The following is a 273,474-nucleotide window of genomic DNA, read 5'->3' on the forward strand; positions in this document are numbered from 1 at the left end:
TTGCAAATCGCTAAATTTTCCATTTTTTCACGATATTTTGGTATTTTTCACAAAAAAACACAGACTGTATCGACCCAAATTTACCACTAATTTGAAGTACAATGTGTCACGAAAAAACAATCTCAAAACCACTGGGATAAGTAAAAGCAAAAAAAAGTTATCCCCATTTAAGTGAGACATGTCAGATTTGAAAAAAAGGGCTCTGTCAGGAACGCAAAAACTGGCTCTGTCAGGAAGGGGTTAAAATGTTTTTATTAGTGGAAAAATGTTTCCAGTATGGTGGATATGAAAGTCTAGTGCGCCATTACACACGGTGTACACACCTAGTACACACGGGGGCGATTATAGCAAATATCGCTGGAAATATGGTCGCTGGGCGACCATATTGCCAGTGATTGGAGTGTGCACCAGCGATAAATCGCGGGGAGTGTGCTCCCGTTTTCAGCCCCCTAATGGTTGCTGGTCAGAGGAGCATGCCGCCCGGACCAGCGACTTCCATTGCCTCTTCTCCCGGCAGTGTGACATTTTCATCTGCGACCATCTCTGGTTGCAGATGAAAGGGGACACTGAGTAATATGATTGCTGAGCAATATATTACTAGCAATATATTGCCAGCGATCATATTGCCCCGTGTGTACGCACATTAAGTAGCACTCTGAATGGAGATAATTTATTGCACACAATTCGCAGGATATCCAGTGAAAACAGACATATTCGGGAAGTGGAAGGCACATATAGAAACCATTGTATTTCCTACACCGATCACCTGATTTGGATGCAAATACCCTCAAATTAAAGTTCATTTTAAACCCATTGTGGTGGTGTATAGAGCCCAAAATATGAGAATTGTGTCGATTTCCCAATATTCACGGACCTGACTGTAAGTATACACTGGAGGTATACAAGTATTCCACAGCATAAATCAGTGATACCGGCTATAGTTTCCCTGTTTCTGATTGTAATTGTGAGATTTAACAAGCTTCAGAATGCAAAGCCATGTTAGTTCATGCCACTGTATCCTATGAGCTTAATATTGTATTATTTATCTGGAGAAGAATCCTCTGGATCCCTCCCTGGTAACAGCCACAAACACATGCACTGACAAATGCAATCACTTTACTTTACACACAGCAGGGATTGGCTCCTATCAGAGCCCTTGTCACTGGATGTGAGTTTTAAGTACATCTTGGTGGAAATTAAGTTCATAATAAGGTTAATAGTCCATAAATGAGTCAAGAAAGGTGCATTCACCAGTCTTAGCTGTAAATATGTGTTTTAATTAAGCAGCATGGCAGGAACAGTATATATATATATATATATATATATATATATATATATAGAATGTAAGGAAACAAACAGCGGCACTCGCAGGGAACTTTTCAAAACGTGTAATAAAGCATAAAAACCAATCCAACGTTTCGGGGCTACAGAGGCCCCTTTGTCAAGGTGTGGGTAACAACGTTTGTTGTTACCCACACCTTGACAAAGGGGCCTCTGTAGCCCCGAAACGTTGGATTGGTTTTTATGCTTTATTACACGTTTTGAAAAGTTCCCTGCGAGTGCCGCTGTTTGTTTCCTTACATTCTATATCTAGCCTCCAGAAGGCACCGGGGCAGTTGTGAAGTCAGGAGAGTGCCGGGCCGCCACAAGAAGTATATATATATATATATACACTGAAATTTATAGGAGCTTTTAATTGTTGGAAGGCGAGGGGGCACTACTACATGCTGTACACTGTAAATGTAAGTATTGCTTGATTACGATGCTCTGTGGTCCTTACCCTGGCTTCCACTTTCTATTATTTACTTCTGACTTTCCGGCACTTTCTCTTCTGCAGTGAACAATCCAACTTTATCCTCATCAATAGTTGAAAAGGATATAGTTTGCTGACCACATGGGAATGTGAGGAACAACAACTGCTGAATCATTTACTTCTTAACACCTGTGTATAATAGAAAACATTACAGCTGGGCACATGATAAATACATTTCTTAGAACACACTTCTAATAACTACCTTCACAGAACTGTAAAGCAGTCGCCTATACAACAGATGCTTCGCTCTCCGCTAAGTAGGTAGTCTGCGAAATATAATAGTTGATCCATTCTATATTGATATGCAGTTAAAAACACAGGGGGTAGAGAGCATAGGCGTCGATTCCATAGGTGTCAATTCCATAGGTGCTCAAGGGCCCGAGCACCCACAGGAATTAATAAGCACCTCGGGCCTGTAACTCCTGAGTCCCGATGCCGGGCCGCTGTATTTGCTTGTTGATGTGAGGCCGCGGCAACAGCACCGTCACCCAGGAAACATGTTTGCTGGGGGGGAGTATACTGGGACTCAGAGGAGTATATTCCATCCGCGGAGTAATACGTGGACACGGGCAAACTCTGTAGTTCAGCATGACCCAGCGGCTGGCACATACAAGACGCTGCTCTACACCATTACAGCTGAAAGTGTCGGGCCGGCGGTACTGGGTGCCTTATTTCCCGGAACCTTACGGCCCTTATTCAGATCGGCACGGTACGGCCCGCGTGCGGCCGTACCGCCGATGTTTGTGGTCTGCACATGCGCAGAGGTCATTCTGCGCATGTGCAGCCCCCTTCGCCGCAGACGGATTTCGTCCGCCGCAAAGGGGGCGTATAGGGGCGTGAGGGGCTTCAGCCCCTCATTTCCCTATGTGTACGCCCCGCGTTTCATGGGCGTTCCCATGAAAACGCGGGGCGTATGCATGGTAATGAGGGCATGACGCCCTCATTACCATGACATGGGGGCGGAAAGCTGACGTCGCCGGATGTCAGCTTTCAGCCCCCTTACAAGCTCCCACACGGACGATTGTCCGTGTGGTCTGAGCTTGCGGGAGCTGCCGCGGCGTGCGGGCCTGCCTTCGATGGTCGTCGACCATCGAAGGCAGGGGGCAGCTCCCACCATGGTGGAGGCGTAGCCTCCACCATTTTTGTGCGGATCGCCAGCCGTCCGTGTACGGACGGCCGTGGCGATCCGTCCGGTGGGCGGCCCTTGGTTTGTGCGGTCGGAGCCCCGTGTGCGGCTCTGACCGCACCAACCAGAATAAGGTGCTTCTGACAGCAAGTGCAACGCCCTCCAGGCTCCAAGTACATTTAGACTATACAGTATGTATTGATTCATTCTAGTATATGTTTTGGCCACTATGTTTTCCTTTTAGGGGATTTAGAGGGAATATGCATTTATTGTAATTTTAACTTCATCTTAGATGTACTTTTTACATCATCATCCTAAAACAGCAGTTGAATGAAAATGCAGCATATTGCTGATTTCCTAGGCCTTCATTGGCAGATAGACTAACTTAACTTTTAACTGTAACTGTATGAAATTGAATGTGAGCCTTCTTGTATTTTGTGTTTTCTGACACTGTTTTGTAAAAAAAAAAAATTTCCATTTCTCTTGTAAGTCGAATTGTTGCTACTCTCCTCATACTGGGCATTATAATGTATGACATTATGTGTAATGGGCATCATGGTGTGTGGCATGATTTGAATTGGGCCACACCCCTTCTCCAAATGACATGCCTCATTTTACAAGGCCACACCTCCTTTCAACAGGCTTGAGCACCCACTAGCAAAAACATAAATTGGCACCTCTGGTAGGGAGGGGGAACCAACACCTGTGTCAGTTGTGATACGAGAGTTTTAATTTATTTTCTATTAAAATGGAGGACCCATTTGTACTGTACATTTGAATGTCACCTTTGCTTTTATATATAAGGCTAATTCTAAACTAATAAATTAATAATAAATAATAAACTAATAAATTCCAAATAAAACTTTAAAAAGGCTGTAAAACAGGAAGAAAATTATTTCAAAATGGCCAGTGAGACGGTCGCTACAAATTCAGCGGCCATTACCAGTTCTATCCATTTGGGACGGATGATCGCTGAGTTAAGCTTGTTTCATGGAACTTTCTTTCTTTTAGTGGTCTTTTAAAAAAATGATTTGTTTCATATTTGTTGTAAATGAAATATTTACATTGTCCATATAAAATGATATTGTGCAAAACAGGTGTAAATGAAATAATACATTTATGGTCGCACTAGATTTCAAACCACTAAATTGCAATGCCCATTTAAAGGGTTGATTGCTGGAACTTCACCAAAAGGTGAAGCCTGTCCTTATTTCTTAAAAAAACGCTGAGGGGTATTCAATCCCCGCCGCTATTTCCGATGGGGGAAATAGCGGTGGGCGCCTATTCAATGCTGTTTTTCTGCCATTAAAGAGGCAGATTGACAGAACAGGCCCGAGTTTTAAAGCTGTCAGCCCGTTTTGTCGATAACGGCCATGAATTGTCGCAATCACGGATGAATATCGACAATCCATGGCCATTTATGCGGACACGCCCCCTTTTCTCCAATGCTGTCAAGCAAAACATAAACGGGCCAGGGTCACGGCTGTCGGGACGGATTGACAGTCGTGAGCCGGGCTTGAATACCTTATGCTGCCCATACACTTGTGAGATATTGCATGCAATCATTCGATTTCGACCACATCTGGCCGATAAAGCGAATGATTGTATGCACAAAATGTGTACCATTCGATGCAATGTGCGGGCACGCCGGTCAACTGTCAGGTCTCAAGATCTTATGTGCTGCACATAATATTTATCGAATTGCAGGAGCATGTAGTTTTTATGCGATGCTTGATTGCAATCTACTGGTGGGGGCGGAAGGAACGCTTTTTCAGCAGCATGGGGATGGGGAGAGGGGGCCGGAGGGACTGCTTGAGGCATGGGAGACAGCGGGCGGCATTTTAGCTGTAGCATTAGTGAGTGGCGGGGGTCAGTCAGTAGTGGCGGCAGAAGTGTTTAAAACACTGGGCAGCCCTCTGATATCTCAGCCAATCAGAGGGCTGCCCAGTGTTTAAACACTGCCGGCACCGCTGACCTCCGCCGCCTGCTAGCACTACTGTGGCGGCAGAGTTGTTTAAACACTGGGCAGCCATCTGATCAGAGGGCTACCCAGTGTTTAAACACTTCTGCCACCACCGCTGACTGACCCCCGATGCCCGCTAGTGCTACTCCTTGTGCTACATAACGTCGCCCTCTGCCCGCCCTCTTCCAGCACCCGATGTGCCATCTCAAGATGGCATGCGACATCGGGTGCTGTAAGGGGGAACTTTAGCACCACAAGATGCGATCGGGTTCGATGGACATCGCACTTCGATGTCGCATCGAATCCGATCGCACAAGTGTATGGGCAGCATTAGACTGCTACAATACTGTAGTTCTTCCAAGACTCTCATCCAATGCCAAAGCAGTGGCCGGGAAATAACCAGGTCCTCCATATGCAGTAGATGGACTGCAGCCTGGAGACTTGATGGACTATAGACTAGACGAGACATAAAGGTACGCAAGGACAGTTACATACATTAGATACTATGTTGCACATGAAGAGTAATTAGTAGTAGAAACATTACTTCACTGTAGAGGTGATTGCTGAAACCCTGTGTGTCATACTGTGCTCTTGTAGTTCAGAATAACATACATACATTGTAGATTATACAGCGAAGATCAAGTAGATTTGTGCATGGTTTAGATTACAAACATACCAGGAAAGTCTAAATGGATGATCTATACATATATAGCTAAGGGCAGCTGAGTGACAGAAGCTTTCAAATATAGCACAGATTACCAAAATACACGAGGAAAGCATCTTTCACATGAAAAGTAGTAGGGAAATATGCAAATTGTGTTGAGACTTTTACTTCTCCAGATGAGACTCTGTGTCTCCAGTCCACCTGCCCTCTGTTATTTGCTGCACAGGGCTAGTATCACACTATGGGCCTTATTCTGGTTATTGCGGTCCGTTCCGAATTATCTCGGAAATGACCGAACGCCACGCCGTGCGGTCATTCTAAGAACACACGCCCACAGGTCGTCCGCATCCCTTCGGACGGAGTATCTAAGAAGAGGGAGTGTCTTCGGACTACATCCAAACGTGCGGGTGCGGTGGGAACACAAAGATTCTGCACGGTCTTACAGCGTCCAAACGGACGGGAAGCTGGCTGTACGCACCGAGTTGGTGTATTTCCGCAAACCTCACTACTCTATTCGGAACTCATGCATCTGCAACTTGACACACTTATGCAATTAGCCAACCTCATAACAAATTGTTTATTTTTAAATGTAATCAATTAATTCCTAATTGATAATTAAACACATTACTTGCACTTTAGATTAACCCTTACATCATGTTAAGTGTTGTAATGGGCCATTTAGCCAGCAATGCTTCCAATTGAACCTGTGAAAAGAGTGTAATTAATCACTAATGAGTAGAGGAGTGGATTGTATTGTGGTCAGCTGAGAGTGCTTCAGGTGCGGGCGTACTAATTGGGCGAACCGAATGCCTAGCGCATGAACCAGTGCTCTCCGCAAACCGAAACTTGCTTATGGACTCTGCATATTTCTGCCGTGTTGGTTCGCTTGCAGTCGGGAGTCCTGTCCGAATGCACGCCTACCACAGTTCGTGCACTCCTACATGTACGCCCAGATTTACGCCCAGTTTTGCCCACTTTGAAACCGCGCCCTTGTGTACGCCCACATGACGCCCATGTTACGTCCATATTTCCCGAGCCACTTCGGTGCACATTTCTGGACGGTATTGGCGAGAACGAGTGCGGAGACACTACATTGCACATGCGCATTGCGTTGCCTACGCATGCGCAGACGGCTAAAAAGCACAATCCGAAAGAGTTCGGAACGGACCGCACCAAGCAGAATAAGGCCCTATGTGTCTCTATTGCAACTGCCCTCTGTTATTTGCTGTACAGGGCTAGTATCACACTCCCATTGCACCTGCCCTCTGTTATTTGCTGTACAGGGCTAGTATCACACTCCCATTGCACCTGCCCTCTGTTATTTGCTGTTTATCCAGGCCTGGCTTTTACCAATCATTTTTGGACACACCATTGATGATGTCTTACTCAGTCCATTACCCCTTGGCTATGCCCCCAAGCTGTTATATTGTGACATGATTATCACACATGAATAAGCTGGACAGGATTGGTGATTATGGTACATACATGAAGATTGACAGGATTGGTGATTATAAGACAAAGAAGAGAACAATTGCAAATAAGGTCATGTCAATCTTTTGAAGCAGAAGTAACCTATAAGAAGCCAGTTTACATACGGGTTTACAATTATGTTACACATTTTTTATATTTTATTTAAACAACTACTATGTAAGAAAATAGCGTGCCTTTAGTTTGCAAGGTGACCAGCTCCGGATTAGGTAGCTCTCTTATACCGCTTTCAGATCGCAGTTCTGGGTCGGACTCGGGATCTTGATCGCAGGTCCAACACGATACGGCTATATATGAGTTACACATTCTTAATGCAGATTTATCCTGATCAATAGGTGACGTAAGTAATTAAACTGAAGGGAAGCAAGACACCAGACCCAAGTTTCTTGGCCGGTGATATTTGACCATATGGTTTGCCTGTTTACAGTGGCATAACTATAATATTTTCTCCATCTGGCAAAACAGTCTCTGGTGGTGCCCCCCCCTCCTGCTGACGGACATCATGTGAAGCGGGCATATAGGGTTACGGTATGTATGTAAAGTACCTGTATGGTGGCTATGATGTGACCTGCACCAATCTGATGATCCCTGACTGCTCTCGCCTCCTCCTGGTTACATTAGCCTGGCACCGTGGTATTGTATATTCGCTCCCCGTCACAGTGCAGGCCTCCTCCCACCCTCATTAGACAGGTATCGCCTGGATGCTCAACACGACCAAAAAACACAACGTCAAGGAGGCCGCCGGTGGTGCCCCCAGAAGGTGATGGAGGCGAGAGGCTCTGCATGGGAGACAATAGCCCCCGGGTGCTTCACGCTGCCCAGGTACCACCTCACCTCCCCCTGTATCCGTTGTCCGGCTCCCACAGGTTAACAGTGCCGGGACCCTGCACCCCTATGGAGCCAGCTCCCCCCTGCCACCGCCTGGGCTGCGGAGCCCTAATTACGCCAGTGCCTGTTTAATAACACTTCAAAGAAAAGACTTCATATGAAGGAAGAAATACCGCACAACTGACAGTTTATTGATGTAATATGTTATTTCAATTCAGGGAAAATTATCATAGTGAATGGCAAATAGTCCAATAAAGCCGGAGTTAGCAAATGCTACGGACATTCAGATTTTGGAGTGGTTTCAGCGCTAAAGTTAAATGTGTGAAGGGGCTGCTCGGTAGAGTGGTCTAATCTCAAGGTAATGTCATTATTATGGATGTACCAAGCGCTCATCTTCTGTGTCAATAATGTTAATTCAATAATGTGGTGTAATCTGTGGATTACAATACAACGGAAAACACTACAGTCCGAAATATGTAATAAAGGAAATGTACACAGTGTATTGAAGAATTTGTGTATTTATTTTGTTTCTATTCTCGATGTAGATACAATGTTAATGTGTAGTCCTAGATTTACCCAACAGGTGGACCTACAAGGTAGGACTCTGGCAGGATCCTTAAGGGGTATCAGGGTATCTTTTAGGGATCCCTTTTACCATAAATCCCTTAACCTGTGACCTACTGTATGTCCCTGACAGGTGACCGTAGTGGTCTCAAAGTGGGCAGTGGGTGAGGGACGGAATGGCGAATGGTAATGTGACCGTTTTTTTGTTGGGTAGTCACTTTTGTGCTACACTAGGATTTTCGTCATAGTGGAAGTCTTTGTGTGGAAAGGGTTTGTGAGCAAGAAACAGCGTCCCACTTGCTTGATTTTTACCCTCTCTGGTGTCCGGTGTTGTTATCCTTTATTTAAAGTCTGTGAGCCAATGTAGGTTCCGTGCAGCCGCATATCCCTGTCCTGGCTCCACAGGCACTGACTGAGATGCTGCTTCTGGGAAGCCGGTCTCGCAAGATCACTATTGTGCCCATGCGTTCAACTCTTCTGACGGAGGAGACTTTGCCGTTCGATGTTGATGTATTTGATGCAAGTAACTTTGAGTTAGTGTTGGTCCCTCAACGCGTTTCAGCCTTTGCGGCCTTTTTCAACATGCGCTGGTTAGCAGTTAAACTGAGCATGTGGGAGAAGTACTAGGCCCATCACAAATAAATGTATACTAGACATGCCAAAGACTTCTTCACATAATGCAACAGAGCATGCCATTCCTTCAGATTTACAATGACATTGAATGGACTTCTCTGAGGAAACTGCCAGAGATAGAAGGCAGATGAACACTATAGAAAGGACATCATAGAACTGGAAAAAATCCAGAGAAGAGCGAGGAAAGCTAATAACAGAAATGGAGAATTTAAGCTATGAGGACAGATTGAACAAATTGGGATTGTTTACTCTAGAGAAGAGAAGTATAAGAGGGGACATGCTAAACATGTACAAATATATCAGGGGCCAATATAAAGAACTGTCAGAAGCCCTTTTTACTGAAAGGAAGGACTCTAGGACACGTGGGCAGGAGTTTAGTTTAGAGGAAAAAAGATTTTGTTCCCTAAAAAGGAAACATTTTTTACGGTCAGGGCAACCAAACTATGGAACGCTCTTCCTGGAGAAGTGGTGTTGGCAGACACAATAAATACCTTTAAAATAAGGTTGGACAGTCATTTATTGGTTAAAACATCCAGGGGTACAAACAAAAATCATAATCTGTCTTTAAAGATATCAGAATATACTACGTATAACAAGGGATGAAGCTAATTGATCATACTCGCTGAAGGTTGAACTCGATGGATGCAAGTCTTTATTCAGCCTTAAATACTATGTAACTATATGAAAATGAACACATTAAGGACAATGACGTGTTTAATTTCTCCCGGAGCAAAAAAGCTAAAGAAAGCTTGCTACAACTGGTAATATTACTGGACCATCTGGCATCTTCAGCCAGTTCTCTCTCACCATTGCAAATGAAACCAGCTTCTAGTCACTTATACTGGACCCCAAATAGGGTGAGTCACCTACCAGTGGCTTGTATTCCCCAGCTGACTTTCCTGGACTTCTGCCAGGGGGCGTGTCATCTATCAGCTGGTTATAGACACTGGCTTGGGCAAATAAGGTCACATGGTCAGTCAATGTACAAACAAGGGCGGTTTAGCATAGCATGGGCAGGACAACAGCACAGCGTATACTGTATACTTCCAACTGGTTGTGTAACATACAAGAATATTTTTTTAAGGGGTTTGTTGTATTTGTTTTGCTTTATTAATATATTTTTATACATATTTTAAGTGACATGAAGATATTATTTATATGATGTGAATTTTGAACTGTATGTGCTCTCTGGTGATGATATTAATATTAACTTCATTTAACTATTATATTTCTTTGTAACATGCCAGTGTGTTAATTAGGAGCTTCACTGATGTGATAAGTAATTTATTCCTATACATTTCACCGTTTACAGTTTTAATATTATCTGTATAAACTGATTAAGATTTTTAGTAATTTCACGTTTGTGCACTATTATATAAATGCTTTGAAAGCTAGTCTGCTACCTTGTGATTGCCTCTGTGTTTGTGCATGTGTGAGAGAGAAAGAGATGTAGTTTCACTTGCTGCCAACAGATGGCAGTGTTCTAGAGACACACAAATGGGCATTAGACATATATAGATGATCACTGATACAGCAAATCCACATAATCACTAAGTTTATTCCTCCTATTGGACACATTATGATTAAACAATCTTCTGGCAGGGTTGGTCTGGTCAAAAGGGGTACAGGGGAAACCCCTGGTGGACCCCCCTCCGGCCTGTAGGGATCAGGTTCCAGTCCTGGGCCCCCTTTCTGTCTGAGCCCGGGACTGGAGTCCCCGCAGTTCCCCCCCTGATGGCTTTCCTGCACCCCAATGTCTACCTAAATATATAAAAGTCCATCAATTTTACTACTTATGATTTATGGCCAACTATGTGGACTGCTGGTGTCTGAATACCCCCCAACTGTCCCGATTTCCGCGGGAAAGTCCCATTTTTTGGGGACTGTCCCACCAGGGGCTGGCAATGTCCCACGGTGGTGGTGGTAGGGGACAAATGGGAGTCTCCCTGCCCATTGCCGCTCTGCTAAGCAGGGTAGCGGGGGATAGTGCGCATGAGCACAGCATCTGTTCACTGAGACAGAAGCTCAGAGCACTGGCTATGCCCCCACAGCAGTAAAACAGGGGCGTGGCTTTGCAATCGCAGACATTTTGCAAAGCCACGCTCCCTTTACCCGAGGTCACGCCCTATTTTGGGATGTGCATGGCGGGGTCATACAGAGAGTCAGCATTCTGTAATGTTGGGGGGTGTTTGGCTGTCTGGGGATCATCAATCTGTCATATTAGTGGGTCCATTTCTATGTGAAGGCCTCGTTTTTAATCTGGCCCTGCCCATAGCAACCAATCAGATGTGTATCTTCTTTTTTTAGGAAAGCAATAGAAAAATAAGAGGTTGAATTTGATTGGATGCTACATATGGACAAGATGACCCTTGTTATCTTTACAAGTCAAGCAATAGTAAATTTACTCATAGTGGTAAATTTACTACCCATTACTGCCCATAGCAACCATTCAGATTATCTCTATCATTTTCTAGGATGCAATAGAGAAATGATTGGTTGCTATGGGCAACATCACCTCTTTTCATTTTTAGAAGATTTAGTAAATGTAAGTCTCATGATCATTAATCTCTGGATGTTTTTTTAATTTTTTTATTTTAAATCAATTTTTGAGTCTAAAATGTGAGAAATATCTTCTGCTGGGCTGCTGCTCCTCATTTAATATATGAGAATATAAATGCTTTCTGGCATATTGGATCCCAGAATACCTTAACAAGAAAAGCCTACGGGGTGGCCAGGAAGGAAATACTCCAGAAACTGCACATAGACCACTCAATCTGCCCAATCCAGAGTTCATGGAATAATCTCACCGGACACTAGCAGGAGGTATGCACAACATACTGTACATTAATATTAGCAGGGAGGAGGGTCTATAAACATCTACATACTGTAAGTAGAACTGAATGATGTGTGTGTATGGATGTTCCACAATTACTCTTGAATGCTTTAACTAATCGTCTTCAATCTTTGCGCACTACCTTTTCCTTTTAAGGGACAATCTAAGTTCGAAGATGCGCGTCCGCTCGCCACGCTTCGAGCGCGGTGGCTCGCTGCGCTCGCCACACTATTCTATTCTCAACTCCACGCCGACGTGGATAGTGGGGGTATGAAAAGGTCGTAGGACGCGTACCGCCGCCCCTCGCGGGCTCGCCGCGCTCGCCAAGCTTCGGGTTCACATTTATAGTGGGGGGGGGGGCGTGGGGGTGCATTTAACATTGTTAGCACCCATTAGGGTGCTTAACAATGTATAAGCACCCATTAGGGTGCTTATACAATGTTTAATCGCATCGCATCGTATGGCATTGTATGCCATGTACAATGGCATACAATTTGAAAATTGTATGCCATCGTACACTATCGAACGATATCACGTCGCATCGCATACCATCGTACCATCGATGGGCGCCGCCAAAATACACAAGTATCAAACCTTTTATATTGATACCCAATTGATCAGCTTAGTAACTTATTGGTAGTTCATTATATTTTAGCGCTCCACCATTTGTGTTTTCTGTATTACCCTCTTCTTTATTGGGGACTCAATAATTCTTCCCACAGCGCCTATTCGTTTCACTTAGGTGAAAGTACTTTTCTCCTTTACCGTGGCATGCCTGGAAATGTCTCGGGAGAGCCCGCTCCTGTAGTGCATCTCAAGCCCGAGAATTTTCCGGCCATACCACTAAGGTGGTTAAATTGCATAAGCATAAACTTTCATCCGTCTGTCGGACGTGCCTTAAGAATAGTTTATATATATATATTATGCACAGTTTTCAAATAAACACACACACACAAACACACACACGCACGCACGCACACACACTTAAAATAATATAATTTTGCATAAAACTTGCAATGTAATGTTGAATATAAAACACAGAATTAAGGGTGAAAAATTACATTAGTTTAGGTAGTAAATGACAAAAAAACATCAATCACACATAACTGTGTAATATACATATGCCATATGAATTAAAGTTTGAAGAGTAATACATTGGAGAGTGATAAAGTAGGAAACAACAACTAATTATAATTTTAAAATCTTGTAAGCTGTTATCTCTCTCTCTACTTTACCTTTCTGCAACCTTTTATACATATGCCCATAAACTCTATATAGTTCAAAATCAAACCATGCATGCCAGGTTTCTTACTTAGTAACAAGTGACACATATTTGCACATTTAATCCAATGCTTTTATTCTATGAAATAAAAAAAATCTAATGTAATTAAAAACAGGAGGTGAAGAAGGCACATGCGGTGAGAAATACAGCTTTCAGAAAGTGAAAGCACAACTATCCTTCAGATATTAGAGAGAAAAAAGGGGGAGAGTAGAGCAGCGCGAACAGCACTAAAAGTAAAAATTCATGATTGGATTGGATGATCTTTAACACAATTTAGATAATAATAATAATAATAATAATAGAGCATAATAAAAGATAAATTAAAATACAATAAACATATAAAAATAGTATAGTAATATTGAATTGACACCCACAAAGATAGAAACCGGAGAGTGCGTTCCTATAACACCCCTATAAGGTGCAGGGAATACAAATAGATGAATAGTTACCACCGTTAGTAGGGTATTTGCATTGTTCACTTCTGTATATACTTCAGATATAACTTATTACATGTAGGATGTGTAGCACAATGTTGCATAATCTACAGTATATGAGAAAATTGGGTACTTATGTAATATCTGGGCTACCGTTTTTCTTATGAGACCGCGTCCGCTCGCCACGCTTCGGGCACGGTGGCTCGCTGCGCTCGCCACACTATATAAAATCAGCTCCATGCATAGTTGGATAGTAGGGATATGAAAAAATGGGGTGCATTTAACATGGGAGCCCAGATACAGTATTACATAAGTACCGAAAATTGTTCAGCCTCGTATATTATGCAGCGATTACAGTATATGTCCACTAATACAATTGTAAAATAATATGTCCATGTACATTACAGTACGTTCCACAGATTGTGCATTGACTCCCAAATCAATATAATGCAGAAGCTATAGAAATTCTCAGGGGATCCAAGAGGCCTCCACAGTCCTCTGGCCAAAAATGCTTATGAGCCCAAACCTTCAAGGCCTTAGATAACAACAAATAATTTGTAGGATCCATCAAAGATGCTAACTTTGATCATCTGAAGTACAACACATAATGGGGCAGATGTATTAAGCCTTAACAAGAGATAAATGCAAGTGTGATAAGGAGAGATAAACGTCCAGCCAATCAGCTCCTTACTGACTTTTTTCAAACCCAGCTTGTAACATGGCAGTTAGGAGCTGATTAGTTAGATGTTTATCTCTCTTTATCACCCTTGCATTTATCTCTTGTTAAGGCTTCTGCCCCACTGTAACATCTGTACCTGACCTTCTGTTTTCAGCACACCTTGGCAGTTCCATCCTTCCTTCTACATACATTTTCAGCATACTAGGAACCAAAGATTCCACTGCCAAATACTTTATCTAAAATCTGCACAAAATAATCAGGACATGCCAATATGACTGGACTGGAACAAAAGCTCTACGTCTAGCCTAATGAAAGATTAACAATCAGTCAACAATCATGTTGACAATCCGGGACACTTGACACAGTTTATATTCTATATTTTCATAGTGACAACTCAAAACTAAACAATGTAGCAACTAAAGTATTGGAGTAGACAACAGCCTCTAATTATTTATGTCCAGGCTCAAAATGTCCAGGTTCAAAATGTATGCTCTTGTTAATGAGATGTGGTTCCCTTTGGAGTCCAATTGGAAATAGTTCCATAAGAAGCAATTTTGTGGTCAGACCTTTATCCCACTAAAATTCCAGCAACAGTTCCACACCCTCTTAATATGCCTGATGCCCAACAGATCTGGCCAAGTCTTCTAACAAGCTGCATGGATGAATTATATGGGTTCTCCAATAAAGTTACACAAAAACACAACTCAAAGGTGCACATTGTCTTTAACCTCACTAGATAGGTACACCATACAGTATAACGTTCAGGTCAAACCCCTAACCTAATGTGGTTGCCCTATGCAGTTTCCTACAAAGATAACAGACAACATTGAGGAGCCCTAACATGGACTGCACCTGTTTCACTGAAAATATTTTAGCTTAAACACAATGAACAGTTTAGGGACGCAACAGCTCCTGATTCTCCTCTGGAAACCTATAATGATGTCACTCTCAATACCCAAATAAGACAAACAGGTCTCAAGTACCGTCATCGTATACTGTACCTTGTTATTGGCATCACCCCTAATGGGAAGATGCAAAGAATAGACATTAAAAGGGTTAAAGAACATTTTTGAACTTGCTCCTCAATCTATATACTGAACACTAGGGGGAGATCACTTGTTGACTTCAAAATCTGGGCCCTTATTCTGGTTGGTGCGGCCGGAGCCGCATATGCGGCTCCGACCGTGCAGGCGAATCCCCGCCTTCCATACGGATCGCCACGGCCGTCCGTACGCGGATATGTGGCGATCCGCATGAAATTGGACGGGGATACGCCTCCTCCATGGTGGGAGCAGCCCCTGCATTCGATGGTCGCCGAACATCGAATGCAGGGCCGCACGCTCCACCAGGTCCCGCAACACAAGACCACACGGACACTTGTCCGTGTGAAATCTTGTATGGGGGCGGGCAGCTGACATCCGGCGATGTCAGATGCCCGCCCTGTACCCACGCGTCACGGCCTCATTACCATGCATACGCCCCGCGTTTGCATGGGAACGCCCATGAAACGCGGGGCGTATGCATAGGGTAATGAGGATAAGTAGCCCCTCACGCCCCTCTACGCCCCCTGTGCGGCGTATAGAGAATCCTTGCGGCGAAATCGCCTGCACATGCGCAGAGTGACCTCTGCACATGCGCAGAAGATAAACATCGGCGGCCCGTACGCAAGCGGGAATATCCGCACCAACCAGAATAAGGGCCCTGGTGAGAGAAACTAGAAACTAGGGAAACAAAACTTCAACACACTTTACTTAGCACCATCCATCACCTTTACTGAAGCCTGCCGCTAGGTGGCCACCACACAATTTATAAGAATGGTGATACCAACACTATACCCTTTTGTTGCATTGTGTGCCTTATAAGGTACATTTTCCACAAGGCAACCTAGGTTCCAGCTTAGGGCCCAGCAGGTCCCAAGGTGCCCCATAAAGATATCCTGGCTGTCCTCACATCACTGGGAATTCTCCGAGTATCGGGGAGGATCTGCATGTGTGTACACACACATGTGGTTTCTCAAGTCCAGTGGTCAGGAACTCATTTTTTAAACCCCTGGTTACCATACTGGAGAAGAGGACCGACCTACGGAGGAGTGTGGCAAGGTATATGTATGTTTGTTTGTGGGAATGTGTGCATCCATGTATGAAATTAATGTTGGCGTGTCGACCTTCAGTGGTCAACCCAATGTATGTCGACCTTCATTTTGTTGACCTAATGACCCAAACCATTTGGAACCAGGACCAGTCCAAAAGCCTGGTGCTGGTTTCTTAAATATGGTGGACCCCAACACTTTGTTCCGCCATATTTGGGAAACCAGGACCAGGTTGAAGAGCCTGGGGCTGCTTATGCTGGAGGGCCCCCCACACCTTTTGTTTTATGTTTTACTTTAAGTTTTACTTTTAAGCACTTTTACAGACAGAACCATGTACAGAAAGAAATGGTGTGTATCAACCCTAAGGGTGATACCAGGTGCTGCTGGAGGGTTTTTTCAAATTTAGCTGCAGTTTTGGTTAAGGATAGTCAGTCCTTAATAAATAACATGAAAGAAAAAGCTGCGCTCTGAGGAATAAATTTACCAAACAATAGGTTATGTATATTATTTATTCCTAAAACATATCATACAACACTTAAATAACGGGGGAAATTGACTAAGCTAAATTCGTAAAAAAAGGTTTATTCGTAGGCATAAATACACCTTTTTTTTTACACATTCGTATTTTCGGGATTTACTATCCCGAAAATACGGCAATTCGTACTCCTATTTATGGGACATTCGTATTTGTATTTACAAATACGAATGTCTACACCATCGATAGGAATCACCATTCAAAAGCATGGTGATTCCTGATTTACTAAGCGGCCGTATAGAAAGTACGGCCGCTACTGGCCACTTGGAGAACCACAAGTCCCAGCCTGCGGGGCATTAAAGGGCACGCTGGGTCTTGTAGTTCCACAGTTAAAAAATAGTTAAATAAACACACACTGACACACCAGAAAAATAAAACTTTAATACATACATAACACACACATACTGATACTTACCTATCTTGATCCCATCGGTAGGTCCCTGGGCCCCTGGCTCCGGTGTCCGGGGTCGGTGTCCAGTCCCAAGAAATCCATGGTGGACCTGTGGAAGGAAATCCTACTCACCCAGGTCCTCCATGGAAGTTCTTCAGTCTTGATCCGCCATAGTCTAGTTCTTCTTCCGGGTTCTTCAAGCTGCCGGCGACTCCGGCAGCTCCCCGCAGCGGACTGAGAGGTGCAGAGATGTTTCATCTTCCGCGCCTCACACCAGAGCCACATTGGAGCGAAACGCGTTAGAAGATCCGGCACCCCTGGAGAGAGGAAAAATACCTTTGGAGTCCACTAGCACCCCCACTTATGTGCTTCCACTTTGGCTAACTTTGCCAGATGTACTGGACATACAAGCGATAATACACGGACACTAAACCACAGCTTCATTACCAACAGCGGTGCAGCGGGTGAGAGACGCAGCATGGCCTGACATACAGGCACCCCGTACAAGCCGGAGGTGAGACCACCCGCTGCTGTGTGTGAGAGACGCGGCAGTACCGGACTGACGTTACACTGCTGGACTTAGGTGGTTCTCTTTCCCGGCACCTCACTTTGTACATTCACCGCAAACGAGCAGGTAGCAGTACTGAGGACAGTGGAGTCAACACGGAATTGTCCCTCAGTCTCCCTGCATTCCCCACCTCGCTATACAGCGTATAATTGGAGTCAGTGAGTATCGCTAAAGTGGAGCACCTTTCTTTCCCCCCTTTCAAAGACATTTGGAAATTATTCTACTGGTATTCTAGTGGACATCCCTGCATATTTTTATATATAAAAAAGTGGAATAATATGATCCCGGGGTACATTTATTTTATATATTGTTATTAGCTATTTATTTCATTAAATATATGTTATAACCATTTCATAAAAATAAAAAAACAGGTGGCCACCTAAATCATATATGAGCATTAGTTATTTATTTTTATTTTGTTGTGAAAAATGTTTATTGTACTTTGATACTTTTTATAATTGATACCTTTATAATTCATTAAAAAGAATAATTGCGCAGACATTGGGATTCTTCTCTTGTTAATCAGATTTTTAACCCCTTCCTGACAGAGCCCTTCCCCAGTTTTTGCGTTCCTGACAGAGCCCTTTTTTTCAAATCTGACATGTCTCACTTAAGTGGGGATAACTTTTTTTTGCTTTTACTTATCCCAGTGATTTTGAGATTGTTTTTTCGTGACACATTGTACTTCAAATTAGTGGTAAATTTGGGTCGATACAGTCTGTGTTTTTTTGTGAAAAATACCAAAATATCGTGAAAAAATGGAAAATTTAGCGATTTGCAAAATGTTAAATTTTCTGCTTGTGAGACAAATAATCTTACCACTCAAAATAGTGAATAACTAACATAGACCATATGTCTACTTTATGTTGACATCATTATTTCAACTTCCTTTTAATTTTTTGGGACACTAGGAGGCTTACAATATGAATAGCAAATTCTCAAATTTTCAAGAAAATTTCAAACACTGATTTTTTTAGGGACCAGTTCAGTTCTGATGTGACTTTGAGGGACTTGTATGTGAGACACCCCCATAAATGATGCCATTTCAAAAACTGCACCCCTTACAGTATTCAAAACAGCATTTTGGAAGTTTGTTAACCCTTTAGGTGTTTCACAGGAATTAAAACAAAGTGTAGGTGAAATTTCAAAATTTCTTTTTTTTTGCAGATTTGCAATTTTAATACATTTTTCTAAGGAACACAGTACATTTTACTAGAGAAATGTGACTAAAAATTGATTCCCCCAATTCTTTTGTTTTCATAAATATCCTATATGTGGCCCTAGTGTGCACGGTGACCAAACCACAGGCTTCATAATAGAAGGAGCACCTACTTGATTTTGGAGCCTCCTTTTTATGAGATTATTTTTTAGGCACCATGTAGGTTTCAAGGCACCATAAGATGCTAAAAGTTAGGAACCCCCCCACAAGTGACCCCATTTTGCAAACTACACCCCTCAGGGAATTCATCTAGGGGTATAGTGTACATTTCAAACCCCCAGGGGTTTCACCAATTGTGGTACAACTGGGCAGTGAAAATGAAAAATTATTTTTTTTACACAAAAATGCAGTTCTGGCTCCAAATTTGTCATTTTCAGAAGGTATGAAGGAGACAAAGCACCCCAAAATCTGTGCCCCAATTTCTCCCGAGTACGGCAATGCCTCACATGTGACCAAAAAATACCAGTTGGGTGCATGGCAGGACTCAGAAGGGAAGGAGTGATTTTTGGATTTTGCAGCTCAGATTCTGGTGGAATTTTGGTGGGTGCTATGTCGCATTAGCAAGACCCCCCAAGCACCAATACAGTGGAACCCCCCCACAAGTCACCCCATTTTGCAAACTACACCCCTCAGGGAATTCATCTAGGGGTATAGTGTACATTTCAAACCCCCAGGGGTTTCACCAATTTTGATACAAGTGGGCAGTGAAAATGAAAAATTACATTTTTTTACACAAAAATGCAGTTCTGGCTCAAAATTTTTCATTTTCAGAAGGTATGAAGGAGAAAAAGCACCCCAAATTCTGTGCCCCAATTTCTCCCGAGTACGGCAATGCCTCACATGTGACCAAAAAATACCAGTTGGGTGCATGGCAGGACTCAGAAGGGAAGGAGTGATTTTTGGATTTTGCAGCACAGATTCTGGTGGAATGAATGGTGGGTGCTATGTTGCACCAATACAGTGGAACCCCCCCACAAGTCACCCCATTTTGCAAAGTACACCCCTCAGGGAATTCATCTAGGGGTATAGTGTACATTTCAAACCCCCAGGGGTTTCACCAATTTTGATACAAGTGGGCAGTGAAAATGAAAAATTACATTTTTTTACACAAAAATGCAGTTCTGGCTCAAAATTTTTCATTTTCAGAAGGTATGAAGGAGAAAAAGCACCCCAAAATATGTGCCCCAATTTCTCCCGAGTACGGAAATGCCTCACATGTGACCAAAAAATACCAGTTGGGTGCATGGCAGGACTCAGAACGGAAGGAGTGATTTTTGGATTTTGCGGCTCAGATTCTGGTGGAATTTTGGTGGGTGCTATGTCGCATTAGCAAGACCCCCCAAGCACCAATACAGTGGAACCCCCCCACAAGTCACCCCATTTTGAAAACTACACCCCTCAGGGAATTCATCTAGGGGTATAGTGTACATTTCAAACCCCCAGGGGTTTCACCAATTTTGATACAAGTGGGCAGTGAAAATGAAAAATTACATTTTTTACACAAAAATGCAGTTCTGGCTCGAAATTTTTCATTTTCAGAAGGTATGAAGGAGAAAAAGCACCCCAAAATCTGTGCCCCAATTTCTCCCGAGTATGGCAATGCCTCACATGTGACCAAAAAATACCAGTTGGGTGCATGGCAGGACTCAGAACGGAAGGAGTGATTTTTGGATTTTGCAGCTCAGATTCTGGTGGAATTTTGGTGGGTGCTATGTCGCATTAGCAAGACCCCCCAAGCACCAATACAGTGGAACCCCCCCACAAGTCACCCCATTTTGAAAACTACACCCCTCAGGGAATTCATCTAGGGGTATAGTGTACATTTCAAACCCCCAGGGGTTTCACCAATTTTGATACAAGTGGGCAGTGAAAATGAAAAATTACATTTTTTTACACAAAAATGCAGTTCTGGCTCAAAATTTTTCATTTTCAGAAGGTATGAAGGAGAAAAAGCACCCCAAAATCTGTGCCCCAATTTCTCCCGAGTACGGCAATGCCTCACATGTGACCAAAAAATACCAGTTGGGTGCATGGCAGGACTCAGAACGGAAGGAGTGATTTTTGGATTTTGCAGCACAGATTTTGGTGGAATGAATGGTGGGTGCTATGTTGCACCAATACAGTGGAACCCCCCCACAAGTCACCCCATTTTGCAAAGTACACCCCTCAGGGAATTCATCTAGGGGTATAGTGTACATTTCAAACCCCCAGGGGTTTCACCAATTTTGATACAAGTGGGCAGTGAAAATGAAAAATTACATTTTTTTACACAAAAATGCAGTTCTGGCTCAAAATTTTTCATTTTCAGAAGGTATGAAGGAGAAAAAGCACCCCAAAATCTGTGCCCCAATTTCTCCCGAGTACGGCAATGCCTCACATGTGACCAAAAAATACCAGTTGGGTGCATGGCAGGACTCAGAAGGGAAGGAGTGATTTTTGGATTTTGCAGCTCAGATTCTGGTGGAATTTTGGTGGGTGCTATGTTGCATTAGCAAGACCCCCCAAGCACCAATACAGTGGAACCCCCCCACAAGTGACCCCATTTTGCAAACTACACCCCTCAGGGAATTCATCTAGGGGTATAGTGTACATTTCAAACCCCCAGGGGTTTCACCAATTTTGATACAAGTGGGCAGTGAACATGAAAAATTACATTTTTTACACAAAAATGCAGTTCTGGCTCAAAATTTTTCATTTTCAGAAGGTATGAAGGAGAAAAAGCACCCCAAAATCGGTGCCCCAATTTCTCCCGAGTACGGCAATGCCTCACATGTGACCAAAAAATACCAGTTGGGTGCATGGCAGGACTCAAAAGGGAAGGAGTGATTTTTGGATTTTGCAGCTCAGATTCTGGTGGAATTTTGGTGGGTGCTATGTCGCATTAGCAAGACCCCCCAAGCACCAATACAGTGGAACCCCCCCACAAGTGACCCCATTTTGCAAACTACACCCCTCAGGGAATTCATCTAGGGGTATAGTGTACATTTAAAACCCCCAGGGGTTTCACCAATTTTGATACAAGTGGGCAGTGAAAAAGAAAAATTACATTTTTTACACAAAAATGCAGTTCTGGCTCAAAATTTTTCATTTTCAGAAGGTATGAAGGAGAAAAAGCACCCCAAAATCTGTGCCCCAATTTCTCCCGAGTACGGCAATGCCTCACATGTGACCAAAAAATACCAGTTGGGTGCATGGCAGGACTCAGAAGGGAAGGAGTGATTTTTGGATTTTGCAGCACAGATTCTGGTGGAATGAATGGTGGGTGCTATGTTGCACCAATACAGTGGAACCCCCCCACAAGTCACCCCATTTTGCAAACTACACCCCTCAGGGAATTCATCTAGGGGTATAGTGTACATTTCAAACCCCCAGGGGTTTCACCAATTTTGATACAAGTGGGCAGTGAAAATGAAAAATTACATTTTTTTACACAAAAATGCAGTTCTGGCTCAAAATTTTTCATTTTCAGAAGGAATGAAGGAGACAAAGCACCCCAAAATCTGTGCCCCAATTTCTCCCGAGTACGGCAATGCCTCATGTGTGACCAAAAAGTGGCAGGACTCAGAAGGGAAGGAGTGATATTTGGATTTTGCAGCACAAATTCTGGTGGAATGATGGTGGGTGCTATGTCGCATTAGCAAGACCCCCAAAGCACCAATACAGTGGAACCCCCCCACAAGTGACCCCATTTTGCAAACTACACCCCTCAGGGAATTCATCTAGGGGTATAGTGTACATTTCAAACCCCCAGGGGTTTCACCAATTTTGATAAAACTGGGCAGTGAACATGAAAAATTACATTTTTTTACACAAAAATGCAGTTCTGGCTCAAAATTTTTCATTTTCACAAGGAATGAAGGAGACAAAGCACCCCAAAATCTGTGCCCCAATTTCTCCCGAGTACGGCAATGCCTCACATGTGACCAAAAAATACCAGTTGGGTGCATGGCAGGACTCAGAAGGGAAGGAGTGATTTTTGGATTTTGCGGCTCAGATTCTGGTGGAATGAATGGTGGGTGCTATGTGGCATTAGCAAGACCCCCGAAGCACGGTGAAATTATGAACCTAATATTCCATAGATGTGTGGTATATTTTAAAACACTCCTTTATACATAGGCCGGGTTTGTCGGGGCAAGTGTCACACTGGAAAATAGTTTGCTTTCTTATTCCCTTTTTATAGCAAACTTTGCACCTTTTTTGTGTCCTGCCCTTTTTTCCAGTGGAGGGGATTTCATCAGGAAAATGCTGCCCTGGTACAATACGGGGGCCAGTACTAGAAGTACTGGGGCCCTCTGCCTGCTGGTTCCCAAATATTAGGCCCTTTATGACTTCCTCTTGAAAGTGCATAAATGTCCCCCTCTGGCCGGTAGAACGGAATAGCACGTAAGCGTTATACAGTGCCATCTGGATGATATACACGGCCACCTTCTTGTACCAGATTTTTGTTTTCCGCAGGGCACTGTACGGCTTCAGTACCTGATCTGAAAGATCCACTCCGCCCATGTACCTATTGTAATCCAGGATACAATTAGGTTTTGAGGTGTGGGTACTGGTACCTCGTACAGGGACGGAGGTGGTACTGTCTCCGTGAATTGTTGTCAGTATAAGGACATCCCTCTTGTCCTTATATTTGACCAACAACATATTTTCGTTGCATATTCCCCTGCTTTCACCCCTTCTCATTACTTGGGCAATGTGCGTTTTTGGGAGGCCTCTTTGGTTCTTGCGCACAGTACCGCAAGCTGCTGTACCTCTTGAACCAAGGGCCTTAAACAGGGGGATGCTAGTGTAAAAGTTATCCACATAGAGGTGATAACCTTTATCCAGGAAGGGGTGCACTAAATCCCAGACAATTTTCCCACTAACACCTACGAGGGAGGGGGGGCATTCTGGCGGTTCAATTCTAGAATCCTTCCCTTCATAAACCCTAAACCTGTGGGTGTACCCTGAGGTGCTTTCACACAGTTTATACATTTTTATGCCATACCTTGCCCTCTTACTGGGAAGGTACTGGCGGAATTTAACCCTTCCTTTAAAATGTATAAGGGACTCGTCGATACAAATAAATTTTTCAGGGATGTACACCTCTTCAAATTTGGCACTGAAATGATCAATGACCGGCCTGACTTTGAATAGCCGGTCAAAGGTGGGATCATCTCTGGGTGGGCACTGTGCATTATCGGTGTAATGTATAAATTTAAGAATTGTCTCAAATCGAGTCCGGGTCATGGCCATACGGTAAAATGGAGTACTGTACAGAACATCTGTACTCCAATATTGCCTAATTTCTGGCTTTTTTACTATGCCCATATGAAACACCAGACCCCAAAACGTCATCATCTCTACTGCATCTACAGGGGTCCACCTAGCAAATGATGACGTGGGGTTTTGAGCAATAAACTGCTGGGCATATAAATTAGTTTGGTCCACCATTAAATTTACAAAATCATCAGAGAAAAATAATTTGAAAAAGTCAATTTCTCTGAGACCTGTGGAATCAAATTGGATTCCTGGCATGGCCAAAAACTCAGGAACCTGGGGCTCAAAATTGTCTGGTGGTGGGGTCCATACGAGATCAATTGTTGGGGGGGGGGTCTCAGCTGCTCTACGGGGGCGTCTTTGAGGGGGTCCCTCATCATCAGAGGAGGAAGAGGAGCTTAAGGCGAATCCTTCAAATTCCCCGCTTGCATCACTGGCTGTGTCAGAGTCAGAAGCAAGCAGGGCATATGCCTCCTCCGCTGAATACATTCTTCTGGATGACTGTGATGACATTTGGGAGGACATTTGGGAGGACATTTGGGATGCCATTTTTATTTTTGTGTTACTGGTAGTGAAATGTTTCAACACGTGTATAGTGTAGGGGGGGGGGGTACAAACTTTATTTCAACCCGGGGGATATGTAGTGTGTATGTAGTGCAGAAAAAAAAAAATACTTTATACCAATAATAAAAAAAAAAAAATACTTTATACCAATAAAAAAAAAAAAAATGAAGGGGTTAAAAATAAAAAATTGAAGGGGTTAAAAAAAAAAAAAAAAGGTCCTGCGTCAAAAATTGAGCACAGATGTTGGTCAGTAACGTCTGTCACTGAACAGCGCTCAAAGGCAACAGGAATTTGATAAAAAAAAAAAAAAAAATAGATCAACCCTGTGCCGAAAAAGCTGATCAGTGATGTACGTCACTGATCAGCGCACAGTGGCCACAGGACACCCACAAAATCACAGTGTGTGTAAAAAAAAAATTAAAAAAAGACCCCACAGCACTCACAAAAAAAAAAAAAGGTGATCAGTGATGCGACACTGATTACCAGTGAGGTGCAGCAGGTGCACAACCTTTGGTGCAACTGACAGGTATATAAAAAAAAAAAACCTCTGCACCCCCAAAAAAGTTGCTGATCACCTCAGATATAGTGATCAGCACAAAAGGCGGGGGCAGCAGACACAAAATTTAGCACTCTCTGTCACTCTCTATCACTCTCTGTCACTATCTCTCACTATCTCTCACTATCTCTCACTATCTCTCACTATCTCTCACTATCTATCACTCTAGGACACTAAAAAACCTGCACCCCCAAAAAGGGGGGGTAGCAGACACAAAATATACACTCTCTATCACTCTCTGTCACTATCTCTCTCTATCTCTCTCTATCTCTCACTATCTATCACTATCTATCACTATCTATCACTATCTATCACTCTATGACACTACAGCAGCAGCACTGACAGGTATATCTATATATAAAAAAAAACCTGCGCCCCCAAAAAGTTGCTGATCAGTTAATTTATACTGATCAGCACAAAAGGAGGGGGCAGCAGTCAGTTATATCAAAAATATATAGCACAATCTGTCACTATCTCTCTCTATCTCTCTCTCTCTATCTCTCTCTATCTCTCTATAACTATCACACTGCAGCAGCACAAAATATAGCACTCTGTCACTAGGCCTCTCTATCTATCTCTCTCTCTCTATCTCTCTCTATCTCTCTATCTCTCTCTCTCTATCTATAACTATATCACACTGCAGCAGCACAAAATATAGCACTCTCTGACACTATCTCTCTCTCTATCTCTCTCTATCTCTCTCTATCTCTCTCTATCTCTCTCTATCTCTCTCTATCTCTCTCTCTCTATCTCTCTATCTAGCTATTACACTGCAGCAGCACAATTTCACAGCACAGGAAGGCACAAGTAGCAACAGGATCCAGGAAGTATCCAGCACACTACTAGGCAGATCAAGCAGTGATCAAGCAGCGATGAAGCAGTGATCAGGTAAGTATGGAGCAAGGTTCTGGTCAGTATATTCCAGACCGGAATGGCGTCTGCAGTGCAGTCACCGTTAGTTTAAACCCCCCTCCATGGCTGTGATTGGTCCGTCGGTCCGACGAACCAATCACGGCCTTTGGGGGCGGGCGGGGTGCGGTGGGGTGACACCAGTGTCACCCTTACACCCCGCGGTGATTGGTGCTGTACTTTACAGCACCAATCACCTCCGATCCCGTGTCACCGGCGAACGTTATTCGCCGGTGACACAGGAAAACGCTGTAATTGGCTGTTCACACTGAACAGCCAATCACAGCGATCGCCGACGGGGGGGCGGCATCGCAGCCCCCCCGGGGCATGCACGGACATGTCTGCTGTCAGGGACAGCAGACATGTTGAAACTGTCACCGCGTCTATAGACGCGGTGACAGTTTAAATCCATGACGTACATTTACGCCATGTGTCGGGAAGTGCTTCCCGACCATGACGTAAATGTACGTCAAATGTCGGGAAGGGGTTAAACATGCTGAATAATCTGGTATTATCTGCGGATCTTTTTTATATGTGTGGGCATTCCCAATTCGTCTTCTTCATCTATTTACATTATGAACAGCTGAAATGACAATCGATTGGGCAATTTCCAGATATGAAGATGCAATCTTTAGATGGAAAAATCTGCCGATCACTGAAATAAATCTGTAATGTGTGGGCAAGTCAAATAGATTGTAGAATCCATTTATCTGGCCAAAAAATCCCTGGATCTGGAAATCCGTTAATTGTGATTGCAGATGTATGGGGCCCTTAAATAGAAGAAGAAGACAAAACGGGAATGCCCACACATATAACAAACAACCGCAGATAATACCAGATTATTAAACATGTTTACAAATCTGATTCAGCAATCGATTGGCGATCCCTATTAATTGTTGATTGGGATCGCCAAAAGGGGGAGCCCACACATTAAAGATTAATTGTGACAATCATCTCCAGATATGAGTATTGTCACAATTAATTGCTGATGTATGGGGCCCATAACTCTTACCACTTACCCTGCTGCAAGGCCACACCCACTTTTTCAAGACCCCCCCTTTCCTTTCAATGGTGCTCCTCCCTGTGATCTTGTTCTGAATCCGCTCCAGCTACTGCTATCTTGTTCCAGCAACTCTATGGGTGTAATTCACACCTGCCCGCATGGCCACAGTGGCCGATTATTGATGCACACGTTTGACATGTATGGCCAGTGGTGTAACTGTAGAGGGTGCAGGGGTTGCACTTGCTATGGGGGGGCGGGGCGCAGGCACAGCAAGGAACCCCCTGCAACCTTTCCACCACAGCTGCGGCTGGGAAGGCGAGTGTGCCGGGCCTTATCTGCTAGGAGTATAGGAACTGCCCTGTCTCCTGCGGTTCTGGACCCCTCCACCGCCGCCAACGGGGACTGCAGTGGCTGCAGGATATACACAGCCTCTCTGTGAAACTGCTCCTTCAACAGACAGAGATAGAAGGGTGCGGTGCTTAGTAAAACAGCGCTGCGCTTAGCGGCACCATAGATTCACAGAACTGCCGGCAACTACAGTGCATCCCCCAGCCAGCTACCTGGCCCACCACCAGCAGCTCCAAAGACCTCAGCAGTGGTACAGTAAGTGTGCTGGGAGGTGGTGGCGGGGGAGGGGTAGGGGTGGTATAGGGGATTGGGGCTATTTTCTGCCATAAAACCTATTTGGCGTGGGGTGGGGGGTGGTGTGGTACTGTTTGCCAGGGAAATCTGCCACTGTGTTCCCCATACATTATAACACTTTTGGTCATGCCAATGCATATACAGTATGTATGGGGATGTAGTGAATATCTGTATGGATGAATGTATGAGGGAGACATTGTATGTGTGGATGTATGTACAGTATTTCTGAGGGAGGCAGTATATGTATGTAATGTGAGACCACATGTCTGTCTCTGTATGTCTCCATATGGTGCTCTGTTGAACCATCTATGCCTGCTTCCTGTCTGACTCTCTCTTTCTCTTTCATGACTCTGTCTCTCCTACTCTCCCCCCCAACACTGTCTCTCTCTCCACAACACTCTCTCCCTCCTCAACACTCTCTCTCTGACTTTGTCTCTCTCTCTCTCACTGTCTTTGTCCCTCACTCTCTCATTCTCCTGCTCTCCTTCTCCCTGCCTGATTCTCTTGTGCCCCTCTCTTTCTCTGTCCCTTATGCACTTGCTCCCGCTCACTTCCCTCCCTCTCTCCCTTGCTCCTCCCCCCACTCTCTTTGACACCATCTCTGTTTCCTTGATGTCCTCTCTCTCACCACCCCATCTCTCTCTTTATTCTCCGTCTTTTTCCATGAAATCCCCTCTCACTTCCTGAACCCCCCCCCTTCCCCTTTCTCACTCCTCTATCGCTCTCTCCACCTGATACCCTTTTGTCTCTCACTCCCCTCACTTGCCCTGTTTAGGGGCATTGTAATGGGGGGCCCTTTAAAGATTTTGCCATGGGGCCCTGAATGTTCTAGTTATGTCCCTGGGTATGGCTATAAGTAATCCTGATTGTCCACTATGTCACAATTCCATCAAGGGCAAACAAATCCAATGGCCCTTCCCTAAATCAGCAACTAGATTTGCAGATGTGTGCAGTACTGTATATACAAGGATGATCTTTGTGTACTTCCTATAAGTAAGTAATAAAGTGATACATAACTTATTACATACAGCACTACAAGAATTTTAGAATAACTCTAACTGCTTAGAAACTAAACACTTAAGAAACCGGACAATGGAGAGAACCAAAACAAAGTTTTTCAGACTTCAGGAGAAAGTATTCGATTAACCATCAGCTAAACGTGGAGTGAACATCAGAACAAAACAGTGCAGTTGAGCATGAAAATCATATTATATTGGAAAGTTCCAGCAGCATCATTTCCTGTTTGGACACCCATTGTGGCATACTCTACTGAAAAAAAAGGTGGTTCAAATAATGGTTTATCTAAATAACAATGCAACCACTGTTGCAGTGAAAGGGAAACACTGATTGAAGCGTGGGCCAATAAGAAACCTAAATCACTTAAAAGTATTTGGTTACAAAGCTAATGTACATATTCCAAAAGAAAGAAAGCACAAGATATACTGAGTCTGATTCAGACCTGATTGCTGGGCTGCAAGTATTTGGAGCCCAGTGAGCAGGTAAATGCCGCCTCACCACCCCGCCGAGCTCCCTCTCCCCGCCCAAATGCCCACCTGCAAATGCATTCACAGCTGTGCACACAGGGGAAAAAAAATCACTCATCATCGAACGATCCACCCCCTCCCTGCTCACAGCACTGAGTAAGTCTAGACTCACCAGGTTACTGAGACCATTGAAGCAGCCGCTGCTGCTTGAAACCCAACAGCAAACAAAGGTTTCAACAATACAATAAAGAGAGTAATAACAATTGACTAATTAGATGCTGGGATGGAAGTCTGATGAAGATAAAGATATTACATCTTTAAATGAAAATAGGATCTGGACTCATTTGAACCCATTGGAAAACATTGACAAACAAATGCCCATTTACAAGGTTCACCTTGTTGCAAAAAGATTTACTCTACAGTCGATGTTGAAGAATTCTCTATTGTCACAATAGACCCTATGCTTAATAATTGCTATAGCTGCACTATTGACCTCATTCTGGTCCATGTGCACCGGTACAAATTTGCACGGCTACGCAAGCGAGCGGCCACGGCAAACAGATTGTTCCCTGGGTGTTCGCACACAAGGCGTGGGGAGGTGGGCCAGGGGATGTGGCAGTGTTTCATGGGCATTGGTGCCAGGGGCGGGCAGCTGACATCACTTGTCAGCTGCCTGCCATGTTCTCCTTGAGAGCACACGCAAAACTTGAGAGTGCCTTAGTTTTGGGTGTACCTACCATATCATTTGATGGTTGGTGCACCTGCGCGGCCAAATTCGGGCTGCGAATGGGGGGCGGCAGCATATGCAAATTGCGGGCGGGCTAAAAATGACATGCAGCGCTGTGTGTCATCCAGAATAATCCCCTATATGTCTTACTAGTAAACAAACTAGAATTTTTGGGCCATCTCTTAATGGTAAACTACTGTAGCTGGTCAAGAACGTCACAATGAAAATTTAAATTGAATTTTAGGGGATACATTTAAATTGAAAGATCTAGGTCCTGCAAATCCCGTGCTGGGTCAAAAGGATTCAACAAAGCAAATATTGAAACTATACGACTGAAATATCTCACGCCAGATGCAAAAACAATGCATACTCCTCTTAATGAAAATATAATCCAACTAGAAACATTTGCCAACTGCAAAATCTGAAATCGAGGAGATGAGAGCTATGTCAGGCCATACCAAAATGAAATTAGGAGACTGATGTATGCATGTATTGGAAGTCTCCTAGACATCATACATGTAGCGAGTCACGTTAGCCAGTTTCAACTGAATCCTGAAAAATAGCATTGGTTATCAGTTAACAGGATCTTGAGATCATTTAAAACATGTGTTTTCAAGACTAAAATTTCAAAACTTTAAATATTCTGCAATACAGATTGGGAGCAGATGAAGAGAACAGATGTAGCTATACTCAATCTCTCTAGTTGTATTAGCAGGTGCAGTCAGTGGCGTGCGGTGGGGTGGTGCAGTGATAAATTGATCAAGTAAGAAACAACCAATAGTTGCTTTAACGTCAACAAAAGCAGAATTAATGACATTGGCTAAAGCAACAAAACAGACAATTTGGTCTAATAGCACTTTATCTGAACTAAAAATTTTAAACTCTAAAAATATCTTAAAATTCTATATGCCAACAAAGTTTGTCTGCTACTACAAAGCACCATGATACATCAAAGGACATCGCAATCAAACATCATTTCATCAGAGACTTGTCGAAAATGATAAATAACAGTGAACAGTGGTAAAAAAGCAAGAAAAACGGTTTAGTTTTTAGGTGGGGATACACCTTTATTTTTGACATGGTCTCTCTCACGGCCAATTCACTTGGTCCAGTGAATTTCAATTTTTTTTATTCCATCAGAAAAGTAGTGTGTCTCAAGTAACATCTACCCCACCTGCAGTGCACATGGTTTTGTCCATCTAAGAATTTGCCAGAAGGAGTGAACCAAAATAACCCCCTGTGTCCCAGAGTTCTATTTAAAATGTTCAATTTTTACAGATTTCAGTATCAAAAGAATTTTTATATAATAAAATAACATTTAAAAACATAAGGCAATTTCAAAAATCAAAATAACATAAAAGGAATGATTCAGAGTTGATTGCTCATCTACAGATGACTGCAAGTAGTTAGCCACTGCCCAGTCAGAAAGAAAACATGTCCTGTGTAAATCTGCAAGTAAATTGTGAGAATATCGCTATACGGTATCCTGACGCACATCAATACGCAATTCACGAACGATCATTTGATTTTTCCAGTCAGATCTGAGTAAGTCTTACCCTTCCACAATTCTGCAACAGCTGATTGAGATCAATGCTGATGTCACACACCCTCCCTTAAAATACCTGGCAGCAAGCATTTTTTTGAACACTACCCGAAAATGGCAGGTTACCCGCCCGAGATGCTGGTTTCTGGTCAGTCAAATTGCAAGGGGATTGCAATTGGATATTTTCTCTATTTCTGTCGCTATTTTGGCTCGCACTTGTGCATTATGATCCGTATGCATGCAAAGTAATTTGTTAATTGAAAGGATCACAAATGTGCACATCAATGATCAACTCTGAATCAGACCTACAGTCATTTATAAAAAAATGTAAAGCTCAATAACTAAATACCCATACAATGTATAAACAGAGTCTGGCATAGAATTGAGTACATTGCATTCTCCGAAGAGTCACAGCCACTACTTCAGGCAGATGAAGACTGAATGAAGACTGAGTGAAATGGCAGCAAGCAAAACTGAGCTCAGACCAGGAAGGAGTAGGAGCTGAGATGCCAAGAACAATGGGGCTACTGAAGAAGTGGGGGTCACAGTGGAGGTTGGGGTGCGTGTGATGTGGGATGCTGTAGGAGGGGACAGGTAAGAAGATTTGAGGTAGAAGTTGCTAAAACCTGTAAGGAGAAGTGTAAAAGGCATTGTTGTCGAGAAGAATGGCTGTGGAGGGTAGTAAAGCACATAAGCAAGTCATTTACCTTAGCAGGCCAAGAATAAAGAATAAGGTACTGATCCACATGAGGTAGTGAAATGTGCCATAAGTGGGATGAGGGAAAGAGTATGAGTGAAAAGGGCTGTGGTGGATAGATTAAAAGTGGGATGCATTCATGTGTCTGTAACCAGAAGCAATGGTCTCCAGCCAGATCCAACCCTGTAAAGGGCCTAGAGGGGGCACTGTAGAAACAATGAAGGAAGTTGACAAAGATATCCCCCAGATCCTTTAAGGGATCGAAAACTGAACACCACACTATTAGCAAAACACTGGCTTGGCAATCAATCAAAGGTAAAACATTGAGTTCCACAGCCCTTGGAACTGGGGCTGAAATGGACACATTGTAGGGTTTCCACAATATCTAAAATGGCTATCGGCAATGGATGGACATGGTAAACACCTGAAGCCAGTGTCAGGCGTATACAATACACATAACAGAAACAGGGTGCAGAGGCATATCCTCAGGAGTTGTAACACTCTTCACAAGCCAAGCAACTAGTAACAAAGCGGAGGCATGAGTAAAGAAAGAGAAGACAAAATCTCAGGAAAAGATGAAAACAAAATTACTATTATTATTAAAGACCAGTTCTTATGCTATTACATACCTCCAAATATGACCCACACCAGGAGGGATAAAATATTTTCCTGGGCTTCCCTCTTAATGTACGATTGCCATCACCAGTGTTGAAGCAGTTGTGATTAGAAATGGACTAGTTCAACAACACAGGTGACAGCAATCATAAATTAAGAGGGAAGTCCTATAATAGAGCATTTTATCTCTTGTTTTGCAGTGGCACACTCGGGTGTAGGTTTTGAATCGGAGGTCGGATTCTGAGTTCCTGACACCAGGAAGGATCTTTTATCTCCATTCTCATGTGACTAGGGGCCTTGCAGATGGTTGCTGTATGCGTGGCGCTACCTTCTTACATGTTGCAAAAGAACCATAACTCCTTATTCCACTCCAGAGGAAAAATCAAAGAACAGAATTGCAATGGTTCACCTTTGTTCATCAGAGAAATATGTACATCTCCATCAGCCAAGTCTTCAGATTGTATAAACAGTCATGGTCTACCAGCTCCATGCTGTTTTATTTTAGGTGAGAAATCAGTTGATATAATGGGTAAATAAAGTTCATGCAATTTTGTACCGGAGTATATTGGTCCAGACAAAACTTCTTTGAGGTCCCAATTTTGGCAAGAAAAATGCGTTGTAGCCTTATTATTTAAATTGTTCCCTAGAACATCTCTTTTCTTACTGTCCTAACTGTTTTCAGACATTGTGCCCAGTAATAACTACACCGTCATTGTAAATGCTCCAAGTGCATTCAAAGTGTTTGTTCTTCATGTGTTCTCCTCTCCCCAGTTTCCCTGTGCACCTTTTTTTTCTTCCTTTGTGTACTGTATATGCTTTGGTCCTTTTGACAGTTCTGCCATTCAACAGATTAGGTATTTTGTTCATGACATTTGCCCAGCTACTAGGTTCCCCTTCAATTCCAAGTATAAGCACCACCAGGGGTTAAAGTGTGTGTGTGTGTGTGTGTGTGTGTGTGTGTGTGTGTGGGGGGGGGGGGGGTGGGGGTGGAACGGGGTGGAACTGATTTCCACCACCTATAATGGTGAGGTGGAGCTAGTTCAACCTCCACTTTTAACAGAAAAACTACTACCACTGGCCGTGCTTCTACCTAATGTGTGGAGGTGAAGGGAGGATAATTTGGGTGGCAGATGGAAATGAGTTCCCCCACCTCTCCAGGGCCATGTTAAACCCTGATCAGCCCTAGTTGAGGGACATCATTTAAAGGTGTTTATTGAGGAATGGAAGGAAACAGACTTTTTGAATACAAATAAAATCTTTAAACTGTATTTTAGCAAGTGGCCAAAAATTTATATGATACAGTGGTAAATGACTGGGTCACAACATAGAGCACAGCTACAATATATTAACTATTACATTATATTAATTGATACAATAGTTTTGGGAACAATATACTTCTTTACGGGCCTGCGTTAATTTCAAATACTAGAACTTTGCATTTATGTAATTATCTTTTTTTCATTTTTTTTGCATGATTTTAGGATTGATTACATCAGTATGGGTTTAAATTAATTCAAATTTAAATGATGCTAAACTTTGCTTCAGCTTTTCTTTTTGAGATGGGCTACAACATCCCTACAATTTGATGCTGGGTTCAAAACTCGTTATTAGCTAAACCAAGATAAAGTAACATATATTAAAAATAAATGCGTGTTACACAAGACGTGAAAGAAACATTTTCCACAATCTCCGGGGGAGAATCTGCTTTAAATTATGATCCAACGTACAGTAAGTATTTATTACATATTTCTACCTTAAATCTAGCTAAACATTATCATGGTATAACTGTATGGAAACAACATATCCCATGATAATACACACATATAACAAGCCTGGAATAGATTACTCTATTTTATAGCTTATATTATTTGGCATTTAACTACAGCATATACAGTAAAAGCTTGGAACGGTGTACTGGGGTAGCAATTGGAATCCGTCTTACTCTGTTTTGTTGCAGCATAACTGTCAATATGCATTACACTTGAAATGATCCAGATAATCTCTTCCTTCTTAAAGCAATTGGCCAAACCACCCCAAGGGCACATTATCTTACATATGCCAGATTGCCTATATGTCCATGTAATGCATGATGCTTAGGAGATATAGAGTCATTTCCGTCATTTACTTCCTGATGGCTTTTCAAAAAGACCCAAATCCAAATCTTCTCTTCTATAGTTTTAAACACAAGAAATGTTTCCTGTGCAATGCAGCTAATCATTTCCTTGTGTCCAGCAGGTGGCACTGCTCAGTTTCTCTTGTCTCCAGTGGGTGTCTTGGTTTAACACACAGCACGTGCAGTGGAGCATTGGTTTAAAAAGCTGGCATCTTTCTTTTCTTCACAGTATTCTCATAACAGAGGAATCACAAAGTCCCCACTTGCCAGAGGGAAAGGTCACCTGAAAAGAAGAGGACAATGGAAAGACTAGAGCTGACAACACACAATTCCACTTAGCCAAATGAAGGCTTACAGATGCTCCTGAGTTCATCTTTCTACTTGCTACAAGTTGGTAAGTCATTTGATGATAACCTCTACCGCACCAGCTCAATGCAGGTATCATGTTAAGAGGGATGATGGATGTAAGAGATAATTAGGAGTTTTGTAGAATTTACAGACTGTGCTAGTGTTCTATACAGTTACAGTAAGATTATCAAAGAAAAATCTATCTATTAATAGAAAACTTATTAACTAAATTTAAATGTTGTAAGATTAAATTACTTTGCACAAATACCTAACCCCATTTTATGGCATAGTTTTACTTTATAATAATGTGCTAAGATTGCCTTCAAGGAAACACAAATTTGAACCATTTCTTCAAATATTGAATAAAATGGAACTGAATAAAATGGGTATAAAAATATTTTTGTACCCTGGAAATAATAATAATAATAATAATAAATAGTAGTAACTATTCTTTTTTTGCTAGTTTCACAGGAAGAAGAAAAAGAAGTTCGACGGTCAGTAACATTAACACAAGGACTGTACCACATATAATACCTCTGGTTAGTTATTGTAGACAGGTAAAGCTTGTCACCTGCTGATTTTAAGATGCTAAAATCCAAAATGCACAAACAGGGTCAGTCTGACCACAAACTGTCAGCTGTGGCTCCCTTCAAAGAACCTGTTCCGGAAAAGAAAGATGTTGAACTTATCTTAGTCAAGGACCAGAATGGAGTCCAGTATACGAACAACACAATCATTGTCCCAGAATCGTCTCTCAAATATGAGGCACCAGTATCGGAAGAGCCGGAGAGAGAGCACTGGGGCAAGAAAATAGACTTTCTTCTTTCAGTTGTTGGGTTCTCAGTGGATCTGGCCAACGTGTGGAGATTCCCCTTTCTCTGCTATAAGAATGGAGGAGGTAAGATTTTTTTTTTTTTTGTTTAACTGATGTCCATTCTAATTTTAACATTGTCATAAACGAGTACAGACTGAACATTTTGAAGGAAATCACATAAAATATATTTAATAAAATACAGTGATTAAGCATATTGTGATGGTAGAAATTAGGCACCAATATAGCAATTCTATTATGTAATGGTAAATGGCAGACAGATATGGTACAGTATTTCAAACTTACCATATTGTGAAAATAGATTAGAAACCAATGAACTGTTTCAATTTCTGTTTCTACAAGGCAACATTAGAAAATACTATTTTTCCAGAACATTTATATTTCACATTATAATATATTGTACCTAAAAAATAAATGATCAAATATAAAACATTGAATGTTTAAACAATGTTAAAATCTATCTACTGTATATCTACAAATATCTTGATTTCTCAGGAACAAATGCATAACTAATTTAAGTTAAAATAATAATGTCTGGATAGGGCTTAATAACATCTGAACACTCAGTAATTGAATACCACTTTGGTGATAAAATTCCAATTAAAATTTGTCTGAAATAAGACAAAAACCTTTTGCAAGGAATCCTGTTTAAATGTGATGTGATGTGATGCTTTGTATGTACATTTTTGGATGCAGATCAACATATTTTACAGTGCATGTTATACCTTTAAAACAAATATGTTCATAGTAAATATCTGTACAGTAGTTCTTAAATTAAAACCCTTAAATATAAAATATTTAACTTCTGTGTAGAAAAAGATTATAGATAAAATATAAAAATATAAAATAAAATGATTTATGCAACACTATATAGTTGCTATTTTTACAGGTTCAAGAACTATTTACGCTATTTACTAGTACTTTTAGATGAGGGGAATTTACTGATTTCAATGTTTCTTGGAAGTTCAGAAATAAAACATGACTTGACTGGTCTTTTGGGTATTTTGCTAACTAGTGCCAGATTGTAATCCCTGCTTTTTCACCACCATGGCCCCCCGATGAGAAAGAATCTTGGCTTTTCTATATTATTACAGTTATAAATACATTTTGGAATTTTATTTATATAATATTTTATTTGTATGTTTTAAAGACATTAGCACAGCTGGGTCCAGGGTAACTTAGTGTTACAAATTCATGACAAGACAATAGCATCTAATCAAATACCTTATTTGTCAGACACTGCAGGATAACTAAAGGCTGCTTCTGCCTTCAGGGCTGTTCTCTTAAACATGGCATTTTAAGCTCTCGGTAATACAGTTGAAATAAAAAAAATATTGATTTCAAAGCTACAAACGCGTACCATCCATTTGTAAAAATAAGCACAGGAAATATTTTGCTTCTATTTTACATACTTAGCATAGCAAATATGAATCCAGTTGTCATACTGTATTTCATTTGTGCTAAGGAATGAACTATAAACATGAACAAATCTGGCTTCAATTTTTAAACTATTATTGAAGACGTCAACTACACATACGGTAGTTAATGTTGCACTTGTATCCACACAGAGATACAGTAAATTAAAAAGAGCTTCAGTATTATTGCTTGACTTTTTGTCTTGGGAAGGGATTAGGATATGTAGAATTGTGGGATAACTGTCCTGCTTCCCTTTTACTTCCCAGATTAAAAACAAACCCTGAAATACAGTATAAATTAACAGTCATGTGAATTAAATGTCAATGGAGAAATTTGCAGTCGATATTTTTCCATCATTGTTGACTGTTGTGAAAATTGATGCATGGAAAAGTTAAAGATTAAAAGTTCAATTGTGTGATATCTGGCAACTGCCGAGATCACAGATAATTACAGCAGACCAAGGTTGCAAGGTAAAATGTGTGTTTATTATTATCCTTTATTTATACAGCACCACAAGGTGTCTCTAGCACCCAATTACAGAGTGCATGAACGAATAATCAAACAGTGACAGTTGAAGACAATAAAGGACAAGTGCAGGGCACATAACCATAGCAGCATCACCAGGCGACACTGAAATAAGCATCTGGGTGGCAGGAAACAGGGATTTGGTGCTATCAAAGATGGTTTACGTGAGAGACGGAAAAGCACATGATGGAAGAGGGCCCTGCTCGTGACAGCTTACATTCTATTGATGGTGTACCTGTGTGTTACCATGACTACCAGTATTTCCACGTGTTCTGAAAATACACCACGTTTTCTTTTCGTTGAATGGCCCCTAAATAATGCTTTGATGTACAGCATGGTATTACCAGCACAGTAACTAGATGGCAGTGCACCGCGTGAAGCCACCGCGCCCTCCCCGATTGCGTAGTTGTATAGGAATGCACCCTTTATGGTGAGAAGGTGGGTCCGTTATTACCGGGACACAACTGCTGAATGCTCAGAACGCCTGTAGAGAGATGTGTGGACGGAATATCCAAAAGACATGTCAGCTGGCACTGCATCAATGAAACGGGCTGCATCAGTGCTAGCCAGATGCAGATAAGGTGAGGGTGCCACTTCCAGGGCACTCCGCCCTGTGCGATAGCATCAGCCACACTGCCCTTCTTTTGCTCTTAAAAGGGTTGATGTAGAGTTGGTTGTAAAATGGGTGTAAGTTACATAAAAAACCCAAGAGAATCATCTATATTATAGGTCTAGTGTTCGTGAGTCTCCAAAACACTGTCATCTGTTGGCACAGAGGGAAACTACATCTCTTTCTTACACATGCACAAACACAGTAGCTAGCAGACTAGCTTTCGAAGCTTTTGCTTTGAGAGGGCTTACTAGTTATATATGCATTCTCTTTCTTATCTACATAAGTCTCATTTGTTTTAACACCATTACTGAACTTTGGGTATGTGAGAAGGCCCCACCACACTCCCATTGTGCATTTCTGGTCGTCAGGTTTAATACTTTCATAATTTTATGGTGCTGCCTACAGTACCATTAGTTCATGTGCCCACAATCACTTTCCGAGCACGCACAGGGTAAAGTCATGCAGAATGTGCAGTTCTAAATGGCATAGAACTCACTATGCTCTGAAAAAAGGGTAAAAGTGGTACAATGCGATAGCAAAAATTGTACACAGCATGTTAGTGTGTATTAAACAATAAATGTGTATAAGAAAGTCAGTCTAATAATAGTAATAATAATAATAATAATAAAATCCTAAATTGTATTAATATATCACTCTTTCTCCAACAGTAGTCAAGGCACTTTACATGCAAAAAAACCCAATGCACATTGTACAGAAGATTTAAGTAATATACAGATGTAGCCCGGCTCATCCTTGCAGGGGATTGCGATTCTAACGCCATCCCCCACCAGCGGCCGGCTACTGCCAGGGGCTTCCGCTGCCGTCGCCACTGGTCCCCCTTGCCGCCCCGACCCCCCCCCCCCGAACAGGGCAGCCTCTCCCTGAAGCGGAGACGGGCAGGGAGATGCTGCCCAGCCACCGTAACACTGAAGTGCTGTATGTGCTGTATCAGCTGGTGCCTCTGGATTAAGATTCAGGAGCCTTGCCTACCTTCCCAGGGTGGTGGGAGTGTTACCTGATTTTTAGGAGCCTCCCGGACATTCTGGTAGAGTAGGCATTTATGGTAAGCGGATAGCAGGGTAAGATACTGTATATGAACATACATTCAGCATAAATACTGTTTGCAGGTGTTCAGATTAAAGTAAGCAGATTGCCGGGTGAGATAGAAAAGTTAACCAAAATCACACAGTGTTGTTGGAGGAATGTCTCTCTTAAGTCTCTGACAGAGTCTGGCAGTAGTCAGCCAACAAATTGACTGGTAGGCTATTTCCATATTAGAAACCACTTACCATATTCGTGACTCACCGCACCCATGTTTTGGAAAAACCACCCAGTTAAATTCTAAAAAAATGAATCTTTAATAACGTGTTGCACCACATTGGATTATAAGACACAAAAACGATCACCCAATATTTCATCATAGTTTTTGGCCTAAAAAAGGATTGTGCACATCATTTTGAAACTCTACCACACAACTTTGGTAACTTTATTCTCCTTCAAAAATCAAAATTTTTATAGAATTATTTGATCTGGGAGCCTATAAATATACCTTCTATAATCTTGGCATCAATGATCTATGGAAACATTTATCAAATATGTGAATTCAATTTAGATATGTGCTTTACGAATGAACCTGAATTACCCCCTAAGTTTGCTAGAATGCAGCCTCTCATTAAAATGGTGTATGCCAGTGTTTAGTACTACATACCCTCCAACATGACCCATTCCATTAGGTACAAATTGCGCTGTTGCTGGGTTTCCCTGCCAGTGGCAGTTACAGATGTGAGCCTGCAGCACAGTCCAATATTCAAAAAGGGGAGCCATACCTAATGCCACCGCAAACATCACTGTCCTGGACTCACTGACAGTTGATGTGACCCCCCCCCCTCTTTGAATTTTGGACTGTGCTGGAGCCCCACCTCTGTAACTGACTCTGGTAAGGAAGTCCAGGAACAGATCATTTTGTACATAATGGAATGGGTCATGTTGGAGGGTATGGTACTACTACAGACAGGGCTGTCTTAACAGCATTGTAAGCCCTAGGCAAAGCAATGCACTGTGGCCCCTACTTAAGTTAAGAATAATCACAACTTCTCTCCACCTGCTGTCAGCCATCCAGCAATAAGCGTACTTACAGCCATTAGCTGTAGAGAACGTTTTCTGGCAGCTCTGATTTTGTGCAATTCACAATCAAAGCAGCTGGCAGCAATCTCTACTAGCCTCTGAGAAGCTCCGGAGGCTCCACCATATCCTGCTTGAAGGCCCCTAGAATTGTGGGGCCCTAGAGCAGCCTTAGCAACCTAGCAACTAGGTGCAGCAGTCTGTAAATGAAACGGGGGGTTGAATACCATCAGACACATGTCTACCATCAATGGCTGAGAATCATCTAGTTCACAGTAATCAATTATAAAACCAGTTACCATCGGCTATAGACTCTAGCTTTTCGTTAATGTCCCACTCACATAAGTACTAGACGTAACCTAGCTGCAAGCTGAAAATGTGCAATAACCTTGCTAATTCATTTTCTTTAATGTCGGTTTCATGTTTGCAGCATGTGCAATAGGAACAGTAGAAGAACCATTTGCATTTCGAAGAGGGAACAAGTGCCACTAGCCCGTGTTGCGTTCATGACCTAGAGCTATTGGCATACACTTTATGATTGTCTTTGGTGCAGTGAGACCCTCAGGGGCATGGCAAAATGGAGTATGGAGAGAGATGAAATGCCGCTGTGTATGTGCAGTACCACACTTTGCAGGTTACACTGTGATAGTCCCAGAAACACACAGCGGTATGACATCTGTATGCAGTCTGTGTTCTGGGCAGGTAGAGAGGGATTTTTATGCTGCACAAACTGGCATAGTTTTAATTCCCCATAAGCTACATAGTGGCAACATTTCTATATTGACCAGGGGTTAAAGTGAGGGTGAACTGGGGGGAACTGAGTTCCACCACCTTTAATGGAAGGGGGAACTAGCTTCACCTCCACCACAGCCCTGAACACTAATTCCAACAGCTTACTTTTCTGGCACAGCATATGAGATTTCAAGGTGTCACAAGGTACTATTGCTGTGGGCATTATGTGTAAGAGGATGCACTACTATGGGCATTGTGTATAAGCAACGCTACTGTGTTGCATACATGTATACGGAGTACTACTGTGTAGGTTAACATGAAAAAGTGAGTAAGGGGCAATACATGTGGTGTAATGTGAATGAGATTGTGCTACTGTGTGAAATCATTTAAACTGGGGTTACAATTGTACGACCACTGTATGGGATGGGAGGTAAGGCATAAAGTATGGTATAAACATAGTTTGCAGGGAGGTGGCAAAAACCCTGCACTGGCCCAGGTTCGCCTAAAGAAGGAGGGGGGGGGGGATCGATGGCTGAAGAGTAAAATCCCCAAGTGTACAGTAAATAATCTTTCATTGCTCAGTATACCTGACTTATTGCACATGCTCTATGAGTATACTTGTATATTACTGAAGAACTTTATTAGCAGTTTAGTAGCAGACAAAGTTCAGTTTTCATTTATAATGTAATTGTTAAAGACAAATCACAATGGCAGCTTAGTCCCTACCTGCTTCTACCCGCAATCACTCCATTTCCTGTAATTTGGCCTCTAGTGGTCATTGGTGGTACTTCACCTCAGAGAGGTGAGGAGTAGTTAGCCTTTTATATACAGTATATAGTTAGTGCAAGAATAAAAAGAAATACAATAATGTGCATTACTTGCTATAAACACCAGTAATACTCTGCCTAATTCATAGGTGCGCGCTGTTGTACCCACTGCTCTGCTGAGATTTCATCCGCAGTGTACTTACAGAAATATGCTATTGTCATCCTGAGCACAGAGACTCCCACTGCCCGTCACCCCACTGGCCTTGTAAGCAGCCGTATGCTACCGCAAACAAAGTGGCTCTCCTGACACTCTCCAGCTGCAAACAAGTTTCCAATGTCTGACTTGGGAATGCTCAAAAATGGTCCTTGTCCTGTCTAGCCAGTCCCCAATATCTCCACCAAATGCTCACTACTTGTCACTCAGGAGGCGGCTTGCACAGCTGCAATACATCAAGCCACTGTGTCAGACATTGACATTGCATACATTTTTTAATCAGGTCCAGTGTGTGACCATTAAACGACAATATTAAAATAATAATGGGACAAGAACAAATTCCCTGGCAATAATTATCTGTAACCATGCTCGATCATCTAGGATACATTATTTAGTTATGCTGTTTCCCTTAATCCCCTGGGAAAGATCACTCGATATGAAAGGATATCTGTAGTCTCTTGTGGATCTGCTGATAAGTGCCTCCACCCTAGTCACCGTACTAGTGCCTCCACCCTAGTCACCGTAGTGCCGCACCTCTGCAATTCACAAATATTTGGCTTGGGAGACCCTTGCACCTTCGATAAAAGAGTTGGTAAATTAACTCTTATATCACTAGTAATTGACAAAACACAATGTAATTGGCCTAAATGAGTTACTTTTATTCCACATATGGTAAAGGTTTAGAGGATTTGTTGCAGGAAATCTAAATACGTAGGCCCTTAATAGTTACAGTAACATAGAACCTACGTACATACCATTGCATTATGCAACCTTTACTGCTGGGCGTCATAACCTTACTTACTAACAGTTTCCCATATCCTTCACATTAGGAATGTACGTAAATGCTTTCCTTTTACACTCCCTATCCCATTAACGAATTTCCCCTTACTATCCCGAGAGATTGGAGATTTTCTATCCACAACACTGAACCATCCTTTCACTTATACACATATCTTCTCCGCTACCTACCCTATTGTTGGTAAAGTATTATTCTGTATAAGAATTCCACTGTTATAATTTAGGCACATATAGGTATCCATGTAATAAGTTGTTATATGAATTGGTAAATATGTAGAATTATCATCGGTGCTCACGTATTGTAGATCTTGTTTGTTAAGTTGGCCAGACACTTAATGATTTATTGATTGATCTGGCTAGTTGGAACAAAAATCTAGTAATATCTGAATGATAATTTAATAGTTTTTTGTTCCGACTAGCCAAATCTGACAATAAATCTATAATATTTATGTCTAGTGTCTGTGTGTCTAGGAAACACTGCGACCTGTTGGCAGGAAGTGAAACTACATCTCTTTCTCTCTCACACATTCACAAACACAGAAGGTAGCAGACTAGCTTTCAAAGCTTTTGCTTCGTGCGGTTTTAGTAGTCTTTTTCTACATGGCCAGCTTTACATTCAGATATTGCCAATGTTTCATCCTTTGTGCAAAAGTTGAAGTGTTAATTTGTGACCAAGACCAGGTTTTAGATATACAATTATGGGATTCCTTATACAAAGCAATAACTCACTCCTGGGCACTGAGGCCAGACTACAGGTTAAATCGATTACGCTGCTGTGCTAAAATAGTGAGAACTAATTTCACGTAACCTTTGGGGGTTATTCTGGTTCACTCCTTCTGGCAAATTCCTTCTTAGATGGGGATGCAGTGTAAATCCCGGCGGTCAGGATCCCGGCGTTCAAAATCCAGACGCCGGAATCCCGACCGCCGAAATCCCGACACTTTCTCCCTCCGTGGGTGTCCACGACACCCTCGGAGGGAGAATAAATGAGTGTGCCGAGCGTAACGAGGCACCGGGCCCGCTGCGTGGCGAGCACAGCGAGCCCGCAAGGGGGGGAGATCCACGTCCCCCCCTTGTCGGGATTTCGGCGGTCCGGATTCCGGTGTCGGGATTTTGAACGCCGGGATCCCGACCGCCGAGATTAAATAATGAATCCCTTAGATGATGGACAAAACCATGTGCACTGCAGGTGGGGCAGATGTAACATGTGCAGAGAGAATTAGATTTGGGTGGGGTTTTACTTCAAAGTGAGATCTATATTGCAGTGTAAAAATAAAGCAGCCAGTATTTACCCTGCATAGAAACAAAATAACTCACCCAAATCTAATTCTCTCTGCACATGTTACATCTGCCCCACCTGCAGTGCACATGGTTTTGTCCATCTACTGTAAGAAGGAATTTGCCAGAAGGAGTGAACCAGAATAACCCCCTTTGTCTCAGATAAAATGATCTGCGGTTTGCCTATCATGTTTGCACATATCTCGTTTACATCCTAAGCTCACAGTTGATGGTGCTAAGAACTGAACTTGACCGCTGCTCCAGTGATTTCCTAGCCTGCCATGCAGTATTACATAGTAAAGCAGAACTATTTACATTGTACAACTGTATGTGATTGGCTCACCTAAAGCTGAGGATCAACAGCCTTAACCTTACACTGAACACTTCAGCATCTCACCACAAATTCACACTTTGGCCAAAAAACACCCCAGAAATTGGTGTCCACTGTGAGAGAGTTGACCTCAGGGCCAAAAAGGATGAAATTACTATCACCATAGTGTTGGGAATCATGTGTATGCAGGAATTAATATTACAGCATTATACAGATACACACTAGTGATTCACTCAAACTATGAACAGCCTGGTTACTTAACCAGTGGTGTTGTTTTTTTGATCAATACATCAGTACATCCATACTTACTGTTACATGTACACCTCACCAGCCGATGAGTGTACAATATATATATATATATATATATATATATATACATATATATATATATATATATATATATATGCATTGGGCACAGGAACATTCTATTAGAGGTGACTGGTTCAGTTTAACTGAAATAGAAATACATTTGAAGACAAGATCAGAATCACTGTGGATTCCTGAGTGGAACTGAGTCCTGACTTGGGTTTCTTGTTAATTTGAAAACTATCCCAATATCTCTTAATTTCTGATTCTTACACCCTATCACATTTGGCTCCATATTGGCCAAAATAACTTTTCATTATATGTTTTATATCAGAATCCAATTTGTTGGGGTAGTGGTTAACTTTTAATTGCTGTTATTTTTGATTGATTAAATTGTTAAATATAATTTGAAATTCATGCACTCCTTACTGTTCGTTTGGTTCTAGTTATAACCTTGCTGTGGTACAGTATTTACAAGTAATTTTAAACTTATGTACCACCTGGATTATCCTCATTCCCCTTCTAGCAAATATTTTTAAAAAATATGGCTAAAAATGGCAAAACAGTCTCCTCTGTTTTAGTCTGCTATCTGACCAATTTTTGGGACCCTTTCAGCCATTCCAGGAGGGTAGGTAAGTATGATTCAGACCAGATCGCTGAACTGTAAATTAGCAGATGACTGCAGGTAGATAGCCACCGCCCAGACAGAAAGAAAACCCGCCCAGTGCAAATCTGCAAATTAATTGCAAAAATATTGCAAACCACTACTTACTTGGTGACCCTTATGTAATTCACGAACAATCAAATGATTTTTTCATTTCCACGGGACCACTCATCGGACCTGAGGGGACATCAAACTGAGCCGATTTGGGACGATTTCACAGCCCGATTCATCGGAATCGGCCAAAATCAGCTCAGTGTATGGGCACCTTTAGACTAGTCACTGGTTTAATAGTTGCTCAAACAAGACATAAATCCTGCTGTTATCTTGCAGATGTTTTTCTCATACACCTTTGCGTTAGTCACAGGCCCCATGAGACACTGCTACATCAAGCATCTATTTTGCAGAAAATGCATGTTAGACACAACGCGATGTGGCTGCGGTGCACCAGAATACTGTGCTGTTTTATATGATATAACAAGTTTGTACAGTACATCTGTGAGTGACTGATTCTCATTTCAATTACCCATGAGATTTTGCTCGCCAAAATGTAGACAATCTTGTGATCAAACTGGAAAAACCACAGGTGATTGCACTCCCAATAATCACAGTATTCAATTGAAAAAGAAAGTTGCAAGTTTTTTTGCTTGCAAAATCCAACAGGGTCAAGGAAATAAGCAGTTATGGAGCACCAGGTACTAACCTTTGTGTTCTGGCCAATCCACCAGACTTTTCATTGTCAGCTCCCCTCTATGCTGAGCCATCCTTCTAGGCTGCTGGTAGGGGAGGAAGTTCATGGCAGACGTACAGTAGTTCTCCCTGCTGATACTGGACACTCACTGGGGGTTACATGTACAATCCATGGGGATTACACACCAGGGATCCCACACACAGCTGACAGGGGGTCACAGTGTATCTGGCACAGTCTCACACAAACTCACATTCACCGTTGCTGCTGAAAACCAGCTTGTCCATATGGAAAAAGAAAACGGCACCGCAGAAGACGAATAATCAAGGACTAATTAAGACCATTGGAAAATTCATATTTCAAAATGTCACATTCCAGGATGAGAACTGATCATGGTTCTCAGGAAAAAAAATGAAGGACCACATGGTCTTGGAATTGAAAATCATCAAAAACCTAGTGTGAGAAATGAGGATAAACAACCAACCAATCAACTCCTACCTTTCATTTTTAAAAACCAAACCTGTGACATGACAGGTAGGAGCTGATTGGCTGTCTATCACTCTCCATTTGATCACTTTTTGACATCTGGCCCTAAATATGTAAAATCTGAAGCACTGCATAATTTTGTGAGGAAATAATAATTATGAATTGTACTACTTTATGACAAGCTGTTGCCTGCTGGGTCATAATCATCCTGTCAGGATGACAGACTTATTTTTATATAAAGGTTATGTTCTGTGTTTTTTACCAAAATTATTTAGCAATACCCAGTGGTATTGTAGGACTTGGACAAAATTTCCTTAGTTGACAATTGTAATGTTTTGGAAATTTTACGTTTAAAGTTTCAGGCCAATTTGACTTTGTCACCCCTACGTATTATGATAATGAATAATAAATGAGTAGTGAAATGAAGTACAGGTTGAGTATCCATTATTCGAAATACTCGGGACCACGAGCATTCCGGATAAGAGATTTTTACGGTTTTTGGAATAAATGGTTTTTAAACATACTTACCTTCCCCTGGTGGTGCCCCGATGGTCCCCCGGCTACCACGTTGTCCCCCAGCATCCATGGCAGGCCTTCAGCACCATCTCCAGTGGTCCCAGGAGTGCGTTGCGCGAGTTCCCAGGTGCGCCGGTGACGTCACCGACGTGCGAGCGCACTTGCGCAATGCACTCCTGGGACCGCTGGAGACGCTGGAGAGGATGCTGAAGGTCTGCCATGGACGCCGGGGGACTTGGTAAGTAATAAAAAAGGTTCAGGGGGGAGAAAATAAATAAATCATTTGAATTATTCCTAAAAAACATTCGGATAATAGATATACGGATACGGGATACTCAAACTGTAATAAATATATTAAATGTAAAAATGTACATGCGATAAGCACTCAAAAAGCAAAACATTGGACCATAGCTCAGTTATTGAATCTGCATTAGACATATGATTATTAAACATTATAAATAAATAAAAACATATTAGCCTTAAAAAATTTTTCAATAAATTCATTGCTCTGATTATTATGAAAAGAGCCCTCAGCACAGCTTTTAGGATAGATGAAAATATAACCCGTCAGTGTCAAGTCACGTTAATATCAACAAAAATAACAAACTGAGATATAACATTTAGAAAAATGAACATAAGGAATAGTTAGATGTGATTAAAAAATCATGAAGAATGAATTTATCATATAAGTTAGAGAGTTCTGGGTATTAAAAAAAGTACTTTATTGTGAACGTTTATGTCCAGATGATAGATATGTATATGAAAAGTCAAACAGTGTAACAAACCTTTTCTAATCTGTAAACACGTTTTGGGTAAATTAATTTATGATTGTGAGTTTATTTCTCTGCAAGGGAGTAGGCCAATCAGGGGAGTCCCCACTGTAACGTAGAGAGAAATAATACCCAATCTTTTTTCATATCCATATCTGCTACTGTCACACGGATTGACCCGCTCAATTGTAAGGATTGGTTGAGCCAATCCAGACACAACAATCAGTGTGGAACAAGCACACTGCAGGGATATACTGACACAAAGCTGTTCTTTTCCTGCATCTATCTATCATCTGGATATAAACTTTCACAATAAGGTACTTTATCTCTCTTCAGATAATCCCTATAGAACCTTACCTAGAAAGAAGGGACCTTTCATTTCTTTAATACATTTAATAAGGAAAGAGTGACAAGAGGCATTTATCCTTGAAAATAATACTTTATTAGATATTCGCGGTCCACTTTAGCCATTGTGGTATTCACTTGCTGTCAGATTGGCAGTTTTCACACATGAGCAATTTCAGATGGGAGAACTCACGAATATAGATTTATCGAAATATCCTACAGACATTTTGTTGAAACACTTCTCATAGTGCTTTGTTTTGTATGTTATGTGTGTGTCTGTCCTGTTATGACGTAATTACATATATTTTAAACCAATTTATTATTAAACGTTAAGTTTTAAACAAGCGTGCCCCCCCAAAAAGACAGTGCTTTTCTCTTCACCTTCATAAAAGTCTATGCAGCCAATAAATTTTTTGGATCTTCAAATGTGATTCATTATTCCCCAATGGGCTGAACGAGTCTTTAGACCTCAATGTGGTCATATAACTAAATATGGAGACCCAGAACGCAAGGAGAGCTCAAATTCTGTTTTTTTTTTTTTTTTTTGTATAACTAATTTAAATACTGTTAATTTGTTGGATCTGTCTACCTATAATATTTACAATGGATTTTGATTATTATATAATAAATACCCTTAAGTTGTTGAATTACCTTATTCTGCATATGAATAAAGTATTGTTCATTCATTAAGCAGCTACTATTCAAATATACTTAATATACATAATATTCTTTATTATTAGTTCCTCTTTGAATGTGTATTGTTCTTCTCTTTTATTAAAAAAATACAGGGCGGGATGTTCTAACATCCGCAGCCCAGCTCCGCCCCCCGTCGCCGCCCATCGCCTGCATAATTATCGCATATGTTCTAACATATGCGATAATTATGGCAAAGGACAGCTTTTGCGTTAAGAGCTGTCCTTTGCGGTGAGAGTCAGCAGGTCCCGGCAGGTCCCCCCTCCCTCCCTTACCCGGCGTTGCTGCTGCGCTGGGCTCTCCTCCTCCCTGCACCTGGAAGAGGATCATAGTGCAGGGAGGAGGAGGTCACAGGTCCGTGCAGCACTTCCATCTATAGGATGTGACGTGCGGACACACTGGAATAATGTATATGTATTGAAACGTCACATCCTGACTCTGCTTTGTATTGCAGAGATCACATGGCTAGACTGTGGCTTGTCACTCTTGGAGGAGGGGACCTATGACCCCCGGAAGTGTTACCTGTCATTTCTATATGAATTATCATTTCTATATGAATTATCATTATTAAACACTTATATAGATGCAAATTAAGATATTTTATGAATATATATGACTATTATAGAACCCTAATTCTGTCTCCATTGAAATCTTTTTATTAGTATTAAAAAAAACTTAAGTGAATCAATTAATTATGCAAATTATGGTTAAGGATGCTGGGTATAAATATGAGCACCCAGACCACATAGAGACGCCTTGATAAAACTGGCAATCTGACCAGCGAAACACGTTGGTATTATCCAGGACGTGTGCCACCTTTGGACCACTACCTGCTAATTCCTCTGACCATCTTGTCCCATATACTGGATGTCCCTGGCTTCAATTATTGGGAGAAATTTATTGGTCGTATCATCGTGGAGATTAAGATTGGTCCAAACTACCATCCCTCTGGACCGATCGCTCCAAGACACTTGGAACTCCCCCTGCCGATTGGACTCCACCCAATGGGACTGCTGCTTTGGCTCAGAGCAGGTTATTCACCAGATTTCTGGGTCCTTTAATTGATGTGCAAATACTCCTGAAATTGCTATTTATAAAGCGCTGCCTAAATCACCCCTTTTTTCCATTTCAACTACTGAGGGACTAGCCATCCCTATATAGGCAGCTGCTCTTTAGAGGACAATTCCTGATAAAGCGCTCAATATAATCTTCGGTTAGTATTTCTGTCTCCTACACAGGTCCGACGATGGGGGGGTGGGGGAATAGGGGACAGCCATCCCAAGCCCTGATGATCTGAGAGGTTTTAGGAATCGCACCAGTGTGATAGAGCATAGGCCGCATGGTGAGAGAGCTCATCAATGTTATAGAGCGCAGACCGCATAGTGAGGGAGCGCATCAGTGTGATAGAGGGCAGGCTGCACAGTGAGGAAGCACTCCAGTGTGATAGAGTGTGGGACACGGGGTGAGGGAGAGTGTCAGTGTGATAGAAGCAGGCCACACAGTGAGGGAGCACGTCAGTGTAATAGAGTGCAGGTTGCAGCGTAAGGGAGATTGTCAGTGTGATAGTACACAGGCCACAGGGTATGGGAGAGCATCAGTGTGATAGAGCGCAGGCTGCACAGTGAGGGAGCGCATCAGTATGATAGAGCGCAGGTTGCAGGGTATGGGAGGACATCAGTGTGACAGAGCATAGGCCGCATGGTGAGAGAGCTCATAAGTGTTATAGAGCGCAGATCACATAGTGAGGGAGAGCGTCAGTGTGATAGAGCGCAGGCCACACAGTGAGGGAGCACGTCAGTGTAATAGAGTGCAGGTTGCAGCGTAAGGGAGATTGTCAGTGTGATAGTACACAGGCCACAGGGTATGGGAGAGCATCAGTGTGATAGAGCGCAGGCTGCACAGTGAGGGAGCGCATCAGTATGATAGAGCGCAGGTTGCAGGGTATGGGAGGACATCAGTGTGATAGAGTGTGGAACACGGGGTAAGGGAGCATGTCAGTGTGATAGTACACAGGGCGCAGGGTGAGGGAGAGCGTCAGTGTGATAGAGCGCAGGCTGCACAGTGAGGGAGCACGTCAGTATGATAGAGCGCAGGTTGCAGGGTATGGGAGGACATCAGTGTGATAGAGTGTGGAACACGGGGTAAGGGAGCATGTCAGTGTGATAGTACACAGGGCGCAGGGTGAGGGAGAGCGTCAGTGTGATAGAGTGTGGGACACGGGGTAAGGGAGCGTGTCAGTGTGATAATACACAGGCCTCAGGGTAAGGGAGAGTGTCAGTGTGATAGAATGCAGGTTGCAGGGTGAGGGAGAGCGTCAGTGTGATAGAGTGTGGGACACGGGGTAAGGGAGCATGTCAGTGTGATAGTACACAGGCCGCAGGCCGCAGGGTAAGGGAGAGCATCAGTATGATAGAGTGCAGGTTGCAGGGTATGGGACACGGGGTAAGGGAGCGTGTCAGTGCGATAATACACAGGGCGCCAGGTAAGGGAGAGCGCCAGTGTGATAGTACACAGGCCGCAGGGTATGGGAGAGCATCAGTGTGATAGAGCGCAGGCTGCACAGTGAGGGAGCACGTCAGTATGATAGAGCGCAGGTTGCAGGGTAAGGGAGCGTGTCAGTGTGATAGAGTGTGAGACACGTGGTAAGGGAGCGTGTCAGTGTGATAGTACACAGAGCGTAGGGTAAGGGAGAGCGCCAGTGTGATAGTACACAGGCCGCAGGGTATGGGAGCGCATCAGTGTGATAGAGGGCAGGCTGCACAGTGAGGGAGCACGCCAGTGTGATAGAGTGTGGGACACGGGGTGAGGGAGAGTGTCAGTGTGATAGAACGCAGGCTGCAGGGTATGGGAGCACATCAGTGTGATAGAGCATAGGCCGCATGGTGAGAGAGCTCATAAGTGTTATAGAGCGCAGATCACATAGTGAGGGAGAGCGTCAGTGTGATAGAGCGCAGGCCACACAGTGAGGGAGCACGTCAGTGTAATAGAGTGCAGGTTGCAGCGTAAGGGAGATTGTCAGTGTGATAGTACACAGGCCACAGGGTATGGGAGAGCATCAGTGTGATAGAGCTCAGGCTGCACAGTGAGGGAGCGCATCAGTATGATAGAGCGCAGGTTGCAGGGTATGGGAGGACATCAGTGTGATAGAGTGTGAGACACGTGGTAAGGGAGCGTGTCAGTGTGATAGTACACAGAGCGTAGGGTAAGGGAGAGCGCCAGTGTGATAGTACACAGGCCGCAGGGTATGGGAGCGCATCAGTGTGATAGAGGGCAGGCTGCACAGTGAGGGAGCACGCCAGTGTGATAGAGTGTGGGACACGGGGTGAGGGAGAGTGTCAGTGTGATAGAACGCAGGCTGCAGGGTATGGGAGCACATCAGTGTGATAGAGCATAGGCCGCATGGTGAGAGAGCTCATAAGTGTTATAGAGCGCAGATCACATAGTGAGGGAGAGCGTCAGTGTGATAGAGCGCAGGCCACACAGTGAGGGAGCACGTCAGTGTAATAGAGTGCAGGTTGCAGCGTAAGGGAGATTGTCAGTGTGATAGTACACAGGCCACAGGGTATGGGAGAGCGTCAGTGTGATAGAGCGCAGGCTGCACAGTGAGGGAGCACGTCAGTATGATAGAGCGCAGGTTGCAGGGTATGGGAGGACATCAGTGTGATAGAGTGTGGAACACGGGGTAAGGGAGCATGTCAGTGTGATAGTACACAGGGCGCAGGGTGAGGGAGAGCGTCAGTGTGATAGAGTGTGGGACACGGGGTAAGGGAGCGTGTCAGTGTGATAATACACAGGCCTCAGGGTAAGGGAGAGTGTCAGTGTGATAGAATGCAGGTTGCAGGGTGAGGGAGAGCGTCAGTGTGATAGAGTGTGGGACACGGGGTAAGGGAGCATGTCAGTGTGATAGTACACAGGCCGCAGGCCGCAGGGTAAGGGAGAGCATCAGTATGATAGAGTGCAGGTTGCAGGGTATGGGACACGGGGTAAGGGAGCGTGTCAGTGTGATAATACACAGGGCGCCAGGTAAGGGAGAGCGCCAGTGTGATAGTACACAGGCCGCAGGGTATGGGAGAGCATCAGTGTGATAGAGCGCAGGCTGCACAGTGAGGGAGCACGTCAGTATGATAGAGCGCAGGTTGCAGGGTATGGGAGGACATCAGTGTGATAGAGTTTGAGACACGTGGTAAGGGAGCGTGTCAGTGTGATAGTACACAGGGCGTAGGGTAAGGGAGAGCGTCAGTGTGATAGTACACAGGCCTCAGGGTAAGGGAGAGCGTCAGTGTGATAAAGTGCAAGGTGAAGGAGCGCAGGCAGCAGAAATAGGGCTGCTCCCAGAAATTTCCTGGGTTGGTTTTCTATCCCAATCTGCCCCTGACTCCAACCCCAGTAATGGTGACAAGGGCGCTTCCAGTTCATATGCATGGGGGTGGGGGCCCGCAGAGATATCAGTGTATGGGGCTCCAATATTTCTGTTGCCAGCCCTGCTCACACAATCCAAAAATATAAAGGTAGGTTAGTTGGCTTCCCACAAAATGAACCCTAGAATGTCTGTGTGCATGTACATGTGGTAGGGAATATAGATTGTAAGCTCCACTGGGGCAGGGACTGATGTAAATGGCCAAATATTCACCGTAAAGAGTTGCGGAATATGTGTGCGCTATATAAGAAACTGGTATTTATGTAAATTGCTTGATTGTGTATTCCACTTAAATTCCATAAGGTTTCGACCTAATGTCTGGATTTGGATGCATTTTACATTAATCTACCAAATATTCGCTCACTAGGTAATGGTAGGTGGAGGATTCCAGGAGCAGATCATTTTGTGTAAGGGGCCAGTTTGTATTATAAATCATGGCTCATGTTCTTTAGGTTGTGCATTTGATAAACAATCACTATGGGGGTTATTCTGATTCACTCGGAAAGGCACAGTCACTCTCTAATGGACAAAACCATGTGCACTGCAGGTGGGGCAGATGTAAAATGTGCAGAGAGAGTTAGATTTTGGCGGGGTTTTTACTTCAAACTGATATCTATATTGCAGTGTGAAAATAAAGCAGCCAATATTTACCATGCACAGAAACAAAATATCTCACCCAAATCTAATTCTCTCTGCACATTTTACATCAGCCCCACCTGCAGTGCACATGGTTTGTCCATTAGAGAGTGATTGTGCCTTTCCGAGTGAATCAGAATAACCCCCTATGTCCTCATGAGATGTGGCTTTCTTCATTAGCTAGGACTTCCAATTTACAGGATACGGCAATGACATTGTTGTCATTTCTATGGTTATCTTTCCATGTGTGAACACTCTGCCCCAGTCAGTTCCGTTCATTGGAACACGTGACTACATGTGTTGTAGTGTTTTAGGCGGTATTTAAGTGTTAAGGTTTATAGTATGTTTGCTGTGCACCTCCCTAATGAAGGCGTATTATACAGTATCACTGAATCGGTAGTGTTACAATTTGTGTTTTATCTTACATGGAGGGCAACACAGGATCAAATAAGTGAGAGACAGATGATTTATTCAGGTTTGTTTACCAGAACTTATACACTGTTAATAGGTGTGAACCATTGTTCATGGTTTTATATATTACACCTTGTGGCAGGGACAGCATAGTTCGGCAGGAAGTTGATATGGAACAGCAGGATGAAGACAGAGCAGCAGCAGGACTGATTAGATCTAGTCCTGGTTTTCCTAAGATCCGATGTGAATCATGGTTTGACTAATTAACAACACCTGTGATTTCCTGTGGTTTGTCTGTTCAGAGCAGAGGGTCATGGTTGCCAATGCCAGTTAGTGGCTGGGCAATAGGCTTCGAGTGTTCGAGTGTTCGGATGATGCTAGGGACCACTGGAGTGTTGTACCCACATTGTGTAGCCTTGCTGGAAAACCTGCTATGCCGTGAATTGCCAAGCTGTCAAGCCTATATACTGTCTGCCTGCTACAAATAAAGGAAACTACATGTTTTCATCCAGTTTGTCTGATCTCTGACTCAACCTGTATATAATATAATATATATTGAAATAAACCGAAATGCAGAACTTTGCACTTAGAAAAGTGTATCTATTTCATTTCAAAATCCGGGGAGTGCCGCTCACCATTCGTGTATATACTGTACCAATATTAACAGAAGGCAACGGGGGAAGTATAACAGTTACAAGGCAAGAGTGCCAGACCTCTCTGGACATGTATATATATATATATATATATATATATATATATATATATATATATATATATATATATGAAGCGATGTAAAAGGATGTCGGCGACTAATTATTGTGAATGAGATAATTTAGATAAAAAATAAAATATTTAATGGGATGACAATAAAAAGGATATGATACTAGTAAAAAAACAAGTGCATACAAATGGACATATATTACACAGTAAAAATTGGTATAAGAGGTAGACAAGTATAAAAGAAATAGTATATATATATAAAAAGGGGGGCTGGATGGGAAAATATATATATATAAAAAAAGGTTTTACATATATATAAGTTTTACTTATATAAAAAAATTGCTGATAAAAGTAAAGTTCTTAACTTATGAGGTGATAGGAGGTAGGTATCCCAACGCATTTCGTCGATGTGACTTCTGTGATTTCTGCGCATGTCTTCCTCTCCAGGCACACTTCAGGATGTGGCTGCTGTGTGTGTCTCCTGCAGGCTGCCCACCCCCTCTATGCTAGGGAATTTGTTATTCTATACACTTAAAGATGTATGCACCTATTTTTTATTTTATCAACAGAAAAGTTAAATTAGTTAGTGAAAGAAGTGTGTGTGTGAATGCTCACACAGGTTTTTGGCTACACGCAAGTGTCAGCCCAAAATTTAGATTTTTAGGTATTAACCCCTGAAGGGGTTAATACCTAAAAATCACACACACACACACACACACACTTCTTTCACTAACTAATTTAACCTCTTATACCAATTTTTACTATGTAATATATGTCCATTTGTATGCACTTTCTTTTTTTTACTAGTATCATATCCTTTTTATTGTCATCCCATTAAATATTTTATTTTTTATCTAAATTATCTCATTCACAATAATTAGTCGCCGACATCTTTTTACATCGCTTCCTATAAACCCTTAAGTAACATACCATTACTTTTACTAAAAGATAGGCTGACACCCTTTATAACCAAAGGGAATATTATTGTTTTAAATACTACCATTTCAGCACAAGTGGCGCCCCCTATCCAAAAATAACATATATATATATATATATATATATATATATATATATATATATATATATTGATAGATATATATATATTGATAGATATATATATATATATTGGTAGAATCTATGGAGTTAATAGGTGTTGTTGTGTGATGGGAGTAAGACCAAGGAACTCAGGATGCTAGGCAGCACAGGGTTAATGCAGAATGTATACAATGCATGGAAATACTGTATAACATATCCAACCATGAGTGGGTTAATGCAGGTGTGCAGCATCTGGATACACCTGCAAATACATGTATTAGTAGTGGACGAGGCGGTGTGGTTAAGAAAATTTGGGCACTGAATGTTGCTGAAAGTCTTGATAATAGTTTTCTTATTTGCGTTGTTCCCACTGCTGAGACGTCTTTCTGACACCTTCCGTATTTGTTGTATTCATATGGTGGAGACATAGAATAGGATTTTAGTATATCATATCATTCACTTATAGAATGGGTGATGGTTAAGCACTGATGATGTGCAGGCAAGAAGACATACCTGACTTACACATGAATGAAGTGCTTGACACTTATAAAGGCATATTTTGGGGTGGCAAAGCGGGTGCATACCCATACTCACGGTGGGTCTCGTGTTGACACTCCTCAAAAGGTCATTTTTTTATACAATTATATCCACTCCCTGTGTTTGCATAAAACAGGGGGATTTTATTTACATATACAAAGTAAAATCGGTACTTATGTAATATCAGGACTCCCGTTTTTCTTATGAGACCGCGTCCCCTCGCGGGGCTCGCTGCGCTCACCACGCTTCGGGCACGGTGGCTCGCTGCGCTCGCCACACTATATAAAATCAACTCCATGCATAGTTGGATAGTAGGGGTATGAAAAAATGGGGTGCATTTAACATGGGAGTCCAGATAATACATAAGTACCGTAAAATCAATAAAGAACATTTAAAAAGTTCTGTCTGCCAGGCAATGAGGGAGGTTAGAGTTGGGGTCCAAAACAAAATTGTGCTAAACTGGTAGGCACAGATGGTGATACATTTTTTTGTTTTTACCTTCTCTCACAACTGTCACCACAAAGACACCTTCAAACAAGAAAAAGGCGGGGTCCCTCCACTGACGCGTTTCGAGCTGCTGCTCTTTAGTAAGGCATGGAGGTGAATGGCCTTGGTGTACATTTTATAGGGTAACCAAGATGGTGGTACTTCCTTTTACTGTTTGCTAAGTAAATAGATTTTTCTACCAATGTTCCTCATTTAGAGATGGGATGAGTTTAAAAACAATATTAATAGAAACCTTCTTTTTCCAAAAAATAGAAACTCTAAAAATACTATTTACAGACATATTAGGAGTCCGTGATTTCCCTCCAAAATGGTGTGATTTCCCGCCAAAACTGCATGTCATGCCACAAGGTGGCCTGGGGAATGTAGTTTCCTATCATTATTTTTTTTTACCCCATCTTGGAAATCAGTTATTTTACCATGAAGTGGATTTTCCCGGCGGCATCTAGCAGCATTGTAGGTACTTTGATTTTCTCCGTGATTACGGAAGTTTGATATCAGATTGTCGCCCAGCATTCTTAATAATGTAGCACTATTAGCGATTCTTCAAACTTTACTCAAATTATGGCTAGTCTGTTCCAATCTTCTAATATAATTAAAAGATCAATATTTTATTTTAAATATTTCAATGAGACCAGTGAAGTTTATTTGTTTTTGTGGGTTTTTAATGGTCCAGATAATTATAATCTAGAATGAATAATATAGGAAGTTAGTAAATGAACTTAAAAATAAGCAGATACACATAATACATTTAAATAATGAACTATAGGAACCACTTTAGCTCAGTCCTTATTGAGACCTGATGGCTTAAGGGTTTTCAGGTCAAAGATGATTTTCATCTCCGTTTTAGCTAAATTGGACTCTATGTTCTTATCCCTCCAGTTTCCTTTGACGTGTTTTAGTCCAGTGAATCTTTTAATACAGTATGTTGAGGTGAGCACTTATTTACTTGTCTGAAGTGGTTGGAAAGATGATGTGTTGGAAGATCCTTTCGCACATTTCTAAGATGTTCTGAGATTCTTATTTTAAGAGCTCTTGTTGTGCGACCAATATAGCTTAAATTACAAGAGCACTCTATCAAATATATAAAATTTTGAGTATTACAAGTTATAAAGTCCCTAATTTTGAACTTGACATTGTTGACTATTACTTCCGTATGTTTTGGTATGGGATCTTTTATATTCCTGCAACCAATGCACATCCCGCATCTATGGAAGCCCTTTGATCTTATTAGGCTTCTTGTTGCGATGGGGAGTACACTTCAAACTAAGGAATTTTTTAGATTTCTTGATTTTCTATATATGAACGATGGTCTTGTAGGAATGATGTCTTTAAGTACAGGGTCTTTTGTTAGTAAATGCCAATTTTTTGTTACTCTTTTCTCTATTTGTTTCAAATGAGTATTGTATTCAGTGATTAGTGACATCTGTTTTTTTTTCATTATTTTGCTGTTGTTTACTTTGGTCTCTGTTATTCCCTTGTAATAAGATATTCCTATCTTTCTCCATAGTTTCCTCCATAATTTGTGTGAGTGCTTTATCTTTATAACCTTTGTCCAGGAAGTTATTCTTCATTTCGAACATTTGCTTTTGACAGGTTTCTCAGTCACTACAATTTCTCCTAACTCTTAGGAATTGTCCCTTTGGCACACCCTTAAGCCATAATGGGGCAGATGTATTAAGCTTGGCGAAGAGATAAACTAGAGATAAAGTGGAAGTTGATAACACACCAGCCAATCAGTTGTGTTTGAAATACGACAATTGGGAGTTGATTGGCTGGTGCCTTATCTCCTTCCACTTTATCTCCAGTTTATCTCTTCACCAGGCTTAATACATCTGCCCCAATCAGTGATGTTGACTATCAACAGGAATGTATGTGTTTATATCAGTTGTTTTTTTTATATGTTCTTGTGTTGATTTGATCTTTTTCAATGTATATAAGGGCCATAGAGTCCAAAATAGCTAAAATGGAGATTAAAATCATCTTTGACCTGAAAACCCTTAAATCATCAGGTCTCAATAACGACTGAGCTAAAGTGGTTCATTATTTAAATGTATTATGTGTATCTGCTTATTTTTAAGTTAATTTACTAACTTCCTATATTATTCATTCTAATTTCCAATTATCTGGACCATTAAAAACCCACAAAAACAAATAAACTTCAAACACTGGACTCATTGTAATATTTGAAATAAAAGATAGATCTTTTAATTATATTAGAAGATTGGTACAGATTAGCCATAATTTGAGTAAAGTGTGAAGAATCGCTAATAGTATTACATTATCCAGAATGCTGCGTGACATCCTGATATCAAACTTCCGCAACCACGGAGAAGATCAAAGTACCATCAAAGCTGCTAGATGCCGCCGAGAATACCACTTCCGCCAACCGTGGCCTTACTCTGCATCGCTGATTTGGGACATTTCCGGTCGCAGGGCTGACTTCTGGGTAGCGGACACTTTAGTCGGCTACAAGTAAGAAAAACTACATTTCCCACACTCTCTGAGGCGACCCGCAGTCATATCACCGGTAACAAAGGGGCAGAAAAACTACATCTTCCATCCTGCTCTGCGGCATCTTGCTACTTGATTACTTCCAGCCATGGGAATATAGCTGATCTCCAAGCTGGCACAAAAATCTCATAGCAAATTACATTCCCCAGACCACCATGCGTCATGACACGCCATTTTGGTGGGAAATCCGTCCACTGTAATATAACTGATTTCCAAGCTGGGAAAAAAAAATTCATAGGAAACTACATTCCCCAGACCACCTTGCTGCATGACACACAGTTTTGGCGGGAAAACATGCTGTTTTGGCGGGAAATTATGAAAAACTCATAGAAAACTACATTAACCAGACTGCCTTGCGGCATGCCACGCCGTTTTGGCGGGAAAACACTCAGTTTTAGCGGGAAATTGTGAAAAACTCATAGAAAACTAAATTACCCAGGGGGAGATTCTCTAAGGTGACAACGTGGTAAAAACCCCGTTATCGGGATGCTCTGGGCTTCTAACGCAAACCCACAGCCGCACCGCACGGACCCACGCCGCCCCGCATCGCCCCCTCCCCCCTCACCTGTGTCCGGGCAGCACAGAGCTGTGCTGCTCGGACCTGTGACCTCCTCTCTGTACTGATCCTCTTCCGGGTGCAGGGAGGAGGAGAGCCCAGCACAGCAGCAGCAGTGCCGGGGAAGAGAGGGAGGGGAGAGCCGCCGGGACCTGCTGGGACCCGGCGACTCTCACCACAAAGGACAGCTCTTAACACAAGAGCAGTCCTTTGCTATAATTATCGCATATGTTAGAACATATGCGATAATTATAATTGCGAAGGGAGTCGAAGGGGGGCAGAGATTCTTATAGAATCTCCCCCCCAGACTGCCTTGCGGCATGACACGCCATTTTGGCAGGAAACCACAGACTCCTAATATGTCTGTTAGTATTTTTAGAGTTTCTATTTTTTGGGAAAAAGAAGGTTTCTATTAATATTGTTTTTAAACTCATCCCATCTCTAAATGAGGAACATTGGTAGAAAAACCTATTAACTTACCAAACAGGAACAGGAAGTACCACCATCTTGGTTACCCTATAAAATGGACACAAGGCCATTCACCGGTATTTCCAACAGGGTCAATTGGGATTGCCCCAAGGTTTTGAAAGTAAGGCAGCAGAATCCCAGGAGCGCCCCGCTATTCACACATGTATTAGTAGTATTGGAATGTGCAGTACAACCAGCAGTGGTGATACAGTGGTGTACATTTATTAATACTGTAGTGTGCCTTTCTCAGGACACACTCAGGGGCATGTCCTAGTCCTCTGCAGGATTGAGAGGAAGACAGTAACACATTAGGTCAGAGGTAGCGCATGTACTGTCAGCACGCATCCATTGCTATGGCGACCCTGCAGCAGCATTAGTACTGAGTGCTCTCCTCAACAATACATATCACTAAATTATAGATATATCAGAGTATTACGGATATTCAAATATGTTTCTTGGAGGTCTGTGACCTGCAGGTTTGAGCCTTTCTCATGTGATGCCTTTGTCTTGAAATATTAGAGCAGATTCTGGTTACTTTGGAATGACTTGAAATCGGCTCCTGCCTTGATGGTCGGGGTTTGGCATGTGCAAATTCCAACTGCGAATGGCTCAACGATTTACAATGTTGCCGGGCCATTTGCAGTGTGGGGGGGGGGATTGCGGCCATGGGACATGGGAACACCCAGCGTTTCATGTATGTCCCCATGATAACACTGGATGTTCCCATGCAAATGCGGGGGGGGGGGGGGTCAAAGTCTGCTGGGAACTGGTGACTCTGGGGCCAGATTTCAGGCCCCTCATGAAACGCGTCTTTCTCTATCCTTTTGTCGCTCTCTAACTTTTACAGTAAAACATACATCATTCCATTTACAGTAGGTTTACTTCTCATTGCTGAATATTTAGTCATACTTAATTGCATTAACTACCGTATATACTCGAGTATAAGTCGACCCGAATATAAGCCGAGGCACCTAATTTTACAACAAAAAAACTGGGAAAACTTATTGACTCAAGTGGGACCCTCACTCGAGTATAAGCCGAGGGGGGCTTTTTCAGCATAAAAAAATGTTCTGAAAAAGTAGGCTTATACTCGAGTATATATGGTATGTTTTCTGTTCATTTTGAGATTTACAAATAATTTGTGTTGACATTGACTGACCTGGACACTGACGGCTTCTATTTATTTCATCTGACCTAAAAGCTGTGCTGTGGGGTTTGGTGCACAATCCTGTGAGCAATAAATGAATGTTATTGCTATTTAGGGAAAATAATCACTTCATATTTGTAAAGTTTGATAATCGTGTTCTAATATTTAAATGAACTTACTTATAGAGGCAAATACGGTAGTGGTTGACTTCTATAAATGTGGAAGTTTAGTGCTAAAGTCACACATTTTGCAGAACTCGCAAATGCAATAAGGTTCGGGAAAATGGGAACCCACATGTTTTTTGCATTTTTTCAGATATTTTACCATTTTGAACATACAAAATGTAAACCTACATATACATACTGGCAGAGTGATATCACTCAGGTGCTCACAAGGAAGGGTAATTCTGAGTAAGAAAAACACATTTCATTTCGCCCAGCACCCTGTAACAAGATATAAATCCTATGATAAAGAAATATGTATCACTGCGCTGTGATTTGAGCAGCTCCGTTTGGTAGGGACGTATATAACTGGAAAAATGGGAGAGCTTGTAATTACTAATAATAATGAACGTGCTTTCCTGTAAGGAAAAAAGGGGGAGGGAAGGAATGGGTTCAAAATCATTAAAATGCTTAGTGCAATAATGCTTACAGCCCTTCTGTGAGTGGCTTTGTTTGGAGCTGGAATGCGGGATCACGCAATGTTACATCCAGTTACACTTTCCCTACAATACCTTTGATTTTGTTTGCAGGGTCTGTGTAGTGTTGGTCAGAGATCTTATTTTACGTCTCCCTCTCCCAGTTGCCATCTCTCCAGTCTGGTGTGAGACCAGAAGTTCAGATGATGTACTTCCGGATGTCCGAACAGAACTCACGGCTCTTGCATCCGGATGAGACACAAAAGAAGATCTCTGACCAATACAACACAGACCTCGCAAACAAAATCTAAGGTATTGTAAGGAAAGTGTAGCTGGATGATCTCCAGTGCCGTTTACCTGCATTCCATCTCCAAACAAAGCCTCCGTTACCCTAATCTACAATTCACCCGCAAAGAGCCACATGACAAGGGATCCTTACTTAAATATATCTAAGATTCAAAGATTTTAAACCTAATTACACAGACAACTTAACATACTGGGGCAGATGTATTAAGCCTTAACAAGAGATAAATGCAAGGGTAATAAAGAGAGATAAACGTCCAGCCAATCAGCTCCTTACTGACTTTTTTCAAACACAGCCTGTAACATGGCAGTTAGCAGGTGATTGGCTGGACATTTATCTCTCTTTATTACCCTTGCATTTATCTCTTGTTAAGGCTTAATACATCTGCCCCACTGTACTTTAAACATACAGACACAGAAAAACAAAAAACAAAGTATAAACAAATATAAATGCATAACAACATATTTGAAAAAAATTCTTAAGGTGTCCGCACACGGTGCGATTCTCGGATGCATTATGAACTTCTTAGTTTAAAAACCATCATTTGCACTTCAAATCGCACCGTGCTTCTTTTGGATTGCCATGTGCACTCTCGCGTTCATATCGCAAGCAACTGTAGGAAGTACTTTCTGTACTAGATCCCATCCCATCTAGAGCAAATCGCACACTGTTGTGTTCTAGTACAAAACACATCTAGCACAAAACGTACCGTGTGTGGGCACCTTTAGAAGAGAAACTGCCTCTGCACCTTTAGGCACACCTCCCCATCTGTGCACACCACCCTCAGGGTCAAAGAATGGTAATTTAATTTGGGGTATTGCGGTCGATACCGATGGAGCACCTCTGATGGCCCTTTGGAGGCTGATTAGGGCCTCTGTTTGTGCCCAAATGGCCTGTGTCTTCTAGCGTGCACAGCTTCATTCGCTGACATATGGAGATCACTGAATTAGGCCCATTGCGCACATTTGCAAATATCCTTTGCGTCACAGCGGTGGATCACCCTCATGCAAGTGAAGAGAACACATTTACAGGATTTTCATTCACAAACTCAACCTCTTATGTGAACGTTTACTTATAATGGTTATTTTTTATTGCATTACATTTTAAAATTTGAATCTGGATTTATTAGTAAAACGGTTAATATAATAAATATAAAAATCTATTTACAGGCAATGATGTCGACAATATAAAAATAATATATAATTGACACTGTAAAAAAGTATATATGTGACATTAATTTGCTCCTGAAGGAACAGCTCACACTGATTTAGGGTTGTACTATTAAAAGGGGGACATTTGTTTGTTTACTCACAAGGACACTTTTGGGTTCCATACCCTCAATATGGGTGTCAGGCAAAATTTCTGTGGGGATCAACTGCTTGACCTCCTCCTTGTAGCTATTGTAACAGACCGGAATAACTTGTTCACCCCTTGTCCTGTGGGATTCGTACAGCACTTTTGCCATTTTAGCCTTCAGCACCTTGACATCGTTGCACCTTTCTTTTCACATTCTTAATAGCGACAGGAACTCACCACATTGAAGGCATTTGGTCTGACATACGTCTTTCTTGTGAGCTGCAGTCATTTTTGTGTGTACTTTCTTCTGGGAACCATGGAAAGACCCTCACCTTGGCAGGAAGTAGTGTGCAGATCCCGGTGTGCGAAGTCACTATACACAACATGTTTCTGCTGCTCCATAGTCCATTGTCTGTGTGCTTTACACCATTATATCCAACGCTTGGCATTGGTGATGTTAGGCTTGCATGCAGCTGTTTGGCCATTGAAACCTATTCCATTAAGCTCTTACTACACAGTTTTTGTGCTTTCATTTAAGCCTTAGCAGTCCTTGACCCTGCCCTTTACATTGTCTTCCTAGGTGAGTTGCTGATTCTAAATTCTTCCACTTACGAATGATCTCACTTACAAGTGACCGTGGAAAATCCAGCAGGGATGAGTTTTCACAAACCGTCTTATTGTAAAGGTGGCATCCTATCACAGTACCACGCTTGAAGTCACTGAGCTCTTCAGAAGGACCCATTTTGTATTACATATATTTGCAAATGGAGACTGCAAGGCTAGGTGCTTGATTTTATACACTTGTGACAATGTGTCTAATTGAAACTCCTGAATTCAATACTTAACAGTTTCGACCAAATACTTTTGTCCATATAGTGTACATCAAAGGTATTGTGGATGATTCCCACCTAAAAGTTATCAAGCGTTATTTGCTGCCATTGTAAGCCAAGGACATGTGGACCTTGCAAAGATAATGGGGTTTTGACGGATTATTAAGCGCTACAATTGGGGTTCAGCCAGTCTATGTATATGGAGAACTACCCTAAATCTCCTTAATGATGCAACAGAAAAAATGGGTTTAATACTCAGACAAAGGCGCTCCCCTTTTGTGGATACACATGACTAGGGATAACAAATAGGTAATACTCCCCTTTCTGGGTGTGTCTTCCCTTCCTTTTCTCTCAATCATGACATCATGCCATTGGAATGCAATTGCATCATTGACCTCTGCCCTTCCCTTCCACTGAACTACAGATAATTGTAATAAAGTCATGGCAAACAGAATGGCACTAAAACCACTCAATCCTGAAGACTGAGGGGATTTCTCATTGTTCAAAATGTGTGTCTCCTTACTAGAAATGATTATGATCACTGTGAGCAATAGAGAATTTGAGGTCCAAAGATGGAGAGGATATCTATTATCCTCACTTCAATATACTCAAAAGAACTGGCATTTGAAAGTCAGAATTCTCCTTTTCCAATTAGTAGTTATTGTATCACCACTTGTGATCACTATGCAATTGCTTTCTGCACTGAAATGTACTAGAAGAGACAGGGGATTCAGAAGACACTTGAGGTATCTGGTCTCCTATATCATAGCACCTAGACACTCAAGGGTACTCATTTAATAGAGGTATGTCCCCTCTCTCAATTACAGTGACAAACCCAGCATACTGTACTATACTACAGAAAGTGATAAGTGCAAAAATAGGGTTCTAATGCCTGCATTTATCCCATCCTTTCAAAATAGAAGGCCTTGGACTATGATATTGTTTCTGTACATTTGTGGGTGGATTCTGAATTGAAAGTACAACTTTGTGTTTGGAACCACCATGCGGGTGCCATTACTGTACAGTCATACCATACATCTAACTTCCAAACGCACCGGGGCACTGCTTCACAGCTCCATATCAATCCTTCCCTAAATATACTGTATGCTCGCCCTCTCTTTCCTGACCCTGTTCTGAAATATCTTCTCTCCCTTCTATATCTCCACTCTAAAAGCACTATTAATTAACCTTGGCAGACAGCAGTTACTTCATTTTCCATTCCCACCTTAAGTTAAATGCTTAAAATGGGAATGGACAATTTGCAAACACCTGATCACCCTACAAACCCCACCTCCTTCTACAGGTACTGTAGCTCTAATTTATAAAATGGAGACGCTTTCCCCATGAAGAACCGCTACTGTCTGTATCTCTGGTCAAATCCTTTAATTTAGTCCATGGTTTGAAGTTTCTTTCTTGGCCACTGTCCAAACTGATACTAAAGCTACAGCCATGGGATTTTTACCCCTGCATTGATGTAACCCAGGGGCAGAACAACTGCTGGTGCAGCCGGTGCAGTCCACCAGGGCCCATGGAGTTAATGGGGCCTTCTGCCACCTGCCCGCATGCCGCTGTTTCCATTTTTTTCATTTTAAATGTTCAATTGAGGCAGCTGTGGGTTCTCAGCAGCAAGCACTCCGTCCCTCAAGCACGCGGCAGTGGCAGCGGGAGCTCAGTCCCCCCTTTGCTCAGCAGCTGGAGCTCCATCCCCCCTCTGCCAGGAGCCTCCGTCTGGTAACTTTGTCCATGCGGCAGCTAGGTACCCCATCCGCCGGGCGCCTTCATCCCTTCCTCGACACCAGGCAACTCCATCTCCTTTCTTATTCCTCTGCCCCCGGCTGTGTTAAAAGCAATATAGGCTGCAACACTGCCACTTTGTATATGGCACTATGGGGGGGGGGGGGGAATTATGTGTGTGGCACTACTGAGGCATATGTGTATGTGGCACAATGGGGGCATTATGCATGTGGCACTATGGGGGTCATTATGCATGTGGCACTATGGGGGTCATTATGCATGTGGCACTATGGGGGGGCATTATGCATGTGGCACTATGGGGGGGCATTATGTGTGTGGCACTACAGGGGGCATTATTCATGTGGCACTGCGGGGCATTATGTGTGTGACACTGCAGGGGCATTCTTTGTATAAATAGCACTACTGGGGGCATTCTGTGTATAAATGGCACTACTGGGGAGATTCTGTTGGGCATTATGCGTGGAAGCTACTGCAGGCATTATATGTAAACGATGCTGCTACTGGGGGCATTATATGTTTACAGAGTGCGTGGAACTCTGTAAGCAAGGTGGGGTGTTGCCAAGTCAGAGAGGGGCTCCCCTCCTATGGCTATCCCCCACTGGATCCACGGCTATCCGGCACCTGCCGTTTAAATTAAAACAAATAAACCAGGAGCCGGGATAATCAGATAGGAGGGGAGTGGCACCTCAAGGGCTCAGAGTCTCTGTCCACTTACAGAGACCCTGTGCCCCTCCAAAAATGGCTGCCACTATAGAAGAGACAGACGCTAGAGGTCTTCCTGCACTAATAGCATCTGTCAGGGCACCTAGCGCTACCCGAGAGTGCGGATTCCGGAAGTGCAGGCACGTTGTGCACCTGCATCCCCGAGCAACAAGCATGTTATCCCCCTGGGCAACAAGCATGTAGTAACCCCCGGCAATGAGCATGTAATCCCTCTGGCAAGGAGCATATAACCCCCTGGCAAGGAACATGTAAACCCTGGCATTGAACATGTAACTCCAGGCAACAAGCATGTAACTCCTGGTAATGAGCATGTAGGTAAGCGCACTTATGTGGCATAATATGTAATGTGTATTATGGTGTGTGACATAATGTGTAATGAACAATACGGTGTGTGGTATAATATGTAATGGGCATTATGATGTGTGATTTAATGTGTAATTGACATTAAGGTGTGTGGCATAATATGTAATGGGCATTACGGTGTGTGGTATAATATGTAATGGGCATTATGGTGTGTGACATAATGTGTAATGAACAATACGATGTGTGGTATAATGTGTAATTGAAATTATGGTGTGTGGCATAATATGAAATGGGTATTACGGTGTGTGGTATAATATGTAATGGGCATTATGGTGTGTGACATAATGTGTAATGAATTATATGGTGTTTGGCATAATTTATAATGGGCATTACGGTGTGTTGTATAATGTGTAGTGGGCATTATGGTGTGTGGCATAATGTGTAATGGGCTTTAAATTTGAAGTAAACAAAATAAAAAAGGGTTTGTGAGTATTTAGCTAAGAATCGTGACGAAATTAATGCTTGCTCAAGGGATTGAAAGACCTTTTGTACTTCTGAATACCATTTAGATGGTTTGCGTCCTTACAATAAGCAGGCAGAATATTATTCTAGAGAGCGCAAAAAACACTACAATGTTTTATTCATATAAAAAATATAAATTTAATTAATCATAAGTAAAATAACATCTAATAGAAAGTATATAAAATTAAGCATATAATTTGTACAATAATCTCTTAATCAGATAAAAAAGAGCATAAAAAAGAGCCGTGTCCTTTGGCCAAAACTGCCAATAAATAAATCAAAGCACTGACATTATACGATCCAATGGCAAATTTGTTGTTTAGGGTATTTGTAACTCCACATTCAGTATGTAGCCAATTGTCGCATATTGGGTAGTTGGAAATGAAAATAAGCAAAAGTCCAGAATTTGCAAATAAAGATACTGCACTTGATCATTTGATTGGGACCCAATTTATAGATGGTAACAAAAGTCAGTGGTAAAGATGAATTTATATATATGTGCACACCCGTGGGCTTCTCACTTGTAGCCTCTCTCACCGTCAGCGTGAGGTGTATAGGAGCAGGTAGTAAATTAGATCACAATAGAATTGAAGATTGTGCTTGTATAGAGGATTCCACAACCTGACCACAGCATTGAGACCTGCTCGCTGTGTCAGGGAGCCGAACGCATTCAGGCGGACGCTGCGGGGGAAGAAGTGTGTCTGCTGTTGATATCTACCTCAGCTCTCGACGGGGCTTTCAGAAGGCTTGCGCTGCACTCCGTTTGTAGCGGAACTGGTCTCTATATCGCTGAGAGACGGTACTTCAGTGGGCGCAGTGAGGCGCGGGCTGGCACGGGGCACAAATCAGTAGCAAGGCATCAAGGCATCAAAGGCAAGGGAGATACTTGACGCGTTTCTCCGTCGTGTCAGTTTGACGGTTTCTTCAGAAGATACTCCCTCCATTACATTGTAGCTATTTAAATGGTAATCCACCAATCATGTTGACAGCCCTGCAAGGGATCATCTGTATTGCATTTGCAATCAGACCGGTACATGTATGCTTAATAGTATTCGTCACATCAATATGTGTTTCAATGGCAAGTTTTCTAATCTATGCATATAGAGAGAGTGCACATATTTTTATTTTTATTTAATAAGCTGTTAATTAGACAGCCCTAAAGTATTAAAAGGCATGGAACAGAGAGAGATATACATATAGTACATTCAAAGGATCATAAGAATCCTGATTTAAACCACAAGCTAACAGGTTGAGATGTCTGTTAATAGTACCAGACACAGTGTGATTACTGTGGCGCGGCACCTAGAACACAGTTATATGTAGCCAGAGAACCAGGGTTCTAGACCGACTAGAGACATTTTATGATCAAACCTCTATAAACAGGTATAGTACCCCATATTCTTTATTATTCTTCACTTTTCATTACTATTATCACCATTTAGTTATTTATTTATTTAGTCATTTGTTTCAAAGATCAAAAAAACTGTTTTGACTATAGCAATGACCATAAAGAATATATAGAATAGTACTATATAGCCAGTTATTATAATTAGAAGATTTTTACACAGAGAGTAATATAGAGCTGGATAAATAGTGGCATTTTTATCATTAAATCATGATTATCCACATAGAATACAATCCCAGTTAAATCTCCCCAGAAGTCTTATATTGTACATTTATATTCAGAGAAATGGAGGAAAAGACCGAACCTATGATAAACATATCTTTTAGTTAACCAATTATATAAAATATAAAGAAAAAGAGAGGGTTAGGGGTAAAGAGTGAACATATATATTATGAAGTCAGTTACCTATATTGTTAAGTTCGATGGGCTCATTCAGTCCGAGGGGGGTCAGGGAGCCTAGAGAAAAAATCCAAAAGGCTTCACGTTTACACAGAGTGGAGAAGCGGTCCCCTCCCCTTTTTGAACTTGGAATCCCTTCTATTGCTTGAATTTTAAGAACCTCCACATTACCCTGATGTTTCTCTTTAACATGTCTAGAAATACTATGTGTTTTTACTTGGTTGATCACGTTTCTTCTATGTTCAAGAAACCTAGTATTCAAAGAGCGGGTGGTTCGGCCTACGTACTGTAGACCGCATTCACAGGTGATCAAATAGATCACATACGACGAGTTACAGTTCAAAAAACTTTTTATCCTATATGTTAAATGATTAGAGGAGGATGTAAATTGTTTGCTTTTGTCAATCAAGAATTTGCAGGTTATACATTTGTTTCTGCCACATTTGTGGCAACCTACAGTTTGCATAGTGATTTTAGAGGACTCGGAACTTTGTTTGAAATGGCTTGGGGCCAATGCATTTTTAAGGTTCAGGTTTTTCTTGAACACTATTTTAGGTTTATCTTCTAAAACTGAAGCAAGATGTTTATCAGTTTTCAAAATTTTATAGTTTTTATTAATAATCTTCTTTATTTCTAGAGAATGGGAATTAAATTTGGAGATAAATAGAGGTTTAAAGTTGAAATCTTGGCTATTGTCACAGGTAGCCTCTAAAGTGTTCTTAGTTTTGTTAATTGAGGTTGTTAATAGAGAACTTCTCTCAATATTCTTAACCTCTTCCAAAGCGGAATTGAGAACTTCAAACGGATAACCTTGATCCAAAAAGGATAGAATTAGATCATCAGATTGCTTTTCAAAGGACAGGGGGTCGGAGCAATTTCTCTTGATCCTCAATAGTTGGCTTTTTGGGATATTATTCACCCAGGGACGGTGATGGCAACTTCTATAATTTAAATATCGACTACAATCCACTTCCTTTACAAATGTGGATGTAATGATTTTGTTATTGTCGTCGATATGAAGAGCAATATCCAAAAAAGTAATGTGCTCCAAATTAATAGTGTGTGTGAATTTCAAACCAAATGTGTTAAAGTTCAAATAATCAATAAATTTAAGTGCTTCTAAGTGCCCCCCTTGCCAAACAAAAAACATATCATCTATGTACCTGCCATATGACACCAAGCTCGCCCCGAATGGCCCCCCCCAAATGTACTGCTCCTCGAACAATCCCATATAGAGGTTAGCAAAACTCGGGGCGAACTTGGTGCCCATGGCGGTACCAAGAATCTGAAGAAAGAAAAAACCATCGAAAGTGAAGTAATTGTGAGAAAGAATGAAAGCAACTGAATCTAAAATAAATTTCCTCCTACTGTCACTCAGGTCCACATCATCTGACAGGAATTTTTCTAGAGCCCTAATCCCTTGAGTATGTGGGATGTTGGTATATAGGGACTCTACGTCACAAGTTAGAAACATATAATTCTTCTGCCAATTGCAGCTTTGAATGATGGAAAGGAAATGAGTAGTGTCTTTGATGTAGGACCTGAGTGACCGTACATGTGGCTGTAAAAAGGTGTCAACAAAAGCAGAAAGTGAGGTAGTAAGGGACCCAACACCAGAAATAATTGGGCGCCCAGGAGGTGAAGAAAGTGATTTGTGGATTTTTGGCAAGTGATAATACGTGGGGATAATGGGGTGTGTATTAATAAGAAAGGAATATTCTTTTTTGGTTATTGCGCCATCATCAATCCCTTTAAGCAAAAATATCTTGAGTTGATCACAATAATCATTTGTGGGATCTTTTAAGAGTTTTTTATAAAACTTGGTATTATCTAGTTGCCGATAGGCCTCCTTTACATAATCCGTTTTATTTAATATCACAGTTCCTCCCCCCTTATCAGCCCCCTTAATAATGATAGACTGATCTTTCTGTAAACTTTTAAGGGCTCTTCTTTCGTTACTATGTAAGTTGTCAGATCTCTTTTTTGTTTTTGAATTCCTATTTTTAGAACACATTGAGGAAAAATCATCCAGAGTGAGTGAGTAGAATGCCTCTATACAACCACTTTTAAACTGGATTGGGTAAAACTCCGATTTTTTCTTTATTAAGGTTTTATTATTCTTAAAATTTTCATTCTCTAGATTGTAAATGGGGATTAACTCATTCAAAGGGGTTCCGCTCTCCTTCTCAAGATCCTGCAAAATATTGACTGCCAATAAATCATGTTGATCTAATACAATTGGGACTCCACTAATTTAATTCTGTCTTAGATGTTTACTTTGAAAATATTTTTGTCTACACATATCTCTGGTGTAACGATTCAGCTCAATAAAGAGATCAAATAAATCTGGGCCTTTAGTAGGGGCAAAGTTAAGTCCTTTTGAGATAACTGATTTTTCACTTTCAGTGAGAATTCTATCTGAGAGGTTAAATACTCCTGTGTTTCTCAATCTTTTCTTATGTTTTTTGGATCTTGCCTTACATCCTCCTCTGCATCCTCTCTGTCTTTTCTTTTTGGCGAGGGTTGTTGTAGGATGCTGAATCTGTTTTGTGTCTTCCAGATTGGGTACAAGTCCCTTTCTAAAAAACTTGGGGAAGTAGCTTTCATAGATTCTCTGATTAGCTGTGTTTTAGGCCTAGCCTCCTCTCGAGTGTCTCTCAATCTTTCATCTCTTGGAGGATTGACGGGTGAATGGTTGGGTTGGGCAAATTCTCCATTGCTCTGATTTAGTTGGTTTCTGTTATTATAGGGTTTCCTTCTCTGTCTTTGTTCTACTGGGGTAAAATTTGGATTCCTATCATTCTGCCACATTTTTCTTTGTGGTTTGTTGTATCTCTGTTGATTAATATTTCTAGAATCCGAATGGTCTCTATTTCTTCTATTATAGGTACGTACTTGGTTGGTTTTATAATCATTACTATCTCTATATAATTTATTATTTTTACTAGAGATCAGTGTTTTTTCATATTCATTGATTTTTTGGGTAAGTCTATAATCATAATCCCTAAAATCCTCTCTTACTTCATAGGGTTTGAGAAGTTCCTGTATATGCTCAATTTCCTTCGCCATTTCTTTGACCTTTTTATCTCTATACAGAGTGGTTTGCGTCCTTACATGTAAAGGCCATTGTGGGTGCTGCCAATGTAGAGAAATCCATAATGAATATACGATAATAATTGACAAAGCAAATAAATTGTTGATTTGTCCTCAAGGCAGTTGACTGAGTCCAAATCATTATGACCTGATTTTTCTGAGGATCCATTTCTGGACTTGTGCTGGTTATGACATTACCCAAGAAGGGTATTGAACTATGAATACACAATTTTCTAGCTTACAATACAAACGTTTTTTTGCGGTTGAGTCAGTACTTCCTTGACCATCCGGCTAAGAACCTGTAAATCAGACGAGAAAATTTAAAAATAATCCAGCTACATCACAATAGCTTTATAGGGTAGATTGTGAAATATTTCATTTACGAGATTCTGAAAGATAACTTAGGTGTTGCTTAGGTCAAAAGGAATCACCTGATACTCATAATTCCAACTCCCCGCGGACCCCATCCAGGGCTGAACAGCCACGGGGGTTATGGTAAGGCTTGGGGACTTTGTATAAAATTATCCCTCAGCTGTGGCATGACCCCTACACAGGCCTACACATTTTGTCCCCTGTATTATTTAAACCAGGAGCAGTTTAATGAACCCGGGGCTGATTATGCTCAGGAGGGGGACTCCATGCCATTTTTTTTATTACATTTTCACTTTAGCACATTTTTTTGGGCACAGAAACATGGGCAGGTCTCACTGATCTGTGCATGGTTCTGTCAAACTCACCAGACTGGACCAGGTCTATTTGTTTAGCAATTGTTGGTAATTTTAAGGGTGCGAATTGAAAATGTGCATCCTATTTTCTATGATAAAACATCTGGATGCAATTTCTAATGTGCGAGAAGTCAAAACATGTAAATTTTACCGCAATTCGCCCATTTTCTCCAAAAAGTCTCACGTCTAAAAATCGCACTCAATTACATTTCGCCCAAGGTGAGAAGGAAATTGGAAGTTTTTTTCAGAATCAATTTGTCGAAGAGGCCTCACCTGTTTGTCACGAACCTGGCTATTCTTGTATACCTTACTCAGATATCTGCTTGAAATCTTCCCTTTAGTCTGCAGCATTTATGAGTTTCCCCAGCCTTGCTCCATACAGATTGCATTAATGCTGCTAACCTTCAGTGAGAGACTGTGTACTGCTGTTGCATTGCAGATGGGACACCTGTGAGACCTCTGATCAGCTATTAACCATTCGGTTGTCTGTTTGCTGAAGCTGCTGGCTATTAGGCCCAGTTGATATCATACTGAATTGTTTCTGGTTTTGCAGCTACCACCTGGCCAGTCAACCAATCCATGCAAGGCAAGGGATTTAAATATCCTGCTCAAGGAACTGGAAGTTGCCTTTAGCAACGTCACTGGTCATCTCTACTATGCTCTGATTCCTGGCACCCTACTTAAACTCTTACTACCTGCTCCATTTCCTGGCTCCTGCTTCCGGTTATACAGAATCCTAAGTGCTATTCTGCCGCAGCCACTATCCGCTCATCCGGTGCTGCCCGGCTTCCCATCTAATCCGGGCATCTGCTGCTGTTTGGATTCCCAGTTTCTTCCAATCCTCAGTCACAGTTCGGTTTTGGTCACCATCTAGAACTCGGCTGATGCCATGCTACCTCCATAGCAAACTTCCTGTGTGGCTGAGTGTATCATGTGTGCACTGTCACCCTACCATCTCCGGCTACCACAAAAAGCTATCAAGCCATACCAGCTAACTAAGCCACTCCAAACCACTCCGCTATTACCTGCAATCCAGCCGCTAATTAGCTAACCAAGCCATTCCGAGCTATACATCCACTACCTTTTAACTAAACACTCTGAGTTATCCAGCCGCTAACCTGCAAGCCAGCCGCTACCCGGTTCCAGCCACCAATCTGCTAATCTGCTGATTAGTTTCTATCTGGATCCAGTCACCACCCAGCTTCCTATTATATCTTGTATCTAGTAGCTGCCAGAGACTTGTGTCTTTACTTTTCGTTACCACGGAATAATTTCTGCCAAGAAGGAATTCCTCAGTTACACTGCCAAGTAGGCGCTCCTCAATTAATCCTCAATCTCTGGATTTCAGTTATTGCCAAGTGGTCTTTTTTCAATTCTGTTATTGCCCAGTGGACATTCCTGAATTCTGATTATTGCTATGGAGGTGTATTTTAGTTGTCCCAATATTTCCGAACCCAGAACTTTCCAGAGTAACCGGCAGTCCCGGATGCAGAATCTCCGTAACTTTCCAGCATCACTGGATCCCTCTACTATTCCGGAGTTTCTAGATCCGGTTCCCCACAGCTCTACATATCTTGCACTTCAGTCAAGACTATTTGGGTACTTATGTATTATCTGGGCTCCCATGTTAAATGCACCCCATTTTTTCATACCCCTACTATCCAACTACGCATGGAGTTGATTTTATATAGTGCTATAGTACCATGCCCGAAGCGTGGCGAGCGCAGCGAGCCCCGCGAGGGGACCCGGTCTCATAAGAAAAACGGGAGCCCAGATATTACATAAGTACCACTATTTGTCATATTAGGACATTTCAGCTCAAATTGACACTGCTTGGACTATAGCTAATACTCCTAGTCTCATAACCTTTTGTTTACATAGTGATACAATCTATTTTATTTTTAGATAGTGAATTATATAAATACATTTAGATTTAGTTATTATATGTGTACTGAATTAAGGGCAGTCTCTTCTGTTGGGCCCCAGAATTGTAAGGACCCATGACGGATAAATCTCTCCTCTGCCGAAAGCAGCCCCCCACCAATAACTCTGTATCCCACCATAATTTTCTAGTATGCAATAGAGAATTGAAAGAAAGAAGAGGGCCAGATGTACTAAGCTTGAAAAGTAATAAAACGGAGAGTCATAAACCACCAACCAATCAGCTCCTACCTGTCATTTTTCAAACCCAGCCACTGACATGACAGGTAGGAGCTGATTGGTTGGTGGTTTATCACTCTCTGTTTTATCACTTTTCAACCTTAGTACATCTGGCCCATACTCTAAACTGTTGCTACGGGCAACATCACCTCATTTTTAGAAGCTCTATAAATTTCCCCCAGGTGTCTAATTGTAGCAAATCAGTTTTTATTGTATGCATGTTCCTATTCATTAGCAGATGTATAAGGTTGATAGGGTATTTATAGGGTATTTTAAGAACAGCAAAAAATGAGCAGTGCATGTTTTCCAAGTATCTATTGTAAATGGTAATATGACATTATTCGACACTTATAAACCATTAGAGATCAAGTTGATTGTGGTAACATTGATTTTTGGACCTTAATCCTACATGAAGTAGATGTTTAGTTTAAAGATATGTTTCTTTAGTTAGAGAATCAATGAGTACACCTTTGTCTTGGAGCAGAACATTACTAAGCAATCCCTTGCAGGCAACAACTTAACTAGATAAAATAATCAGCATCCAGTCCTATTATTTACTGCGGCAGAATGTAACCAAAATGAAATGTATCCTGGCAGTGCTAACCATGCTAATCACATTAGGCAGACTGATGCTATGACATTCATGGTTTGGGGGCATGTAACTATCCATTCATCATTCATGTCTATCGTCCTGCTTACTAGACTTTGCTTGCTGCTGAGAAAGTCATATGTACAAGGCAGCTAAGGAAAGTGAACAATTTATGAAACACTGTAAATACAAACAGATTTTGTCTTCTCAATGCGCTTCACCTATGGGTTGCAGCTATTTAGAAACACCAGGAACTCTCACCAAGTACCAGCAAACATTCATAGACAATTAACAATGTGTTCTAAAAATTAGCGCCACCCAAATGTAAACCATACACCAGTGGTTCCCAAACTTTTTGGAATCATGGCACCCTAGAGCATCAAAATATTTTCAAGGCACCCCTAGGCCAAATGCTTCTTATTAAGAAATTCAGAAACAAAATATTGGTACTTATGTATTATCTGGGCTGTCGATTTTTTGATTGTATGCCTTAACTTAAGGCATACAATCAGATGCGATGCGATGCGATATCGCATCGCATCGCATATGACCATATCGCATGCGATGCGATGACCCGATTTTTCCATAGGAGGGGACGGTATTCTGTGTACGCTCGCCACGCTTCGGGCTCGGTGGCTCGCTACGCTCGCCACAGGTTTATATCCAACTCCATGCCCACTTGGATAGTAGGGGTATGAAAAGGACCCCTTTTCCCATTGAATTCCATGTTAAAATGGACTCAGTCCATTTTAACATTGAATCCTATGGAAAAATCGGGTCCATCGCATCGCATCGCATGCGATATGGTCGGATGCGATGCGATGCGATGGACCCGATTTCAAAATCGGCAGCCCAGTTAGTACATAAGTACCAAAATATTAAATTAAGTGCATTGTGTTTATATTTCACAGTTATCTGGTGAGGAACAGGCGTTGCTTCTGTTTGTCCACATATATTATGATTGGCAGCCACAAGCACTGGTTTTGCCTGGTACACTGACCATAAATAATATGAATTGATCTTGGTCCACCAACCCAAGGCACCCCTGCAAGTGTGCTGAGGCACCCCAGGGTGCCTAGGCACATAGTTTGGGAACCACTGCCATACACTGTGAAAGTATATCTTACATCACACTTTCCTCTCAGGGATTTTTATTCTTTTTGATTTTTTCGTCTTTAATCTGAAAAAACTTCAAAGAAACCAAAGATGGTGCAATATTGTCTGTACCAAATGGAATTTTTTTATTATTAGTTAGAATTCACACTCACATGTGCCTTCAATTCAATAAGCATATCACTAAACATAAGTGGAAGTCAGACATCTTTAATCCTTGGGTACTTATGTAATATCTGGACTCCCGTTTTTCTTATGAGACCGCGTCCCCTTGCGGGGCTCGCTGCGCTCACCACGCTTCGGGCACGGTGGCTCGCTGCGCTCGCCACACTATATAAAATCAACTCCATGCGTAGTTGGATAGTAGGGGTATGAAAAAATGGGGTGCATTTAACATGGGAGTCCAGATAATACATAAGTACCCAACACACAAAATGTATTCATCAAATGCACTCACAATTTAAAAAAAAAAAAGAAAATCGCATATCACCATAATAGAATGGTATCCCAGGGAGCCAGAGTTCCGTGGAGTTTCAAAAGGATGTAAGAAGGGGGACACCTGTTCAGTCCCTGTTACCGTCCATGTATTCCCCCGTTTGGTCTCTCCAGCCGTTCTCCGGTCAGCCTGTCATGTATCAGTCTTTTTGCTTAAGTGCTTTCAGACTTACAATAGGCCTTCATCAGAACCTTGCCATGTTATAGCAGTCTGAAACCAGTTGCAATCTCCAGAGATTACATTTTGCAACTGGACTCCGGATGCACGTCTAACACCAACATAGCTGTCAAGGTCACAGTTATCCGCTTTGCCATAGGATGATCGATGTTATATTTTTTGTCCTCATCGCAAAGGACTTTTGGATGGTCAATTGCTTAGTGAAAGAAGTAGCAGGATGATGAACTACTCCCAGCAGCAGCGGTAGCAGTAGGCGTAGCACTGCCGGATCCTCCAGAGGAATCCCGGATAGAAGAGGAGTCTGTTATGCCGGTGACTTGGCCTGCAGGACAACCTCCAATCCGGAACGAGGAGGAAATTGACAAGGAGTGATTTGCCTGGGTGGATTAAAGGATCAGGATACAACAGGATCAAGGGATTTAGGTGTCCATGGACAGCTTATGGTCCTAGCCACAGTTTTTAAACTAAACAGTGACTTATGAACAAACTTCAGGTGACACATAAGCGAGTATGTCCCTAGGTGGCCAGCAGCCTTGCCCCTGCTTATTGCAGATATACATAAGCTACATATGGGGAGACAATTGTTGACTGGATCTGGATAAAAATAATTTCAGACCAAAGAGGTGGAATTTTTAGTCTTCTGCCCAGGCATGGCGACGGCCTTTTGCATCCCACAGAAAACAACTGTCTTGCCCGGTGCCTTATTTAAGTAAACCACATAACCATTAGCAGTATCCTCCTCATCAACTTCCTCCGCAGCGCCAGCTACATCTATATCCTCCTCTAGATTTTGTTCATCTAGAAGGAAAAATTTCTTTACCTTCAGATCAGTCAAACTTTGGAACTCTCTTCCTAGTGAAGTGCTGTTGGCAGACACTATAAATACATTTAAAATAAGGCTGGATAAACATTTATTGGTTAAAAACATCCACGGGTACGAATAAGTAGCATAATCCTTCTCTAAAATACCAGAGCATTCTATACTACAAGGGACAAGCTATTATAAATCCAGGCTAAACTAGATGGACGCAAGTCTTTATTCAGCCCTACCTACTATGTAACTATGTAACTATGGTGTACATCATTGACACCTTCATCTCAAAATCAGGAACTTCCAGCATATCCAGAGGACATGCAAATGGTGGAAGGAGCCATCTCTTCTCGTAAAGTGATTGGAAGGTCAGGCAACACAACCACCAACACCCTTGGACTCTCCTTGGGGATATGTGATACTGTGTCTAAGAAGGCACAGTTGTTTGATGTGTTTTTGATGACAGCTGAACTCTCAGAAATTTTCTAGCAGGGGAACGAGGAGGGCTTAGATCGTTGTGTGAAGCTGAACTACTAGTCATGGACATAGGCCAGGGCCTTAGCCATTTCTTGCCACTCCGTGTCCTAAATGGCATATTGGCAAGCTTACGTTTTACATTTATTTTTTCTTCAAGTTACTGAACTTTGCAATTTTGAATTTTACATGCCCTCTACGATGACATTGGACATCGGCCTTGGTAGGCCTTGGTAGATGGCAATTCATTTTCTATGTCATGACTAGTGGCAGCAGCTTCAGCATTAGGATGAAGTGGTTCTTGTGCTTTCACTAGTTTATCCTCCAAATTTTGGTTCTTCATAATCTTTAAAGGCAATATCACTGTACTGGATTTATGCAGCAATATCACTGGACTTAAAGGTCAGTGGGGTAGATTTATTATAGCAGCGCCTATCGCGCCGCTATAACAGTTCCTGCTTCGCCTCATTAGCGAGGCGAAGCAGGAGGGGACACCGACAAGATCTATTAAGATCTTGCCGCCGGAGTGGGGGAGCGTTAACTCCCCCCTCCGGCGATGTCCCTCCTGGAGACAGCGCATCAGTAATACTGATGCGCCGTCTCCTTTCCCCCCGGCCGGCTCACTGCGCATGCGCGGGATCTCGCTAGTCTCGCGAGATCCCAGCGCAGCTCAGCTCCAGCAGCAGGGACAGCGCTGTCCCTGCTGTGGGCATAGGGCATCGCCGCCTGCAGCTGGCGAAGTCGACAGCTGCAGGCGGCGGAACGGTCAGCGATGCTGACCGTTCATAAATCTTCAGCGCACGGGGATAGCGCATTTACACATAAACGCCACTTCGTAAATCTACCCCAGTATTACTGGACTTATGCAGCAGTACTGATGGACTTTAATGTCAGTGCCACTGGACTTATGCAGCAATATTACTGGACTTAAGCAGCAGCACCAATGGACTTAAACATCAGTGGCACTGGATTGGACTGCGACTGATGTAGCAATATTTGGGTTTGGCTGTGTGCAGGGCCGTCTTAACAGCAGTGTGGGCCCCTGGGTAAAGCAATGCACTGGGGCCCTTACCCATTCTCCCCTCTAGGGGTGGGGGGTTCTATCAGCAGCAGCTTTGATGTCCCACGGGTGGCAGGGGGTGCTCTATCTTCCACTCAACATGTAGGACCTGGAGCAGTAACTTCTGCTAATTACTCCTTTACTGCACAGGTGGTGGGAGGGTGAACACTAACATGTGGAAGGGGCACTGAGCTGAATGAAGGGTCCCTTGTAAATTACTTCCAGGGAGGTAGGGGGTGTTTTATACGCAGGGGACGGTTGGATAATGGAGTGGGCTTAATATTCGTAATTTTTCGGTGGATGGGCAGCTTGTTTGACTGCACATATCACCATTATCTGGAAATAGATTTCTTAGCCTTCAATAGTATAAAAACCTAGAGTCCCAACTTGGGGATCAGAGATCAGGAGCCAGAGCAATCCATTGACAAAAATATAAAACTGTACACCAGACGTTTGGAGCTGGAGCAGGGACCAGCTGCTGGAAGGCTGATACAGATGGAGCGTGGCCAATCTTTGGAGATTCGCCAGCCGCCATCCTCCGCCAGCCGCCGGAGGGGACGCGCGCACACGAGATGCACGTGCATCCCCTTACAACGGGGCTCCCCGCCGGGTCCCCGCCGCCTCGCCGACGGTCGCCCCAGGTCCCGCCGCCTTGCCGCACCCCCCCCTAACCCAGTCCGTCTCCCTGAAGCGGAGACGGACTGGGTTCCCGTCCCCCCGCCGACAGAAAACTGGGATGCATGTGCGTATGAGACGCACGCGTGTCCCATTTTCTATCGCCGGCGCTCGCCAGTGCAAGGGATCTGGCGAGCGCCGGCCAAAGATGGGACACGCTTCATCTGTATCTTTGGTTCTGGGCATGATAAAGACAAGCTGCTAGTGTCGACAGAAAGGGGAGAGTCCCAGCTTTTGGAATATACTCTCAGAAAATCTAAGTTAGAGAGAACCTGAAATATATGACTGGGAATTGCAATTAACAGGTTGGATGTGGACTGATGCTTTGAAGTTGGATATCTCCAGTTCCCCAGTTTCAAAATTCTGGTATCCCTGGAAACAGGGGATCCTCAGCTATAAATATAGGGCCCTTATATACCTGGGGCCCCTGGGCAAGTGCCCATTAAGCCCATATGAAAAGACGGCCCTGGCTGTGTGTGTGGGTGGGTCAGGTTTAGGCTGCAGGGTAGGTAGGTAATGCACTATCGGGGAGGGTTAGGGTTAGTCTGTGGGGGGAAGGTTAGGTTTAGGCTGCAAGTTAGGTAGGTTAGGATTAGGAACTAGCAGAGGAGTGTTAGGATGCAGGGTAGGTATGTTTAGGCACTAGCGGGGAGGGTCAGAGTTAGAGTACAGGAGAGAGGGTTAAGTTTAGGATGCATGGCAGGTGGGTTAGGTACTAGCAGGGATGGTTAGGCTGCATGGTAGGTAGGATAGGGTTAGGCACTAGCGGGAAGGATTAGGCTGGCTCCTGACTCCTCTACACCCTACACTACATCACTGACCCCTCTACACCCTACACTACATCACTGACCCCAGGGGTGGATTGGGATGTAAAACCAGCCCTGGAAATTTATCGAAGCAGTCCTGGGGCAGGATCTGCTGAGTGGGTGGAGTCTGTCAAGAGGGGGCGGAACTAGATGCCGCCAACTGGATGGCACCCTCCATCGCTGGGCCCAGCAGCACATTCCTGCAGGAGAGGAGATGTGGGCAGACCATATGGGGCAGGCAGCTTCAGTGCTTCCAGCTGTGTGTAAGACAGTCCTTAGTGCAATAAGGCTTTTTCAAAAACTTTTATTCCATTTAAAAGACACTGATAAAGCTGCAAGCTTCGCAGCTTACCTGGAAAGGCGTGGGCAGAGTTGCTGCCGCACTTCATTTGACAGGTGCCGGCATCCACCAAAGACCCCACTGGCGCTGGCGGCCTCCAAGCCGCCGGGGGTCTTCTGCACGGTGGCTACGCCACTGGAGTTCCTGCACTCTGAACAAGACAGCAGTGCACTATCACTGGACTGGATGGCTGTGGGGCGAGCGAGCAGTCAGGAAGTCAGTGAGGCGGCCAGGATGTGCTGCCTCTTCACTCTCCTAGACTGGAACGAATATGGCCCATATCTTGCGAGATCCAACGGTGGGATCTTGCGAGATCCGGCGACCTGCACTCTGAGTCTGGGCGGAAATTCCTGAACATGCTCAGAGCGCGGGTTCGGATTGGGGGTGGCTGGATTCCCCCAATATGAACTCACACATCCCTAATTCCTGATAGTATTCAGAAAACCTATTTGCTTCCCTTCTATGTCAGCAGTATTGTGTACTGAGAATTGTCACTGTTATGTGTAGTTCTGTGTACCCTGTATTATTCTAATGTGTTCCATATGTATGGTTCTGCAAGCCACTTGTGGCACCTTATTACAAATATATTTATAATAATAATATACAATTGAGAAATTAAAATACGAAGACTAATTCCCAGACTAGGTTTGTTTTGACAATTGGTGAATAATACATGAGTCACACAGTACTTACCAGCTCTCCCTTAATGTCAGAGAGACTTCCTGAAATACAGATGTAGCGCTGCTCATTCATCGCCGGTCCCCGCCAGATCCGCTTCTCTGATGAGCGCCGGCGATAGGGACTGGGACGCGCATGCGCATCCCAGTATCACGGCGGTTGGGCAGTGTCTCCCTGCCCATCTCCGCTTCAGGGAGGCGCTGCCCAGTTTGGGGGGGGGGGGGTTTGAGGCGACAAGGGGGGCCGGCAGCGACGACGGGGGAGGCGGCTGGGGCCCACGGCAGGCTCCGTTGCCATGGAGCACGCAAGCGTCTCGTGCACGCGTGCCCCTGGCGGTAGCCAGCCCCTGCAAAGATGTGGCTGGCTACATTTGTAGTAGCAATCTTCCCAAGGCTAGCTATAGATTAGAATGACCAGCATCTGATACGTTGTGTCACCATTGCCCTTGCAATCCCCGACAGCTCCCTTTCAGTCCCGGACTCACAATTTGGTGAATTTTAACACATGGGGTGACATTTAATAGGATGTTCTTTTTTTTTTTTTTTGTGGCTGGGCTACATCTGAGGGGTTCTACTGCAGCATACTGCAGTTGCACTGGATGGTGGGGCCACAGGATTTCAGGGTGAACATCTGCGATGCACTGCGCAACAATAGAAATCCAGTCAGCAGTGGACAGATCCTATTTTGCAGGATCTGGCCACACCGCTTTGTGTGACCCCCATAAGTGTGCGCACATTGAGTGTTAGGGGTGCACAGGCACCCCCTAATTCTGTGCCCACCCTTATGAACACTTATGAATACCAGCAATACCTTTTACCAAAGACTTTTGCTTTTTAGAACTGTATTCCATTAAGACGCACTCATCAATCAATTATATGTGTGTTTTGCATTGTTAATTGTACTAGACCATTGTCATATACATACCTGCGGCATCCATATATGTGTATGACTGTATTGGCATGTACTGTTACACAGAGTAATTAGAAGATTACTGAAAGAGGCCGGAGATTATGATGGGGCTCAGAGACGTTTTATATTGTAGTGAGTGCCAATAGATGATGGAAGACACGCCTGATTGGTGGTGTTAGACATGCCCAATAGGTGGTGCTAGGCACACCCCTTTGATGTGCACCCCCTAATAAAATGGTGACCTCAGCCTCATTGTGGCCAAGCACGTCCCGCTGATCCACGCAGAACATGCTGGGCAGCACAACAAATACAAATACTCCCCTTGCATGATCTCCTGGGACAATGGAGGAGATGCCTACTTAAGGCCTCGAGCCCAGCGGCTTCTGTCTCCATTGTCTCTGGGAGTTCCACCCCTGGTAACGGCATTATTAACTGACATTTATTTAACCTATAGTATTGCGTTGTATGTTTTGTAATTAATATTTCTTAGCATTTTAAGACACATTAACCCCTTCAGTGGCAATCCCGAGAATTTTCCAGGCTGTGCCTCAGTGCCCAGTCTGACAAGCCCAGAAAATTCTTGGGATTGCCACTGTATAGAGCTGGGCAGCACTGCTGAGTTCAATCACTGAACTCAGGCAGCTTCAGTGCTGCCCGGCTCCCTCCTCTCCGCCACGCCTCCTCCTCCCCCCTCCTACCCCCTCCCCTCCGGGTTTTGTATTGAAGTCCCCGGCGCCGGCTTATGACAAGCCGGCTGCCGGGGACAGGGACGAGGTGCCAGGTTGCAGGTCCAGGCAGCGGCTGATTGACAGTTCAGCAGCACTGCCCGGACCCATGGAGGCAGTGGTGTTTTTTTTTAAGGGAGCGCTCCCCATAAAAAACTCGCCCAGTGGGGAGCGCTCCCAAAAAAAAAAAAAAACACCACTGAAGGGGTTAATGTTTTTACAAATCAAAAAATTGGTAATGCAAAACAGAAAATATGTTCATTTTTGGACCTGCTTCTGTGAAAATGGGACATTGTTTATTTTAATTGTCCCTATTCAATGAAGATGTCAGCTTTAGCCTTGATGTGAATCACAGACTGTCACATTTGCTGCAGCCTGTCCGCAGTACCGTAGGTGTGAAATAAAGCACATGAGTGTGTCTAGCTCACATTTAGTTGTGAATACTCAAGAACACTCAGCTGTTCCCGTCGAAATATGCAGTTTTACTTTCCCTTGTAAAATCAGCTATTTTCATAGGCAGACTACATGTGCATTGCATAGAGTTGGGAATGTTTGTGTAAAAGTAGAAGTAAATGGCAGTTACAGTATGTTCTGGAAGAACCATGAACTTTCATTATAAGCCCATACAGTAAATTATACAGAAGATTGAAACATTTTGCTCTATAAAATGCAGTGCCTGATTAGGCTGCAGCCTAGGGCACCAGGACTGGGGGAGCCTTTGCAGATGACACCTAAGTACTGTAATAAAATTATTCATGCTTGTTAGTTATAACCCGTCCCGATGTACAGATGGAGCCAGCCTCATTGTTGCAGCTGGTGCGCCCCAAACTCTGATCTGGCGGGTGGCACACCAGTTCACGTGGACGCAAGAGCATCTCAGATGCTCGAACGTTCATTGCCGGGAATCCACGACCAGAATCCACAGTGCACCGTCTGTGCTAAGGGGGTTATTTTGGTTCACTCTTTCTGACAAAAATCCTTCTTAGATGGACAAAACCATGTGCACTGCAGGGGGGCAGATGTAAAATGTGCAGAGAATTAGATTTGGGTCAGTTATTTTGTTTCTGTGCAGGGAAAATACTGACTGCTTTATTTTTACACTGCAATATAGATCTCCCTTTGAAGTAAAACCCCACCCAAATCTAATTCTCTCTGCACAAGTAATAACTACCCCACCTGCAGCGCACATGGTTTTGTCCATCTTAGAAGGAATTTGCCAGAAGGAGTGAACCAAAATAACCCCCTAAGAGGTGTAGGGAAATTTACTAAGGGCAAATCGTAAAAAAATAGGTATATTCGTATCCAGAAATACACCTATTTTTTACAAATTTGTATTTTTGGGATTTACTATCCCAAAAATACGGCAATTCATATTCGTATTGATGGGACATTCATATTTTTATTTACAAATACGACTGCATAGGCCATCCATAGGAATCACCATTCAAATTGACTAAGTGGCCGTATTGAAAATACAGCCGCTAATTAGCGGTATACAGCCAAATACACTAGGAAAATACACTACATTTTCATGGCACATTTGGCAGAAGCCTGCACAGATCAGTCAGATCCATGCAGGCTTCAGTGTGTAAAAAATAGAAAAAATAAATAAACCATTTTAAAAAACGGTGTGGAGTCCCCCTCCCACGGCCGTAACTAGGCCCAGGCTCAAAGAGCCGGTCCTGGTTTTAAAAAAACCAGGGAACAATTGAAATTGGGGTCCCCTTATTTTTTACAACCAGCACCAGGCCCAAGGGCCGGTCCTGGTTCCCAAAATACGGGGGCCAAAATGACTAGGGGTTCACCCGTATTTTAAGAACCAGCACCAGGCCCAACCAGCCAGCAGGGTAATGCCACAGCCAGGGGGAGACTTTTTATACACGTCCCCCCGGCCAAAGCATTCACCCCCTGACCGGTCAGCCTGGGCAGGGGTCACTATCACTATCTCTATGAGGTGGTGCTCAAACTTTCAGTTAATATGTAGAAGAGGCAATTAAAGTTAGTATTTTTTAGATGTGTTAGTGAGTCCATTTAAAGCCAGTCATAAAGCTCTCTCACAGCTGTTAGATGGTTAGTTATGAAGGGGAATAATTAGTATTTACCAATATTAACCAGTCAGATGATGATTAGAATAAAGTGCGATGTAGTGAGCTCAAGTGAGCTCTAACTCGCCCACCTCGCTCCATCTGCAATGTTCTCCTTTGTCTAAACCGTGGTCGCCCGGCTGCTGGTGCTTTTCCAAGGTTTGTAGCCCTTCAGGGTTTTCCCACAGGATGGTGTGTGGGTGGCAGTGCAGTCGTTGCAGACGGCTGGAAAATCAGTAATTCCTTTTATGCGTTTCTTTGCCTTAGTCGTCGTCGGCGGCTTCCATTCTGAGGAAAAATAACAGGATGATTCTTAAATTATGAATGGCAATAATCATCAATCTCTTAGTTTAACTACTGTGATTAACTATTCTATGTTTAATGTTCCTCAAATGTTCAAGGGCTTTGATATTTAATAATCTGTTACTCTTGCCAATATACTTTAAACCACTTTGGCATGTTAAAAGGTATACTACTGTATATATGTTGAATTACAATTAATACAATTAATATTTTTTATTAATTAATAAAATTAAAAACTGGTCACAACAGAATGAGATTGGGTCTGCTTCGGGCCTGAAATTAAAATCCACCTTTTTATGCAGTTGAGACCAGAGGTTCGTATATTGACGTTTTCTATCTGAGTTTAAAAAGATATTGATAAATTGCAAATATATCAACATTCTCAAAATAAATTGACTCATAAAAAATCAGAAGCGCTTAAAAATTTGGCATTGGATATGTCCATAGTACTTTAGAATGCCGACAAAGGCGGTTGCACTGTTATTATGGACCCTGATTTTTATGTCAAAGAGGCTTAAAACTTACTTCTAGAAGAAGTGTCCTATAAGAAACTCGATTGAGATCCCACTAATAAATATTTGGATGATTTGGAAGTTTTGTTAAAAAGAGGTCATGATTGTAAATTATTAACCCAAATATAAATATCTATATAATACTACTCCGAATGTAGCAACATTTCTTTGCTTGCCAAAAGTGTATAAAAACCCTGATTGTCCACCAGGTCGTCCAAATGTGGCCGGTGAAGGATCACTAACCTCACCAATTTCAGAATATGTCAATTCTTTCATAAAAAAATTATGTCCCATGTCAACAGTCTTGTCAAAGACTTAACCTACATGTTGCAAATAGTTAAGGACATTAAATGGGAAAATTATCTGAGATTCAACGTTCTGTCTTTATATACAAATATTCCACCCAAAAAATGACTCCAGGTCATTTATTCTACACCTATACGTGATCCTTTATTAACACTAGATAGAACTACTGTACATTTATTTGTGTTTAAGACTTGTCTTGGAGCACAACTTTTTCAAAAAATTTTTGGGAAAAAGACTGCTCAGCCTCCTTCTGATGCTGATACACACAGAGTGAAATATTTTTGGAAAAGTCCTCCATTTGATGTAACGCTAAGTGAATGTACATTATTACAGAGAATTTGCTGTGTAATTAACACAAAGAAATTACGGCTGATTTCGAGATTCTATCCATTACCCAGAGATTGATCTTTTGGGTAACTTATATTTGAACCCCCTATGGAACCATCATGACAATTTATAGAAGCATGTTTTTCTATATACATTACCTGGACATTACCCCTATATGAAGTCCAAATGGACGAAATGCGTCGGGTTTCGTATGTCCTTCACATGTCATATATGGATGTTACCACTTTGAAGAATTGTTTACTAAATTGAAAACAACTGTATTTAATTTTTATTTTAATAAAACCATTGTTTTTATTTGAAATTGTGTGTCCTAGAAGACCAGGGATACCCTTCCCTACTGTATCTCAACCATTTTCTTTTTTCTTCTTAGAGAAACTTATGTGGACACATCCAGGCAACCCCAGCAATTAATTCTGAATCAAATTTAGCAAAATATAATTTTAAAAAGTATTGAAATAACATGAAAAAATTATGAATGTGAATTTTGTGAACGTGTGGTGTAAAAGGGTATGTAATAAAGTTGTACTATTCTACGTGTCTGTGTATTTATTGTAACATTCTTTTTACAGGTGAACTACAAGTTTATTGGGGCCCATTAATGCCCTGCATGCAAGTAATGTTTTTTAATTCTAATTTCCTTACTTTAATCATGAGTCCAGCCCCACAGCCCAGTGGTGCCAGGAACAGCTCCGGGTTTCAGCCCTGGAAGGGTGTAGCCTCGGGGTCCCTTTATTGGGGGATCTACACTCCCACAGGTACCCATTTCCGGGCTGACCAGCCACGGTCATCATGATTCAGCCGGGGGACTTTGTATAAAAAGTGTCCCCCGGGCTGTGGAAATTGTCACATGTGCGATTTGATGCAATTTTGAACCTGTCCCAAATATCATACCCTATTACATTTTGCCCCAAATTTGGTAACAAAATAAGGGGGTGAATCTGGTTAACTCAATAAGCTGTGAATCTCACAGCTCACCAAGTCATTGTAACACAGCCCTGCCGCCCCAGCGAAGGCATGCCTCCACCATTACCTCCCCTCGCATGTTCCGGCAGAAAGGGAAATTGCCGACCATTGAAACATTTCTCCTGCCTTCGCAAATATAAGTCAGTTGCGACTGACTTATATTTCCGGGCAGCGGGACGAAGACAGGGTGGGCGCGGCGGTGATGGTACAGTATTTACAACAGGAAAACTTATAACCCAGGTTGAATTGCAGGGTTGCTCTACCTGGGTTATAAGAATGGTTAAATCTGGGTCGGACTCTGTGTAATGGTGTTGGGTCAGACCAAGGATTGCGATCTGAAAGGGGTATTAGAAAAAATATTTTTTTATATTGAGGAAAATGATCCAATATCACAGAGTTGTAAGTGGCAAAAGTATATGGCCTGTCCTTAAGCAGCAATAACTGCATTTAAACATTTTTCTGTGTTTGTTGATTAGTCCTGAACATTGGCTTGGAGGAATTTTACCCCATTCCACCGTACAAAACAACTTCAACTCTATGCAGCACTTCTAGATATTTACACAGCTGTTTTTCATTTTACTGTCGTTATAATTCATAAATACTCATAGTACAGTTGGTAGTCATCTCTCTAACAAGCAAATTTCAATTAGAGAGCTTTGTGTTTGGTATGTCTGCTGATAAATAGCTTTCTAAAGCTGACTTAAGGTATTTGTTAAACTCATTAGTCATTTATTTCTCCCAGGTGCTTTTCTAATCCCATATACACTATTCCTAATCATTGCCGGAATGCCACTGTTCTACATGGAATTAGCCCTTGGACAATATAACAGAGAAGGCGCAGCCACAGTATGGAAAATTTGTCCCTGTTTCAAAGGCAAGTAGTCTATTTTTCTATTACAACTGTATTAATACTTGGCACTACTGAAATATGTTGAAGATTAGGGCTAAAAGAACAGATTGACTTGTGTGTAAAAATAATCATATTAAAGCAGGTTTTTCAACTCCAATCTTCAAGCGGTGCAACGTGGTGTAATGGTCGGCATTCCTGTCTCACAACACAAAGGTCATGGGTACAAAATCCACCTCAGTTTGTATATTCTCTTCATGCTTGTATGGGTGTCCTCCAGGCTCTACAGTTTTATCCCACAGTCCCAAAAATATACTAAAAGGTAAATTGACTCCCAATAAAAATGAAGGCTAATGTGCATATGTGTCCATATAGATATTAAGCTTTACTGGGGAAGGAACTGATGTGAATGGACAAATATTTTCTGTAAAAGCTTGCATAATATGCGTGCACTGCATAAAACAACATACCTCCCAATTGTCCCAATTTTAGCAGGACCATCCCATTTTTCTGAGACTGTTCCACCTTTGAACTGCAAGTGGCACATGGTTGAGAGGAAGTTGGGAGGTCAACTGTCATTGGCTGCGGTGAATAGATGCTGTGGGCAGGCGTTAAGAATTTATTCGACAGTAGACAGTGCTGGGAACACCACCAGGGTGAAGAAAATGGGAGATTACACCATTACCGTGAAACCACGCCTCTTTTCACCACCTTATCGGACACACATGCTTTAGCTCACACACCAGTCCCGCCTTGCCAAGTCACAATTAATTTTTATTTCAGTTCTTTTTTTGCCTGTGGATACAGTAGTGACATTATTGAGGTACACGTACACCACCGATTTTCCGGCATCATCGGTTCCAGTGCCATGCCGGATTATCGATTTTGCCGGATTATCGAAGGTTTCTAGTTTTTACTAATTTTGCACCTTCAGTACATTTCTAAAGCAATAAACAGTCAAATATATGCCACAGCATAATATTAATGAATGAATAAACACAGTAGTGTATGCAAAACTGTTTATTAGTGTAGTACGTGCTGTATAAGCAAAAAAGGTATCAGGTACATTTTGAACAAACATTAACAGTAAGTGCAGTATGAATGAAAGTCTTGCTGGGACCTTGGATGCCATATCAGCCCCACTGCTGCCTGCTGTGTCAACTGCAGTGTCCTTGGAAGCTTTATCCAGTGGCACTTGTTTATGCTGTGTCTTCCGCCCATGTGCGGTACTTGCCGGGACCTTGGACGCCATATCAGCCCCACTGCTGCCTGCTGTGTCACCTGCAGTGTCCTTGGAAGCTTTACCCAGTGGTATTTGTTTATGCTGTGTCTTCCGCCCATGTGCGGTACTTGCTGGGACGTTGGACGCCATATCAGCCCCACTGATGCCTGCTGTGTCACCTGCGGGATCCTTGGAAGCTGTACCCAGTGGCACTTGTTCCACCGATGTGCGGTACTTGCTTTGACCTCAGACGCCATGATGCTTCCTGTGTCACCTGCAGTGTATGCGGAAGCTGTACTCACTGACACTTGCACTTGTTCCAGATTAAAAGAGTTCATCAACCTCTTTTAATCCAATTTTGCTTTTTCCGGAATAAAAGAGGTCCCTAAACTTCTTTAATCCGGACAAATCAAAATTGTCCGGATTAAAAGAGGTTCCGGACCAAAGGTTGCCGGAAAATCGGTGGTGTACCTGTACCAAAAGGGACCGACTCACCTGTGAATGATTAAAGAAAACCAGAAAACATTACCATTTCAGCTTCAGGAGTTGAAAACCACTACATGTCCACATGTAAAAATAAACACGTACTGTATATTAAAACAAAAATTCACACCTACATTAAAGTAAATCTATAAAGATCTCAACAGTAGAGAATGAGACAAGTAAATTTTTCAAAGCTGTTCCATGGTTTCTAGCACAATCTTCAACTAACCATTGACTTACATCAAAATGAATTGACTGCATCTTTCAATACTCAATGAATTTTGCATTCCCCATTTTTTCTCTTTTTTACTTTGATATCTTGCCCTAAAAATCAGTTTATGCTAAATTACAGCAGATATTTTAATATTCCTTTTAAATGTTTATCCCTCTAAATATGATATTAATTTCCCAATGTGATAAAAACCATGAAATGTAACATGAAACATAATAAAAATATTACAATCACTAATAATGTTCATAAAATGCCACTTGAACTTTCTATGTTATCTTATTTCTACAATCGCTTTTTGTGAAACAGGTTAAGGGGGGTATTCAATGTCAGGGGAACGGCTGTCGAGCAAGCTCGACAGACGTGCCCATGTCCCGTTTTCGTTTTGCTCGCCTGGAGCTCGGCAGTTGGGATTCAATGTCCCGAGCGGCGAGAAGGGGGCGTGGCCGCGAGTTGAGGACGAAAATAGGCGAGCTCCGGCCAGGAGCTCGCCTATTTCCGGCTTTTCTCGGCAGAACGAGCCCGACAGCTTGTGCTGTCGGGCTCGTTCTGCGCAAAACCCCTGTTCAATGCTGTCGGGGAAGACAGCATTGAATAGGGCCCCGCAGCCATCTCCCCCGTCGGGAGATGGCTGCGGGTGCACGACAAAGATTGAATAGCCCCCTAAGTATCCTTTATCCAAAATGTTCGGGACCAGAAGCATTTTGGATACTTTTATATTTCAGTAAAGTATCTTGAGGTTTCTTGCATTTATGTTGTATAAACACATCAAACACATGAAATACACACAAATATGTTTTATGTGTGCATGAAAAAAGGTTCCAAAACATGAAATGAAATTTGTGTATTATCTCTGGCACTGCATTTGAATGCCAAGCAATCATTTTCTTTCACATATTTAGTGCCAGTTACATATCATGTCCCCAGTAGTGCCAGTTACATATCATGTCCCCAAGAGTGCCAGTTACATGTCATGTCCCCAGTAGTGCCAGTTACATGTCATGTCCCCAGTAGTTCCCATTACAGAGGTCCCAGTAGTGCCAGTTACATGTCATGTCCACAGTAGTGCCAGTTACATATCATGTCCCCAGTAGTGCCAGTTAGAGATGTCACAAGTAGTGTCAGTTACATGTCATGCCCCCAGTAGTGCCAGTTACATGTCATATCCCCAGAAGAGCCAGTTACATATCGTGTCCCCAGTAGTGCCAGTTACATATCATGTCCCCAGTAGTTCCCATTACAGATGTCCCAGTAGTGCCAGTTACATATCATGTCCCCAGTAGTGCCAGTTACATGTCATGTCCCCAGTAGTGCCGGTTACATATCATTTCCCCAGTAGTGCCAGTTACAGATGTCCCAGTAGTGCTTTTAGCAAGAAAAAAAGTACATTCTGGAATCTATAGTTGATATATTATGGAAATTCCGTATTTGCATATTCTGACATATAGTGTACTTGCAAGTGTATTAAGCCTATAAGCAGCAGGACCGGCAACAGGGGGTCAAAGGGGACATACATACTGGGCTATTGTAAGGGGCCCCAAGGTTCTGAGGGGCTCAGGGGCTGTAAGCATGGCTGCGGTAGTGCAGTGCCTAGCTATGGTTTAACGTCCTCCTGGATTCCTGGAAGGGCACTTACTTGGACACCCTTACGGTAACACTCCTGGGCCTGGTTACCTGTCTGCCACTGATATACTGATATACACAGTTGGATAATAACCTGTTAGATAGCATCACATGTTTACATACTAAATGTCTCTATAAATGCTCAAATATGCTGTGGTTGACCTACACAAGGCAGAACACTATGTCCTTTAGAAAAGTATATTATCTGTCATCCATGTTAGAGTTACGACTTACAGATGTGATTTTCTGTTTTTGTTTTCCAGGTGTGGGCTACACTGTTATATTAATAGCGCTCTACGTAGGTTTCTACTACAATGTGATCATTGCATGGTCACTATATTACCTAGCCTCATCCTTCACCTCTGACCTTCCGTGGACCAATTGTGGGAATAAGTGGAACACTGAGAACTGTACTGACCCATCTCTTCTTAATATATCTTTACTGGGTAATGGAACCAAATACTCCAAGTACAAACTAACACCAGCTGCACAGTTTTATGAGTAAGTTACTTTATAGAGAAATGGAGGTTCATTGAGTTTTAGATGCACTGATATATTCATGTACTTAAAATGTCCTTTTTTTCCCCTTTTCTTCCTGTCGCCTGATCTTTATTCACTGAAAAGACACAAAGTAGAAATATAACAAGACTAGAACGTATATTTTACTCACTCGTAATCAAATTAAGAAAAAGTGTAAATATTAAACACATACCGCAGGGGTAGCCAACTCCAGTCCTCGAAAGCTACCAACAGTTCACGTTTTCCAGCTCACTACACTGGTACACAGGTGCACTCATTACTGACTAACGCATTTTAAAAGATCCACAGGTGGAGCTAAATACTTAACTTGTGATTCTGTGAGGAGACCTGGAAAATGTTAACTGTTGGTAGCTCTCGAGGACTGGAGTTGGCTACCCCTGACATACAGTATCTTTAATGTAATAATGTAATTATTAGTTAGTTTGTAAGTACAGTGTGAGGATGGTTCACAAGTAGTGTAACAAGACCCAAGTGCTTCTGCACTAGTCCAAAGAGATGGAATGACTCAGTGCCATGTCAGAGCTGTAGGGGGAACGGTCTACACTAAACCCAAATCTGTTTCTGCGATATTACGTTATCACAATTCACTTTGATGAGTTGGCAAATCAGCTGATGATGTGCCCTATAGACACTGAAATCTGATCACGGTATACACCTCGATGTTTGTTTCCATCAGGCCCGTGTGTTACAACTGATGTTGGGACAATTTGACTGACAGTGTATGACAGTATGCCTGGCCCAGTATATGGCTTTGAGGGGTTACATTGGTATACCTGTACTGGCCTGGCAAGAATCTACAATGACATAGAAACATTATACATGGGAGAGGCCTTGTTACCTTACTGTGTAAATAGCAACATTTACAAGGTCTCTGAATGATTGTGGCTGGAACCATGAGAGCAGTGATAATAATGTTGCATTTGTGTTATATAAATAGCTTTGTACTTCTGCATGTTTTATAAATCCAGGAGTTCACAGTTGATGCCATTGCAATCAAATAGTTTTTATATAAACTTCATAGTAAACAACATTTGGAATTTCTATTTCAGATCAGACTATACTCTTCGTTCTTTGTTAACACTGATTGCTGCAATGTCGGACTAGGGTGTGAAGGGCCCACTGGGAGAATGCAGTGATAGGGGCAATGTTTAGGGGTGTGGCCAGTCTACAGAAGAGGTGTGGCTATCTATTAAAGAGTGCATGGCCTTGGCCCCATGACACAACATATATAGCAAATGGCGCACGATAATATACCAGATTAAGCGGAAGATGTATTAATGCTCTTTGCCCCGGTGCCATCCCGTTTTCAAAGGTTTTGATATTTTTGAAAATGTATTAATAAAGTTTTAAAGATTATTTCATTGCTCTTGCGAAAATAAATGTAATAATATAACAAATAGTAAAATAGTAGTTGAGGGTGAAAAAAGACGTACGTCCATCAAGGATAACCTTTTTACTGTACCCGTTAGAGTGTATGGTGTAGATGTTATATCCCCATTTGAATTTATTTACTTTGTTTCAACTTTTGGCTTAATTGTGATTATGGGTTGTACCCCTGAATGTTACAATGAGATTGGTTTTTGGGGAAGGCAATGCTATTAATTATACTGACAGCTCAATCTCCTGTAGTAGAAAGAATTTTTTACATCTGCCTACTTATGCAATTTATTTTACTATAGTGCCGCACATTCATGAATTTCAAGATATATGCCAAAATCTATATATGTAGATACTGTAAGTCAATAAATAAGACTATAAATAAATCAAAAATAGTGCTCTGGGGTAATAACTTTTAGTGCCCTGGGGTAGAACACTCGGCTGTGCAGGATGATTCTGCGCATATCCGGAATCACAATCACCCTGAACACGGCATGCGGAATGGGCACAAAATAAACACAACTGAACAAGTCTGGAACCTTATCCCAAGATTAGGAGGTGGGGCCCAGGCAGTAGGGCCCGTCACAGGTTCTTCCTGTGGGTCAGTCCAACCCTGAAGTGCGGTCATTAACACTTGGGGTTTTCTAGTAAAAATAGCTTTATAAAAACACACCTTGGTGCAAATGGGAGAGCTCAATATAACACTGAATATCTCCCTTTTCCAATATGGCATTTGTTCCCTATTTTCTTGTGGATGATGAATATGTATGAATGTTGCATCTTTAGGATTTACGTTAAGGTTTAGGGAGGGCAAACCCTTCCCCTCATGTAGATGATACATGCAGCTAAAGCTCCCGTATTCATTTGTTGATTGGATGGCAGTGATGTAAACATTCATGTAAGACGTATTTAGCAACAAGAGTAGATCCATAACTAGTAGGTACTAGTCTAGTAGGGTATCAAAGCTAATCATTTGGAAGTAATAGGATGAGAGATTCAGAAAGTGAGAGATTTGGTGAGAAATCTCCAGTTTTTTTAAAGCGGCAACCATTTCTAATTCAAAATCAAACTGGTGTTACAGTGTAAATGATTTCCGCTTTGAAAAAACTGGAGATTTTTCACCAAATCTCTCACTTTCTCAATCTCTCATCCTATGAGATCCACTGGATCCATGATCCACTCTTCAAGCTTTTCCACTTCCAGTTATTTCTTTTCAGTGCAGTGCAATGTGCAGTTCTCAAGGAACGAATAAAATTCATCTAGTGCATTAAAATATTTTTTATATTCCATATGCAAAACTTTAAAACAACATATGATCCTTTCACATAAAAAGTGCACAAAAAATGATTTGTCTTAAAAAGCCCATCGTGTTTTATGTGTTATAGAATCTTTTAGTTCAGGAGAATTGAACCAGAGAAATTGGAAGCCATTACCAACTGACATCAGCCTACAAGACTCACAGCAAAACAATGATTTCTTAAGTTGACACATTATTGTTGCCAGTTTTTAAGAAATTCTCTACCATTGCTGCATCCATCCCTTCAATGACCGGAAATCTCTGCATTTCAAAATGAGAGCATCGATCTCACATCATTTTCCATTCTTGTTTGCACATGTAGGGAAAGTTTTGTGCCACAGATCTTTCTCGAAAGATTTATCTTTGCAGCTCATTTCTATATATGGAAAAACTTTGTCCTCATGCATCTACCCTCTTTTGTTTTTTGTGCCATATGGTGTCAAAAGCCTGGCAGAATTACTAGCGTAAGCACTTTTTCCTCAATTTTGCTAAGTTTTCTTTTCTCAGATCGATCGATCCATCCATCCATCTCTATACATATACATATACCTGCGAGTCCCGAAACGTTGGACACCAGCATTTGTTTTTAAATGCCATAATACAAAATGATTTAGAAGACCTCTGAGTGCCGCTGCATTATTGATTTTCCAGCATATACATTTATTCCGGAGGGCACCGGGGCAAGCTACAATTGTTGGGAGAGTGCCAGGCCTCAAACAGATATATATAGAGAAGCTGTTTGGTGCAGGATGTGTGAACATAGCCATGATTAAGGTCCTACAGAGGCCCGAAACGTTGGCAATACTCATGTGGATATGAATAAATAACCTTTTTTCATCTGCAAAAGTGGTGAGTGCTCTGGATTACTTTTATTTGGATTGTGTACCACAGAAGTATCGGTGGGATATGGGAGCACCCCATGAATGGGAACTACAGAACTGTGAGTGCAAATTGGACTGATTTGTATATATATATATATATATATATATATATATATATATATATATATATATATATATATATATATACAGGGCTATTTTTGTGCAGGCTCCAGCAGGAACTGTGGCCCTTATTCTAGCTCACTCTTTCTGACAAAATATTTGTTAGATGGACAAAACCATGAGCACTGCAGGTGAGGCAGGTGTTACTTGTGCAGAGATAATTAGATTTGGGTGGGGTTTTACTTCTGCCTCACCTGCAGTGCACATGGTTTTGTCCATCTAAGAAATATTTTGTCAGAAAGAGTGAGCTAGAATAAGGGCCACAGTTCCTGCTGAAGCCTGCACAAAAATAGCCCTGTATATATACATATAGAAAGAGAAACCCCTACCGTGCCAGGAAGGTTTAAGAGCAGCAACTCTGGGAGATCCCCTGTTAGGTGGGATCCGAGGGATTTTAGAAATTAAAGAAAAGGGCTTCAGAGTGCGCTAATAACAATTGCAGTAAAACAATAGTGATTAAAAAATTTATGACATTTTTAATAAAAATATTCAGTATAATGTCTGATATTTCATAATCTGTGATTGAACTTCCATAGAATGTTGTTGGCCCAATGCATTTCGTCACTGAAGTGACTTCATCAGGGGCGAAGGAAGCAAATAAGCAGAACCAGTTCGAGCGTTAGTCTTCGTATATGGTACGGCCTCATAAGAATTGTAATTCTGAGGTGGTGGTCCCAATCCTAAGTATGGGTAATCGTCAAGAACAGTTGACGGAAAAAGAGCTGAATGTAGTAAATCCTTATTTAGGCCATAACAATAGATTTTGACAAGTAGCAAAAAGTGTTCAAACTGGGGATCCAATGCTGATTTTTTTCAGAAAGATTGGCCCCCAATATGGTGACAATTGGGAACAAAAGTTCAGACCAGTATAGGGTGGTCAAACCGGATGTGCTCTCCAGGGATCCAAAATCCAGGTATATGGATTTCCAGGTATACCCGATGGCCACTGAGATATTTTACTGTACAACTTTCTGTTACGTATTAACTATTCACCATTGTCTCTAACTTACTCGTGGTTTAAAACTGGTAATTATATATTTTTAAGTGTGTACTCACATGTACTATATCTGACAGATTGGCGCAATATATATATATAACACAGTATGCTATTTATCCCTTAACAGCAGGGATTATTAGTAAACACATCCTCTCCCCTCCCTATTCTTCATCTGGTGGATGATGGCCTTTAGGCTCTTTTGCAAGGGTGCCAGATGCCCATGACTTCCATGGTGTCTTGTAATCTCTTCACCCTGTGAGTGTAAGGTCTTTTTTAATGGCCACCACCTATCCGGGCCTTATTTTGGTTCACTCTCAGAGGCAAATTCCTTCTCAAATGGACAAAACCATGTGCACTGCAGGTGGGGCAGATGTAACTTGTGCAGAGAGAATTAGATTTGGGTGAGTTATTTTGTTTCTGTGCAGGGTAAATACCGACTGCTTTATTTCTACACTGCAATATAGATCTCACTGTGAAGAAAAAACTGGTATTATATTATAAATGACCTATTGGATCCCAGTAGATTTACTGGCATGCCTGCAAAATTAAGGCATTTGCTCTTCTTCCTTCATTGTATGAAGCTGTAGTTAATGCCTACTCATCTATTCCATTAATAGGATCAAGCGAGCCAGAGCTGTTGGATTTAGCACCTTATTCTGGTCCATTCGAATCCCCGCGTACATCTGCACGGGGCCAATGTTTTTGCATTGCGCATTTCTGCACATGTGATCAGCACCGGGCTCTTGGACTGTTTTGGTTCCAAAAATATTTGGGACAAAAGAAGTGGGGGTCCCCCGTATCTCTGCAGCCAGCACAGGGCTCCAACACTCAGAAGGGTAATGCCACAGCCGGAGAACACACTTTTAGATAGGTCCCCCGGCTATTACCCCCCAACTGCTTACCCCTGGCCACGGTGCATGGGTGAGTGCCCCCCCCCTCAATATAGGGGTCCCTCCCAGGGCACCCAATGGTCAGGGCTGAAGCCTGGGGCTAACCCCAGCACCACTGTGCCGTGAATGCAGGGTTGAGGGTATGTAAAGTGTTAACATTAAAATTAGTATTGGGTTTGGCTGTGCTACTACAACTTCCAGCATGCCTTCCCCACATGAAGGGTATTAAAGGGCCCGCTGAGACTTGTAGTTCCACTGCCGATCTAATACTACAATAAAAACACAAACAAAAGCTCAAAAACGTAAGAAAAAAATTCTGGAAAAACTCAAGCCAAACTTTTCATGTGCTGACCGTTAACATGTTGACGTTTTGCTTGTGTGAACACATTGTTCGTGTCTACTTAGTGCATGTCCACTGCTTCTGTCTAGTAAAAGTCCTGCCCAAAATATCTGCCATCTACTCTAGCGTCCTTTGGAAGTGTATCTACTGAGCTGGGGCATTTTGGCTGGGACGTTTTAATCAGTTTTCTATAGAATACTTTTGTTAAAGAGATAATGACCATGGCCAGGGGCAGAACCGGAGCTAAAATGGCACTGGAAAAATGTCTAGAAGTGGCGTCACGTGGGCAGATCGACACCAAATGTAGGTATATCTAGCACCAAACTAGGTGGGATTAATACAGCCTTAGACCGGTGTGAACGTTGTTGGTTTGGTTGTCTAGTGCCCCAAGGTGTTTATGCTCCTGTGACAAACCACAAACCTCCAAATTCAAATAATGCCCCACGTCTTCCAACTGAGACTGAACACGGACCCCAAAACCTCCATCAAGCAGACAAACAACTCATTACCGCAATCCCTTTAATATCACAAATATCGCACCCCACGCCCATTTCTAGGGCACTTCTCACCTGGACCTAGAAATGGCCCTGGGTACCATCTATGTGTACCAATAACAAAAGGGTGTACTCGCTCTCAAACTGCGTTCCCCAAGATGGTGTGGTTCTTAGTTACTTTGTCTATCTCTAGTTGATCAGCGGTTTTTGATTTTAACCCTTTGAGTGCTAACATTGCTGCGGTCGATCCACGAAGCATCCACTAAAAATGCCGGCACCGCTCTCCGCAACGGTTCTTTCAGTATAAATAAATACAGATACGGCCGAGTCAATTAATTAAAGTTTAGGTCAATATTGCTACCAAAAAAAGAACAGTCGCTGTGAGCGGCGCTGCCATATTTTATGGATATTTTGATGATCTCTCACAGCAACGTTGGCACTAAAGGGTTAAAGTCTCATTAGACGTCTTAAACCAGTGGTTCTCAACCTCCGTCCTCAGGACCCCCCCCCCAACAGTGCACGTTTTCCAATTATTCTAATAATTAGCTCCACCTGCTGCACCTGTGCAACTGCCAGGTGACCTGGAAAACGTGAACTGTTGGGGGCGGGGTCCTGAGGGCCAAGGTTGAGAACCACTGTCTTAAGCTGTCCTCCACCTGCCCCCTTGTCCTTGGGATATGGTGGCCATGAAAAAGTGCTTACAGCCAATCGCCTCTCAAGTGAAGGTGCTGTATAATAAATTATTGCAAAATGATGTGCCTTGAATTTTTTTTTTTTTAATGCTTTTTATTGGTGTCTTATATTTAGTTTAATGTTTTCATTACAAGCAAGTGCCAACGTACCCTCAATGTCCAACATATATTGTGTCCATTTACTAGTTGGTGAACAAAGCTATGTCTGCACTTTCTCTTTTAAACCACCCTCGTTATCTCGTATCATTCAGAAAATTATTGCAGAATGATACTATGGTGGCAATTAAGACCATTTGTTCTCCCCGAAATCTCATTAGTTAAACCAAGTGTTTTAGCAAACGATGAGTTTTTTCCAATAAAGCTGCAAATTGGAAGCGTTGATATTAATCCTGAACATTTCCACTTCACAGGATTATACTATTCGATTGTAAGAAGAGTATTGGCATCGTTTTAACCCTTTGCAGTCCAAATTTTTTGCAATTCAAACAGTCTGGTGTAAATGTTTAAATGAATTGTCATTGTTTGAATTTTTTTATTATAAAATGGTCTATGTTGACTGTTGAACGATGTTAATGTTCTTATTTTAAAGTGTCTCACCACTGGATCTGCTTCTAGCGCTAGGGCTGTTGATCCTGACCAGACGTTGGACCTGAAAGGGTTAAAAATCTGTTATTGGAGTGTAAAATCAGGAAAATCCATTAATGTTTTTTTTTGTATGGGTGCAACTGAAATGTCTAACTGTTATCTGAGTATTTACTGTATGGCCAGTTGTCAGGTAACCAAGCTGTAGCCTTTTATCTCTCCCTGTAGACGTGGAGTGCTGCATCTGCATGAAAGTGCTGGAATCCATGATCTTGGCCTACCACGGTGGCAGCTAACTCTGTGTCTCTTTGCTATACTTATAGTCCTTTTTTTCAGCTTGTGGAAAGGGGTGAAGACATCAGGCAAAGTAAGTAGAAAACAATCAGCGCAATAAACTGTTTTACCTATTTGCTGAAAATATAAATAAATGCTTCAACAAAATATAACCATGATGACTGTAGCTTAATCTACCGTTGTGGGAGGGGTCAGTGACTTTACACGATTATCCCAGCTGTATCATTGATTATCATTGGCTCCTATTCTTGTCCCCAATTCACCACATTCATCATTTCGCCAGTATCTTTCTGCTTTTATCATGCATGTAATTATTGTTTATTTATAAGGTGCTACATAACTCAAGTCAGATAATCGCTAAAAGTTATACAATTATTTCATGCTTGATAGCAGAACAAGTACATACCAGTTTGTCGGGGAAGGGGAGATATAGAACAATTAGCTAAGAAGAAAGTACTCGATTATAGTCAATAGGGAAAAAGCGACGTCAAAAGGTGCTTCCCGGAAGAAATATACTGTACAGATGGAGATAGGCAGGGTTAGGCGGGGGTGCGGGTTAGCGGCAGGTACCGGCGGACAGCGCCCGGAAGTCAAAGAGGGCTGACAGGGAGCTGCGTCAGAAGGGGACGCGCAAGAGTTTTGTGCGCATGCATCCCCTCCCAGATCCAACCGCCAGACCCCCGCTAAACGAGAGGCGCTCCACCTGTAGGTGATATTAAGATACTGAAGAGCTGTAGTGAGATAGCCAGTGAGTGATGTGAGGATCTAGAGTCCTGGTAATCAGTAGATAATTGTGAAATAGACTAATCCCATTAAATCTTACTGATAACAGGGCTTTTACCATTTGATAAATCAGTCTGATAGTGTCATACTTTGATCTTTTGATATAGGTCGACAGGGCCAAGGTTGACAGGCTCAGAAGGTCGACACAAGCATTAGGTCTACAATGGGAAGGTCGTTTTGAGTTTTTCACGTTTTTAATTTCATACTCTACCATGCACTAGGGCGTGGAGGAAGAATATAATAGTGTGTCCTACGAGGGGACAAGGAACCCTGATTTACTCTATTCATTTATCATATCACCCAAACCACTACTGCTTCCAATTCACCTTATAGTCAGTTATAGAGCACATACGGTACTGCTGACAATTCACCTTATAGTCAGTTATAGAGCACATACGGTACTGCTTACAATTCACCTTATAGTCAGTTATAGAGCACATACGGTACTGCTTACAATTCACCTTATAGTCAGTTATAGAGCACATACGGTACTGCTTACAATTCACCTTATAGTCAGTTATAGAGCACATACGGTACTGCTTACAATTCACCTTATAGTCAGTTATAGAGCACATACGGTACTGCTGACAATTCACCTTATAGTCAGTTATAGAGCACATACGGTGCTGCTGACAATTCACCTTATAGTCAGTTATAGAGCACATACGGTACTGCTTACAATTCACCTTATAGTCAGTTATAGAGCACATACGGTACCGCTGACAATTCACCTTATAGTCAGTTATAGAGCACATACAGTACTGCTTACAATTCACCTTATAGTCAGTTATAGAGCACATACGGTACTGCTGACAATTCACCTTATAGTCAGTTATAGAGCACATACGGTGCTGCTTACAATTCACCTTATAGTCAGTTATAGAGCACATACGGTACTGCTGACAATTCACCTTATAGTCAGTTATAGAGCACATACGGTACTGCTTACAATTCACCTTATAGTCAGTTATAGAGCACATACGGTACTGCTTACAATTCACCTTATAGTCAGTTATAGAGCACATACGGTACTGCTGACAATTCACCTTATAGTCAGTTATAGAGCACATACGGTGCTGCTTACAATTCACCTTATAGTCAGTTATAGAGCACATACGGTACTGCTGACAATTCACCTTATAGTCAGTTATAGAGCACATACTGTACTGCTTACAATTCACCTTATAGTCAGTTATAGAGCACATACAGTACTGCTTACAATTCACCTTATAGTCAGTTATAGAGCACATACGGTACTGCTGACAATTCACCTTATAGTCAGTTATAGAGCACATACGGTACTGCTTACAATTCACCTTATAGTCAGTTATAGAGCACATACGGTACCGCTGACAATTCACCTTATAGTCAGTTATAGAGCACATACAGTACTGCTTACAATTCACCTTATAGTCAGTTATAGAGCACATACGGTACTGCTGACAATTCACCTTATAGTCAGTTATAGAGCACATACGGTACTGCTGACAATTCACCTTATAGTCAGTTATAGTGCACATACGGTACTGCTGACAATTCACCTTATAGTCAGTTATAGAGCACATACGGTACTGCTGACAATTCACCTTATAGTCAGTTATAGAGCACATACAGTACTCCTTACAATTCAACTTATAGTCAGTTATAGAGCACATACTGTACTGCTTACAATTCACCTTATAGTCAGTTATAGAGCACATACTGTACTGCTGACAATTCACCTTATAGTCAGTTATAGAGCACATACGGTACTGCTTACAATTCACCTTACAGTCAGTTATAGAGCACATACGGTACTGCTTACAATTCACCTTATAGTCAGTTATAGAGCACATACTGTACTGTACTGCTTACAATTCACCTTATTGTCAGTTATAGAGCACATACGGTACTGCTTACAATTCACCTTATAGTCAGTTATAGAGCACAAACGGTACTGCTGACAAATCACCTTATAGTCAGTTATAGAGCACATACTGTACTGCTTACAATTCACCTTATAGTCAGTTATAGAGCACGTATGGTACTGCTTACAATTCACCTTATAGTCAGTTATAGAGCACGTACTGTACTGCTGACAATTCACCTTATAGTCAGTTATAGAGCACATACGGTACTGCTTACAATTCACCTTATAGTCAGTTATAGAGCACATATGGTACTGCTTACAATTCACCTTATAGTCAGTTATAGAGCACATACGGTACTGCTGAAAATTCACCTTATAGTCAGTTATAGAGCTCATACGGTACTGCTGACAATTCACCTTATATTCAGTTATAGAGCACATACGGTACTGCTTACAACTCACCTTATATTCAGTTATAGAGCACATACTGTACTGCTGACAACTCACCTTATAGTCAGTTATAGAGCACATATGGTACTGCTCACAATTCACCTTATATTCAGTTATAGAGCACATACGGTACTGCTGACAATTCAACTTATATTCAGTTATAGAGCACATACGGTACTGCTTACAATTCACCTTATAGTCAGTTATAGAGCACATACTGTACTGCTGACAACTCACCTTATAGTCAATTATAGAGCACATACAGTACTGCTGACAATTCAACTTATATTCAGTTATAGAGCACATACGGTACTGCTTACAATTCACCTTATAGTCAGTTATAGAGCACATACGGTACTGCTGACAATTCACCTTATAGTCAGTTATAGAGCACATACGGTACTGCTGACAATTCACCTTATAGTCAGTTATAGTGCACATACGGTACTGCTGACAATTCACCTTATAGTCAGTTATAGAGCACATACGGTACTGCTGACAATTCACCTTATAGTCAGTTATAGAGCACATACAGTACTCCTTACAATTCAACTTATAGTCAGTTATAGAGCACATACTGTACTGCTTACAATTCACCTTATAGTCAGTTATAGAGCACATACTGTACTGCTGACAATTCACCTTATAGTCAGTTATAGAGCACATACGGTACTGCTTACAATTCACCTTACAGTCAGTTATAGAGCACATACGGTACTGCTTACAATTCACCTTATAGTCAGTTATAGAGCACATACTGTACTGTACTGCTTACAATTCACCTTATTGTCAGTTATAGAGCACATACGGTACTGCTTACAATTCACCTTATAGTCAGTTATAGAGCACAAACGGTACTGCTGACAAATCACCTTATAGTCAGTTATAGAGCACATACTGTACTGCTTACAATTCACCTTATAGTCAGTTATAGAGCACGTATGGTACTGCTTACAATTCACCTTATAGTCAGTTATAGAGCACGTACTGTACTGCTGACAATTCACCTTATAGTCAGTTATAGAGCACATACGGTACTGCTTACAATTCACCTTATAGTCAGTTATAGAGCACATATGGTACTGCTTACAATTCACCTTATAGTCAGTTATAGAGCACATACGGTACTGCTGAAAATTCACCTTATAGTCAGTTATAGAGCTCATACGGTACTGCTGACAATTCACCTTATATTCAGTTATAGAGCACATACGGTACTGCTTACAACTCACCTTATATTCAGTTATAGAGCACATACTGTACTGCTGACAACTCACCTTATAGTCAGTTATAGAGCACATATGGTACTGCTCACAATTCACCTTATATTCAGTTATAGAGCACATACGGTACTGCTGACAATTCAACTTATATTCAGTTATAGAGCACATACGGTACTGCTTACAATTCACCTTATAGTCAGTTATAGAGCACATACTGTACTGCTGACAACTCACCTTATAGTCAATTATAGAGCACATACAGTACTGCTGACAATTCAACTTATATTCAGTTATAGAGCACATACGGTACTGCTTACAATTCACCTTATAGTCAGTTATAGAGCACATAAGGTACTGCTTACAATTCACCTTATAGTCAGTATAGAGCACATACGGTACTGCTTACAATTCTCTTATAGTCAGTTATAGAGCACATACGGTACTGCTTACAATTCACCTTATAGTCAGTTATAGAGCACAAACGGTACTGCTGACAAATCACCTTATAGTCAGTTATAGAGCACATACAGAACTGCTGACAAATTAACTTATAGTCAGTTATAAAGCACATACAGTACTGCTGACAATTCACCTTATAGTCAGTTATAGAGCACATACAGTACTGCTTACAATTCACCTTATAGTCAGTTATAGAGCACGTACGGTACTGCTTACAATTCACCTTATAGTCAGTTATAGAGCACGTACTGTACTGCTGACAATTCACCTTATAGTCAGTTATAGAGCACATACAGTACTGCTGACAATTCAACTTTTATTCAGTTATAGAGCACATACAGTACTGCTGACAATTCAACTTATATTCAGTTATAGAGCACATACGGTACTGCTTACAATTCACCTTATAGGCAGTTATAGAGCACATAAGGTACTGCTTACAATTCACCTTATAGTCAGTATAGAGCACATACGGTACTGCTTACAATTCACCTTATAGTCAGTTATAGAGCACATACGGTACTGCTTACAATTCACCTTATAGTCAGTATAGAGCACATACGGTACTGCTTACAATTCACCTTATAGTCAGTTATAGAGCACATACGGTACTGCTGACAATTCACCTTATAGTCAGTTATAGAGCACATACGGTACTGCTTACAATTCACCTTATAGTCAGTATAGAGCACATAAGGTACTGCTTACAATTCACCTTATAGTCAGTATAGAGCACATACGGTACTGCTTATAATTCACCTTATAGTCAGTTATAGAGCACATACGGTACTGCTTACAATTCACCTTATAGTCAGTATAGAGCACATACGGTATTGCTTACAATTCACCTTATAGTCAGTTATAGAGCACATACGGTACTGCTTACAATTCACCTTATAGTCAGTTATAGAGCACATACGGTACTGCTTACAATTCACCTTATAGTCAGTTATAGAGCACATACGGTGCTGCTTACAATTCACCTTATAGTCAGTTATAGAGCACATACGGTACTGCTTACAATTCACCTTACAGTCAGTTATATTAGCACATACGGTACTGCTTACAATTCACCTTATAGTCAGTTATAGAGCACATACGGTACTGCTGACAATTCACCTTATAGTCAGTTATAGAGCACATACGGAACTGTACCTGTCATTGCCATGTTACAGCTGAATATTTTTCACAGGTTGTAAACTTAAATTCTGGACTCTTATTATTTAATTTTAATTTAAGACTGAATGTAAATGGCATATACAGTATTGACACCCCATCTACACCTGATTGGTACCCCATCTACACCGCAGGGGCGCATGCAAGGGGGGTTTCCGAGTATCTAGAAACCCCCCTTGGCGGCCCGATATATCGTACGCCGGTTTTGATGTTTTTCCCGGTCAGGCGCCGAGAGTAACACTGAGCCCTGCTGCTTCCTTCCAGCTCTCTCCTCCATGCTGCTGCTGAAGCTGAGCTACAGATACAGATACAGATGCAGATGCCGCTGTAACCCGGCGAGGGATGCTTACAGCATCCCAAAATCCGGTAAAAACCCTGATAACGGGGTTTTTACCGCATTTTTCGCTTAGAGAATTTCCCCCCAAGTCACCTATGCAGGCTAACATGCTTTAACCCATCGGGAAGACTTTTTGAGCATGGCAGAGTTACAATTCTTTTGTGTACATTAGTATTCAATCATTTGGTGTGTGCAGAAGGATAAATGGTACTGTTGGCTGTGATTCAATGAATAGCCTCTATCGCTTATTAGTAAGAATTAACCTATGTGGAGCGTGGCTTGGTCTGGGACGTGAGCGGGCGCTGTAGGTGAGAGCTCCGCTAAAAATCCTGATAAATTATCCTGTCCCAAGGACCATTGGCATACCACACTTACCTTCTCGCTCTCCAGAGCCTCTCCTGCATCTCCTGTGCCGTCCGCGGGTCTCTTGGATGGCTTGTGGGGTCTTCGGCGGCTGCCTAGTCCTGCTGCACTCCGTGCTCCCTTCTCCTCAGCTCCGCACATGGGTGCCATCTTGGATCCGCTTCTTCCCGCTCTGTAGCTCTGGCCTGGTCCTGCCCTGCTGCCACACCGGCAGTATACGCATCAAAGGCGCCGCTGATATCTTCCTCCTGCTGCGCTCTGCTCCCGCCTCCGGTGGTGAGTGGAACTGCGGGGTTGTGGGGTGGCGTGGATGCACATGCTGAGAAGCCGCCATCCCTGCTACAGCCTCATATACAGCTCCTCACACGTGGGACTCCAGCACCATCTTGCCTAGGTGCGGCAGCTGTTTCCCCTGTGACCCTCTGTGTGCCTGCCTGCACGCTGCTGCTGTGTGTGCTCCGGTGACCTTCTTGGATCCTCGTGCTCCCTGCTGCCATCTGCGCTGACACGTGTGGACAGTACCTCTGGAACTTCATCTGACTGCAGGTCGGTGTGCTCGCGGCCGGTTGTGTTCCTGCTGTCACTGTCCTCGGTACATCTAGTGGTTTGCTAGCCACCGCCATTGTCTATTAAGGCTCCATATTATTCCCATGATTATGGAAGCCTCTTTTCAACAACTACTGCAGGCTATATACACTTCTGCTGACAAGCTTATTGCCAAATTGGCTGATGTGCAGGGGGGTGCCCTATCAAACTCCATTGTTCCTGATAAGTGTGATCCTGGTGATGAGAAGAATCTGCCTCAGTGCCATGATCCTGCAATCTCTACAGCACCTTCATTTGCTACTACCCTGGATGGGTTACCCTGGCTTGATTTATCCGGTTATGAGGGTCCTTGGTACTCTATACCTGTGTGCTTGGATGAGGCTGTGGTCCACCCAAAAATTCCTCCATTTCTCCTTATTTCAGCTGAAGGATTCTGGATTTCATGTTTTGACTCTCCTAGATATGGGTCTGTCCACCATCTCTATGTGCCATTTATACCATGTTTTCGCTATCCTACTGATCCTTGGAGCGGGACTGTCGCTGTACCTACTTACTTGAAACACGTTGACACTTGACTAAAAGATAATGCTACATCTACCTGCCAAAATGCAAATAGTGTTTAAATACTGTTCTACATACGCTGACTAACCCTTATGTTACTAGTTTTTCAATATCCTTTTATTTATTTAATTTTTTTATGATATCCCGTTGTTCAGTAACACATATACATTTCAACTGACTCACAATGGCCCTTATTCTGATCGGTGCGGCCGGATCCGAATATGCGGCCAGCACCGTGCGTCCTAAACCCCGCCTTCCATACGGATCGCCAACTCCGTCCGTACGCGGTAAGAAGCTGTCCGAACGGACCGCACGTGTATTTCTCAAGAATACACCTCCTCCATCTCAGGGAACCTCCCCCATCATTCGATGGTTGCAGACCATCGAATGCAGGACCGAATGGCCAGGCAGCTCCCGCAACCTCAGACCACACGGGCATTTCTCCGTGCAAAAGCAGGGATCTGGGCGGGCAGCTGACATCCAGCAATGTCATATGTCCGCCCCCTGCACGTGCGTCACGACCGCATTACCATACGTACGCCCAGCGTTTGCATGGGAACGCCCATGAAACGCGGGGTGTAAACATATGGTAATGAGGCCAAACAGCCCTTCACACCCCTCTCCACCCCCTGTTCCTAGTGTACACATTTAATGCGGAATGTGGCCGTGCGTACCGCTCGCACATGCGCAGAGACGCCTCTGCACATGCGCAGACACAAAACATCGGCGGCACGAACGCAAGCGGATATTACCGCACCAACCAGAATAAGGGCCAATGTGATTATTGCTATCCTATATCACTTTGTGTCTCAGTTATTAGGTTCTCCTTACTAGATCCTTGCGGGAGAGCTGGGCCACTATGGCTTGAGGTGGTTGTGCTCCACCTAAAAACCCCATGTATGCTACTGATGGAAATGACTAGATTCTGGACTTTGAAATTCAAATATTCTGAATGTTTTCCCATTTTTCCTAGAATGCCTAATGATGAGGTTACTGAGTTAATCTTGCTTTTTCGGCTGATTGAGAGCTGACCGGATTAATGTTATATGCATTATTATAATTTGAGATGCATTTTTCTGACTGTACCTTATGTTTTTTCCTTACTGTGGCTCTCTCTACTGCGATCAATCTCTACGTTGTGATTTTGTTGATATGTCCTGGCTATACGTATCTAATGGCCATTGGGTCATTGCCCCACATAGTCCATTCTCCTTTTATCCGCACATGGATGTTTGATGAGTGGGTGGGTTGGGTTTACCACGGTGGGTGGGAAGGGGAGGAATGAGTTAGATTAGTATTAGTGTAGTATAGTATAGTATTAGATGTAGTTGGGTGGGTGGGTAGGAAGGGGGGGTAGGTTAGGTTTTTGGTACAGATTAGCTACCATATAGCTAAAGACCAATAACTTACTTCTTCTATAGTCCATAGTAGGTAGGAATGGGTAGAGGGGTAGTATGGTTGCAGGGCTCCAGGTACACCTAAGTTGGGGGTGGGTAGTACAGGGTGGGGGGTTAGATGGGAGGTTTGCTTTGGGTCCTTTGGGAGGTTTTTGTTTTTTCTATTAATGTTTGTTGGTTTATTTAAGTTTAGACAGTGGGGTTTTTCGATAGTTGATTATTTTATGATGCAGATCAATGGTGCCTACTGATTTGTTACGCACTGTGTTTATGTGAATGTGCCTCCTTCTACCTCTCCGTTCCCAGGAACCTGGATGGCGCCTCCAGGTACTTGACTTAATGTTAATCTATATCCTGTGGGGAAGGTGCTCATTTATGTATAGATCATATATGTGCTGTGCGTGAACACATATAGATGCCTTTATACACTCTTTTGTATTTATACTCTGTGCGCTGTTACATACCTCCTGCATGCACCTACTGATCTTTTTGATAGAATGGGGGGAGGTTTGTTGTCATGCTCCGGGCATCAAAGGTTTGCAGTGCGCCCCCTTCTGTGTCCTGTGCACCATCGCGTGTATGTGCCAGCCAGGGAGAGCTTGCAGTGAGTCTTGCTGCTCACTCCAGACCGCACCACCGCTCGCCGGCATGTCTGTTGCGCACCTCCGACCTCGGCTCTGGGGGGGGTTGAGGAGGTGCTGCCAACAGAATAGAATGGAAGGGAACCCCTCCTCCAGGTAACAGCGGGTTGTTGGCTGCACAGTGAGGAGTTCACTTCGGCCATTTATCTGCAATGTGTGTGTGAGTGTGTGTGTGTGGGGGGGGGGGGGGGGGATCACCACTTGCAGACAAAGGCCTTGACCTGAGCCTTTCCATGTCACTGCATGTGATGTGTGGCATGTTGCCAATTTTACATTTACTGGCAGCAAACATTCTCTTTATTAATAGATGTAATCTTTTCTTTAACATTTTGAAATATTTTGATTTTAGTAGCCCTTTCTTAAGCTTTATGTCCTGTAGACCTTCTTTAGTAGCTGTTAAATTACTAACATAATTGCCAGCGGCCACAGCACTAGTAGCGGGTTGCTGCTACTGCTTTTATTGACAAATAATTTATCATTATCATATTATCATTATTATTATTATTATTATTATTATTTTTTTAGAACACAATGCCTGTATCTGAAAAACACACAGTTTAATTTGGACACTGCAACTCACAGCACTTCTAGTAAAGGTGCCTAATGAAAGTTTTCAATTTTAACATGGCTCCTGCAATGAGACTGCAACACATTGCCTCATAAGGGCATAATTGCCATAGATGCAAGGGGTGCAGCTGCTATGGGGCCCAGAGCTGAAGGGGGCCCATCTTTACAGTCTAAGTTATATGTGCTATATACATTTATTACCATCAGTTGTTAAATAGGGGACCCTTACAAAGTTTTGCTATAGGGCCTATGAATGTCTAGTAATACCCCTGGTGCCTCACGTTGTAGGTACAGTAGCCAGTGATTTGTAGTTGATTTTGATCTTCTGTTACAAGAAAGATTAGATATAGATGTAGCCCATGTCATCCTTGGCCGGGGCTCGCCAGAGCCTCCCCTCTGGCGGGTGCTGGCGGACAGGGGCTACACTGAACTGGGACGCCCGTGCGTCTCACATGCACGCGCGTCCCAGTCTCTCGAAGGCGGGTCCCCACTTGTCTCTGCTTCAGGGAGATGGGCAGGGTTAGGGGGAGGGTCGGGGTGGCAAGGGGGACCGACAGCGGGGCAGGCAGCGGGGAAGCTCCGTTGCCACAGGGCGCGCGAGTGACTCGTGTACGCGCGCCACCTGGCGGGAACCGGACGCTAGCGGGGGCTGGCGATACTTTCTCCAGCCCCTGCAATAAAGAGGCCGGCTCCATCTGTATACAATTCAGTATTACAGTATTTGGTCACTAACTATACTATATCTGATACGCATCAGAATACATCACTAGTAGCGGGTTGCTGCAATACAATATTTTGCAGCAATAAACACACAATATTTATTATATTTAAGACACAATTTATTCTTATTCCACTATTCACATTTGTGTTTATAGATTTTTTTTATTGATGTCCTTTAGCACTTTGCCTCCTTGAGTAAGATTGTATTAGTAATTGACAATAAAGGAATAGTCAATAAAGTTTATGTTTTACTGTGAGAAATCTGAATCTTGAGACTTTATTACTACTAACTATAATGGTTTTCTGATCAGTCCAGTGAGTTCTCCGTATAGGAATACTTTTCTTTTGTGCCTCTCCAAGCATGTTTAACTGCATGCCATTACTGGACTTGCACATGACCACCTTGTACATAAAATGGGATGCAAGAGTAAGATATGTCTGACGTTACATAGGATTGGAATTTAGTACATGTATAATACATTGTATACACTGCACAAATGACCTTACATCTGTCAGTTTTCCAACAGGGGTTGTGGGCAGGGGGTATCCAGTTCCAGCTTTGTATTGTCAGATTTCAAGACATTTGTGACCACTCTAAGAATAGTAACAATGCATTGTGGATATAACCAGTGGCCGCTCTTACCTCTGTGTAGAAGGGGGGCTGCTGCAATGCCACCCCCCCAACACTGCTGCCGCTGTTGAACGCCACCACTGGTGCCTGCTGCTCCCCGCTGCCAGTCCTGACCCCCTTCGCGGTTGATCGACCAATGCATGCACAGTAGCTTCTTCGATACTGTTATCTGTTACTATTTATAATACTTCATAAAAATAAAATACAATTTACACAAAAAATACAATACATTATTAGCAGATTTGACATCTTTTTCATTTTGAATTTCAGGTTGTTTGGATAACAGCAACACTCCCATATGTGGTGTTGTTTGTTCTCCTTATTCGTGGAATAACCCTACCTGGCTCTTTCCGAGGTGTTAGCTCATACCTCCACATCGACCTTAAAAGACTTAAGGAATATGGTGTAAGTACTCATCTGATTTACTGGTGCGTATATTTGGAGTTTCTGAGAAATCTTATTAAACATTGCTTTGTCGTCTCTAGGATAAACATATCATATAACAAATATTTAATGTGTACAATAACATGAGAGGGTGTAAAGAATAAAAAATTAAGTTGTAACAAAAAGTGTGAAGATACTATGCACGATGGTCTATGTCAGTGGTTCCCAAACTGTGTGCCTAGGCACCCCACACTTGCAGGGGTGCCTTGGGTTGGTGGACCAGGAACAATTCATATTATTAATGGTCAATGTACCAGGCAAAACCAGTGCTGGTGGCTGCCAATCATAACATACAACACAGACTGAAAATGACACATAACAAACAAGACAGATATGAGTCATTCATAATGACTCCTAACATTTAAACTACTTAGTATAGATCCCATCCTTAGGACTAATTTTTCTGAAGACAGAAGGCGGCTTGGATACTTAGGCTACAAACCCTTCAACCACGGGGCCTAAATGAGACTATCCACCTTGAATTTATTAGAATTTAGACTCTTTGACACCTATAAGTGACTTGTAGATGGGATAACAAGTTTGTGCTACCATCCTTCTCTCTCCTTCACCTTCCCCCATCTGCTTTTTGCCCTTTCCAGGAAATCCTTCTCACTCTCTCTACCTCTTGGTCTCTTTTTGGGCAAATCAATTTATATCAAGTAAACAATATTTTTTACAGTATAAAGATCCCTTATGCTCATCTCCTATATAGATTTTTAATGGGACTAGGTAATACTAGCCCCAATACATGAATAGGTGGATCTACTTTTACCAAAATAATACTGCTTATGATGTTCCTAATAGTGTGAAAATTCCTCTTGTCCCCACATGGTTAACCATGAGGTTTATCTGTGTAAAGGCTTGAGTAGGATAAAATGTGTATAACAAATAGATTAAGCCGATATTCTTCATTGCTCTTTTTTAAAGGATTGTTTCAAATAATAATAAGAAATAAGAAAAAAGAAAAAAGGATATAAAAAAGGAAAAAATATATAACAAGCAAGACACAACCTCTCGTGTTTTGTTACTAAAAGAGCGAATTAAATAATAAACCTGCTTGTTGCTCTCTGTAATACTGATAGTATTTATTTGTCTATAACGTTTTAATGTATCCTTTAATGCCAGGGTGGGGAACCTTTTTGTGTCAAGGGCCGTTTGTATGGAGAAAAAATCCTTCGGGGGCCATATATAAAAATTTCTCTTACAAATTGTCCTGCTGCAGCCTTCCCACGCTCCGGCGGTTGCCGCTGAATAGGACTGACAGTATCCGGCTGCTGTTGATTAAGAGGAATCTCGTGAGAACTACCAACCTCTCGCGGGAATTCCCCTGTACTTGACTCCCGGCAAAGCCGCCGGGCAGGTGGGTGGGCCACTCAGACCGGCTACGGGGGCTGCATACGGCCCCCGGGCCTGAGGTTCCCCACCCCTGCTTTAATGTATCTACTACTGTAGTTCAGACTAAAACATTTTCACTATTTCCTCACAATTACCTATAGCATTATAATTGGGGGTGTTTATGAAAAATCTCCTTTGCACTCTGATCTATGTGTCTACAGGCACATTTAGGTGTACTGTATGTATAGGACTTTGTGTTTGACTTCTGTTTTTAAAATATTATATTTAAATTCTGATCATACATAATAATGCTGGATTAGCTCAGCTGCTGATTAATTAAAAAAGGTATTCGGGATTGGCTGGAGGCTGATTAAACAGCTGTAAACTGCAGACCGAATGGACATAAATTTAGCAAGGGATCCACGGCAAAATGCGTCACGGACCCCATAACCCCTCCACAGTGCTATACCCCGGGGACTGACACTCGGTAACACCGCCGCCATCAATTGACATTGACATTCTGCGGCAATTCCCCACTGTGGATCGGCAGCCGTTATCTGCAGTCAGTGTGCAGATCGCGGCAATTGTGCTCATAGCTGCCTTGCAGTTTATGCCAAAAACTGCACCACCAGCTGCTTGCTAGACGGGACCTGGGTGGGCTTTGGCCAATTCGGCTGTCAGATATTTGAGTTGACACTGCACTGACACTGCACGACTGCCTGTGGAACTGTGAGGGTGAACTACGGCCATTATAAACAACAGGAGCCTTCAAAATACTGAGCTGCCTCTAAGCATAAGAACTCGCAGCGTGGAGGGTTTTTTGTGGACAGTGATACCCACACCTCAGTGGCATAACTACCTAATTTGCACCCCCCCCGCACATTTTTCGGCGCCTCCCGCTCACCTCGGCATCCCCTCCATGCTCGTACCTGCCTGGTCACTGTCCCGTTTTTCCTATCACATTGTATATATTTTGTATTTTAATCCCACCTTCACTTCCCTACATAGCACTTTGTGCTTCTTATTAACCCCTACTAATTTTAATTTGTGTGCTGCCCTGGGGTACTAAGCCTGTGTCGGCATGTTGGGGGCCCACACCCCAGACCCATACCCAGTATTAGGGACCCCCAGTGACAGAGAGGCCTTGATGTACGGACTGGGGGCTTAGCCCTATATCTGCAGATATATGGAACCAAGATCTCTGTATTATCTGATTAATATGTAGTTATTTTCTCACTCAGTGTGCAATTGGGATACAAAATGTTTTTTTTTTTTTTTTCTAGACAGAATTACCCCTCCCTTTTGGCACCTGAATGACACACCTCTGATTGAGCAGCTTACCAAAAAAAGTATTGCACTGTCCCGTCTCTCCTGGCACTGGCTCCTGCTGCTATAATGAAAAGTGACTCTTAGAAAATGGCTGCCCCCATACTGCAGACAGAAAACTGTCTGCAGTATGGGGGCAGCCATTTTCTAAGTGTCAGTTTTCATTATAGCAGCAGGAGCCGGCGCCTGGAGAGACGGGACCATGACGGCAGGCCAGGTACCGGCAGACAGCAGCGGGTAACTATAGCCCCGTAGACCCCCGGCGCCCACACATTCTCTGTGCATCCTCGCCACCGCGGGGGCTGCGGAGCTATAGTTATGCCACTGCCACACCTACATATTTCTGGCATCCTGTGGCCATGATTCGATTATAAAATGGACACTCATCTTTACTACATGAGTGAGAAACAAGCTGTCTACATACAAATGATCTTATAGTGGTCCATGGACTCCAGACCACGGAGTGAAACCTCATTTACTGTGGAACTGTATTTAGACCATAAGGTCTGCATTGATCTCTGGGTGTGCAAACATCCGAGGTATCAGTCTAATTAGCATAATTTCCATAGACAGTCCATTTTATGTATTCTATTTGTTTTTTTATGTGATGTGATTTGTTGTTGGTTATATTTTGTAATAATAAACTTTTATTTTATTTAATTATTTGTTTAATTCTATATACACCAAAGCGCCCAATGAATTTGTTCTCTTTTTGCTTTACCAATTAGAAGGCGGCATCCCTCTACCATAGAGGCTGCTGGTGTATATTACACACAGCACTTACCCATAGCGCCATAGGCATTTTTTGTACTAAAGGTCAAAGTTAGTTTATGAATGTTGCATAAGCATTATCCCACAACAGCGCCCCTATCTTGCAGTGGCACACTCCATACCACCATAGTTATGGTCCTGATATTCCAGTTCTGGTGCCCATCATTTGGACTAGTACTGTACTAAATATTATTCAATCTGTCTCAAAATCATGCCACATGCACCTAAAAACATATTCAAAATTCGCCCTTACCTTACACAAGTCACTGCAAAAACTAATCCATGCTCTCATCATCTCACGCATTGATTATTGCAATAGTCTCCTTATTGGCCTTCCCCAATACAGACTCTCACCACTACAGTCCATTATGAATGCAGCTGCGAGGCTAATCTTCCTAGCCAGACTTTCATCGTCTGCAAAGCTACTCTGTCAGTCACTGCATTGGTTACCTGTATTCTACCGTATTCAATACAAAATTCTTGCTACTGCCCATCATACAGAGGACTGAAAACTCCTCCCCCACTTGGGCTGCCAGTACATGGAGCGATGAGAGCAATAGCTTTCCAGCAGGAAGCCATTCTGTGCACATCACCAGAGCTACAGTGCTTCCATGGGCTGCTGTCTGTGCAGCCCAGCAGAAGCAAATCCTCTTTAGTGAGCATGCCCAGACGTCAGTGAGTCACTCAGTGTGATGCAGCTGAAGGAAGGTACAAATGGAGCGCCTCTCATTCTTGCCCAGGGATCGCCAGAATCTGTCCGCTGGCTTTCACCGGCGGAGAGGCGCTCCATCTGACTGGGACGCACGTGTATTTCACACGCATGCGAGTCCCAGTTTCCCGTCGGCGGGGGGATGGGATTCCTGTCCGTCTCCGCTTCAGGGAGACGGACAGGGTTGGGGGGTGTGGCAAGGCGGCAAGGACACGGGGCGACTGTCGGTGAGGCTGCGGGGACCCGGGGGGAGCCCTGTTGTAAGGGGACGCGCGCACATCTTGCGGGGGATGGCGGATGGCGACTCTTCCGCCATCCCCTGTAAAGATGACTCCCGCTCCATCTGTATGCAGTGCACCAGAGAGGTGCATGGACTTTTTTTTTTATTTTTTATGATATTTGAGCCTCTGTTAATAATATTTATTTAAACAATTATATGTGTGTAGATCTTTAATAGTATAATGTTTTGTACTTAAATTAATATTAAAGTGTGTATTTTGCTCTTTAACTGTGTTTGTGTGTATATGGGTACATCATTTGTTTACAGTATATGCACAGAATCACTGGTACAGATCAATAACAATCAAGGTTACTTAATTCCATTGTTTAAGGTGATTTAAAGTAGATTATCTGTATGTTGTGTTCAGTTTGCAATGAGCAGTACCCAGGCAATCGCAGTCCCCCTTTAGTCTAAAGGCAGGAGCCACCACTGGGTTTGGGGTCTGCTGCCTTGCAGCTGTTGCTTGACCACTTACCTGGCGCTGCACCCTCTCACCTTCAGGCCGTGATGAATCACACTCCCGGTAACTCTCCAGCACCTGGACATGATCACCTAGGAGGAAGGTGAGATAGTGAGTACTGTCCTTCCATAGTGCAGACCGATGCGTCCCATGACATTTCTACAAATACAGGCTTCGCGCTTAAGGGAATGTCATCCTCGGCACTCTTGGCCTAGAGCCCAAAGTGACACCTAAGTAAAAACCTGACCTTGCACCAGGGTGCAGGGTCTACGATCTGCCCAGAAGGAAGGGGGAGAGAAAGAGACAAACACACGGAGACAGATGGATAGAAATGACTCTCACCGTCCTCAATCTTGTTCTGCCTCCGCTTCTCCACTTCCTGTAAGGAGACAGAGACAACACCACGTGCAGGGCCTAACACTACCCTAGTGTGACGTGTAAAACAGAGCCCTGACATGGGCCTAGCGCCTGACTAATTTAGTGCCACGGGTCTGGAGGGGCCTAAGTGATCACAGGCCAAGAGGCCCAACTAACATGCCCATAGGCTGAGAGGGCCTGACTCTGCCCACAGGCCTAATGCTGGATCACCCGGTAGTCTAGGGTAGGGGTAGGTGGCCATCAGGAGAGCTTTGTTAGCTCTTTCGCTTTCCACCCCCTGATCTTTCCGGGACCAGCCGCCATCTTCTGTCACTGTCCCATCCTGGCTTCTTCTCCGCTTCCAGGCGGTGCCAGGGGTATTCTTTGTTGATCCTGGCATATTCTGGCATCTTCAGCGGCCGCCGGATCTCTTCTCGCCGCCTCCACCATCTTCTGATCTTCATTAGCTCTTCGTCCCGGCACTGGACACCCCCCGCTGCACCACTGTCAGAGAGCTGATCCCTGCGCTGGAGCTGCACCACTGTCAGAGAGCTGATCCCTGTGCTGGAGCTGCACCACTGTCAGAGAGCTGATCCCTGCGCTGGAGCTGCACCACTGTCAGAGAGCTGATCCCTGCCCTGGAGCTGCACCACTGTCAGAGAGCTGATCCCTGCGCTGGAGCTGCACCACTGTCAGAGAGCTGATCCCTGCACTGGAGTTGCACCACTGTCAGAGAGCTGATCCCTGCGCTGGAGCTGCACCACTGTCAGAGAGCTGATCCCTGTGCTGGAGCTGCACCACTGTCAGAGAGCTGATCCCTGCACTGGAGCTGTGCCCTGCTTAGGACACAGCTCACTCCCCTAAAGCTGCTGCTGCTCCGGTGCTTGGGGCAGGGAAGCGGGGCACACCTTTACACCAGTTGTTGCAAGTGAAGAAAATGGGAATAGGAATAATATAAATTATAGGAAATACAGTTATGTCTATAAGTTGGTCAAACAAAAGCTTCAGTACTATACAGTTTAACTGAGACCTATCAAATAAACAATATTTTATTGAGTTCCATACTGTACTGTATCATTGTAACTAACTGAAACATATATGTTCTCTTGTAAAGGTATGGATCGATGCTGCAACTCAAATATTTTATTCGCTTGGTGCAGGATTTGGAGTATTAATTGCATTTGCAAGTTATAATAAATTTGATAACAACTGTTACAGGTAAGCCATGCTGCTTTTCTTTACCTCTTACACTTTCATTTAGCGACATATTAATGAGTTTATGACACATTTCTTCAGAAACGGCTCCACTATCTTCTGATCAAATGTGCTACATCGGAATGGCAAGATAACTGTAGGAAATACAGTATACTGGAGAATAGCAGTAACAGGGCCTTATTCTAGTTCACTCTTTCTGACAAAATCCTTATTAGATGGACAAAACCATGTGCACTGCAGGGGGGTAGATGTATAATGTGCAGAGAGAATTAGATTTGGGTGAGTTATTTTGTTTCTGTGCAGGGTAAATACTGGCTGCTTTATTTTTACACTGCAATATAGATCTCATTTTTCATGCCTCAATTCGCATTCCATGAAATAGTGGATTTCTTTAAAAAGAATTGTGATTTGAGAATGATGACGCATGTGTTTAAATCATTATGTTACCTCTTTATTTGAAAACGTGATTGTCTGCTACATTTTCATGTACTTACAAAAAGTGTTACATTCCTTTCGACGTGATGTTTATTCAACATGATTGTTCATTTCCTATATGTTACAATATGTGCTTACTATAAAGAATTTGAAAAAAACAAAAACATTTGTGATTTAAAAACATGCAATATGGTGCGATTTCAGAACCTTACTAAACATCGCATCCTATTATATGTCACCCAAAGTGTTTGACTTTTTGTGATAACTTACACAGACCTATTTGGTTTTGGGCATTGCAAATTATAATTGGTTTCCAAACGTTGTGTGTACCCAGTTCAATAGCTGTTTGAAGTTTCCTATATGTACTCGAGCTAGCCGGGGGGTATCCTAATACAAATTATTGTCATTCTACTTTTATTTCTGCTTATAGTCCTCAAACTCCATGAAGGTATTACAGATATAAGCAATGCACTAAAAGACTTAATACAAAACAAAAATCCCTCATCAACTAGTTTTCAAAGCATCGTCTCTAATGAGGCTTCCGAGCCTCAACATATTTCAGACATCAAAGTTGCAGAGTCCTGATAATGTCACGTTGCGGTACATTCTTTCCTGCTCCTGTATCCTGTTCAAAGCTTGATGTATTAGGCTAAATCCAGCAGAAAGGAGACGGCATACTTTTTCCATCCAGGCTTTCCAAGTTGTTGTTTTTTTGTGGAATTCTTACTGCAGAGGTCCAAATCTGTGGGATCAAGGGTAATTTTCACAGTCATTTCTGTTCAAGAACAATTTATTTATTGTAAATGAGTAGTTCTGCTGTTATTATGCAATCTATGTCATATACACATGTAAACACCTGAGAAGGGTTACCTAGAGGGATGCAAGGAGGGTCGTGTTTCCCCGGTCTCGCGGATCCTAGTCTGGAGTCTTTTCGTGACGCAGGATAGTGATACAGACCAGTTGACACAAAAACAACGTTAACCTTTTATTACTGGGACGGCCACTAGCAACGTCGACCTTCCCTTGTGCACAAAAGTGACAGTATCACAATACTATAAGTGCAATGCAATTTGCAGTATACATATACCTCAACAATGAATTCAACCGTCTACGTGAAAACGTAACATACGATAACAAGACAATAGAGTTACCGGTAACCCTGGGTCATTCGATATTCGTGGTATCACTGCGGTTGGGAAGGACTGCTTCTTACTGAGTCAGGCCCGACATACTGCAGACTGGCTCGATGCACTGTTTACACTTGGGAGCAGCAATACCACCGAACACGAATGAGCATCACCACACACTATATTACACTAAACAGGCCGTTTCAACATTAAGCATAACATCACAATGTTACTAAATCTTAAGTACCCGGGTACACTTCCTATACTTAAGACCGGTCAGTCTCGATGAAGGGCCTATGCATAGGTCTTACGGTAGTTGGTGGCTGTTCCTGTGGATTCTATCGGAGGTCGCAGTTTGGTTCTTGAACCACTACGTGGCAGTGCTATTCCAAGAGAGATCCTTCTCTTTCGCTGATCAGATTAGCTAGCAAGATGGCAAGGAGGCCTTTTGGCCCTTATAGTATCTTATGTTTCCTTACCAGAGCTGAAATGAAAATGAGGCCTTAAGAGGGGTACCTTCCTAGTGACGGGCGGAGGGTGTCCCTGCCAGAGTTGACAATAGGGGAGTACCTTCTGGGTATAGTTGAGGGGTTGGGAAGCCTGACAGGTTATGTGGTCAATGCTGCTGGGGGCGGCCTCCTTACACTGTCTGTCCCTCTTCTATAACAGGGCCCTCAGTACTAGATGCCCCACGGGCGGACTCACGTTTTTGGAGGTCAGTCACCCTATACCCTCCTGGTGCCTGGCATGCGATGGGCGGTGTCTGTTGCAGATGGAGCAAAGATGACACCCTGTGTGAAGCTGGGGTGGATGCAGCTACCTGGGATGCGTGCTGGGGCTCTCTCACTTGGCTGTTCCCCCTGCTGCGCTATAATAGCTACCCGGCGTGTCTGGGGGGGTTGGCAGGGGTCACCACCCTCGATGCAGCACCAACCTTTATATTTCTGCAGCCTTTCTGCTGCCCAGCTTGTGGCTGGGGGGTCGGCAGGGGTCACGCGCTTCTATGCGCCGATTCTTCTTCCTGGCGTATATCAGGGGGGTCAGCGGGGGTCGTGTGCTTCCATGCGCCACGTCACTGCTGCTGGAGGTCATCGGGGGTCACTCTGACGTCAGCCGCTCCTCTGCTCGGTCTCTTCCCCGGCTCGTGGTCTCTCTTCTCTTCACGTTGCCGTCTCCCGCCTCTCACACCGGCTCCTTCACGCTGCCCCGCACTCATGTGAGTTCTCCTGCTGGAACCTCTTCCTCCCTCTCCGGGCCTCCTCTTTCTCCTTCTCTCCTCCAATCAGGGGTTCTCCTGGCCTGTCAGTCACTAGCCACCGGCGCCAAGTTTGCTGGGGGGGGGGCATTAACCCGTCCCTTGCTGGGGCTTACACACATAACTCCCAACTGTCCCGTTTATCGCAGGAATATCCAGTCTTTTGGGGAGATTCACGCGTCCCCCCAGTGTCCCGCGGCGGGGCTGGGTGGCAGTTACACACATGAATAGACACTGTGCGTATGCGAGTACAGGCCATGCCTCTTTCCCATTAGGCCACACCCCCAAATATGTCAATTTATGTCATATTTCTCAAACAGATTTACCAACATTTCTAACAATGAGTCTCCTGTTGTTTAAAAGGGTTGGGATCATTGGTCTACAGCATGTTGGTCGACAAGCATTAGGTCGACACCACTAGGTCGACATGGTTCTAGGTCAACATGGGTTTAGGTCAACAGGTCAATCGGTCGACACAAGCATTGGGTCAACAGTGTCTAGGACAAAAGTCAAAAGGTCGACATGGGGTTTTTCGCTGTTTTTTTTACCCGAATGTCGACACAGTCAACATGGACACCGTTTAAAGTGCACCACATCCCCTCGCATTGCTTGCTTCGCTCGTGATACTTTGGGCGCGGTGCCCCGATACACTCGGCACACTATTTCATTCTCCTACCACACCCTAGTGGATTGTAGGGCATGAAATACCGCCTGTCGGCACATGTTGGTTCAAAAAACAGTGAAAAACCCCATGTCGACCTTTTGACTGTCGGCCTAGACACTGTCAACCTAATGTTTGTGTCGACATAATGGCCTGTCGACCTAAACCCATGTCGACCCATATTGATCTTGACCCATGTCGGCATAAAACCATGTCACCCTATCCCCATGTCGACATAATGGTGTCGACCAACATGCTGTAGACCAAATAACCGTATCCCGTTTAAGAAATATTATACATAATACACTGTGTGACAAAGTTATTATGACAACTGGGTTAGTATTGAGTACCTTTAAATATGGCTTATATTTGTCTAGGCATCGATTCTATTATTAAGTACCCATAATATGGCTTAAAGTTTTATCAGGCAGAAATTCTTCCAATTATTGGTGTTGGGGAATATTAGCACAATGCAATGCTCTCCATAACATTGCCTTCATGAGCTGAAGAGTTATGACAATGTTAAATATCCATGCTTTACCGGAGTGCCCCAGGCAGGAGGGGTGCCCCGCTGCTCCACCAGGGGGGGGGGGGGGGGGAAGGATGGTGCGTGATGTGGCCGTCCAGCCACCGGGGGGAGGCGATGCTGCAGCCGTCCGCCATCTACGATGTGGCCGCCATGCTGCTGGAGGGGTGCGCGATGTGGCTCCTCGGGGGGGTGGGGAGCGCGGTGCTCACTCACCGAACACCTGCGAGTTCCTTCCTCCGGCTCTCCTGCTCCTGCTGGCCTGTAGCTCACTACCGCCTTCCAGTGGCCGGCGCCCTAGGCAAATGCCTAAACCTGCCTAGTGGTGGCGCCCTGGCTTTATCTTATCTCCATGTCCTACACCTCTGATCTCCATCATCTAATTACAAAACCTATTCATCAGACCAGGTCATCCATTTCCAATCATTACACATTGATTCCTGTGTTCCTGAGTAACTGTGAGCACGTCACCCTATTTGCAGCAGATACTGTAGCAATGACATGCGGACAGACCTTACGATGTGTGTCAGGTACACCATGGGAGCTGGTCATTCATTCAGAGGGGCATATTATTTACTAAAGCTTCTAAAAATGTGGTGATGAGGCCCCTAGCAAACAATTCCATTCTATCATTTTCTAAGATGCAATAGAGGAATGACCGAATCTGAGGGTTGTTAGGGACATAATCATCTATTTTTATATTTAGAAGCTTTAGGAAATTTACCCCAGAGCCCATACCTGCCAACTGTACTGTTGTGGGACCGTCCTCCCGTTTTTTGTGACAGTCCCACGTCCTGCCGGGGCCGGCAGTGTCCCGCAGAGGGGGGGGGGCAGTTTTGAGTCCCCCCAGACTGAAGTGAATAGACGCTGTGTAATATGCATGCGCACAGAATCTGTTCAGCAACGCAGAGGGTGAAAAACGGGTGTGTGGCCTGATGAAGCTTCATTTGCATAGGTCACGCCCCCTTTCGGGTGCACGTGGGTCCACCGCGTGAGTGTCCCTCTTTGCCTGATTCAGAAGTTGGGAGGGATGCAGAACCTTACGCACTGTAGCCTGAACAAGTCATCTGCTGGTCCACTTATAGGGCCCGATTCAGAGGCATGGCGGTGGGGCAGCGTTTACCTGCTTACTGGGCTTCGATCACTCGCAGCCCAATGAGCAGGTCTGAATCGGGCCGTAAGTACATGACTATGATTGAACAATTTACCAGTGCACCTGTTTGCTAATGCTTACACCGATGCTTCGAGCGCTAACAATACTTGCATGTTTAAAATACCAATGTGTCCTTCCTTGCCTATCTTACACATGGTATGACTTGTGTTACACAGGGCACATGGTATGACTTGTGTTACACAGGGCACATGGTATCCACCAGCTTTAGTGTGACTTTGCCTGGTCCCAGCATCTTTTTGTCCAAAAATGCATCTTATTCAATCAGAATTTTGATTGTGAGACATTTTCTCATGTGCTTTGCTGCTTTATTCATATCCGTTTCACATAGCAAATTCCATGTCGCACCCGGATAACGACACAAGTCCGACCCGTGAACCTGCATTTCTGGGGTAGAGCTCCCCACAGCGAATACCTACAAGGACAAAATCCAGACAAGGTCAAAATCCCGACATTTAAAATCCCGACAAGGACAAAATCCCGACATTTAAAATCACGACAAGGTCAAAATACCGACATATAGAATGTACAGGTGAAACAGTCAACATGACTTTCTGTCAACAGGTCGCAAAGTCGACATGGGGTTTTCACAGTTTTTTTATCCGAATGTCGACACAGTCGACATGGACACAGTTGGAAGTTACCCGCAGCCCCTTGCATCGCTCACCTCGCTCGTAATCCTTCGGGCACGGTGTCTCGCTGCGCTATACACACTATTTTATTCTCCCACCACACCCTAGTGGATGGTAGGGCATGAAATACCGCCTGTCGGCACATGTCGGGTCAAAAAATAGTGAAAAAAACCATGTCGACCTTGCAAGCTGTCGACAGAAAGTCATGTTGACTGTTTCACCTGTACATTCTATATGTCGGTATTTTGACCATGTCGGGATTTTAAATGTCGGGATTTTGTCAGTGTTTTGACCCGTTGGGATTTTGACTGCATCCCCCTGAAAGCACACACCAAAAGCAACCATTATCTAGACGTAATATTGTAGATCCCGATAAAACATGCCCTCTTGTCTGGACAATTTGCACAAGTAGTCTCAAAATTGCAGCAGGGAGCAAATCAGTACCATAACCTTCCTGGAACTGCACATCGCCATATGTTCACAAATAATATTTATTTGACGCCCCTATTGCAACCATATGCTGTGTGTGGATTACCATAATACAATATTATCCATGTGCAGGTGAGACTCTTATTCGGGATTATTACTTCTCGTTGCAGGGATGCTTTACTTACTAGCACCATAAACTGTGTAACAAGCTTCATTTCTGGATTTGCGATATTCTCAATACTTGGTTATATGGCTCAGAAACACAATGTGAACGTTGAAGATGTAGCAACAGACGGTAAGTACATACTGTCATTGTCATACGGTCAGATTGTTTCACATGACACATGCTCTATTGGTTGATGCCAAGGGGGCGGGGGTTTGCGGGGGGGGGGGGGAGGGAGGAGGAGGAATGGAGAGTGTTCTTTTACAAAAGTGGAATGGTGTGATGACCCCAAAAAGTTATTATTATAATGTTTTTTTTTATCAGGTGCCACAAGTGGTTTGCAGCGCATCCAAAGGGCACATACTGTATTACAACAAAACAGGGTACACAGAACGGTACTTATATGTTAGTTGGGCGCCCACTATAGTTAGTACGCTCATAACCCCACTATCCTTGTCGGCATGGAGTTGATCTTGATATAGTGTGGCGAGCGCAGCGAGCCCCGCGAGGGGACGCATAAAACTAAGCAAATAGCTTAGTGGGCGCCCAACTAACATATAAGTACCCACAGAACTAAACATAACAGAACTTAAGAACAAACACAGAGCAGATGCAACTATTACAAAATTATAACAGCACAATTCTTAGCACACAATACAGCTAAGAGGTAGGTTGTCGGTGGTAGAAATGAATGAACACAAGTGAGGAGAGATACAGGTGTAGATGGTTGGAGAGTAAGAGAGCTGTAATTGAAATGCAAGAAGAGAACAGGATGGAAGAGCACCTTGCACCAAGGAGCTTACAGCCTAGCAGGAGGGGGAGACAGACAGCCAACAAGAGGTGCTGGCAAGTAGCCCTGAAGGCGAGAAGTGAGCACGGAAGGGATGACCAGGACGTTAAGCAGCAGGTAGGGAGAGTGGCCTTGGTACTAGGTTATGCAGGAGGGTACACTTTATGAGCAGGTGGGTTTTCAGTGAACGTTTGAAGCATTGCATGGACAGAGAGAGTCTAATAAAGTGAGGGAGCTCATTCCAGTGAAGGGGGATAGCTCCAGTGGCGTGCGGTATGGTGAGACAGAGCCTTTCCTGTTATACTAATGTATATGCCGGGTGTAGAATGTTTCAAATATGTCAAAAATACAAATTAAATATAAAAAAATCTTATTTTTATTATTCTAATAATTTTTATAGTCAAAACTCTGCAGTAAAAAGGTCTATGGCAGGTGAGGCAGTGCCTCACCTGCAATTCTTTTCTGCACATCTCTTATCAAAACTCATCAAATCTCCAGCAGTGTATTCTGCTGCACATGGGTATAATGCCGGCATGTACCACAGGGCTCATATACTGTGTGCAAATCTGGCTCTGGTACTTGCCAGGGACTCCTCAGCCATTTACCTCACCGCACGTCCCTGGATAGCTCAGGCAAAATCATGGGTACATGCATGGCAGTGACCAGGGTAGTGGAAAGGTGACATTGGATTACTGGAGAGGGCAGGAGAGACTGTGTAGGTAAAAGAGGTTGGAGATGTAGGAAGCAGTGGAGTTAAAAAAGGCCTTGTATGTGAGGATGAGGAGTTTGAAGAGGTTTCTGTAGGGGAATGGGATCCAGTGCAGATTTTTCTGAAGGGGTTCGGCAGAAGTGGAACAGCGGAAGAGGAAGATATGTCTAGCTGCAGAGTTGAGGACAGACTGGAGGGGAGCGAGCTGATAGTGTGGAAGGACAGTGAGATGACCAGTGAGTGAATAATAAGTTTATTGACACTCTGGGGGAGATGCTTGCAATGTTGCGTAGCTGGAACCGACAGGATTGAGCCAGAGATTAGACATGGCTGACAAAGGAGAGGTGGGAGTGACCCTGACAGCTGAGTTGGGTGAACAAAGGAGATGATGGTGTTGTCCACAGTGATGGAGATATAGGGGAGTGGAGACTCTGGGTGGAGGATGAGTTCGGTTTTGTCCATGTTGAACGTCAGAGAGCACTCAGACATCCAGGAGTAGATAATAGAAAAATAGAAAATGATCCACATTATCAAAAGCAGTACAAAGATCGAGGATGTAATTATCAAACATGGTTACTTGTGAGATGGCTGTATGCAAGCCGCTCAAGAAGTGTGAAGGCCAGCAGCGTAGCTTTGTTTGGGGTGCCCCCCGCCGTTAATGGGGGGGGCGCCCCCCCTCCCCACCCGTCCGTCCGGCCCCCCGTGCCCGCCCCCCCATTGCTGCATGCTTACCTGTCCGCGCGTCCCGGCTCCCCTCCTGGCTTCAATAAATTCTATGCAGACGGACCACAATAAAATGGCCGCCCCCATACCGCAGACAGTTTCAGAGAACAGTCTGCTTTATGGGGCGGCCATTTTATCGAGGTCCGTCTCCATAGCATTGATTAAAGCCAGGAGGGGAGCCGGGACGTGCGGACAGGTAAGCATGCGGGGGATGGGGGGCGGGGGGATTACTATAGCACCGCAGCCCCCCCGGCGCCCCCATATGCACAGCGCCCCCCGCGACCTCGGGGGCTGCGGTGCTATAGTTACGCCACTGGTGAAGGCAAATGGTAGAAGAGATTCTGTGGTAGCTAGAGGGTGAGGAAGAGCCATGGTTGGGTTTTTTAAAGAATCAGGGGCAGATTTATTAAGTTTGGAGAAGAGATAAACTGGAGATAAAGCGGAGAAAAGGTAAAAGGAGATAAAGCACCAGCCAATCAGCTCCCAACTGTCTTTTTCAAACACAGCTGATTGGCTGGTGCTTTATCTCCTTTTACCTTTTCTCCGCTTTATCTCCTTTTACCTTTTCTCCGCTTTATCTCCAGTTTATCTCTTCTCCAAGCTTAATAAATCTGCCCCTAAGTGAGACAAGAGTATGTTTGAATGGCGAGGGAAAGATGTCATTAGAGGCTGATGGCAAGGTGAGAGCACGCAGTGGGTGATAGGGAGCCAAGATGATGAGAGGGGAATGGGTCGTGGAAGCGGATGGAGGGGGGGGGGGGGGTGGAGAGGCAGGGCCGGCGCCCACCACTAGGCAAATCTAGGCATTTACCTAGGGCGCCGACCACTGGAGGGTGGTATTTCCCCCCCCCCCTTGCCGCCCGGGTATCTGTCCTGCGGCGTATATGTGCGTAAAAGCTGGCGGAGGCGGCAGCGGGGGGTCCCTGCAGTCAATAAGAAATAACGAGCGCTATCCGCCAGGCTATGCGGAAGCGCTTCTGTTTTGGAAACACTGGCCGCACGCTGATTGGCTGAGATTCAGCTAATCAGCGTGCGCCGTGCGGCCAGTGTTTCCAAAACAGAAGCGCTTCCGCATAGCCCGGTGGATAGCGCTCGTTATTTCTTATTGACTGCAGGGACCACCCGCTGCCGCCGCCGCCGCTGCCAGCTTTACAGCACCGCAGGACAGGTACCCGGGCGGCAGACACCGGGGCGCCCCCACCCCGACTTGCCTGGGGCGCTCTGGTGCCTTGCACCGGCCCTGGGGTGTGGGAGAATGAGGGAGAGGACTTATTTGTCTGTGGTGAGGTGGAAGGAGCACAAGGTGGGAAGGCTGGAGGGAAAGGATGGTCGAAGCAGCAAAAGTTGCTTATTTAGGGCCCTAACAGGTTCAGGGCCCCACCAACCTGTCACGTAGCTGAAAGGTCATGTTCATGGAAAATTCTAAAAGGAATTTTGTACAATATTTCAAACCAGATATTTTGTGTTAATCCTTCATAGTAAATTGTCTAAAATATGTTATCAATAAAACAAAAACAGTCTCTATTCAAAAGGTGTTTCCACTACAGGTTGAGTATCCCGTATCCAAAATGCTCGGGACCAGGAGAATTTTGGATAACGGATTATTCCGTATTTCGGAATATTTTAATATTTCAATGATGTATTTTGAAGAATCTTGCATGTATGCTGTATAAACACATAATATACACACAAATATATTTTATTACCACATAAAATACACACAAATATATTTTAATTGTTCAAAAAAACAAGGTTTCAAAACGTGAAACAAAATGTGTGTACTATCTCAGCACTGAATTTGAATGCCAAGCAATCATTTTCTTGCACATATATAGTGCCAGTTACATATCATGTCCCCAGTGATGCTGTTACAAATGTCCCCAGTGAGTTTTTAGCAAAAAAAAATTTTTTTTTCACTTTCTGGAATGTCCGTATTTCGGAATAATTCGGATAACGGATACTCGGATACGGGATACTCGACCTGTATATATATTCATTAAATAAACAATTCCTATGGCAGAAGTGGGCAGGGAGCGTTATCGCTAGAGCTAGACTGTGGTACCGAATGTTAGGGGGTTTTGTAAGAATTCGTACCTATAAGAAAAGGTGCAAGGATACGATCCCATGCTATAGCATTTATTCTGCACCTCCCAATAGTCCTGCGAAATATCACAGGACATTCCCATTATTGGGACCTTCCCGCTGTGCCCTATTCGGGAGCATGTGGAGATGTCCCGCTTCGTTCCGTCAGAAAGTTGGGAGGTATATTTATTGCATGCCTGGTACTGTTCTTTAATTACATCTATTACTGTAAATGGTTTTTTTTTACATTTATTCTCTCTGTTATTTGTGTTCTTGCGCTTCAAAAAACTGTAGTATTTTGGGATCTTTCTGAAATCAGACTGTTACATTTCCCCCATAATGTCATTTTTAAAAGATACTGGGAGAAATTTACTAAGATGTGTATTCTACTTCACATGTGATGTCACTATGAGCAACCAATCAGATCCTGTCTACTATCTTCTAGAGGGTGCTAAATAAATAAGAAGGAGATTCTGATTGGTTGCCAATAGCAACATCACATGTGAAGTGAATACGCATCTTAGTACATTTCCCCCTCTGTATGTAGAGTCATTTTCTGAAACCAGCTACAGTAGCATCAATTGCACAATGGCCTCTGACCTGTCTAGAAACCAAGACTTGTATCATTCACCCTTTATAGTTTGCCAGGACACAGAGGGAGATTCTCTAAAGCAGGAATGCGGTAAAAACCCCGTTATCGTTTTTTTTTACCGCATTTCGATATGAAGCAAAACCCGCATGGCGCGTTTTCGCTGCGGGGGGGGGGGGGGGGGGGGGGGGGGTGGTGTGTATCGCCAGCATGGGCTATGGGCTTCTTAACATACCCCTGCAGCCTCGTGCCGACACCCCCCTTCACCTGTGTCTAGGCAGCACATCACTGTGCTGCCTGGACCTGTGACCTCCTCCCTGCACTGTATCATCTTCCGGGTGCAGGGAGGAGGAGGAGGAGAGCCCACGCACGCATGCAGCAGCCCCGGGTAATGGAGGGAGCCACCGGAACCCACAGCACATTGCCGGCAAGATCTCAATGGACAGCTCTTAACGCATGTTAGAGCATATGCGATAATTAGGTCTGCGGTAGCCGGCGATGTGGCGGACAAGGGGCGCGGATGTTACAGCATCCCGCCCATAGTGTATAATCTGTTAAATTCGCAGAGGCCTCTTAAGCTCCCTTTTAACTTTTCTATATAAATAAAATACTCAGGAATGAAATTAGCTTTTTGACTGTTCTAGCAAAGTAGCACCAAAGCCCTTGAGGGCTATGTTTCCCTCTTGCTATAGTTAAGAAACTTCACAGTTGTGGCATCCCAAACAGAATAGATTTCATTGCAATAGTGTCGGTCCTTTCCACACAATGCAAGAGTAAGATTGCACCTTGTCCATACAGTATGTGTCTTTTAGAAAGGTGATGCAAACCTCATCCAGTGATGGAGTATAACACATCCTTCTGTAGGTTGTTACATCAGGTGAGCTACGGTAATTCCTGTATAGAAAACTTTTACAATACAGTAGATAGAGTTCACGTTACACGAGACAGCAAGTTTTAGTACGTTCACATTAGACAAGCTGCGCATGACTGCCCTCTTGTGGCATACAAGTAAAATCACTTCAGCAAATACTAGCACACAGTATAACACTGAATTCAGTCACATTTACAAAGTAACTTGGTAGTTACCACAAAAAAAGTGTGTTATATTGAGACACACACAAGCCGCCCAGCCAAACGTCTGTTCCCTGGCGCCCGAATCCCATTGCTAGCATTCAGTCCAAATCATATCAGCTTGCATCCTGTAGGTTATTATGTCTTCAGGGTGGATAGTTACTGATGCTAATATGCAGCCATCAGCATGAGGAAAATATATATTTCACCATATTCAATTCTCAGGGGACATAGAACATCAATCCATGCATCTGCAGGGTAATCGTCTAAAAAGTTTACAAGCTCTCATTAATCTAACAGTCTATTACAGGATAGTTACTGTAGATGCTAAATACTTGTTATACAGTAGGCCAGGGGTTCTCAAACTCGGTCCCCAGGACCCCACACAGTTCACGTTTTCCAGGTCACCCGGCAGGTGCACTCATTACTCACTGACACTTTTTAAAAGATCCACAGGTGGAGCTAATTATTTTAATTGTGATTCTGTGAGGAGAACTGCAAGACATGCACTGTGTAGGGTCCTGGGGACCGAGTTTGAGAACCTGTGCAGTAGGCCATTTTTTCACTTATTTAGACGGTGTCATTCTTCTCTCCACACTTGGGCTACAGTTTTGTACAGATTGCATATGCCTGTAAAGCAATGCATCAGGCATCAGATATGTTATATGGTCATTTTGTTTGCATTAGCTACTGTTCAGCAAATGTACAAATTGCAGGATATTTGAAATGCCATGAATGTGTTTATTTCTTTTTACAGGACCTGGACTTGTATTTATTTTATACCCAGAAGCAATTTCTACCCTTCGAGGATCAACATTTTGGGCAATAGTATTTTTCATTATGTTACTTACACTTGGAATCGATAGTGCTGTGAGTATAATTTTGGGGCTCCTAACCTTAATTATGACAATATTAATTTCGTCAGTGATACTATTATATTTAAAAAGAGCACCATTTGCCTTCATTAATTAAACCAGTTTATCATGAAGCGGTTAGGAATGCTATACAGGTGGCACTGTTGCACTTGCCCAGCAGTCCTTGAAGCCTCCTGCAAGCTAAGGCTTCACCTATAATAGCCACGTTCAAAGGGGTAAATTAGGTTCACCCCAACCCCGGTGTCGACAGGACTTTTGAGGGGACAAAGCTGATGCAGGAGGCTGGGCAAGGCACTGTACGTGCGGTCTGCAGTATGTGGGCCGCACGGTCAGGCCCTTCAAGATTAGACTGGCAGAACATATTCGGAATATCAAGAAGGGTTATGAACAGCATAGCTTATCCAACCATTTCAGACTCGCACATGGACAGAACCCCAAGGACCTGACTTTCCTCATTATTACCCAATTAGATCAAAACTGGAGGGGGGGCAATTTCAGCAAGAAACTAGACAAAGAAGAGCTTAAATGGATTTTCACCCTGAAAACATTGGAGCCAAAGGGGTTGAATATAGATTTCAATGTAGCAGCATTATAGATATCACAACATCCCCAATATCCACATATAATGGAGTAATCTAGGACTCCATACAGTAGTGATTTTGTCTCTACCCTACATCACGATAACCACCTTTCTAAACATGGATTTAAGTGTATATACCATGATACTATTACTGCACAAACTATATATTGTCTGCCCATTTACATACAAAACAGAACTGGGCACGAGTATCAGCGTTAAAAACACGCAGTACATCAGTCACCTATATGAACTGTGTGCCTGACCCCGCCCACTTACCGGAGCGAGGGATCGGAAGCCAATCACCACTTCAAATTACTAACCAATCAACTAGATTCTTCAGGATCTGACCCCCACACCTGGCCCCACCCCCAGCCAGAGTCAATATTGATGAACCAATAAGCATCATGAACCCGCAACCAATCAGGAGGAAGGTCACTTAATTTAAAGACAGTCCTAACACCGGCACTGACATCCTTGAAAAAGGCTCCTAAGAGAGCCGAAACGCGTTGGACATATACACGCAGACACATCGACTTCAAATCTCCTCCACTACAGGAGTTGAGACCACACAGCTCCGGCTGATCCTGACACCCCGGGCGCAAGCTTAGCAGCCGAACCCGGAAGTGACGGAAGACGCCGTGGAGCAGTGTGCTACTACTGCCGCCCGCCCGCACAAGTCTGCAGCCAGATCTCCGGCGAGGGACCTACGAGACCAGGTATCGGGTAAGAGGTTAGTGTATCACCGGGTGGTTTGGGACGCCAACACCCGGTGACACTCACCGTCTCACCTTGACCTCACCTACTGACTGCTTTCGCGGAACTTTGTTTTCATTGTTATGCCTACATCTCCCCACGGACAGTTATAGCCTGAACTTACCATCCAAGTACCTACTTGTACGGCTTGTATACTGCCCTCCACCCCTCACCCACCCAGTTCCCTGTGAGACATTATCACAGGGGCTATATCCCCCACTATCCCCGCAGTAACATCTCATCCCTCCCTGCCATTCAGTTTGCTAAAACATCACCAGACTTGCAGCAACTGCTTGGTTGGCAAACGTTGTTATACTGCATTATTTTATCTTGCACACCAATAAACCTCTTAAAGGATTAATACGTTTCTTTACACTTTCTTTCCATATATCTAATTTTGACTAGTATTACCTTTCAGGTAGGCAGCGCCAAATTGCACAGTATTTTAGTATATCCTAGGGGGCTGGGGAATCCCCCTTTATTTGGCAGCGCCTCAAATCACAGGTTGAGCGCAATAACCATCCCTTAACCTATAAGTATATTTACCCCAGGTTATTGCAGCACACCGAGCATCACATGGGCCTACTTGAACTTAGAGACAAAAGGGTAGATAGGGCCAAAGAAACTTTTGACATCTTTGATAATACATCAGCTGCACTAGGAAAAGGACAGGACTTTGCTAAAAATATTACACACCTAGAAAAATTACTCAAACAGGAGGGTAAATTATGGTGGGATACATATGCACTACATTGGTACCTTGACCAGCAGACCATTCCTAAAGGCTTGCGAATCAAAAAAAACCCCACGAAATATACAGAGAACACTGAATTTATGCAGAAATGGAACACTACACTCAATGAATGCTCCAACACACTTATCCGCCTCCTTCTAGAACAGCATGAAAATACACTTGCTGGACTAGATCAGGACATCCTTGAGGTACATAAGACCTTAGAACCATTCCAGGACGAATCAGAGTATAAAATCATAGAAGAGATCACAAATAGACGACTTGAAAGAGGGGAAAAGGACATTATAGAGACCAAAAAACGCAAATTTCTACGGGACAAATGGGGAGTAAAGAATTTACACAAGAGAGGACAAAAGACGGGACAAAAACACGACGGAAAACCCACCATAGTCACAGGTACATCAAAGAAATCAATATACAATGCTCATCCCATAAAGCAATACTTCCACCCAAACACCCACAAAAAATTAACCTACCAACAATATATGACTGCATTGCACAAAAAGAACAAAATAGACGAAAACACACGACTGACTGCATTCTCACCAAATGCAAACAGCACAATGACAGACTCAGAAAACTCGTCATTTTCCATTTACGAAATAGAAGACGAAGACCAGGGTCACACAGCCAGAATGTCATTAGAGGCAGGACACATCACATACAGAAGCCACAACAAAGACCAAACAAATACAGACAGCATACTAACAAACGAAGAACAACAAAGAAAGGATATTTTTTTAGAGGAAGCAGCAGGCAGTGTGACCTGCACCCCTCTAAAAACACACTCCACAAACAAAAGGAAAGACAGGGAAGAAGAAGAAGAGGTTGCAGGGGGGGTTACAAAACCCAAAAAAACCAAGACAGCACCGAAGGCCCCACTATAAAACCAGGAGTAGGCATCTTTAACCTTAGCGGGACTGCTCTCACTGACACAGAAATCAGGGTATTAGACAAAGGCCTTAAGTTTGCACCACAGAAAAAACTCAATAAATTTGAAACCTATTTAGACATACGTGCATTCACTCGAAAACTCACTTTAAAGAAATTCTTCATGCAGAACCCTATTGTGACAAACAACATCACACCAGATGACTACAAACATTCAGGACTTAGGCCAAAATCCACCTTTAACCCTCAACAAACAAAAGGACACATTATCCAAACATTTGAGGACCTACTGGTGGGAGATCTGGACAAAATAGGGACCAAAAAGCACCATCATCACAACAATATGACCAAAGCAGAAAAAGAAGCACTCCAACAACTCAGGGACAACAATAACATCATTATAAAACCTGCAGACAAAGGAGGGGGAATAGTAGTCATGACCAAGACCAAATACAAAAATGAAACACTGAGATTATTGGGAGACAGGAACACATATACACTACTAAAAGGGGACCCCACTAACACATACAAACAAGAACTCAAACAACTCATTGACCAAGGCCATAGTCTAGGTATCCTGAACAAACATGAACATAACTTTCTAGCAACAGAACATCCCATAATACCGGTATTCTATCATCTTCCAAAAATACATAAGGACAGTAACAACCCCCCAGGTAGACCCATTGTGTCTGGGATAGGTTCACTAACATCAAATCTATCCCAGTACATTGATCACTTCTTACAGCCCATAGTCAAAACTCAGAAAGCATATTTGAGGGACACTACACACACCCTGCAATTACTACAGAGGATCGACTGGAGGGAGGATATGTGGCTGGTTACTAGTGACGTATCCTCCCTCTACACTATCATTAAACATGAACATGGACTTAGTAGTGTAGAGCATTTCCTCACTGCAGACCCGGCACTACCAAAGGAACAGAAAGACTTCATTATTAGGGCCATCCAATTTACATTGACACACAATTACCTCTGGTTTGATGGACAATTTTACCTACAGCATACAGGGACCGCTATGGGCAGTAAATTTGCACCGAGTTATGCAAACCTCTTTATGAGCAGATGGGAGGAACAAGAGGTTTGGCAGGGTCATCAATTCGGTGCAAATTTACGCCTGTGGCGGAGATTCATCGATGACATTCTGTTTATATGGGAGGGCACGGAGGAGTCACTGCAAACCTTCATTGAACATCTCAATAATAACGAAAAGGGTATCATACTAACCACCAAGTACAGTAGAGAAAGGGTAGAATTCTTGGATTTGGAGATTTATATACATAACTCAAGAATAGAAACCAAAACATACCACAAAACTGTTGATGTAAACAGCTACATATACTCTGACAGTGGACACCATCCAAATTGGCTCAAGAGCATACCCTTGGGCCAATTTACCAGACTGAAGCGGAACTGTTCCAATCCTGATACATTCAGGGAGCAGAGCCAAGACTTGACACAACAGCTACTGGACAAAAAATACTGCCCCACACTTATTGAAAAGGCATATACACAGGTTGAGACAAGGGACAGACAAGAGCTTTTGAAAGACAAAACAGAAACAAGTAATCCTATTGACAGAGACATTCTATTTATCACACAGTACAGTGAGGCTGCAGGAGAAATAAAACACCTAATGAATAAACATTGGAAAGTACTACGTAAGGACAGGATATTAGGAGACATTCTACCAGAGAGACCGAAGGTAGTCTACAGGAAGGCCCCTGACATTAGGAACACACTGGTTAGGAACCACATTCCACCTGGTAGACTAACACAGACTACACTGATAAAGGGCACCCCTGGTTTTTCCAGGTGTGGTGACTGTATAGGTTGTAGAACATGTGCTGGAATAGGAAAGAAAACTGACACCTTCAAGTCCAACATCACAGGACAATCATTCCATATCAAACAAGAGTTGACCTGTCACCACAAAGGAGTCATCTACTTGTTGGCCTGTACGTGCGGTCTGCAGTATGTGGGCCGCACGGTCAGGCCCTTCAAGATTAGACTGGCAGAACATATTCGGAATATCAAGAAGGGTTATGAACAGCATAGCTTATCCAACCATTTCAGACTCGCACATGGACAGAACCCCAAGGACCTGACTTTCCTCATTATTACCCAATTAGATCAAAACTGGAGGGGGGGCAATTTCAGCAAGAAACTAGACAAAGAAGAGCTTAAATGGATTTTCACCCTGAAAACATTGGAGCCAAAGGGGTTGAATATAGATTTCAATGTAGCAGCATTATAGATATCACAACATCCCCAATATCCACATATAATGGAGTAATCTAGGACTCCATACAGTAGTGATTTTGTCTCTACCCTACATCACGATAACCACCTTTCTAAACATGGATTTAAGTGTATATACCATGATACTATTACTGCACAAACTATATATTGTCTGCCCATTTACATACAAAACAGAACTGGGCACGAGTATCAGCGTTAAAAACACGCAGTACATCAGTCACCTATATGAACTGTGTGCCTGACCCCGCCCACTTACCGGAGCGAGGGATCGGAAGCCAATCACCACTTCAAATTACTAACCAATCAACTAGATTCTTCAGGATCTGACCCCCACACCTGGCCCCACCCCCAGCCAGAGTCAATATTGATGAACCAATAAGCATCATGAACCCGCAACCAATCAGGAGGAAGGTCACTTAATTTAAAGACAGTCCTAACACCGGCACTGACATCCTTGAAAAAGGCTCCTAAGAGAGCCGAAACGCGTTGGACATATACACGCAGACACATCGACTTCAAATCTCCTCCACTACAGGAGTTGAGACCACACAGCTCCGGCTGATCCTGACACCCCGGGCGCAAGCTTAGCAGCCGAACCCGGAAGTGACGGAAGACGCCGTGGAGCAGTGTGCTACTACTGCCGCCCGCCCGCACAAGTCTGCAGCCAGATCTCCGGCGAGGGACCTACGAGACCAGGTATCGGGTAAGAGGTTAGTGTATCACCGGGTGGTTTGGGACGCCAACACCCGGTGACACTCACCGTCTCACCTTGACCTCACCTACTGACTGCTTTCGCGGAACTTTGTTTTCATTGTTATGCCTACATCTCCCCACGGACAGTTATAGCCTGAACTTACCATCCAAGTACCTACTTGTACGGCTTGTATACTGCCCTCCACCCCTCACCCACCCAGTTCCCTGTGAGACATTATCACAGGGGCTATATCCCCCACTATCCCCGCAGTAACATCTCATCCCTCCCTGCCATTCAGTTTGCTAAAACATCACCAGACTTGCAGCAACTGCTTGGTTGGCAAACGTTGTTATACTGCATTATTTTATCTTGCACACCAATAAACCTCTTAAAGGATTAATACGTTTCTTTACACTTTCTTTCCATATATCTAATTTTGACTAGTATTACCTTTCAGGTAGGCAGCGCCAAATTGCACAGTATTTTAAACACAGGACTGGAGTCAGACTTGGACACAAAAGGAAGGACCAGACACACAAGACAAATACAAACTTTAGCACACTACCATGTGCGACTAGCACGGGACCACTGCAGCAGATGGTATACACGAGCACCACAGCACTGGAGAGGGAATTACCAAGCACTGGGTACTGAACCGCAATGGCATTAGAGGTGCAGGCCCAGGCAGTGTCTAAATGCAATATTGTACAGACAGACAAGTGACAGGACCGGATTGTGGAGCAGAGCTGGCACAGATGGGTAGATAGACAGTACGTAGAGCAGGACCAGACTGTGGGGCAGTTCTGGTTACAGACAAATGGGTGAAAACATATAAACAGAAGCTCTATTGGAGCAAGAATCAACTGGGACAAACAGGACCAAACACAGCACAGGCACATGGAGGGTTAAACAAACTCTGGGAACCAGGATCCAGGTAGGTACAAACATGGCTGGGTAGGATCAGGGTATACAGACAAGCACTAAGTACAGGAGATATCCGCATAAGGGTTGGTCAGGAAAGCATGCATGTGCTCTGCTGCAATGGCTTGAAATAAGCAGTATAACCAGCACAGAGCTTAGGGCAGGCTGGGTAATATAGGAAGCAATATCCAATCAGAACAGCTAGAATGGACAAGCCCCTTAATGAGGAAAGTAACTGCAGGTGCGCAGCCTGACACAAGGCAGAGTGCTAATTGCTAATTATATGACAGGTGAAACTGAACACAGAACAAATACAAGAGTCAGGCTGTATTTAGACAGACCCGTCAGAGGTGACTCTGAACAGAAGCATTGTATAACAAAGAAACTTTTGTCAATCATGGATATTAGATTGGTCGTGCTCCGATGAACATGTTCGGTGCTCCATAGGGTTTTTTTTTATATTCCCCATATGCATTTCCTTAAAACAACAAAATAAGAAATTAGTGGAGTATCTATTAGGGAAAAACACTGTATTGTGTATAATTATTGGAGAAATAATAATAAAGTTAATAAACTCCCCATCGGGTATCCCCCAGGTCCACACTTTTCAATTTCACCATAACTTCAACTTAAACCTTAACAACTAACTTATCTAATAAAAAAGACACAGACACAAGTGCTGGCGTTTCAAAATGAATGTCAAATTTATTTGACAATTAACTAAACTATATATATAATGGTGGCGGCACCAAAGAACGGTCACTATAGGAAAGTGGGGTTAAAGATGTCTACCATACACACCATCGCTGGTGATCACTCTCCCCAGTCATCCACTCGTGCTAGTGGTGACCATCCCCCGGGCGGAAGCATGGCCGATGACCCTAGATGTCAGGGGAGAGCGACACCCCACTATATACACACACATCAAGATCTTACAAGGATGACCGTTCTTTACCGCCGCCTAAGAGAAAAGAAATAGGGAAGGGTGGGTGGGGCTTTTCGGACAGAGGAAGCTTCACATGCTAGCATGTGACTTTTCTTACCCTATCTATACCCTCCCACTGCTCTGATAGGCCTTATGCCCATCCTGATTTACATATCGTTCTTTATTTGGTTCTGATAATCAGAACTGTTGTACTAAGAGAATACAATAAATTATGTTTCTAAAGGTGAATGTACTCATTGCTTGTTATAAGATAAAAGGATAGATAAATAGTTAGCATCACTTTTATTACTATTATGTGCAATATTGATTTATTATTTAGTCAAAGGTTTTTTTGTCTAATTTATTTAGGAGGCCAACATTTGTTGTGCACATACTGTAGTGTAGGTATTTAAATGTATCTAGTGGCTAGTACAGTACATTGGGTCCTTATCAGGAAATCCAGGGTGATATTTAATAGAATGCGTTTTTTTGAGGCTATAGTTTCGCAAAAAAAACAACAGTTTTAGCACTGTTTCTGAAATCGCCAAGTTAATAAGATGTGAAATGCCGCGAAATCGCACATTTTGAAGTGGTGATATTTAGTAACGCTGGAACTCGCATCCAGATGTTTTCCCATTATCATGTATAGAATTCAGATATTTAATGAGATGGGAATTCGGGGAAATGTTACTAAAAATCGCCAAACATGCAGACCAGGTTGTGATGTGTGAATTTGACATAATCAAGCATAGATTGAGATCTGTGAATGGTTCTATGGTAAAATATGTGTAAAAGTAAATTTATTTTTTTTAAATGTCATGGGGTCCCCCCTCCTGAGCATAACCAGCCCTGGACCTTTGAGTGGGACCTGGCTCCAAAAATATGGGGGGGGGGGGGAAGCGTAGGGCCCCCCTATTTCTGAAACCAGCCCCGGACTCTTGGACCGGTCCTGGTTTCAAAAATACGAAGGACAGAAAAACCGGGGGTTCCCCTGTATTTTGAAACCAGCACCTGGCTCCCACAGCCTGGTGCTGCCACAGCCGTGGCACATTTTTAACATAAGGTCCCCCGGCCAAAACATGAGCACCGTGGCTGGTCAGCCTTGGACAGGATACCTGGGGAAGTGGGGACCCACCCAATAAAGGTATCCCCTCCTTCATGCTTCACCTGTCCAGGGCTGAAGCCCGGGGCTGTCACCAGCATCCGTGGGCTGTGGACGCCAGCCTGATATGGTTATATCAGCCATACAAAACATTTCTTTATACAGGTGAACTACAAGTCCCAGCAGGCCTCCCCCGCATTCCGGGACTTTTTCATCTGATTTTGATGGATTAGGCCTGGGGTAGCCAACCCTAGTCCTCGAGAGCTACCAACAGTGCATGTTTTGCAGGTCTCCTCACAGAATCACAAGTGAGCTAATTAGCTCCATCTGTGGATCTTTTAAAATGTGTCAGTGATTACTGAGTGCAGCTGTGCAGCAGCTAGGTTGTCTGTAAAATGTGAACTGTTGGTAGCTCTCGAGGGCTAGGGTTGGCTACCACTGGATTAGGCTGAGAAATTGGATGAAAAGTTGTGTTTCGTCTTCAATTCCGATCCGATGCATGGTCCCGTGCGCATCAAATATGAGCTGGAGATCGGACCTGCTGCACCAAGGAGCTATCGGATCACGCAGCCATGACTGTCATGGCATATGATCCACTGTACAGATTATTATGCAAATGGACAATAGTTTAGCTGGACATGCACTGGAGCTGCACTGCACTGCACATGCCCAGCGATTATGCTGCAGCTTGGTTGCATTATGGTTGTTTGGGGACAGGAGGGCGATGAGGTTGTTTAACAAAACTGGGGTATGTCAGCCCCTGGCTGTGTGTATGCCGAGGCTTCTTTCTCAGATTTACTGACCTCTGCAGCAGAGTTCTGGTGTCCAATCTGAGTTAGGGATGGACATCGATGGTCGATGTTTCGGAAACATCGATGTTTTTATTTCGATGTTAGTGTTTTTGCCATTTAATGGTGACCTTCCGATGTTTGTCACCATCGAATGCTAATCATTCGATGGTGTACCGATGGTGGCTTATTTTTTGTAATTCCCAAAAGCTATGCCTCCCCTGGCTGCTGTGTCTGTGTCAGGGAAACTTCCTAGGTTCGTTGGAGGCTGTCTGACTTTCTCTCTGCTTCCCTCCCTCTCCCTCTCTATGGTTGCTGTAGCTGCTAGGCAACAGGGCCCACTGCTAGTTCTGATTGGCTCTCCCTGACTCAGAGAGCCAATCAGAGCACAAACCTGACCCTGCAGCAGCAGCACCAGTCACTCAAACAGCAGCAAATTTCACAGACACACTGAGCTCTGGAGGATTCAGAGAGGAGGAGAAGTCACTGAATGTTATACCAGCTCAGGCAAGCTACAATAATAATAGGTACACAATACAACTAGCTACAGATATTTGTGAATGTCAGTCACATACAACACTCATTAATATACTCCATTAGTATTACCAGGCAGCAACCACTATATGATCATCATTGAAGTGTTGGTCAGAGATTGTCTGTTTCTGTGAATATAGTGAGATAGTGAGGAACAATATACACAGTCCTGGGGTACCAGTGGAATGAACCAAGATAAAGGTGCCCATACACTGCTGTGACGTCTCGCAGCAGTGTACGGACACAGGACAGCCTGCAGGCTGCAGGGACCTTCCCGGCGGCAGGAACGCATGCGACCCGTTGTGATAGATTGCATGCATCCCTGCTTCCCACCCGCCTCACCGCCAGGAGGAACGGGTGGCTGCCTGTCGGTCTGAGCACCTGGTCGGGTCCGATGCGCACGGGACCCAACAGCATGTCAGGGAGAGGCGATTTGGTCCGATTTAAGGGGTCGATTGGTCGCAATTGGCCACAATCGGACCAAATCGCCTCAGTGTAGGGGCACCTTAACTGTTTTTATATATAGTGAACTATTTTTTATATTACGTGACCTTGTCGCTAGCGATTGGTCGCTCAGTGACCGAATTGCTGGTTATCAGTATTTTACTGGGGACCAGTGATTCTAGCAAGTTCCTGCGACCGTCGCTGGGCTGCGGTGGGAGCGCACACACGGCGAAGGTCGCTAGGTATCACCGGCAATATGGTCACTGAGCAACCATATAGCTGACGATGGAAGCTAGAATCGCCTAGTGTGTAGCATTATAGTGGTGCCCCCACAGATCCTGGCACCCTAGGCAGCTGCCTAATGGTAGAGCCAGCCCTGCTCATTGCGATATTTATCTCACCATATAAATGATGTGATGACCACTATACCGTCATCTCCCTTATTTGTGTGTGTGTAGTTACACTTGCCTTAATAAATAGACATTTTCCTATCTGGAAAAATAGTGAAACCTAAAACGAGTTAGTTTACAATTTATCTAATTTTATTACATTTTGATTACTTGCTGTTAAAGTGTTAATAATGTGTACAAAATTATTATACTACTTCATCATTGGGCATTGTGTGAATATTATACAGTATATGTATATTATACACACAATGTCCAATGATAAAGTAATATGTTGCTCAGAGCCTGGGCCCTGCCACCAAACTCAATTACTACCTTACACATGGCAATACTGGCTTTTGCGCATGCACTAGTCATATAACTAGTTTTCACCATCGAATACTTTTGATTCGATGGTTAGTTACCATCGCATCGAAAGTTTCAATGGTGGAAGCACTGCCATCATTTGATGGTTGGCTTCCGATGTCCATCCCTAATCTGAGTAACCTTCATTTATTAACATCATAAGCAATTTTATTTGGGGCTGCTCTTATTCTGAGACTTTGTTCTCCTGTAAATTATCTTTGCCTTTATTAACTTTTTAGTTAGGCTCTTTACTTTTGTTTTATTCATTAACATTGACTTATATAGTAACAGCATATTCTGCTATGCTTTAAATTGTATTCAATCCTTCTCAAAAACTCTCAATATAGTCTGTTCCACAGCGGCGTAGCTACGTTTTGGGCGCCCCCGCCCGCCGCCCATGCAAACCCCCCCAATCCCCCGCAGCCTTACCTTTCGCGCTGGTCCCGGCGGCTCCGTTCTTCGGCTGAGGACCACCACAAAATGGCCGCCCCCATACAGCAGACAGTTTCTGTCTGCTGTATGGGGGCGGCCATTTTGTGGTTGTCCTCAGCAGAAGAACGGAGCCGCCGGGTCCAGCGAAATAGGTAAGCCTGCGGGGGATTGGGGGGAGGTGTAACTATAGCACCGCAGCCCCCGGCGCCCCCATATGCACGGCGCCCCCCCACGGTGGCGGGGGCTGCGGTGCTATAGTTACGCCACTGCTGTTCCATCCTGTAATTAGAGGGACTCTCCTCCACCTAGGAATTCTCTTTTACCTGTGGCCATAGACTTGATCACAATGAATCCATCGTAGACTTATGGGTCATACACCCGGGGAGATTTGTGCTCAATTGCTAAGCAATTTGGCTACAGATGGAAACACCCTCAGCATTGCCGAGTACTCACCAGATCCCGTAGCGGAGGGTGGTGATGTGCGGGTCACGCATGGGGATGCATGAGCAGCTCACGCGTCCCCATCAGCAAGGTGGCGGGGAGCGGTGACAGGGTGCTTCCCTGGCCATCTCAGGGACACATGCAGGGCTTCCGACAGAATTGGGTTCCGCAAGTGTCTCGTGCATGTACGCCCCAATCTGTCGGACCCCAGCGGCTGGTGGGGGGGCGGGGTCTGTAAATCTTTTAGAAATTAAGCAAAAATCTGTGTGCGTGCCCCATAGCAATAACGATGCGTGGCCCCACGCATAGCTATTGCTGATCTAGATCATTCAAGCATGCAGTATATATCCAGTCAGATCACTTAACGAGAAACTGCAAGTCACCCATGTTTTAAGAAGCGATCTGAGCAATCTGTGCGATCTACGTCACCAGCACTCCTGTAATACCCACCCATATTTAAATATAGTTTTTGTTTAACACAAATCCGCCATACTGTATTTTAGCAATAGAAATGTTGGGAGGAATAAAATGAATCAGATCTTATTTTGTGGTCATTTTAATTGTTGCAAAAATATGACCTAAGCTCATTAATGTTTAGTAGAAAATGTGTTTGAAAAAATATATAAAATCAGAGTCATATTTAAAGCGGTCACAAGCGTGTTCTATTTGTAGGACCTGCGGGGTCTTTCTCAATACTATCATTGCTACCTGAAACATTTTCTAAGATGGATATACAAATGCAGTCATTTCCTGTCTTGTATTGCAGATGGGTGGTATGGAGGCAGTGATCACGGGCCTTGCAGATGATTTCAGTATTCTGAAGAGACATCGGAAACTCTTTACCTTATTGGTTGCTGTCATTACATTCTTGATGGCTTTGCTCTGCATCACTAACGTGAGTAATAACACCCTATCTACAGTATAATTCACATTGAATTAGTTAAAGATGTCAATGAAATACCTGTTCCATTTTGGGTCATTGCAAAAGAAAACAAAATGAACATAGAAGCATGTGTTATGTTTGTGTATTTATAATGGTGTCTCCAATGTACGGAACTGAATTGTCTATCTGTCTTGTATCTGGGAATACCTCATTTTAAAGAATTATATTTTGGGACACTATGGTGGGCATTCAATGTTGATTCCGACTGTCAGAACGATTCAACCAGTTGGAATTCTGTCCGTTTCTGACATCAGTTGGACTGTCAGTATTCAACTATCTGATTGATGGAAATGTTTGACAGTTGAGACAGTTACGGATTGTTGAAAGCAGTTGCAAATGATCAAAAACGGCTGCAGATTCGACAATCCAGCGTCCATTTTCAACAATGCAGATTCTACTTCGCTCGGCCTGCAGCACAGATGATGGACAACATATCTACAGATTGGCCCATCTGGATGTGTGTAAGGACGGTTGGCACACTTGCTTCAGGGATAGCCGATGACTGACATCTGAACTCGTTGGGCGCATTTTAATGCCTTCCAAGTTGAGACATGAGGCACAGCTCATCAGGCAGATGATTGGTAAGTGCTTTGGCTAGGTGTGTACACAGCCAGAGTTAGACTGTCCCACAGACTTATGGGGGAAACCCCCTCCTCTAGGGATCGGCTTCCAGACTGTTCAATTGAATTTAGCATTGTACGTTACATTACACTGCACAGTAATACGGTGTATTGTCAACAGTATATTGCGGTTATTAATCTGGTACATTATCATGAATGCACTATTTATCAAGCGCCCCGGACTATGCATGCTCTAGTGGTTAGTTAAGCCTCAGGTTCAGCTGGCCACAGCCACTCTGGGGGTACACCAAAGCATGAGCTCCTACCACTGAATTTGCCGGATGTGCCCTTCATGCTCCAGGCCGACCCTGTACCCAGCTTGTGTTTCTGTACATAAAATGTGCTTCTGTACAACTCTGAAGAAGGCCGTGTTTTATAGTTTCACTGTAAAGAATTTGTTTTCACTAACAGAACGGTTATTATAGGACAGTTGATGTTTACAGTATTTTGGATGTTTTTTTTTTTTTTTTTACAGACTTGTTACACAACAGAGGATTGTACTAGATCCCAGAGAGGAATCATGTTTAACTTAAACTGTAATTTTCCTTTTCGGAAAAAGAAGTAATAACAGCGTCTGTATGTCTTGTAGAAGACCAACGCCATGTTTGGTGAAAGCAATTACTGAAGAATCAACAGCCAAGTAATTTTGAATGAATAAGTAAAGATCACGGAATGCACCTTGTGTGCATGAAGTGACACAAGTTTTGTGGCCTATGCTAAAGTACATCTTACACTACAGGACAACAAGGGGTTGTGCGATTTTTCCTAGGGGAGGGGCGGAGATTTGTTAGGGTTTGTATTTATTAGTAGTTAGTGTTAGGGGCTTGGATATAGTCAGGGATTATGGAAGTTTCTAGAAGATTGGGTGAAATGTAATAGGATGAGAGATTCAGAAAGTGAGAGATTTGGTAAGAAATCTCCAGTTTTTTTAAAGTGGCAATCATTGACACAGCAAAATCACACTGGTTTTGCTGTGTAAATGATTGCCACTTTAAAAAAACTGGAGATTTCTTACCAAATCTCTCACTTTCTGAATCTCTCATCCTATTACATTTCACCCTCTGTCTCTTTGATTCAATTGTTGCCCACCCTCCCACCCTAAGTGGATGGGTTAGTTTGGTATTGTTTAGTTGTGTCAACTTTTTCTGAGGTGGCCGGTTGCAGAGCGGTGGCTGGGATTTGAATCATTTTTGAATTTTCTCTTGCGGTGCGCAGCTCCTTTGGAAAAAGTGGCTGAGGCGTAGTAAGTTTTTCGAATAAGGATATCACCGATCCAGGTGGGTCCTAAAGCCACTTTAGTTGAGTTACTTCAAGGGGGTGTTATTTTGGGGTAGATGGCCCTTTTTTATGATGGTTTTTGTAAGGAAGGTGTGATGTGCACTTTCTTTACACAGTGATGAATGGTCAAGGACAAGGCAGATGGTCAGTCCTTGATCGTCAGGGCAGAAGGCCCAATTTTTTGTTATGCTGATTTGTTTAACGATTTTTGTAAATTGATATATTTTAATTTTATAAAGTTACGTTCTGATCTCGCCTAGTTAAGACTAATTTTTAGTCAGTTTCAAATAGGCTGCCCCTCTTTTCGTAAAATAAAAAGCCGACCCAATTCATCCCATATTAAGTTGTTGCTGTCGGCGGCAGGGGGCGTGCTGTAGGTGGTGGGGGGGGGGGGGGGGGGGGGGCGGCGGCAATAGCAGCAATCTCCCTCTCTCCATCATTAGTATAGAAATCTCCCTTATGTCACCTAACTCACATTACACTGTTACATTTTTGGAGAACAAAGGAATGAGAGATAGATACAGTTACATTGAATCATCAGCTCCAGTTCCAAGCACTTTAGCAAGTATAGTTACATAGTTACATAGTAGGTAAGGCTGAAAAAAGACTTGCGTCCATCTAGTTCAACCTGGTATAGATATCTATTGCTGATTTGGTAGGTTCTGATATTTTACAGACAGATTATATTTCTTATTTGTACCCATGGATATTTTTATCCAGTAAATGTTTGTCCAACTTTGCTTTGAACGCATTTAATGAGCCAGCCGTTACCACCTCTCTGGGGAAAGAGTTCCAGAGTTTGACTGTTCTGACCGTAAAGAAATTCTTTCTACTAGCTGAATGAAATATTTTTTTCTTCTAATCTATACTCATGCCCTCGTGTCCTAGATTCCTTTCTAGTAGAAAAGAGGGTGTATGATATATGTCCTTTTATTGGCCCTTGATATACTTGTACATGTTGAGCATGTCCCCCCTTAAACGTCTCTTTTCCAATGAAAATAGTCCCAAATTGCTTAATCTCTCCCCGTAGCTTAAATTCTCCATTCCCCTAATAAGCTTTGTTGCTCGCCTTTGGACTTTTTCTAATTCTATGATGTCCTTTTTATAGTGTGGGGCCCAGAACTGCACTCCGTACTCGAGGTGAGGTCTCACCAATGCTTTATACAGTGGCATAATTACCCTTGAGTCCCTAGTTTCCATTCCCCTCTTAATACATGCCAGAATTTTGTTGGCCTTTTTTTGTAGCTACATTACAATGCGCACTACATCCCAGTTTGCTGTCTATTTGGACTCCTAGATCCTTTTCAAGTATGGAATTACCCAGTTCCTCCCCGCTAAGGTTGTAACTTGCACAATGGTTGTGTCTCCCAAGGTGCATAACCTTACATTTATCTATATTGAACCTCATCTTCCATTTTTTTGCCCACTCATCTGGAATTGCAAGATCATTTTGAAGCATGGTGACATCTTCTGATGATATGATGACTTTGCTAAGTTTTGTATCGTCCGCAAAGATGGATACATTGCTGAGTAACCCTATGCCAATATCATTAATAAAAATGTTAAACAAAATGGGCCCCAAAACCGAACCCTGGGGCACTCCACTTAGTACCGGTATCGTATCTGATACGGCACCATTCACAACCACTCTTTGTTCTCTATTACATAGCCAATTCCCTACCCATCTGCAGATATTTTCACCCAATCCTAGGTTCTCCATTTTATTAATCAACCTCTTGTGTGGTACAGTATCAAATGCTTTAGCGAAATCTAGGAAAATCACATCTACAGCATTTCCATTATCAAGGTTTTTGCTAACCTCTTCATAGAACCCTAGTAGGTTAGTTTGGCATGAACGATTTTTCACGAACCCATGTTGGTTAGTACTGAGTAGACGGTGATGGTCTAAATATTCCTGGATACCATCCCTTAAAAATCCTTCAAATAGTTTACCCACAATTGATGTTAAACTAATGGGTCTGTATTTAGCGGGATCTTCCTTTTTTCCTTTTTTGAATATTGGCACTACCTCTGCTATTCTCCAATCTTTTGGTACTATACCTAGTATAGTAACTCTTACTAACTGCTTTGGGGCTCATCTACATTTGTATAGAAATAATTTTAAAAGATTCCTCTCGGACGTAGCAGTACACACCCACGCTTCTAGGTGCCATGTTCACAATCTCTTTTCACAATCTCTCCATAAATGGAACTAGACACGCCCTTTGGGTGGAACATGACACGCCCCCTAAAAGTGGCGCTTTGCAGAATTCTACTACCAACTAAAATCTCCCTGAAACTAGTTTTCAAAAGTAGTCAAGTATGCCCTGGTTCTCTATGTATCGGACAGTAATATCCAGTACTCCCTTTTATCCTCTGTGGAATTAGTATACAGAGTGTCAGATTCTACTGTTATTTCAGCAACCTTAGTCATGTTACATATTTCATATTTATAGGCCTGGGACTATGCATAACAGGGATGGCCATGATGCTGGCTATGTTTTATAGCCTTCTTACATGAATTGCAGATTATGTGACCATAATGAAGTGCCATTCTGGCTGCAGTAACATCATAGCATTCTACAGTGCTCTGTCTGAGAGATCTAAAGGCCAGGATATGATTCTAATGTTTGCAGCATGATACAGTGGAGAGAGGATTTACAGTGACAGCTCTGTAAAGAAGAAAAGTGCGGGCAGGAGGTGGGGACACAGACCCGGAGGCCTGCTCTAGGAGCTGCAGGAAATTTTACATTATCATTTAACAGCTGTTATTTGTCTAGTGTTGAGTTAAAGAATATGGTAAGGACGTGTGGTTCACAATAGTTATTTATTTACAGATTTACTTTTTTAGTGCCTTTTGATAATAAAGGAATCTTACGTTAAAAAAGGGTTTTCTGAAACTTAACTCTTACAGAAAAAAAAATAATGTTTTATAACTATTTATTGTGCTGTCTTTACAAGTTCACATTGGCTTCCAATCACATTCCTTTATCTCCTAGGATTTAACCAATAAACAATTCCATATACAGAAATGTCCTGTCCTGCTACAACTTACTGAAGTGGGACCATGATGCATCTGCATAGTGGACTGCCACCTGCATCTCAGGCAACTCCTTTTGAAGGCAATTGGAGAGCGCGTGTGGAAGCCGCCTCCTATTGCAGTTAATGGCATAACGCAGGTGCCGGCTATTTCGCACATTGAATGCATGCATCACAACAACAACATAAGCAGCCACATCTGTATAATAATGGCAGTGAGTGGCATATTTGTCTAAAGTTGAGTGCTTGTCCAAAAAAAGCTTACCAACAATTTTTGCTATTGCATCTCCAGACTCAGGGCGGAATGCTCTAAACCGAAAATGTGGTAAAAACTCCGTTATCTGGGTTTTTACCGCATTTTCAGATGCATTAAAGCGCCTCCGTTCGGGCATTGGCAGCTCTTGTTGGCGATAGTCTAAAGAAGCTTATGAGCTTCTCTGCTTAGCACTGCTAGAGGTATCCAGCATGGAAAACTCCCAGCATGCCCTGCGGCCGGCACCATCACTCTGCACATGCACAGATGGACTCCCTAGTCTAAGACCCAGAAGTCCAGGGATGGTGCCACAATTTAAGAGCTGTGCGTGGTATTAATAATCGCATTTGTGCATATGCGGTAGCCGGTGAAGAGGGGCGGAGACTGGTGGCGGATGTTAGAACATCCCACCCTAATGCTGCTTTCCCACTGCAGACCAGTTTAAAGTACTGGTAATCTTAAATGGTATTTAAAACAGTATTAGCATTCCCACTGCAGCAGATTACCGTTTTAAAGACCATTTAAGTACCATTCCCATTGCAGTGAACCGTGTAAAATGTAGAGTGCCTAACCCCCCCAGTGTAAAGAGTGCCTAATCCCTCCCCCCCAAGTGTAAAGAGTGCCTAAACCCCGCGTACCTGCCCTGTGCCCCCACCTCCCCTCCCCTTGTACTTACCTGCACGGGATGCATGGCAGTGGGGAGGCAGCGGGGGTCCATGCAGGGTCCATGCGGGATACAGGCAGTCCCAGTGCCTGATGAGAACTAGTAGTTCTCACTTTGCGCATATGTAATGAGTGCACGTGCATAATAATGAGCCGCTCATTACATATGCGCATATGTAATTAGCAGCTCTTTATTATGCACGTGCACTCATTACACATGCACAAAGTGAGAACTACTAGTTCTCATCAGGCACTGGGACTGCCTGGAGGCTAAATAACGTTTAAGAGGCATTCCCACTGCCTCTTAAACTTTATATTAACGTGTAGGACTCTGCTTTAAAAACGGGTTGAAATACCATTTAACTTTAAACTGTATTTCAACTCTGGCACTTTCCCACTGCAGCCTTAAAACGGTAAATTGCTCTAAAAATCTGCAATTTACCATTTTTTAGCTGCAGTGGGAAAGGGGCATTAATCACATGTTTATATTTGTTTACTCCAATGATGATGTTATGATTAGCAACTGTTCTATATCGATAAAACAGGGAACTAGAGTGATAATGTAACAGGAGCAGTAGCAGGATGATCAGAAATAACAAATTAGTAAAACTAAACAGAATATAGGACTCAGGACTGACACAAGTAACTGACAGTAACCAGGAGCATAGAGGTGAGAATGCAGATCACATGACCGGGGTATATATGTATAAATGGAATATGGGAATAACAAAAACCAAGCTGTGACCACTGTAAGGAAAAGGTCACAGCACCCTACTCTAACAGCTAACTCTATTGTTTCCCCTAGTAACCACTGGATACCTGTGGTGCTAAGTTTTCACCTTTAACAGCCACATTTGAAGGGTCGAATTAGTTTTGCCCCAATTCCGGTGCCACCAGGTCTTACAGTGAAACAAGGCACCTGTTGAATCTAAGGGAAGACAAGAGTAAAACTAAATAAAACTAGAAGGAAAAAAAGGAAAAGTGAACAATAATAATGCACACAAAAACCAATAGCGATCTCGTCGTGGATTAAAACCATAGGCAACCCCACTGCTAGTAAGCTAGTACCACAAGTAGCCTTGTCGCATACAAAAGAACATTAGCGACCTCGTCATGGATGAGAACCCCTAATAACAAGCAAACATGAAATAAACAAGCCAGACACAAATTATACATGGAACAAAAATATACAAACAGAAGTCCTAGTCTCAATGTGCAGAAGGCCCGCAGGACTCACGACACCTGGAGTAAGTGACTCATGGACGGGAGGTACAGACGACCAGGACTACTAGGAGATGCAGCTTGCTGTAGTGGATACCAACTGCAGATGTAGAAACTCCAGGCTGGGAACTCAGACAGTGAATGCAGGCTGAGGTATGCTGGGAACAGAAGGCTGGGCCGCAGACACAGAGCTCAGACTGGAAAAATGCACCAAGGATCTGCACCTTGTGCATCTAATGCTGAATACTCACTAAGATCTCAACAGGAAGTATCACCGGCGGGGAGCAGCTGATTAGAATCCCTAATGAAGGGTAACCAGCTAATGAGATATCCAGTGCTGGTGGACTGCTGCACAGAGAACCCAGTCCAGGTTGCTGAGCCACAGCTTCAGAACAAAACCAGCAGCAGCACACCTGGCAGTTGATGGGTTACTGCTGGATAAAGCCTGTGATGCAGTAGGGCTTAACTTTGTGGTCTATTTATATATAATATTTTCTAATGGACACCTCTATCACTGATTGGGGCATTAGTTTAGCGTTGCTATAAAAAAACATAAATTTACCAATGTGCTCCTAAGTGAGACAAATGTAGCACAATTAATAATAATAATAATAATAATAATAATAATAATAATAATACATGTTTTACTTTTTGCACTACCTTTTGCGATTCAGTGTTTGTTGGATGCATGATGAAACATTGAGTGTAATAGATTATTTGTGACCGAGCACTGCAATACACTGCAATACACTGCAATACACTGCAATACACTGCAAACTGTATTGTGCGTCTTCACATGTGGATACAGTATATTTTCTTTTCAGTGATTCTAGCCACATGATTGTAATAAATGGAATCATTTTAACAGTAAAACATTACTGGATAAACATTTAATATTGTTGCTCTTTTAATTCCAACACTAGAACTGTCGCCTGTATACCCATATTGTGTCTTGACAAACCTCATTAATTGTTTAAGGGTGGATGCCGGCGATGGAGATGGCAGCGGCCAAAGTCCTGCACCGGAACTATGACCAGTGGCCACAACACTGGGTTTGGGTAAAAACCAGAACCGGACAGGACCCCGGAACCGTACAGACACAATTCAGCAATTTCTGTCACTCCGGAGCTTGTAGTGTCTGGTCCAGGGGTGTCCTGTCTGGGAGGGGGGGGGGGGGGGGGGCTGGCTGTGACACCTGTCACCAGGGAGAGGAGGAGGGGGAGAATAAAGACTGATTGCATGGTTCAGGCATGTAGCAAAAAAGGTCTGGACTACATGGGGGCTGTAATCTCCCCTTCCCCATGTCCCTGGTGAAAGCTATCACATGGACATGGGGACAAGACACCACCCATTCCGGGATCTTGTCCGGGTCCGGTTTTTACTTAGTCCCCATAACACTGAAGCTGTAATAGTGGGGATCAGTGGGGGTGCTGGCGTCATCGTGTCCTAGTGCTTTTCGGGGATGGGGACTAGTTTAAGAATCACTGTCTAAACCAGATACACAGAGTATAAATTCCAGATTTTATCCAGAATTCTTTGCACAATTAATAACTTCAGTATCCTTCATATTCAATACAGGGTGGGATCTATGTCCTCACTCTCCTGGACACGTTTGCTGCAGGAACATCCATCTTGTTTGCTGTTTTAATTGAGGCCATAGGAGTATCGTGGTTTTATGGTAAGTATGAAACTCAAGTACAGTGTGACAGCAGAAAACACTTCATGTCATATTACAGTATGTCTCAGTGTGTCTGTATACTTACACAATGAGCCTGATTCAGATATGGCATATGCCGCAAATGACTGAAGTATAATACTTTGCGCATGCACCAGGAGCACTATGACATCAGGCTGAGGAGAAAGAGATTTGTAGAAATCTGCACACAAGTAAATAAACCCAATGTGGTATGGGTGTATTCCGCTATATTTCATTGTGTTAGCGGGGGTGCTATCCTATCAACTAGGTTTATGTAGTCGAAAAAGAGAAAGAAAAGTAGTTGTAGCCGATGCACACCAAAGACTTTGTTCTATCATGGGAGCCTTCTCCAATTTAATATTCAAAATTGGGGAATCCTATTAATCTTTAATAATACATGGATTCAGGAAATACCCACTGTAATTGCGAAATCAAACAACAGACATACAACATATAAATACATGAAATGTGCAAGAGGATTTGAAAAGTAAGTGTTAAATAGACTTAAAATGTAGGTAGATGGGGCTGACAAGTAAGGTGCTTGTTCTAGACTTGGGATGAGTACATCCCAATTTTGGAGGATTGTGTTTCGTCTGAGGCAGTGTTCCCTCTAAGCTGTGCGCACGTGCGCACGCACACAACTCGACGAGCATGCGCACAGACATTACAACAGAGCGCACAAAGCAGCAGTGGTCCCTTTTTACAGTTGTGGACTCAATTAATGTGTGTTTCACCCATTAACTACATTGTGTGCTGTGTTTTGAAAGTTTAAATGTTTAATATCAATTTGAAGTAAAGTTAACACAAATGCTGAACGTCATTTTCCAGTTATATATAAGTGACGCACAAAAATTTAAATTTCCTTCAAAAGTTGCACAGCCAAAATCTTTAGCCGCACACAGCCTTCGTAAAATTAGAGGGAACATTGGTCTGAGGTATATATGTATAATTCGCCTATATTGGTTTGATTTGATACCTATCAGATAGAAGGATGCAATCCTTGCAAGACCCTTATTAAGCACTTATTGATGGGTACACTTGTGGTTTGAATATATATAATATATATAGAATTCAATTAATGTTTTTCAGGGGGAGTCACACGTAATAATGTCTCTAGATATATATATATATATGCAAAATGATTGTTACTGCTGTTGAGATATCTTAGGAGTGTCCCTGGTCGTAATTGGACATTTATGTCATACTCTAAATATATTCCACTATAATATATGAGGGGAATATGTGTATAACACAGTTTTATTGGACACAAATTGCCTGAGTAGGCTTATTATGCATGCAACAGTTTATTTTCCCATATGGTTGTAACAGAGGCATCAATTGAATTGAGCAACTGTGTTTAGTGTCCAGTATATAATTGGCAAGTTGCCCAGACAAAACACTAGTAATATTGTTGCTAAGGAAAGTTGCGTAGCTGTGCTTTACTGAACTCTAATTGTTTCCTGCTGTTATGCTGACACCTAGTGGTGGTGAGGAAACCAAATTGAACAGCTAGTCCTTCACATACATACAGTACCCATACTAGGATTTTAAGTGTGGGTGCATGCACAAGTCTAATAAACAGTCACAGTTATAAATACATTTTCTGCACCTATTTACAGCCCGCTATCTAACGCTACAGACATTGGGACACGTGTTTCGAAAATAAAGCTTCTTCAAGCCAACCAATTCCCAAGGTGTAGTCCAATGGTATTACAGATTAGCCACTGGGGTCCAATGGATTTTGGAGTACCCCCCCCCCCCCCCCCCGTACTCAAAAATCTACCGAGTGATTGGGAAACCTCAAGTGACTCCTTGGTCTCCATTGGACCCCAGTGGCTAATCTGGAATACAATTGGTCTACACCTTGGGAACGGAACTGAACTGTCCAAAATTGTTTACATTTTTTACTTATTCAGGTCCCAGTGTTTTAACAATTATTGATTCATCTAGCAGTGTACAGTTTTTAAACTTATTTTATTTGAATGTCACTATATCATGTTATTAATTTATTATTAAATTAATTTTTTACCACCTAATATTATTTGGCACCCTAGTACTTACCATTTGGGAACTTAAGGCGTTATTCTAGTTCACTCTTTCTGACAAAATCCTTCTTAGATGGACAAAACCATGTGCACTGCAGGGGGGCAGATGTAACATGTGCAGAGAGAATTAGATTTGGGTGAGGTATTTTGTTTCTGTGCAGGGTAAATACTGGCTGCATTATTTTTACACTGCAATATAGATCTCACATTGAAGTAAAACCCCACCCAAATCTAATTCTCTATGCACAAGTTAAGTAAAAAACAGCCCTGCGTAACATCTGCTACCTGTTTGTTAAACACATCCGAAAAGGAAGAGTAGGGAGAAGGAATCTGGTCACTTGGACTAGGATTGATGATCCTGAGAGGAATCACCTTAGACAGACAGCGTTGAGTGCAAGGCAATCCCCAAGCTGTTGATTGCATGGTTGACTAATCGATCCAAGGGTTGTGTCTCTGCGACCAAGGGAACCCCAACAAAGGGAAAGAAGTTCGAGGAATTATGAGTAATTCAATGTCCTCTTTGTGTAATACCCCAATACCTAGAGAAAAGGGAATCATGCTTGATGAAATTAACCCATTAGGTATATAACTACCATCAACAGCTGACAAACGAACAGGAGTTTCAAGAGCTTTAATGGGTAAAGAAAACTTATCAACAAAACTGGTGGAAATGAAGCTCCCTGCTGCCCCGGAGTCTAGAAGAGCGGGCATCTTCAGGGTCTGACCTGCGAAATAAAGTTGCACTTGAATAACGAAATCAGATAATATGGGACAGGAGGAGAGTTGTCCTAGCCTTACCTCTCCATCATTGACTAGGACCGACCGTTTCCCGGACGACGAGAGCATTGATCTGCTTGGCGTCCAGCCTCTCCAGAATACATGCACAACCTCTCCTGGCATCGGCGTAGCCATTCCTGGGGAGTAAGCTGAGACCGATTGATTTGCATGGGCTCTTCCTGGCAAAGAGCGGATGGGGCTTGAGGTAGAGAAGGTATAAGAATAGGGGAATGCTCTCTTCTGGATTTCTCTGCTTGTCTCTCCCTAAGTCTCAAATCAGTCCTGTTACATAAGGAAATTAAATCCTCCAGCTTCGTGGGCAGGTTCTGTGTCACCAGATCGTCCTTTAATTTATAGGAGAAACCACTCCAAAATGCAGAGAGTAGTGCCTCCTCATTCCAGGAAACCTCAGAGGGCAAGGTTTGAAACTGGACTACATATTAAGCCACTGAGTTATTCCCTTGCCTCAAACGAGGAGGAGCGACCCGGCTCATCAAATATTCGTTGAAATTGCACAATAAAGTCCTCATATCTCAACAGTAGAGGATCGTTTCTCTCCCACAGAGGAGACACCAAGTCCAACACAGGCCCTGCCAAGAGGGACACAATATAGGCCATGCAGGATTTGTCAGAAGCAAAACTATGAGCCAGAAGGGAGAAATGCACAGTGCATTGATTAAGAAAGCCCAACACAGCTTCGGCTTTCCATCAAACTTCCTGGGCAATGATAAGTGAAGTTGCCCCGGAGAGGAGGCCGGAAGGGTTACCACCATTACTGGTTCAGGAGTAGGTGGAACTGGAACTTCAGGAGGTGTAGCCACCTGGATAGCTTCTTGTCGTTGAGCGATAACTTGAAGTCCCTGGGCCAACTGTCCTCTCCAGGCTCTCTAGATGAGACACAATTTTCTGAAGAAACTCCGTACTGAAATCGGCACCTATAGTGGAGTTCATGTGGCTGCTGCTTACTGTCACACCAGGTTGTTGTGGCTCCACCGTAGGTGACTGTCCCGGTATGGATCGGCTAGGAGGAAAGAGGGTAGCTGGCCGTATGTACTGCCTTTGCATACATAGATAACTTTGGGAGATTGGCACCAGTGGTTAGGAAACGGGTTCCTCTGGGGAATGCCGGCCGCACAGGGTTCCAGTTAGGCAGGCCACGGGCTGGGAGACTGACAGCAACTCAGGATGGCTGAATTGGCTTATAACAAATAACTGAAAGTAACAGCAACTCAGTATGGCCAACTTGGTATTATAACGATAAACTGAAAGTAACCGCGGTACTTATGTATTATCTGGACTCCCATGTTAAATGCACCCCATTTTTTCATACCCCTACTATCTAAATACGCATACAGTTGATTTTATATAGTGTGGCGAGCGCAGTGAGCCCCGCGAGGAGACACGGTCTCATAAGAAAAACGGGAGTCCAGATATTACATAAGTACCATAACCACAACACAGGATGGCCGACTTTGCATTTAACGAATACAGGGCGGTAGAGCAGGAACGGATACTGACGGAGCAGGTTCAGACTGCGAGATGATACAGGAGGATTACACCTGGGAGCAGGAGACTGTGAGTCTTGCTGTAATTCCAGAAAGAAACAGCAGCAAGAAGGGAAAGGATTGCAGGCCCTTTATTCCCCAGGGCTTGTCTGGATTTGTCCCTGACTTCTTAGGAGAGGTCACAAGTAGCACTGCCCCCAATTCTGGATATGCCACCTCAAAGATGGCGGCACCCATCCGGGGAGCTGGCAACCTGCGTCACCGGACCCACCGGAGGACAGCCGCCCGTGACAGGAGGGGATGGGCGGAGATTGACAGGGGGAGCCCGGCAATGAAGGAGAGCAGCGAGCACCCACCTCAGTGAGTAAGAGACACGGCGCTGTACCTGGCGGTGGCAGCCGCGGGACATGATAATATATTTGTATGTTTTTCATATGTTTGATGGTTTTATACAACATAAATGCATTTTGTGCTCACACATGGGTCCCGTTAAGATACCTCATTGAAATATAAAAATATTCTAAAATACGGAATAATCCATTATCCAATATGCTTCTGGTCCCAAGTATTTTGGACAAGGGACACTCAGCCAGTATTAGTATGACTGTGCTTTATAGCCACTGACAATAGCACTGCTTCTTTTCTAGTACAGCATCATGGTGAAAATAGAGAGAAAGCCCTCTAAAAGAGGTTGCCACAAAGAGACAGCAGAGCCTTAGGGGGGCATTCAATCCCCACCGCTATTTTCGATAGGGGGAAATAGCAGTGGGCACCTATTCAATGCTGTCTTTCCCGCCGGCCCGTTTTGCCAATAACGGCCGATTAATTGTCGCCATCATGGCTGAATCTCGAGAATCCACTGCTGTTTACGTGGACACTCCCCTTTTCGTCTGGCGATATGCTGTCGAGCAAAACTAAAATGGGCCAGGGTCACGGCTGTTGGAATGGAATTAAATGAAACACAATTTACATAATTTGTGGGATTTATGTACATCCCAGTCTTATTGAATAAAGGTAGTGGTATTTCTGCAAAAAATGCAAGCACATTGAAAAATATCGAGTTGATGATTGATTTGAGTAGTGAACAAAAAAGTTGAAGAAGCTTTAGGTGCTGCTACCAAAATGTGCTCTGTGGGTCTGATGCAGAATGGGATTTGTAGAGTTTTTAAAAATGTATTTCTGTAGTGAAGAAAGATGAGATATCTAAATGAATGGGGCCCTAGAATTCAGTAATATCTCGCATAATCCTGTTATAAAGTAATAAAATCCTAGGCAGTGCAAAAAGTGTGATGCACAAGTTGCCTAGAGTAAACCTCCCACCCCCCAAAAAATTTTTTTTATACAAAGTACACAAGAAAAATAAAAAAAAAAAACTGATAAAAATGATATTGTCTTTTACAGGAGGACTACAGGTCATAATGTCCTGTACAGGTCATAGTCCCCCTTTAAAAGTAATATTAAAATAAAGATAGAAAACCAAATCTTATAATACAGGGCGATTCAAAAGTCACAGTACACCCTTTTGTGCAGGAAATGGTAAAACTTGAATACTGCAGTAAAGTATGGGTGAGGTGTCCTGAACATGGGCGCCATCTTGAATCTAAAGCTGGCCATACACTACTGCGATCTCTTGCAGCAGTGCATGGCCAGCCGATCCCCCTGAGCCGCCCGGGATCTTCCCAGGTGGCAGGGTCGCATGCGGTCCATTCACAAGTGATGGATTGCATGCAACCCCTGTTCTCCGCCACTGGGAGGGAGGTACGAGGTCGGATCTGCATGCTGGTCCAATACACACGGGACCGCACATCGGACCTGAGGGGACATCACACTCACCCAAGTGGGCCAATTTCTTGGTCCGTTCCATCAGGTACAGGTGAAATTGGCCCATATCGGTGTATGTGGGCTTTAAGTCAGTTTTTGCACAGTTTTTTAAATAAAAGGTAGTACTGTGACTTCTGAATCTCTCTTTATTGTATTATACAGCATCTTGTCCTGTTATAGGCTCTTTTGCGTGGCTACCGACTCCCTCAGGGTTTCTGTACTAATCTTAGCCGGTACAAGGGGGCAGAGCCATCTTGGATTTTGAAACGTGGCTGCAGTGAGGCAGTCATGGCTTAGGTGGCAAGCATGCAAAAGAGATGCTGCTTCTAAACTCTGCCAAGGAAGGAGAGGGGTGGCTGTGTGCAGAACATGATGATCATCATCAGCAGCAAGGAATGATGAACCAGCTCTCCAGCAGGCCCAGGAGACATGGCTGCTGACAGGTGCACATGGCCAGCAAAAGAAGTCATAGGCCCCGGTACAACATCATTATCTTTTACATGGCAAGTGCAACTTTCAAATATACAAGGCCCGCCCAAGCTTATTTTTTTGTAAACAAAGATTTTTTGGTGCCCCTTAATGGGATAAAAGGTACCTTCTTCTACTGACTCTGGTTGCCAGGTCTCTCTATGCCAGCTCACTGTCCAGCTAATGTAGCTGTGCCTTGTACTATGCTATTGCAGTCCAGTCCTCATCCATTGTGCTAAGCTATTTTATTCCAGCCCAGATCCATTGTATTACAGCCCAGATCAATTGTACTAATCTATTTTTTTTCGGTCAATGGATGCAATGTACCATGTTATTATTAAGGGTCAAACCCATATTCACTGCACCAAGCCATTCTGGTTCAAGCCCAGTACCATTGTGCTAACCCTTTCTTGTCCATTCTGGATCCAGTATTCTAGTTGTTACAGTTACGGACTGGACTATACCTTTGTCTTGTACTTCAAAAGACCCAGTGTGCTCCAGCTATGCGCTCAGTAATCTACTGAAGTAGCGGATTCACTCAAGCTAAACTCTAGACCAAGTATGCCAATAAAGAAAAACAATATTTATTTACAGTTTCTTATATATCACAGCACATTCCGTTGCGCTTTACAAATGTTGTCAACACTGAAAAAAAAAACTGGGTAAAACAGACAGATATAGAGGTTGGAGGGCCCTGCTGCAAGCTTTCAATCTATAGGGAAATAGGAATAGCATAGCAGTCCCACCAAGTTGCAAGTCTAGAAGGGAAGCTATATAATACATGAGTGCCTCTGAGGGTTAGGTGGGCGAAACCTAAATATGATAGACTTGCCTGAAGAGGTGAGTTTTCAGGGAACACTTGAAAGTTTGGAGGCTAGCGGAGTGTCTTATTGTGCGTCAAAGGGCATTCCATAGGGTGGGAGCAGCCCGATGGAAGTCCTTAATAGTGAATGGGAGCTAGTGATCCGTTCCAATCCAGCAAATGGTTAATTGTCATACTAGGTCTCTGGGCTAATAACCCTAATTTCAAGATTTCTCTCCACTTCTACTCTGTTATTACTACAGCAATCTATTTTAGCTCTTTCTCTCTCTCTCTCTGATCTTCATGCCTGTCGGAATACAGTTTTTTCAGACTAGGGTCCTCATGCTGGTTGACTCGGTAAGCTGCGAATCTCACAGATCACCGAGTCCCAGTCCCAAATTGCCTAGGCTATTCGCAATCAGGGTTTACACCTGCACACAAATTCCAGAATCAGACCCTTGGTACCAGTCTGTATATACTGTAGATAGCAGCCGCACTGCTCCCTGATACCGAGTACTTTGGGTGGGTGGGGAGAAGTTACCCCCTTGCCCCCTGTTCCGGCACCCATGTACAAACAGTACGTTTCTTTTACAGCAAAGCATTATTTACCATATTTACCTTATACTATATTTGTGCCTCCTTACAGGCGTAGACAGATTTAGTGAGGACATCAACAAGATGCTTGGTTTCAGGCCTGGCCTATACTGGAGACTCTGTTGGAAATTTGTGAGCCCTGCCTTTCTTCTGGTAAGAATTACAATTTGACAAATCATGTGTTTAGATGTGTAGTTTACTGTATGTAGTAAAAATTGTGCATTAACATTCCAACAGAAGGTCTAATTCAGTGGTTCTCAAACTCAGTCGTCAAGACCCCACACAGTTCACGTTTTCCAGGTCACCCAACAGGTGCACTCATTACTGACTGCCACATTTTAAAAGATCCACAGGTGGAGCTAATTAATTCACTTGATTCTGTGAAGAGACCTGCAAAACATGCACTGTGTGTGGTCCTGAGGACTGACTTTGAGAAACTGTGGTCTAATTCAATTAATACCTTGATTCCAAATTGACAAAGCCACCCTAAGCGCAGGGAAACACGTCTTTTGAAGGACCCCACACACCTCTTCACAGCGCCAAAGTTGAGGGACAGATGCCTGATAACATCACCGGCACCTCCAACTACTATCGATACTTTTCAGTGAGTCCCCGCTGTAGGAGCAGCAGCCGTCACCCCAGCTGGCGTGAAGAGTGCGGCAACTGTGATCTTAACTGCTCTGCAGATTACGCTACAATTGTGCCTCCAGCCACCTGACAGATTGACAGCTGAATGGGTAATGGCCTCATTTGGCTCCCAGCACATTCAGTGGACCCGTTCATACAGTGTTGGTGGAGCAGTGCGGGCAAACCATGACAATTACAGCTAACAATCCAGGAGCCTTCTAAAGTACCTAGCTGCTTTAAAAGAACTGACAGCAAGGAGGGCTTTGTGGACACCGATACCCACACCTGCATGCTTCTGGTGCCCCGTGGTCACCAAACCCACTCCAAAGACATTCATCTTTACTTCATGTAAGTGAGCACCAGCTGATTGCTTAAAGTTATCATCTAGTGGCCCCCGGACTCCAGCCTATGGAGTAAAATGTATTTTCTTGTGGAACTGCATCTGATAAAATGAAAAATCCCATGTTATGATTTGCAAAGTTAGACAGAGCAGTTAGGTGTTTAGATTAGCAGTATCTTAGAGTACATTGTTCAATAGTTGAATAGCTATCGGGAAGAAGCTTTTTGCGGTTCTTGATGACTTGGACCTGAAGCATCTACCTGATGGGAGAATATCAAACAAGTTATGGCCAAGGTGGAGTTTGTCCGCCACGATCTTCCCAGCTCGCTTCTTGACCCTGTATTGTTCCCTTACAGGGGAAGGTCCATCCCAATAATATTCTCTGCTGTCCTCACCACTCTTTGCAAGCTTCGTTTGTCCGATTCATTGGCCCCTCCATACCAGATTTTAAAAGAGGAGCATAGAACGGACTCCACGATAGCAGTGTAAAAGAGCTGCAGCAGCTCCTTCGGAATGTTACATTTTTTCAGTTGCCTCAGGAAGAACAACCGCTGTTGGGCCTTTTTGACAATGGAAGTTATGTTGGGCTCCCATCTGAGGTTGCAAGAGATTTTTGTCCCAAGGAATTTGAAGGTCTCTACCCATGACACCACTCTGTTGGAAATTACTAGTGGGACCTTGACATTTGGTTTTGTCCTGAAGTCTACTACCATCTCGACTGTTGGGGTTGATAGGGTTTAGGTCCAGGTTGTTTCTGCCGCACCTCTGTGAAAGTCTGTCCACTTCCCGTCTGTATGCAGACTCATCTGCCTCCTTGATTAGGCCGATGATGGTGGTGTCATCAGCAAATTTTATAATTTTTACTGACTGGTCACTCGAGATGCAGTCGTTAGTGTAGAGGGAGAAGAGCAGGGGGGAAAGGACACATCCCTGGGGAGCTCCAGTGCTGATCGTACGAATGGCAGATGTGAAGGCTCTGGCTTTCACCACCTGTTTCCGTGCCATCAGGAAGTCCACAATCCAGGAGCATCTTGATCCTGGTACTCCTAGGGGGAGAAGTTTGGGCTTGAGGATAGCAGGGGAAATTGTGTTAAATGCCATGCCCATGCAGACGCACGAAAAGCTTTATAGGGAAACAGGATTTTTTTGTGTAGCCCAGGACACTTGGTCACAGCAACTGGTGCTCCTGAGTATACAGTACTACTGTATGCTGTACTGTACTGTACAATATGTAGACAGCGGAAGACAGCTTTTGTGTCTAGTCAAAATATGTGATAAACACGGTATTGGGAGCTAAGCAAAAACCATTATAGAAGTAGAGATAGAAAATATTACAAATATGAAGTATTTTTTTATTCTAGCAAAAAAAAAAAAAAACTTTTGGCATTGAATGGTTTAATTATTCCCCCCCCAGTGTGTTATACTAACTGTGCAGTTCTAGATTTTTGTTGGATTACTGGATAATGTGCAGATGGCATTCTGTCCTTAACCTCAGCTCGTGAATGCCTCATATTGCCGTGCATACGGCAACCTGCCGGAATAGATTTAGCATCTGTGATATTTAAGGATTTCTCATCACCTCTTGAAGGGTAACCTGCGACATATGTATCTTTTCTCAAATAATTCAGTTCTATGTTTTTAGTAGAATAAGGCAGAGTCGCCCACAGCTAAATATTGTTCCATGAGAGCAGAATGTTCACATTTAACCCAGTGATCTTCTGCATGAACCCGCAATACATCTTTCCGAATACACCATTTATTTATCTATGAATACCTAATATGTAATACCTTTCAATGTCTTAAGTTACTTATCGAAAATATACTACAGTACTGTATGTATGAGAATAAAACCGCAGATTTGAAAGTAATAAAAACAATATCATTTCACATATATCAGTTAGAAGTTGAAGTACTGTTAGTATACGTTATGCTTACTGTAAATACTGTATGATATACACTTTTACCATTGTGTTTATAGGGCATGTACTAATTATAGAAATCCAATTATGTCAGGCATTTTGGTCTCCCAAACGAATTTCTGTTGATGAGTACAGAACGGTGTGTTTCCTGAACAGTGCGCTCAGCTGCCTTTCTAGTGGTGTATAGAGGGTATTCCCAAATAAACCCTTCACCAAGAATAGATGCATGCAAAATTATTACATCACTTGTCAGGCGCTGTTTCGTTCAAACGTGTAACTTCTCACACAAATGGCGTGGCATTTATACCATGTATGGAGAGAAAAAAACCATATATAGTGAAGCACAATTAAAATTTTTTATGTAAATAAAATCAATGAAATGACAGTTGCACTGGTGCAATTCGCAGTCTGCTCCCAGCTTCTCGTCACACAAAAAAAACAACAATTAATAAACAACATGTATTGCACATGTATATACAGTTTTTTAAACAGGGGCTGCATTGTAGTTAAGCTTCAGTATTACCAGAGTCTGCGGAACTGGCGTGGCGGTTCAATATGCGCTTGTGGTTTGTCACCTGTCACAGCCTCACAGGTCTCCGGGACTCCTTTCCCTGATTCACCACTGGGTTCTCCTCCTCTGACCAACGCATTTCAACTCCAAATAAGTATTTCTCAAGGTCCAGATAGCGTCTGCTATCTCATCGTTCTTTGCGGCTATTTATTGTTTGTTCATTATGCTTCTCCGGTGTGTCGGGCTCCTGGACTACATTGCCCAAGATGCCCCGCACCAGTAGTCGCGTGCCGTCATCTGACGTCGCATCCGTTAGCGGTATTGCACTGATATGTTACCATAGCAATCTGTGTGCGTGAATCTTGATGCCCGTCACGTCTCATTATGTGATCTTGCCTCCATTACACTGTATGGATGCGTTGCCATATTATTTTCTATACATCCCAATGCCAGTATTGATTTCTCATTAATATTGATGAAAATGGGAAATTGTATATATCAGGTATCACATGCTTTATATGATTTGCATAAAATATTACTATAGTAAAGTGTCAGTGCTCCAGTACCCATGAATAACAATACATGCATGAAAATTATATAAAAAATACATAAAAAATACAAAAAAATACATATTCATAAAAACCAGTTTAACTCTATTGGCATTAAAGTGCTTAGTTCGGTTCTTGTGTAGTTTCACGGCGCCACAGTTTCCGGGTTGGGTACGCTCGCCAAACTATCTAAAATAAAGTATCTTAACTCCATGGCAACGTGGATAGTTCATACCCCTACTATCCACGTTGCCATGGAGTTGATTTCCCACATGTCCCACATCTAAAAAAGCCTTTAGATTTTACTATAGTCATTGTTTTTTTTTTGGGGGGGGGAGTGCACTATGTACTAATTTGGAACTGAGGTTAGAAGCTTTTTGGTATATACATTAAGGTTTTATAGGAAGTAAATTGCCTATAATTGGGTCTTTTTTTTAATAATACCCCAATGTTTGTTCAGGGTTTGCTCAATCAATTTGTCAACAGCCAGTTGAAGGGTGTAATGAAGGCATATTCAAATTTATCATTGGTTCTTATCTCTTCTCTTGGTTTCAGTAAGTCTTCCTGTGTAATTAAAATCACTTCATTCTTTGTTTTTTCGCCTGTTTCAAGGTAATTCGAATGTATAAACTTGTGTTTTAGGCTTTCAGCCTGTTCCTTGAACACTTTTTGTTAGGAGCAATTCCTCCTCACCCTTCTAAATTGTCCACCCGGAATGGACTTTAACCAGTTCGGGTGGTGACAACTAGTAGCAGGTATAAAGGAACCAGAGTCTGTGGGTTTAGTATAATTTGAATCTTGTTATTACTAATATAGACAGTTAGATCAATAAAATGTATTTCTACATTACTACTAACAAACGTGAGTTCGATATTAAGATGATTCTGATTTAAAAAATAATACAATTCAGTTAAAATAGCTTAATTACCTTGCCAGATAAAAAAGACATCATCGATGTACCTTTGCCATGACACGAGGTTCGCTCCGAACGGATGATGGGCCAAAATGTTATCTTTCGCCCACTGGTCCATAAAAATGTTTGCGTAACTCGGAGCAAACCTCGTGCCCATGGCTGTCACCATTTGTTGTATATAAAAGGAATCATTGTAGATTAAATAATTAGGTACTTGTGTATTATCACGGCACCCACAATGTACATTTTAGTACATCGCATTCATTGCATCGCATCGCATGCGATATAACCGCATGCGATGTATGCGATACGATCCGATTTTTCATTGTACAAGCACCCTGATGTGTACTTTCAATGTTAAATGCACCCCCATTGTCAACGCCACCCCCACTATCAACGCCAACCCGAAGTGTGGCGGGCACAGCGAACCCGTGAGGGGCGGCGGTACGCGTCATTCAACCTTTTCATACCCCCACTATCCACGTCGGTGTGGAGTTGATTTTAGATAGTGTGGTGAGCGGAGGGAATCACTGAGACCGAAGCGTGGCGAGCGCAGCAAGCCCCGCGAGGGGACGCAGATGACTTCACATGTATTCACATGTAAAGCTTATTAGGGAATGGAGAATTTAAGCTACGAGGAGAGATTAAGCAATTTGGGACTATTTACATTAGAAAAGGGACGTTTAAGGGGGGACATGCTCAACATATATATATACAAATATATCAGAGGCCAATATAAGGAATTAGCAAACACCCTTTTTTCAACGAGAAAGGAATCTAGGACGCGAGGGCATGAGTATAGATTAGAAGAAAAAAGATTTTGTTCAGCTAGAAGAAAAAATTTCTTTACGGTCAGAGCAGTCAGACTTTGTAACTCTCTTCCTGGAGAGGTGGTGTCAGCAGAGACACTGAATACGTTCAAAATAAGGTTGGACAATCACTTATTGGTTAATAACATCCATAGGTACAAACAAGAAATAAAATCTGTCTTTACAAGTCTGCTTTCAATAACAACCTAGGTTGAACTAGATGGACGCAAGTCTTCTTTCAGCCTTACCTACTATGTAACTATGTAATTCTCTCTGCACATTTTACATCTGCCCCACCTGCAGTGCACATGGTTTTGTCCATTTGAGAAGGAATTTGCCTTTGCAAGTGAACCAGAATAAGGGCCTAAGATAATTTTTATTAGGAGTAAAAAAATCCATGAAAGCTAAAACCTGGCATCTTAGTCAGATAAGCCTAATGTTAACATTAATATAGTAGTATTTACATATACATTAGCTTTATATGTTCACTGGCTTTCCTTCAAATGTAAACTATCCAATATTGCATTCAGCTATAATACAATTATATTGTGGTAAATGGGAAAGTAACCATTTTTCCAATTTTATATATATATATATATATATATATATATATATAGGTGTGGGGGTTCGAGCCGGCACTCATATGTAATGGAAGAAAATGCCACGGGTGCCTTCTGGTGATAGATCAGGTAGGCAGGAAAGAAACAGCGTCACTCCAGTGGACTTTTGAAGAAAGGTTATATTGTAGAAACAAATAGCATATCGATATACATCTGTTACATCGACGTTTCAATGTGCATAGACATTTTTCTCAAGATGAGATGTACATCATCTTGAGAAAAATGTCTATGCACATTGAAACGTCGATGTAACAGATGTATGTCGATATGCTATTTGTTTCTACAATATAACCTTTCTTCAAAAGTCCACTGGAGTGACGCTGTTTCTTTCCTGCCTATATATATATATATATATATATATATATATATATATATATATAGTTTTTTTTTTTAAATCTAATTTGCCAATATGATTAAATCTCTTTGAATTCTCTTTTTATCTTTTTCTGCAAGTTTGTTGTTGTTGCTAGTATTTGGAACTACAGTTCTCTGTCATATGAAGAATACCTCTTTCCACCATGGGCTAATCAGGTTGGATGGATGATTGCGCTGTCATCAATGATTCTAGTGCCTTTTTATTTTATCTACAAATTTTTGACAGTACCAGGGCCCTTTAAAAAGGTAAGAATCTCAACATGGTAAGGGATATTTGTTAAATGTAATATATACAAGATAATCTTTTTCTTATTTAAACTGCAATACATTTACTCCAATGTTTGAAGGATAACTTCTCAACCCCTCACCTCTTCAAATCTTATGGGCTGAGCTGTGCTGCTGTACAGGGGTGTAACTATATCTATGTGGGCCCCATAGCAAACTCTTGATTAGGGCTCACACCCCCCCACCATGCGGTTGTCAGTCACTACAATTAGGGGACAGGATAGAGGGTGTTGGGTAAAGGAAACAGAGGGGTCAGAGGGAAAGAGTGTTTCCTGGAAAAAGAGTGAATGAGAGAGAGAGACAGGGTTTCAGGGAGAAATGGGTGAGAAGGGGGAGCGACAGAGACAGAGGGTGTCAGATCCAGAGTGGAAAGATCAAGAGAAAGAGAGGGGTGCAAGCAAAAGTGAGAGGAAATGTCATGCAGGAGAACGTGGGGCGGAGGGGGTGAGGGGGCTGAACAAGAACTACTGTAGGTAGCACAGCACCTCCAGGTACCGGGTCGCCCCACCTCTCCACCCTACCCAGTTACCTGTTCCTGAAATCCTGTGTTCTTTGCAGCAATGCATGCATGGGTGACTGACCGCGAGACAGCAGCCATCCGACTCTCTGCTACTCTGGGTACTGCCGCTCTCCGTCTGACGTCCTGGCGCAGCATACCCCTACATGAGACCGCTCCTCTTAAGAAGGAGCCGCCGGGCGCCCGCTTGTAACAATATCTCAGCGAGAAGAGGACAGCTGCTTCGCCCCCCAGTCTCCACACAGCTGAGCTGAACGTACCCCACCTCCCAGCTCCGAGTCCTACAATACCAGGCAGACTATGTGCCAGGCCCCAAGCGCAGCACTAGCACCACACTGCCTAAATAAAATAAAAAAAAGAAGGCTAAATATTCTAAAGACTGGCAGCAGGGCAATAACTATAGAGGATGCAGGGGATTGCCTGTTGGGTCCTTGGGCCCCCCCCTAGCGGCCGGGCCCCATACCAATTGCATCCCCTGCGCCCTCTATAGTTACGCCACTGCTGCTGTTGTTGGCTAATCCTTTCTGATCCCTGGGGACTGTACTGCTGACCCGGGAATCCGCATAATGCATTATACACTTAAGCCCGCCCCCAGACTCCTATTGGCTGGGGGCGGGCTTAAGTGCTTAATGCATTATGCTGATTCCCGCATTCTGGAAGGTGCCCGGGAATCGGTGCTAATGCTAGGGGATCCCCAATAGCGATTGGTGCTTGTGATCTCCGGGAGATCCTCCCAGACGACCCCCCCATGCACTTTTCCTCAGCACCCAGTACAATTTAAGACTCCCCCACTGAATTACAATGGATCCCAATGTTTTAGTGTACAAGCTACAATGCTTTGAGTCTTAAAAATAAACAATACCAGAAAACCATACATTTTGGGAGGGGAGGGGGTTACTTAGGACATTGTTCATGTACCTTACCAGTGTCATCACTGGGATTAACCAGGTAAAGAATTTGGGTCATAAACGAATTATTAAAGTGACATCTGTATTGTTGATATTTGGAGTGGGGTGTACTGAGCGTTGGAGAGAGAGTGATCACATATATCCAGGGTTAACCAAGCGGAGTACAAGGAGTGGGAGGGACAAGGCAGCTCTGAGTCTCCATCAGACTACAAAGCAGTCAGCGGGTGGCTTGGCAATAGCAATAGCAGTGGCAAGCACAGTGCCCCACAGAAAAGAAATGGGTACTTGTGGAGTATCACGGCTCCCACGATGGGCATCGTATGCCAAAAAATCGCATCGCATCGCATGCGATCGCATACGATTTTGCACTGAAAAGCATCCAAATGCATTGGAATTAGTATTAAACATGTTCAATGGCCCCAACTGGCATTTTTGAGGCTGTACCACCCCCACTATCAACGCAAACCCGAAGCGTGGTGATCGCGGTACGCGTCCTACGACCTTTTCATACCCCCACTATCCACGTCAGCGTAGAGTTGAGAATAGAAAATGTGGCGAGCGCAGCGTGCCACCGAGCCCGAAGCGTGGCGAGCGGCCGCGGATACCTTCACAGGTATCCGCGTCCCCTCACGGGCTTCACAGGTGTCCGCGTTCCCTCGCGGGGCTCGCTGCACTCGCCACGCATCGGGCTCGGTGGCTTGCTGCGCTCGCCACACTTTCTATTCTCAACTCCACGCCGACGTGGATAGTGGGGGTATGAAAAGGTCGTAGGACGCGTACCGACGCCCCTCGCGGGCTCGCTGCGCTCGCCACGCTTCAGGTTCGCGTTGATAGTGGGGGTGGTACAGCCTCAAAAATGCCAGTTGGGGCCATTGAACATGTTTAATACTAATTCCAATTAGAGATGTGCACGGGCCACTTTTCAGGTTTTGGGTTTTGGGTTTTGGGTTCTGATTACCTTGAGGTTTTGGGTTCTAATGGGTTTTGGCAAAACACCTCCTAAGTGTTTTGTGTTTGGATTTTTTGGGTTTTGGGTTCTGATTTTTTTGTTAAAAAGCTGAAAAAAACTGCTAAAATCGCAGAATTTGGGTGTTTTTTTTGCTCCTACGCCACATTAACCTCAATAACATTCATTTCCACTCATTCCCAGTCTATTCTGAACAGCTCACACCTTACAATATTGTTTTTAGGGCAAAAGGTTGCACCGAGGTAGCTGGATAACTATGCTAAGCCACACAAGTGTGCGGCACAAACACGTGGCTCATGTAAGAGTGGCACTGCAGCGGAGTTATGTCACAGAACAGCGCCACTGGAGTGCAATTAATATATGTCAGTGGGTATGCACCAGCAGGCAGTTATACAGATACATCAGTATTAGGCAGTGAGCCCCAGACCACAAAGGTAGAGATATACGGCAGTATTTAATTATTTATTAGGCAGTGAGCCCCAGACCACAGACCGCCAGACTGGCAGATTCAGTGCAGGCAGCAGTGCAGCACCAGTGGACTATATATATTTATATTTAATATAATTAATAATTATATATATAATAAATGGCACAGCACAGCACCAGATGTATGCCCCAGCACAGAGGAGACAGTAGTACTACAGGCAGGTACACAGTTAGACTGTTCTTCTAAGCAGAGGAGAACATAGTATAGTACACAGCAGCACTGAGGGAGACAGCCCTAACAAATAAAATAATTAATTACAGCACAGATCACCAGAGGTAGACCGCACAGAGGAGACAGTAGTACTGTACAGTACACAGTTAGACTGTTGTCCTAAGCTGAGAACAGAGTACACAGCAGCACTGAGGGAGACAGCCCCAGCAAATAAAATAATCAATTACAGGCAGCACAGCACACCAGAGGTAGACCGCACAGAGGAGACAGTAGTACTACAAGTACACAGTTAGACTACTACACAGCAGCACTGAGAGACAGCACCAGCGATTGCAAAAGCTCAAGGTCAAGCTCAAGTTTAAGCCCCAGCAGCAGCACCAACACACCCTCTCCCAACCCACTACTTGACTGGAGTGAAGATGGCGGGGGCGCGGCAGCTGCTTATAAAGCCTCGCGAAATCCGACGCCGGGAGATGACGTTCTAATCACGCGGACGGACCGAGTCAGGCGGGAATCTCCGAGCGCTGCTCGGAATCGGGCTCGGAATGATTGCGTCCGTGGGGGCTCGGATCTCTGAAATCCGAGCCCGCACATCTCTAATTCCAATGCATTTGGATGCTTTTCAGTGCAAAATCGTACGCGATCGCATACGATCAAATCGCATGCGATGCGATTGCATACAATTTTGTCTAAAAACGGCCAAAATCGGTAAAAATCGTATCGCATCGCATGCCACTATATATGGCATGCGATGGGAGCCGTGATACTCCACAAGTACCAAGAAATGTTCAGTGTGCAATATGTTTTACTCAGGTGTACACACAAAATGTCTTTACAAATGAAAACTGTGATTATAAGTGTGTGTGTGTGTGTGTGCAGGGGGGGGGGGAGAGGATGGGGTTTGGGAATTGTGGACGAGAAAAATGAAAAATCTGGGGAGGCGAATAAATTGAAAAATAAAAAGTCTGTATCCTTAGTCCTGACAAGTTAGGACAAAGGATACAGACTTTGTATTTTCCAATTTATTCGCCTCCCCAAATTTTTCATTTTTCTCCTCCACAATTACCAATTCCCCCCCCCCCCCATCCGCCTCTTATAATCGCAGTTTTCATTTGTAATAACATTTTGGCTAGTATTCAATGATTTATTTCGCGATGTGCAGTGAATCCTGTTTAGGATTCACTGCACATTTGCAGGGTTCCGGAGGGCTGGATCATTCGCAGCCAGCCCTCCCTCTCACCCTATTCAACGCCTCAGGGGCTCCCTGCCCCTGACGGTGAATTTTAACCCCCCCTGGCGAATGCCGCAGGGAGCTGGGGGACGATGGGAGCCTCCCTACCTGCGCTGGAATGTGTGGGGGAGAAAGAGGGCTGGCGGGGACACAGGGAGAGCCCCGGGAGAGCTGGCAGGGGAGGCGGTGGAGGGAGCGATGCGCTGGTCCCACTTGTGCATATGTAATGAGCGGGACCAGGCGCAGTGAATATAATGAGCGGCTCCCCGCCCCCCTGTGACGTCATGTGTAAAAAATATATATATTAAAATTAAATATATATTTAATCCCGATAGCATGACCCTTCACATAATACAATTACTGATTTTTTTACACCAAAAAAAAAAGAAAACCTTTATTTTAAAAGATCACTTTCCAGTTCACCATAAAAAGATGTTGAATGCAAAACGATGAATTATGGCAAAAACCAGGGAGTAAGCAATTCGCCATCCTAGCACTGAATACACTCTCGGCGAATCCCAGTGAAAACCCCATTGAAATACACCAGCGAATTGCAGCGAGCATGAAACGGAGAACTGGCCGCCATTCACTGATCGCTTTCGGTGAACAGTGAACATTGAATAGGGTGAATCAGATTTTCAGTGACAAAGATTCACCGCTAGATACCATCCGTATCGAGCTTTCACATCTGGACACGATATACAGCAAGCGATGCTGGTCCAAAGCCAGGAAGATAATGAAGGACCTCAGCCATTCCAACAATGGACTCTTCTCCCTTTTGCGATCAGGAAAACTCTACAGCTCATTGAAGGCAAACACAGAGTGAATGAGAAGGAGCTTCTTCCCGCAGGGCATTAGAGCCCTCATCCAGACCTCCTTCTCCCGGGACTTTCCTTCCTTCTTTCTAGACTTACCCTACACAATCTATTTATCTACAGTACACTCTTCCTCAGCCGATCTACTTAATCTCACGTAAAGTAGGACAGTTGTATAAGCATTTCACTACATATTGTACTATGTATGACTTGTAAGTGACAAATAAAAAATGTGATTTTTGATTTTGAAATAAGTCCGATTCGCTGCAGAAAAACGGTGAATCGGGAGCATTGAATACTGCCCTTTGTGTGTAAAACGTATTGTACACTGAACATTTCTTTTCTTTGCAATATTACATCACATTTGCAAATTAGGATATACACATACTGGATGCGTTGACCCATATCTACTTTCTATAAAACTCTAGAGGGTTTGGGACACCTCTAAGGGAAAGCAGCACCAGAAACATACCGAGAATTAGAGATGAGCTCAGTATCTACACCCCGTTACAGTGTCCCATGCAATTGAGCAGCTCATCCGCCTGTAGAAACAGCACTTCCTCTATTTTACACCTTGTGTAAAGAGATGAATGACTCACTTGGATTTGTGCAATCATCTATATAGAAATGCTGTTGGGTCCAACCACAAAGTGATAACTGTACTTTAACTCTTGGCTGATAGAGAAACAAAATCAGAATGAAAAATATCATAATTTTTTTTTCCAGAAACCACATTCTATTTTAGTCTCAATCATCTATTCCAGATTGAAACATTGTTATACTTATCAATCATCCATCAAAATACATATACATTGTGGAGGCTAACCTGGGGGAATACAAGCATGCAAGGGCATAACTAGTACTTTGTGGACCCCATAACAACATTTTGAAAGGGGTCCCCTATGCACACAATTGTCACTAGAGTGAGACAGAGAGTGATGGTGTGTGTGAGAGAGAGATGGGGAGTGAGAGAGGGTGTGAGGGAGAGGCAGAGAGTGAGAGAGATGTAAGGGAGAGACAGGGAGTGATAGAGGGTGTGAGGGAGAGGCAGAGAGTGAGAGGTGTAAGGGAGAGACAGGGAGTGAGAGAGGGTGTAAGGGAGAGGCAGAGACTGAGGGAGGGTGTGAGGGAGAGGCAGAGAGTGAGAGGTGTAAGGGAGAGACAGGGAGTGAGAGAGGGTGTAAGAGAGAGGCAGAGACTGAGGGAGGGTGTGAGAGAGAGGCCGAGAGTGAGAGAGTTATAAGGGAGAGACAGGGAGTGATAGAGGGTGTGAGGGAGAGGCAGAGAGTGAGGGAAGGTGTGAGGGAGAGGCAGAGAGTGAGGGAGGGTGTGAGGGAGAGTTAAGGAGTGAGAGAGGGTGTGAGCAAGAGACAGGGAGTAAAAGGGTGTAAGGGATAGACAGAGTGAGAGACGGTGCAAGGGAGAGACCGGGAGTGAGAGAGGGTGTGAGGGACCAGCAGAGACCGGCAGGGACTTGACGGTGACGGCAGAAAGCTGAGTCAGAACAGGGCACGTGAGCATCTCGTGCGTGAGCGCCCCCTTTCGGCGGTGGCTGACGGCTGACGATTCTATCGCCAGCCCCCTGATGAATGATAGGCGCTACATCTGTATAACCTGGGTCGAATTGCTGGGTTGACCTGGGTTATTAGGTGTGGTGCTTTTCATACCGCACCATGACCCTGGATGAACCAGCAGCTACTCAGCAATTACCCAGGTTATTTTTGCAATCTAAAAAGTGGTATTATAGGATCCAGTGACATGGTCGACATTGACTATGTTAATATTCAGAATGTTAGCACCGACATTAGAAATTCAACATGGTTCGTCCTTAGAATCGCTGTTTCATAAGTGGACATTCTCAGAATCGTTACAGTTAGGCCAGGTGCCATTTTCGGCCTTATACCGTAGGCTGATCCAGCTCACACCTCCATACGCTAGAAGAAGAACCCGCGTAATTGAATTTGCTCCTTACAGTCGGCTGCATCCTGAAATACAAGCACTAGTTTAGCATGTTCAGTACATTTGGATTCACTATTTCCTCTATGTTGAGTGATCTGCTAATGAAGGAATATTGAAATTATTGATAAAGGTTGTAATTCAGTTCCTGCCGACGCACATGCCGGAGGCCTCTGAGTGAAAGCAGGAGGGGGCGGGGATCGGACCATGACTGGACCATTTTCAGGGCAGTTTGTGGTGACGCAAGACAGAAAATGGCAGCCTGGCATCTGCCTTCGCAGTTAGGCTTCGCAGGCAGGGGGCTGTCCTTGTTACCGCACCTACTGTAGGGACCCGGCATGCTGGGTGGTCCCCCCGCCGACTGGAGGAAGGAAGCAGTTCCAGTTTTGCAATGTTTTTTTACAAAGCTGAAGCTGAATTAACCCCCAAATGCATTGTAAATAGGTAGAACAAACAGTTGATTCTTAATGAAGCCTTTGTAATTTGCATACTTATATGAATGAGGTTGTAATGTTTTCATTTCCAAAATAATTAGTTAATATTATTTGTATCTTAAATATTTTAACTTACTGTTCTTATCACCTTTACACGTTTGTTTTTCATGTACAAATATATATATATTTAACATTTTAGAGACTTGCATACTGCATTACCCCAGAAAATGAATATCATCTCGTTGCTCAAGGAGACATCAGGCAATTTAAGGTGGGTTTCATTATTCTTCCAGTATATTATTCACTGTGTAGTAAACACTAAAAGTATCAATTTGATTTAATTTCAATAATCATGTAAACCAGACATACAGTACTGGGCCTTATTCTAGTTCATTCTTTCTGACAAAATCCTTCTTAGATGGACAAAACCATGTGCACTGCAGGGGGGGGGGGGGGCAGATTTTTGTGCAGAGAGAATTAGATTTGGGTGAGCTATTTTGTTTCTGTGCAGGGTAAATACTGGCTGCTTTATTTTTACACTGCAATATAGATCTCACTTTGAAGTAAAACCCCACCCAAATCTAACTCTCTCTGCACATGTTACATCTGCCCCACCAGCAGTGCACATGGTTTTGTCCATCTAAGAAGGATTTTGTCAGAAAGTGTGAACTAGAATAAGGCCCACAGTACCAACATGAACTTTCTTCCAGTCTATTTCCCACTTACTTATTGACTGAATACATCTAAGCTTGTTTAATTAAAGAATCAAGTTACAACAAGTCTATTAGATAATTTCATAAAATTAATTTATGCCACATCACCAGGCCGATTATTATGGAATATAATGGAAGACAACAGCTGAGAGCCTAAGATTTGTTCTTGTCCCAACGGATATGGTCGCTAGGTTGACACTATAAAGGTCGACATAAATTAGGTCGACAACTAAAGGTTGGCATGGTTTATGTCGACGCATTAAATAGGTTGACATGGCTAAGGTTGACAGGGTCAGAAGGTTGACACAAGCATTAGGTCGACAATGGTAAGGTCGAAATCAAAACGTTGACATGAGTTTTTCATGTTTTTTTTTCAATAACAGACGGTATTAACTCATGTCGACTTTTTAAGAATTGCTTTACATGGTTGATATGAAATGTATAACATATTACAATAATTCCATGTGTAACTGGATGATTATAGCAGTCCTATTTGCTAAATACAGATGAAGCCCCTCACTTCCTTGTCCGGCTCTTGCCAGAACATCCCCCGCTAGCGAGAGACGGCAGAGAAGGACTCCATCAAACTGTGACACGCATGCGTCTCATGCACATGCTCTTCCCAGTGGCTGGGTGGCGGGACCCTGCCCGTCTCCGCTTCAGGGAGATGGGCAGGCTTGGGGGGGGGGGGGATCGGGGCGGCAATGGGGCCCGTTGGTCGGGACTGGGGAGGCGTGTACGGTGGCGGGGAGCTCCGTCGCCACGGGGCATGTGAGCGTCTAGTGTGCACGCACCCCCTGGCAGGAGCTGGCAGATGGTGGGAGCTGGAGATGGAAGCGCCAGCCCCTGCAAGAGCGAGAGGCGCTCCAACTGTATACCTTTCATTTTTTTAAAACAAAATCTAAACTGTAGCATAGCATTAGCTATGTAGAAAAAACAGTCTGACAAGACCGATGGCGCATGCAGGGCCGGCGCCACCACTAGGCAGCCTTAGGCATTTGCCTAGGGCGCTGGCCACTGGAGGGCGGCCACTTGGAGCAGCCCCCCCTCCCCCGGATCTAGTGAGTGGCTCTCTTTCTCTCTCCCCAGCCCCCCCCCCCCTGTGGAGCTATGCCGCGGCGCATCGTCGCATTTCAAACACCCCCTCCCCCCTGGAGCGAGAGGCGAAGTGATAAAGTGCCTAGTTCTTTATCATCGGCCAATCAGCTCCTGACTGTTAAGTTACAGGCTGGGTTTAAAAAGGGACAGTTAAAGAGCTGATTGGTCAGTGATAAAGTACCAGGCATTTTATCACTTCTCCTCCCTTATCACAGTTTCATACATTTACCTACTGTATATGTGTCATGAAAATGGCAGTTAGTAACGGTGTCATTAGATTACACAGGGCAACAAAAAATTTTCTTTTTTTTGGGTGCCTGGAATAGTTCAACGGATTCTAAGTAGTTTTGCTTGCTGAATTCAAAAATTACTTCTGTTTTTCTCTATCAGGTGTAGTTGTCAAACCCTTCTCACCTCCAGTTTTGCTCTATTAGATGCAAAAAGCATATTTCCAACAGTGTACATGAGTTGATATTAGTGTTTGTTAAGGTGCATACACACTGTACAATTTTTTGACCAATTTCATTGATGACCAATTTCCCTTAACCCAGTGTCCTGGACAAAAGATGTTGATGAAAAGACGAAAGATCTAGCTACAGTCTATAGGCTTTTTTAAAAAGATATCCAAATTGAGCTGCATGCACAGTCAACGAACAACCTTGATGAACAACTGGCGGATATTCATTGTTCGTTGCATACTGTGACCAATATCGTTCAGAAGGGCCAAAATTAATGAAAAATTTGTACAGTGTGTATGCACCTTTAGAGGAATTAAACAAAAAAGTTTCAATAACAAAGTATTTTATTCACACAAAAGGCAAAGAATAGGAGGCAGATGTTCTATACATTGTTTGCAGACCCTATGTGGTGCCCAATATTTATCTTGGTCTCCTAGTTTGACCCCTACATATGCCAATAAGCTCGTACATCAACATAAGTGATGTTCTTTCAATTTCCAGGTAATGTATATTCTCCACCAACATAACAAAAGAAATCTGGAGAATTAATGTAACACTTTCTTGAAGAGGACACCTCGCTCAATTTATGTTGTTTAGTTCACCAGTATTTTGTAAAAAGGGGGAAAAAAGTTGATGAATAACGTTAAGAACCCAGTGTAGTGGACAAACACACATACACAGTGGCCTCATAAACATATGGACTTTCATGCTTGAATCTGCCAGTAGCCGCCTACCCAGTGCAATGACGGAAGGGTGACCACCAATGGCATGAATGCTGTACCTATTCTTCAGCTCACACCATGCAATATTCAAAGCTGTAATCCCTGCAACTGTTTAAAAAAAAAACTGGTTCCAGTTGGTATCAGGAGCGCGCATACTCTCAGCAATCCAAAATTGGGCTTGGGGTCGGTAAGGTTTTTTCTTGCTAAACCTCGTGCCCAATTGATTTTTCCCTTAGATGTTGCTCATTCTCCTCCTATACATTCATGAAAGATCAGAAAATGTATATACTGTAGGGATTGCCTGAGATTTACACCAACCCAATTTTTTCACAGTTGAACAATTATTGGCTGTCAATGCATGCATCCATAGATTTTTATTTGCGAACTCATTGATAGTGAAGGACCATTTGTGGGACAGGTTGTCATGACAAAAATGCAGATGAGTTGTGACTTTTGGGGATGTGTTGGAGGCTGCGTGCGACTGCAATCCCATATTTAGCTGGTATGATTCCAGTGTTTTTCTTCCGGCTATGATGTGTGACCATAGGGTTATTTCCATAACTGACTAACCTGCTATGGATGCTGCATCTTTGTATGCAGCTGTTGGGATTTGTAGAGTCGTTGTCGAGTATAATTTGCATCAGTGCCAGATTAAGCCTTCGGGGGACCCGGGGCACTTTAGACAGGGGGGCCCCCACATGAAAAGCCTGTGTTTGTCCCTCTGCACCTTACTCTGTAGGAGACCTCACAGTCCCAGTGCTGCCCATGATTAAAAACCCTCCCATGACTAGGCTGCTGCTGCTGTTCACCATGGGCCTGAGCAGCATGTAATGAGCTCCGCCAATCAGAGCTCAGCACAAACTTCTCAGCCTCTGCCCTCTGGTGTAAAGTGTCATGGGACTTAGTCAACTCCCAGTAATGCTCTGCACACTTGTGCAGTCAGTGTGCCTTGGCTCCCGATGCTCAGCACCATTAATCATTGTCACATTGGCAGATAGGTGAAGCTGCAGCACTACGTCACTCCCATGCACAAAACCTTTATCTAAAAATAATAATAATATTTTTTTTGGGGAAAAATACATGCCAACCACAGGGGGCCCCTAGCTAGAGGGGGCCCAGGGGTACTGACCCCTTGTGCCCCCATTATAATCCAGGCCTGATTTGCATACATCTTTGAGGTTGATAGGAAATGTAATAAACAACATAGGGCATAGCCTTGGTTTAGTCCAGGTTTATAATCAGAATTATTCCATGGGATTATTATTCCGTGGTAATATAAAATTCAGAATGACACAGTCTTGCATATATTGGGGGTTATTTAGACCACGTATCTGTTGTTCAAATTGAATAACCCCCAAGTATGAATAAAACATTGACACTTGGACACTAACCTCCGTGTATGTGTTTTCTTGCAGCTAAAACATTGGCTGACTATATGACAAACAATCTCATGATGAACACGTTCGCCTACTCTGGGACAAGTTCAGTTTGGTGATCCAAACTGCAATCCACACAGCCTCCGAGAAGCGGATCCATCTTCCTGTGTTCAATGCCTTGTTTATTTCATCATCTCATCATATTTCGGAATGTTAAATGAATTGTCCTTAAACAGTTTGGTATTGCTGGATCGGTGATGTGTTTGCTGAGATGGGTTTAAAAAAAAAAATTGTGTAAGTTTTCCAATAAGCTTCACATAAAATCTACCTCTGTAAGCTGTCCGAAGGGGAATGGTTTATTAAAGCTACACTCCCTTAATTCAGTGGCGCAATGTAAAGATACGTTAATACATTCCAAATAAAATCTAGTTTGAACTGATGCAACTCTGATCTAGGTGCACTAGTAAAAAACTAAAGTCCGGCCATTGGAGCCATTTTATGGAACACAATATTGTATGCACACCAATGATTAGATTGGTTGGAAATCCTAGGCGCCTAACAGCCTTATTATATTGCATGATGCAGACATTGGTTCCAGTTATTCAACATCAAAGCTTAAAACCGTGCATAAGTATCAATTGTTATCCACTATATAATACCAAGATATTTCGAATGACTGTTCAGTAAACATAATGAAACATGCAATAGGCAGTATTGAACATGCAATAAAACACAGAAACAGAAGACAACAGGGCCTTTGTTAGACCTAACAGCTTAAAGTATTTCATAGGCAATTCTGCAAACACATTGCTTTGTCAACCTCGGGTAAACCCGCAGACACGTCACTAATCACAAAGACTCTCTTAGGCGTACACATGTGACCTGCATATGCTCGTCTGCGCTACTTTGTCCCCTCGTGCCAGGCAGATGCCGTTCCAGCTTTTCATGTATTAACTGTTGTCTTCCTTCCACCAATGGCTCAGTATTTCATATTTTCTATAGCCCCATTGTTCCACTGGTTTCATATTTGCCATTACATTTATTATTGCATATAACATTTACATTTTCTATGCAGCTGAATGAAAACGGCTGACCACTGCTTCCAGCCCATTGCGACACCTAGAAGCTGGTCATAGTACTTATTGGAGACAATATTGCCCCACATGCTAACAAAAAGGGTTTATCGCTAATATACCGAGATCTGATAATCTCCCGAACCTTTGTATGTGCATGTATATATATATGTATACATATATAGCCTTTTTAGGTTTAGTGGTTCTATGAAATATTACGTAACTTTGTTCTTATTGCATCTTCTTTTTTATGAGACATATGGCCACAGTAAAACACTGTAGAATAGGGCACTTGCTAATAAATAAATTACAAAGTGTGTTTTCCATATTGGTCTTATATCTTTTTCAGAAAGTGATTGTAATTATATACTGTGTGTGGTCCATTTATAATTCCTGCTTCAAATAAAACTTATTTAAGTCACATTTATGTACAAAGCAGATGTCAGAATTTTTGCCTGGAATTTATTATTTTATTTTATTTAAATGGGCAAATACTTAAATATGGTGCAAGTAAAATATTAGACAACACACAGTAATGATTTCAGATGTACAAAACCAGGGATTATTGTCTGCACCACCAATAGTAAAAGACTAAAGGGTAATTTGGATGAGTGATTGTATTGGGAACTTCCACCATTTCCACCACATTCTGAATGCAAGCATCGGTCTTGCTTATGGGTTCCTGCAGATTAATGACACCACCAAACTCATACTGTAGCACACCCAGCACACAACACCACAGTATACCCAAGAATCCTCGGTCATGCTCAGCCGTCCTGGGCATAGCTGCCAAGAGACCCTCCGACCCTATACAGCACAAATCCTGCATCCTCAACTGAAATGTACATCACATGTTCATATAATACGGTATATAGATAAAAGCATACCTCCCAACTTAAATAATGAGGATCAGGATACCTGGGGCGTGGCCTCATGAAAAGGGGGCGTGGTTTCATGTAAATGTTCCCTATCGCAAAGCCATGCTCCCATATGACATTAATCAATAATAGATGTTCTTGGTATAGCAATTGGCCAAGAAATATTTGCCCACCAACCAGCTTCACGGTGACCTCATTTCTGGTGGGTCCCTAATACTGTTTGAATCTGGGGCACGGAACCCAAAAAAAGGTTGGCATAGGCCAGTCACCCCAGGGCAGCACACAAGTGAAAAACTAAGCTTTAAGTGTATTAATAAGAAAGTAGCAGGAGCTAGAGGTTAAAAAAGTGAAGTGCTAGAAAGTATAATATTAGTGGAAAATAAATAGTGCTAAATAAATGTTAGGGTGTGCCACCCCAAAAGCAACTCAGCCACACCAACCCAAGGGGAGCCGTGCCTCAAATCCATCACCAAGACTAGCAATTAATGTCAATTTTAGGTCTTACTGGTAAATATAAAAAAAATTAAAGGTGATGAGATTTAATAATCTGCAGCCTCCTAATAGAGGAAATTGTGATTTGTTTTACCTTTAAGCATTTTATACTTAACTGTTTCTTATAGGAAACAAGCACAAAACATAAACAGACTGTTGAAAAACTAATGTCGACACACAGTGGTGTCGACCATGCAGTCAACATGTGTGAAGGGCTATATAAGTAACGACACACAGCGGCATCAAACAGCATAGCAGTATAAAGGCAACTTAAACACAAAGCATAAACAGCCTGTTGAAAACGGATGTCGACACACAGCGGTGTCGACCATGAGGAATACAGCAGGCTCAAAACAGGTGATCAGAAAAAAGGAGGGGTGAGCAGCGAAATAAGAATGTTAGGGGTTACACATACCCATAGGGAATAGAGGACACCGCGGGGTGAGAGACCTTTATAACTGGAAAGCACTATACCAAAAAAGCGCTCGGCGGCCCACAAGAAGGGGAAATTCTTATGCACACTTCTATAATATAGAAATATATATATATATATATACATTTTTTTTTGCCTACATACTGTAACTATCCATGACATAGTCTAAATAAAGCTTTTGCTTGGATGTATTTTCAGTTTACATGGAAAATAACCAGGATAAATGAGCAATCACACACTGACAAACAGTAGGATTTTTTTTTTTTTGGCAACATGAATCACAAACAGATCTTCAAAACAAATGAATTGCAGATTGCTTCTGGTGCCTTTTCTGGATTGTCCACTAGATGGTGCCCCAACACAGCAGATGTAGTTGATGTGAATCCACAGATTGCAGTCTTTTAGATGTCCACTAGGAGGCCTTGATGTCCTAGTATTCTAGTTATAGAGAGTACTGTGATACATGGCTGAAGAGCTGAAGAAAGTTCCTGTGACGTACGCAAGGCAGACTTCTAGGCTTTCCTTATTATCGCTTTACAGGGAGACACCTATGATTTACACAGGTTCTGGCAAAGCCTGTATTTCCCCTGACTCCAATTTGCCACATCACATGTGTAAATCATATGTGTCCCAGATTACACAGGATATAGGGGGTTATTCTAATCTAATCGAATCGGTCCCCCGCGTGACCGATGATTTGCGTCTGCGCATGCACATTTTTGCGCATATGCACGAAGGAGAATAGCCGGTGGCCGTCGGGAACCCAGCTGTCAGTGTTTTAACAGTCGGGATCCCAATGTCGGGTAAATGACTGTCGGGACCCCGTCCGGCACCCGGGAGGTCCAGGGGTGCTGCTGCCTGTCTGTCTGCTGTGCTGTGTATTACTAACTTGTTGTGTAGTTGAAGACAGACTGGAGTACAATCCGGATAATTGTGGAATCTTTACAATCATCTATTTTCAAAAATCATCTTGTCGCTTCTCAGAATGTAAAAAGTCATCAAAAATTGAGGTTATAGGATTCGGAGAACTTTTTTCCCGGGCGATCACCTGTCGCTGAAACTTTTTTTTAGTGCCAGTGGTGCCAGTGTACATGCTAAGAGAGCCACAGAGAGAGGGTGGGAATGGGAATAAAAATAGGCCCTGGCATTTAAAATACGCAGGCCCACCATGGCAACAAAAGTGAAGGATGTAGTTGTGTGCGTGCCAAATGCGTGCTCTGGAAAAGGGGGTGTGGCCACTGAACAGGGGGTGTGTCCTTGAGTGTAGTGTACAACACCATATACAACTTCTACACATTATGCAACAAAATACTAGACCCCATTATACTTGCCCCTTACACATGATGCCAAATGGAATGAGTCAAAATTCACATAATGCCACATGGATTGAGCCAAATTTAAATAATGTCCACCAAAGGCGCGCATTAAACATTTACACCATAATGTCCATTACATGTTAAGTTACACGCCATTATGTCCATTATGTATTATGCCAAACACCATAATGCCTATTAAAAAGGCAGAGAGCCTGGCCGTATTCAGAGCACTGCAGGTCCCGGCTATTTGAAATAATACCCCTTTCACACCAGAAAATGCATTCCCAGGTTGGCCCCTTTTACACCAGCCTAGTCCCTGCATTTTCTGGTGTGAGGCGGAGAGAAAACCACCCTTCCCTCCTTTAACCAGTTATCTCATTTAACCGGTTATATCTTCGGAAGCAACTGACCCATTTACATGAGACAAGTATCATATTGAAGAACTTTTGAGTGGGCTTTGAATGATTTTGGTCCAGTGAAACTGGAACGTTTGGTTCCAGAGTAATCTGCCCTCAAACAACATGAACAGCCATGAAATTACATTAAAAAAATAAAGAAATCGGTTTACACGCAATATCTCTGGAACCGATTGACCAATATGGACCAGCCTGGTATGATATTGAAGGCCCAGCGATTTGGAATTGAATGAGATCAACTACAAGCTTCTGTGATACCAGGGGGGAACTGGCAGCCGTCAGAACCGGGTGGGGGTCAGAATTAACGGGTCCCATATTATCCTATGGGGAAAAATGTTAGAGCTTTGTCATGCGATATCTCCGGTTCCCAGGGGGCTAGAGACACGGGGCTGGGCTTGTTGGAAAGCCCTGGTGCTCAGCTATAAAATGACAGGGGGGGCACGTGCCCGGGTGCCCCCCCCCCTGAATCCGCCAATGGACAGGGTTAGGCTGCAGGTGTGTTTATATGGATAAGGTTAGGCTTCATGGGGGTGTGTAGTTGCTACTAACCTGGCCTTCCTGTGGTTGAAAGGAGCCTGCTTCTTGGGGAGATGCACCAGTCCAGATTTACCTCATGTCACCCCACTCCAGCTTCAGAGGTACAGACTCTGATACTGTATGGCAAATAAGATGTCATTACCTTACAGTAATTGCCAGCTGTATGGAGCTGTGCTGGTAGGTTCTGCTACTTGGGAAGTACAGGAAAGTACACTGACAGTAGTAGCATCATACCCCCCTCACCCTCCTCCTTCCCCCCATAAGTCAGCCACACAGCATATGAGAGGCCGGGGAAGTGGCACAGGCAGCAGGTGCAGTGGGCACAGAGCCGCTGGTGAGCGCTGCACAGTGCTGAGCAGTAAGAGGAGCATTTGGTTACTTACTGTCTCCCTTCCCATCTACTGGCCAGTGAGCTCTGTGCCACTGCCTGTGCCACTTGCCCGGCCTCTCATATGCTGTGTGACTGACTTATGGGGGGGGGGGGGGGCAGGGTGAGGGGGGTATGACGCTACTGTCAGTGTACTTTCCTGTACTTCCCAAGCAGCAGAACTCACCATCCCAGCTCCATACAGGTGGAAATCACTGTGCACGAGTGAGTGCACAGCAGCAGTGAGCAGTTACAGAGCACATTGCCCAGCATACGGCTCATTCTCACAGTGCAGAGCTCTTCTGCATCTCCTGGTACTCACTGGGCTCCCTGCTCTGTGCCATCCAGTGAGGGGCAGCAGCTGTCATGGGGATATCCTGCGCTCAGGGGGTGGAGGCTGTGCTCAACAAGTGATGTGCAGCAGCAACACCCACTCAGGGGAGGCTCTGTCACACACAGGGCCGGTGCTAGGCGCCCTCCTGCAAACAATACATTTTGCGCCCTCCTACAAACACAGCACACTACACTACATCGGTTCAACCCTGCACCTCCTCCCCTCACACACTACACTACTGCCACTACCCTGCACCACAAATTACATGATTGCTATCCTGCACCCCACACACTACAAAATCATTGCTACCCTGCACCCCATCTCTGTGCATATAACTGCCACTAACCCTGCACCCCCTAACCACACACATTACACTACCGTTGCTACCTTGCAACTCCCTCCCCGCACTTACTACTCAACTGCTGTGACCCTGCACCACACTCACTATGCTACCACCACCACACTGCACCCAATTCCCTAGTACACACTACACTAACACCGCTACCCTACACCTCCTACCCTACCTTACACAAACTACACTACCACCACTACACTGCACCACACTCTGTGCACGCACTAAACCACTTCCGCTACCCTACACCTACTACCACTACCTTATACACATGCCGCTACCACGACTACACTGCACCGCACTCCCCGCACACACTGCACTACAGCTGCTACCCTACCTTACACACAATATGCTACCACCGCTGCACTGTACCCCATTCCCCGCGCACACTGAACTATAGCTGCACAAGCAGAAAACACAGTGTGCATGCATTTTTAGTGATCCATGAGGGTGGCAGGCTTGGTCCGTCGATGTTACCAATGAAGTTACTGGGAGGGGGAGTAGGGTTTGGGGGGCGCTTCGCCCTAGCACATTGATTAATGGGAATAGATACCATGCCCATGGGCACGGCATCTATTCACAAAGGAGCAGGGATGGATGGGCAGGCTATTCTAGCAGGGTGAATTTTGCCCTTGAAAATCAGGCTAAAACCCACTGTTTCTAATATAACCCCCATCCCAGCACACATTAACACCCCTCCCCAGCACACATCACATACCTGACAGTGCTGATGTGGCTGGCTGTAGGGCTGGCTCCTCTATTCATGCTTTCTGGCTCCTCCAGTGAGTGCACATGTGTGCACCATGCTCAGCAGCAGAGCATCAGGAGGAGTGGCTGCTGGGCTGCTGCTATGGGGTGGGGGGAGGGTGAGCTGCGCTGCAGAGCAGCCAGAGACTGCTCTCTGTTCTCACAGGGGACGGAAGAGAGGGGGTGCAATGCTGCTGGCTGCTGCCCAAAAAAAGCGCCATTACATATGATATGCCATGCTGCCAGCACCGCTGTATGTCACACAGTGTGATAGGCGCAGGCAGCGGCTGCTGGCAGCAACATTGTAGACACCTCCTGTGGTCTCCATACCAGTGTATGCAAAGCCTCCCTGCTTTGCATACACTGCTGAGCGGCGGGGGGATCTTAGCGGGGGGACGGACTGCTGAGCGGCGCCGGATGGTGACACAGCAGCGCTCGCCTGGGACAGGATCTCTGGGCACGCCGCATTGGGGATCAGAGGGCGGAGCCGTGAGTCATCACTCACGAGCTCCGCAAAGGACCATGGGAGCGGCTGCACATGCGCAGCAGCCCTCCCACGCCATATTGGAAATGGGCAAAACGCCGCGGCCGCTAAGCTAACCACTGAGATCGCGGTCCGCGGCCCAGCCAGGGGGGTGGGGGAGAATTGGCCGGCCGATTGTAATGTTTTATAGGCCGGCCCACCGGGAAGTGGCCCGATTTCCCGGTGGGCCAATCCGCCCCTGGGCATGCCCTTTTCTATCCAAAAATATCAGTCAACATGGAAACCTATGAGCCTGAAGCTTTCTGGAAGCAAGGGCAGCAGCCTGAAAGCTTACTTGATGTTTTGCCATAAAGGCTTCCTTGCCCTGCCATCAGGTAGATGAATGGACTTTGACAAAGTCCTTTGCCGACATGATCAAGCACTAGGTGTTTTAACTAGAGATGTGCGGCGGCCACTTTTTCGGGTTTTGGTTTTGGATCTGGATTTCCCTTCGTGTTTTGGATCTGGATTGGTTTTGGCAAAACCACCCTTGCGGGTTTTGGTTTTGGATCTGGATTTTTTTGGAAAAATGCTAAAAATTGCTAAAATAACAGATTTTGGGCCTGTTTTTGCCCCTAAAGTATTATTAAGCTCAACAACATTAATTTCCACTCATTTCTAGTCAATTTTGATCCGTTCACAATGGACACTGGATATAGGCCGTCACACTGGACACTGGACACAGCCCGTTACACTGGACACTGGATATAGTCCATCACACTGGACACTAGATATATGCCGTCACACTGGACACTAGATATATGCCATCACACTGGACAATGGATATATGCCGTCACACTGGACAATAGATATAGTCCAACACACTGGACAATTGATATATATGCCCTCACACTGGACACTGGATATATGCCGACACACTGGACAATGGATATAGGCCGTCACACTGGACACTAGATATATATGCCCTCACACTGGACACTGGATACAGCCTGTCACCCTGGACACAGTCCCTGGACAATGGACACAGCCCCTGGACAATGGACACAGCCACTGGACAATGGACACAGCCCCTGGACAATGGACACAGCCCCTGGACACTGGACACAGCCCCTGGACACAGCCCCTGGACAGTGGACACAGCCCCTGGACAGTGGACACATCCCCTGTACACTGGACACAGCCCCTGGATACAGGACACCACCCCTGTACACTGGACACAGCCCCTGTACACTGGACACAGCCCCTGTACACTGGACACAGCCCGTGTACACTGGACACAGCCCCTGACACACTGGACACAGCCCCTTGTATTATGGACACTGCAGCCCCTGTACACTGAGTGTACAGTCAGCAGCACTGCAGCCCCTGCGTGTGAGCACTGCAGCACCTAGTTTACAACAAAATACAAAATCAGTCACTAAATAAATCACAGCACAGGGCACAGGGCATGGGGCACAGAGCACAGAGCATGGAGCACAGAGCACAGAGCACAGAGCACAGGGTACAGGGCACAGAGCATGGAGCACAGAGCACAGAGCACAGAGCACAGGGTACAGGGCACAGAGCATGGAGCACAGAGCACAGAGCACAGGGCACAGGGTACAGGGCACAGAGCATGGAGCACAGAGCACAGGGCACGGGGCACGGAGCACGGAGCATGGAGCACAGATCCCAACCACCCTCTCCTATAATGGAGTGAAGATGGCAGGGCGCGCGTGCGTCTTATATAGAATCCAGATCCCGCGAGAATCCGATGAATTCAGGAATTCAGGCGGGAACTCCTGAGCCAACGCGGATCCTGACTCGGATCACCATATTCGGATCTGACGGATCCCGGAGATCCGGACCCGCTCATCTCTAGTTTTAACCATCTGCTAACACCAGGCCTGTCATTCTGAGTTTTCATTTTTTATTCATTTATCTCTGTTTATTTTACCTTCCCTCTTATTCCATCACAGGGCTTTGCACTTGCGCATATATCCGCATGTGCAAACTCTGACCATCGGCGACAGGGCAGAATTCAAGGCCTGATTCAGGTTGGCTCGGTAAGCTGCAAACATTGCAGATTATTGAGCACCTGTGATGACGCCCGCCACCTGTATGAATGCACGCCGCCCCGCTACCGCTGATTCCTCTTGGTAACAGGAACATATCCCCTCGCGTGCCTCCGCTGCAGGAGAAATCGTTCCATGGTCACAACCATCAAATGATTTTCCTGCCTACGCAAATAACAGTCAGTGAAATGTGACTTTTATATGCGTGCGTCTGAACGAAGACAGCGCGCAGCATCCTGTGATGTCAGCCCTCTGCCCCGGCAGGCATCGGCCCGCCTGTGTTCACATGGGGATACCCAGCATTTGCTTGGGCGCACCCACAGTTTTTGTGGGCACACCCAGGATACGATGCACAGCCCCGATGCTTGCGAATAGCTTTTCTATACAAGTCATTCGGAAAGGGGGGCTGCACCTGCGCATAATAGACCAAGCACAGTCCCCAAAAGATCAGGACGGGGCCAAACTCGCTATATTGTGGGGTAATGATAATTGGTTTGCATCCTATTGGTTACCCGTCTGGTGAAAGCCATTCATTTACTTAAATATTTCACAACATCAGATGTAATGGTCTAAAGGTAACACACGGCATCATTATGTTCAAACACGATGGAACGGAGGTGATTAAGGGCCTGATTCAGAGATGAGTGCTAATGCAATCCCATACATGAAGATATGCTAACACTGCAGCCACGTGGAAGGGCATCTAGACACCCACTGGTGGCCTCGCACATATCACCTATGTACAAACAGCCAACAACAGTTTGTTTTGTGCAAGATGTCAGATGTTAAATGAGAAATTCATCAAAAACATACACATTGTGAATGGGATGCATAAGCCGTTGGGTACAACTTCGAATCACCCTACATATGGGGCCTTATTCTGGTTCACTCTTTCAGATGCGCGTTCGTTCGTAAATGACCGATCGCAACGCACTTCGGACCTTCAAAGAACACACGGCTACATGTCATCCGCATCCATTCACACGGACTTTCAAAGAAGAGGGAGTGTCTTCGGACTGTATCCACACGTCCGTGTGCGGTTGGAACTCAAAGATTCAGCACGGTCCTACTGCGTCCGAAGGGACGGGAAGCTGACCGTACGCACCGAATTGGCGTTTTTGCACCCACATCACAAATCTATTCGGAAATCATGCTTCACCCACATTACACACTTATCCAATTATGCTACCTCCTAACATATATATTATTTATATTTGTAATCAATTACTTCCTAATTGACACTTAAACACATTACTTCCTATTGAGATTAACCCTTACATCATGTTACGTTTTATTAGTTCATTGTTGCACCTTTACCTGTGTTTATGTAGGCATACTATATATTAATTGCAAGGCAAATGTAATATCAAAAAATTTACAAAATGTGATTAACACATAATAAATGAGAAATAACTACAGTTTAAAACACGGTACGTGTGTAATTAATCGTGCATACTGGCTAACGTTCTATATTTTTTTTAATTATCTAATTTTGTGTCATGCAATGAATGGGGCACTATAATAAAGCTAGATCGCCGTGCACACACACACACACACACACACACACACACACACACACACACACACACACACCACCACCGCACCTTCAGCAATGTTTTTCATTACCCTTCACTTTCTTCCACTTTATGCAATCACACATCTCTATACAGTATCTGCCTTTTGCAAGTTACATAAATATATTACACAATATACAATTTTTTTTTATTAAAGCAAAATTTTTGCAAACGTGTGTGCTGTTTCACATTAATGTAATTGCCAGATTTGCATATAGATTTGGGTAACACAGTTATGTCCATTGAGTGCAGTGTAAATGTGGCCCAGATACCAACAATAAAGTACAATAAACGTGTTTGCGCCATATATTCATCTATTTTGTATTGCTCCATTTAGCCAGCAATGACTTAGTGGTTCCAATTAAAGCTGTGAAAAGTGTTTAATTAATCAGTAATGACCAGAGGACTGGATTGTATTGTGCTGAGCTGCGAGTGTTTAAGGTACAGGCGTACTAATTGGGCGATCCGAATGCCTAGCGCATGAACCAATGCCCTCCGAGAAGTGAAAGCTGCTTGTTGTCACTGAAGATTTCTGCCATGTTGGTTCGATGGCGCTCGGTGTCCGGTCCGAATGCACGCCTACCACAGTTCATGCACTCCCACGTCTACGCACACATTAACGCCCAGTTTCGCCCACTTTGAAACCGCGCCCTTATACAAGCCCACATTACGCCCATATTACGCCCATCTTTCCCGAGAGTATTCGGCGGACATTTGTAGACTGTATTGCTGAGAACAAGTGCGGAGACACAGAGTTGCACATACGGAGCTATCATCTATGGTTTCATGTAACACAACCTTACAGAGCAACACAAATACCCCATACCCTTGTTGACCATGTGTCATGACCCGCTCCCCTGGATCAGTTCACCTCACTCATGTGGCCTCCTGGCCATTCCTGTGGTCCGCTGTGCATGCTTTGTCTCCTGGATCACCAAGTGGATGTCATCTCCTGCTTGGCAGTGGCTGTGTGATTAGGCGCCAGCCATGGCAGTCTTGAATCTCATCATCTGTTTCATGCAATACTTGACATTATTTCTGTATACATTGGAAACACCTTTATTATTACAGAAAATACAAGGTATAACTTTTAGGAATATAACAATAAAGTAAATGAAAAACTTAATGTGTAATTAACAGATGTCTCATCAAAGTTTGAAGCATTACTAGAGCAATTGGATGGGTGCCGGATGGCCTTCCAACAGTCGGGATCCCAACTTGCAGAAAGAAAAAATGTCCCTAGCATCTGTCTAGGGTTTCCACTAATCTGCTGAAGTATCAGACTGGAAGTGGTTATCTCTGACATCACTGACCCACACAACGAAAAATCCTTGGGCACATCTGTGTTATTACAGTACAAACGCCCCGAAAACACCATGTTTCCACCTCGAAATATAAGCTTCCTGTCAAACAGACTGCGAATACTCTGCAACTTTTATGCACACGGATATTTTTGACTAATTTATTTAATATTATTTATTAACAGTTTCTTATATAGCGCACACAGATTCCGCAGCGCTGTACAGAGAATATTATTACCAGTTATTATATAGCGCACACATATTCCGCAGCGCTGTACAGAGAATATTTGAACATTCACATCAGTCCCTGCCCCAGTGGAGTTTACAATCTATATTCCCTACCACATGTACACGCACAAACAGACATTATAGGGTTAATTTTGTTAGGAGTCAAATAACCTACTAGTATATTTTTTGGATTGTGAGGAAACCGGAGTACCCGGGGGTAACCCACGCAAGTACGGGGAGAATATACAAACTCAGCACAGTTAGGGCCATGGAGGGGATAGAACCCATGACCTCAGTGCTGTGAGGCAATAATGCTAACCATTACACCATCCGTACTGCCCCGTATATATAACACATGGTGGGGATAGAACCCATGACCTCAGCGCTGTGAGGCAGTAATGTAACCATTACACCATCCATACTGCCCCGTATATATAACACATGGTGGGAATGGAACCCATGACCTCAGCGCTGTGAGGCAGTAATGCTAACCATTACACCATCTGTACTGCCCCGTATATGTAACACATGGTGGGGATAGAACCCATGACCTCAGCGCTGTGAGGCAGTGATGCTATAACCATTACACCATCTGTACTGCCCTGTATATATAACACATGGTGGGGATAGAACCCATGACCTCAGCGCTGTGAGGCAGTAATGTAACCATTACACCATCCGTACTGCCCCGTATATATAACACATGGTGGAGATAGAACCCATAACCTCAGCGCTGTGAGGCAGTAATGCTAACCATTACACCATCCGTACTGCCCCGTATATATAACACATGGTGGGGATAGAACCCATGACCTCAGTGCTGTGAAGCAGTAATGCTAACCATTACACCATCCGTACTGCCCTGTATATATAACACATGGTGGAGATAGAACCAATGACCTCAGCGCTGTGAGGCAATAATGCTAACCATTACACAATCCGTGCTGCCCCGTGTATATAACACATGGTGGGAATAGAACCCATGACCTCAGCGCTGTGAGGCTGTAATGTAACCATTACACCGTCTGTACTACCCCGTATATATAACACATGGTGGGGATAGAACCCATGACCTTAGCGCTGTGAGGCAGTAATGCTAACCATTACACCATCCGTACTGCCCCGTATATATAACACATGGTGGGGATAAAACCCATGACCTCAGCGCTGTGAGGCAGTAATGCTAACCATTACACCATCCGTACTGCCCCGTATATATAACACATGGTGGGGATAGAACCCATGACCTCAGTGCTGTGAGGCAGTAATACTAACCATTACACCATCCGTACTGCCCTGTATATATAACACATGGTGGGGCTAGAACCCATGACCTCAGCGCTGTGAGGCAGTAATGCTAACCATTACACCATCCGTACTGCCCCGTATATATAACACATGGTGGGGATATAACCCATGACCTCAGTGCTGTGAGGCAGTAATGCTAACCATTACACCATCCGTACTGCCCCCTATATATAACACATGGTGGGGATAGAACCCATGACCTCAGTGCTGTGAGGCAGTGATGCTATAACCATTACACCATCTGTACTGCCCTGTATATATAACACATGGTGGGGATAGAACCCATGACCTCAGCGCTGTGAGGCAATAATGTAACCATTACACCATCCGTACTGCCCCGTATATATAACACATGGTGGGGATAGAACCCATGACCTCAGTGCTGTGAGGCAGTAACGCTAACCATTACACCATCCGTACTGCCCCGTATATATAACACATGGTGGGGATAAAACCCATGACCTCAGCGCTGTGAGGCAGTAATGCTAACCATTATACCATCCGTACTGCCCTGTATATATAACACATGGTGGGAATAGAACCCATGACCTCAGCGCTGTGAGGAAGTAATGCTAACCATTACACCGTCCGTGGTGCCCCGTATATATAACACATGGTGGGAATAGAACCCATGACCTCAGTGCTGTGAGGCAGTAATGTAACCATTACACCATCCGTGCTGCCCCGTATATATAACACATGGTGGGAATAGAACCTATGACCTCAGCACTGTGAGGCAGTAATGCTAACCATTACACCATCCGTACTGCCCCGTATATATAACACATGGGGGTTTATTCTAGTTCATTCTTTCTGACAAAATCCTTCTTAGATGGACAAAACCATGTGCACTGCAGGGGGGCAGATGTAACATGTGCAGAGAGAATTAGATTTGGGTGAGTTATTTTGTTTCTGTGCAGGGAAAATACTGACTGCATGATTTTACACTTCAATATAGATCTACTTTGAAGAAAACCCCCACCCAAATCTAATTCTCTCTGCACAAGTTACATCTGCCCCACCCGCAGTGCACATGGTTTTGTCCATCTAAGAAGGATTTTGTCAGAAAGAATGGACTAGAATAACCCCCATGGTGTGGATAGAACCCATGACCTCAGTGCTGTGAGGCAGTAATGCTAACCATTACACCATCCGTGCTGCCCCGTATATATAACACATGGTGGGAATAGAACCCATGACCTCAGTGCTGTGAGGCAGTAATGCTAACCATTACACCGTCCGTGGTGCCCCGTATATATAACACATGGTGGGAATAGAACCCATGACCTCAGTGCTGTGAGGCAGTAATGTAACCATTACACCATCCGTACTGCCCCGTATATATAACACATGGTGGGAATAGAACCCATGACCTCAGTGCTGTGAGGCAGTAACGCTAACCATTACACCATCCGTACTGCCCCGTATATATAACACATGGTGGGGATAGAACCCATGACCTCAGTGCTGTGAGGCAGAAATGTAACCATTACACCATCCGTACTGCCCTGTATATATAACACATGGTGGGCATAGAACCCATGACCTCAGTGCTGTGAGGCAGTAATGCTAACCATTACACAATCCGTACTGCCCCGTACATATAAAACATGGTGGGAATAGAACCCATGACCTCAGTGCTGTGAGGTAGTAATGTAACCATTACACCATCTGTACTGCCCCGTATATATAACACATGGTGGGGATAGAACCCATGACCTCAGTGCTGTGAGGCAGTAATGCTAACCATTACACCATCTGTACTGCCCCGTATATATAACACATGGTGGGGATAGAACCCATGACCTCAGTGCTGTGAGGCAGTAATGTATCCATTACACCGTCCGTACTGCCCGTATATATAACACATGGTGGGGATAGAACCCATGACCTCGGTGCTGTTAGGCAGTAATGTTAACCATTACACCATCCGTACTGCCCTGTATATATAACACATGGTGGGTATAGAACCCATGACCTCAGTGCGGTGAGGCAGTAATGCTAACCATTACACCATCCGTGCTGCCCCGTATATATAACAGATGGTGGGAATAGAACCCATGACCTCAGTGCGGTGAGGCAGTAATGCTAACCATTACACCATCCGTACTGCCCTGTATATATAACACATGGTGGAGATAGAACCCATGACCTCAGTGCTGTGAGGCAGTAATGCTAACCACTACACCGTCCGTGCTGCCCCGTATATATAACACATGGTGGGGATAGAACCAATGACCTCAGTGCTGTGAGGCAGTAATGTAACCATTACACCATCCGTACTGCCCTGTATATATAACACATGGTGGGGATAGAACCCATGACCTCAGCGCTGTGAGGCAGTAATGCTAACCATTACATCATCCGTACTGCCCCGTATATATAACACATGGTGGGGATAGAACCCATGACCTCAGCGCTGTGAGGCAGTAATGTAACCATTACACCATCCGTACTGCCCTGTATATATAACACATGGTGGGGATAGAACCCATGACCTCAGCGCTGTGAGGCAGTAATGTAATCATTACACCGTCCGTACTGCCCCGTATATATAACACATGGTGGGGATAGAACACATGACCTCAGTGCTGTGAGGCAGTATTGCTAACCATTACACCGTCCGTACTGCCCCGTATATATAACACATGGTGGGGATAGAACCCATGACCTCAGTGCTGTGAGGCAGTAATGCTAACCATTACACCATCCGTACTGCCCCGTATATATAACACATGGTGGGGATAGAACCCATGACCTCAGCGCGGTGAGGCAATAATGCTAACCATTACACCATCCATGCTGCCCCAATTGACCCTGCACATACACGATGCCAGCAATGCTGTGCATGCACAGAAGTTCAATAATTGCTTAATTTGCAAATCTTTGATTAGCGATCAATCCTGAATTAGGCCCTTTATGTGAATTTACACTGTTTTGTAACATCAATATGTAAATACTTAATTATCTAAATCATGAAATTGATGTTGCTCTTTTTTTGTGTTTTGTACATTGTTGAATATTCCCACATTTGAATAATGGATCCTCTTTAATAATGGGTCTGTGCATTCTGTATTTTCTCAGTGGATAACGGCTCACTAATACCACTAACAAAGAAGTATCCGGGAGCTATACCGCACCGTGGGGGAAATATATCAAACCTCTCAAAGAAGACAGATGCAGAAATCGCTCATAGCTAATAACAAGCGTTACCTATCTCTGTAGAGAAGTGGAGAATAGAATCTATTTAATAAATTATATCTAGAAGCAGTTTGGCTTCTATGGGCAACTTTTTAATTTGCTTTCTTTAGAATTTTTGACACATCTCCCCCAGTGCGCCCCCCCCCCCCCCCCCCTGGTCTTATGCCAATGGACAAACATTTTCTGAGCACCTGCCTACTGAATGCAAGGGTATGTGATGCCTATATGAAGAAGTCCATTTGTAATTTATGGTATGAGACTTTGGGCCTGGTTCAGACCCATTGGGATGGGGAGGATACGGCCCCGTTTCTGATATTGGGGCTCTGCGCATGCGCAAATCCCTCGTGTGAAAGCCTTCAGCGAGAATCACATGCTCCGAGGCATTAGCATTGTCAGGGGAGGGAAGGGGACGGACAGGCGGATGGTGCAGACGAGCCCAAAAAACGTTGGATGTTCCCATGCGAATGCAGGAGTGTTGATGCTGCTGGGGGCGGACGGTTGACATCACACAACCTAGACTGACTTATACCTGTGAACAGTGAAATCATTCAATAGTTGGAGATCATCAAATGATTTTTCACCCATGTGTCCGCATGTGAGGGGATGTGAAAGCATACTCACCCCCTTGCTTGCAAATGCTGGTATTCGTGTGGTTGGGAGGGGGGGGGGGCTCATATGAACATAAGCAGCCTAAGGAGCAGGTGTGAATCAGGCCCTTTGTTCTTCCTGCCAACATTATCCTTGAAACTGGTACCAGATTCCGATTGCTGTATTATATATGGGACATTTGGGAGGGGGGTAAGATTGCTCTGGGTGCAACATTTTCCATGCAGAACACTTTGTTACAAATGTTTCCTAGATCAGCACAAGAGTACATGACCGGTCATTCATCTATTTGAGATCTGTAGACCGACTAGGGGGAGCGGAAATGTAAAAAGTCACTGTATCTGTCATACTGAAGCATCCCCTTTGGCACTCATTTTTAACTGCAGTTCTAGACTGCAATGATTACCCCCGTTTCATTGGGGTGTTTTTTGGAAAAGACTCACCTGGCTGGCAGTACAGAGCACATCTATATGCGTACCTACATAAACCGGTTTCCTTTGGGATCAAAAATGGAGCAATGGTACAAAATAAGACCTACTGTCCGTGTCCGGTACAAGATTGTCATCTGGTTAACCATAAGCCTTAATGTAGCAAAAATTGTTACTTTCAACTACAGATTAAAGTTAACCTTGATATTCATATGTTTGAAGCAGAAAACAACAACCTTATATTCAGGTTAATAAGGTAATAAATTGTTTACTTAAATGTGTTTATTCGTTCCCTTAAATATATATTTGCACCCCCCCAGACTTTGCCATCTGTGTTTGTCCAAAGCAACATTAGTGGAACACAAAGATTATATTCATATTTAATATAAACACATATCTGTTTGTTCCTTGCAGATTATTTTTTCAGCAATGATTAAAGCAATGCTTAAACTCCTTGGTGTGTTTTTAAGGATAGAAGCATATTAAGGTGACCTGCTGTGCCTCTTTTAAGGATGGCATTTCCCTCCCCTTTATTAAAGGTCAACTGACTTTAGATTATCCAGGCAGCTCAAGTGCGAATGCAATCTGTCATAGGGACCAGATATGTATCGCAAATCTAGCAAAATATAATCTTTAGGAATCATATTCTGAATACTATTTTGATTAAAAAATAGGAGCTTGGATTGATTCTAAACTAATATGTTAAGAAATGGCTCCAGAAGATTGAATTAACCCTGTCAAGTCTAAAAGTAATTCTACCCAAAAGACCAAACAGTTATATATAAAAAATACAAAATTCATATAAACATAGTTTGCATATGTAATATGTGTGTGTGTGTGTGTATATATAATTTTCTTATACATCTATTGGAATTTTTACTTATCAATAATTTCATCCATTCTATGTGTACCTTTTTTGTAAACCCCCTCACTTAATAAATTGTTTTTATTTGTGTATACCTGATATAGTCTTACTTCCTCCAAACTGGTCGCCGAGATCTAAAAGTATTTTAACCATATATACAGTATATATATATATATATATATATATATATATATATATATATATATCAGGTATACACAAATAAAAACAATTTATTAAGTGAGGGGGTTTACAAAAAAGGTACACATAGAATGGATTAAATTATTGGTAAGTAAAAATTCCAATAGATGTATAAGAAAATTTCATAAATCACAGTCAATATATAAGAACGGAATTCATATGCAGGATAAAAAGATTATAGATATAAAAAAGGGGTAACGCTTAGCTTATGGATAAGAAGTGAGGTAGGTCTCAGAAGCTGGTCAAAATGTTTTGTCATTTGTGACTTCTTCAGGGGGTGGGGAAATTTTGGGGGATGTGTTTGCTTCATTTGAAACATATATTGATTCTCTTTCACTCTGTTTTTCTTCTCTTGGCGCCGAATCCCGTTTCATTCTGTATATATATATATATATATATATATATATATATAAAAAATGGGGTACCCCTTCAATGCGCTAATACCAATATACTGAGGCAGCAACTCAATTTGTCCTCCCTGTTAGTGGAGGAAAGGAAGAGAAATAGAAAAAGCGGAAAGAGAGTGCGCCACTAATACGAATTTACACCACCACAATCACTGTAATATTACAGAGTCATATTATAAAACGGTAGTTTTAATACAAAATCACATAAAAACAATTGATAAAAGATTTTGTCTTGTAGTTCATCGATTTCATATGACAGAAGTATCTTGTATTGATTTTCACAAAAGACAGAAAACACCCAACGCATTTCGTCAACAAGTGACTTCCTCAGGGGTAATAGTTCATTATTTAGATCAAACACTGGATGCACAATTTGCGTATACTAGTGTCTTATCAAAAGCAACGAGTGGAGGGATCTCTGTTGGATCTTATTTGGATGTGCATAATAGGCAGCATCACTATGTGGATCAAAACACTGGATGCACAATTTGCATATAATAGTGTCTTATCAAAAACAACGAGTGGAGGGATCTCCGTTGGATCCTATTTGGATGTGCATAATAGGCAGCATCCAATTTGGATAAAAATTTCTAAAAATCTGATTATCCAGCAGGAACAGAAAGAAAGTGATATTCTACCAAACACCTTTTGTATAGTGAGAGAAGGGGCGCCTGTCTGTCATCCACTGCCAATATATATACCGTATATACTTGAGTATAAGTCGACCCGAATCTAAGCCGAGGCACCTAATTTTACAACAAAAAACGGTGAAAACTCATTGACTCAAGTGGGACCCTCACTCGAGTATAAGCCGAGGGGGGCTTTTTTAGCATAAAAAATGTCTTGCATGTCATGTCCTGAGGAAAATGGCTAAGTGCCATTGAAACGTCGACCGCATTGACATGCTGATGTCGACTTTTTTCTGCATAAAATTTACTTGAAAAACCCCATGGAGTGACGCCAGTTTTTCTACAATATATATATATATATATATATATATATATATATATATATATATATATATATATATATAAAAAAACAAGAATAACCCTTTCACTGCGCTAAGATAGTAGGCCGCACCTCTATAAGTCCCCCCTGTTAGTGGGGGAAGGAGGACAACAGATACAACAAATATATAGAGTGCGCCTTTGTTTGTGTCACCACCACCACCAAAAGACAGGTGTATAATTGACACTTTTTTGAAATTTCATACAATTTATTAAAAATGAGTAAAAGACGTTTTCAGCAAAATTTCATTCGTATGTAGTCATATTTTCCATCACTCCAATAACCCGACGCGTTTCGTCATTATGACTTCATCTGGGGTATAACAAAAAATGACTCTAGGTGGTAAGAGACAAAAAGTTGGCTTAAATATTTAGTATTTCCATCACATTTATGGAATTTTCATTGTATGTGTAATAGTATACATACCGGTAGAAATAAGCTTCAACTTAAAAAAGACTGGTTCTTCTTTAATTCTTGAACCGACTAAAGTTTTAAAATTCTGTAATAATTATATAGCAACATAATTAGAAGGTGAGCTTTTTGATGGTAAATTCATAATAATAATTATTTCATAATATCATGAGGAGATAAAGGGAGGTACAGGTACATACCAATCACGATGTTGAAATGGGGCAAAAATAGGGTGATGAGTGGAGAGGTGAATTCGTCTGTCCTCTCTAGAATACAATGGGGGTTCATGTAACCAGTGTACTTAAACCGAGAAAAAAACATTTTTTGGGCACAGACATTATATTATAGAGATGGCCCAAAGGTATCCATATTGGCCCAACGTTATCCATATTGGAGTAGTGTCTATTTTAGGACCTGTTATCTAGCCTGACAAATTCATATATTATAATCCCCTATCACGGGGGGAAAGAGTCCATACAGAAATGTACTCACAGTATGGTACCTTAGTCTCACTGTCAATTCAACTATAGTATATAGCATATGTAATAATAGCAACGGTAATATTCAAAAAATGATTCATATGTGGGGCTGCGGATTCCACATTTACAACTCATCTTACAAACAGTACTCAATATAACATTTCTGTCATATACGGTAACATTGTGACAATCAAATGTTACATGCTAATAAGAAGCTACAAGTCCCATGGATAAATTCCTAACACAAACAAAGCTGATTCAATGAGGGCACTTTGTTGCAATTGACAACAGTGTGATCAGGGCTTATGTCAACTATATATATACAAAAACTTTGGCACCTGTGCCAGCCCATAGCGCGATTTTTGGATTATCTATTACAACCACTGATATTAAGATTTATACACAGTAATCCCTCTTACAGAAGGCATTAACTCAGTGCGCGACTTCCTTGAGGCCAATCAATTTGCAGATCTCAGCATACCACTGTTCTTGGAATTATTGGAATTCACATTAAAGAAAAACTATTTTTTGCATCAGGGCAAATACTTTTTACAACTTAGCGGATGTGCGATGGGGTCCAATGTGGCCCCGTCGCTAGCAAATATTTACATGTTTGCCATGGGAAAAAAAAATTCTTCTCTGACCCTGATATTATTCAAAACATCTGTCTATATACAAGGTACATAGACGATTTACTCCTGTTATGGACTGGTTCAGAAATGGCACTCCAAAGACTAGTGGAGACAATCAACAACATGGACACCCCCATCAAATTGACTCACACATACAGCATGGTGAGCATAGACTATCTAGATGTCACCTTAAGTGTCCAAGACCACAAAATAAAAACAACAGTCTTCCACAAGCCCACAGACAAGAACAGTCTGTTAAACCATAGCAGTTGTCATCCTGCAGCTTTAAAACGAGGTTTGCCAAAGTCCCAAATGTACAGAGTGGCACGTATCACAAGTGACCCAGAATGCTTGAATCAAGCCCTGGACCACATCGTGAACTTATTCATTGAGAGGGGATATGATCACACCCAACTATTGATTACCAAGCAAGAAGTCATCAAGAAGACCCGCGCCTCTTTGTTACACCCTACAGTTAAACCTTCTGTGGATACCAGAATACCGTTCATTATGAAATACACGGCAGTCAATTCCATCACTCCTAAAGCTCTGAGAGCTCTATGGCCAATTGCATCTAGTGACGCCAGTCTCAAGTGTGCACAAAACAAAACGCTGATGCCATGTTACAAACGTGGTAGAAACCCTTAAAGACATCCTCATGAAAACTAACCCAGCACCTCCAGTACCACCACCACTGTTTAACATTCAAGCCAAAAGAACAGGATGTTACAGATGTCCATCATTTACAACATGCCAATATTTGGAACCTGGATCTTTCTTTGTACATCCACACAACGGCCAGAAATACCACATCAAACATGTAGTCACATGCACGACACAGTTTGTGGTATATTATTTATTATTTATTTACAGTTTCTTATATAGCGCAGCAGATTCTGTTGCGCTTTACAATAGTATATATGATAGAGTGCCCGTGTGGGTTATATTACATCGGTCAAACCAGCACCCAGTTTCGCATCAGAGCAGCTTGGCATCGGTCAGCTATAAAAACAGCTCTAGAGGGCAAAGATATAGACCAACCGGTTCCCCGGCATTTCAAATCTGCTGGGCATCCACTATCAAGTCTAAAGTGTAAGATCATTGACTTTATACCACCTTTACCAAGAGGAGGAGACAGACAGAGGCTTCTTATTCAGAGGGAAGCCAAATGGATTTACATCCTGAATACCGTGGCACCAGCTGGACTAAATGAAAAGTTTTCGTTTAATGTCTTTTTATAATCCATCTATATGTTGCCCGCTTTCTTCCCCTCTTCCATGATCTAATACATCCACCTACTTGGTTCTATTTGTTAACACAGGGGCATCTTATCAATGGTCTCATTAGGACACAGATATATACCTTTAAGGACCTTATCAACTATCCCCATTACTAATCACTGGTGCCTTCTCTTCCTGCATTAGAAAGTCCATAAGCCTCAATCCATTAATTGTTATGTATATGTATAAGTATTTAGCAGGCCGGCATGACAGACCACTTATAACTATTGTTATCACTATATAACTCTTTCTTCTTCCTCTTCTTTTACTAGACACATTTTTTATTTACAGGTCCACTAGGGGTTACTTTATTATCACTATCTCACCGCTTTGTTTACATTATATAATACACGCGCAAAGACCTACAGAGATGCTTATATTTTCTCTTTGCCTTATCACCCAATAGGAGCTGTAAACCTGCCCCCATTATGACGCCGTCTGGTGAACCGCAAACACGGAAACCAGTGCGTGTCACGGAGCCAGACGCTGAGCGGAAGTGACGCAACGGCAATCCAGTGACGCGCCGGGACCCGGAAGTTGAGCGCATGCCGGCGGGATCGTGGCGGGGAACGGAGCAGCACCGGAGACACACCTCTAGGACCCAAACTACTTAAGTCAGGTAAGACTGCACACACACCACACTGTCCTGGCACTGGTACACTTTCATTCTGCAGCCCACATCCTGACGAAATGGCCGTAGGGGCCATGAAACGTTGATGACACTGCTGGAGCACCTTGTAATGTATCTTTTTTTTAATACAATTTATTCTTTGTCTTTGGGGACAAAAAACTGCTGTGTATATATATATATATATATATATATATATATATATATATATATGGAAAGAGAATGGTTACCCCACTCTAAAGGAATGGAGCAGCACCTCTGAAAGGCCGCCTGTTAGACGGGACCAAGGGTTTAGAAATGCAGAAGAGTATTCAGAGGGCGCTCCCCAATAAGACAACAATTTTTGTTAAAAAACAAAAATTTAATAATAATTCAGATAATCCATTGGATCAGTATAATAATGCTTTGTTCACAGTTGTAAGATGTCGAAAACACATGTGGCCCAACGCGTTTCCTCACACACGTGACTTCATCAGGGACAATATGGACAGTAGACACCTTTCATTTTCTCAAAAATGTTAATAATCCATGGGGTCCTTAGACCGACTTCAGAATCTAGGAATGGTCTGAATTTGAAAAAGTCGCCACCAATGTATAGGATCCTCTTTTTCTGATTTATTAAGTATGAGTCACAACACAGACTCTAGCCTTAGTAGGGTGAAGTGTGCTGTGTGAGATCCAAATTCCTGATTTGGATCTCACATAGCACACTTCACCCTACTAAGGCCAGAGTAGGGTTAAAACAGTAATATCTGCACCAGATGCCAAGAATAACAAATTATGCACATTATTACAACTCACAATAGCATCAGGAATTCTGAAAACCCATTAACGTAGTTGTACGCAATGTTTCAAAATAACATATAAACCAAATGTGCAGAGAGAGAGTTAGATTTTGGTGAGTTATTTTGTTTCTGTGCAGGGTAAACACTGGCTGCCTCTTTTTTCACACTGCAATTTCGATTTTAATTTCAACACATCCCACCCAAATCTAACTTTTTCTGCACATGTTACATCTTCCCCACCTGCAGTGCAACATGGTTTTTCCCATTTTGAGAACAAATTTGCCCAGCGATCAATTCGAATTAGGCCTAATATTGGATTAACAGGTAATTAATAAACGTGTTTGGTGTATTTTCCATATAAGAATTCTATTGATTTCTCCAGAAAGAGAAAAAAATCAAATAAGAACCTCAGATCTGAGCACAAAGCTCCATTTTTATCAATTGGACAAAATCATGATGCACGGCAGGTGGGGCAAATTTCACATTTACAGAGCGACTTAGATTCGGGTAACTTATTTTGTTTCTATGCAGGTTAAATACCGGCTGCATTTTCGATTTCATTTTTAACACATTGCATCCAAATCTAAATCTATCCGCACATGTTACATCTGCCCCACCTGCAATGCAACATTGCTTTATCCATTTGAGAAAAAGAGAGGCTTTACAACCAGGGCTGAATTAGACCCATTATTTCTTGCTGTAGTCCAAATAATAAAGTCAATTATTTTATGTGCCCAAGTCTTCTTTTACTGTAGCTGTTACTCTGATGAATGAAGTACTTAGCTGGGGAGGACAATACATAGTCAGCCAATCAGGAGAAAGTTGACCCATAATCTGCTGATCCATCCGTGGCTACTTGTGTAACATTTAGAGAAATACTGTACACGCTTACTGTAGAATCCCTTTGTGTCGCATATCCCTTACTTCCCACGAAGTATACAATATGCAAAATAATGTCCCATTATATCATTATGCCTTTGTATTACACCATTCACTCATAGATGAGTCTCATTGACCACCGGGTATTAATCGGAATGATTGTACTGTAAACTCAGTAAATGCAAGAGTGTAGAGGGGTACAAAGTGCCCAATCTTTGTACAGGAAGGCAGTTTAGGGAAGGTGTATCCCACATCCCAAGTGATGTGCCCCTAGCACTGTATATACAGTAGGTAAGTATGAAGAAAGGGGCCATGGCAGCTCCCGATCCTATTTATTCTAGGAACCCCATCGTCCTTATACTATGCATGTATATCATCTCCTTAACATTATTTATAATATAAAAATATAGAATATCAGTAATTATTATTTGTTTCTACAGAAATTGTGCAGTACACAGTACATTAAATAATTAATATTGCATGAAAGAGGTCTATTAATTATTTCTTTATCTTATCCCATCAGCCTCAATATTGTGGTACTTTTCAAAATGATAATTAGTTGTATTATCAATAATTAACTACTGCAGCTGTCTAACTGACAGAGTCTACGGAAGGCCATTGTAATACATAGGGAAACAAATGTCACCCCTTGAGATCTGTCAGAGATTATCAAATCTGCCGAGGTTCATTTCACAGACTGTTTAATAAGCGTCTGCACTTTATAAAGATTTTTAATTGCAATAGGTGACGTTAGTGCACTGTGTTATCCACGTTCTCAGATCAGCTGAGGACGTGTCTTCTTACACTGTACATCTTCTATACTGTATCATTAATTTAGTGTACCCCCTGCACAACTGAAAGTAAACCATCCCATTTATATTGCTACGGCAAAAGATTGATTTATACAATCACAACAATAATACAAAACAATACAATTTTTACATGTCAAAAAGAGTGTTGATTGTTTGCCATAGTTAATTAGACCTATGCAAAGTCATTTCAAACTAATTATTTGAGAGAATTATTACATTTTACTTGTTTAGTTGTTTAACACTGAATGAAACAATGTACACATTCATACTTAACATGATGCCAATCATTTCTTCCTTACAAATTGATTTGTACATTGAACATGGGTGATCTATGATTTCGGTGGAAACTAGGTCACAAGGGCAAGCCCAAATTATCCAACTGCTCACAGGCTTGCACAGAAAGATCTGATGGTACAAATAAATGGGTCAAACACAGGGTAAACTATGATTTTGGGATGTTTTTGTTGTCTTTGTGATGTGCATTCATGCCTCCTCATTCTATACAACAGAAAATTATCATTGGCAGCATTAATTAACAAGACATCTATGGTCCAGAAATGACTAAAGTTGCAGACTGATGTAGAATAATGGCAAGCACACATTATGTTGCTCTCTTTAAATAGAAGTAATGAAGTGTGTTCAATGTCTTCCCATTAACATTTGAACTCCAACACAAGTCCTTCGTTACACAAAGTTTGTTTTATAAATTTCCCACCACAATATGGGATTCCTCAATCCTTGGTACATAGTTTAAATCTCAATCTTGTTAATCAAGAGGAAAATAATCATGGGTAACGATAAATGTTTACATGTACTAATTACGACAATAAAAAGAATACAATGTTGTCTATCACATAACTTCCGACACTCAGGAATTGCTGCAGCCATCTAGTAGTTTTGGGAGGTAGTGTTATATCCGAGCCTGTTTCCTTCCCATTGACATTGGGGGAAAAGATTAGATTACTCCACATGAGAATATTTAAAGCAAAACGGAAGAAGTTCCAAAATCTTGACAAAACAGAGAGGCCTGTCACGTATTATTTGTATAATTTCATTGAACATGTGGAAAACTATCTAGACCTTTTAACCTTAGCCAGATAAGGTGCGAAAGATGAATTCCAAGCAGTTGAATAATAACTTGCTTGTTTTCCTTTTAGGTTTTCACATCTGTTGTCAATGTATGAGGAACATTCTTGATTTCCAAATCTAGGGAAAAGAATATAGTTATTGTACTTAATTCTACAAAAAATGTGTTTGGGGTAAATATTTAATTGCTATTTAATTTAATCTGTACAGTCACGCTGGGCAGTATTTTAATTGAGTAAAATAAGTTGCAAATCTAGTCAAAAACATTGCCTTTAAAGAAGATGCCTCCAAAAAAAAGAAAACAGCAAAAATAGAAACCGTAGACCAGGCATTCCCAACCACGGTCCTCAAGGCACACCAACAGTGCAGGTTTTACTGATATCCAGGCTTCAGCACAGATGGTTTAATCAGAATCCCTCAGATACTAATTAAGTCACCTGTGCTCAAGCCTGGATATCACTAAAACCTGCACTGTTGGTATGCCTTGAGGACCGTGGTTGGGAATGCCTGCCGTAGACTACAAATGCATCTTTGAGCCATTAAATATGAATATATCTGGTTGACGTTGTAAAATGAAAATTGTATTTCAAAATATGAATTTTCTTGTGCGAAGGTCACCATTTGCATTAGTCAGGAAATGCCAGCAGTGAAGAGATAATGTTGGATTTAAAAGAATAAATGGCATTATTTAAAAATATATATTTTTTATTCAGAAATCAACTTTATATACTTGTATTCGCTATTTTAGGAAAGTTCATCTAGTCAACCAGAGAGATTGCAACCTTTAATAAATCCGAGATCCACTCTAGAATATCATCTTTATGGATCACAAATGAATACCAAATTGAAACAACTATATGGAGTATATTTACTAAAATGGGACTTTGCTATGGGAAACCAATCAGATTCTATTATCTTCTAGAAGGCGCGAAATAAATAAGAAGTAGAATCTGATTGGTTGCTATGGGCAACACATCTTGAATAAGACTCCGATCTTAGAAAACAATCCCCAATGTATCTTCTGTTATATAAAGTGCATATGTCTGCATGTGGGTTTTATATCCAAACTAAAGGCCCCCATACATAGAGTCGACTTGTCCTAAGGACAAGTCGGACCCAATTCTCCTCCGAGCCGCCCGGCAGCTCCCCGAGAGGCCCACATACGATTAGGACTTGAGGTGCCATTTTTTACATGTGATAAATCGCATGCGATTTAATCGCATGCGCGCAGGGCGGTGAGGAGCAGTGGGGGCAGGCAGCGGCGGCTCTCAAATGAGTGGCCGGCTGGGGAGGAAAGAGTGGGGCAGCAGCGTTAATCAGACAGACTCATTGTGTCTAGCGATGTAGCGGGCGGGCAGCGGCGGCCATTACATCTTCAAAATAATGTGTCAAATGACTCTCCGGCTTTTGATTGGCTGAGATAGAGCACTCTCAGACAATCAGCGAGCACAGAGGGAGGCCACTGATTGGCTGAGAGTGCTCTATCTCAGCCAATCATTAGCCGGGCAGTCATTTGACATGTTATTTTAAAGTTGTAATTGCCGCTGCTGCTGCCCGCCCACTATGGCGCTGGACACAGTGAGTGCACACTGATGATCATTCTGGTCACCGCCGCCCGCCCCAGGACTGCGCCCGCCCCAGCACTGCGTCCGTCCCACCGATTGCGATGGATCTTAGGTCCCGCTGGTCCGACCCCTTTGGCCGGGTCCGATACGCACGGGACCGCGCATCGGACCCGACGCCATGTCATGAAGAAACAATTTGGTCCGATTTAACGGGCCGATTGATTGCAATCGGCCGAAATCGGACCAAATAGTCTCGATGTATGCCCACCTTAATACTGTATATAATAATGAAATGTTGTATGCTCGTTGCTCAATGATGGTCAAATCTTTCAATCATTTCACTTAACAATTCGCATAAGAATAGTTTAGAGGCCAGGTTAGAATAAAGACTATGAGTTTCCCATAGCACCCATTCAAATTCCGGGTACTTACATTATATGTTAGTTGGGCGCCCACTAACTATAGTGGTACGCTCATGCCCCCACTATCCATGTCGGCATGGAGTTGATTTTATATAGTGTGGCAAGAGCAGCGAGCCAATGAGCCCGAAGCAAGCCGGGGAGGGGACACGTAAAACTAAGCAAATAGCATATACAGTAAGTACCAAATTTCCATTATTTAGGTACCAGTGTACCAACTCCAACATGCATGAGTGGGTTCGAACTCGGCATGTACAGCACATAGGGAGAACTGTGGTGCAGTTAGTTTTTTTAATTAGAGACAGAATAAAGTCAAGTAAAAAGTATGCCCAAAACACATTTCCAGATTTTGCTGCAGTACAGTAAGTAGAGTATCGTTCGTCATAAAATCCACAATGTATCTAGCTTCAGTGGCGTAGCTATGTTTTGGGCGCCCCCCCGCCGCCGCCCTGCCAAGCACACCCCCCCCCCCCGCCGCCGCCCTGCCAAGCACCCCCCCCGCGCCGCCCCGCCGCCCATGCAAACCCCCCCAATCCCCTGCAGCCTTACCTATCTCGCTGGTTCCGGCGGCTCCGTTCTTCTGCTGAGGACCACCACAAAATGGCCGCCCCCATTCAGCAGAGAGTTTCAGAGAACTGTGTGCTATATGGGGGCGGCCATTTTGTGGTGGTCCTCAGCAGAAGAATGGAGCCGCCGGGACCAGCGAGACAGGTAAGTCTGCAGGGGATTGGGGGGGGGGTGTAACTATAGCCCCCGGCGCCCCCACATGCACAGCGCCCCCCGCAGTGGCGGGGGCTGCGGTGCTATAGTTACGCCGCTGTCTAGCTTATAATTATTATTATTATTATTTACTTTAGTATATTGAGTATAACATACACTATAAGATCATTCTCTTGGCACCACAAATTCACTCAATGATCAGCAGTCTTCATTGAAGGATATAATCCAATTTTATTAAAGAAGTACAAAGTGTACAGCACAATGTTTTCGTGTTCTCAGTCCTTCATCAGTTGAATGAATGAGCGCATATGCAGTACATAACATTAATAAGTGAATGAGAAATTCAATGACCAAGACAGTTGTTGCAGAGAAAAGGAAAAGTTTTAAATCAATACTTATATAAATAATAAATTGCTAATACAAACTCACAAATATTCAATATTATTGAATTCATGTTAAAAAGCTAAAGCTAAATATTTTCTACAAAAATTAATTTGTCTACTCATATTGTCTATAGTATGTAGTGTTCATTCTAGCACCCGCCATCTCTGAAAACCCATGCAGTTCCTCTTCCCTGCCTGGGGTGTCACTGTCTGCTGTAATGCTTCCAGCAGAGTGTGGTCAGTATATCAGCATTGATATGCAAACCAGACCTGTGCTAGAAACACCACAGCAGACAGCGACACTCCAGGCAGGGAAGAGAAACTGCATGGGTTTTCAAAGATGGCGGGCGCTAGAATGAACATTAGTATGTTAGAGATTTAGGGGTTAATTCACTAAAGTTGTGCTGTTGTCTAAATCAACCAATCAGATTATGTCTATCTTTTTCTAAGATGCAATGCAGAAATGATAGCCAGACTCTTATTGGTTGCTCTGGGCAACAATGACACTTTCACTTTTAAAACCTTTAGTAAATTGACTCCTTAGTATCTAAGCCCTTATTTACAATACTTTAGAAAATTGCAATATGACAATCTGCATTGTAATATACCTACCCAAATGAATCATTAAGTAAACTTAATAAAAACGTTAAATAATATGTAAATGAAACCTACATTACCTAATAATTACGTATACCTACATATAGATGATGCCATATCATTTATATATATATATATATATATATATATATATATATATATATAGCTGTAAAACAAATATATTTCAAGTTAATACATTGTCTTATGAACATTTAAAACTGGATATTATTCATATTTAATTTTCTTATATACAGTTTACAAATACATAATTTCTCATGTAATGTTTGTAAACTCAAGGTACAGTGGCGTAACTACTTTAAGGCAGCCCCAGCTGCCGCTTGGGGGAGCAAGCGGCAGTGGGGTCTGTGTGGGCGCCGGCACATGCATGATGCACTGACATGCTGCTGCCTGCCGCTGCCCACTGGCTGAGCACCGGAGGCTAGTCAGCCGCAGCGCTGGTGCGGCCATGGCAGAGATGACAAATCCCCCCACTGATTTAATTGACTGTACACAGAGCCGGCTATTGGCTACTGTGTACAGGATGGGTGCGGATGGGCGTGCTAGGGCAGCCTGGGATGTGTCGGAGCCAAGGGAAGCAGCAGTGTATGCTGGTCTCTCCTACTCTATCCTGCTTCAGCTTCTCCATTATGCGTGTGACGTCATCATGTCACGCGCTGGGGAAACACGCTGAAGCGGAGAGTAATTTATAGTTACGCCACTGCCAAGGTAGAATCAAATATCAGAGACTCCAATAGTACATTATGGTTAATGACCACATCATCATGATAGGGAAATATCATTTTAAAATAAAACGTCAGACATGTCAACACTTATTTGGTCCATTTTTGAGGAACACTCCTTTTATTTGACACAAATGATTCTATTCCTCCTTACGTCTAATCTGCCGCTCTGTCAGTATAATATATTAATCTCCATAGATAGACTCCTCTTGCTACTTTCAAAGTGGTTTCTATTATTTTTAAATGTATGATGACGACGACGTGTATATTATGTGCTTTAGTGCATTAAGTTCTTGGTAGCTGGAAGATATGCGGAATTCTTCCAATATACATTTTCAATATCTGTGCTCACAATTCATTAAGTATGGATTGAAGCCCCTTTCTCTCTAGTCTGTGAGACACTGCCATAGTTTTGTAAGGAACATTTGCTATTTATCGAAAATGAAATCCTAGTAATACAGAATAATAGGTACTTGTTTAGTTTCACGGCGGCAGTTACATAGTGCTGTATTGAGAATAAAAACAACTCCACGCTGACGTGGATACTGGGTGTATGACATAGATAGTGGGGGAAATGTGTGTGTGTTGGGTTTTATATTTACCCTCCTCCGGCCCGGCCACCGCGTCCATCAATTCCTCTGATGGGCAGCGTTCAGTCCCCCTCCTCCGAACGTCACTCCCTGGTGCCAGCGTTCAGTCCCCCTCCTCCGACACTGGCAGCCGACAATGTAAGCAATTAGCGTAGTGCCGCTGGGGCAGCAGGAAAACCATGTGATGCTCCCCCAGCGGCAATACGCTGAATAACTTACATTGCTGGCACCGGGGAGTGACTGCCGGAGGAGGGGGTCTGAAAGCTGCCGCCGGGGAGTGACCGTCGCCCGCGGTGATCGCTGACCGGAGGACGGTAAGTATAAAACAAAGCACCCATCACCCTGCTCCCTCTGCCACCCACCACCCTGCTCCCTTTGCTCCCAGTGTAGTTTCACGGTGGCGACTACACTGATAACGTAGCTTAGGCTACATTGAAAACGTAGCGTAGAGCTGCCGCCGTGAAACTAAACAAGTACTGAATAATATTTTTACATTAAATAGCAAAAAAAAGATATCAAAATCTAACAAATGATAGTGGCCATTTATCATCTAGGAACAATTCACCAGTAGCTGATAGCAGTGAATCTAATATTTGCTTTTAGTAATGGCATTTACAAACAGTAGATCATGTAAGGGAAGAGGAACCACTGTGGTGGTAATGATCTTCCTTGTTGCAGGACAGCTGTAACTCTACGACTTGCTGTAACGGATCCATAACAGAGAGAATTTTGCAGTTGGAAATACAGTCGTTTAAATGATATGGAAAGGGTAGATATTGTGCATTTTTAAGTGGAACCATAAATCAGTACTGTATGTTATATTAGTAAATGCCTGAAAGTGATAGTCCGGTTTGTTTAGAAGTGGGCCTGCTCATTTATGGACTAATACAGGTAAGCACAACAGAGCTGAGCTATGTTACACCTTGCACCTTGATTTTAGTAGATTACGCTTGATGTGGAATCTACGTGAGATTATTTAAATTTATTACTTAGGGTAACTGCACCTATTTAATATTACACGTTATCAGACAACTAACTTATTAAGATAAATATCAGAACCGTTTTATTTATAAGCAGATAGTAGAAATTACATCATCTTGATTGGAGCAAAGGAGAGAAATAGTTTGGTCTTTCCTCAATTTTGAAATGCTTCTGAATACATCATACCGTATGCTAAATACATTTAATGAGGTTTACCATAGATTATGTAGGATTTAAAAAATCTCCCACCATTGTTTGTATAAAGTGCACAATAAAAACATTATTTTTATAGTAAAGTTTGAATGTTGGTTGTAATGGAAAGTTCGAGTGGCTTCTTTGATTCAAGTCCCGTGAAGATTTCCATGCATTACATGCGCATACAGTAAACAGTGAGTTGTTTGTTTCATCACTTTACTCATCTCTCACGTGGCCCTTACTAGAATACTCTTTGCATCAAGATCACCTCCTCATAACTTGTCGGAACGCTGTCCTTAGCAAATCATGGTCATCCAGAAAACTGGTTTGCCTGTGTTCTGAAACGTCTTTGCTTGTCTTCATAGCCCGTTCAACCCCTGTGTGTGGACACAATCAGAGCTTTGTCATTGCACAATTTGACATAAATATAATAGCAGTAGCCTGAAATCACTTGTACAGTCTCACAATGGTATAGTCTTCCTATACCAGCGGTTCCCAAACTTTTTAAAATCACGGAACCCCTAGAGCATCAGAATTTTTTTCACGGAACCCCTAGTCCAAAAGTTTCTAATTCTGTAAATTGATTTGTATGTCATACATGGGTTTATTTATGGGTGAGGGACAGGATTAGCTTCTGTTTGTCCACATATTTTATTATTGGTAGCCCACCAGCAATGTTTTTGCCTTTTACAATGACCATAAATAATTGAAATTGCCTCTAGACCACTAATCCAAGGCACCCCTGCAAGTGTCCCGAGGCACCCATGCAAGTATCCCGAGGCACGCATGCAAGTGTCCCGAGGCACCCCAGGGAGCCTAGGCACACAGTTTGGGAACCACTGTCCTATACCTATGAAAATTCATCAACTAATTTTTATCCTCATTAAAGCTCAACCAAAATGTATATACTGTATCATACAAAACATATCAAATTCTTCAGTATATGGTTACCATACGTTAAAACCTTATCCCCGTCCATTCATTAAGAAATGTATTATTATTAACGTCATGGTACAGCATGGAGACAATTATAAACGTAAGTACTGTAGCCCTTTTTGAAAAAATTCTAAAAACTAATTTTTAGAGAAGAAATATTATGAGAGGAATATTAACCATAAGTAAAATAAGGAAATTTGCTGTATGTGACGGACTTTGTTGGTTGTATAACTGTAATTATGGCCAACTTGTATTCAACACATTTATTTCTGTACTCATCACAGGAAAGGAACTAAGGGGGAGATTTATCAAGGATTGGAGATATTTAAAGTGGAGAGAGTACCAATCAGGTCTACCCTGTCATTTTTCATACATAGGGGCAGATATATTAAGCCTGGTGAAGAGATAAAGTGGCGATAAAGTTGAAGGTGATAACACACCAGCCAATCAGTTATGTTTAATAAATGACAGGAGATGATTGGCTGCTGCATTATCACCTTCCACTTTATCTCTTCACCAGGCTTAATACATCTGCCCCATTGTCTGTAAAATGACAGAAGCTGATCGATTAGTACTTTAGCTCTCTCCAAGCTGTGATTGATCTCCCGCTAAATAAAATGGCTCCTGACATTTACAAGCTTAGGAGACTCTTATTGACAATTGAGGTACATTTATAATGGCTTGGTCAGACGAAACAGCAGGGGGTATATTTGTTAAAGTGTGGGTATTTAGAAGTTAATATGTTGCCCAGAACAACCTACCTAATTCTATAAGTAGAATCTGGTTGCTATGAGCAATAAGTTGACCTCTAAAAAGCCACACTTAGGTAAATATACTCCTTGGATTCTTGAAGGCTGGACTCCATCATGGTCCAAAGCTTTGCACTGCATTAAGGTCCATAAACACTGGGCGACTATGCCCAGTGTGTATGGATAGCGATGATGCCAATCATCGCTGCGGGGAAAGCAGCTCAGTACATACACACTGCATACACACTGAGCGGCTTTCCCCATGCCTGGCGCCGACAGAGGGGGGGGGGGGGGGGGGGGGGACGGCGTTGCATAGCGCAGAGCTATGCAAAGCCATCCTCAATGCCGCTGATCTGCTGGTATTACCAGCAGATGAGCGGCTTTCCCGGCGATGATGCGGGGATGTGCAGCAGCGCTCATCGCCGGGCCGTACACACTGGGCGGCTTTGAGCTGAAAGCCGCTCAAAACACCAAGTTTGAGCATCTTTCAACTCGTCCAGTGTGTATGGGCCTTTAGTCATGCCATGTTTTAAGTCTATCTTATACATACAGTATGTTGTTTCATTCAAATCAAAAATCATACACCCTATATTGTCCTGAAAATACATACAGAATTGTACAACATGTTAAACTGAATCTACACCCTGAATAAAGGATCATACTATTGCATGTTCTTGATACCTGATCCATTTTTGCAAACTTTGTTGTACAGTACACAATGAATCCATTTAATATCGAATCAATTATTCTTATTTAAATGTAATTGATGGTATAAATCATTGTTCAAAAACACAGGGAAGAGCAGTCACGACTTATGTTAAAAGGCTTCATAACAATAATCTCTTTATGTGCTTACAGCAAAGTGAAAGTACCATTTGTTGCAGCATTTGGACTAGGGAATCTCATAAGCGGGGAACTGATGGTGTAGGTAAATGTACTGTATATGGGCAACAATATCATTCCTGTCCAGTGCAAATTGGATAGAATAGTAGAGTGCTGTGCTATGTACTATGCTGGTAGTAGGACAAAACTAATATCCTTCTAGAACTTTTTATGACTTCTCTTAATAAATTAAAAATAATAAATGCAAAATAAAAACATAACTCAATGAAGATACATAAAATACAGACAGTGTAATGGTTAGCATTGCTGCCTCACAGCACTGAGGTCATGGGTTCAATTCCCACCATGTGTTATATATACGGGGCAGTACGGATGGTGTAATGGTTAGCATTACTGCCTCACAGCACTGAGGTCATGGGTTCTATCCCCACCATGTGTTATATTTACGGGGCAGTACGGATGGTGTAATGGTTACATTACTGCCTCACAGCGCTGAGGTCATGGGTTCTATCCCCACCATGTGTTATATATACGGGGCAGTACGGTCGGTGTAATGGTTAGCATTACTGCCTCACAGCGCTGAGGTCATGGGTTCTATCCCCACCACGTGTTATATATACAGGGCAGTACGGACAGTGTAATGGTTAGCATTACTGCCTCACAGCACTGAGGTCATAGGTTCTATTCCCACCACGTGTTATATATACAGGGCAGTACAGATGGTGTAATGGTTAGCATTACTGCCTCACAGCACTGAGGTCATGGGTTCAATTCCCACCATGTGTTATATATACAGGGCAGTACAGATGGTGTAATGGTTAGATTACTGCCTCACAGCACTGAGGTCATGGGTTCTATCCCCACCATGTGTTATATATACAGGGCAGTACGGATGGTGTAATGGTTAGATTACTGCCTCACAGCACTGAGGTCATGGGTTCTATCCCCACCATGTGTTATATATACGGGGCAGTACGGACGGTGTAATGGTTAGCATAACTGCCTCACAGCACTGAGGTCATGGGTTCTATCCCCACCATGTGTTATATATACAGGCAGTACGGACGGTGTAATGGTTAGCATTACTGCCTCACATCGCTGAGGTCATGGGTTCTATCCCCACCATGTGTTATATATACGGGGCAGTACGGATGTTGTAATGGTTAGCATTACTGCCTCACAGCGCTGAGGTCATGGGTTCTATTACCACCATGTGTTATATATCCAGTACGGATGGTGTAAAGGTTAGCATTACTGCCTCACAGCACTGAGGTCATGGGTTCTATCCCCACCATGGCTCTAACTGTGCAGAGTTTGTATATTCTCCCCGTGTTTGCATGGGCTTACTCCGGGTACTCCAGTTTCCTCCCACAATCCAAAAATATACTGGTAGGTCAATTGGCTTCCAACAAAAATTAACCCTAGAATGTCTCTGTGTGTGTGTACATGTGGTAGGGAATATAGATTGTAAGCTCCACTGGGGCAGGGACTGATGTGACTGAGTAACTACTGTACAGTATACTGTGTAAAGTGCTGCAGAATATGTATGAGCTATATAAGAAACTGTTAATAAATAAATAAAATAATACTATGATCTTAAAAAATAGTTACTCTTTGTCACAGCTTACATTACAAAAAAAAAATCATCAGACCTTCACCATATTTGGTGTATTTGTATGCAAAGTTTATATTTCTACTCTGTGGCACATGTACACATTACCATTGTTAGGATTTATTTAGATAGGAACATGTAGTAAACTTGTACTTCTTTCAGGGTTTGGGACATTTTCACTAAATACATAAAATAAAATATTTATTTAAACATTGTCAAGGAATGTTTTTGTATTATGGCATTGTAGACACCTTGGTATATGGAGGGCTTTAGGAAACAATCACCAACATAATGTATGGCTGCATTAATGAAAACATGAATAATATTTTGCAGAGCCATTTCACATAGCATGATATTGAAATTAAAAACTAAAATAATAATCTCTACAATGTAATGTGCTTTTATTAATTAGTGACTTTGCTAATGCAAAACTATTTTGTCCTGATAAAATGAAATGCTAAAATGCTTAAATTAAATTAGCAGGATGAACACGATAATATAAAGTTGCAAGGAAAGATGGGTAGTCGTGTGGCTGTATGATGTGAAAATGGAATTGTAAGCACACAATGGAATTTCTCTGAAAAATATTTCACTTTTTATTTCAGAGCAATTGAAATTAATGTTACACAGAGGTGGATACTACAGATTTACTACCTGCAGTTTAAAAAGTCCAGTTTGGTCACCCTAAAGGGAGACTTTCTGCACATTTCAGCTCAGAGACGGCAAGCTGAATTGTCCCTACCCCACATATTTGAATTGCTCGGATGGGAGCCATCTAGTGCCAGCTGCTAAGTAAAAATAATGAATTGAAGAATCTTTTACACATTTGGCACAAAAAAAGTTAAAGTAATGAATAAGGAAAAAGAACAATAATATTTTCATTGACTAAAAAAGAAAAGGAAAACCACTAAAAGTTATCTAACCTGGAACTCAAATAGCCACACATAACGCTCTACTACTCAACACAAGGAATCCTCCATCAGGATGAATTTCTAACCCTACATCCACAGTGGAGCATGCCATTTTGATGTTTTTTCTGTGATATTTATATTTGACTGTTTTAATTAAAAACAATATTTATTTTTTATATATATATGGTGGAGCTGGCAAACACCTGGAAAAAACTTTCCATACTTGTCCTAAACTGTCTTGTACTGGATTTTGTTATGTGTTTTTGCCCATAACTATGCTTTGTAAAGCATAGTTAATAAAAAATAAATACATCTTCACTTACAGTATATGTAGCTTATGCATCATTTTAGTTGCAGAGTTACTCCTATTGGTATCTTAATACCCCAGCCAATGTGGATTAACATTTCCTGCTCTACTAATTCCTCTTAATTTGTTCAGAAAATATTTTTGGATTTCTGCACAGCGTCAGTTACACCTTCTTTAGCACTGAATAGATGTATGCCAATGAGCTCAAAAAAACATTCTTACACTTGAAAATGGACATGCCTACCATGGCCCTAACTGTGTGGCCCTGCTTGCATTGGTTTTTATGTGGTAATCAGGTTTCCTCGCACAATCCAAAAATATACTGTATGTATAGGTTATTTGGCTCCCAACACAAATGAATCCTAGTGTGTAAGTGTGAGTATTTACAAGAGCAGACTAGATGGGCTAAATGGTTCTTAACTGCCATCAAATTGTACGTGTCTATGATTTTTTACCATTGTCTTGTAAAATATATGAGTGATGTTATTACATAAAAGTGCATATATTTTTTTAACACCAAAAAAGAATACCTTATTGTGTTTTTTACAACTTCGGTGTAGTTTTTTTTTATAAAACCATTAGAAGAACATGGACAAGTAGATACCTTCCACTCCAGATGAATATTCACATGGATCTCCCAGAACAGGATAGGGACAGCTGAGTTGAAATGACTGTAGATTAAATGTTGAAGTTCTAAAAACCTTAGCTGTTTGAGACATTTCTTCAAAAGAACATTCTGTTTGACTTTGACTCTTTACACTGTGCAGGGACCTCAGCTCACTACATAAACCAGTAGAGTGCCTTCTTCTTAAAAAGTGACAATCTGGACTCACTGATCTGCTGCTACAACTTTCAATATCCACAGTATTGTTGGCACCCGCTGTGTGAGCCAATGACCAAATTCTGGGTTTTTCTGCAGTCTCACAACTGATTATATGTTCACTGTATCTTTGAAGGCTCTTTTTCGAAACCACTACTCCTAAAACATCTTCTTCATTGTCTTTTCTGCAGGGAAAATTGTGAGCATTGTCATTTGGTGTTAAGCTGCAGTCAGTGGTCACTGATGCATAGGAACTGGACCTGGCCCCAGTGGGACGGCATTGCATGTTCTTGCTGTCATTGTCGATGCCAGTAGACTCTTCTTCAAGGTCACTTATGTCAGGATGCTTAAGCTCTTTTTCATTTTTGCATATTTTTTCATCTGAAACAAGAGAGTTTTAAAAATAGAGGCACCATAATATGTATTAATGAAATATAAAGTGTCTGCACTGCAAATTCAGTTTTTTTATTTATGAACAATGGGTCTGAGGTGGGATTGTCTGTATCAGGTGCACATGATTACCTCATACAGGGGCAGATTTATTAAGCTTGGAGAAGAGATAAACTGGAGATAAACTGGAGAAAAGGTAAAAGGAGATAAAGCACCAGCCAATCAACTCCCAACTGTCTTTTTCAAACACAGCTGATTGGCTGGTGCTTTATCTCCTTTTACCTTTTCTCCACTTTATCTCCAGTTTATCTCTTCTCCAAGGTTAATAAACCTGCCCCTAAGTTAGGTATTTAAACACTGATCCAGCACTCTGCAAGCATCAACATCAGATGTATACTGTACTTTCACCCACTGGCTTTCCTATTGCAATTTCTTGGGCCACTATTTTGACTCTGCAAGCATGATGTCTCATTGAGAACACAAGCTGCTGCTTTACAAGCTAAGGGGCCACATTCTTTAATGTATTTCTAGTGAGGACATTACCATGGACCATGCATTTAATGAACCTATGAGAAATCCTCCAAAGGTAAACATTTGGTTGACACCATTTTATGAACTTTGAGCTTTTCTCCCAATTGCTGCGATGCTAGCGAATTCTGATTATCCTCACCATATATTGGGACTGAGTCCATTTAAATTAATAGAAACAAGCTCATCAATTATACGGATTTGCATATTACCATGTGGTTTCATCAACTAAGCCTTTACTGAATGCTGCTACACATTTTTTTCCCATTCATGTATTAAATATAGTAATTTTACAAACAGTCCCCTATTATAAATATTATTGTTTAATTTGAACTCTTAATGCTGCTTTTTTCCATGTGTGCTTTGTATTTCTGTTTTTGGGAGTGATTATCCCTTTTGAAGTAGCTGCTTTTGAAGAAAAAACTTGGATAAACTCCGAAGTCACAATTACTTGTAATTCTCTTATTCTCATTTTATTGATTCAAAAGTGGCTGCAATTACTCATTGGGTCTAAAGTGTGAAAATATACAAATACCGGTTTAAGCTTTCCTCTTGTCTACTTCTGTGAAATGGACTGACCTAACACCACTTTCTTATCTGAGCATTGCTCAAGTGCACTGGTGGATCTGATTTCTCCACTATCAACACATGTTACGTTGCAAAATTGACTCCTACAGCAGCCCCTGCCTGGAAGAAAGTCTATAAACATATGGCCACTGTATTTGCCGTGTTGTGAAGTAGATCAAAGCCATATGCCGATACATGCCCATTACACACCTATGACATGCCAATGACTACACATCTTTTTGTGAAGACTTTAGGTTGCCTCCCAGTGTCCACATTGAAATAGTCCAAGTCTTCTGAGCTGGGCATTGCACATTGCAAAAACTTGCTTTCAACCCATTTTTGTAAACGTGTCTTAAAACGGGTCAAAAGCCAGTTAAACCCCTTTCATATTGCATGTTGTAAAGGTATATTGCAGTTTCAATATCGTTTTTGTACCTTTCAGATTCAACCCGTTTCACCCACAGAAAGCCATACAATGTCATCTTAAATGGCCTTTTCCTGCTTGTGGGCGTGGATCATGCAGGGAGATAACCTATCACACTTGTGTGTTATCATTTGTAGCAAATACCGTCTCCTAGCTGTTCAGACTGCAGGGAAAACGGCTCAGAAACTAGTAGGATCCTGCTTTTAACACGTTTCAAAATACCGGTATTCTGTAACCGGTAAATCGACAATGGAGCTTTCACATTACAGCTGTACCCATTTTAAAGCAGTAGAAAAATGGAAATATGCCGTGTTAAAGCTGCAATGTGAAAGGGGCTTGACTGCGTCCACCTTTGAATTAGGTCTAATGGAACAAACCTAAGACACACTTAATACCTAAGACTACTACTCTATTTAATAAATGAAATATTTTTTTGCATTGGAACTGAAAAATTCGGTACTTCTTTACTTTCACGGCGCCAGCATGGCGCCGCGCGTCAGAGTCCCCTTGCGGGGCTCGCTTCGCTCGCCATGCTGGCGCCGCGAAAGTAAAGAAGTACCAAAAATTCTATACCGTAAATGTTTAAAAATTTGCTCTACATTCTCCTTACTGAATTATAGCTGATCATGGTATGAACTAAATGGTAATAGATATAATATGACTTTACATTTTTATTTTGTGTTCCACAAATGATAAACATTCTTGACGTTACCTGGATCATCACTATCTCCATTGTATTCCTCTGTGTCTTCTTCTTTCTTTTCATCACCGGCTTTGTTTTTTGGAGACCAGGTCATCTTGTTTTCCTTTTTTAGCCTCCGTCTTGCATTCGCAAACCACGTGGATACTTGTGTGAGTGTCATCTTGGTGATAATCGCCAGCATAATCTTTTCACCCTTTGTTGGATAAGGGTTCTTTCTATGCTCATATAACCAGGTTTTAAGTGTGCTTGTGGTCTCTCTGGTTGCATTTTTCCTCCTGGCAGAGACCGTGAAATCTAGCGCCCCAAACCTTTCAAAAATAAATATTTGAGAAACTACATTAAAATTGTTCTGAAAGAATTGGAATTGTAAGTCAAAATCTTTAGATACAGTAGTATGATTTAAGCCAGTCTTACAAAATAAAACATATAATTATTAGTCATTTATTTTCTATTTGTCAAGTAACATTACTAAAAGTTTCTTACAAAAATATAGGGGGTTGAATTGGAGTTGAGAACAAAGCAAAATAAGTAAGTAACTTTGCAATATTGTTGAATAAGTACCAAAGCATTTGGTAAACCCAAAAGATAAATCAATACATTCAGAGTGGCAATAGATTTAGCTAAACCATGTCTTCCACTCCTCATTGTACGAATCCCACAAATCCACTTCTTAAAAATTGAGTTGCTTCACAAAATCGTTATGATAAAGCAATTCAAAGATTGATAGTTAATGATGGTAATTTTGTTTAGATCGCTTCAGTAAATGTTGATAATTATTGTTGTGAATGACTTATCAAAGGTCAGGCTAAATAGACTACAGGTGCATTTTGTTTACTAGGCTCTATAAAAGGGTTTGCATATGCCCAAGTCTTCTACTGTAATTGCTGTTTATCTTCTATCACCTGTTAAACTGTACAAAGTGCTTTACAGATTTACCTTTCAGGATTGAAACAAAGAATGGGGTTAGCGGTTAAATCATTTCCTGCATGGGTATTGAGAGCTCCCAGCTCTACATTTCTAATTTCCTTACAATCATCCCATAAATTAGGTAAATATGACAAGTCTATACTTGTCGTTGACCAATTTTCCCCTTGACATATGTCAATTGGTGGGATCTGACTCCCATATGAGCCATTGTTTACCATTGATATTTGTCTCTGTATTTGCCCCTTGATATTTTACTTAACACTTTAACATGAATTTTTCATTTTGGATACTTCACTTGATTTGCATTTGGATTTTGAATACTTACCTTGATTTGGATTGTGATGGTGTTTAACTTTTTTTTTAATTCTGTATTTTGTGAAACATGAGTTTTTAAATTGAATGGAAAGAGGGTGTCCCCATCATTGAGCCTGCCTGTTTTGGTCCTTCTCTTTTCTTATGTATGACACTCAGCCAGTGGCATCACTTTACCTAAAAACCCATGATGTTGAGGTCTTTGTTCGTGTGCTTATGAAAAGGGGAAATGTTTTGTGGTTAAGGGGTGTGGCCTCATGGGAGGAGCATGGCCTTGTGGCCCTTCACCTGTTGTCATTACTTTGAGGGTCTGTGAGATGCGGGCTGCACTGCAGATCTGCAGTGAGTGCGCTGCTTGTTCCTACACTGTTACAGGAGCAAGGTACTGGTGGGTAGTGGGTGACATCTGGGAGCATCCCCCCCCTACCCCACCGCAACACCCTAGTGACTCCAGCTATAGGAGGTTTGTAAACAAATCGCGAGGCTCATTCCTAATTAAAAAGATCGTATGTATGCAAATGACATTGTAAAATAAAAAAGTAACAGATAAAGACCGGGACATACAGTCTTAAACAAATAGCAAAACCGAATTTTTTCGACCTGATGTAATTTGCTGCTGAAACAAATTAGGACCCATTCAGTTCTACTGTATAGTGCTGAAATGCAGGTGTTTATTTTATTAATAGATATTGTATATAGTATAGATAGATAGATGTACTAATGTGTTTTATTGATAATTTTTAAGGATACAGTATATGCCAAACATGCTATGAGACCGTTTTAAAAGTCACATTTCTATTATTCTGCATTGACATTCTACGATAGGGCTTACTTAGTTGTTCAAATTATAAAAACAAATTCCTGTTCTATGCTTGCTTTGGGATTCATCATATGTAGCGTTAGTCCCTTGGAAATGGTGCGGTTTGATGTCTGTTGCAGAATCACAGACAGAACATTAGTTATTCTTATTGATCAAAGAGAATGTTACCTGTCGTACTGGTACTGCCCCAAGGAGTGATCATATGGATAGTATGCAGCCGGCTGAGCTATCCCTGGGTGCAGGGAGCTGGCACCATCCTTCATTTCATACTGTGAGGTCTTGCATATATATAAAAAAAGAGTTGTCTGTTAAGAATCGACATTTAATACCATAAATAATATGAAAAACTGACATTTCAAAACATTGTATAGACTGATGCAGTATACTATAAAGATGTAACTATTTAATGATGTGGCGTTTGCTTTTCTCTTTACCACAGAAGTGCTAAAACAGGAATCCCATTTAAAATGCAAGGGTTAATTAGAGAACAAAAAGCACTCAGCAACAAAAGAAGGAAATAATTGTCTTTACTGCTCCTTTGATTAATTAGATGCAACATGTATAAAATCTATGGAATGTCTTATAGAATATTGTGTCAGTGGAGGAAAGGTGCCAAGGTAAATGTTAGCAGGTACCGTGTTACTCACCAAGGTGGGATATAACGTCGTTGGGTCAGTGCTACAAGGGAGATAACTGGTATAACCTGGGCTTGCAGTAGTGTACGGAGAATTATATACCCCAAGAGCTGCATTGAGATCAGTCCTTGTGCTGACCAGCAACCTGTTCTCATAGGAAGGACAGCAGATGGTTGGTGTCTGGGCAGACGTGGCAGAGACCTCGGGCAGAGATCTGGGTACGGAAGGATCATAACACATTGTGCTGGGATTTGCCGAAACCAAATACTGCAGACAGAAAAGAAGAAAATCTGCTGAAGCTCGTGGAGAAAAAATACAAAGTATAGTCTTAGAAATGAATTCTGATCATACATATAAAGTACTCTCACTGGTTATATCACAGAGCAATTTCATTCAACGTTTAAGCATAACATACTTTCCAAATATGTTTTTCAGGTGTGTATACATTTGACATAAATAGATTTCTAATACATTTTTCTTCTTGGCCACTTTGACATATTAGGTAGCACTGAGAATCTTTGCTTTAGCACATTTCAGTTATTAAACATTCATTGCTTTCTAGATGTGTTTCCTAAATATTGTTGCAAATGAGACAGATACATCAAAAGTGAATTAAAATACTCTATTGTCCATAAGATTGCATATCCGATGGAAAAAAAATACTGTATTATACTATATATATATATATATATATATATATATATATATATATATATATATATATATATATAGTGTGTGTATTTATGTTTGTATTTATATATGTACTATGTGTGTAATTTAAACATTATATAACTAGAAAAGGAAATAGTTAAGCATAACATATTTTCTAGTTAAAGTAATCAGTAGAACTATAATGTTGTAAATGCATATACAATGATAATGTAAACTGTTATATCTAATCAAAGACGGTGACTATTTATCACAAAATGTTCTACGTGTAGAAGCAGTTCACACAGAGGGCTTCTGATCATGCAGTGATGCGCTGCATGTGTGTATAATAGGACCTGGGGAATGAGAGCAGGGCACTGCCACTTACCTGAGAGTTCCCGTTATACGAATATCCAAACTGAGAAAATGACATCTCCGCTCCTGATTTTTTTATTACCATAGACAATAGATTACTTGCAGATCAGTCGTAAGCAAAGCAGAATCAGACGCACATCCCAAGTCCAGGCTTTTTACTTAATTATATATGATTGCACTTAACAAGAAAAGCATCTTCAGCTTTCTGGACAATGCTACAAAGAGGTTAGGCTTGCTGTCAGAATAATAAATCAGGAAAACTCAGTTTATCAGACAAGATTTAAAAAAAAAAAAAAAAAAAGAATAAATCTTGCAAGATACAGCAGCTTGTTGTATTATTTGCTTATCTATAGTTCTTTAGTATTCATCCATGGATGAGGAGGAAAATGACGTCACGGTAATCCCAAAGCCCAGGACAGGACAGGATCCCAATCATATTCTGCATCTGATATTCCAAGATACACTGCAAATGTGTTTCATGTTGTTTTAACCCCATGAGCACCAGAGGGGTAGTTGTTTTGTATGTGGCAAAGTTCGGTGCAGACTTGTAGATGCAGCGATGGGTTAAATATCTCGTCAAACATACAGTTCAGCCAATGTCATCGCCTTTTGCCTTATAGTCATCAGATGAATAAACATTTTCTCTTTACACAGAATATATAAATTGAACAGTTTCAGAAGATGCACCTCTACATTTACCCCCCCCCCCCCACACACACACACAATTCTCAATCTATTGTTTTATCCCCTTGTGCAAAATAAAAGTTGAAAATGTGAATGTTGCACAGTACAAGGAACCTGGTCTTCCCAAAGCACAAATGCAATTATTTGTTTTCCAATATCAGTTCATTTTGGCAATCAAAAATATTGTTGCACACTTTTTGATTTTTTCAGCATTATTAATTTAACTATTCCAAACAATTCTTATCAGTTAATACTGTACATAACCTGTCACAAAGCAATACTGTGTCACGTGAAACATTTCTCTAATGTGTATTTCATTTAAGTCTTGATATTTCCCTGCATTATTACAGACTTTTGTCTTGGCTCAAATATAATAGTGAATACACTGTAAAGGAGATTATGAACTTAGACATTTATCTAATACAGCGCAAAAAGCCTTAAATATTACTGCAGATTATGAACTAGTTATAATGAATATGATAAATGAATATAAACAAGCAGGTAGAATGATCAGATTCATGTAAAGTGATGTCATTTTTAATCACAGCCATGAAGTAATTGCTCAATCTGTGTTGTCATTACATATTTGGACCATTCCAGGTTTAACAATTGAAATGAGACTGTACTGTAACACAACAGCAAACAACTAAAATGCACATGATCACATTTCCACAGGGTGTTTAGATGCGATACACAATAATGTACAGCATTTTATATGGCTACAGCAATTAGTTTCTTTATTAATTACACAAAGTTATCAGTTTTCTCTTTAAAGCATAGACAGTGCTCCAACATTCCACAGGTCAATCATAGAGTGATTGATGACTGCCAAGAGAGCAATCTGCCTAATACCACTGCTAGGTAATTGCATCAATTAAGAAATGAAATTGTCCTTGTTTCAAGCATCTTACAATCTGGAGACAGGCTTGGTCGTGTACAGTTTGGAGTCTGTACTGCAGGAAGAAATAGAAGTGCGCCATATTGTACTCTACAGAGATGTCCAATAAGTTATAGATACATTTTATTGTCTAGATGAGAAATCAATTTGTGACATCTCTTCGCCAGGAGTTCGTCGGTTTTTCACCTTCCAACATATAACTTTCTAAATGTTGCAACAGGCCTTTAGGACGGGATCGTGGAACTCTAACAGTCAAGGCTTTAGTGATATCCATGCTTGGGCACAAGGAGAATTAATTACTACCTCAATTATTTTTATTTAACCATCGATATCGCTAAGGTACGAAACCTTTTTGCCACTTTGAAGCATGTGCAGTCGACCAATAATTACTCAACTCTGTAAATATCAGCATGGCACACAACTCGGAATAAGGCACAGGGTGAGTATTTATTTAAGACAAATAGAGCAATGTCCATTGGTCTCATGGCAAACATTCCCATTGGGCTCTCCTCCTAGGTGCACCAGAATTATTATTATCACATACTCACTAAATAAATGCTCTCAAAGTCACTATTTCTAGTCTCACAGTCTCAAATCACAGTGCTCAAATGATGTGCATGTTACCGTATCTATACATATGTGTTACACTTTACACTGCACGTAAGACTAAAGGGTAGTCATTGCAGATAAGTCCACCATTACCAGAACATTATATCCTGTAGATAGAGCAGGACTCATGGCTCGCCCTCATTTTATTCAGTCCTGGAGATGCTGGGTTTCCCCTGGAGACTCCACCTGCTCTGCTGGGTCCTCCCTAGTGACAGAAGCCGGGCACTGCATGATAATATCATAGTGCCGCACCTGGTACTCTGTCACTTAGGAGGTACTGGCATTTTAGTATCACCCCCTGGAAGGGTGACACCCCGATGCAGTCTGCACCCTCCCTTCCTTGCACCCCCTATTGATGCCTCTGTATGAGAAACTATTTTATTTTTCCATAGGCATTCATTTGCGGCAGTCTCTGTTCAGTTATAGATTTTGGACCCCACCTCTCTGTGAACACTTCTCATATTCCAGCTGGAGTTTAAGAAGTGCAGACAAACAGTTGTGATATACACTGAGACAGAGGTACATTGATGTTCTTTTCTTCCTTTTTTCCCCTTTGTATGATATTTACCAAGTTTCCAACAATATTATATTTTCCCTGATTCTCCTCCGGCGGAACAAGCAGTGAACTCCATGATCTCATTGACATGTCAGTAGTCAGGATGCCGTACTTCCTGTACATTGTATACACAAAAATGTTGCAGCTTTCAGCCTGGTAACAACAGTAGGACCCTCATCTGGAGTCTACTTGCACAAAAACGGGGATGGTTCTAGCATGAGAGGAGTGATCCAAGCCAGGGAGTCTGGATGCCGGGAAGATGTCAATGAGGATGTGTTGCAGTCCATTCTGCTAACTACAATAGTCTTCCTGAAACTAGGGGTGGAATTTAATGCCACCTGAGTTTGGTGGCAGTGCGGGATGCCAGGCAAACTCAGAAGTTTTTTAAAGGGGCTATCACTTACAAAGCAAAAACATGCCTTGCAAGTAATTGCCTCTTCAACAGAATGTCAGATTTTGGCTGGCATCCCGCTCTGCCCCCGACTTCTGGAGGCATTACATTCCGCCCTAGGTTTTCAAAGTAGGCCAAGTATGGTACTGTACATGTCACTATTGTAAGCTATCAGAACTATCATCGCACATTAGAAACTGACGTACAGTACAGTATCCTCTGCAAAGCAAGTAGTGTTTTTTAAAGCTATAATTACAGTAGATGAGACAGCGCAAAGCGGAGACATGACAATCAATCAGTTACAGTATAATAGAAACCTTAAAACTGTTCTCTGCTTGTAACCATAACTTCATTACTTGTCTTAACTGGATCCTTTTCCAATTTATATGTGGGCGAGATAGTGAGCCTTGGATAGTGAAAAAGTGCATAGAAAAATCACGGCAGCCAATGAGCTCCTAACAGCCTGACAAAAAAGAAGACTACAACAAGTATCCTAGAAATGAGTCTTTTAAATTAGCGTTGCCTAAAAATGTTACAATTACAGACAATACAACTATATTTATTTACAGATAATGTTAAAAATATACCGAAGACAGGACAAATCTGTCCCGAAACATTGAAATAAAAGCTGTATCTTTAAAAATACTGGAGGGCTGTGCCATGTATCTACTGCCTACTGCATGCCAAGTTACACGATGACACGGTACCATTGTTTGGTAAGGGCACCCAGGGATGTATATATAATTATCTCATTTTTATATAAAAGCAGTTTTAGAAATGTAGAAATGCGTTCTTACATAGGTAGAATTCAGTTTTATTGTATAAGTATCTAATTAAGTCCAGACATCCAGACAGCAACTGCAGATTGTACAGTAGATTGATGAGAACAGCATTAATTATACACAATTGCCAACATATGTATTGCCTGGTTTATTTGATTCTGCATACAAAGCATTTGCGGGAGACTGTGAAGGTTTCACCTAGAAGTGTGGCCTTGTACTGCTACATCTGATAGGTGCGTCATAAAATGACTTACATCCAGGGCTATTTATCAGCAGGCTCCAGCAGGAACTGTGGCCCTTATTCTAGTTCACTCTTTCTGACAAAATATTTCTTAGATGGACAAAACCATGTGCACTGCAGGTGAGGCAGGTGTAAACCCCCACCCAAATCTAATTATCTCTGCACAAGTAACACCTGCCTCACCTGCAGTGCACATGGTTTTGTCCATCTAAGAAATATTTTGTCAGAAAGAGTGAACTAGAATAAGGGCCTCAGTTCCTGCTGGAGCCTAATGAAAAATAGCCCTGCTTACATCCAAATGTAGATGAGCCCCAGAGCAGCTATAGTGTGTACACACGGTTAGCTTTGGCTTCCGATGTTCCCTATATCGGGAACATCGGAAGCCAAATCGCATGCAAATCGCATGCTTTTTTAGGGCTTGCGAGCCCGATGCGCTGCCGATGCGCGCTCCCGTGTGAGCGCATATCGGCAGCCAGATAGAGAGGGCAGGCAACACTATATACTGCAGATCTGCACTATATAGTGTAAATTGTGCCCCTCTGGCATGCCGTGAGATGCGAGTCCCGATGCGATCTGATCGTGTCGGGACTCGCTTCTCACGGCAGTATCTGCCGTGTGTACACACCTTTAGTAAGATCTATCGTATTTGTTGAAGAAAATATACTGATACGTGTCAGGGCTTGTTCATTTATTTTGTTTAACAAGGGGTTCTATATAAGTTATTTCAAATTCATGTAGTCATAGCAATCAATGGGGCAGATGTATTTTAGCGGCGCTTATCGCGCCGCTATAATAGTTCCTGCTTCACCTCATTAACGAGGCGAAGCAGGAGGGGAGACCGACAAGATGTATTAACATCTTATCTGCCAAAGCGGGGGAGCGCAAAGTCCCCCCTCCAGCAATGTCCCTTCCTGGAGACGGCGCATCAGTTTACACTGATGCGCCATCTCCTTCCCCCTGGCCGGCTGGACTGGGCATGCGCGGGATCTCGCTACTCACGCGAGATCTCCAGCGCAGCCCAGAGCTAACAACAGGGACAGCGCTGTCCCTGCTGTTGAGATAGAGCTTCACCAGCCTGATGCTGGCGAAGCCAAAACCAGCATCAGGTGGAACGGTCAGCGATGTTGACTGTTCATACATTCAGCCTGTTATAATTTAGATAGTCCTAGTGCCCCTGTCCTTTACCACACGCTGGCTCCTTCATACATGGGGGAGAAGTGGTATCAGTGCACATAACGTATACCCCTTCTCCCCCATAACGCCCGGATCATACATCTGTCATCTGTGCTCTATAAACACTGGTGATTCCATTTGGATGTATACTGTATATCTATGATTTCTTTTTTACCCCAAAAATGTAACAGCTGCAAAATGTACAGTAGTTAAAGTGAAATCTCTGTGATTTCTAGACTCTCCAGAGAAAAAGTGAGATCGCTCCTATTTCAGACAGTCTCCTGCAGAATGTAAGAGGGTAGACAATGATGGGTAAAATTAGGTAAAAAAAAGGTAAAAAAAAAAAATTCCATTTAAGGTACTGGTCACTACGACCTGTCAGGTAGTGTGAGATGGGAGGAGTCTTGCTGTGAGGGACAGTCAACAGGCGAACAAATTATACAATATTTGAATCTGATTCTATGCAGCTTGCAATAAGTGCTCACATGGAAACCACTCGCAGTGAGCAAACATTGAAGGGTGAGAAAACAAACTGGTAGGTTTGCAACAGATATGATTCCAGCGTTTTCAGATAACTGCACATCAATATTGTTCTCTACAACCGGACATCACACAAGACTTATTTCATATGTATTTGATGCACTTTGAAGATAAAATTCTTTGCTTGGGATTTATACTCAAATATTGTAAGAGCAGTACTGGTAGTGGATAATAATGTTGTGCTCTCCTAGGCGCGGAAATGAATAGTGGTTTTAAAGCATCTTTATTCAAATAAGGACTTGACTTCCTGGATAGAGGTACAATAGGGGCACTTATGGTACTAAAATAACTTCTCCCCGCTTTGCCTCCCACCTCCGGCAATCCCTGCCAGCGACACTGTGCGTAAACTCAGTACTGATGTGCTGTGTCTTACAGTACCACCCGGCCGGCTGCCATGTGCGACAGGTTCCCCAGCAGCCGCAGCAGGTTAGCACACATAACAGCAGGTAATCTCTGATACTATGTGAAAAAAATTATACTTCACAGAACTGCACTTATCATTTTTTAATAACGATTATCTGTCACCATACAACAGCATGGTAATGGCAAAACCGAAAAAAATACAAACATGTTTCTCTTTGTTGTCATACTTTCCAAAGATGGTTGCATCAAAAGTATTGGTTATATTGTAGCTAACATCTCCCCGTTCTTTGAATAATTGGTACCAAAACACAGTTGCACAAAATTTGTATTCAGAGTTGGTCGGGGGCTTAGATTTGTGGTAGACTATACGTCTTGCATACATTGGGGTACTCCTCTGTTCCCGCTTATCCTCTTATGAAGCTAACAGTTTTCACTAGCGGCCTTATCCTTGGGTCAGAAGATCCTTCTGAACACAGATATCTGCTTAGCCTTACTATAGATTATCCTACAATTCCTCCTACAGTTTATGACATGTTCACAACTCACTACACCCGTCACCCACTATGCAAGAATCTGCTCAAAGTTGGGTGTGCAGGTCCTGAAGCATGCGTACTATATATCAGGTTTCTATATAACAGTACTCACGAGAAGTCTGGTGTCTAACTCATTGTCTTGATTTATTAAAATAAATATACAGATAACGAAGCAATAGCCGGTGTTAGGATGACAATTATATTTGTTCAATAGCCTGGTCAAGGAAATTCTGCCTTATTATTGAGATTATACCAATGTATCCAACAGCCCCCAATCTCACAATCTCTTGTTGATTTTCTGTATTGGTCACTTTAGCGACAACGTGTTTTATATTATTATGTGAGAATGGAAGTTAACTATTGGAGTAATCATCACATGGTCCTTATTGTCTAACAACTTCATCTCTAATATTCTGGGTACTAGCAGCCGTATCCTAGAAGAGGTATACTGATTCTCTAAAAAAAAAACTTGGACTTGACGTTTTACTGCCAAATGGATTTTATACATCCTGCCCTGATGTTTCAAACATCACTTAAATGCAGTTAGAATTTTAGTTCTATAACCAGACCAAAAGTATATACTGTCGTACAACCAACTGACAGCATCAATAAGGACAATTTTAAGCATCATTAGTTATTATTATTATTTTTATTATTATTATCATCATGATAGTGCCTTTAAACAATTGTTGGAATTATTATATCACAAATGTGCAAGTTGTTACGTCATTATAGAGGCTCTACAGTGTAAGTTGCAGAGAAAGTTTTGTTCTGACAACAATAGCTGGTTGTCATGACATCTGTAGCTGAAGACTCTGCGGGGCTATTGTTACCCGCTGCCATCTGCCCCTGCCACCGGCGCTTCTGTCTGCTCCAGGCTCCTGCTGCTAATAAAAGACAACCCCCCATAGGGTTAACAACCTCCCCCCCCACTGCAGCCAGTACCTCCTGCCGCTGCCGCTTCCGCCGGGTCACGGCTCACCAGGTTCCAGCTGCTGATAAAAACTGACACTCAGAAAATGGCTGCCCCCATTCAGCAGACTGTTTTTAAGGTTGCTAGAGGAGGCCGCCAGGAGGACCCGACAGAAGCGCCGGCGGTAGGAGGTACCGGCCGCAGCGGGGTTTTTTGTTAACCCAGGGTGCGGGGGGGGGGGGGGGCGGTGTTTTGTTAACCCTATGGGGGGGGGGGTGGCACTGCTCACATTTGCGGCAGGGGGGCACAAATTTAATAGTTATGCCACTGACTGACGAGATGTGTCTGTGCCCTGTTTAAGCCTGATCCCTTTGAAAATTAATCTGATCTAGATCTCTGCAGGTGGGGCAGATGTAACTTGTGAAGAGTACTTAGAGTAACCAAGACATTTTTAAATCATACTACAGAATATATATATATTAGGATTTGCTATTACAGTACGTCTCTTTGCAATCTGAAATTCATAAAATGAGTCATACAGTATGTAAGTGCTGACATTGGAAAATATGGTAATGTGCAAACTTTTACTCATCTGCGGTATAGCTGCTAAAAATATCATTGTGTCATATAGCTATAATGAGTCCAATGCATTCTTATTCTGTGTCTTGTACCATGAGGCTCTTATGTTGTTTATGAATTAAATATGTATATGTCTGGTTCAGTAAACATACTCTGCAATGCATACACACAGAACATTGCAGAACATGTTTCTTCATGCTGCTCCCAATGCTATGTGCCTGTACAGACTAAAGTAACCTATATGTGTATCCGGTGACCTCATTAGCGATGGGCCGCGGTGGTGTGCCTGTACAGACTAAAGTAACCGATATGTGTATCCGGTGACCTCATTAGCGACGGGCCGCGGTGGTGTGCCTGTACAGACTAAAGTAACCGATATGTGTATCCGGTGACCTCATTAGCGACGGGCCGCGGTGGTGTGCCTGTACAGACTAAAGTAACCGATATGTGTATCCGGTGACCTCATTAGCGACGGGCCGCGGTGGTGTGCCTGTACAGACTAAAGTAACCGATATGTGTATCCAGTGACCCTCATTAGCGACGGGCCGCGGTGGTGTGCCTGTACAGACTAAAGTAACCGATATGTGTATCCGGTGACCTCATTAGCGACGGGCCGCGGTGGTGTGCCTGTACAGACTAAAGTAACCGATATGTGTATCCGGTGACCTCATTAGCGACGGGCTGCGGTGGTGTGCCTGTACAGACTAAAGTAACCGATATGTGTATCCGGTGACCTCATTAGCGACGGGCCGCGGTGGTGTGCCTGTACAGACTAAAGTAACCGATATGTGTATCCGGTGACCTCATTAGCGACGGGCCGCGGTGGTGTGCCTGTACAGACTAAAGTAACCGATATGTGTATCCAGTGACCCTCATTAGCGACGGGCCGCGGTGGTGTGCCTGTACAGACTAAAGTAACCGATATGTGTATCCGGTGACCTCATTAGCGACGGGCCGCGGTGGTGTGCCTGTACAGACTAAAGTAACTGCGATGGGCCGCGGTGGGTTGCCTGTACAGTCTAAAGCCGGGTACACAGTAACCGATTTGTGTATCCAGTGACCTCATTAGCGATGGGCCGCGGTGGTGTGCCTGTACAGACTAAAGTAACCGATTTGTGTATCCAGTGACCTCATTAGCGATGGGCCGCGGTGGTGTGCCTGTACAGTCTAAAGCCGGGTACACAGTAACCGATATGTGTATCTGGTGACCTCATTAGCGATGTGCCGCGGTGGTGTGCCTGTACAGTTTAAAGTAACCGATATGTGTATCCGGTGACCTCATTAGCGACGGGCCGCGGTGGTGTGCCTGTACAGACTAAAGTAACCGCGATGGGCCGCGGTGGTGTGCCTGTACAGTCTAAAGACGGGTACACAGTAACCGATTTGTGTATCCAGTGACCTCATTAGCGATGGGCCGCGGTGGTGTGCCTGTACAGTCTAAAGCCGGGTACACAGTAACCGATATGTGTATCTGGTGACCTCATTAGCGATGTGCCGCGGTGGTGTGCCTGTACAGTTTAAAGCCGGGTACACAGTAACCGATATGTGTATCCGGTGACCTCATTAGCGACGGGCCATGGCGGTGTGCCTGTACAGTCTAAAGCCGGGTACACAGTAACCGATATGTGTATCCGGTGACCTCATTAGCGATGGGCCATGGTGGTGTGCCTGTACAGTCTAAAGCCGGGTACACAGTAACCGATATGTGTATCCGGTGACCTCATTTGCGACGGGCCGCGGTGGTGTGCGTGTACAGTCTAAAGCCGGGTACACAGTAACCGATATGTGTATCCGGTGACCTCATTAGCGATGGGCCGTGGTGGTGTGCCTGTACAGTCTAAAGCCGGGTACACAGTAACCGATATGTGTATCCGGTGACCTCATTTGCGACGGGCCGCGGTGGTGTGCATGTACAGTCTAAAGCCGGGTACACAGTAACCGATATGTGTATCCGGTGACCTCATTAGTGATGGGCCGTGGTGGTGTGCCTGTACAGTCTAAAGCCGGGTACACAGTAACCGATATGTGTATCCGGTGACCTCATTAGCGACGGGCCATGGTGGGGTGCCTGTACAGTCTAAAGCCGGGTACACAGTAACCGATATGTGTATCCGGTGACCTCATTAGCGATGGGCCATGGTGGTGTGCCTGTACAGTCTAAAGCCGGGAACACAGTAACCGATATGTGCATCCGGTGACCTCATTAGCGACGGGCCATGGTGGTGTGCCTGTACAGTCTAAAGCCGGGTACACAGTAACCGATATGTGTATCCGGTGACCTCATTAGTGACGGGCTGTGGTGTGCCTGTACAGTCTAAAGCCGGGTACACAGTAACCGATATGTGTATCCAGTGACCTCATTAGCGACGAACCGCGGTGGTGTGCCTGTACAGTCTAAAGCCGGGTACACAGTAACTGATATGTGTATCCGGTGACCTCATTAGCGATGGGCTGTGGTGGTGTGCCTGTACAGTCTAAAGCCGGGTACACAGTAACCGATATGTGTATCCGGTGACCTCATTAGCGATGGGCCGTGGTGGTGTGCCTGTACAGTCTAAAGCCAGGTACACAGTAACCGATATGTGTATCCGGTGACCTCCTTAGCGATGGGCCGCGGTGGTGTGCCTGTACAGTCTAAAGCCGGGTACACAGTAACCGATATGTGTATCCGGTGACCTCCTTAGCGATGGGCCGCGGTGGTGTGCCTGTACAGTCTAAAGCCGGGAACACAGTAACCGATATGTGTATCCGGTGACCTCATTAGCGACGGGCCATGGTGGTGTGCCTGTACAGTCTAAAGCCGGGTACACAGTAACCGATATGTGTATCCGGTGACCTCATTAGTGACGGGCTGTGGTGGTGTGCCTGTACAGTCTAAAGCCGGGTACACAGTAACTGATATGTGTATCCGGTGACCTCATTAGTGACGGACTGTGGTGGTGTGCCTGTACAGTCTAAAGCTGGGTACACAGTAACTGATATGTGTATCCGGTGACCTCATTAGCGATGGGCTGTGGTGGTGTGCCTGTACAGTCTAAAGCCGGGTACACAGTAACCGATATGTGTATCCGGTGACCTCATTAGCGATGGGCCGTGGTGGTGTGCCTGTACAGTCTAAAGCCAGGTACACAGTAACCGATATGTGTATCCGGTGACCTCCTTAGCGATGGGCCGCGGTGGTGTGCCTGTACAGTCTAAAGCCGGGTACACAGTAACCGATATGTGTATCCGGTGACCTCATTAGTGATGGGCCGCGGTGGTGTGCCTGTACAGTCTAAAGCCGGGTACACAGTAACCGATATGTGTATCCAGTGACCTCATTAGCGACGAACCACGGTGGTGTGCCTGTACTGTCTAAAGCCGGGTACACAGTAACCGATATGTGTATCTGGTGACCTCATTAACATTGGGCCATGGTGGTGTGCCGTGCATACACACTTGCCAATGTTGATGGTGGCAAGTGACTGTAGGGAATGGTGGTGTCACGGCCATGCAGCATGGCTCTTGCTAGTGATATTCTCTGTTGTTCTGAACACACAGATGATGGAGGATGCCGCTGATGATACAAAGGAGCAAGCAGCATTAGTAACATTGTGCGCACATATTTAGATATCGTCAGTTAATGCATTCATCAAACACTTAGTAGTACTTAGTAGTGCCGGCGGCGGCTCTTACCTCTGCGGAGGAGGGGGGCTGCCTCGATGCGGGCCTCTCCTTCCGCAGCCACCGCTATGTTCATCCCCACCCCTGCCCTTGCCAATCATGGTACCAGGGTCCCTGTCCCAGCCAAAAAGGAGAATAAGTCCCAAGGCGCAAACACCTTTCTTCAGCCGGATCCACAAAAACAGGGTCACCACTCAACCCCTAATTCGGAAAGCTTGTTTGGAGAATTGGACCGGGGGCGATGAAAGGTCTGTATACAAAATTATCCAATGTTCCTCAGGAAGACGGAATATGTAAAATAAATAAATAAAAGCGTGTGTGAGAAAAACATCTATTCTGCCCACAAGGTGTGAATAGGAATCTGGGATTGGGTCACTAGAAGCGTACCCTCACTCACACTAGAACAAAGCAGATGGTGCACATAAAGGTTTCTTTACATAGGTTCACCACGAGTATGTTTTCAAAAAGGTCAAGGTTGCGTATCGTACTCACAAGTAAGCATACCACTATAGGCACATCTGGGTATCTTTATGGAGGGGGACTCCTGTCATGGAGGACAATTGCTCCCGTGTACGTATGCAAGCAGACAAGCAGACAAAGAAAGCCACTTTCAGTGTCTATACATTTATTTAAACAAGTAATTACATAAAACTGGGGTCTGCGAAGATGTTAAAAGAAGTGCGGTACCTTGTGGCTGGGATATTGGCCTTATACCCCAGACCGTCACCGTCAGCAAGCAGTAACCCAGTGCAAGAAACAGCAAGTGCGCTCCTCTCCTGCCAACGCGTTTCAACAGGATAACCTGTCCCAGCCATTGGTCCCGGTCCCGGTCCCTGCCATGGGGTTGACAAATGCGCAGTAGCTTCTTCACTACTGCACATGGGCCAGCCCCAGCATCTATGGGCTTTTTTTGCAGCAGCCCCCAGAGGAATATTCCGGGTCCCGGGTCTGGTGCATGTGCAGTATTGTCCTCGTACTGCACATGTACGGAACCCAGTTTTTATGGGCTGTCGATCAGCAGCCCATGTAGAGCCGTCACAGAGGGAGGGATCACATCCCAATGGGACTGCCTTGGGTGACTGGCAGTTCAGACTTCCAATAGGACGTCACTGCCAGTCACAGTGAAGCCAGTGCAGTCTTACAGATTGCATTTGGGTTCACTTAGGCAGGGAACAGTGGCAGATTTTATCTTGGGGGGGGGGGGGGGGGGGGCTGCAGCCCATAGGTAAAAACCGCAACTGAGTAGTACTATCAACAGAGTGCATCAAGAATTATTTTACAATTCTCCATATAAATGTGTTATTTTTATATGATTTTGTTTAATATACTAATATACTGTTTTATAGATATGAGCGGATTGGGTTTTACTCGGATATTCTCTATTCTTATTGGCAAATTATGTCAATTTCGGATATTGGATTTCGTCTGTCACGTGTTTTGGATAGCCAATTGAGATCCGAGTAGATCCACATAAAACCAAACCCGCTCATCTCTACTATTTTATAAATATGTTATTTCTTTCAAAAATGTTCATAAAAATTGGTATATTCATGCAATATAGTACTTGGCATACAGTATCTCTATTCCGCATCGTCAATGTCATTTCAAATATACATTTTAAAGAGCTGCTAATCCCTTGTTATATTGTTCTTTTAAGGCAGGGGTGGGGAACTTCAGGCCCAGGGGCCATATACGGCCCCCGTAGCCGGTCTGAGTGGCCCTCCCACCCGCCTGGCTGCTTTGCCGGGAGTCAAGTGCAGGGGAATTCTCGCGAGAGATCGGTAGTTCTTGCGAGATTCCTCTTAATCAACAGCAACCGGAGACTGTCAGTCCTATTCAGCGGCAGCCCCCGGAGCGTGGGACGGCTGCAGCAGGGCAATTTGTAAGATACATTTTTACATACTGTATGGCCCCCGAAGGATTTTTTCCCCATACAAATCGCCCTTGGCACAAAAAAGAATCCCCACCCCTGTTTTAAGGCATGCTATTGTACGGTGTCTGCTTCTTTTAATTGGTACTCTGTGTCTCTAAATACATTACAGTAACACATTAATTCCCAAAAGTCGTTATAAGTATTACAATTATTAATATTATCTCCATAAAATGTCATGGTTTCCAATTCAGCATATAAAAAAAAAAATACATATAATCTTTAAAATATTCCTTTAAAAAAATCACAAAGATTTAGTAGTTTACCATGTACGTTTAACTTGAAAATTGCTATACATATAAAATAAAATATACAGGTTTGCCCCTCTATATATATTATGCTTTGCTTGTTTGAATTACTGTACTACAGCTGCAGTTGGTTACATTTTCTGAAGAGGGTGGTAGAGAACCACAAGTAGAGGATCTGGGAGACATCATACACTGGAGAAAGGAAAAGTTAAAAGTGAGTATATTCCTTCAATGGTATTTGAAGCACAGCAGTAACGAATGGAAACATTACAAAGCACATCTCACATTTTCAATTTACTAATTACAATAGTCAGCAATTGTCTTAGAAGATATCACAGGGAAATGTTTGCACATTCAAAAATAATTGGTAATGCTTCAGACTTAGCAATATACATACAGTAGTCTAACACATTATTATCACTATAAATGCAGAAATTATAGATATTTTTATATTAAAGTTACATTAAACAAGTACGGTCACATGGCTTAGCGTTGGTGCGATTCGTAATATGTAGCAGATTTACATATCAGTATTTCGTAAGCAGAGTGAAATTACTAGTTAGAAAACATACAAAAGCTTTTATTAATGATTTCCTCTCCATCAAACAATTGTTTACAAACAAACAAATGATGTTTACAATATTTGTCCCTCTGTCATATTGTCGCTATATGTTCTAATAGAATACTATTCTGATATTACATCACTGTGTAAAGGGGCATACACACAGAGCGATTTTGTGCACCTTTCTAAGCGATCTGACTAGATCACTTAAGGTGCCCATACACTGCTGCGATGTTTCGCAGCAGTGTACGGACACCCGATACACTGCGAGACAATTTATTGTGATGGATGGTATGTGTCCCTGCTTCCCACCCATCTCGCCACCACAAGGGAGGCCCAAGGTCAGGTGGTCGGACGGCCAGCAGGTCTGACTACCCGACACAGGTCTGATGCGCACGGGACTGCGCATCGGACCCGACGGCATGTCAGGGACAGCCGATTTAACGGCCTGATTGGTCGCAATCGGCTGAAATCGGACCAAATCGGCTCAGTGTAGGCCCTTTAAAAAATAAGCACACATCCCCCCGTGTGTATGTCCCCAATCGAGGGCAATGCGAGGTCCCACACAATGCTATTGCCTGCTAGCTGTCAGTGCATGCAGTCAAAATTGAGTCAAATTGCTTAGCAAGTGATTGCAAATCGCTGTGTGTGTACAGAATGAGTTATAGCGATCATGATCTACGTCATCCTGAACCACTACCTTATTTTTGTGTTTAAGTAAAATCACTTAGCGCACATCTCTGCATGTGTGTGGGCTCTCTGTGGGCGATCTAGACATCAAGAAATTGCCCACCCTAAATAGCTTGGCAAAAGCTTGTGGCACACATCTGAACATGTGTATGTATGTATGCCCCTTTGGCAGCTTCACTTTATGAGCTGTGGAAGATATTCACATACAATCAAACTTATTCACACACACACACACACACACACACACACACACACACACACACATATATATGGTACTTGTTTCCTAGCACGGCCACAAATCTTATGGATCGTGTACCTTTAGTTAAGGTACACGATCCATAAGATGGACCCGATTTCCTTTGAAATCAGGTCCATTTGGCCGGCTAGGATAAAATATCGGGGGCATCGCGTCGGTCGGGACCGTTAACAATGGTCCCGACGCGACCGACGCGATGCCCGCGATTTCCCCATAGGCTTCAATGTTAAAAAATATTTTAACATTGAAATCGTGTCGGGAAAGGTAAAATATCGGGGGCATCGCGTCGGTCGGGACCATTAACAATGGTCACGACGCGATGCCCCCGATTTTTCCATCGGGTTCAATGTTAAAATATTTTTTGACATTGAAATAGTGAAAAAATGTGAAAAATGTGAAATGGGCCAATATGACCCATTTCACATTATAGATGTCCCCGTCGTCACCCCACGATAGACGCCAACCCGAAGCGTGGCGAGCGCAGCAAGCCCGCGAGGGGCGGCGGTGCGCGTCCTCCGACCTTTTCATTCCCCTACTATCCACGTCGGCGTGGAGTTGAGAATAGAATAGTGTGGCGAGCGCAGCGAGCCACCGAGCCCGAAGCGTGGCGAGGGGACGCGGATACCTTCACAGTTATACGCGTCCCCTCGCGGGCTTCACAGGTGTCCGTGGCGACGCGGACACCTGTGAAGTCCGCGAAGGGACGCGTTTACCTGTGAAGGTATCCGCGTCCCCCAGAGCCGGCCCTAGCCTAAATTATGCCCTAGGCAAGATTTTGACTGTTGCCCCCTAGCACCGCCACTAGTTCCGTCTCTGACCCTGCTCCCCTTTCCCAGCATCATCAACCCTCATCATTGCAGTCATCATTTTGGTGCTCCTACCCGCAATATTTTAAATAGAAACAGCGCACCCATTCGGTGCGGAGCCCAAACAGGGGTGTGTTCTTGCTGGGAAGGGGCATGGCCACACAATAGTACCCCCAATTCAAATTATGCCACACAGTAGTGCAACTTTATTCACATTATATCATGCGATGGTGTCCCTTATTCACGTTACATCACACAGTAGTACCACTTTACCTTATGTACATTACTCCTCATATTATTCACATTATACCCTTCGAAAAAAAATCCTGCGAAAATATTGTATTTTAAGCACCTCCATGGCCACACTGCAACCCAGCATAAAACAGTGTGTGCTGGATAGAGGAGAAGAGCTGCAGGTGCTGCTGTCACTTAAGGGGACGTGGCCCGGGGCCCCCACTGGGCCCTTTCATCAGACTTTGGCCTGGGTAATTTGTACCCCCTACCCCATTCTCTAGGCACCCCTGATAATACCACACAGTAATGCCCCTTACACATGACACACATTATTAATGTCCTTATAACCATAATGCCCCTTACACATTATGCCAACCTTTATTAATGCCCTTCATACACATAATGACACAAATAATGGCCCTTACACATATGTCACACATTATTAATGCCCTTATACACATGACACACATTATGCCCCTTACACATGTCACACATTATTAATGCATTTATACATGACACACATAATGCCCCTTACACATATGCCGAACACTATTGCACAACCCACCCACCCGCAGACAGGACTCGCACAGCCGCTAACAGCCTCACTCACACACACAAAATAGGCATGCTGCATATCATTTTAATCAGCAGAAGCTGCTGATGCCCCTAGGCATTCCAAATGCCCTAGGCAATTGCCTAGTTGGCCTATGCCTAAGGCCGGCTCTGGCGTCCCCTCGCGGGGCTCGCTGCGCTCGCCACGCTTCGGGCTCGGTGGCTCGCTGCGCTCGCCACACTATTCTATTCTCAACTCCGCGCCGACGTGGATAGTAGGGGAATGAAAAGGTCGGAGGACGCGCACCGCCGCCCCTCGCAGGCTCGCTGCGCTCGCCACGCTTCGGGTTGGCGTCTATCGTGGGGTGCGGTGTACGCCGTTAAATTTGGGGGGGTTGGGAATATTTTTACATTGAATACAATGTAAAATCGGGTCCCAGGGACCCGATTTACATTTCATTAAAAAAAAAAATCGGGTCCAAAATCGGTCGGTCGCGACGATCGCATCGCATGCGACCAAATCGCATGCGATGCGATCGACCCGATTTTTCCGACACGACCACCCCGATGTAAATCGGTGTGGCCGTGCTAGGAAACAAGTACCATATATATATATTAGGGATGTGCCCCGCCCACTTTTCTCGTTTTGCATTTTGGGTTTTAAGATCTGATTACCTTCAGGTTTTGGGTTCTTCTGGGTTTTGCCAAAACACCCCCTCAACGTTTTGGGTTCTGATTTTAAAAAAAGCATAAAAACTGCTAAAATCGCAGAATTTTTTGTTTTGTTTTGCTCCTACGCTATTATTAACCTTAATAACATTCATTTCCACTCATTTCCAGTCTATTCTGAACACCTGACACCTCAAAATATTGTTTTTAGAGTAAAAGGTTGCACCGAGGTAGCTGGATAACTATGTTAAGCCACACAAGTGTGCGGCACAAAAACATGGATCATCTAGGAGTGGTACTGCAGTGGCAGACAGGATGGCAGTTTGAAAAACTAGGCCCCCCAAAAAAACCTATCTGGCTTGATCGTGTTTACGACGTGCAGCCGAGGAGCAGTGGGTGATTCGTGCAGCACTGACACGTTCTGCAAGTGTGTATCTGTGTGTATCTGTTTTTAACAATTTAATACCCAATAAGCCGCCTAAAAAAAATAAACTAGGCCCCAAAAAGCACATAATGGCATCTGAGATCTGCTACAAGGTTCCAACAAAACTGCATCAACTTCCTTTTTTATAGCAAGCTAGGCGTGACTTTCAACCTGACTTACAAGCAAAGGTTAATATCCAATAAGACCCCTATCTGGCTTGATTTGTGCAGCTTACATATCAATGACTCTCAGCAGTGGGATTAATGAATGGTGATGCAAGATGGAATTGTCCTTGGGCCCTCCCACCCACCCTTATGTTGCGGAAATAGGACATGCACACTTTAACAAACCAAACATTTCAGTGAAAGAGCCTACAAAACTGTGGCTGAAATGAGTGGTTTGTTTGGGCCCCCACACAAAAAAAGCAATTAATCTCCCTGTATACCATATATACTCGAGTATAAGCCTACTTATACAGTAGACATGTCAGCAATCGTTGGCAGGTCCATTAGTCCAGACCAGATGTCTGCCCTGCATCTTCTCAAGCGGGTTGTGTGGGAAATCGAAGCTGTTTCCTCGCAGGCACAAGTGTGGGAGAAAATGAAGGAGGAGCTGTGGCTGATTCACGGTCCCCTTCAGATGACAATCTCCTGACCAGCAGATCTTTGCACCTTTGTAGACTTGTGTCTGCTGGAAACAGAGACACAACATACGCTTTAAACCAAGGATCGAGCACAGTGTATGCAGAATGTATTCCTCTGACTTTAACAGACTGACCATGCTCATATCCTGGCAAAGCGTATGGAGGGCTTCATCCACAAGATCTACATGCTTTGCGGAATCGCAACGCTTTATCTCCTCCTTCATTTTCTCCAGCTGCTTCTGCTACAGCCTGATCAGGGGAATCACCTGACTCAAGCTAGCAGTGTCGGAACTGACTTCACGTGTGGCAAGCTCAAAAGGCTGGAGAACCTTGCACAACACATAAATCAGCCTCCACTGCGCTTGAGTCAGGTGCAGCCCCGATCCTCTGCCTATGTCATAGGTGGCCGTGTAGGCTTGAATGGCCTTTTGCTGCTTCTCCATCCTCTGCAGCATATAGAGGGTGGAGTTCCAGCATGTCACCACCTCTTGTTTAAGCTGATGGCAGGGCAAGTTGAGGAGTTTTTGCTGCCGCTCCAGCCTTCGGCATGCAATGGCAGAATGCCGAAAGTGTCAACGCAAGCATCTCCTGCACGCTTCTGTCACTTCTGATGAAATGCTGCACCACCAAATTTATTGTGTGGGCAAAACATGGCACGTGCTGTAAATTGCCCAGGTGTAATGCCTGCACAATATTACTGGCATTGTCTGACACCACAAATCCCCAGGAGAGTCTAAGGGGAGTAAGCCACTGCAAAATGATTTCCCTCAGTTTCTCTAAGAGGTTGGCGCTGTGCCTCTTACTGGTGATATACAGCGTAGCCTGCCTTGGAAGGAACTGGCGTACAGGAGATGCTGCTGCTGTGGAAGGTGATGCATCTACCCAGTGGGCTGTCACAGTCATATAGTTCTTAGTTTGCCCTGATCCACTTGACCACATGTCCGTAGTTAAGTAGAGCCGCATTTTTCAGGGCACTGAGGACACTTTTTTGGACGCCTCTGTACATCCCAGGTATCGCCTGCCTAGTTAAGCGGAATTTAGATGGGATTTGGTACCGGGGACACAATACCTCCATAAACCATCTAAATCCCACTCCACTGATGCCGGACACTAGATGCACGTCTAACACGAACATAGCTGTCAAGGCCACAGTTATCCGCTTTGCCATAGGATGACTGCTGTCGTACTTCTTCCTCATGGCAATTGACTGTTGGATGTTCAATTGCTTAGTAAAAGACTTCTTCTCTGGGATGGTGACTGACTCCCAGCAGCAACAGCAGCAGCAGCGGCAGGAGCAGGCGTAGCGCTGCAGGATACTCCGGAGGAATCCCGGATAGAAGAGGACTCAGTCATGCGGATCGAGGAGGAATGGACGAGGAGGGAGTAGTTGGTGTGCTTTTCAGGCACTTGGCTCCAACAGGAGGACCAATGGATTTAGGTGTCCCTGGATTGCAGACAGTCCTAGCCACAGTTCTTGAACTAAACACTGATTTATGAAGGGTCTTCAGGTGACGTATAAGGGAGGATGTCTCTAGGTGGGCAAAATCCTTAGCCCTGCGTATTGGAGCTTTACATAAGCTACATATGGCAATATATTTGTTGTCTGGATTTGGATAAAAAAAAATCCAGACCGTAGAGATGGTTTTATTGTTCCTCTGCCCAGGCATGATGATGGGCTTTTTCATCCCATGGACAACAACTGTTTCACCCCTGGTGCCTCATTTAAGCAAACCATGTCAGCATCCTCCTCATCAACTTCCTCCTCAGCGCCAGCTAAATCAATATCCTCCTCTCGGTTTACAACATTGACACCTTCATTATCAAAATCAGGAACTACACTGTGGGTGATCCTTCCAGCATATGAAGAGGGAGTGCTGAAAATGGTGGAAAGAGCCACCTCTCCCCGTACAGCGATGGGAAGGTCAGGCATTGCAGCCACCAACACCCTTGGACTCTCCTTGGGGGTTTGTGATAACATGTCTTCTTTATTAGGCAGAAATGTTTGCTGTGTTTTAGATGACAGCTGAAATCTCTTAAAATTTTTAAAGGGGGAATAGGAGGGCTTGCATCGCCATGTGAAGTTGAACCACCAGTCATGAATACAGGCCAGGGCCTTAACCATTCCTTGCCACTCCGTGTCATAAATGGCACAATGGCAAGTTTATGTTTTTCCTCCAATGATTTAAAAACATTTTTTGGGTCCTTTTACCGAACTTTGGCTTTTTGGATTTTACATGCCCTGTACTTTGACACTGGACATCGGCCTTGGCAGATGACGTTAATGGCATATCATCGTCTATGTCATCGTTAATACTTGCAGTTGCAGCAGATTCAGAAGTAGGAGGAAGCGGCCCTTCATCTTTCCCTATTTGATTCTCCATATTTTGGATCTCCATGATTTTTGTGGAGTTATGCAATATATTACACCATAGGACAGCACCACTGGAGTCAGGGCCGGCGCTACCCGCTCAGCGAAGGATGCAAAGCAGGGAGGCGCCAGGCTAAAGAGGCGCTCTTCCCCTGCCTGCATCCCCGCTGATTTCTGCCCTGCTTCAGTTGTTCTTGCTGGCTGCTGCTGCCTGTCAAAGCATAGGACAGGCAGGGCAGCAGTGCCGGCAGCTAGGAAACCCTTCCACTAGTTCTTTTCAAAGAAATAGAAAGTGAAAGTCAGCGCCGCGGCTCCCGAAAAATGGGCGGAGCTACGTGGAAAATGGGCGGAGCTACACGGGAGAGTGTTTCCTGTGTGTCACAGACTACAGTGGCAGCAAAGCTTCATCAAGTAAGTGGAGACAATCAGCAAGATAATGAGTGTGTGTTGTGTGTGTATGTTGTAGTGTGGGACATTGTTTGTAGAAGTGGTGCAGCTACTGGGAACATTGGGCCTGATTCTGGTTGGACCCACAAAGCTGCGAAATATGCAGCTTTGCGGGTTCTCTAAACGCCGTCCTGCACCCGCACGAACGTCTGCCCTACGTCGCACACTGATTTCCACGCATGTATGTGAATGGATGTTTAGCATAAAAACATCCATTCACAGCCTTGTGTGCGGGGTCAAAATCATTCAATGGTCGACGACCATCGATTGATTTTGCAAGTGCTCAAAGCTGTAAGACACCTCTCTGGTGTCTTACATCTGCAAGCGCCGTGGGTGGGCAGCTGACATTGACTGACATCTGCTGCCCGCCCACTGCACCCGTGTCATGTTTGAATTTCCATGGGAACGCCCATGAAATGCTGGGCGTTCCCATGGGCACGACGATGGCCCACAGCCCCCGTCCGCACTGCTGTGTGTGAGTGGCCGGCGAATAATCAGTTTGCCGTGCCCGCTCGCACACTGGGGCTTTGCTCGCGCATAATTACTTATGCAGAGTCTTTAAAAATCGCTCCCCTGTGTGTATAGAATAGGCTACTATGGACATAATGTGTGAAAAGGGAGCTGCTACTTAGGGCATTATGCGGGCAAACTGTCTTAATTGCCCTGCTTCTGAGGGCATTATGTGTGTAAACGGTGTTGCTACTTCAGACATTATGGTGCTGCTATTATGGCATTATGTGTGTAAACGGTGCTGCTACTATGGGCATTATGCGTTTAAACACTGCCGCTATGGCAGGCATTGTGTTTAAATGGTGCTGCTACTGTGGGCATTATGTGTGTTAGTGGCACTGCTGCTACTGGGGGCATCGGGCACCGGGCAGCCCCATTAGCATATGTTTCAGGAGCATTTCATGGGCATTCCCATGAGAACGCTGGGCGTTCTCATGCTAATGAGGCCTTGACACAGGTGCGAGGGCGCAGGCAGCTGACATCACCGAATGCCAGCTGCCTGCCCATTTCCATCCCACGCATATGTAAGTGACTTCAAAGTCACTTTTATAAGCGTGCACCTTCCAAATCTTTCGGAGGTTGGCGACCATCGAAAGATGTGGGTGTTCCCCGCTGCATGCAAATGGATGTTATGTTAAACACCCATTCGCAGCCTGTGCATGGGAACACACGCTGTGAGGGGTTGCGGGCAGCCCTGCATTCGCCGAATTTGCAGTCTTGCGAATCAACCAGAATGACCCCCATGGTATTGTCCATTGTAGAGAGAGTTTTCTTTTACGAATGAACCAGAATCAGGCCCATTATGTGTATAAGGGGTGCTACTACTGAGAGCATTATGTTTATAAGGGGCACAACTACTATGGGAATTATGTGTATAAGGGGTGCTACTGGTGTGGGCACTATGTGTAAGGGACTCAACTTATGCAGCCATTATGAGTGTAAGCTGCATTGCTACTGGGTGCAGTATATGTGTATGCGTCAGTGCTGGCATTCTGTGTATAAGTGGTGCTACTACTGTGGGCAATATATATATATATATATATATATATATATATGTAAGTGGTGCTGATGTTTCTAAGTGGCGCTGCCTGGCGCTGCAACTGTGGGCATTATGTGTAAGAGGAACTACTACTGCAAGCTTTATGTGCATAACGGGAGCTACTAGTAGGGGTATTAGGTGCTACTACTGTAGGCATCATTATGTTTATAAGGGGCGCTACTACTGTGGGCATTATGTGTGTAAGGGACGCTGCTATTGCAGGCATTATAATGTGTATCATTTGTGCTACTATTGAGGCATTATGTGTATAAGCGACACTACTACTGTGGGTATTATGTACATAAGCGACACTACGACTGGGATTTTTTTTTTGTGTATAAGGGACACTACTACTGTAGGCATATGTGTAAAGGGCACTATTGTGTAGTGAAGGGGAACTGTGGTGTCTATTGTGAATAAGATTGTGCTACCGGTGAGGTGTAGTTTGGCAGGGCGCAAATTTATAGTTTGCAGGAGGGCGCCGAACACCCTAGCACCGGCCCTGACTGGAGTGCAAGTATATATGGCAGTAGGCTAATAAGCTAAGTGGAATTCTGGGCTAGTCTGTTTCTCTCCACTTGCAGCAGCTCCGGTGGTGGCAGGGAGGACAGCACGGCTCCAGCTCCGTGGCCGCCATTTTTATCCCTGGCTGCCAGCCAGAAGAGACAGCGGCGGCCCAGTCAGGGGGGAAGGTAGCCAAATGCGGGCCGGCCCACCGGGAAATGTCCCAGTTTCCCGGTGGCCCAATCCGCCCCTGGTATATATACTGTATATGATTTACCTTTAGAAGACTCTAGAGTTACTGTACATCTTCCAATGCTCCATGACCTTTTTGCTGCTTTTTATCTTGTTGATCACACTTCACTTCATTGGCCTCTTCAACATGGTTTACGGTTTCACTTTTTACACATCCAGTTGCACTTGTAGTGTTTCTCCTTTGACACGTCCATACTCAAAACCTAGTATATGTTAGAGTCTAATCCCTTCTTCATGAAAATAATATTCTAAGTCTGCTTCTGGTGCCACCACTAAATAATAGTAAAATATTTACCTGAACTCTAGGGCAGCATGGATGGTGTAATGGTTATCATTACTGCCTCACAGCGCTGAGGTCATGGGTGCTATCCCCACCATGTGTTATATATACGGGGCAGTATGGATGGTGTAATGGTTAGCATTGCTGCCTCACAGCGCTGAGGTCATGGGTTCTATCCCCACCATGTGTTATATATACGGGGCAGTACGGATGGTGTAATGGTTAGCATTACTGCCTCACAGTGCTGAGGTCATGGGTTCTATCCACACCATGGCTCTAACTGTGCGGAGTTTGTATATTCTCAGCGTGCTTGCGTGGGTTTACTCCGGGTACTCCGGTTTCCTCCCACAATCCAAAAATATACAGATAGGTTAATTGGCTTCCAACAAAATTAACCCTAGAATGTCTGTGTGTGCGTGTACATGTGGTAGGGAATATAGATTGTAAGCTCCACTGGGGCAGTGACTGATGTGAATGTTCAAATATTCTCTGTAAAGTGCTGCGTAATATGTGTGCGCTATATAAGAAACTGTTAATAAATAAACTCTGCCCTGCTGTATTCTGTTACCATCCGACTGTCTGCTATATCCTCATGGATGTGGTAATACTACAATATCTAAACTTAAAATGTCCAAACACAATTTATACCTCCCAATGTCACAATCTCCCCTTAAATCTACATAATTAAGGTTACATCATAAACTGGGAACACACAAGCCAAATAGCAATTCAATCTGTTCTATTTCATTTTGCATTAATCCTTTGAAGAAATTGTGGTAAATTTGAAAAATTGTGTTTGTGTATTTGTGTAACTTCCAATCCTAGCTGCTTGGATCATGAGAAACAATACTACAGTACCCGGTTCATCTTATTTCACTGCTAATCAGAGACTGACCACCATCTATAAGGATCCTTAAAAATGACACACAGCATAAATAGGAAAATGGAAAAAAAAAGTCTGACATTTGGCATTTTCTTATAAAGGTACTGTGTCTTTGCACTAATTATCCAAAGATAATTGTCTATGTATCTGTAACACGCAAGTCCATGAGATCTGGATTTATTATACCATCACATGTGTTTAATGTCACTGTGGAGAATTAATATGTGTATAGTGAGCCACAGTTAACAGAAAATATATAGGGTGACATTCTATGTGTTGCGGTAAAATCCGCATGTTTTTTATCGCACCTAATCGCACTTTTGAAAATCGCAAGATTGGCCCGTTTTTCGCATATTTAATGAGATGCGAAAAACGGGCCAAATAGTGCGAATAGATGCGATTTGAGGCAATTTCTTTAGTCCTGAAAATGTGCAATTTTCAGGTCTGAAAATCACACATTTGCAGGAAATCGCAATTTAAAAAAAACAAAAACTGCGCGGGGTCCCCCGCCAGAGCATAACCAGCCCCGGGCTCACTGAGCCGGTGCTGGTGACATAAAATTACGGACCCCGACAAATAGGGGTCCCCTTGATTTAATGAAACCAGCACCAGGCTCAAGGTCCGGCGCTGGTTCCCAAAATACAGGGGACAAAATGACTAGGGGTCCCCCGCATTTCAAGAACCAGCACCAGACCCAACCAGCCAGCAGGGTAATGCCACAGCCAGGGGACACTTATTATATAAGGTCCCACGGCCAAAGCATTATCCCCCTGGCTGGTCAGCATGGGCAGGTGTCCTGGGGAAGTGGGGACCCCCCCAAGGAAGGGGTCCCCCCCCTCCAGGACTTGGACAGCCCCGACTTTCAGCATGGACTGGTAAGTCCTGGAGGGGGGGACCCCTTCTTTGGGGGGGTCCCCACTTCCCCAGGACCCCTGCCCATGCTGACCAGCCAGGGGGATAATGCTTTGGCTGCGGGACCTTATACAATAAGTGTCCCCCGGCTGTGGCATTACCCTGCTGGCTGGTTGGGTCTGGTGCTGGTTCTTGAAATGCGGGGGACCCCTAGTCATTTTGCCCCCCGTATTTTGGGAACCAGCGCCGGACCTTGAGCCTGGTGCTGGTTTCATTAAATCAAGGGGACCCCTATTTGTCGGGGACCATGATTTTATGTCACCAGCACCGGCTCAATGAGCCCGGGGCTGGTTATGCTCTGGCGGGGGACCCCGCGCTGGTTTTTTTTTTAACTGTTTAACCCTTTTTTTACAACAGAACCCTGCACAGCTCTCAATGATCTGTGCAGGGTTCTGGCTAATTCGCCCATCAGAACCTGGTCTGATTTTGGGCGAATTTTAGACACATTTATACAAAACGCATACCATTAAATATGCGATTTGTATACTTTTCAATGTGAAAACATCTGGATGCGATGTGCTGTGGAAAACAGCCATCGCATTTCCAGAATGTCAAATTTGTTGGCCAAAATCGCACTTTTTTCACATTTTCGCAGCTCATTAAATATGTGAAAATGGAAAAACATGCGATTTCGGCCGTTTTTGCGAAAAAAATTGCAAAAAAAAACAAAACGCATCCCATAGAATGTCACCCATAGTATCTTTCTTGGACAATAAATGTTTGGGCATCTTTTTTCACCATTGTGCTGTTTATTGTATTAGTGTATCTGTACACCTGTTTGATAAATAACTACAGTAGCAGCACTATCTGTGGATATAAGGTAACAGATCCCTGATAGTATGAAAAACACGGTACTTGTTTCCTAGCATTGCGCCACTGATTTTAATTGTATGAAATTGGGTCGCAAAAATCGGGTCAATCGCATCGCATGCAACCAAATCGCATGCGATGCGATTGACCCGACCCACCCGATTTTTTACATTGGAACCAATGTTAAATGGTCCCTGAGACCCGATTTTACATATGCGTCCTCTGACCTTTTCATACCCCCACTATCCACGTCGGCGTGGAGTTGATTTTATATAGTGTGGGGAGCGCAGCGAGCCACCGAGCCCGAGGCGCGGCGAGTGCAGCGAGCCCCGCGAGGGGATGCGCATTACTTCGCTCGCCACGCTTTGGGTTGGCGTTTATCGTGGGGTGGTGTTAACAATAAGGGGATCATTTGACATACAAATTACCCATCTGGGTGGCTATACAGTCAAAAATCGGGTATGGAGGGCCATTTAACATTGGTTCCTATGTAAAATCGGGTCCATCTCATTGGTCGCATCGCATGCCATTATAATGGCATGCGATGGACCCGATTTTAAACGGCCATTTAACATTACATACAATGTTAAATCGGGTCGGTCGCATCGCATGCCATTATGATGGCATGCGATGGACCCGATTTTTACATTGTCGGAAAAGCTCTTAAAAAGCCAGAAATCGGGTCGGTCGGGTCCCATCGCATACCTTAAGTTAAGGTATGCGATGGGACCTGACGGGCACCCTGCTAGGAAACAAGTACCAAAAACACAACTAGGTATCTCTCACAATTAATAAGCAATGATTGGCCCATAGACCATAGTGTAGGGGGCAGGGGGGGTTTGGTCTTGAGAGCACCTTTAATTTTAATTTCTTTTCAACTTTTCTTTTATGTCAAATTTAAATGTATTGAAAGTGTTTGAGAGAAATACTGTATATCGCTCTTTGATTAACGATTTAGTTACTCAAACTCAATATGCTAAAATTAATACTTGAGTACGAATTGAAGTAATTTTTCAACAATAATAACAATAGTATTAAGATGAATATATAAAGACATACAATTGATTATAGATAATATATTACGAGATTATACAACCATTAGGAAGTTATGCTCCCTAGGCTGGTTAGTCTGTTCCTAGTAGACCCCTGATATTCCAGACAACTCAGATAAAATAGAGCCAGTTTGACTTTGTACAGGGGCTTCCAAACTGCTTTTTGTCCTGCCAGTACAGGTAAGGACTGTCATACTTGGATGCTGTCACCAAAGTAATACTCCACCACAGTGATGGGAAGGTCCGGCATCGCAACCACCAACACCCTTTGACTCTCCTTGGGGATTTATGATAAAATGTCTTTAGGAGGGTGCGGTTGTTTTCAGTTACTGCCGGCGGTGTGTGCTGTGCTCGGTCCTATGCCCATAATACATGTTTAGCATGGACATAGTAACTGGTACCAGCTTCCTAATGAAGGTCATTGGGGAGAATAGCAAATTTACAAGCACCAATGGATGCTTCCAGGGCATGCCAATGAGTATTGATGTGAGCCGTACACTGAGATCTGCTTGGAGCTTCCAAAAGAAATTCAGCAACTTTGTGTTCTCCATAAAGTTAGACGAGACTTACAAGCTGACTTACAAGCAGTTTAATAAACGATAACCCCACTATATAGCTTGATCGTCAAATGTCTACACATTTGCTCAAAGAATTGGCTCTGGAAGTCTTACACCGCTTAGCGCTGTGCCTAGCACTGTTGGATGCCATGTTAGCTGATTTTACATCATTGGTTGATGGGTATTTAAATACATATAGCCAAGGAGCAGCAGATGATTTGGGCCGCACTGAGATCTGCTCAGAGCTTCCAAAAGCAATACACGAATATATTGGCAATGGCCAAGGGTTTCTTACACGGGTCAAAAAGAGAAGCCAATGAAAGGAATATCTGCACTGCAGAGCTGCAACGGAGCGGAACCTACTGGCCAAACATAACCACCTCTTCCTTATTATTCCCCCTTTAGTATATGCACTTGCACTTGAGTCAGGTGCATCCCCGCTCCTTTGCCTATGTCGTTGGTGGCTGTGTAGGCTTGAATGGCCTTTTGCTGCTCCTCCATCCTCTGCAGCATATAGAGGGTGGAGTTCCAGCATGTCACAACCTCTTGTTTGAGGTTATGGCAGGGCAGGTTGAGGAGTTTTTGCTGCCGCTCCAGCCTTCGGCAGGCAGTGGCAGAATGGCAAAAGTGTCCAGCAATTTTGCGGTCCACCACAAGCATCTCCTGCACGCTCCTGTCACTTTTTAGGTTGTTTTCCGATGGCGTATGGTTGTGTAATGCAGGGGGCTCCCGGAATAATATTCGGAATATCTTCAATATCTTCATGTTCATTACGGTATGTCTGTGAATGTGACACAGTCATGTTTTCTGTGCTTAAGGTACAGTGCTTCCTTTAACACTGCAGAATGGCTTCACGGATACACATGTAACACCCTATCTAAGTGTGATTCAGTAGCAGAACAGGTGTGAGAAGCAGCGGCCATTTTTAATCCTTGTCTGGCACTTGTGATTTCAGTATATGGTGCAATATTTAGATTAGCGCAGGGTTCCATTCAAATAAAATTGGCCTTGCCTTAGTTTAATTCTGGGTCTGCTTCTGTGATATGTCATCACCATCAGCAGCATTCTCCTCCTCATCAACCTCCTCCTCAGTGCCAGCTACATCAATTTCCTCCTCCTGGTGTACAAAATTGACAACTTCAAAATCAGGAACTGGACTGTGAGTGATCCTTCCAGCATATGCAGAGGGCTTTCTACAAATGGTGGATGGAGCCACCTCTTCCCGTACAGTGACCGGAAGGTCCGGCTTCACAACAACCAACACCCTTGGACTCTCCTAGGGGATTTGTGACACCTTGTCTTTTAGAAGGCTGAGTTGTTTTCTGTCTTTTTGTTGACATCTTTGCATTTCTATGGGGGGAAAGGAGGATGATGAGGAGGCTGTGATCGTAGTGTGAAGCTGGACCACTAGTTAAGAACATAGGCCAGGCCCTTAGCCGTTCCTTGCCACTCCGTATGGTAAATGGCATATTGGCAAGCTTACATTTCTCCTCCAAAGATTTACATTTATTTTTTTCTTAAAAGTACTCAACTTTGCCTTTTTGGATTTCACACACGTCAGTAACCCTTATTGTAAAAAAAATAATGATTTCTTATTTTGCAGCACCGATGTGCAGTGTGCACACAGGTGAGGTGAGACTTGTAGTACCGTCTCCCATTGTAAATATATGTATTGTAAAATAAAAATGATATTTTGCAATTTGCATCGACGTGTGGCCTGCACAGGTGAGGTGAGACTTGTAGTACCCTCTCCCGGTTTACACACACAGCAGCAGACACAGAAAAATGTAAAAAGATTATTATTAAGGAATTTCTGAACACTGGAGGACAGGTAAATTAATCTATATGAGGCACAGGCACAGACTACAGGGATAAATATATAATATACAGCACAGACTCTGTCAGTGTACCACCACACTACACTACACTAACACAGTCAGACTCAGCAGGTTGTCACTATCAGCAGTGTAGTAGTACTACACCACGCAAGTTGAACTTGTCACTATCAGCAGTGTAGTAGTTAAAATGACTACACTATGCAGGTTGCACAGTGGGGCGGGAGAGTGAGCATTCGGGGAGTGCCAGTGAAGACAGCCAGACGTGCACACTGTTCAATCTCCTAGACTGGAGTGAACATGGCGCCCGCCAGGCCGTCCTTATATACATATAGTGACGTTGTAGTGACATTGTCCGGATCTCGCGAGATCCAACAGCGGGAACTCACGGGCGCCGGAAAGGCGCACTCCAAGTCTGGGCGAGAAAACCCGAATAGGCTCGTGAATGTATTCCGATAGGAGGATGTTCAGGGGTGTCCAGATTCCCACAATCCGGACGCACTCATCGCTACTTAAAAGGGGACCCCTCTGTTGCTAGGCTGGGTGAGAGTGTGAGTACTGCTCCTCGATATATATATATATAGTATCGAAGAAGGTGGCACTCACTCAGGCTTATAAAGTGAAAATAGCATCCTTTAATAATACTATTAAAATATATTATATTTTAACATGTAATGATTTACCAGTTTAACAGTTAGTACTAAGGCCCTTATTCTGATCTCGGCGGTACGGCCCGCGTGCGGCCGTACCGCCGATGTTTTCACTCTGCACATGCGCAGAGGTCACTCTGCGCATGTGCAGGCGAAATCGCCGCACAAAAATTTTATACGCCGCAAAGGGGGCGTATAGGGGCGTGAGGGGCTTAATACCCTCATTTCCCTATGCATACGCCCCGCGTTTCATGGGCGTTCCCATGCAAACGCGGGGCGTATGCATGGTAATGAGGCTATGACGCCAGTGATGGGGGCGGAAAGCTGACATCGCCGGATGTCAGCTCTCCGCCCCCATACAAGCTTTCACACGGACGATTGTCCGTGTGGTCTAAGCTTGCGTGAGCTGGTGGAGCGTGCGGCCCTGCCTTCGATGGTCGTCGACCATCGAATGCAGGGGGCAGCTCCCACCATGGTGGAGGCGTACGCCCCACCATTTTCATGCGGATCGCCAGCCGTCCACGTACGGACGGCCGTGGCGATCCGTCTTGTAGGCGGGGATTGGTTTGTGCGGCCGGAGCAACGTATGCGGCTCCGGCCGCACAGATCAGAATAAGGGCCTATGTCTTACCACTGCTTGGTACTACAACAAAGTCACCTCCCTATGTGCTGTAAGAAATGCAGGGTGCACAGTGCTAATCTATTATAAATCTTTACTGATCAATAAAAATTGGGGTCATATATTGCTTTAAAGGATAGAATAAACTTGTGAGAAGGAACTATTAAATTCTGACCCATTCTAATACCTGTGTGTAGTGAAATCCCATAAATCTACTCTGTAGCTTCCCTAAATGCTTTTAACTTTCCCGAAGTTCAGATCACTATCCCAAAATGTGCCAATACGATCACATTGTGTTTTACAGACCTATAAATAAATATGGCAGTGAATACATCTCATATTTCTTTCTTATTTGATGACAATTTATAGTGACACCCATTCATTAAGAAGACGAAAACTCTAATGCACTTAAATTTAGATTTCAAAGCTAATGTTTTATGGAAAAATATTATATTGATCATCCATTAAAATGGAGCATGAGAGGTGAGAGGAAGTGATTAATAACAGTCTATAAAAATCATTCTTGCTAGGGCATTCAAAGTGAAGTTACCTATCTATAATGAGACTTTTAATATTAACCCATTTGTTATCTCACTGTAGGCTGAAGATGTAAAACATTGTTTAAAGAAACAGATCCTACAAAATCTGATCAAGTAATGGTCCCCTTACATTGATTGCAACTCCATTTTTTTTAGATTTTAATGTACCTTGGTTTAAATGGTAGCTTCCACCATTAGACTTAAGGAGAGCTACACACTGTACTAGATATACACTATATACAGATAATCTGATTGAAATCATCTAAAGCTACTGTATAACATACAGTTATTATAGCTAACAGAACACTTTACTAATGTTTCAAACATTATCTATTCTTCCAAATAGGACAGACAGCTCTGAATCAGGCCGTGTTCATAACTAGCTCTACAACATTCAAAGAACTCTTCATAGACAAGACCATGGGGGTGGTACTCAGGAGCACTCCAATACTGTACATTTGCAGCACCATGCATCTCGAATCACTAGTGTGCCACTGTGGGCACATACTCTGGGACTCATGAGCTGATCAACGTTTTTTGCGACTTAGAGCATGCACATTTGAAAAATTTTACCATTTGTGTTCATTTCAGCATTACGTGTGATGAACAAGGTAATGCAAGGTACACACCAGAACAATGCAGATCGTGAGCAGATCGTAAGATGATCTGCATGCGCTCTGAATCCGATCCGATCAAGACCTGTACCCGGTTGAATGGTCGTTTACAGATCCTACCTGCTGCAGGAATAATTATGTTTTCGGTTTGGGCTGTAAGGTGCGTGTAGCAGTTGTTTGTGCCATAATGCCTTGTGTTTGTGCACTTACACTTTAATTCAGTGTCCTAAGGGAATCGGTCTGTGCCCTTAGGGCCTGACTAATTTCAGATAGGCGACTATGGGCCTTATTTTGGTTCATTCTTTCTGACAAAATCCTTCTTAGATGGACAAAACCATGTGCACTGCAGGGGGGGCAGATGTAACATGTGCAGAGAGAATTAGATTTGGGTGAGTAATTTTGTTTCTGTGCAGGGTAAATACTGACTGCTTTATTTTTACACTGCAATATAGATCTCACTTTGAAGTAAAACCCCACCCAAATCTAATTCTCTCTGCACAAGTAACACCTGCCCCCCCTGCAGTGCACATGGTTTTGCCCATCTAAGAAGGATTTTGTCAGAAAGAATGAACCAAAATAAGGCCCTATGTATTGTGACATGCATATTTTTGTCCCGGCAGTTACACGGATGGTGTTGGCTACCTTGTGCAATTGCGGGCACATATTTCTAAGGTACCCTTTTTTTGTAAAGCTGTTTTACATAGGTATTTACTGCTTTGCAAAATTGGGCAATAACATGTTATATGGGATTTACAAACATGTTTATTGCACTTGAAACATATCATGTTTTTTTTTTTCATTTTTGGTTTTCACGTTGGATTACTGTCAAATTCCCTGCAGAAGTTCCTGGTCGAGGATCATGAGTAGTTGAGTGCATGTTCTTCACAACTGTACATGACTCCACTGTCCATAGAGCATACAATGACTTGAGAAGTCCATAGGCATTGTGAGCAATGATATCACTGATATTATAAAATATTATCAGTGGTCATCGGTTTGTTTTCCATTCGCAAGTGTTCACAAGTTCTATAGTATTCACTGTACCTTCAGTCATGTTATACTATAGTCACAATTACGTTTGGTTTCTTGTCCAGTCTATCACTTACTTTTTTGTCTTTATGTGTTAAAAGGTGAAAAGATGACATAATCCAAATATAAACCAATGAACTGACACTGTATTTCTAATTTTCTGAATTTTTACTGTTGAAGTAATGTGTTTCAAAACATTTATGGTCACTAATATAATATTCACTTAGGGTCATATTGACCAAAACATTACATTAGTACTAAATACTCATAACTTGAAAAATATAAATAAAAACATATATATATTTTTTTGATAACAAAAAGTCCCCCCTCCCCCAAAAAGTCATAAAATATGGAAATCGTAATGACATAAATAACGAAAGGACACCAAATCAAATTTTGTTTCGGGTCAAATAGATCCGAACAGAATAACAGGTATATAGGGGGCATCACTGTGTATAAGAAAATAAATATTTATAAAGGTGCACATGTATCATAACAAAAGGGGCGGAGTGATACAGAGCAGTGTGTGATCTGTCTCTAAGGAGAGGGGCGGAGTTATTTAGTGTTGTATTAGGAGTCTGATGTAGGGGCAGCCATTGGTGCAGTCGCCATTGATGGTTGCCATTGATGGCGACACTGAAATCAGCCATCGATAGTCAGAAACTATGTTAAAGATAGTTTTAGCTATCGTGGTTATCCATTATCTTTGACTGAATCAGTATGTGGGGGCAGGGCTTCAGAGTTGTTGGGGCTGGAGCTATGCTCTGTGACCCGCACCTTGAAAAAAAGAAAAGAAAAAGAAACATCCGTTCTCCTGTGACATCGATGTAGAGAAACCATCTGGTTCGCCCACATCAATGGGAAATGTATTCAACATCAATCATAAACCATCGATGATTGAAAAAATGGGTCTCTGATGAAGTCTTAGTGATGAAACGCATCAGGGTGTGGCCTGTGATGTTCGATCCAACTGCCGTCAACCACTCACCGCTCCCAGCCGGCGTTCATCTCTTTGCTTCCCCGCACCTTGAAACGCGATCCAGCGTCTGTCAGCTGTTGAGTCTTGGAGGAGTCTGTACGGTCGCAGTGGACCCCTGAGCAGCTTTGCCAGGTATATGTGTTTATGCCGTGTGGTAACCAGCCCACAGAATCTTTTTATTTGGTATGAGCAACTGCTTATGTGTATCGTGGATCAGTTTCTCTGTCAGATCCAATAAAAGTAATCTTTTAAAGCACCATGAAGTGCCCTCTCTCATCTTCTCCGTTCTAGATCATCTGTGCCTATTTGGACCCTAGGCATTCGTGTACACATGAGTGTGAGGAGCTGCAGTCATTTCTATTGACTTTGGTGAACATTCTCCCATAGTGGTATTTATCATTTATATAAATATAAAAAGGAACATGTATAAAACAGAGAGAGAACATATATGAAAATGTATCTAATAGCGACACAATTTGTGGGGAATAATTATAATTGTTTATAGGGGACGCGTATTACTTTACATGTATTCCGCGTCCACTCGCCACGCTTCGGGTTGGCGTTGATAGTGGGGGTGGCATGGGGGTGCTTTTAACCCCTTCCTGACAGAGCCAGTTTTTGCGTTCCTGACAGAGCCCTTTTTTTCAAATCTGACATGTATCACTTAAGTGGGTATAACTTTTTTTTGCTTTTACTTATCCCAGTGATTTTGAGATTGTTTTCTCGTGACACATTGTACTTCAAGTTAGTGGTAAATTTTGGTCGATACAGTCTGTGTTTTTTTGTGAAAAATACCAAAATGTCGTAAAAAAATGGAAAATTTTGCGATTTGCAAAATGTTAAATTTTCTGCTTGTGAGACAAATAATCTTACCACTCAAAATAGTTAATAACTAACATAGACCATATGTATACTTTATGTTGCCATCATTATTTCAACCTCATTTTCATTTTTTTGGACACTAGGAGGCTTAAAATATGAATAGCAAATTCTCAAATTTTCAAGAAAATTTCAAACACTGATTTTTTTAGGGACCAGTTCAGTTCTGATGTGACTTTGAGGGACTTGTATGTGAGACACCCCCATAAATGATGCCATTTCAAAAACTGCACCCCTCACAGTATTCAAAACAGCATTTTGGAAGTTTGTTAACCCTTTAGGTGTTTCACAGGAATTAAAACAAAGTGTAGGTGAAATTTCAAAATTTCTTTTTTTTTGCAGAGTTTCAATTTTAATACATTTTTCTAACGAATACAGTAGATTTTACTAGAGAAATGTGACTAAAAATTGATTCCCCCAATTCTTTGGTTTTCATAAATATCCTATATGTGGCCCTAGTGTGCACGGTGACCAAACCACATGCTTCATAATAGAATGAGCACCTACTTGATTTTGGAGCCTCCTTTTTATGAGATTATTTTTTAGGCACCATGTAGGTTTCTAGGCACCATAAGATGCTAAAAGTTAGGAACCCCCCCACAAGTGACCCCATTTTGCAAACTACACCCTTCAGGGAATTCATCTAGGGGTATAGTGTACATTTCAAACCCCCAGGGGTTTCACCAATTGTGGTACAACTGGGCAGTGAAAATGAAAAAAATTAATTTTTCATTTTCACAGCTCAGTTGTATCAAAATTGGTGAAACCCCTGGGGGTTTGAAATGTACACTATACCCCTTGATGAATTCCCTGAAGGGTGTAGTTTGCAAAATGGGGTCACTTGTGGGGGGTTCCACTGTATGGGTGTTTCGGGGGTCATTCAACCAGAATCTGTGCTGCAAAATCCAAATATCACTCCTTCCCTTCTGAGTCCTGCCATGCACCCAACTGGTATTTTTTGGTCACATGTGAGGCATTGCCGTACTCGGGAGAAATTGGGGCACAGATTTTGGGGTGCTTTGTCTCCTTCATTCCTTGTGAAAATGAAAAATTTTGAGCCAGATCTGCATTTTTGTGTAAAAAAATGTAATTTTTTACAGAAAAATGCAGTTCTGGTTCAAAATTTTTCATTTTCACAAGGAATGAAGGAGACAAAGCACCCCAAAATCTGTGCCCCAATTTCTCCCGAGTACGGCAATGCCTCACATGTGACCAAAAAATACCAGTTGGGTGCATGGCAGGACTCAGAAGGGACGGAGTGATATTTGGTGGTGGAATGAATGGTGGGTGCTATGTCGCATTAGCAAGACCCCCGAAGCACCAATACAGTGGAACCCCCCCACAAGTGACCCCATTTTGGTCACCAGCTTTGGGAGGGGGGCTGGCGCTGCGGCTGGCGGGGGGGTGGGAGGGGTGCTGGCGCTGCGGCAGCCGGGTGGGTGGGAGGGAGGGGGGCTGCCGGGTGGGAGGGGGGGGGCTGGCGATCGGTGGTGATCGGTGCTGTACTTAACAGCACCGATCACCACCGATCACTGTGTTACCGAGCGGCTTAGCCGCCGGTAACACAGAAAACGCTGCAATTGGCTGTTCACATTTGAACAGCCAATCGCAGCGATCGCCGCGAGGGGGGATGTCTGCTGTCAGGGACAGCAGACATCTCCAAACTGTCACCGCGTCTATAGACGCGGTGACAGTTTAAAACCATGACGTATATATACGTCTTCGGTCGGGAAGTACCTCCCGACCATGACGTATATATACGTCATATGTCGGGAATATCTTTATATATATATATATATATATATATATGTATGTATGTGTGTGTGTATATATATATATATATATATATATATATATATATATATATATATATATATATATATATGTGTGTGTATGTATATATATATATATATATATATATATACACACACATATATATATATATATATATATATATATATATATATATATATATACATATATATATATATATGTGTGTATATATATATACACACACATATATATATATATATATACACACACATATATATATATATATATATATATTTCAGTTCATTAACATTGTTTTTTTTAACTTTTTATGCAGCTCATGCTGCTGCTGCGGCTGGCGGGGGGGGGGGGAGGGGGGTGCGTGCGCTCCTGCCTGCCGGGTGAGCCTGCTGCCGGGCGGGTTAGGGGCGGGTGAGTGCCGGGTGGGTGGGAGGGGGGTGCTGCTCATCGGTGGTGATCGGTGCTGTACTTAACAGCACCGATCACCACCGATCCCTGTGTTACCGAGCGGCTTAGCCGCCGGTAACACAGGAAACGCTGTGAATGGCTGTTCAGATTTGAACAGCCAATCACAGCGATCGCCGACCGGGGGGGGCACCCCTGCCCCCCCTGGGCGGTGAGGGGGGATGTCTGCTGTCAGGGACAGCAGACATCTCTTAACTGTCACCGCGTCTATAGACGCAGTGACAGTTAGTAGCCATGACGTACATGTACGTCAAATGTCGGGAAGTACTTCCCGACCATGACGTACATGTACGTCAAATGTCGGGAAGGGGTTAACATTGTATGCACCCATTACGGTGCTTATACAAATAATTATCTTATAGGGGGCACGTTTAACATTGAAAACACCCATTAGGGTGCTTATACAATTTTAAATAGTATACCATTGTATATGGCATACAATGCGATGCTATACAGTTTAAAATTGTATAACATCGCAACCATCGCGTAACATCGCATCACATCGCATATCATCGTATGCCTTATGGTATGCGATGCGATGGGTGCCGTGCTAGAAAACAAGTACCGGTTTTCTTTATGTCTAAAAATCTCTTTATGTGGTCACAGAGCAGCTGTGTATTTCTTTCAAATGGATGGATTAAAAACGGGATGTTAAGCCTTTTTTGATATTCTGAAGGTGTTAGGATACTCTCACGTTGCCATGTTCTCCCTATGTAGTATAGGCCACAAGTTAGTTTATTGTTATCTCTGTTATTTTGGATTTTTCTACTTGATTGTTTCAGTTTTCTTTTGCAGTTTGTTCTAAAGGAGAGATGATCTGTCTCTGATTTATCTCTTATATAACATAATCCATTACTTCTCCTTTATATCCTTTGAATAGGAAGTTTTCTTAGTTTTAATCCTATACAAGTGAAAAACACCATGTCAACCTGTTGACTTCGACCTTGCCCATGTCGACCTAACCCCATGTCGACTTTCAGTTATCGACCTTATGCCTGTTGACCTTCCTCTTGTCAACCCTATGATCCACACAGATTGAGCACCCTTCATTCTTGCAGAGACTGGCGGTGGATTCGCCAGCCGCTGGATGGGGAGGCGCATGTGTCCCCTTACTACGCCGCTCCCCGCCGGTCGCCGCCACCCGATCCCACCTCCCCTCTCCCCCCCTAACCCTGCCCATCTCCCTGAAGCGTCCCAGTCATATAGAGGGCCGGCTTGCCAGTGGGGGCACTGAGAGTTATATACAGAGGGGGAAATTTACTAACTTGAATACGTCTGAATTTTGGGTATTCGTAAGCAGTCATATGCAAATACAACCGCCTACACATACTTTCATCATTTACTATGCCAATTCGTATTCGTATTCTTGGCACATTCGTAATTGTATTTATGAATATGAATGCATATGCCCTCAAAAGAATATGAGTAGGAATCACCATTCTTGGCCATTCTCTGGCCATCCTGCAAGCACTACTCACATCTCTGCCTCCATCACCTTCTCTCATACCTGCTAGGGAAGCCAATATCACCTCATTTTTCAATCCCGGGCCCTCTCAGAATTCTGCAATGGGGCCCAAGTAGGTCAACATTTGCCCCTGGCTTTTCTTGTTAAAGAGACAAACAGAATGAGATCATATATGTATAGAGCTTTTGTATCAGCCCTCTAAAATGTTATTTCCGCCAGCTCATCTTTGTCCGCAACATTTCGTTTTACTGATGAGAATACAATTAGCACAAAAGGATCTCTTACCATTCCAAGGAATATACTTTTAGCGTCTGTGTTCCTTCATTGGCTGCCATCAATGTATTGGCATCAGGGGTTGTTGCAGCAACTGTAAAGTGTCAGGCATGGCTCTGATCCTGTGGACCACTCGCTTCGGCTAATTAAGAATTATAGCGATTGATCAACTGTGTGAGCTATTGAATATTCTTCTTTTGTTTTGCAGGTCTTGGGTATTCAAAAGTTACATGTAGCTTAAGTACTGTCATAAAATGCAAGAAAACTAACAGCTAATGCACCTGATGGTATAAAGTTGGTGAAACAATGAAACACTGTAACTACTGTAGAAGAAACATGTCTAACATAGTAACATAGTAGTTGAGGTTGAAAAAAGACGTCCATCAAGTCTAACTCGACCGTCTACAAACTTGCAATCCAAGTTAACTACATTAATAGTAATTCAGCGGGCATGATCATTATTTCCCTGCATGTGTGGCCCATCAAATGTATTTATCATTAAACATAGCTATTATAATCTAAATGTAAGATTATGGGGGAAATTTACCAATATGAAAAACCTAGTTTTTCGTATTGGTTGTTTCCCTACGACTGCATACGACTGTTTAAGTCGTATGCAAAGTCGTGTTCCGGAGGGGGATTTACAAAGCAGTCAGATACGACTGCTTTGTAACCCTCCGATGGTGTAATGATTCGTATTAGCGGCCGTATATACGGCCGCTAATACGAATTATTTCTAGCAGTCTGCACGGATCAAGTCAGATCCGTGCAGGCTGCAAGGTGTAAAAAAAAATAGAAAAATAAATAAATAAAAAAAAAAACGGCGTGGGGTCCCCCCCACAGCCGAAACCAGCACCAGGCTGAAGGAGCCGGGGCCGGTAATTAAAAATCAGGGAGCCCGACAAATAGGGGTTCCCCGATTTTTAACAACCAGCCCCAGGCTCCAGGTCCGGGGCTGGTTCCCAAAATACGGGGGACAAAATGAGTAGGGGTCCCCCGTATTTTAAGAACCAGCCCCAGGCACAACCAGCCGGCAGGGTAATGTCACAGCCGGGGGACACTTATAATATAAGGTCCCGCGGCCAAAACATTCTCCCTACCGACCAGTCAGCCTGGCCAGGGGCCCTGGGGGAGTGGGGACCCCCCCAATAAAGGGGTCCCCCCCCTCCAGGACTTACCTGACCAGGCTGAAGCCTGGTGCTGTCCCCGGTGACCCTGGAGCGGTGGTCACCGGGCTGATGGTATTGTGTTAAAAATAGATAAACCATTGTTTTTTACTGTGGCACTACAAGTGCCAGCAAGCCTCCCCAGCAAGCTGGGACTTGGAGAACCACAAGTCCCAGCCTGCTGGGCATTAAAGGGCCCGCTGGCACTTGTAGTTCTACAGTTAAAAAAATAGTGCACAAAACACACTGACACACTTTTAAAATAAAACTTTATTACACACAAAGCCCACACATACTGATACTTACCTATCTTCTTCCCATAGGTCGCCCTGATGTCCTGTGTCGTCTTCGGGATCCATGTCGACGTCCTTCTTCATGTCGACGTCGCTGTCGGCGATGGTGTCCCCGTCCGGATCCGAAGAAATCCATTTGGGAAGCTGTGGAAGGAAACCATACTCACCTGTCCCAGCGCGACGTAGTCCAGGTAAGGGTCTTTGCAAAAAAACAAACCGACAGCCCCGAAACCAAACCGGACTCTGACGGAGACGCACGTGTGTTTATTTACATCGTGCGGCTCCGCCTCCCGAATGCCGCTATTGGCCGCCTTGCGGCCTAGCGGCTCCTGATTGGCCGCTAGGCCGCAAGGCGGCCAATAGCGGCATTCGGGAGGCGGAGCCGCACGATGTAAACACACCGTGTGTCTCCGTCGTGTCCGGTTTGGTTTCGGGGCTGTCGGTTTGTTTTTTTGCAAAGACCCTTACCTGGACTACGTCGCGCTGGGACAGGTGAGTATGGTTTCCTTCCACAGCTTCCCAAATGGATTTCTTCGGATCCGGACGGGGACACCATCGCCGACAGCGACGTCGACATGAAGAAGGACGTCGACATGGATCCCGAAGACGACACAGGACATCAGGGCGACCTATGGGAAGAAGATAGGTAAGTATCAGTATGTGTGGGCTTTGTGTGTAATAAAGTTTTATTTTAAAAGTGTGTCAGTGTGTTTTGTGCACTATTTTTTTAACTGTAGAACTACAAGTGCCAGCGGGCCCTTTAATGCCCAGCAGGCTGGGACTTGTGGTTCTCCAAGTCCCAGCTTGCTGGGGAGGCTTGCTGGCACTTGTAGTGCCACAGTAAAAAACAATGGTTTATCTATTTTTAACACAATACCATCAGCCCGGTGACCACCGCTCCAGGGTCACCGGGGACAGCACCAGGCTTCAGCCTGGTCAGGTAAGTCCTGGAGGGGGGGGACCCCTTTATTGGGGGGGTCCCCACTCCCCCAGGGCCCCTGGCCAGGCTGACTGGTCGGTAGGGAGAATGTTTTGGCCGCGGGACCTTATATTATAAGTGTCCCCCGGCTGTGACATTACCCTGCCGGCTGGTTGTGCCTGGGGCTGGTTCTTAAAATACGGGGGACCCCTACTCATTTTGTCCCCCGTATTTTGGGAACCAGCCCCGGACCTGGAGCCTGGGGCTGGTTGTTAAAAATCGGGGAACCCCTATTTGTCGGGCTCCCTGATTTTTAATTACCGGCCCCGGCTCCTTCAGCCTGGTGCTGGTTTCGGCTGTGGGGGGGACCCCACGCCGTTTTTTTTTTTAATTTATTTATTTTTCTATTTTTTTACACCGAAGCCTGCACGGATCTGACTGATCCGTGCAGGCAAAAACGCAAATACGACATGAAAATGGTGTTCTATTTTCCTGTCGTATTTGCGTGGGTGTTTCACACCACTAAGCAGCCGTATTGTCAGTACGGCTGCTTAGTAAATCAGAAACCACCATTCTTTTGAATGGTGATTTCTGTCGTATCCTATCGATGGTGTAGACATTCGTATTTGTAACTACAAATACGAATGTTCCATCTTTAGGACTACGAATTGTTGTATTTTTGGGATTGTAAATCCCGAAAATACAAATTCGTAAAAAAAAGGTGTATTTCTCCCTACGAATACACCTTTTTTCTACGAATCCATTTTGGTAAATGTCCCCCTATGTTTCATGTTCCACCATGTTACCTTGTGTATACAAGGCAAATACATGTTTAGAACGATCAATAAAACATTGTAGACTTTCAACCTTTTCAATTAATTATAATGTAAAAGCTGAGTTGTTTTCCTAATGTATTACACAGCCAATTTTTTTCTAGCCATCAGTATAAGTTTTGTCTCCAAAGGAAGGCTATACTTAAATGTCTCTGAGGATCCTCTAGGCCTCTATTTCTGGTTGTTGGCATCTAGAGATCCCAATAAAAAAAAATCCAACATGGGGATGTTAAATGCCTTTAAGTAAATTGTTATTGGCTTTAGATTTCTCCAAAGACCACAGCAGATCTCATGCAAACGTCCCCGCTCATGATAAATGTATGGCTAACTGAGAATTCATTCATTTTCTTTTCAGAAACTGAACAGGAATTGGCATAATGCTTGTGAAACAGCACAGAACTCTGTGTTAAATTCCACTCTCAGTGGTGAGTATTATCGGACTGGTACCAATAGTGAGGAACTTTTGGGATGGAACCAATAGTGATCTGCAATAGGACTGTAGTGATGACTGGGTAGGATTCGGAGTGATGACACTGCAGTGCTGACTGGGCTGAATCCGGAACATTTTAGGAATATAGTTAAGG

The 273,474-nt window shown here is 43.1% G+C and overlaps 2 protein-coding genes across 3 annotated transcripts; one reads left to right on the plus strand and one right to left on the minus strand.

Annotated features, from left to right (window-relative positions):
* Window positions 1–35,475: 35,475 nt before the first annotated feature.
* SLC6A2 (solute carrier family 6 member 2) lies at window positions 35,476–185,157 on the plus strand. The gene is made up of 15 exons (XM_083165586.1): window positions 35,476–35,615; window positions 36,033–36,467; window positions 90,870–91,001; window positions 94,795–95,032; window positions 102,970–103,108; window positions 115,009–115,143; window positions 121,535–121,638; window positions 128,042–128,166; window positions 134,756–134,868; window positions 147,934–148,062; window positions 156,763–156,862; window positions 164,945–165,045; window positions 171,633–171,800; window positions 179,525–179,596; window positions 183,732–185,157. The coding sequence occupies exons 2-15, from the start codon at window positions 36,155–36,157 to the stop codon at window positions 183,753–183,755; spliced, it is 1,893 nt and encodes a 630-aa protein (XP_083021712.1). The 5' UTR covers window positions 35,476–35,615; window positions 36,033–36,154; the 3' UTR covers window positions 183,756–185,157.
* A 30,039-nt stretch (window positions 185,158–215,196) lies between these two features.
* Window positions 215,197–230,635, minus strand: IRX6 (iroquois homeobox 6). Of its 2 annotated transcripts, none has more exons than XM_083165689.1 (6): window positions 230,002–230,635; window positions 228,978–229,232; window positions 228,499–228,608; window positions 226,281–226,579; window positions 223,444–224,040; window positions 215,197–217,858 (listed from the first exon to the last, which is right to left on the minus strand). In XM_083165689.1, exons 1-6 carry the CDS (start codon window positions 230,071–230,073, stop codon window positions 217,746–217,748), a joined length of 1,446 nt encoding a protein of 481 aa, XP_083021815.1. In that variant the 5' UTR covers window positions 230,074–230,635; the 3' UTR covers window positions 215,197–217,745. The 2 variants fall into 2 exon arrangements, with proteins under 2 accessions (XP_083021815.1, XP_083021816.1); XM_083165690.1 differs by having other exon boundaries at window positions 217,750–217,858; window positions 223,370–224,040.
* Window positions 230,636–273,474: the final 42,839 nt, after the last annotated feature.

The sequence above is a fragment of the Crinia signifera genome, chromosome 11 (assembly GCF_055691185.1).
Source record: "Crinia signifera chromosome 11, ASM5569118v1, whole genome shotgun sequence".
NCBI classification, from domain to species: Eukaryota; Metazoa; Chordata; class Amphibia; order Anura; family Myobatrachidae; genus Crinia; species Crinia signifera.

What these genes read in the sequence shown, in the direction of transcription:
- SLC6A2 (XM_083165586.1), top strand. Translation starts at nt 36,155, where the DNA reads ATGCTAAAATCCAAAATGCACAAACAGGGTCAGTCTGACCACAAACTG. An exon ending in CTTTGCTCTGCATCACTAAC is followed by an intron (nt 148,063 to 156,762) that starts GTGAGTAATAAC and finishes TATTCAATACAG; the next exon opens with GGTGGGATCTATGTCCTCAC. An exon ending in TACCAGGGCCCTTTAAAAAG is followed by an intron (nt 171,801 to 179,524) that starts GTAAGAATCTCA and finishes TTAACATTTTAG; the next exon opens with AGACTTGCATACTGCATTAC.
- IRX6 (XM_083165689.1), bottom strand. Translation starts at nt 230,073, where the DNA reads ATGGTAATAAAAAAATCAGGAGCGGAGATGTCATTTTCTCAGTTTGGA. An exon ending in GGGCAGTACCAGTACGACAG is followed by an intron (nt 226,580 to 228,498) that starts GTAACATTCTCT and finishes TATTTTTGAAAG; the next exon opens with GTTTGGGGCGCTAGATTTCA. An exon ending in ATATTCATCTGGAGTGGAAG is followed by an intron (nt 217,859 to 223,443) that starts GTATCTACTTGT and finishes GTCCACACACAG; the next exon opens with GGGTTGAACGGGCTATGAAG.